The sequence below is a fragment of the Phoca vitulina genome, unplaced genomic scaffold (genome assembly GCF_004348235.1).
Source record: "Phoca vitulina isolate PV1807 unplaced genomic scaffold, GSC_HSeal_1.0 scaffold5, whole genome shotgun sequence".
In the NCBI taxonomy this organism is placed as follows: Eukaryota; Metazoa; Chordata; class Mammalia; order Carnivora; family Phocidae; genus Phoca; species Phoca vitulina.
The window spans coordinates 54411588-54699945 of record NW_022589708.1 but is presented as its reverse complement, the minus strand read 5'-3'; the positions used below and the strand labels follow the sequence as shown (position 1 = coordinate 54699945).

Genomic DNA, 288358 nt, shown 5'->3' with positions numbered 1-288358 from the left:
TCCTTCCTTCCTTCCTCCCTCCCTTCCTTCCTTCTTCCCTCCTCTTTCTTTCTTTCTTCTTCCTTTCTTTGTTTCTTTGTTTCTTTCTTTCTTTTGTTGTTTTATACACAATTCTGTTTTTTTAGAATAGACTCCTATAAATGAAATTGGTGGGCCTAAAGGTAGGCTTGTATTGAAGCTGTTGGTTCCAGGATGCCAAAATATCTTCCATCAGTAACAACCCTTTTGCTTTCTCCTTTTGTAACATAGTCTCCGCGCTCCTCTCCCATTTCCTTAGTTAGATATGCAGGACATACATGCCAGGCTCTAGAATTTTTCCTGCTGGAGGGCAGTCGCAAAGCATCTCCTGAGGGTCCCCTGAAAATGTTCCACATTTGCTTAATTTTTCTTTTCCTAAAATATGTTGTAAATGTTATTGATCATGCTTTGGCTTTCATCTAGAACCTTCATCATGAGAATGGCAAATCAAACAACCAACTAACTGACAAGACTCTCTTGTTCAATGCAGTAAGAGGATAGGGAAGAACACAGAAACCAAAAGGATCATGCTTACGTTATGGGATAAGGTGACTAGACAAGAAACCATTAAACAAGATCAGCAAGCACGCAAACTGGTGTCAGCCTAAAGAGCAATAGGGATTACAAATCCTCCCGAGGGAAAAAAAAAAAGTGAGAAGCAAAATATCAAAATAATCTCTTCCCCAAGTCAGATTATGACTCAGCCACATGACCCTGCTGGCTAGAGGTGCCTTAAAGAGACAGATCTGAGGGTGCCTGGGTGGCTCAGTCAGTTGAGCCGCTGCCTTCGGCTTAGGTCGTGATCCAGGGTCCTGGGATTGAGCCGGCATCCGGCTTCCTGCTCAGTAGGGAGCCTGCTTCTCCCTCTGCCCCTTCCCCTCCCCCTGGTTGTTCTCTCTCTTTCTCTCTCTCTTGCAAAAGTAAATAAATAAAATCTAGAAAAAAAAAAAAAAGAGAGACCCATCTGAAGTCTCCTTTATACACACTGCTTCCCTTGGTGTTTTCTGGTAGTACAAAGGACCAGAAGAATGCGTAGTTAATGACAGCATGGTAAGCTGGAACAACCATGGACTTCAGTGTCTTGTAGACCTGAGGTTAAATCTCTGCTCCACCACTTATTATTAGCTGTGTGACTTTGGCCTGGCCACTTCCCAACTTCAGACCTCATTTTACTTATTTGTAAATATGGATAATGAAACCTGCTTCATAAAGTAGTTGTGAGTGTTGAACAAATATATATTTGTAAATTGCTTAGCACAGTGCTGGGCACTTAGTGGAAATTCTGTAAATGCTGACTGTATATGGTGAACTATTTTTTTTTTAAAGATTTTATTTATTTATTTGACAGAGAGAGACACAGCGAGAGAGGGAACACAAGCAGGGGGAGAGGGAGAGGGAGAGGGAGCTGAGCTGGGAGCCTGACGTGGGGCTCGATCCCAGGACCCCAGGATCATGACCTGAGCTGAAGGCAGACACTTAACCATCTGGGCCACCCAGGTGCCCCTATGGTGAACTATTTTAAAATAAGTTTGCCTTCTATGTTTCCATAGCATTTTTCCAAGTGGTATTAAAGCTGTCTTACCTTGTTTTATAATTATTTGTTTCCATGACATTATCTCATTCATCTATCCTTAGGGGCACAAGCTTAGCAAAACTTTCTGCTGACTGAATAAAACTCAAATTCCAACGTCCACAATAGTAAATATCTAGTTATTGCCAAGCGACCTAGATATTACAAGTGAGCTTAAAAAGTTCATTCATGTCCGTCTATTCAGCATCTAATTAATCAAGAAATGTTGGTTGGTTTATTTATTTGGGAGGCAATATCCAAAAGTGGTGAAAAGTATGGTCTTTGGGACCAGACAGACCAGGGTTTCAATCTTGGCTTTGCCCTTTCGCAGCTGTGTGATTTGGGGCAAATTTCATAACCTTTGTAAGTTTCAGCTTTTTTTCTCATCTAACAAGTAGGGCTAAGAATAGTGCCTGCCACATTTGGCTAGTGAAAAGATTGAACAGGATAAAGGCAGCAAAGCATTTATGATATAGCACACTGGCCTAAAGTAAGTGCTCCATGAACGCACCGTAGCGTTATTTTGAAAATACATTTATTGAAATGTTACTGTGGGAAGGAAATGAGGTAGGTGTGAGAAATTTAAAAAAAAAAGAAAAGGATCAGGACTCCTGGGTGGCTTAGTCCGTTAAGTGTCTGCCTTCAGCTGAGATCATGATCTCAGGGTCCTGGGATTGAGGCCTACATCGGGCTCCCGGCTCAGTGGGGAGCCAGCTTCTCCCTCTCCCTCTGCCCCTCCCCCCTGCTCGTGCTCTCTCTCTCTCGCTCTCTCTCTCTCTCTCAAATAAATAAATAAAATCTTAAAAAAAATATGTAACTTGATTCTTATCCTCAAGAAGATTGTAGGCTTCTTTGGAAGATAGAGCAAACATGGGCAAACAGATAATAATACAAGTCAGTCTATGGTTAAGTGCTTATTAAGTGGAACAGACAGAAATTCTTAAGTCCTGGGACATGGATCAGTGGAGCGAATCTTTACCATCTTCTGCCCACTCTCTCCTCTGTCGCCCTTCTTGATGACAGCCATTGAAGTTTGGCCAGTCTTTCTTCTTCCTTTGCATTTTTAGGATACAAAAGCAAACATTTAGATCAGTAATCACAAACTCAAATGCCTTCATGGACCGTACAAGTAATGTAGGTATGGAAAGCAACAAGAAATCATGATAGGAGATGATAGCTGAATAAGGAATAAATGCTAGGCCTAAATGTAGAAATCAAATTCATACATTCAAAAACACTGCGTCGGCTAAACAAATGTGACCTACAGGTCACTGCTTGCAATCCTTGGTACAGAGAATTTCCAGTTTATCACATACTTTAAATAGGCTGAAAAGTAGCAGCATAATACACCACCCCTACTAACCGACTACTGTGTATTGAATGCTCACTGTATGTCAGATGTTGTGCTAAGTACTTTTCATTCTTGAAACAAGTAAGGGACTATTATTATTTATTATTACAGAAAAGGAAACAGGTTCAGAGATGTCACATAACTCATCCAAGGTCACAGAATTTTAAGGGGTGGGGGCCAGACTTGACTCAGACATGTATTTTTGATGGCAAATTCCACATTCTTGACTCCTGTTCCACAAGAATTAGATTTTGGTCAGAGAAGCTTTTAAGAAGGTAGTAGGACTTGAGCTGTTAAAAGGAGGATAGGCAGAAAGGCAGAGAGACTGTTCTGTGCCACATTGTTCTTATCTATTTATAGGGTTTTTTCCTCCTTGGTTAGAGTAAATCATTGCAATATCCTTTAAAAGTCCAATCAATTGAATATCCAATATTCTGGTGAAAATAAAACATGTCACACAATAATAATGTCCTGAAAAAGAACAAAAGTAAGAGGAATGTGGTCTTGGTTGAAGCTTTCTATACGCATCCCAGTTGGACCCCAGGATAACTAATAAGCAGTGGGCATTTTCTGATCCTTTGCTTCATTAACATGCTCACTTTCTTTGCCAGAAGTCGTGTAGGAAACAGCACCTTCCAGGATGGAATTTGGAACTAAGAGTGTAAATATCTAGCGACTATCCTCCCAGCTGTCTCCATAAAATTAACCATTGTTGTATCTAGGTGCTTTTCTAGTGTTTCCAAGACTATTTTGCTAAGGCTTCTTACACTGAGAGCAATATAAGACAGTCTGTGGTTTGTTTTGAGTTTTCCAGGTAGGCAGCTTGGCTCATTCTGATTTCACTCACTGAACAGCAGGATCAAACTATGTAATGCAAGCAAAAACTCCCAAATACCTAGTTGATAATTGTGGTCAATTTTATGAGTTTCAGTTAAAAACAATATTAATCCATCAGGTGTTATTTACTTCCCAAGAACTATGCCCCCAGTTCAGGCAACTGTCATATTGGCTCACTAATTGCTAACTTTGCATTAAAAAAAAAAAAGCAACTTAGAGTTGAGATGTAAAGACAAGTATTTAACATTAATACTTAATTACCATTGCTTCATCTAACCGGCTCTCTAGTCTAACCGGCTCTCTAGGAGATCGGCCTCGTTAGTTTACCTGAATCTTGTTTTTGAGTCAAAAGTCTTTGGACAAAAGCATTCATCTTTGTCTCTGGCACTTTGGAACTCTAGAGCAATTAAAGCTTTTTATTTCTCCATACCAGGTTAAAAGCTTTGGCTCATGATTTGTAACTTGTTGGAGAAACCAAACTGATTGATCTTCTGAACGTGCCTAATTACTTTTGGGGGGTGGGTACTTGCTCTTCCATTAGCTTCTCATAGGAAAAACATGTTACTGCTCCATCTGACTTGTCTTAGCTGGAAAGAGACCAGCTGGTTGTTGGCTTCTCCAACTCTCCTGATAGTGGTCATTTCTAATTGGGTGTCTGTGATGATAACTCTTGTTTTTAATTTTTAAAAATTTTTAAATTTAAATTCAATTAGCCAACTTATAGTACTCTGATGATAACTCTTAACAATTTTCTTCTCCAATGTATATACATTTATTTGGCTAGGGACTACTAATTTAGGATTTAGTAATCCCTGGAAGCTTCCAAATGTTTTAGGAGAGATCTCAGATGGGGTAAAACCTTTTATCATCTGAAAATTTTGAAGTCCATTTAAATAAACAGTTTCTATAAAGAACTCTCCAAGTGGTTTTCTGGTCACCTTCCTAACATGCATGTGCGCATATGTATTTGTGTGTAAAACTAACGGTAGATATATGGACTAGGTATGTTGTAGTCTGATGTAGCCAGACAAAAAAGTAAACAGAATGAGAAGCCTAGAGAAACTTCCTTGATTTGGAAAAACCTTGACCTTTTCAGACTCATTTCTCCTGGTTTTTCCATTGGCAGTGGTTAGAATTAAGACGGCATTCATAGCTGCCTGCACTGGATTTCTTCCTTTTTTTTTCTTTTTCCATGCTCTGCATTCAGTGTTTATCAAACCAAACTACTTGGTATTGGGAGGAAAGTTTAGTTTTTATATTCTGATGACAAACTACTTCAGGCACTCTTGGGACCACTGACCTACGATGTGAACTTCACCTCGTTACATCAGGATCTCTCTCTCTCTTTAAGTTTATGAACGAGGCGCTGACCCCAAAGTAATAATAAGAGTTTCTGAAATCTCTGCACAAGCTCCTAAAATCAAAATGGAGTAATAGCTTCTTCTGTAACTTCTGCCAATTAATCCACCCCCACACCACAAACCAAAGATTCCACAATAAGTTAAAGAGCAGCGTTAGTGACTCAGACGGAATGATTTCACCCATATGGCCCCACTGTGGTGGTTTTTCATTTGCTGGCTGGTATTTCCCTTTGTACTAAGAGTGACATTTACCTGGGGGGGACCGATGGGGGAATAGAGGACATTACTTGCCCAGCAGCTCCTGCAGCCAGGGTCCTCGGTCTCAGGAGCAGAGGGAACAAACCAGGCCCCTGGGGACTGGAACCCGTGAACTCATGCTTTTCCCTGTCAAAGCCTTTCACAGGCTCCCCACACATACGGAACTGGCCTCACAATACAGCAGGACAGTCGGGAACTTCCCTGATCTGCACTAGTTTGCCTTTGCCTTTCAGCCTTCCCTAGCACTTCTTTACCCCAAACCAAACTGAATTATTCTAGTTCCCCCCCAATGTCACATCTTTTTTTTTTTTTGCCTCCATCTCTGGCTAATGCTGTTGTTCCTGCCTGGAATGTCTTTCTCCTTTCTCAGCACCAGAAAACCAAATTATATTCATCTTTTCAGGCCTATGAACCTTTTTCAGATACCATCTTTTACTTTTCCAAAGATACGTACCTCCCTTAAAGCCTTGACCCCTTTCTGCCTTCGAATCAGATTGTTTGTTTACACTTACTCTAAGTTCCGTGAAGGAGACATCTGCTGCTTATTTGTCTTCATGCACGAGCCTCCACTTGGCATAGTTTTTGCAGGGACTCAGTGACTAATCATTGGCTTGCATCTCAATCCCAACATTTTGACCTCAGCAGCTCCTTTCTCGGCACCCATTCCAACCTCCTCTGGGATTTCCCGCCCTGGTTCTGGGGACGCTGTTCACGCCACTGCCCGTGCCTGGGCATTTAGCATTGCTCTTTTTCCTCTGTTCCTTAATCCCTCCACCTCCATCTAACCAATGATCGTGTCCTGTCAACTCTGCCTTCTTAGAATTGCACTCCTGTTCTTTCCTGCCATGGTGCTATAACTTTAGATCTGGTCACCACCCTTCCCTCACCTGGAATAAATACCACAGCAGCTCCTAACCGATCAATATGTCTCCCTTTTTGCCCTCCCCGTCACTCCCACCCAAATCCATTATTTCCTTTTTTTATTATTATTATTAAAAGCTTTTTTTTAATTTATTCATTTGTGTGTGAGAGAGAGAGAGAGCGCGGTAGGAGGGACTGTGGGAGAAGCAGACTCCCGGCTGAGCAGGGAGCCCAACGTGGGTCTCGATCCCAGGACTCTGGGAGCCAAAGGCAGATGCTTAACAGACTGAGCCACCCAGGCGCCCTAAATCCATTATTTTCCACAGTGTATCCAGTATGATCTCTCTAGAATGCAGACCTAGAATGTCACTCTCTTGCCCGTGATTCTCAGAATCTAGTTTAAACTCTTTAACATCGTGTATAAGGTCCTTTAGAATCTGACCCCTTCTTTCCTTTACCATTCATATACCTCTCCTCCTCATTTTCCACCATCCAACCCCAAACTTGACCCACACTGGATATGTAGGTTTCTTGGAAGGCTCTTCGGGATTTCTACAGATGCTTTATACAAACTTATGTTTTAAATATATTTTAATTATTTGGGGAACTATAATAAAAACATTCATTTAAATGTATTGTATATCACAGGTCTGTGTACTGAAGACCATCAGTACATTAATTTGGACTACAGGTTAGTTCTTCAGGATGGAACTTCTACTGTTTTGTTTTTGTTTTTTAGGTTTTTTTTTTTTGAGATTTATTTATTTATGTTAGTGGAGAGAGTGAGAAAGCATGCTAGCATGAGTTGGGGGGAGGGTTAGAGGGAGAGAATCTTCAAGCAGTTTCCTCGCTGATCCCAGAGACCGACACGGGGCTTGATCCCACAACCCTGAGATCTATGACCTGGGCTGAAATTGAGAGTCAGACGCTTAGCTGATTGAACTACCCAGATACCTTTGGAATTTCTACCTTTTTTGAATATGTACTTGAAATTCTGCTACACGCATCATCATTGATTCAAAAAGTTGGTAATTTTTCATGGGCTTTTTTTTTTTTTTAAACAAGGCCAAGTTAAAAAAGAAAAAACTATGCTCAAGTAAAAATTGTGTATCATTACTATACAGCTCAATTAAATATCAAAGGCTGAGCTCTTCATCTTGGCACATGTGTCATGGCATGTCAAAGGATCATATTTTACTAGAGGCACTTTATCACTTACTGAGGGTTGGGGTGTTTGTTGCTGACTTGTGTATCATGATGAGAAACGCAAGCCATTGTTAAATATTGTGGTTAAACTTTGAAACTAAAATCTCTTTGATTCCTTGTCTAAGTTTTTAGATTGGTTCATTTGAAGGGTATACTATGATGGAAAGGAAGCTATTTAAAAAAAAACACACTTTCCTTTTGCATCTACTTCTCTGTGTGAACTAGGGTTTTCTGGTTACTTTGAAATACATAATAAAATTTTTTTAAATGGCCAAAACAAAACCAAACACAATTGAAATAACTTGGATGTAGAAATCAATATGAAGCAAAGGGTAACACCCAATTTCAGATATTTATGTTCATCAGACTTATCTGCTGTTCTCATTGATGGATAAATAAATACTAAAAATATAAAAGTTTAAAATAAATTTATATTAGTAAAATATCATATTTATCTGTTTTATGTAATTGAGCACCAAGAAAAATTTCAGTTAAAAAGATAGGTTCTCATGCTTACAAAAAAAAAAAAAAAGTGAGAACCATTAAAGTCTCAAAAGACTGTTTTTCTCTTGATCCTATTAAGGCATTGATAATACGTCCTCCTGATGCATTAGAGAAAAGAACCGCCAGATGTCCACAGGCATGTTTTCTTTTCCAGCCAGGATCAACTCTATTCCAAATGGAGAATTGTCTTGTTGGCTTATACGTTCTCAGGGGAACATACTGAGGTATGCCCGACTTCCGGAGGGGATGCCCCCATCTCTGCCCCAATTTCCCCCACTTCTCTCAGGGTTATACCTTTGAGAAGCCCCTTGGTGTTGAGAGCATGACCATGCATATTCTTTCCTTTTGCTTTGCTCCCTCTGGATCCACATCTCATACCACACACACACAACATTGTACTATCTCCCAGTACTCCAAAGAACAGAATTTGCTCTGCAGAACTAATAAATCGCAACAGTGTCAGATAATATCTTACCATGTGTGTTTTTTCAATAAGAAGGCACCATACCCCAATGTGGGATTAAATAATTTCTAGAATTTTAGCTTCTTCCTTAACCAAGAAACTATGTTCGTATTTATTGTTGCAGAATTTCTCCTCCCTACAGAATGCTACGTTGAGGCACATGTGGTGTTTGTGATCAGCAAGGTATGGGCTAGCTGGACTGGTCATGTGCTGATATGGTCTAGCTGAACCCATAAAGACACGGATGCTGAAAGTGCCAATTCCACTGGGTTACATTCCACCAGGAGGACAGGTGCTTACAGCTGCCCAGAATGGCATTGAGAAATATGAGTTTGTCCTTGTCCTTTGGAACACCGTACTGGTTGGATTCCTGAGAGCTTTAATTGTCACCCTGTGAACGGAGCTTTTTGGCTTGGTGTTTATCAGCTCCAGAGCTGAGGAAATTGGGCTTTATCTCTTTCAGATTAGATCACTACAAGCCTCACTGGGTAAAGCTAGTGGGAGGAGGGATGGGGAGGGTAAAGCCCTTACTGCCTTTACTCAAATGCTTCTGTAAAGCCCATACCCTTGACAGAACAAAGCCCAGGACTCCTGCCCCCTCCCTCAACCCAGCGCGGGATAACTAACTGGGGATTTATTTATTTACTTCTTTCAAAGGCTTTTTAATTAGTAAACCTTTCTCCTAACTAAAACGCTGATCTCTTTCAAGATAAAGCACTTCGAGCCTCAGGTTTCTCCTTCTCTCTTTCCCATTTCCTTCAGGTTTTATTAACTCCCGAGCCAGGCAGAAGGTGGCGGCTGGGGGACGGGGCGTCTGGCCCGCTATGGAATTTTGTACCTTCCCCTGCCTGCCATGAGATTCCACTCCATCCTCTTCTTTGGAAGAAAGAGAGAGAGAGAGAGATGGAGACAGAGACAGAGAGAACGAAGGAAGGAAGAAAAGAAAAGAAAAAAGAAAAAAACCTCCTAAACTCTGCGGTTATTCCATATGATCTTGATTTTTTTTTTTTTTTAAGTAGGCTCCACACCCAGTTTGGAGCCCAACATGGGGCTTGCTTGAACTCACAACCCTGAGATCAAGACCTGAGCTGGTATCAAGAGTCAGATGCTTAACCAACTGAGCCACCCTGGTGCCCCTCTTGGATCTTGATCTTAAAGGGAAACCTTTCCTCTGGCTTGGGGTTTGGCTGGGTGTTGACAGTGCTCCATGACTACAAGGCGCCTTGGGGTGGAAAAGCAGGGCTCCCGGGATGCTGTCACAGGGGCAGGAACTGCTTCTTGCAAAGGTGACAGGCCTGTGGCCCCCTGACCCTCAACTTAGCGTCTCTTTGTGGCACAGCCCCTTTGGAAAGGTTCTGGCACCTACTCCCCATTTACTGTCCCTCCTCTGACGCCCTGTTCTTTGACCTCCAGTAACAAACGACTTCCTGATTACCAAAGCCGGGCCCCACCCGCCTCCACAGGCCAAGATGTCACCCAAGAACTGTGTAGGGCTTCATTGAAATTCGCTGATCCACTGCGAAGTTACCTCCCTGGGCGTATTTATCTTAAAGGCAAGCTGGCTGCTTTGGAGTGTCTGGTGATTAACTGTTTCTTCTTCGCCTTTTTTTTTTTTTTTAATCCATGCAAGGGCTGAGAAAGGAAAATTCAACCCTTGCTACTTGTAGAGTGTGGGGTCCGCAGTGTGGGCAACATAGACATGGGGACAACTGGGGGTCCCCAGTGAGAAGTGCGGGGAGAAGATCACAGGATTTCTGAAGCTCAAGTCAGCTGCATTCATGAGCAAATCAGCCGTCTCCTGGTTCTTGACCTCCTTTGGGCATTGTGAGGGCTGATGAGCTCATGCTTGTAAAGAGTGCAAGCCTTTAATTGAAGTATAATTAATAATCATCTGATAAGTGAATAACAATAACAATGATGATGTAATCCCCTTCTCCCACAGCCCCACTCCTGTTTCCTTGGGTAGTAACATTATGACATGATGTCCCAGTGTACTCAATTAGATGAATGACTGTAGGTGCGGACAAATCATCACAGCTATGTGCTTGCTGGCACAGTCCAGGATTGGCCTGCCACTGAGAAACCTGAGGGTACAGAACAATGCAGCAATGTTCTCTAAGTGTTGCGCTGTTCAGATAATGAACAAGTTCAAGCTGTTTCATGACTCAGGTACTAGGACAACCTATTTGCTTCTTTCCAACCTGGTGGCCCTCCCGGGCAGGAGAGCTGAGTCTGGAAGCCTTACTGAGAATGACGGTTACTTATTTCCCCTGCTCCTCTACCTCGTGCTTTCCACAGACCCCTGTACTCAGTCAGATGAATAAGTGAGTCTCCCAAGGCGGGGGGGGGGGGGGGGGGGGGGGGGGCGTGATATGAGTGGATTTCCACCTGCTTCTACACCAGTGATTTTCAGAAGGACATCTGGATTAGTCAACATGGCCAAGATGTATCTTGAGTACCTAATGAGATGAATCAGAAGCAGTCGGTTTTAGGGAAAAAAAGGACCTTTTTAGTTCTTAGGCTTCTCACAGTTTAATCTAAAAAACAGAGTCCTCAAAGTAGACACCAAGCTTAAAAGAAGTGCTTAGACTGGGAACAGGGGAATAAAAAAATTATGAAGGAGGCAATTCATCACCCAGTTTTGCCCTAAAGTCTTCTCAGGCCAGAAGGCTGAGTAGGCAGAATGGAAGCCCCAGCTAGAAAAGATAATAACACCTTTCATTTGCAAATAATTTACAGTTTACAAAGCACTTTCATATAGCATGACCTCATCTGAGTCTCACAATATCTCTGTCGGGTTGGCTAAGTTTATAATCACCAGTTTATAGATGAGGAGACTGAGGTCCAAAGTGGCTAAGTGACTCACTCGCCCAGAAAGAAAGGGGCGGAGTCAGAGCAAAACCCATGTTTCTAACAAGACACTAGGCCTTCCTCCACCATGGGCAGATTCCATGATCTTCTCTCTCCTGGGAAGATCAGTATTTGATTGATTCAACAAATAGGTAATGAACAATCCCTGGATGTTGGGCACCATGCTGGGTGCTGGAAAGACAGCAGTGAACGTGACATACAACGTTCGTTTCATAACATTTTCACCACTGTAATAGTCTTGGGTTGCTAGCATCTCTAGGCCATGCTCTCCCTTCAAAGAGATCTGCAGTAAAGCCCTTTTGCTGTAACAGTGAACGTCTGTTCTGTCTAGCTCATGTACAAAAGGGAAATCTATGACAAAGATTATGGGTGTCTCATGGAATCCAATCAAATGTTGGTCCATCACAAGCTTTGGGATGACTAAGAACCTTTCCAAGATTCCCAAGGTTTGGGAAGGGCAGCTTCCAGGCTTTCAGCAGCAGAACTGAAGAGACCTTTTCTTTCAGTCTAGATCATGTTTTTCTGCTTTCAAGTTAAAGTCCCTGGCAGAGAGAATCTCACTGACCCCTCTTGGCCTAAAGTCTCTGCCCTTGGACACAACCCAGGCCTTCTGCACACACATCACCACTGGAGGCCCAACCGTGGGTGCTGGAGTCATTTCCAGGACCAGGAAACCGCTGGGTGCTGAGCAGGCTGCACAAAACAGTGTTCAGTACAACGTGCCCACCCCAGACTTTGGATGACTCCCCAGAGGAAAGCAGAGAGGCAGGAAGGAAAGAGTTTCCAAAACTCTGTCATCACCTCCCCGAGGCCCTTCTCTCCTAATTTTTCTATTTAAATTCTCAATATTCCAGAGAGAAATTTCTGTAAAAAACACCAACGAAATAAATCTTTTATAAATATACTCTGAAATATTTATGGGCGATATGTCTGGGATTTTTCTTTAAAATGTTACAGGGGGGCGCCTGGGTAGCTCAGTCGGTTAAGCGTCTGCCTTCAGCTGAAGTCGTGCCCCGGAGTCCAGGATCGAGTCCTAGATGAAGCTCCGCATCAGGCTCCCTGCTCAGCAGGGAGTCTGCTTCGCCCTCTGCCCCTCCCCTGCTCATTCTCTCTCTCAGTCCCTCTCCCTCAAAACAATAAATAAAATCTTAAAAACAAACAAACAAACAAACAAACAAAACCCAAAAGTCAAGTTAGAAAAATGCAAAGGGGATTATTCTGTTCCTTCCTTGAGCCTGTTTTAAATGCCGGCATTTTTCTGTATAGATTTTTTGGGGGATTCCCTACTTGCCTTGGTCACCTCCATTATTTGATGTTTCTTGCAGGACAGAATTATTTAAGCAATTTTACAAGCATGTGTGGAGGGCTTCCTCGGGGTCGGTGGTCTCTCTTGCTTCCAGGGGAGCTAAGAGCTCCAGTAGTTTTGGGGTATCTGCTTGCATGTTTCCTTCACTATTGGCCCTTGGCGCGGGTTCCACAAAATGTCCTAGGGACTCTCACTGCTCTGGCAGCTCTGCTGACCCTTCCATGCTGACTCTGCTGAGGAAAGACCCCCACGAGAGCAGGGAAGCCCTGGGGGCATTTCTTCCCTGGCACCTGACGCCCAGCCCAGCTTCAGACATTGGCTGGTCGCTCCAGGGTCAGGCCAGGTTCTAAAACACATTCAGGAACAACCTTTGTTTTGACCCAACGGGAGAGAAGAAAGGAGCAAGACAGCTCGCTTGGCCCCAGCTCAGGTGCGGTGGGCCAGGTCAGGCGGCTCGCAGCAGGTGCCCGGCTGTATCTGTTTCCAGCAGTTCCATTAACACTTGGCAAGTCTCACTCACCTTCAGCATTTGTAACATGCAATTGTTGACACAACTGGTATGACCTCACGCTCTTGGGCCTTTATGTGTTCCCTTGCCATTGTTGTCAGAACGCGGGATCTGTGGGGTTCGTTTTCTATAGATGCCATGTTTGTCGATGGCAGGGACACAGTGTAGGGCCCCCCCCGCCAAGCTTCCCCCCCAAAACACAGTGCCCTCATTTTTCCTTTCTGGATTGATGTTAATTAAGCACTTAATGTAATTGCCTTGCAGAAAAAAATCGCCAGAGATGTATAGTCAGCCACAACATGGCCTCATATTTCAAAACCAGCCAGGCTTCTTTTTAAATGCTCCTTTACGGGGTGTGAAGTCAGTCATGTCATGTGAGGCCCCCCATGGCGCAGGGGAGACAGACGCTTGTCTTACTCTAGAAACACAGCCACTGAATTGAGTCCTTCTCCTTCCCTGCCCACCCCCACCTCCCCTCAGTGGTTCATCGCACCACGTCCCACTTGGCTTCTCTTCAGTGGGCTTCCTCTTTTGAGATGGCAGCTTGCTCTGTGATTCTCATCTGCTCGGTACAAAGAAACTCCATGACCAAACCGTTAACAGCCCACTCTGCTCCCTGGTGTCAGCCTGTCCCTTGGCCTTGGCCTCGGCTTGCTCTAGAGCACTACAGCTCATTCTAGTGACTTTCTCAGTGTGTGCCAGTTCCTGAACCCTGGCCATTTTCCTTACCCTCCCCTTTACCTTCTCCCCCCTTGAAATGCCTTCTTTTTTCTTAGAGCGGCTCAGGCTCAATGCAGACCCAGGCTTGCCTTCCCTCAAGCAACACTCTCCTTTGCCCCCGTGGAGCCAGCCCTAGAGTGGAAGGGGGGAAAAGAGAAAGCTTTTGACAATTTGTTCTCGCTGATCTATTGTATTAGGGGGTGGGACCAGGAGTCAAGTAAAAATAGCTTAGAAAAGTGAATCCTGTGTGTAAAGAAATAAACCAACGGCAAAGCCAGTGACATTCTGTTGTTTGCTTGGAGCCACGGTGGGCAACTAAGTGTCACAGTTTCCTTGTGCTTGCTGCTTCCCCACTGATGGCGAATGATCAAGGCTGGTATTACGAAAATGTAGGTGAAGAGGGGGCCATGACAAAGGGGTTGGATAATCTATAAACCAGGCGGACAACCCTTAGCTGTGCTATGTTTCGCTCACTTCCTGGCCCTGCTGAATCATTTCACTGGTGCTCAGGGTGAGCCAGCCCATCTGCCAAAGACCATTCCTTGCCTCTGTCTGCTCAGAGCTGGATTTCCGATTCTTGTGACTGCTGTGTCTGCTGTGACACCCGAGGAGGTGAGGCTTTGGTTATTACTGTTTCCTAGCCACCCTGCCTTGAGAGACCAGTCAGAGCACACCCGTTTTGCCCCTCGATCTGACCTGTCCTGCCCAGCTGCAGGGGGCCCTGAGCCCTTCCCTGTGTGTGCAGATGCACACTCACACGCGCACAATGTGCTGGCTGGCCATCTCTGTGTGTCTTCTGCTTAATAACTCAAAATCTGAATGTGATATCTCTTTTCTCCATATGTCATGAAATCAGAGTTTTTGAGGGTTTGTCTCGTCAAGGTGCTTCTAGCTGGTTCAGAATAATGACTACAAATAGGATCGTACCAAGAAAATCGAAATACCAGGCTGCACGAAGGAGAGTGCCATCTCCCCTCGGGGGGTCTCTTCTGTTTCCCTAGAATGTAAGCTTGGGTCTTAACTTGGGATGCTTACTGTCTGTTTCTTCAAACACTTGCTTGTAGATTAGCTTTGAGCTTTGTCTACAGTGAAAATGCTGGGAAGGTCAAACTGTGTGGAGTGGAAGTATGAGAAGAGATACATGACACAGAGGTCCACGACGTGGGTACCCTACCAACTCCATTCGTCTAAGCATAGGCCCAGGGGAGTGGAGACCTCGAGCTGCTCGGCCATCCACTTCCTAGGCCGGCTACAGAGCGGGGAGAGTTTAGACGGAAGGAAGGCAGATACCGTCCCTGCCCTCACGGACAACAGTCTAGCCGGGAGACAGACTTAAAGAAGTAAGAATAAATAATGTAAAACCATCATTATAGGAGAGATAAATGCTAGAAAATTAAAAAAAAAAAAAAGATAAGGTGCTGCGCTGTCCTGGTAGACAACATAACCCAGGCTGGAGCATCTGGGAGGGTGATGTTTAAGTGTGGGTGCCAAGGACCAGGGGAGATGGCGGGAATGGGGGCACGGCAGAGGGAGAGAGCACAGCCTTAGGCTGCCAAAGCACACAGGAGCAGTTGGGGCTGTATTTACGGCAATTAGAGTCTCCCTGGCAGAAATGGAACACTCTTCAGATCCCTTGGGAGTTTGTCATAAGTCAAATTGGTTAAGTATGGGTCTAATTAATAATGATAGTAATACAACAGTAACACTCATTAAATGCTTGCTTGGGTGTAGATATTATGCTAAGTGTCAAAGGTCACCTCAGCGAGGCTGTCCCTGGACACTCTGAATAGCAACCCCCCACCTCCAATTTCCTTTACTCTGTTTTTCTTTTCTCTTCTATTACTTACCACCATCTGACATTGTTTCTTGTCCATCTCTCAGGCTGGAATGTGACCTCCACGGGGGCAGGTACTTTTGCCTATTTTGTTCACTACTGTTTGCCCCGGAGCTTAAGACTCTGCCCGGCACATACTCGATGCTCAAAAGAAAATACATATTTTTATTTGTATATGATTTGTACAAATCATAATTGTAATGAATGAGTGGATATGATTCATTTAATCCTCACAGTGTATCTATGAAGTAGGTACTATTTGCCTTACACCACCGATGAGCAAATTGGCACAGAGAGATTAAGTAATTTACCAAAGGTCACACAGCCACTGGAGTGGTAGAATCAGGATCTAAGCCCAGGCAGTCTGACTGCAGAGGCTTGCACCGCAGGTGTGTGTGCAAAATGGCAAGAGTTGTGAAAAGAATATGGCAATTTGATTTACAGCTTTTCTCTGGTTAAATGTCATTCTGTTTAGAGACTTCAGAAACGTGATCCAATGAGGTATTGCAGTTCGAGATACTACTGATTTTATAACACAGGGATCATCGAGCTAGCGGTATGTAAGGACAATCATTGGTTAAGGAAGCCTTGTGCCAGCCCAGGGAACTTGCAATCCAGATAAGGTAAGAAGTACTGAGTCACACTTTCAGATCCTATATCCTATAATACAATCCAAATTCCATGTTCCTGGGATATTCCTTACTTACCACTGACGTCTTAGTGACTTCACACAGTGTGGTTACTGGGGATGTGGCAAATGGAAACATGATTTACTCTTTGACTTGTTCAGTTGAACTAAAAGCTTAAAAGTTGTGGTGGTGGAGATGTGTCTGTGTTTAAAAACCTAAGAGTTAGAATAAAGAAAACAAAAATCGTTTGCCCCACAAATCCATACAGTAGACAAAAAATTCAGTCCTGATGTGCCGTTTTTCACATCTCTTTATCACTTTGGGCAGAAATTATTTCAGCCTCTGGAATATAAGACTAGCTCCTGAGGTGACAGTTCTGGCCTCTGACCAATTATTTTTCAGGAATGTAGCTGTCTAGAGTTTGCTTTTTCCTTGATAAGAAAGGTTTTATCTTTGTGTGTGTGTGTGTGTGTGTGTGTGCGTGTCTAGTTGTCAAAGAAAAGAACTTGCTTTTGATCTCAGAAACTTCGTCTTTTCCTTTCTGCCCAGGTCTCCCTGAAATACTCAGCAGTCCCTAACCTCTTTTTCTAAGAAAGCTATTTAGGAGGTTCAGCATTTATGTTGTTGCTTCTTTGGCCACTTACCATGTCAGAATTGGTGAGTAATTCTGGTCCTTTTCACACGTCTGAATTCATGTTGTCTTTCTGGGCCCATCTCTTTGTGCCCGTCTCTGCTCCTTTCTGTCTCGAAAGATCTTTGGCACACATACACGAATTTAGATTTACAAGATTACAAGAAGTTATGTATTTACAAAGAGGGTGTACAATGTACAAACTCATTGAGCTACATGCCGAAAATCTGTACATTTTGTTCTATGGAAGTTATACCTCAATAAGAAAAAGTTTTGTGTTTACAAATTTGCAGCAAATTTAATGAGAGTTTAAACATCTCTTGAGTGGATGTAGGGGGTGGTGTGTGTTCCCGACAGTATGTTGACTGGTATTATTGTTGTGCAATGGCCATGTCTGCAGCTAGGAGAACGGCCGGAAGCAACCGTTTCTCGTAGCTTACGAGGGCTCAAGTTTTAACTTAAAATTTCTGCATACACAGAGCCACTGGAAACCCATTACCACCAGGAACTTGAAAACACTGGAGCAGTTTCATTGCAGTGAGGACCCGTCTAGTAAATAATGCATGAAGGGGCATCTGGGGAGCTCAGTTGGTTAAGCATCTGACTCTTCGTTTCGGCTCAGGTCATGATCTCAGAGTCGTGGGATCGAGTCCTGCATCGGCTCCACACTCTGTGTGGAGTCTGCTTGTTTATTTTCCTCTGCTTCTCCCCCTGCTCTCTTTCTCTACTCTCTCTCTCTCTAGAATAAATAAATAAAATCTTAAAATAAAAATGCATGGGGATTCTACCAAACACCTTCTCATGGGATGCCTAAGACAAGTAATTCTTTGTCTCATCCTCAGATTCCTTATCTGCAAAAGAGGATAACATTTGCCCTGCTTTATTCCTAAGGTTATTATGAGGAGAATTACATTTAAACCAATGAAGCATATATTCAGTGCTCACTCAACCATACCAAATTCTGTGGGCATGAAAGAAGGAAAAGACATGCTTCCTGCATTCACAGAACTTAGGGACGAGGATAGGAAGGAAGACCAGTAGGTGTATGTTTACAATAGAAAGTATCACATCATCTAGGTGATGGGGTGCAGAGTGATCCAGACCCAAGCAAAAGAAACTTTAATCCTGACTGGTGCCATTGGGGAAGGCTTCATAGAAGCACAAACATTTGAATGAGACCTTGAAGGAGGATGATTTGGAAGAAAGACTCTCCAAGTAGAGGGACAACAGGAACAAAACAGAGATAGGTCTCCATGACAATCAAATGAGTCTGTAAACTGTAAAGCATGATTCAGTGATAAAATATGACTTGTTACTTCTACTGGGGCCACTACTTACCTTCCCCAGCAGCCGTGGCCCCTCTAGGTAATAAAATAGCATGGTGATTCCAAGAAAACCAGCCTCCCAGCTTCCAGAACTTCGGTGTAGACATGATGACTATGTATCCTCCAGTCTCAAAGGAGGTGATGCTACATCTCAAGTGCAGCTTGGAAGAATAAATATAAACCAAAGGTTAACAGTTAAATTCTCTTTCCATCTTCTAACATTTCCCCCCAAGTCCCTCTCAGGTGGGCGCCTCCCCCGCCCCCCGGCCATCACCACATCAACTCTTCTCCCTGACAAGGATCAGAGCGGGCTCTGAGTTAGCCAGCCCACATTCAAACCCTGACGATGTTGATTTCTAGCTGTGTTATAGGGAGCACCTTCCTTTAATCTATATAAGACTTAAATTTTACATCTGTAAAACGGGAATGAAAATGATAGTACCCATTTCATAGTGTTGCTGGGAAGGTTAAGTAAAATAATGTACCTGGTACATGACACTCAAAATGTTATGTCTTAAATTGTCATCTGGAGTGGGTGTTGCCAGACTATGGCTGTGGGCCAAATCCAGCCATGTCCATTTGTTTGTGTAACGTCTGAGCAGCTTCCTGTTGCAACAGTGACAGGGACTGTATGCCCCACAGAGCTAAGATACTTACTGTCCGGCCCTTTGCAGAAGCAGTTTGCTGACCTCTGACCTGGGACGCTGAGAAGAGAACATCTGCTTACGCGACATTTACAACCAGTTCGATTTTGTCCTTGGTGGGCTCACCAGTGCCTTTCCCTCTTTATTGTTGGTTCCTGGCATCAAATGATATATGGTATGAACCCCTTATAGTGGAGAAGTCCTTATAGAGAGCTCGGCATCTCAGTACCATGGAGATTCCTGGGATCTATTTATATCCTCCTGCAGTCCAGTATTAATAGAGAAGGACCACATAAGAAATGTGTGGAAGGTGGGTATATAAGTGATATGGAAACATGTATATAAGTGAAATTTCAGCTCTTATTAGTTACGGCATAATCTCAAATGGAAACTGCAGAATACCCTAAGGTTAAAGGGGAGTTAGTGTTACTGGGTGATGACCTAGTCACTGAACAGAAGGAAACAAGGACATGGAAAAAGAAGCAAACCATGGTGGGTGGTTTGAAATTTCCGCTGACCTCCTCCTCTGCACCTTAAATTAAGAGCGCTGTAAAGTCCACTCCTATTCCATTTAAATATCTCTCTTTTAAAGCACCTGCAACATTATTGCTATTCTAAGATGTACAGAAACCTGGTAGATGGAGATTATGCAGCAGAGCAGTATTTCTAGGGTTTTGTTATTTGCGTATTGGGAAGATCACTGGGTCTGGGTCCAGAAAACCTTGCCATGATCTAGATGGGACCACAGAGGCATGTCACCTCCCCTCTCTTAGCCTCAGGTTCCTAGGAGAGACAATCTCTTTGTTAATTGTTAGAGGATACTAAATGGAGACACTCAAAGAGCAGTGTGTGCATGTTTATGACTATGTGTGGTGGGGTGTTCTGTAAGGAAGGGATTGTAAGCTTTCTTTTGAACGGCAGATGCAACAAGAAAATATTCTAAGATGAGCTTTGGTCGCAACTGTTTTCACCTACTACCCCCTAGGCCACCTGCATGCATTCCCCTTATTCAACCGAGGGAAGGTTGCTTTGGACCCTGGCTCTCATCAAGGCGGAGAATGAACCTAGTGTTCACTTGCATACACCTGTGATCCAGAGACGTACATTCCTAAAATCATTGGCCGGGGGAGTTGTCTTTTGTCAGTGCAGAGGCTTTTCTTTCTTTTTTTTTTTTTTTTAAGATTTTATTTATTTGCGAGAGAGAGAATGACAGACAGAGAGCATGAGAGGGAGGAGAGTCAGAGGGAGAAGCAGACTCCCCGCCGAGCAGGGAGCCCGATGCGGGACTCGATCCCGGGACTCCAGGATCATGACCTGAGCCGAAGGCAGTCGCTCAACCAACTGAGCCACCCAGGCGCCCCAGAGGCTTTTCTTAATTGGATAAAAAACAGATATTCACTTATATCAAAAATTCATTAAAGACACCAACATTCATTGAGGTGTTGTCAGTGCTGGGGCCGGCAAGAATGGACAGTCATTGTCCCTTAATGACCTCAAACCCAGCCTTGAAATACTCTTTAACAATTCCATCCTGAAAACACTTTCTTGCCTTTTGTTACAGCCAGCCGTGACCCTGTCCCACGGCGTCCTCACTGTCCTTCCTCCCACTCTTGATGCCTCTTCTTCCAGTTTACTTTTGGAGTTTCTTCCCCACTAAAGTGCACATGACTGTTGATAGTTCAGAAGAGTTTTCTTCCTGGGGAGCTTGCATTAGAGTTCCATGTCCTTCCGACAGCACTTTCCCTGCTAAACCTGGATTTGGCCTCAGAACCCATCTGTCGTTACCAATCACGGTTGGCAGTTACGTCTATAACTATTCATCATGGTTTAAGCCAAGGCTGAAATTTCAGGAATCAGATAGCAAACACTAGGTTCAGTTTTTTGGGGAGAGAGGGGAATGGGGGTTTCATGGTTTTTTTGTTTTGGGGTTTTTTTGCGGGGGGGCCCTGCAAAGTGAGATGACAGAGATATGGCTTGCACCTGTTATATATAAGGTCCCAACTTAGCAAAAGCCATAGCCCAAGGGTGGCAATTATCTTGCAGAAATGTTCTCTACCAAGAAGAAAGTCAGAGATGATCTTCACTGGGCTGAAAACTTGTCATGAAGAAAGCGAGGAGTGTGGCATTTATAGCCCTATAAAGGCGCAGCCACTCAAGATACCCACAGTGAGCGGAGAATTCAGAGCAGAAGCACTGTGGGTAGAGAAGGCCCCAGAGGTGTTATATGGTGCCTAAGTGAATAGTTGGACTCAAGAAGAATCTAACTTGACTGTTGCAGAGCGATTGTATGAGGAGCTTTATTCCAGAAAGTTCTATCATCTTATGCACTGTGTTTGACAGGGGATAAAGTCCGAAGAAGGAAAATGAACACATTCATTAATGAGGATTCAACTTGCAGCTGTAGTGTCAAAAAGACTCAATAATTTAAATAATATTCCATAACTTTCACAGTATTTATTTTTTAAAGATTTATTTATTTACTTAGAGAGAGAGTGAGTGCAATTTGGGGGAGGAGCAGAGGGAGAGAGAATCCCAAGCAAGCTCCACCCCCAGAGCAGAGCCCCACATGGGGCTCGATCCTAGGACTCTGAGATCAAGAGCTGAGCCAAAACCAAGAGTTGGATGCTTAACCGACTGAGCCACCCAGGTGCCCCAGCTTTCACAGTATTTAAATGTGAAAGTATGCATTAAACTTGGGAACCTGCTGGGATATAGTAGATTGTAAACATTTCCATATAGTTATAGAATTTCAAATGCAACATTATGCCCTCATGTTAATAATAATAAATAAATTCAAGAGAGCTTAGTTCAAATAAACACATTATTGGAGTTGACAACAAGAGTGTGAACACCTCCCTGACTCATAGGTGTGCTCACTGCAGATCTCTGTTGGCAAAGGAGACAACTTGGTATAGTCTGGGCTCTCTCAAGAACCTCTCTTTACCACGTATTGGCTGTGAATCTCTGAAGCTCTTCTCCAGCTGTCAAAGTATTTGAATCACTTGTCTATAGGTATGTGAGCATGACATAGTTACCTTAATAATCTGCAGAAATATGCACAAAGTTATATTTCTGCCTGACATCCCATTACCAATATAAAAATATAATCGACTGTTTTGGTCATTTGCATTAATAATTAACTAGGACACTTTAAAATTCCCGTTTTCCTCAAAGCTACATTTTTATAAGTGCTTGATTTTTTTCCTCTCAATAATTTTGTGAGGGAGTTTTCAGTGTTTTTACGAAATAAGTATCTTTTTATGTAACTTATAAATGCACACAGACATAAAAAGTATTAACAATTAAGAGTTCATAGGATACCCCTATTATTATTATTATTATTTACCCCTATGATTTGTTTTAATTAGATTTTAAACACAGGCTTAACATCATATGTATACACACCCATGTGGTTATCTTGACCAGCAAGATTAACCTTGAACTATTCCTTCAAGGGTATTGTCTCATTAGATGATCCTCCCTATCACCTCACAGGGAAAGAGTCAGCCTTCTGCAATATTTGGAATCATATTTTCCCCTAAATGCAGTTGTAGTGGAGTAAAATAAATAGTAGATTTAGAGGTAGGGTTTATGCCCCAACTCTGTCAACAACCCAGTTCACCTGTTACTAAAAGGACCTTTCATTTAAGCTTTCAGAGCCTCAATTTTGCCATCCTTGAAATGGAAACAATAGTATTTTTTCTTATTATGTAGCTCATTTAATTAAAAAATATTTAATAACGTAGTCTTTGAGGAAAGCACTGGCTAAAAACTCTAACATTAAACAAGTACAAGACCTTCTAGGACATGCTGTGATATTTTACCACACCATGACTTTATCAGTCCCTATAGTTCTAACAATGCCCAAACAGTAATCATTTGGCCCCTGGTAGTTCCTACTTCTTACTCCATGTGACTGGAGAGGGCCTGCCCAACATGATGTAAATGTGGCCAAAGTACCAAAACCCTCTGGATGCAGTGACTGGTTCGGGAATGATTCTTCTAAGATGAAACCAGGTAAGTAAAAACTTGATTCTGGAATTTACTGGGCAGGGACTCTCTTTCAACGAGAAGTAAGGACATTAGGAAGTAAGTCTGGAGGTGCTAATGGTCATCTTATCAGCAGGTAGACTGATTTATTGAAGCTAACTATAAACTAACTATTGAAACTAACAGAGAGAACAGCAGGAGATGGAGAAGAACATATCCTGCATTACAGCATTGGAATCCCTGGATTTATCACCCCCAAGGTTTCACTTGTGTGCTTTTTAGTTATCCAGTCCATGGATTTCTTTTCCACTTTAGATTTCGGAATTGAGTTTCTGTCACTTGCAGTGAAAAGAGCCTTGACTGATTCACTTACTTCTCACTATGAAGGAGATGCTCTATAAAGAGTCCATGGCCAAGCTATGTATGACTCATGATTACGTCAATAGACCCAGTGCTAAATGCCAGTGATATGGTGGTGCGATGGCCTTCACCCCATCTTCTGTGCGTAGCTAGACTGCTTAATAGACCTTGAGCCTGGATCTTCAGAGTCTAGGTTCTCAGTCAGCACCACAGCCCACCTAAACCCAGCCAACAGGTGAGTCTGCTCTTCTGTCAGGTTGACCCCTGCTTTTAACCCAAGGGCTAGGATATGCTTCTAATAAATCCTTGTAGAATCCTTTCTGATGACTCAACTCCTCCCTGATTCATTCGAGATTTATGACTGTCTGCAGAAGCTTAAATATTGCCTGAATTGCACCCTCCCCTAAACCCCCATTGGCTCTCTCAGACTTTGGTGCCTGGACTGGATTTGAGCTTGCTCTGAATTACTCCTGACTATAACACCGAATTTGAACTTCTGACCACCATCCTCCTCTACCAGAATAGGACCAAACTTTCTCAGTTTTTCCTGGCTTCTGGACAATTCTTCCTTACCCTTCTACCATTCTTTGGGAGTGATGAAATCACTTTCATTTATAGATCTCTACACTTAGATATAGTGAGGCTATATCAGGATCTTGAATGTACTTTTTAAAACTAAATGAGATTTTCAATTTTTCACGTACCAAGTGCCTATCCCCCACCCACAACCTTGAAATCAGAATCATGCCGGAGTTCTCTGGCCAGACTCTACTTGGGAAACCAGCCAAAGGAAATCTCTGCAACAGATTGGTCCAGCCCCAATTATGGCAGAGGAGTGGGAGTACACATTACTCCAACAAAAGAAGGCCTGCCCAGAGTCATCCGGCACGTCTCATGCTGGCCCTGCCGAAGTAGGAAGAGTGGAGAATGCCCACTGAAGACAGGAGTGACTTCATGCTGTGTCCCTGGAATTGCCTCTGAACTTGTCCTAGGAGAGGACGCTGGGTGCTAATCAAGAGGACTTTGATGATTGTTGGTAAATTTGGGCAAATGGGTCCTTTGCCTGGACTACTCTTCTCATTTGCAGGTTTGTGCATTAGTCTCCATGTCATCTGAAGCAAGGGGTGCTGGGTTCCCTGCTTGGATGTGGGAAGTTAAAGACAGGACCTTCTGTCTGTCTTCAAAGACAGCTCCAGCACCTAGGCTACTTTAAACTGAGAAGCCAGGGAAAACTGCCTAGCCCAGACCACTGAGGCAGCCAAGATTTTCTTCTGTCCTGATGGCCCAGGATCATCTCCTGTTCTGATCATGACCAGCTCTTGGAGCTCTTGCTCCTCTCAGGGCCAATGGAAAGGACATGGGTCCAAGAGAAGAGTTCAGAATGCCCCCAAAACAACTTAAATCAGGAAAGGTAGAGTCCCAAGCCTTGGAAAGGAAAAAGTCCTAATCTGAATCTTGTTTTAATTATCAATCAATGACGGCAAGGTCAAGTTCAGCTCAACTTCAAAATTCCAGAGTACAGCTATTCAGCACTTGCTATGTTCAAAGTGCTCAGAAGTCAGAGGGGGGCCCAAACTCAAAGGGAGCCAGTTCTTTCCTTAAGAGCTGATCAAGTGGCTGAGCACCCAAGAAGTTGAGTTCAGAGGGAATAGAAGACCACCAAGAGGCTGTCTTGGTTTTTAGTTTTTTTCATGGCTGGGGGGAGGATGGGGTGGTGAGTCCCAGTCCTGAGCTATAAACTGAACCATGGGTAACAATTTCCATATAAACAATAAATGCTGGCTACACCCTAGGCTAGCTCAGCAAAGTCTATTAAACACATACTATAGGAACAAAGATTTATGTCTACAAGAAATTTGTTCTGAGTTAAAAAAGAAACATAACAAAAACCTACCAATGGACTTAGGCATACACCTTCTGTGTAAAGCTGGAGACAGTCTGTACTGTACCTGGGTAAATGCAGAGTAGTTCTGAACATAGGGTAAGTGCTCGATGACCACTTTATGCTTGATAGATTAGTCATTCTATAAAAGTTTATCATGTTCTTTTCATTTTTTTCTTTATTTGTAACTCATTTTCAATTAACTTCCGTATATGACAAGCAGAATCCTAATAACAGACATCTTTAAAGGTGTGTGATCCATGTCAGTGTGCCTTAATTCTTCCTTTTCTTAGAATATATTTGTTGAGCTATATATCATATATATATATAATATGTATTATATACAAAATCTGTATAAATTTAAAAGCAAAAGTTTGTTTCTTTTTTTTAAATATATTTTTTTAAGATTTTATTTATTTATCAGAGAGAGAGAGAGAGACAGAGGCAGGCAGAGGGAGAAGCAGGCTCCTTGCTGAGCAAGGAGCCTGATGTGGGACTCGATCCCTGGACCCTGGGATCATGACCTGAGCCGAAGGCAGAGGCTTAACCGACTGAGCCACCCAGGCGCCCCAAAAAGTTTGTTTCTTTTGAGAGTTTACTAAAGACTTGACTTTTACCATTCATGTAATAAAGCATAGTTTTCCTTAAAGGTAAAGTCTCCATTTCAAAAAGTTGGTGACAAGGACAGCAGGGATAAAGAATTTCAACAGTTTAAATTTAAGGTCCTGGGTAAAGTTCAAATGGGGAATATTTTCTGACTATGAGAAGTTGGCTTTTTTTTATATGATTATTTTTCACAGAGTCGGAAACACCCAGAGGGCAGTGAGGGGCGCTGAGCAGTGACACGGTGAAGAGCGCCAGGACACTGTCCCAAGGCTGCAGGGTACCACGTGCTCTGCCCAGCTCCCTGTGGAGGTGGCTCAGCTTTGGCGAGTCACACAGATAGTTATTCAGGCCCAGTTCTTGAATTTCAGCATATTTTGCTTCTGAAAAGACAAAAACCAATTACTGATAGCGATGCTGACCTCAGATATGCAGGCTATCTTAGTGAAATGATCTTCACGAACCATATTATTGCCAGTTAGAGGTGACCCTGAACGTGTTGATATAAGTTTCGTGAAAAAAACAAAACCAAAGAAATAGATATTCTCCCTGAATTTGTGTTTTCAGTCACCAATGTGGTTTTGATCCTGCTCATTGTTTTTGCCAGCGAAGCTCTCTCTTACTAAGAGGTCCTTTGTAAGATCACTCCAACCTCTTGGGAATTACTATTGGAGCATGTTATCCAAAGACTGTCGTTAGCTGTGACCTCTCTGTCTCCCCCAAGAGAATGTGCCTTCTAAGGGGTCTAAGCCGGATCTGGCTCAACTCTATCCTGTGTTGGGCCAACAAGTGTCTTGAACATAGCAAGTGCTGAATAGCTGTACTCTGGAATTTTGAAGTTGAGCTGAACTTGACCTTGCCGTCATTGATTGATAATTAAAACAAGATTCAGATTAGGACTTTTTCCTTTCCAACCTCAGCACCCATAGTCTCTTATGGAAGTCTCAGGAGCCCAGGTGCTCGGCACCTTCGTGAGCCAGCCCCACTCCCGCCTAAGGTCTTCTCTCAGGCAAAAGGCAAAAGCTACCCCACGCCTTCCCTCCCACCTCAGCTTGTCTTGCATACTCAGCCTCTATGCCCTGGGCTCAGGGCTGCCTTTGAGAAGGGTCAGAAGCATTGAAGTCAGGGCTTCTGATACTTCACGACATCTATAAATCATAGCCACATAGCTACCTTTTTTTGAGGATCTGTTACATCCCAGATAATGTGCTGGACATGTTTAAAACCTGTTATTTATTTACTCTGCCTCAAGCCAGAAGAGTGATTCCCTTTGCTAATTCTTTTGTTTAGACAGTGAAGATCCCTGATTTAATGAAGCTCATGTTCCTATGGAAAAAGAGAGACAACAAACAAGTAAACAAGGTAATTTCAGATAGTGACTACACAATGAAGGAATTACAACTGGGTTATGATGTAGTTAGCACTGCTTTAAATATCAACATCAGGGAAAAATCTCTCCAAGGGGGTGACATTAGTGCTGAACCCCAAATGAGGTAAAGGAGACTGGTAATGTAAAGAGCATTCATTCACAAGGACCAGCATGGGCAAAGCTCTGAGGAGGGTATGGGCTTATCGCATTATTAAATTATCTATGGATCTGTTTCCTTTCTCTGCTAGAATTTGAGCAATATCCTAGCTAACACCTGGAAAGGACTTTTCTTGCTAGTAACTGGGCTTTCCATCCCCAGCATCCCCCCAGCACAGCTGGGACACCCTATTACATTCATAAGCATTTTCTTTGTCCTTCAAGATATAGTCAAAACCCCACCTCTGCTTTCCCATCTTAGTGTTCAGTGAATTAATTTTGTATTTGTTTTCTCCTGGTTTATTCTGCCATATGAAACACGGGTCATCACCTCTGCCTAGGCACCTCCTGGTATTTGTGAGGCTTTCATTCAACAGATTTCCTAAGCATCAACCTTGTGCTAGGCATGGGGCTAAGGCTTGGGACCTAAAGATAAACACAGGTTGGTAACTGCTCTGTGACACATATGTGTTTTGCTAATTAGACTTGCATTATAGATAGCTTTCTCCAGCAATGGTGTGGAGAATTGATTGAAAAGCAACCAGATTGTATATAGGGAAAACAGTAAGTATGTATATATATGCAGGTGAGTATGTGTGTGGTGTTGTAGACGGCTGCTAACACCCATCCCCCTTTTTTTCCTGGAAAAAACACCCTGTTTTCATGGATTACCACCCCCTTCTCACCACCACTCCTGTTCCATGAGGTTGGCTGAGATTGATTCCAGCTTCAGATTCCAGAGGCCATGTCACAGGTCCTGGCTAATCAACACCAGGTAATCCTCTTTGCTAGAAAAAAAAAAAAAAGTAAGAAAAAGTTTCTTTCCTCTGGGGTGGTTGAAAGGCCAGGATGCATGACTGGAGCTCTGGAAGTTATCACCATGGGGGAAGAGCCCATGGAGAGCAGAGCCCCACTCAAAGAAAATCTGCCCTAAAATACAGGGAGGCAGTACCATGGTGAGCTCCTAGATCTAGCTGGACACCCTTAGCTCAGTTAAATGAACCAAAAAATTCCCTTTCTTATTTGATTTGAGTTGGGTTTTCTGCTACTTACAGCCCAAATATTCCTAAGTAATATAGATGAGGAGCTTAAGGCACATTGACATTAGTTGCCCAAGATCCCACAGCTAGTAAGTAGCTGTGTTTACTTTAAACCCAGGAAATTGATCTCCAGAGTCTTTGCTCTGCTTGCCTCTTAGATCAGGGTAAGAAGGGAGAGGAGCAGAGGGATTTGAGAGATGCTTCGGTGGTTGAAGCTGTAGAACTTGGGGACAGACTGAACATGGCCAATCAGGGAAACATGACTTACACATCAGGGAGATGATGGTATCACTCATGGGGGAAAGAGGAAATACCAAACAGAGGACATATTTGGGGGTGGAGAAGAGTTGGAGGCGATGAGTTGTGTTCTGGATGTTTTGAGTATAAGGTGTCTGTGGGGCATGCAAATAGAAATGCCTGGACCACAAGTGAGCAAAAAAGCTCTAGGCTAGATTCACTCAGTCTTTTAACAAATACTTATTAAAGGTCTGCTCTGTGGGAGCCCCTGCACTAGATTAATGGGGATATATGGGAGAACTCAGTAGTCATAGAAATTTTTTGGACTTACAGAGCTTACATTTAAGTCTGAGTTATTAGTGTATCAGTGATCTTTGAGGTGATATGGGTGAATGAGGATACCCAGGGATTGGATACAAAGTAAGAATAAAAGGAAATTTAACTTCTGTATCTCGGCTTCCTCGTCTATAACTACCCCATGGGGTTGTTATGAAGGTTAAGCTTTCAGAATGATGCTGTACCTAATGGGCCAACTGTATATCTTAGCTCTGATGAGTGTGAGGTGCTGCTGATGTTGATGATGAAGAGGGGCAGGCAGCGTCAGAAGTTAGGGCAATGCATAACCTGGAGGTAAGATTGCGCTTATCACAAATGATTCGAGTCATACGGAATGAACTCAGAAAGGATACAAAATTGAACTTTAGCTCTTCCTGTTGCGATGCTTGCCGCTACATAGGCAAGAGTTGAGAAAAGCGAACTTCTTTGGCTTTCAAGTACCCCAGCCCCTATTAAATTAAATTTAAATGAATGTGCCACTTAGCTAGGTGCCAGGGATGCAAATACACACACAAATGTGATACTGCCTTTTCCCTCGGTGACGTTCATGTCCTTGTGGCTCTCATTAGTGTCAACTTCTTGCCTCCCCTGGGTTCTTATTCTTTGCACTTGGAGCCCTTTCTTCACCGACAGACAGGTATTAGCCTAAATACAGAACTCAGCCATTAGTCTCGATTTATATACACACTCACAATATTAAGTCAAAGCTTTTGCGTGGTGACTTGACCAAAATCTTAGGGAGGCAGGTGGCATCTACTTCAGCCATCCTTTCTCTGCTCACTCAGAACACCTTCAAATGTATACCTTTTTTCTTACACAAAGCAATACCACTCTCTTGAGCCTCTACCCCAGAGCTACTTCCAGGCCTTTGTTTACACGTCCAAGGATTTAGCAGATGCTTTGAGGTTTCACTTTAAAGAGTCTGATTAAATTCTTAGACAAGGGTTATCTTCTTCCCTAGTCTCTACTTGGGGAGAGAGAGGTGGTTTACTTAGAGATAGGCTATGGGTATCTATGACATATTTATACACAAACTTAAATATACATGCATTGTTAGTAAAAAAAAAAACAGCATTATGCTCTCTATATATTTTTGCTGTCTGCTCTTTTTCAATTATAAATATATTTTAAACATTCTTAGTGTCAATAACTCTGATCTAGAACATGATTTTTAATGGCTACATATTACTCTATGGCTATAATGTAATTTTCTTATGTAGTTTTGATATTTAAGTTGTTTTCAATGTTTCACTTTCATAAATAATTCATTGGAGAACATCCTTGGGTCTATATCCTGTGGGACGCCTGACACCTAGGGCAGAGCCTGGCACTTAGTAAATGTACACTAAAATATTTGCGGAGTGAATGAGTGAATATGTCAACTCGATTTCCATTCCAGGCACTAGTGTTTCTTTTCATACTGTGTATTATTTAAGTCCAAAGTTTTCTCTTTAATAATAGCTGCAGTTATCACAGAACTGTATAAATCAAGGTCCCAGTTCCAATAGGCAGTTTCGGTTACCAAGATACTACACAAAGTGAGGACTGTATTACTTCGTTTCCTTAATTCAAAAGTAATGCATGATCACTTTAGATAACTTAGAAAGTGCATATAAAGAGAAGGAAGAAAGGTGAAATCACCTGTAATTACAGCACTCTTAATTAAATTAAGAGTTAATCACTATGACATTTTGATATATATATTCTTGTTAATCTTTTTTTGTGCAAATATGTGTTGTTGTTGTTTTTTTACAAAAAAAGGGGGGTAATACTTTTCATACTAGTTAGTAACTGCTTTTTTCCACTATATATAGTGAACAACTGCTCATGTCATTAAATATTTTTCTTTTACATGGTTGTTATCAGGTTCCTAGGGTTACATTTTATGGATGAACTGCAGTATTTTTAACTAATCTCTCATTGTGGGTGAAGTACATAGTTTTTTGTATAAACCATGGAAAAAATTCTAAAATCTAGTTAATTTATATGGTTTTGTAGTTTTCAAATTTTGCACTATAAAGATATATTAATTTTAAAAAACAGAAATACATACTATACTACATGCTCTAGGATATAGTATATATATATAGTAACTATATGCTATAGTATAGTTTTGGGAAATAGATCGGGGGAAAAATAGGTGGCACTTTTTCATGTCCTACTTGATACATTTCTGTATTGTTTGAAAATTTTGACACCAGTATGTATTAATTTTATAATTAAAAATAAGCACTGAAAAGGGTTTTTAAATTTTAATTTACACCTAGCACCCAGACCTTGGTTTCTAATACCATTCTCCAATAAAAGGAACCCGGGCTTCTTGAAAAAAATGGCTAACTCTAGGGCTGGGGTAGGGGAAATTCAAGATGATCCTGGAGCATCTTACTACACCAGAGAGTAAGAAAAAGCTCAAAAAAAGCAAAAAAAAAAAAAAAAAGTGACACGTCAAAGGGACACGGGCACCAACCTGAAAGAGCTCCCAATGGCCAAATCTGGAATGGTATGAGCTGCACAATAAATGGTATTAAATTATAACCCAAAGTATGAAATAAATATCCATGAGTTCCAAACATGATGCAAATAATAATAGAAATAAATCAGTGGGGGTGGGGGAGGAGACAACTCTTCCTTATAGAAGAATTCCAAATAATTTACATAGATCCCACCCACCCTGCAGGAGGTGGAGCTTAATCACACCCCACCCCACCCCACCCCGCCCCGCCATGAAAATAAAAGAAAAACCCACCCACTTGGAACCTGGTGAGCTGTGTTCACTGAGTGCAACCTGCAAAGGGGAGAACAGTAACTTTACAGAGGCAAGCACCACCTCGGCAAGGTGATCCCGGCCAACATCACAGAGCTAAGTCATGTAAACAGCATGTACTCCTGATATGATGTGATGACAGTGGGCACTTCGTGTCTGTGGTCTTCCTCCCTGAAAAACCCAGTACCCAGTCTCCTCTTGAGAAAACGTCAGACAGATCCTAACCGAACACCTGACTGGCACTCCTCAGTCATCAAAGACAAGGCCAAGCTGAGAAACATCACAGCCCAGAGGAGGCTGAGGAGACAGGAGGATGAAAAGCAATGTGGGATCCTGAATTAGATCCCGAACAGAAAAAGGACCTTAGTGGAAAAACCAGGGAAGCCCGAACAGAATCTGGAGCTGAGCGAACAGTGCCAGGCCAATGTTGCTGTCTTCCTTTCGATGATTGTAGCACAGTTCTGTGAGAATGAGGACATTAGGGGAGATTCTCTGAGGTACACTGGAACCCTAGGCACTGTCTTTGTAGCTTTTCTGTAACTGTAAAACTATCATAAAATTAAAAGTTATTTCAAAAAATTAAAAATGCTTCCATCAACAAACATGCCTATCAGCAAGTGTCTTTACATATTAAGAAACCGAACTACTTCTAATCCTTCAAATTATACCTAATCATGTTACTATAAACATTATGAGTTAGAATCACATTTTTAGGCCCACCCTGTCCAAAGCTTGCATTTTTAATATTGTGTCTTTTTCCTTTTTTCGACGGGTGACCTTAGACATGCCTGTGATATCACGACTGGGCCTCTAATCCTGCTCCACCCCTGACTCAGGCTTCTGATACACCTGGGGTGGGAGCGGGGTGGGAGCGGGGTGGGGGGGGCATCCTCTGGGCTGGATCTTAGCCGCCTGGAGCTCCCGCATCCTAACATTGAACCTGGGTGCATCTTCTGGGCAGCCTCTGATGCTTTGGGTCTTTTGCCTTTCAAACTATCTTCTCTCAGTCAAGCAGGTCTTGGTAAGGAAAAGAGCTGCTTTTGGTAAGGATTTTAGACTGTATTCTAAGGGCAACAGGAAACTTTTGAAGATTTTAAGCAAGCGAGGTGCATAACCTGCAGAATGTGAACTAGGAGGGAGGGATGGAAGAGTGACTTTGAGAGTGACTATTACGGCAGCCCCTGGGGGAGGTGCGGTAGGCCTGGACCAGGGTGCCGGCACAGTGGGTGGGGACTTCTGATACCATAACAGTGAATAATGATAACCATAAACATTGATACACTCTTGTGGAGTTTACATTGCAAACGCTTTTACATTCTTTGTCAATTAATGTTTACAACCCTGGGTAGAATTTCCATTTTGCAAATGAGAAAAACTGGAGCCATAGGAAATTAAGTGAATGGCTCCGGGCTAAGTAGCATAATTTTAACCCAAGCATTTTGATTCCAAATCCAATGTGCTTTTCCAGTGCCCGACTGCAAGATTAAGGGGGAGATATATGTTAACGATTTGGTCTCTTACCCTCTGGGTTAATGGTTTTCAGAAATTACTATACTTACAAGCTTACAAATACAGAGTCCTGGGCCCCACCCTCGGAGGTTCTGACTCCGTTTCTGGTGGGGGTGTGGGGTTTGGGGGGGGGAGAGGGCCCAGAGCTCTGTAGCACCCTGGGGGGGATGTAAGGACAGGAGCTTGAACTAGAACTGCCATGGTCTTTGCTTGTTTTCCCAATTCCCATGCATAGGCAACACTGAATGGGGGCAATTGTTCTCCAAGTACGTGTACGATGATTCAAAAATGGATATAGATTTTTTTTTACCAATTTTTTAAAAGATTCATTTATTTATTTTAAAGAGAGAGAGAGAGTGAGGGGGAGGGCTAGAGGGAGAATCTCAAGCAGATTCCCTGCTGAGCGGGGAGTCCAACTTGGGGCTCTATCTCAGGACCCTGAGATCATGACCTGAGCCAAAATCAAGAGTCTGATGCTTAACCAACTGAGCCACCCAGGAGCCCAGATTTTTTCCAACTATTATTTGAGTGAGCAGTCATCTTTCCGAATGTGAGTAGCATGAGCAAACTTGGCTTTGAAACTATTTTTGCTGTGGAATGACTGACTACTTTGTCCTTTTTGCGCCTGTCCTGCCCCCAAGCCTCCTCTGTGATCATGGTCCCCGTGTCCCAGGCCGGTCTCTGGGGCTTCCGGGTGAGCCCGCCTCTAGTCACAGCCGTGCGGCCACCCACCCGAGTCCGCAGAGCAGAAGCCTCAGCTCACAGCCGGGTCAGAGCGTGTGGTTTTGTAGCCACAGCGAAAAGGGGATGCGAGAGGGTGGGGTGAGTATTTTCCCATCCTCAGCCCTCCGAGCCCAACTGCAGGTTATGACTTCAGTGGGACATTTCTCCTTTAAGAAAATAATGAAAATGGTCCAGAATCGCTCCCTGTCTTATTTGGCCTAAATAATGGATTTTCTTTCTTTGTTTAGCTTTCTGGTACCTCTAAAATCAGATGTACTTCTTTATGTAATTGCTTCTTGTTACTACTCTAGTTGAAGGTCACTTAAGGCTTGTGGCTCGCTGTTTTTGAATTTTATCTACCTTTCAATCATTACGTGAAAATAAATACCTGAGTACTTGCATCTCAAGTTACAGAAAAGGGGCCCCAGCTCACGTGGGTTAGGTGCTCTGAAGAGCAAAACTGTGGTGACCCGTCAATGTTTTATTCACACACTTTACCTCGGCCCCCACTGGCCCACCACACGGCTCCCCTCACTCGCCACAGGAATATTTTCCTGGAAGGCAGAGTCAACCCTGAGAAAACTATTCTTTCCATGTGGGGATAGGCTTCTCAAAGTCTCCCCGAGAGGCCTGGTCTCAGCAAGGGGTGTAGAGAGGCATGTTTCCACTCGACCCAAAGGGGCCCTGCCCTGCCACACACACTGCTTTCCAAGCCCCGGGGGTGCGGCCTTCTCTGCACCTCAGCTGAGGGCTCTCTGGTGGCTGGAAGAATCGTGAATGTTTATTGAGTGCCTACGATGGACCAGGCCCTGCAGAATTGCTTTGATCAGTCGCAAACATCTCTTCCTTCCAAGCCGATGGGACTACACGTGCCAGTCGTCGGCTGCGGCCGTCTTGGTGGATGGTACTCCCTGGGACCCCTCGGCCTCAGGCAGCAGACACCGCACAGGCTGGGCTTGGCAGGGTTTCCAGATGGGATTCCCAAGGATCACGAGTCCTTCAGGCTGGGGGCATCCAGAAACTCTTCAGCGGGACGTAGTTGGCTGTTACAGCCCCGCCGTCGTCCCTGCCCCCAAGCTTGGTTTATCTCAGAATTGAAGCAAACTGCTAACCTCTAACAGCAAACAAGGGTCAGGAAATATTTCAGCTCTCTCGAAGGCTCTCCTCACCTTAAAGGGGACCTAGATGGGATCTGTTCTTTGAATTTCCCTCCAAGGCGGAGGTCCTGGGGCATATATTCCCAGTCTCTGTAGAGCAGTATGGCCAGGTGAGGCCAGCTAACTTTGTTCACTCCAGTGTGGTAACTTTGGACATTTTGAATAATCCCTCCTGATTCTGCTTGTGGGGTAGGGACAGACTTCTCCCCAGTCACTGTCCCACAAACAGCCCCTGCTGCTGGGGCCTGGACACACCCTCCACATGGGCTGCCCGCTAGGAACAGTGAGACCTCCATCAGCTTTCATAACCCTTTTAGACAGCGGGTCCATGGGGAGAAGGGAGGAACCAGGATTGGTCCGAGCTGGTTTCTCAGGAGGACAGCCTAGAATCTACAACATGACTACTCAGGGTTTGGTGAACTTGGGTCTAAGCTTCCATGGTGTTGAATCAGAAAGCTGGAGGCGTGGGATAGTTAGAATCTCTGGGCAGAGAAACATCCACAACAGGCAAGTGTCCTCCTGGAGGTGGGGCCCCTATGGGGTATCACGGAGGAAGTGGGACCCCTCGCAGCAGTTGGGGGAGGGGAACGATGACAAGTTCCAGCCCTCCAGAGAGAGAGGAGTGTTCCGGCAAAGGCGAAGATAGATTGTCAGGCCCCCAGCCAGGCAGCTGTGGTTTGGGGCTGGGTTCCAGGGCCAGCAGGGAACTGGAATGCCAAATGGGAACTGAGCAGGCGCCCAGTCATACGCCATACTTGGCCCACAGGGCGGGTTTAGACAGAAATACTCTGGTTTCAGGGCACCTGGGTGCCAAAGAGCTTTCCTCATATACCTGGATCCTGGGCTTGGCATGGCAAGACTGATCGATCTCCTGTCCCCCCACTAGGGGCCAAAGGCCCCAAATTATGAAACAATAAGCTTGTGTAGGATCAGATCAGTCACCTAGCAGAATAGAGTAAGTGTGCAGATGTCCCAGGGATCTCGGATTACCTTTATCCCCATCCTCCCCACCAGATTCTTCCCCTGAGAGGCAGCCATTCCTATAAACTGAAACAGATGAGTTCTTACTAAGATGCCTGATAGGTTTTTTTTTTTTTATCTCTTAAATTCACACGCAAAAAGACTATAGATGATAGATATATACATCTACACATACCCACAGAAACACTTACGCATACAGATAGGTCTTACATACATAGTAGATGAATCCCTAAAAAAGTCATATTTAAGTTCAGTTTTTATAAATAATTCCTACTTGAAATTATCAAGGCAGCATCTCCTGATGGATCTGTCTGCTCTCTTTCATTAAATAATAGGACATATGCAGCCTAGCTTATTTTTTTCCTTTTCTATTTTTTTGCCAGGAAACCCAGAGCTGAACTTCATATTTAATTTCATTACTTCCTTAGTTTTAATCTTCTGATAGAATTGTTTTCTTCTTTGAACCCATTTTGTTACCTGACTTCTGTGTAGAGGTCCTTGATGTAATAACTCTAAGGGCATTTATCAAATGTAATTTGCAATGATTTTAGAAGTGAATAATGAGTAAGTCATAAATAAATGAGTTGAATTTTCTAGAATCTTAGAAATATGTACCAGGGAAGCTTGCCAGTTGATGGATTACTAAGTTCGGGAAAAGCAGAATTCTATCGTAATGAACAATATCCTATTTTGGAACGTACCTGCCTGGAATTTGGAATGTGGAATTCACCCTCTGCAGATGAGCGTGAAAGTGGGTACCTCTGCATTGGAAGGCATTAGCCAGAAGGACCTGTAGCAGGAGGGAACTGCTGGTCTGCTTTGTCAGAATCACTCACTTTGCACCTACTCTCTCAGCCATATTTGCAAACACACCTAGGAATGTTAGCTACATCCTCCCTGGGCAATTTGGACAATGCTTTTGCAGTCCTTTATCTGACCTACTTGGTCAACACGGCGCCTTGACTCAAAGATACCGGGGAAGAAAAAGGCCGACAGTGTCACTGAGTTCATTCCTCAGGGTGGGGCAGGAGTGAGAAGCAACCTGATCTGCCCCTTCCATCTCTAGGGAGAAGCAGGTGGTGAAATCTCCTCTTTATACCCAGAGCAAGCCATCAGCACTGGCCATCGTAGGAGTAACCAATTTAGTTTCTCATTCTGGCATCTCTCCTTTACTTATCTTCATCCTTACTGTGTTCTTGGAGAGAATTTGCTGAAGCAGGAATGCGTGTTCAGAAAATCTTTCACAAACATATCTTGGGGCCAGTAACTGAGGTGCTCCCCAGCTTTGTTAACCCTGGTCTGAAGGGTGCAGGCTGCAGCTCTGCTTTGCTCTGCTCAGGAGGGGCTGGGACCTGGAGGTTCTGCTTGTCCTCTGGGCTGTGGGCTGAGTGTGGCGGACCGGACTGCCCCCAGGAGACTGCGAAGATGAGCCACTCTCTTGGCCAGTTTTCCGGGCAGGGGGCCATTGAAATGGAGTGAATGGCCTCAGGATCCCCAGTGTGCTAGAGGCAGGGAATGGATAGATGGAGGGTATCTCCCCTCTGAAGCAGCTCCTCAGGCACAAAATGCATGTCATTCTCAAGTCTGATTTCATAGGTCAGAAAGGGAAAGTCCAAGGGCCACCTGGAATTGTCCTAAAATATGTAGAGGACAGACATGGGGGAACTAGGACCTATGAACAAACGTTGTGTAACGTTTGAGGGGCGGAACTAGGACCTATGAACACAGTTAGAAGGAGACCAAACTGGGTTCCAAATGAGGAAGGTTTTCTCTCTCTTAGGGTTGTTCAAAAGCAGATTGGGCCTATCCACGGATAAATGGATAAAGAACGTGTGGCATGTACGCACAGCAGAATATCATTCATCCTCAAAACAGAAGGAAATTCTTGCTGCAGGGTAGATGAACCTCGAGGACATTAGGCTCAGCGAAATGAGCCAGTCACAAACGCTGCATGATTCCCCTTCTCCGAGGTGTCTGGAGTAGTCAGAGTCATGGCAACAGAGAGCTGAATGGTGGGTGCCAAGGGCAGGGGAGCCCGAGGAGTGGGGAGTGGGCAGTTATGGTTCGCTGGGGACAGAGTTTCTCTTCGGAAAGAAGAGGGTTCTGTGAATGGGCGGTGGGGATGTTTGTACGACAACATGAATGCACTTAATGCCCTGAACTGTATACTTGAACATAGTTAAAAGGGTCAATATTATGTAATGTATATTTTATCACAAGAAGAAAACGAAGCAAACATCGTTGGAGATTAAAGGACCTTAAGTTGGTGGAAGAAAAGTGGCTGTTAGCCAGCTTATCACATTAGCTGGAATGTGCTCCTCTGGTGGCTGCTGCTGGTTTTGTGTTGGTGGAACAGTCCCAGAAGCCACAGTCCAATATGGAGAGATGAGGCTGATTCCTCAGGATTTTATAGACAGTGAGAAAATAGGAGCAGGAAGGCAAGTTTCCTTAGGAAAGGGGGCTCATTGGCCTTCCGCTTGTATGGCTGTGTGAGTGGCAGGGGTGGGCTACTCCTTAGCTGTTAGGGGGTTAGCCTGGAATAGCAAGACGCACAGTGATGTTGAAGAAAGATTCTTTCTAGCCATTCTAGGTTCTAGTTTTGTAGTTTATTTAGCCTCTTGGAACCTCACTTTCTTTATCTGTAAAATGGGAATAACATCTTCTTTGCAGAAATAGAGAGGTAGTCTCTGAAAGTACCCACCACATAGTGATTACCCACAAAAATGTTCATTATTATTGGTCTCCCCACAATATTCATTTTTTTTTTTTGAAGTCTTACTTTTAAGACACATTTTACCATGATTTGCCTGTCAGTGATGTGGTTCCTGCCAAGTTCATCTTAGCAACCAGGGAATGGAGTTGATACTGCAAAACACATTATGCTTATTCAAGGCAATATAACCCTGTGCTATTTTGAGTGTCCTGGGGTGTTTTACAAAAGAAAGGGTGATTTTTTGTTTTTGTTTCATTGAGGCCTCCGTAGGGGTCCATCAGTGGCAGAGGTGAGACTTGCCCTCTTGACCCAGGAGACCCTTGGCCCCACTGCATGGCCCACTCACATGTCCTCCAGCTCTCACCTAAGTGCCTTGATCAGAGACACTTCTGGAAGAGGTCCAAGAGGTACTCATCAGTATTCCGCACCTCTGCCAAAGGACAACTGGGAGAGGGAGGCCAAAGCCAACCAGGGGAAATGAAGGCAGCAATGCTTTTGCCAACTAATCCATCAGCACTGAGGCTGTGGGGTGCTCCTCTCTCCTAGCCACCCTATCCATGCTTGCCTGTAGTTACCAGGGCTTGACCTGATAGACTGGTAGAACAGAGGGAAACTTCCACAAAGACTTGAGGAGTAGAAACACTGTGAAACGTGAAACTACCACTCTGCCTTGTCAACGGCACTTTAGGGCACAGAAAGGGAAACTCTGGTCTGTGTTCAAGCATGAAGAGCCTCTGCCCATTTCCCCTCCCCCACTGAGGGACATTTGGCAACCCTTGAAAATCACAAGACCCTGTAAGTTGCAGTTGTCCAGCCTTGGTCCTCCAGTGTTCTAGGTGGATTTTGGATTTCACTGATCCCTACCACCTGAGGCTCAGCTGCTTCGGATGGGGGTAGCAGCAGGTTGTGGAGAGAGGGGGCTACGTTGTAAGACACCAATTGTCTTGACATGTGCCTCACCATTTCCCCTATTCTTCAATCCCATCTTGGTGTTTGATGTAAAAGATCACTTAAGCCCATCGGTGACAAAAGCCCATGCAAACTAATTTAGGTAAAAATGGGAGATTACAGGGGTGCCTGGGTGGCTCAGTCATTAAGCGTCTGCCTTCGGCTCAGGTCATGATCCCAGGGTCCTCGGATGGAGCCCCACATCCGGCTCCCTGCTCAGCGGGAAGCCTGCATCTCCCTCTCCCACTACCCCCTGCTTGTGTTCCCTCTCTCGCTGTGTCTCTCTCTGTCAAATAAATAAAAGCTTTAAAAAAAAAGAAGGGGGTGAGATTACAGGCCTTGGGAAATCTAAAGGTGAATCTAGGTAGCTGAATCCAGGATCCCAGATCATGTCCTCATGACAGTATTTTGTGCTCTCTTTTTTCTCCACATTTCCTGTGTGGCCTTCATTCTCACTCTCCCTAACTGGTAGCAGAGATGGCCATCAAGATCTCCAACTTTTTATTAGCTTCACAGCTTCAGAGCCTAGAGAGAGAGCCTCTTTCCATTGTCAGATGATTTTCTAGAGACTGATGAAATACCAAAAATAAACTTTAGTTCTTGCCTTCAAGCTTCTTACAGCGAATGAGTTAAGCCTATGAGATCATTGGAGTTTGATCGGTACACAAAAAAGAAAAAAACGTAATTTTGAAACAGGATGTATTTGTATGTGAAGTCTCTAGAAGGGATTTTGGAGAATCAGGGAAGTAACTGAATGCCACTGAATGCCTAAAATCAAGGAGTAGGTTTCCAGGACACGGAAGGAGTAAAAAAGAAGAAGGGCACTCGAGAGAATTCTTGCCTCTCACAACTTTGATTATATATCATTTCCAATAACCATAGTTAGTTCCTGGGCTCCACATAATCATGATTTGTGGAGATCTACACATGAAAACAGTGGTCACCACATAAATTGTATGCGAATGAATTGGTAACACTAGACCTGGGAAGCCAAGGGTTTGACTCTACCTCCTTTTATAGATCTGACAGGTGTCAGGAAGGGAGTAGGAGCTGGCTGCTAGTGTAACCAAAGTGACATATCCACCATGATTAATTAGTATGTAAACACCTTCAAAGGGGCACCTGGGTGGCTCAGTCAGTTAAGCGTCTGCCTTCAGCTCAGGTTATGATCCCAGGGTCCTCGGATCGAGCCCCACATCGGGCTCCTTGCTTGGTGGGGAGCCTGCTTCTCCCTCTCCCGCTGCCCTTCTCCCCCCATCCCCTGCTTGTGGTGCTCTCTTTCTCTCTCAAATAAATAAAGAAAATATTAAAAACAAAAAACCTTCAAACTTGGTAAGGAACTATAGAATCACTAGTGACAGTAAAAAAACAAACAAACAAACAAACAAACAACATTTTTCTAACCACAGATATTCACTGTAAGGGCTCAAAGATTTCTGTTTCATAGCCAAAATGGAATAATAGGAAATGTATTTATACTCCTGCCTTCAATAACTAGAAAATTGGAGAAAATAAACAAAATAATAGTTTTCAGATATTAAACAACAGGCAGCATTGAACTATGGCCTTGAGAGGAGGGGCAGAGGGTGGGGAGAAGAGGTGAGTTCTACAACTGTTCCAGCTTGCTACCCGGAGGCAATTTTCAAACTGCAGTGCAGGGAGGGAGAAACTGAACTCAGTAGTCTCATTGCAATGAAGAATTAGAGATCCAGGTGAAAGAGGTTGAAGGCACTAGAATTTATGAATCAAAGTATGAGAAAGGGAGAGCTATGGAGAGAGAGCAAGCTCCAGAGATTTGCAGAGGGGACACTTCAAAACCTTAGCTGAGTACTGATATATCTACACACAAGAGGGAAATATCTGAGAGGAAAAACCCCCCAAAGCAGCAGGATGAACATTTCCTGGGGCTCACACAAGGCTGGGAATAGTCTATAGCCAGAGAAGAAAGACCTCCTAATAGAAACCTCGGAGAGAGACTCTTCTTATTTAGTTCTACCTTAGTATTGGGACTAAAGAACTCCTGGACTAAAGGTTGCATTGGACCCACCATAACAAAACTTAAAATCAAGTCTTGAAAGGATCTAGTTGCTCCCAGGTAACTTAACTCTGTGCTATAATAAAGTTCAACGCTATTTCAGAGACTACAACAAAATCCAGCAAACAACAATGTAGAATTACAGTGTCAGGCATCTAGTAAAAAATTACCAGGCATGCAATGAAGCAGGAAAATATTACTCAGAACCAGAAGAAAAACTGGTCAATAGAAACAGACTCAGAAATTATAGAAATGATGAACTAGCAGATAAGAACATTAAAACAGCTATTTTAAATATGCTACCCATGTACAAAAAAGTAGAGGGAAAAAACATAAACATGATAAGAAGATAAATTGATGACATATAAAAGACCTGGATGGGACATATACAGATGAATAATGCAGTATCTGAAATGAAAACTACTGGATGAGATTAATAGTTGATCAGATACTGCAGAAAAAAAGATAAGTGAGGTCCAAGGCAGAGCAGTAGAAACTATCCACAAGGAAGCACAGAGAGAAAAAAGACTGAAAAACTTAAGAGAGGTTAGTGACTTGTGGGCTGTACGTATATAATCCAAGTGGGCTACAGCTGTATAATTAAAGTGCCAAGAAAATGATGTGAGGGGTGGGGAGAAAATATTTGAAGAAATCATGAATAAAAATGTTTTAACTTCGATGACAACTATAAATTGACAGATTCAAGGAGCTCAACAAACACTAAGCAGAAAGAAAACCACATCAAAACACATTAACACATTATAATCAAATTGTTGAACATCAATGGTAAAAAGAAAGTCTTAAAAAGCAGCCAGAGAAAAAGGGATACATCACATACCCAGAAACAAAAATGATAACAACAGCAGATTTCTTGTTACAAACCATAATCCGGAAGACAATGGAGCAACATCTTTAAGGTGATGAAAGAAAAACTGTCAATCTTGGATTTAATGCCCAGCAAAAACAATATAAAAATAAAAGTGAAATGAAAACTTTTCAAACAGACAAAGGTGAGAGAATTCATCACTAGAAGTTCTTCATTATAAGATATCTTTTTTTTTTAAGATTTTATTTATTTATCTGACAGAGAGAGAGACAGCGAGAGCAGGAACACAAGCAGGGGGAGTGGGAGAGGGAGAAGCAGGCTTCCTGCCGAGCAGGGAGCCTGAGGTGGGGCTCGATCCCAGGACCCTGGGATCATGACCTGAGCCAAAGGCAGACGCTCAACGACTGAGCCACCCAGGCGCCCCATTATAACATATCTTCAATTAATTGAAGTTTTTTAGGTAGCATACCACATGAGAAAAAGACTTACTTAAATGACTGAAGAGTGCCAGAAATGGTAAATACGTGCATAATTTCTTTAAATGATAATTGCCTGTTTAGAGCAAAAATAATCACAGTGTACTGTCAGATTCATAACACATGTTGAAGCAAAATGTATGAAAATAACACAAAGAAGGAAGAAATTGAAGTGTACTGTTATAAGATTCTTTTACTATAAAGTGGAATAATATTATTTGAAGTTAGACTGTTGAACAGTAAAGAGTATAATATGTACCCTATAGGGGACAAAAATATGTTACACAAATCAAGCCCTTGTAAATAAAAACAAAAATAAAACCTCTGAAGAGCTATTTCAATAATTTTATCATTCTCAAATTTGTGTCTTTCATTCTGGCTTTAATGAGTTATAATGACGTTTGTAATTTCAAAATTTAACCTGTCTCTGTAGTTCAACATCTGCTCCTCTTTTATTAAACATTGCCAAGTAACAGCAAAGGAAGTATTTTCAGCATCATGCTGGTCTCAGCAAGCTAAATTTGGTACTGTGGAATTTGTTGGTGAGGATAAACTATGTGAGAATTCCTATGCTTGAAGTAATGCTGGCATTGGGCCATTTCTATTTAAATGTTGGGTTTGGAAAAAATTGTGTTTACAAACTGATTCTGCCACTAGGAAACTGTACTACCTTCCGTTGGGGAAAATATGTAAAGTCCCTGTGACTTGGTGGTCCCATACGTTGCACATCACAAAGAGAAGAATACACACTTGTCTGGTGCCCTTCCTTATTTACCGTAGAATGAACAAGACTTTTGGAAACTGTGATGGAAAACTTGCTTACTTAATAACTAGCCATTCTTGTCAGAAGAGTAGAAAATAATACTGACTGACCTCATTGGTTTTTCCATCAATATGTCTCCCTATGCAGAACTACACGTGGGTCATAGTTGAAACTGTGAGCTTAAATAAGGTCTATTACTTAGTGGCTGGATAATCGGATAGTGGTACAACGTGGTAAGTGGCAGTGGACAGCTTAAAGAAGGAAGGTAGATAGTTAATAAGAACGTCTAGATAGAGACGCAGGCAGCCTGGCTTGATAATAAAGAACAAGTAGGGGAATCAGGAGATCCAAACAATGTCCCAGCTCTGCCATTTGCTAGACCTAAAGCAAGGCCATGTGACCTCCCTGGGCCTTAGTTTCTCTTTGGACTAGAGTAACGCTTCCCTAAGCGGAGTGAGTACCATGGTGGTACACCAGATTTTTTTTCCTTTTTAATATATATTAATGTATTTTTGAAAATATAACTATTTTAGAGACTGTAACTATATCCAACCACAATTTTATGAATATTATTGATTAGGGTGAGTTAACATATAAAAATCAAGCCAATATAAAAACAAATATTATGTAAACAAGAGTCCAAACAATACCAGGATGGGGGAAAAAACTGAAAACCTTATCAGTCTAAAATGTTGGGTTTAGAAATATTTGTTTTTTAAAGAGTTTACAATAGCACATAGTTTGCACATAATAGTATAAATAAAATGAGAGAAAGATCCTGGCCACAAAGCTGTGAAAAGTAGCCATCAGATGGGCATGGGGTAACTGATGAGCTGAATCCTAAGCCAGCAGCAGTGGGTGAAGTTGAGAGACAACCTGATTTGCATCCCAGAACCTCTGAGAGGCCTAGAAGTTTGTAGCACCGGATACTTCTGGAAGCAAAGGTGGGGAGATAAGGTTAAAAACAGAACAACTGTGCTTGACCGACTGTTGAGGAAGGAGTAGGACACCCTTCCTCATGCCACACAGCCAGAAACTGGCACCCTTCTCACTCAGATGGTCAGAAGACTCCACAAGAGAATGCTTCAAGAAGATGAAATTGTTGGAATATCATGGGCATCAATGCTGAGAGATTTGTGCAGCTCAGGGAAGTCTGGAGATACATTAGTGAAAAGTGTATCAAAAAATCTTACCAAACCATAGTACTGTTAATAACTCTGTGAAGGGTTTCCCAAGGAAAACAAATAGCTGTGCAGACAAGGAAAAGTAATCACAGTTTCCTATGTGGCTCAGATGACCCTAGTGGTTGGTTTCACCATTAAAGTCATGTCAGCTGAATATTAACTGGGGGAGGGGCACCTGGGTGGCTCAGTCGGTTAAGCTCTGACTTCGGCTCAGGTCATGATCGCAAGGTCCTGTCACGATCTCAAGGTTCTGGGTTCGAGCCCCCCTGTGTAGAGCTCCTTGCTCAGTGGTGAGTCTGCTTCTCCCTCTGTCCCTTCCCCTGCTTGTGCTCTCTCTCTCAAATAAATAAATAAAATCTTTAAAAATATATATACTGACCAGGGGGATGGGGAAGGTGGGAAGTGGGTGTGGGCGTCAGGTAAGGAATATTGCAATTAAACTTAACCTGAATCCTCCTTAGTAGGAAATCAATAGATAATGCTAAATTAAAAAAAAAAAAGCCTAAGTAGAAATAAAAAAAATCAATTAAAAAAAAAAAAATAAAAATAAATATAAATTTAAAAAAAATCAATAGATAATGCTAAATTAAAAAAAAAAAGCCTAAGTAGAAATATCAGGGTTTGTTTTTATTCTTTTATTTTTTTAACTTTTATTCTTTTATTTTTTAAATTTTTATTCTTTTATTTTTTAAGATTTTTAAGATTTTTATTTATTTGGAGAGAGAGTGCATGAATGAGGGGAGGGGTAAAGGAAGGGGACCATCTCAAGAGACTCCCCACTGAATGTGGAGCCGGATGAGGGGCTCAATTTCACAACCCTGAGATCATGACCTGAGCTGAAATCAAGAGTCCCATGCTTAACCAACTGAGCCACCCAGGTGCCTCTATCAGGGTTTGTTTTTAAAAATAAAGAATTGAAGGTAAATATGAAAACAGTAGTTTAGAAACACTGAAAGTGGTAACTTCAAAAGGTGGAGTACAGCTTTATTTTTTTGTAACAAATATTATAGAACTGTTTGATCCTTAACTATATGCAAAATAATTTTGGCACAATTTTTTAAATTCCATTCCACGAAGGTGTGGTGCGAATGACAGAACTTTGGAAAATACTGGTCTGCAAGATTTTAACCTCCTGACAGTCTGTGAATTGATTGAGAAGAATCGCCATTGCCATTTGTTTATTGTCATGACACCGAGGAAGCTCAAGTCACATGCATTTATTATTTAAGTTATAGTGAATTATCTTGGGGACAGTGGTGCCGAGGATTATAACATGGAGACATTACAGGGGTTTATCACCCACGGCTGGAAGTACCTGTGACTCCTGAAAAACTTTAAGTACTCATTTATAAAGGCACATGTTTGCCTAGTAAATACTACTCCCCACTCCCCTTTTTTTTTAAGTTACAGATGATTCTGGAATGGCGGGGGACCAGGATGCATATACCATGGCTGGAAGGCTTTACCGGTTCCATTTCATGACATTTGTTAAACTGGAAATATGAGGAGTGGGTAGGCATCTGTTGTTAAATGAAATAAAGCGTATAAAATGCCAGGCACTGAACGAACATTTGCTGCCCTCTCTTTCACCCAACCTCACGGGGAAGAAGATTAATAGGCAGTCACTCAAATTGTGACTGATCATTTCTCGGGTTCCTAGAACATGGAACCAGAGTGATGGTTGAGAGGCGAGGAGCTTTTTTTTATAAAGCAGAGTCTAGAATTACATCAAAAGAAAGAAAAATTAATGGAAAATGACTTGATTTTACACCCGATTGTTTGGAACATTCCAAAGCCAAGAGAAGCCTTTCTTGTCACACGTGATTTCATGATAATTAGGGCCAGCTGTGCCTGGGCAATTCAGGTCAAGCCAGATGCCAAACCCAACTGAAACACAGGAAGATCCTCATCGTCAAGAGCCTCCAAACATCCTGTAGAAAATCAAAAGAAGGTAAGTTATGTTATCTTTTCCCGTTCTGCCAAAATGTTTTTCTCCTGAGTACTGACAATCTCTATGGTTTTCACTTGTGCCTCATATCTGAAGATAATGCTGCTGCTGATATATTGTGCATACAAAGAAGAGTCCTTAAAGGGGCGGGGTGGAGAGGGCATCATTAACAACTTTTCCACTCTGCTGGGATTTGTTCTTGGATTATTGCCCTTACCCATAAGCCAGACCAACTCACCCATAAGTCACATATTTCTAGCCAATAAAGATGAACTGTCTCAGCTTCTCTCTGAACGGGAGAGGAATTGAGTGGCTGGGGGATGGTTTGGAAGGAGGGAGACTTTTACTATACGCTGTGTTGTAACTTTTGAACTTAAATGAAAAGATGGAGGAGAATTTCCTATTCTAAGAAGTAAGTACTATTAAAAAAAACTTTTTTTTTTCCCAGTGGAAGAATATATTTGTTTGCTAACTCGCTCACCTCAGCTGAAGACGTTCTAGTTGACATGAACCCCACTTTAAAGACTGGAAACTTCTTTTCTTCCAGGTCATTTCAATTATATTCTTTCTGTTGACTTGTGGATTTCTTAAAGTATTTTAAATTGCAAGTCCTTTCATCTCATGTTTCTTTTACTTCTACTTCAGGATATATATATATTTTTAACAGCTACAGCTGAGAGAAATCCCCAACAAAGCCATATAGTATTTTGCTTCACTAGGATGAAACCCCTGGTGTTGGGGTTTGCTTGATCCCGGGGCTCCCTGCTTAACACAAGCTGGCCTGCCCCTTCTCTTAGGTCCCTGTTTTCACCGGCTACTTTGTTGCAGCGAAAAAGGAGGTAGAGCAAGAGGCAGGGCTCTCCTGCTCTTTGTCATGGTGACTGACTTGGGGCTGAATGGAGAATTCACTGCATTCCTCAAGTTGACTCACTTCCACCAAAACCCTTGGGTTGGGGTTGGAACTCAGCTCAGGCTTTCCAAGGGGCTGTTCCTGTGAGCTGGCCTTGGATGATCTTATCTGGGCCAGCCCAGGATTGTTCTTCATCTTGGGGACCTCAGTCCATCTTGTTCTATAGCACGCTGATTTTAAAACATGGCTCAGCTATCTGCAGGTGGGAGAGAGAATTCTGAGAAGAATATTCAGAATGGATCTAGACTCATCTGGGTTCCAGGACCAGTAAAAGCACCAACAAATTAACCTCCTCTGGCTGTGCTAGATCCGAGCCCATGTCAAAGGTACAGCAGGAACAGGCTGTTTCCAGAAGTGCAGGGAGCTCCCACTTAATTGGATTCCCTGCTTTGGTTACTCCTAGATTCTCTCAAATCCTACAGCAAGATTAGTACAGAGATGCAATAATATTGTTCTTGAAGGCATTTTAACCTTGTTACTGAAAAGTTCAACCACGTGTAATAGAACTCATACCATTGACCCCTAGGTTTCTCCATTTGGGTAAAACATATACTCATTTTGTAGATCAGTGGTCCCTAAAATGAACTATTTGTACATAGTGCACATGTGAGACAATCTTGTGGGGAACTATAAGGAAATATTTGAACCTAGTTTTAGTTTTATTTAAAATAAAACAAATTAAGCTTTACTAATATTTAATATGGGTTGACACTGGTCCCCTCTCTTAGCCCACATGTCAGAAGATCAAGTGTTCTGGATGACAGAAGAGAAAACTTGAAGGAATCTTATAATTTGGAGAGATGAATAGCATCACCATAATTTATTTGTTTTTAATGTACTGGGACACACAGCAGTTTACGTGCAACAAGCTGCATGGATTCTCAGGTTTTATAATCTTTATAATTTAGTTTTGATAAAACTGAACCCAATAAGGTTGGGGTTGGGTTGGTTAATGGTATAAAAGTATTTCTCTAATGGAATCAGAGAATAAAGCGAATATCAAAATACAAACAAGTAAACAACAAGAATACAGTAGAGCACACACCTCTCCTATTCATGAGGTAAAAATAAGGACAATCTATGTCATCACATGGTCCCAACTAAAAATACTAGTGAGAGCAGAAATATGATTATTTTATCTTTATCTCATCCTTTTGAAATGTCTATTTTTGTGATTTTTAAAAACATACATAATATGTTAATGGAATTCTACATGTCTATGATTTTATAAGTAGATAACCATTTCATGAACGAGTATGCTCAAACATTTTCTTACTGATGGGATATGCAGTCAAAACAGTTTGGAGGCCACTGTTAAAGAGAGGCAAACTAAAGCAAAATAATATTCAATTATTTCTTTGTATTCAGGAAGCAAATGAGTAAGAGTCAGAAATAAGTTCTGTCCTTCTTGAGTCCAATCATGGCAGGCTCCAGCTTCTCAGGGTCTCTGGGATTCTTGACTTCCATCTTCTTAAAGTATTATTTCTAATATTGTGTGTGAATTAAACCCACGAGGCAGTAAAACAATGCTGTGGGAAGAATGAAAGTTCTGGGTTCAGACAGCCCTGGGATGTAGCCCTGGCCCTGTAATTTACTTGCTCTGTAACCCACATAGTCTCAGTTTCCTTATCTGTCCCATGGGGGTAAATGACCTCACAGAGTTGGGAGGATTACTTGGATTAATAAATATAGAATCTCTGGCACATCATAGCCTTCCTTCCCCCTGCATTATATGCTAACCATAATTCATGAAATTTAACTCTAGATTAGAGTGAGGTTGACCATGTCATTAAGAGACTGAATACTGAAACCATATCCCCTAGGAGTCATATCAGAATCTTAGGGGTGGTGATTGACAAAGTAGATCAAATGAAGCTAAAATTTTATATTTGTAAATAAAAAATGCTTGCATTACACATACTATGAAAAATAAAACTCAAACAAGTCATGTTGACTGGTAGAGATACCCAGAGGAATCTGTGATTATACTGGGGGGAGGGGCAGAGTGAGGGAAGCTCCCATCAGTGGGCATTTCAGAAACAGGAGAGGGTGTGAGAGTTTTATGTCCATAAATGGGGGACATTTTTAAAAATAATGAGCAAAAGGATAGACATGATTTGAATGGACACTTCACCAAAGATGACATTCAGGTGGCAAATAAGCACATATGCAAATGCTCAACATCATTAGTCACTGGAGACATACAAACTAAAATCACAATGCCTATCACTACATGCTTTTAGAATGGTGTAAAAGAGAAAAAGAAAAAACTGGAAACCCCAAGTGCTGGTAAGGATGAACTCTTATACTTTATTGGCAGGAATTCACAGTGGTATAGCCACTTTGGAAGAGTTTGCTAGTCTCTTAAAAAGTTAAATATATATTTACCATACAACCAGCAACCCACTCCTAGATATGTACCCACGTGGACTGAAAACTTATGTTTCCACAAAACCTATACCTGGAAGTTTACAGTAGCCTTACTCGTAAACTGGAAACAACTCGGATGTCCTTCAACTGATGAATAGATAAACAAACTGTGATACATCCATACCACGGAATACTACTCAGTAATAAGGAACAAACTATCGATCCATACAACGTGGATAAATCTCAAGTACATTTTGTGTAGTGAAAGAAGTCAGAACCGAAAGGCTACATGTTGTATGATTTCATTTACATGACATTCTCAAGAAGGCAAAACTATAAGGACAGTTGCTAGGGGTTGGGATAGGAGAGGGATTGATTACGAAGGGGGAGCACAAAGGAATTTTGAGGGTGATGGAACTGTCCTGTATGTTCCTATGGTGGAGGATACATGACTCTACATTTGTCAAAACCCATAGAATTGTATAGTCCAAAGAACGAATTTTATTGTATGCAAGTAAAAGAAAAAAATCAACCAGATTGTCAGAGGCCCCAGATGGAACGTAGACTGTGGCAAATGAACAAAGCAGTATTACAAGTGAATGCTTTAACCATGCTTAAGGGAGTGGAGAAGAAAGGAAAGAACTTAAATAACTCTGGAAATAAGTGTTTTGAGTGGATACTGCAAGGCTAAAACAAAAAATGACTTGTACACAAAATTAGAGTATACTCTAGTGAGTAAATTTGTCTCTTACAGGGTATGGGTTAGCAATTTTGAAACTACTTTACCTGTATGCCAGAGTTGAACAAAGTAAATGTAGTGGAGATAATGAGAGCCAGGTTTCTTCTGGTTGGAGGAAGAGGTAATAAGCAAAGGGCCGACCCTGCGGTGCCGGGCTGGGTTGGAGGCATCAGTACGAACTCGTGTGTGATCTGTTTGTATGCTTTTAAGATATATTTAGACAGATAAGGGCTTCTCAACTTTGGCACTGTTGATATTTTGGGGCTGGATAATTCTTTGTTGTTCGTGCCTGTGCTTTGTGGGATGTTTGGCAGCACCCCTGACCTTTACCCACTGGATCCCAGTAGCACCCTCCCCTTGAGTTGTGATACCTCAGAACGTCTGCAGACATCACCAAACACCCCCGGGGTGGAGGTGGGAGACAAAATCGCCCCCCCAGTGGAGAATCACTCAATCAGATATATGCAGAAGCAAATACACGTGTGTGTATACGCGGCTTAGTATGCAAATATGATTTCCTAGTTCTGTCCACTGAGGGCCAAGAAAACAGTGACGTCTCAGTAAAAATGAGCTCACCTACCCAGATCTTGGTTTCTATATACCATTCACCAATAGGAAGAATTAGGGCTTCTGAGGGAAGTGGTTTGTTCCAGAGGTGGGTCGGGAAAATACAAAATGAGTCTGAAGCATCTTGTGGTGCTACAAAATAGGAGAGTGCTCCAAAGCCAGTGTGGGGGACTTGTTGAAACCTGAATGAGCTTCCAGTAGCCGGAGCTGGATTGATTTGAGGGAAAAAAAAAAAAATATGGGATTATAATGCAAAGAACAAAATAAATATCCATGAGTCTAGAAGGCTGTTAATGAATAGATGGAAGAGATATGACAACTCTTCTTCCCAGAAGAATTCAAATCAATAAATGCAGAAAGAAGGAAGGAAACCAGAGAATCATTTGAACATCACAGTCATAATTGCAACAGGAGAGAACCACTTAATGAGTGCTGAAATTAGTAGGTGAAAGTTTAAGGAGAAAGCCGGCAGACATTACCCTAACCAAATGATCAGTGTTAACAAACCTGGTAATTAAGACACGCTGATATTATCAACTCCCTAATAGGATGCAATGAGAAGGGCACCTCACCTCTGAAATTTATAACCTTAAATTATCAGGAGACAACAGATAAACCCAAATTGAGGGACATTTTACAACATTCCTGACTAATCGTCTTCCAAATTGTCGAGATCACAAAAGACAAGACCAAGAAACTGTAACAGATTAGAAGAGACTAAGGAGGCATGATAACTAACTGCATGCACCGTGGCATTCTGGAATAGAAAAACTGACATTAAATAGAAAAACTGGGGAAATATGATTAAAGTCTACAGCTTAGTTAACTGTTTTGTATCAATGTCAATTTCTTAGTTTTGCCAATTGCACCATGATTATGTAAGGTGTTGCCTTTAGAGGAAGCTGAGTGAAAACTATATGGGAACTCTCTGGATTGACTATTTTTGCAAATTTCATAAGTCTAAAATTACACAAAAATAAAGTTTTTTAAAAGATGAGAATCATGGAGGTACTCCTCTGCATGACACTCTCAGTTCAATGATAACACATAAATTATATTCTAAATGCTATTCACTAGCCCTAAAAATGGGTAAATTTTCGAGAAACTGCCACCAAACGTCCATGGAGGTAATTAAATAACTCTGAGTAACTCTGAGAACTCTAAGAACCTACTATATATTCTTTAGTGTCAATTAGTTGACACTTGAATATTCAGTCCTATTTTTTAGAGATCTATAAAATATGTCACATTTTTCCTATACACTGAGAGTTCAATATATCCTAAAAATGAGAATGTGGCTCCAGAGTTGTTGTTAGAATCATTTTGAATGAAAATGAAAAGAGATGTACAACTTGACTTTTTTTCCTGGTGAAGCCACTTCTCTCCTCCTCCACTAAGTACTTTTCCAAGGTTTCTACCTGATCAACCTGAAATGTGCAATATTAAAGGGAGCTGGTTGCAGTAGGGACCTGGACCTACCAGGGGAGCAGGGCGGACAACCAGACCCTATGTCAGAGACAGAAGCGTCGAAGACAGTCGAGAAGAATGGCTCCTTTCTCAGTTCTGCTGAGCCTGTGCCAGACACTCGTTCCTCACAAATACTGAGGTTCTGCATTATTGCCCGGTTGAATGGCTGAAGTTGTGAATGGCTGACTCAGTTGCCCAAGGCCACACAGCTACATGGAGCAGAGCTGGGTCTTGAAACCAAGCATTCTAAGGCCACTGCCCACACCATTGCCACTTTTCCTCAAGTCCTGGAAGTGGCTGTGGAGGTTAAGCAGCTGAAGGCTGAGAAACCAGGAAGTCACTGTGGTCAGAGGTAAGACGAGGCTTTGGAGGTCAGACCAGATGGGTCTGGCATGGGTCAAGGCAGGCAGAGGTCCCGGGGCTCAGTGGTCAAGAGAGTGGCTGCAGGGAACGTTAGCTCCATGGACTTCAGTTTTCCTGCTTGGAGTAGGAACTGAAGGTAGGTGTGAGCTGAGCCGACCGGCGGTTGTGTGAGGAAGGAGAACACAGTGACGCGATGTGAGCCTAGGCTCCAAGACTTACCTGCTGTATGACATTGGGCAAGGAATGTACCCCTTTGAGCCTGATGCCCCATCTGTAAAACAGGCATCATAATTGTGAACCAGATCATGTCACTTCTCTACTCAAAATCCTCCAGTGGCATCTGATCATACCCAGAACAAAATCCCCAAACCTACAAGGCCCCCTGTGACTTGGCCCCAGGATCCTATCCAACCTCTCACCCTGCTTCTGGCTCACATTACTTCAGCCATGCCGGCCTCCTTGCTTTTCCTCCTACACTTGCTCAGTCTCACCTCAGTAGACAGTTTGAAGCCTAGTGTCTGGGTAGACTTTCAACAAGTGTTGCCTCTGCCTGGAATGCTCTTCCCCCAGATTTGTGCATGGGTCATTCCCCCATTAATCCAGACCCCTGTTCCCGGCTCACCCTCCCTTCCCCAACACCCCCGTCATCCTTCCCCATCCCCCTCATCCCCTTCCTCTGCTTCATTTCTCCACCTCATTTTCACCACCACCGATATTATGTTACAGAGCTATGCGTGCATTTTCTGTTCTTTTTCTCACTTGAATGTCAGCTCAGCTCCATGAGAACAGTGACTGCGTCATTTTAAAATCACCGTATTCCCACTGGCTAGCTCATAGTGGGTACTCAAATTTTTGATGAACTTGTAACACTGTTTTGAAGAATAAAATCAGATAATGCATGTACAATGCTTGTTAGTGCTCGATATTAAAGAGTGAGAGAACAGAGAATGCAAATATAGTTCGATGCTTGCTGAATATCGGGTAAGACAGCTAGGAGGATAGGGCGGTTCTTACCTGTTGGCAAGATAACTAAAACAGAGACACCAATTTAACATTTCATTGTTATGAAATTCTAGAAAAGTCATTATGCCACATAGAGAGGGATAGACGCTGACTGCAATGATGGGGCATTGGATGATAAGAGAAAGGCCAAAAATTTCTTCTTCTTTCCAGTTCTCATACCTTCTATAACCAAACACTCTCCAAATAGTGCCACATTTTCATTTTTATTGGTGGCAGCAGGAGATATTCTTCATGCATTGGGACACATGGCCAGTTTTTAAGAGCTGATATTTGAAACTCAACTCTGACATGGATGGACAAATCTGCTCCCCAGAGGACCTGAGCTGGCACATCATTTCCCCCTTGGATTACTGCAAAAAAAAATCTCTCAACCATTTGCCTTCAGTCTTTTGTTTCTCTTAATGATCCATCTCAGATTATTTTCCCAAAGCATGGGATGGAGCACATTCCTAAACCCACTGCAAACACCACTGCCTACAGAATAGCACAGAAACGCCTTACTGTCCCATTCACAGCCTTCGACAGTCCGAGTCCAAGTGTCTTTCCAGCCTCATACTAGATCCCTCCCTCCGTAGCCTCTGGTTCCCAGACAGAGGGCATCAGTCACTGTTCACTGCTCCTTACATGGTTATCTGCATTCGCGCCCGGGTCCTTATTCCTGAACCCGAAACTTCTCCTTTCCACCACTCACCCTGCCATCCAAATTCTGCTCAAGCTCTTGTTCAAACCCACATTCCGGTGACTTCTCTTTTGAATGCAAAGCTTCCCTGTGCCCTACGCATGCTCTTTGCTTATTCTTCAATGGCACGCTTAATTCATTTTGCATGTGTTAGTTGGTGTTTTGTGTCTATCTTTTCCACTATGGCCAAGGTTTTGGAGGGCAGAGACTGTGTCGTATTCTTTTTGGTTAAGCTTTCAGGATGTTGTACAAAGTGGGTGATCCATGGAGGTCTGATGAACGCATGTTCCCTGGGCAGTTCAGTGGAGCCTCTGTGGTTGGTGTAATATTTATGGAGAGTCCACAGTGAGATAGACATGGGACAGAGCTCGGCAGCTCTGTTTGTACACACACCTCATTTCCAATGAGATGTGTAACGAAACTCATTACATGAACTTGGTTTTAATTTTTTTAAAGATTTTATTTATATATTTGACAGAGGGAGAGAGAGCACAAGCAGGGGGTGTGGCAGGCAGAGGCAGAGGGAGAAGCAGGCTTCCCACGGAGCAGGGAGCCCGATGCGGGGCTTGATCCCAGGAGCCTGGGATCAGGACCTGAGGCGAAGGCAGACGCTTAACGACTGAGCCGCCCAGGCAACCCTGGAGGTTATTTTTTAAAGTAAAGAATTGGAAACTACCTAAATGTTCATCAGTTGGGTACTCATTAAATAAACTGGAGTATACACATATCTTGTAATATATGCTACCAGCATGGGAAAATATGCATAATATGTAGGTTAGGGAAAAGGGCAAGTTGCAAAACAATACATAATGATACAATTTATGTTGGGAAAAGCTTTTTATGTAAGTGCACATACAGAAAAAACATAAACCGTGTATCTGCACACACATATATATACACACATGTATATATACACATTCATATATGTAATGTATTTTTTTTTTTTTGGAAGAGTATGTACATTAAATGTTAGCAGCAGTTACCTGTAAGAAAAGGAATTGGAGGGGAAGCACAAAGTGGGGGAAAGGGAAGGATAATGTTCGGTTCTTATTCTTTATCTTTCTGGGTTATTTGAATTTGTTATAGTAAGTGCACGTTATGTTTGCAATTAATAGCAACTGCAGCAGCAGGGAATCCTTGAAAGAGGACAGTCCCTGGGCAGAAGGGTGTTGGAATGACAGAGGGCCTCAGAAACCTAGAGAGAGGAATGGTCAGTGTCCTCTGTTAGGATCTGTCCCCACCGCCGCGGAATGTGCACTGGTCACTTACCAAGCCCACAGTAACACAACTCTAGCAAGGAACCTGTGCATTCACTCACCTGCCTAATCACCATTGCCCCTGAATCAGTGTCAAATGGTTTTCTCTCCTGGTAGAAACCCCTTCAGGAGAGGATTCGAGCTTGGGACTTCCCCATGTCGAAGCCAACCCACCCTGACGGTATTTTATGTGTTCAGTTCGATTCACACTTGAGCCTCCAGAAGGGACCCCCAATCAACACACTTGTTTTTTATAAGCATTCATAAACAATTTTGAAGGATGTCATTAAGTTGCTCTTTTGTTCCGTTTTTTAGGTAAAGTTGTCTCCATTCATCTTTTCTCCTAATACATAGCTACGGACTCTCCCAGAGTTCCTGCTCGAAGCAAGATTTAGTTGGTTGTCTCTGTGCAAAGTTGGTATAGGAGACAGAGCCCTGAACCTTCTAGACAGTTTCAAGGAGAGCTGTTTCCTTCTCTGTGCTTCAGTGTCCTCGTCTGTTAAATGAGAGGGTTGTAGCCGATGATGTCCAGCGTCTTTATAAGCACTAACATTTGTATTCCAGTCTACGAACCTTTGCATTATCATATACCCTCTCCCCAGGGCTGTGTGGGGCATGGTGAGGCCCACAGACTGACAGCATAAATGACTTGTTGAAATCTTCTCTCTTTTGACTGCTCCTCTGTCCTCCTTCCAAAGCAAGAAACTCACACCTCCAGGTGCTATGATCTGATATGGAATCTGACCAAGGTGCAAGCGCAGAAAGCAGCGAAAAGCTACGTAAGGACAGACGCCCATTCTGTCACATTCTGTCACATTCAAAAACGAAGGCCCACTGTCCGGCACCGCATCTGGCACCAAGAAGGTGCTCAATACGAGTTCTTTGAACAAATACAATAGTGAATAAATGATGTCATCGGCTGAGAGAAAGGCCAATCTGATTAGAGAAGGGCTGCAACTTCCTGAAATGGACCTTGCAGGCAGCTCGAAGGTTCTCCTGGAGCCCACCACGTTCCGACAGCCTTGAATTCTCTGCTCTTCCCTCAGAGGTCTAAGGGATTGACAGAGTTCCTTGGGGTGTAGCAAGTGAGACTGGCTGTCCCCTCCCTACAGAATGTCCTACAAGAAAGGATTTTAACCCCTCACCAAATAGAGCCCTTTATTTTTCATTGACAGTTGGGAAGTGAACTAGCATCACTGAACAGACACAAATGAAGGTTTTTCTGGGTCTGGTTGAGCAAATAGACGGGGCTCATTTAAAGGCAGCGCAGTGCATTAAAAAAATTAAAGCTCACACAATGCTCGAAAGTTATTTTGTTATCTTAAGTAGGTTAAACTAATTTGTCTATACTTTTGTTTATTCATTAATTGGTTTAATAAGTTCTTTCTTCAAAGACAACACACCGATAGATTTCAGCCAACTTTAATTATCGCAAATGCCTCAATTCAGTCATTCAAATTAATTCCTGGGAAAATTATTTATTAACTTTCACAGCCGACTCTTCCAGAGGCTGCTACCTACTTATTTGTGGTGTTCATCTTCCTTGTCAACTCATATTTTACTGTAATCTCTCTGATTTTGACTTCTTTTCTTTTTCTGCTTATCCTTTGTTCCTGCTAGGTTTCCTACTTTTAATTCCTCATAACATCTCACTGCCAAATAGCACCAAGCTTCACTGCTCCTGGTATTTCTGAAATGTTGAGTTTCCCCCCAAATGTGTGTGCTCCCAGCAAATCAATGCACATGAAGGAGGATCCAAATGTGGTTTGGTCTCTTTTTAATGCCTCTTTGAGTCCTGGTCAAAGTGGGAGGGACAGTGTGGCCTAGGACCTAAAAAAAAAAAGCTTGACTAATGGTCAGTAGACTAGGCCTGTGATTTAAGGGACATTGGTTCACCTTTCCAGGCCTCAGTTTCCCATTGCAAAAAGAGGCAATTGAAGATGACTGGCCTCTGTGTTTTCAGCTTTGACTTTACACTGTGTTGTGAGAGGCAGCATTTGGACGTAGTTGGTATGATTTATAAGCCATTTTAGGTCAACCAGAAAGGGAAAATGTAAATCTTGAGAAATACAACTAACAGGGTGCCCATGAGACTCACGTAATCACCTCTCTTCCTGGAGAGATTAGGAAATTGTGGTTTAAACACAAAACGCCCTAAGTTGCAGTCCTGTACTCATTGATTTAAAAAAACAAAAACAAAAACAAAAAGAGCTAAGTTAGTATTTTCCTTAAAAGAGGAAAAAAAAAAAAAAAAGAACGACAAACAGTATGTTTTGAGGTGAAAGAAAAGTAAACAAGCATGAAAAAATGTTTATTAAAATTTTAAAACTTTCAGTCACATGACTGTTCTGGAACACAAAAGCCTTCCCTGTTTTTGTTACTAAGTGGCCTGTGATTTAAAGCTCCTGACCACACCAGCCGCTCACAATGACACTGTCCCCCCTTCCTCCCCACACGGTCCCAGCAGACGCTCATTTGTATGTATGGTTTCAGCCTGTCTGCAGTGTCTGGCCAAAGGGACAGATACTAATGACATATGTTAATTACTATCCAACAACTTCCTTTCATTAGAGTGTTTATTAACATTCTCACTTCTGCCCATTGAACCAGTTGGCACGGGGGTACACACTGGCAGCCCTGAGTTCACGTGCTGTTTTCACTCCGGGCTCACACGATAGAAGAGATTTTTCCTTTTGGGTAATGAAATCTTTTCTGTTTATATGTCAGCCGGAGAGCTTTCTGAGATGGCCGGAAGATGACACCAAAATGGTAACTGGGGAACAAAGGTCTTGCTGTTGTGGCCCACCTTCAGGGTTGTTCTAGATATATTTTGGTACCATACCAAGGTAGGTATCTGTCCATCCGCTTAGACATCTCTTCTGTATCATTAGTGGGCACCAAATAGCCCTTCTCCTAACTATATGCACCCAGAAGCTATGAAATAATTTGTGTATTAGTGAAACTATAAACTATCTTAGGAGGCACATCAATCCTAAAATTTAGGGGCACAGGCAGTGGGGAGCGGGGGCAGGGGGAGAGTAAGCTAGCCAGGGAAAGGTCTGAAAGGCCCAAACTGGATAACATGATGAACTATGAACAGACACATTTTCATATTTAACAATAACAGCACAATTAACCATAAAGAGCTCTTTAGATCTTTCCACGTCATTGATTGCACATGTCCCTTTAAGGTGCCCTGAGGAGGGAAATGGACAAGTCACCACCCGAATGACAAAGCAGGAATGACACGGTAAACAAGTGTTTTCCAGTGTTCTCACCCAGTGACATTCCCCAGCATCACTTGTCACAGAACATCAACTGTAGGAGAGAGAGTAGAATGCTAAAGAGGCCTTTCTTAGACAGTCGCTTTGTCGGGAAATCACAGTAGATTCTACTTTCAAGGGGATTGGAAGTTTTGTTCTCATCTGATCAGGCTGTCTTGCCACAAATATTAGACTAATGGTTTTTGTTTTGTTTTGTTTTGTTTTGTTTGCTTTCCTATTAGAGCACAGCTTTCAAATACCATGCAAAGAGCGGTGATTTTGCCAAGGGAGTTTCGCAGTTGCAAAGGCCTTAGGGCTTTTGTAGCTTCTTTTTAAATTAAAGTTAAAACAAGCCTGGGCTTTTGTATTACTAATCCTGTGAGGAGGCCACACTCCTTTCTCTTCTCGTTCTTGTGTCCCAGGCACCAGACCCAACCGGCTCCCAAGGTTATGTGATCTAAAGCCAAGGCCACGCTTAGTCACACTCTGCATGGGTCTGGTGTCAAGGAGCTCTGGGAAGGAAAGTCTCCCACATTGCGGGGGTGGGTAGATAGTGGAGTACCACCAACAATGGGGACAATGCTTTAGTGAGAGGTATTCATTTAATCCACAAATATTTGTTACCTACAAACAAAGCTGATATTTAGCTGTTATGCACCAGTATGATTGTATCTCCTAGTTTTTAAAACATCAAAATACTTCCATACTGATGGTTAAATGTCACTATCCTGAGCCTTCCCAGTATCCCCATTTGCCCCAGACATATCAATCCCCTTGTACCTCCCGAATTCCCTAAGACCAAGCACCCTCTGAATTCCCAAGATCAAGTACCTACAAGATTCACACTTAGCCCCACAGGGGCCTCTAGGACTCTGCTCCAGGACCAGAGCTCACGTTGTGTGGAAGGGGCATGACCACTGACATGGGTGTAAATAGCTAGACTCTCACCATTGCCTCTAATATCCCAGCACTAAGCTGGGTATCAGTGATACACAGAAGAATAAAACATTGACCCCTGTCTTCCAGGATCTCCCGGCCTGGTGAAGACTACCACAAAAAAAGCTTTATGCTAAACCCCAGGAATTTTGAGATGATGCTATTTTGGTGAAACTGCTTTGCAGACTTGGACACTAGACTATATCAACATGCTAGATGGATCAAGTTCTCAGGGACAGATTCACATCAGTCAAGCTCTCAAGAGATGGCCGTATAAACCAAAATCACAATTTATCAATTTGTGATGAGAAATGAGAACTTCTAAGCAGAGTGGACATTTGTGTCACCTTGACTAACACATTCTCTCCCAGTACGAAACAAAATAGGAAGACAAATGGTAATGAGAACACAGCTTGAGTACACAGCCTGAGCAGGGGATTTTAGAGGGATGGTTTTAATGTCAAAGGGTGTCACATTTTCTTAAGCTCATGTCTTCATTTCCTCTTGGGAGATGAACCTGCCAAACAGATAGGACTGGATGTTCCTGTCAGCTCACCCATGCCCTCTCCCCTTGGTAAGCCCTTCCCCTCTGACTCCCACTTTCTCTTTCCATGCAGACCTCCTCCCTTGGTTTAATCATTCTATCTTTAGATTTGTTAATACCTTCAGCTAGGCTCCAGCCAAACTCTGTTGGTTTCCTGTCCCTCACTTGGAAGCTTTCTCTCTTTCAGGTGCCCCACACAGATCCTGCTGTTTGGGTTAGGTTGTTGTCCTTTAACTCTTTGTTTCTCAGATTTGGCTAAACTTCAGAGGCATTGAAGAAATCTTAAAAAATATTGATATCTGGTTCCCACCCCCAGGAATTCTGATTTAACTGATGATACAGGGTGCAGTTTGGCCATTGGGCTTTTTTTTTTAGACCTCCCCAAAATATGCAACCAGAATCCGGGGCTCCAGAAGAGTTGAAATTCGAAGAAAAGAGCTTTGAATTTGAACCAAGTTTGAGAATCACTGATACCACTCTCAGAGTTGGAGGATGTCTTGACCTGCACCAGCTTTTACCACATGCCAGTGCTCTGGTCCCAGTGTGAGCTACTGATTTATTTGGTCTGGAGTGGGAGCCAGGCATGGGCATTTTACAAAGCTCCCCAGATGATTCCGTTGTTCAGCCAGGGTTGAGATTCAATGGTCTAAACATTAATTTCACTGAATTTTTGGTATCAATTCCTCCTTGGACTTGGCATTGCACAGAGGGGGGAAATAGGGAGATAATTTGTGGGAAAGGTCTGTAGAGGTGAGTTTTTCCAGAGGAACAGGAGGGGCCTGGGTGTGTAAGCCCAGTGGCATCAGCAGGACAAATACGTGGGAAGATGGGGTAGAGGAACTCAAAGTAGGTTTCTTTATATCTATACTAAGTGTATGCTATTTCCCTGCCATGGACATGGATTGGGATATATACTCTTAAGGAGTATCTTCAAGTAACTTCAGTCGAAGTCAATAAAGTCAATGGGTGTACTTGAGACAAGTTTGGTCTGCTGTATACTTTTCTATGGGAAACTGACTTCTTGTGTGCTTCGAGTACTCTTTTGGCTGCTCCTCTGTGCTTCCCACCTGAGCCCTTTACTTTCTGAAGATCGCCATCTTGAAAGAGGTGTAGCCACATTTCGGGTCCACATTCTCTTTAACAGTAGCTTTGTTTAGCAGAGAAGCAAGAGACTGGGGACTCCCAGCCTGTCATCTTCCTAAATAAGCTAAGGATTTTCCATTTTCCTCACAATTCCCTAATTTCCTGTTGTCGTTTTTAACCTTTCCGAAGAACATTTGTATGCAATTCATTTGGGCTTTCTGGGTGTTTGTAGCCTTGTCTGATTGCAGGGCATCTGGGAAAGCCATCAACTTCACTTTGTAAGCAACTTAAAAAAAAAAAAATGCATTCCGAGGAGAGGAAAAGGCCGTGGGCAGGGCTGAGGCCTACTCCAATGCCTCCACCCTTCCTTCTCCTGGGACTGCCAGTCATGGGCCTTGGAACTCAATGAGTTTGCATAGGGACAAGGGGACAGAGCAGGGCCACTGTGCAGATGACACAGCATGATTCTAAGGGAGTCTATGATCATGGTGCCTCCAGCTCCCTTCCCCCACTGCCCTGTTCAGCAGCCCCAGCAGAAGTCCTGTTCTTTGAATTTCACCTGCTCTGCTCCCAGATTCTGGGGCGCATTTGTGCTTCTGACCTATGCAAGCACCAGAAAAGTCCTTTGTTTTCTTTGGGCTTCATTTGTTCATCTAGAAATAGATAGGTGTTTTCCAGGTCTCAGCATTTTTCCAAAAGTCATTTTCTCTAGGCCTGTGGGAGCCGGCTATTTGCAGGACAGAAATAATTTGCATATAATCTCTCTGAGAGACTAAAGAGAACATTAATTTGAAGACTTGGATAGCCAGATCTGAGGCTGGCTCCTTCTCTCTGGCCCCTCTGTTTTACCCATTTCAGATTAGGATCCCTTGAAGCTCTTCCCTAGCTTCTTCACAGGAAGATCCAGTATCTCTCAGCAGCAAGGAAAGCCCCTCCAAAAAGTGTCTCTCTCTGGCATTCAAAGAGGATCCACGCTCAGCTTTTTATAATCTTATAAATAAATATCCATAATTAAATGTGGTCGTGGAAAACAGCCCTCTCTCTCACTGTAACAGATAAGTTACAAATCCGGATTATCTTTGTCTTCAGAAACTCGCAGTGTAGACGCACATAGGTTTGTTTTCCAGCATTCGCATGGTCATGCATTATCACTGCCTCATTGGTCTCATCTTGAACTGGTCACTGTGGGACGCTTCTCCAAACTTCCAGACGCTGTAATGAATGGTAAGCCCAGATGAAAGAGAATCGGATCCTTAGGAGATTGATAGGTATCCGGTGTGGTGTGGTGTGGTGTGGTGTGTGTGTGTGTGTGTGTGTGTGTGTGTGTGTGTGTATACCCCTGAGAGGTAGTTCGACTTCCTTGTTCAAAGACATTTATTTGCTCATTATTCAAAGTAACAAAAACTTCCAGGAGGCAAGTGTGCTAAGAGCACGTTGCTCTTATCTTGTTGCATGCCCTCTTTTCTAAAAAGAATCTCTTGTAATTGTTCGATGTTACCCTGGAAGACCCATAAAGATTTTGGTTAGAAATGTAGACTGTTGAAGCTAACAGACACCATAGAGATCATCCATCTGACGGCGGCCCCAAGCTTCTACACGTGAGGAAGCAGAGATGTCAAGTCACACAGCAAGTTTGTGGCAGGGAACACCCAGGTCCTCTTGACTATGTTTCCCCCGAGAACCTCAACCCCACACTGTCATTACAGACATAACCCTGTTTTCCCCATGCCTCCCCTACCTGAAGCTGGACTGCATTGTTAGTAATGAACCGAATTTCACTACTTCATTCCCATTCCAGCCCAGCCAGGATATCCTCAATTCTCTGTAACACGTCTCCCCAGTTTTCTGGAAGTCTTCATATACTCACGGACAAATTTATTCTGCTGGGTCCACCAGGCCACTCTTCCCCACCAGACACCTGTGGGCACTGCTATCTCATGCCACAGCACTGGAAAGCGGTGACGTTCCCAAAATGTTAGAGTTGACCTGACCCTGGTCCCACCTCCTCTCAGAAAGGGTCTCCCTCACCTTATAGTTACGTAGCAGCCTCAGGGAAGCTGCTCCCTCCGGGCTCTGGTCTTTTCTGTAAAGGACTCACACAGGAGTCTTGTGAGAGTTGTAAGTGACTAAGTGTGGATGTATGTGTGTCCACGAAACAAAAGCGAGTAACAAACATTCTACTGAGAACTTTAATGACAAAGACTTACCACAGGGTCAAGATGCCCAAGTGAGGCTCCGGATCCCCTTAGAATGAGTCTTTTTGCAGAAGGCTCCTCGGTTGTTCGTGCAAATAAATGTCTTCTAGGCCTACCCCAGTGGTTTAGGATCTATGCCCATAGTTGAACTCCAGCTTAGATGCAAGGTGGATCCCTATTATACTAGTAGTTTTCTTCTTTGAAGTACGTAGTGTTAATTGAGTATTAAAGGATTCAGTTGGCTTGAGGGGCGGGGGTGTGATCTGACCTTTGCTATGAATGTGGTCCAAATAAGACCCCAAGTAAGACAGTAGCTTTCCCCCATTGGCTCTGCTGGTAGACAGCAATGGATCCCGGTTTTGTGAGGCCTGAAGCTTGTATAATTTTTGGCACCACCTTTAATAAAAAGAGTACAAAATGCCAAATACAAAGTCAGTGCAAAAATGAATCTTGGTTTACAATGAGTAAAGAAATCACAACAAATTTTATTAAAGTTTAAAAAGCTGACCAATAATAAAAACTATAAAACCTAGAAAAATATAATATCTTTTATTGTTCAACTGCCTGGTACACCTCTCTAATTTCTTTTTCACTACTACTACTTCTTCTTCTTCTTCTTTTTTTTTTGCTGCATACTTATTGCTTCTTCTTGGCCAGGATTTTGTAGTACCATTTTTTATAGTGATAACGCATACCTTAGTCTTTCCCCTAGCATGGTTGATGGTAAATTGTATTTTATTACTGATAGTTAGAAAAGTTTCTTTTGGCTTTATAACATGTTATTGGTCATCTTATGTAAACTTTTAGGATTGGGAGAACTTCTATCAAATTTCTTTCATATATGAGCTGTAAGATTTCAGGTTGGTTCAAGTTTGCACAGTAACTAATCTTCAACAGTCTTTGGATTGGTGACACTCATTAACTGGTGTCATGAGGGATCCATGCAAGTGAAGCGACCTGAAGCTTAAGCCTCCTTTACCTCCTACCCTGGCTTCTCTGGAAAATGAGCAGAGAAATGCCCACTACATCCACTTCTCCTCCCCACCCCCGACTGGCCACTATGCTGGGCCAACTCTGCAACCATTGCTCACATAACACCAGAGTCTAGAATGTATGTGTCTATGGCAGCTGTGGCAGAGATGAAGAAACTGGTCTCGAAACTGTTTTCTGATGCTTAAAGCACTTCCAGCTAATAAGTGGATACATTTATGTTGGATCAAGTCACTAAGGAAATGTTAGGAATGAATTAAAGTTCTTGGGGTGTCACAGTGGGGCATCACGCTCACTGTGTGTTTCTTCTTGAATCCAGCAGTTTTCAGATAGTGCTACACAGAGTTCTGCGTTTCCAGAGGTTCCTCAGGGGCTGCCTGGAGTAAGGATGGGGGAAGGGGTAGAGTGCTCAGGGCAAGGGGTGGCTCGGTGGGCAGGGCCCTGGGTCCCCCCTGTCCACCAGATTCAATCAGATTCAACTGTTCTATATCCTGAAAGATTTCCATTAAATGGAAGTTTTTTGCTTAAAAGAAAAGTCTGGAATTTTTTTTCCAATCAGTTCATTTTCCTCAAGAACAAGCATTAGGCACCCAAGATGTGCACTCTGCCATTTAGAAATATTGTCCATTCATTTGACAGTGATTACTAGTCAAAACACTTGCAATTAAATAATTTTTTTTCTGTTCTGTGTTTCACAACTACATGTTCATCTAATATGTAGGTCAGTTTGTTTCAGGGTTGGATTATTTTTGCTTTACTTTGCTTTCAAATTTTTTGCTGTTCAAAATGCAATTGTTTGAATAAAAATCATTTTGTTTCAATTACTTAACACAGATACTCTGGGAACATCAACAGTTTCTTGGTACAGTAGGGACACATCCACTGTTGGCATTTAATAAGGTTGTTGTGTTTTTGGTTTTTTTTTTTACCTTTCCATTTTAACTCTCAGAGTTATTCCTGTATTCACTTGAGGTTTGCCCTAGTATTTTTCTCTGGATTTCTTTATCAAGCTCTACATTTTGCCAACTCTTCCATTTAGGTGTTTGCTTTTGTAAGGTGATTTGCAAATGAGAAATGATTAGCAGTTTTCAGATGTTGTTTGTTACTTTTGTGCTGTATCTTCTTCTCTTTTTTATAAAGGTCACAGGACATGGATTACCTTTCCCTCTTTATTCTTCCTTATCTTTAAGAACTGGTCAGGAATTACATACCTGAGGCAATTTATACTTGAACAAGTCAATACTTGAACAACTTGGTATTTCTGATTCCAAGTTTTCCCTCCTGGCTTTTTTTATTTTTATTTTTTCCTCTTCCATGGATTCCTTAGGAGCTGATTTGGGTTCCTTCTCATATTCCACATGTTCTGCCTGAGACATCCCACCCACAACCACTGCTCCAGAATCACAGCGGCAGGAACCATATCTGTTTACCTCTCACGCTGTGTCTACTTTCCTGAGTTCAAGACCCATATTTTGTTTCCAAGAAACACACTTCATTTTTCCAAAAGTTTTTATTATTGAAATCTAGTTGACATACAATGTTGTGTTACTTTCAGGCACAGAACATAGTAACTAGACAATTCTATACGTTCCACATGCTCAACACGTAAGTGTAGTCACCATATCTCACCCAGCAACGTTGTTATAACATTGTTGATTGTATTCCCTGGACTGTACTTTCCATTCCCATGACTTATATATTTTATAACTAGAAGTTTGTACCTCTTAATCCCCTTTATCTATTTCTTTCATTCCCCCATCTGCCTCCCCTCTGGCAACCACCAGTTTGTTCTCTGAATTTAAGGTCTGTTTTTGTTTTTTGTTTGTTCATTTGTTTTGTCTTTTAGATTCCACATGTAAGTGAAGTCATATGGTATTTGTCTTACTCTATCTGACTTATTTCTGTTAGCATGATATCCCCTAGGTCCATCCATGTGGTTACAAATGGCAAGACCTCTTTTTTTTTTTTATGACTGAGTAATATCGAGGCTCATATTTTTAATGGCTAATGAGTTATCTCCAGGAAGTCCCCCAAGGCCTCAATATTAAGCTACCCCTTGCAATAAAGAATTAAGTTGCCTCCACATAATGAGATAAACCATTATGTTTGCTCTATAATGTTATTGTCTTTTGAGTCAAGTATAATGCCGATTCAATAATACTCCCTTCTCAGGGTCAGCCAAATACAAATGCTAAGAGCAAGTTTAAAAGAAAATACCTATTATTAGAAGGAATCTGCTATATTTTAATTGAAGTAGTCAAACCAAGCTATGGCTCATTGCAATAAAGGTTTACCAGCCTTCTGGTGGTCTAACAGCCAATCCTCTGGTAGAGAACCAGGCACATGCCCAAGCTGTGTCAGGAACCATATTTATAAGACTATAAAACATGGAATATAGCTCCCCTATTGGAAATCCCATTTTTGAAAAAAAAAATGTGAAAACCTGTCCCTTTTAATTGGAATTTGGAACAAAATATCTCTTCCTTTCATGTATCTGAAAGTCTAGATCATATTCCTCTCTTTACAGCCATTTACTCATCCCACAGATATTTGCTACATGCTTTCTTGGAGCAGGCCCATTCTAGATGCTGGGAGACCTTGGAGACCAAGACAGGGAGTGGAGCTTTTTACCTTCAGGAAGCTAGTAAACAGGTACACAAGCACATAAGCAACATGACTTTGGAGGTGGTAAGCAAGGTTGGGAGATGAAGCAGAACAAGGGGAAGGAGTGTGATGGGGGGCCTAAGGGTGCTGTTTCAGGTAGAGGGGGAAGGAAGGAAGCATTCTCTGAGAAAGCAGCCTTTGGACAGAAGCTTGAGTGAGGTGAGAGGGAGCTCTGCACAGATCTGGGGGAAGAGCATTCCAGGTGAGGGAATAACAAGTACACAGGTCCAGAGATGGGGATGAGCTTGATGTATTAAGGAGGAGTTATTAACTTGGTGTCCATGGATAGAATCAGAGGCCCTGAAGTTGAATGGGAAAAAAATTGCATCTCTCTTTTCACTAACTTCTAACTGAAATTTAGCCTTTCTTCCACTAATAAATATGGGCAAACAAACTGCAGTGTTTTAGCCACATCTGTGACTCCATTACCCAAAGAAATCAGACACTTTCATATCACATTATAGTTGTTGCAGATATCTGAAAATGTCATTCGTGCTCATCACGACTTCAAAATTATGATTGTTGTTAGAGCAGCTAGATCCTGTTATTCATGTTGACAAAGAAGCACATCTATTATTCTATCACAAATTTGATTTTTTAATATTCTGGTAATCATACTTCAGGGCAGTTGTATCCTTTGTAATCTCATGTATTTTACTTTATGAATTTAAAAACTTGCTTCTGAGAGGCGATCCATGGGCCTTCTCAGATTGCCGAAGGGATCCACGGCACAGAAATGTTGAGAACTCACATGTTCGAGGAGAGCCAGGAGGCAAGAGTAAAGTAGCAATTTAGTAGTCGAGTTTGACAGGGTAGGCAGGAGCCAGATCATCCTGGCTGGAGAGGCCCCAGTCAAGAGTTGAGTGTTTATGTTAAGGGCAATGGGAAGTTAGTAGAGGCTTTTGACTGAGGGTTTTTTTGCTTTGTTTTGTTTTGTTTTGTTTTAAGTAAGCTCTAAGCCCAAAACGGGGCTTGAACCCACCACTCCAAGATCAAGGACCACATGCTCTACTGACTGAGCCAGCCAGGCATCTGTAGAGGCTTTTGAGTAGGGAGGCAACATGATCTGATTTAAGCATGAGGTCCCTCTGGCTGCTGTATGGGGAAAAGATTGTTAAGGTTCAGAGTGGTATCCCGGAGACCGTGAAAAGACCAGCTGGAAGGCCAGTTGAAAGATGATGGTAGAGGTGGTCGAAGAGGTCACGATCAGCGATGTATTTTGAAGGTAGAATGGACAACTTGATGACAGACTGGATGTGCATGTGTGAGGAGAAAAAAGAAGAAAGACTTTCAGGTCTATGGCAAGTGTGTGAATAGCAGTGCTGCTTGTCAATATAGCGAGGGCAGGGGAGGAGTAGGTCTGGGAGTACAGGGTGAGGTGGCTATGGAACCAAGAGTTCTCTTTTAAACAGGTTACACTTGAAATGCCTACCCGCCATCCACGTGGAGCTAACTGGGTAGGAGTTGGGTGTGACTGTGGAGCCTGGAAAGGGGATAAGGGTTGGAGAATGAAATTTTGGGTCTTGGCTATACAGTTGATATGTGAAGTCCTGGGACAAGATGAGATCACCAAGGGAGAGAACACATCCAACATTAAGAGGTCTGGAACAGAAGGAAGGAGCTGGTAAAGCTGAATGAAGAGCACAGCAACGGAGACAGGAAGGTGGTAGGGATGTTTAAAGAAATACTGGGGAAGAAAGAAGTCATTTGAATCATAAAACACGCCTTAGTGCAGATGCCACACAATACTTTAAAAACTGAATTTTGTGACACAAACAATACCGGGGAAGCAGAGTATGAACTCCACTTGCAACTGTGTTCTAGCCATGGCCAGGTCCTAGATTTAAGCCTTGATATTTTGATGTGTAGGCCTTGGTTGGCCTGGAAGCATGTTATGTTCTTGGGCATACTGTTTGACCACTTAGCTCTTTTTTTCCTTTTTTCTGTCTATAAATTGAGATCCCTCCATAGTACCGACCTGTTTCACAGGAAGATTGTGAAAAATCTCACATCCCACATGAGAAAATGGATCACAATTTGCTTTGCAATATCAAGGTGTTAGACATCAGGTGGGACTTCACCCGATTGTGTGTTCAGTATGGCTCTTATTTGGGTCCTGAGTTCACTGGTCCGCATCTTTACTATATGACTCTACTAGGCCCTGTTCTAGACAAAAGTGTGGAAGAAAAATTCACCTTTAGCTGTTTCATGTCTTTTTTTTTAGGTACTTCTAGCCTTACTTTGTCAAGCCCCAAAGGATCTCCTGAGTCTGACTTCTTCAAGGGTTTCACATGATGACCACCTTTCCCAAATCTCTTTCCCCAGTGTGTAGTAAGCCTGCCCATTCCCTCAGGGCTGTGCCTAGAGATTCATGCTACCAACTCCCTGGCCCTACATCTACTTCACCAATAGGCACAGAGCCTGTGGGGTTGTGGGAACAATCCAGTCCTTAATAGGTACCAGTGGGGATTCCTGCTTCATCCCCATTATCTGTAACGCAGTGTGTCCCTGTGCTGTCCCTTCCCTGTTGTGTGGCTGATACACATCTTGGTCTCTTGCAGCTGTGCCCAACTTTCCCAAGTCACAGGATGCAGATACAGGAAGAACTTCGGGCTAGGGGGTAAGAGGCATGGGTTCTGATTCTATGCCATTACAAGCCTTGAGTGGGTCACTTAAATGCCGAGTCTCACCTTACACTTTTGAAAAACACATGGTCTAGATGAGCTACAGAGTCGCTCTCATTCAACCATACCACAGCCTGATACGGCGGACCAAACCCTGGTAAAATGTTAGCGGGCAGTAACGGGGCTAATATGTTTCCTCTTTCTGGTCACACATTTGAACTTTACCTTGGGCGCCCTGAGGAATTTTGTCCTCCCCTATTCCCAAAGGTTTATTTCAATATCGATAGCATGTAAGTACTGGGGCAGGCCCACGAGAGTAAATGTATTTCAGATAATTGAGTCTTTTAGTAGACCTCAAACTACCTTCTCCGCTTACGTCTATGGACAGTCCTGACTATGAGGACCAGTTATTTAAATGAAAGGGATATGGGCGTGGGTCAGGGGAGAACCATATGATAAAAAACGTTAGGTTTCAGGCCTATAGAGTACATCTCATTCCAGAGATGGATTGATGGAAAAACAGAAGACTGCAGTAAATGCTTGTGAGACCCCTCCCCTGCTTGCCTGGGAATGGCCTGACAAGGGTCCTTCCCCATTGACAAGAGTGGAGAGTCAAGATAATAGGAAAGTCATCACCAGACCACGTAGTCTGGCTCCCAGAGGGCAGAAAGAATGCTCGGGTCTCTGTTCAATCCAGAGGGATATCCTAGGTCTCCAGAGTCTGCCTGTCTTGGTGTTGTGACGGTAAGGGTGAAACCTGTTAAAAGCAAGAATTTACAAACGCTGCCATTCTCTCTGCATCTCCGGAATCACCCAGGCACCACTTATGCCCACGTTGACTCCTCTGATCTTTTTAAGGCTGGATCCTGGGGCCATTCCCAAATGTGCCAAAGGTCTAGAGAGAAGCCCCACTGAGGAGAATGGGGAGGAAAATGCCACCCACCCCCTCTCCTCCAGACCTGGAAAAGGACTAGCAAGTGGGACTGTAGAATACTGAAGAGTCTCCCTGGGGAGAAAAAGGACATCCACTATCAGGCTGGCTTTGGACTTTGTGGGGAGAGTCCAAGATCAGACAAAGGAAGCCTGAGAAATAAGATCTATCACTCACATATTCAGTTCTCCAAAATGTCTACAATTTAATTAAGCAACAGAGTTGATCTTCTAGCTCTTGAGGAGCTCTTTTTAATTAAACTTTGCATTTCTTCTCTCTGCTCTGCAGAGACATTCCAGGGTAGCATTTGGCTTTGAATGAGCAGTGATTTTGGCCACCCACGATGGTTTGGAAAAGCCCCACTGCTGAGTTACCAAAATTCTTCAATGTGAATATCATCGACTTTTCATTTTCACCGATATCCAGAAACTTTCACTAATGTTAATGAAACATATGTGCTATTTTCTTCCTTTTGTGGCTGTCTGCAAAATATCTCTGTGTTGAACTCAGATGTTGACTAAGTTTCAGGCCAGATTTCAGTTCTTCCATCTGTAAAATGGTGTCACAACTCTGACTCTTCATACAAAGTGATTTTACACTTTGGGCAAGGAATAGAAAGCTCGTGACAGTGTGTGTGGCATGCCATCTAAAACATGACATCATGAGAAGCCTGGATACCAATCACCCATTACAGTGAGGAAGATGTCACTGTGGAAATTGCTTGAATCTAAAGTAACAACTTCGATGTTCAGAGTGGAGAGAATCCATTTAGGGTAAAAAGGACATTAAATGATGATGTAAACATTATTCTCATAAGCTATTCAAGTTCAACCTGAGACAGCGCTTTGCACACATTGAAGAAAGCTGATTAACAGGTAGGACTGAGCAAACTGATGGACAGGCAAGCAAGAGAGGGGTGAGATGACAAAAGATGGGTGAATGAAGGTGAACAACGTGGTCGTTGCCTTCCTATGACACTGATTGTAATAATTTGAAACCATGAGGCCATTTTCTGCTCTGTAGAAACATATTTCACAAAATTCTATGTTTCCGCCCAATTCTCTACCACAGATAGACATAATCCAAGTGTCTCCATCTAAATTCTTGGAAAAAATGAGTCAGAGCGGCATAAATTTCAGATTGGAAATAAAATATACACAAGTAAGGCAGATTTCTAAAATCCAAGATCAACCTTGATGGACCTGTGTTCAAAATATTACTATAACCTTCCCAGCAAGTTTTATTACACGATGTTATTTTAGAACATGGCAAAACAACTCCTAAAACTGATCATTGGAATTTTTCTTAATTTGCAATATGGAAAGCCTGGCAAAACTCTTTGTTGCTCTACCATAACCATAAATATGTTGTGCTTTGGGATAGCTAATTTATTTTACAGCCAATGCTAATTAAGCCAGAATTAATTGCATTATAATGCATATATAAGAAACAGGAAATGTTAAATTGAAAAGGAACCAAGAAGTTTTTCAAAGTTTGACTCTCTTCTTTTTGAATACAACCAATGATACATTCCTCTTTTTTCTTCTCTGTATGAAAGCAGCATAATTCTGGTTGCTCTGTTTTGCTATCTTTGAGGGTTTGTTTCTAAAACTAGTCATAAGCAATTTGAAAATGTTTCTTTTTTTATTCCTAAGGGAAAGCAATGGTCTCTGTAAAGCATGCTCTGCTTCAAAACTGATGAATGTTAAGATTATCTACATCATTAATGAACATAAGTGGCTTGAAATATTATACAGGGCAATCTGTTCTTCTTAAGGGCAGGACCAGGAACATAGCAACGGGGAAAATAAATCCATTCATAATAACAAATGAACAACCATGGAAGAAAAGTGCTGAGATCTCTTCCTAGCACAAAACAAGAAGCTAAACTATTGAAGGAAAAGAACTATTGGTAGTTCTAGAACCCAAAATGTAAATGGGATCCCGAGCCTCACTTTCACTGTGATTTTCCAAACCTTTGGAAAACTGACTTTCTAAGTCGGGCATGCTGACTGCACAAATACAATGGACTTTACTGAGTAGTTACAATTGATGTTATGATTACTCATCAACATCTTTAGCTAGTGGAGGTTTTGGGTAGCATTGTTTTATATAGGTCAAAGGCCATTAAAAATAAACTCCAAGATCTCATAACAAAACACATGTGAAGATCTTTCTGAATGTTTAATGTGCACAGCCAATTTAAGAAAGTATCGTTTCATGTCAATATAGGCAAAACATACGACAAGGGGCTTGGGATTGGAATTTGGATGGAAATTTCAGTGATAATTACTCTAAATGAAAATAACTAGTACATGTATCATTTGCCATTGAATTTGAAGAAGGAGAAAGAGGAGAAAAGAAATTTGTATTAGTTAGGATTCGATTTTCAGATAACAGGAATCCAAGTCCAACTAAATAAAGGACATTTATTGGCTCATGTCAAACTTCAAGTCCAGATAGGGAGCTGGACCCAGAGACCTGAGTATCATTTAGTATCTCTCCCTCTCTTTCATTCTCTTTCTCTATTGGCCTCATCTTTTCCACTATCAATGTTCTTTCCTCAAGACATAGGAAAGATGATGGTATATTTTTCTCTAGAGAAAAAGAACATGTGGGGCGTCTGGGTGGCTCAGTCATTAAGCATCTGCCTTCAGCTCAGGTCATGATCCCAGGGTCCTGGGATCGAGCCCCTCATCGGGCTCCCTGCTCAGCGGGAAGCCTGCTTCTCCCTCTCCTACTCCCCCTGCTTGTGTTCTCTCTCTCTCGCTGTGTCTCTCTCTGTCAAATAAATAAAATCTTTAAAAAAAAAAAAGAACATGTATATGTATATCTTTATCTACACCTGTCAGGATGGCTAAAATTAACAACACAAGAAAGAACAGGTGTTGGAGAGGATGTTGAGAAAAGGGAACCCTCTTGTACTGGTGCAGCCACTCTGGAGAACAGTATGGAGGCTCCCCAAAAAGTTAAAAATGTAACTACCCTACGACCTTGCAATTGCACTACAGGTATTTATCCAAAGAATACAAAAATACAGATTTGAAGGGGTACATGCATCCCGATGCGCATAACAGCATTATCAACAATAACCAAACTATGGAAAGAGCCCAAATGTCCATCTGCTGATGAATGGATAAAGAAGATATAGGGTGCCTGGATTGCTCAGTTGGTTAAGTGTCCAACTCTTGGTTTATGGCTCATGATCTCAGAGTCCTGAGATCGAGCCTCATGCCAGGCTCTGCACTCAGAACTGAGTCTGCTTGAGATTCTCTCTCCTTCTCCCTCTGCCCCTCCCACTAGTGCACACTCTCTCTCTCTCTCTAAAATAAATAAATAAATAAATAAATAAATAAATAAATAAATAAATAAATCTTTAAGAAAAAAGAAAATATGGTATATATATACAATGGAATATTACTCAAGCATCACAAAGAATGAAATCTTGCCATTTGCAACAACATGGATGGAACTAGAGTGTATTATGCTAAGTGAAATAAGTCAGTCAGAGAAAGACAAATACAATATGACCTCACTCATATGTGGAATTTAAGAAAGAAAACAGATGAACATATGGGAAGAGGGAAACGAAAAAAGGAGAGAGGGAAACAAGCCATAAAAGACTCTTAAGAATAGAGAACATTCTGAGGGTTGATGGGTGATGGGTATTAAGGAGGGCACTTGTTATGATGAGCACTGGGTGTTGTATGTAAGTGATGAACCACTGAATTCTACTCCAGAAACCAATATTGCACTGTATGTTCATTAAGTAAAATTTAAATTAAAAAAAAAAGGAATTTTTTTTTTTTTAATTTTAAGGAATTGACTCATACAATTGTAAATGCTGATATGTCCAAACAGCATGGTGGGTCAGGAGGATAGATTACCAGGAAAGAGCCAATGTTACAGTTCAAGTCCAGAGGCCATCAGGCTGCAGAATTTCCTCTTTCTTGGGGTACATCAGTCTTTTTACTATTCAGGCCTTCAACTAATTAGATGAGTCCCACCCACATCATGGAGGTCAATTTGCTTTACTGAAGTCCACCTATTTAATGTTAATATCATCTAAATCTTCCTCACAGAAACTTCCAGAACATTTGACCAAAAATCTGGTCATCATGGTTCAATCAAGTTGGCACATAAAATTAACAATTACAGATGACTTCCAACAATCCTAGGCTTCAGCATTCCGAATTAACAACTCAAACAAAGAAAGTAAGCTTTTTTCTCCTCGTATCCATATACCAAACCCAAAAAAAGACCTTGATTAGACATCCTTTTATCCCATGACCATCCCAGAAATGGCACTACTATGGTTGACAGACCCATCAGAACCTCATGAAATGGCAAAGGGGCATTGGAAGCCCTTTGTAACTGTTCTGCCATATTGTTCACTGAGCTTATGACTACCTGGGACATATGAAGCCATCTTGTAGATGGGTTAGTGCTGTGTAAATTCCCATCCTGTGCAGTGTGGGATAAGAGATAGGTGGTAAGGTAGACCTAGAAGAGCCCATCTTTAAGTATGGGGGAAGGAAATGTGTTTCAACTAGATAATCTGTCACCCATTCATTGATCACCACCTCAATTCTTTCCAGTAGGAACACATTGGACGACAATGAACGCCCTGCCCAAATTAGATAAAATTGGAATCTTCTTTAGGTAATGGCAGGGCTCCCCAGGTTTCAGCACGTGGATGTAAGTTGGGATGCGGTATAATTATTTGTTCTTACTCCTATTCCACTAGCCATATATATATTTGGAGAGTTGTTTAAATTTAGTTATTGATCTCTATTTAATAGTGATATAAATATTGATAGTTTTATTTCTAGTTATTTGTATTTGATCTCTAAAATAAGTTTATGCCTAAGTCAACAGTGTCAGAAAATATACACCTACAGACACCCATGGGGAAAATTTTCCCTCTCGATTTCAGATATACTTATGCATTTGTTGCACAATTGATTTATTTCTGTCTTTCCAAGTTGTTGTTTCCCCCCTTCCTATTGTGACCCACCCCTTTCATTCATTGATTCAATAGCTACAATGTTCCAGGCTCTGTGAAAGAGGCTAAGGGTATGTGGATGAACAAGGCAGGCGCGGTTCATAGGTATCCTATGGAGAAAACTGGATTGAAACAAGTCATTCTCGGTGTGACACTGGGACCTCAGAGCATGCATTTGTGTACTAACCTCACTCAGGCTCTCTCGGACTCTCACACCCTTGTCTTCCTTTGCTCTACTTCTCTCACCCAGTGTGCTTTTCTTTTATCTTGCAATGTTTTATTTATATTTGAAAACTACCTAAATTCTTTTGGGAAAGAGGCAGAATATAAACGAGTTAGCAGTTCTTATTTTGCAGTGTGAGTTCAGCTATTTTAGCCAATGCATTTTGTTATCTTAGTAAGATGCTCCATTAAAGAACCCTCTCAAAGCACATTACAGGTGGAATATATATACGCTAGGTGGAATGTGCAGGACCCTTCAGTCTAGATTCTAGTCCCCAGTGTGGGCAGAATCAGATAAACAGCCTTCTTATGGAGATGCTTCTCAAATTTAAATAATGAGAACTTCTCTATTAAAAGAAAAGAATTGGGATGCCTGGCTGGCTCAGTTGGTTAAGCGTCTGCCTTCGGCCCAGGTCATGATCCCAGGGTCCTGGGATCGAGCCCCGAGTCGGGCTCCCTGCTCCGTGGGAAGCCTGATTCTCCCTCTCCCACTCCCCCTGCTTGTGTTCCCTCTCTCGATGTGTCTCTCTCTGTCAAATAAATAAAATTTTAAAAAATCTTAAAAATAAATAAAAAAGAATTATCATAAACCTCCATTATTGACTTATTTTTATTATGTTACTTAAATACATAAAGTCATAAAATAAGATATAAGCTCCTTATGTATATAGCTATTATACAACTATAAAGCAAATTTGCTTATTAAATACAAGCAAGGCTGTGAAACTAGAATAAGCAAATCAACAATTTCAATGTGATGAAGAATGCTGTGTGCTAGAATTAAATTTCAAGCACAGCCTCATAACTGATTTTATATATTTTTTGGTTTTCTTTTTGTGACTTCTATAGTACTGATGTGACTTCAATAATATTTCTACTTATACATATTCACCTATGTATACTTTTCAAGAGAATATTAACATTTTCAAGACGTTGTTCTTTTAGTTCAATAAAATCTTATACACAGGCAAAACTGTCAGTGAGAAATCCAGGAATTTAAATCCAAATTTAAAAGTAGGTCTCTAAAACTGTCTTGTTCTCTTGAAGATAAAGTTAACATCACAATGTAATTGGAATATACATTAAATGAATAACAAATTCAATTACTGCTTGAATAAGGAACAGAAAAATGCTTCACCGTATATTTGCTATTATGCTTGCTGCTAATGAATTTTTGCAAGTTGGTACATAGAATGATGGGATCTGCTTACAAGAGGAACACATCCTGATTGCAGTAGAGCAGATTCTTTTGAATGTAAAACTTTGACCATGGGATTAGTGAATCAACTCTCTCAGCACTTTCCTCTTTTCAAACTCCTGCAAAATTTTTGTCTGCATCGCATCCTCATTGGAAGTACAAGTATTGCATGGATATACTCAGAGTTCGATGTGATTCTGATCATCCTAATTATTTTTTAAGATTATCATTGAAATTAAAATGTAATATTAAAAAAGAATGATTCCAGACCCTAAGAAAACATATGCAACCCATAGCTTAAGAAATGTTGCCTTGTAGAATGCTTTTATATCAGGTTGACCCCTATGAGATAGAATAACAGCCTCACAGAGTTGAGGCAAAGAGGCCATCCCCAAGCCCCAAGGCCAGGCTTCTTTCTCTTCTTTTCCTCTTCACCATGTGTCACCGTTTGCCCCCATCTGTGAAGGGACTGATCCATGGTCCATCAGCTCCTGCCCTAGATGCCAAGGGGTCATTGTCTACCTTTACCAGATGGTCTGACAAAAAGAGGACTGAGGAGCTCTCCAACTGTGCTTTTCACACTTTAATGTGCACGTACATCCCTGTAGGTCTTGCTCAAATGCAGATTCTGACTTAGCAGGTCTGAAGTGGGGCCTGAAATTGCATTTCTGAAATGCAATTTCAGGCCCCTCTTTCTTTCTTTCTTTCTTTCTTTCTTTCTTTCTTTCTTTCTTTCTTTCTTTCTTTCTTTCTTTCTTTCTTTCTTCTTTCTTTCTTTCTTTCTTCCTTTCTTCCTTTCTTCTTTCTTTTTCTTTCTCTCTTTCTAGATTTATTTATTTATTTGAGACAGAAAGAGAGAGAGAGAATGAGCAGGAGGGATAGAGGGCGAGAGAATCCCAAGCCGACTCCACGCTGAGCACAGAGCCCAACACTGGGCTTGATTTCACAACCCTGAGATCACAACCGGAGCTGAAACCAAGAGTCACATGCTTAACCGACTCCTCCACTCAGGCACCTCTGAAACTGCATTTCTAACAAGCTTCCAGGATCCATGCAATGCTTCTGGCTTCTGGCCCACACTGGAGAAGACTGAATCTAAGGCCTGTTGGCTGTCTTCTAGGATGCACCTTAGAGGAGGCAAACTTTGCGTCTTCTGTGCTAACTTAGGGAAATTTGCCTTAATCCTGTGTTTGCTTGGGACTATGGAATTTTGGCTTCTACAAAATGGAGCAAAGACTTATTAAATAGATTAAACAGATTACAAGAATCTTATGTCAATCTGGGAGAAAGCAAAGTTTTGTCAGACCCAAAGGATCTTTACATTATAGGAATTTTTCATACCACTAGTTGGTATGAAGTTTCTATAAGATTAATAGCCAAAGAATCAATAAATCAAACTCTAAAAATCCTGAATTACTTATAATTCTTAGTGGTAAATCAATAAATCAAATAATTTAGAAGTGAATTGAGTGATTTTACTTTCCTTTTGGGTTGGATTTCATTGACTGCCGGATCGCTTTAATGTGCCATTATATAAGCCTGTTCCCAAATTGATATCTATGGTTAGGAAGTATTTTGATTTTTAATTAAATGCTATATATTATTGGAAGAAACTCAGGACAAAACTATCTCCCTTCTGTGAAACCTATGAAAATCATCCTGTATCAGTTATAAATGCAGATGGCTGTGAGTGATGGAGAATCCAGTTCACTGTGGTTTTAGCAGATGGTGGGTTACTTTCCTCACACAGCAAGACTCCTGGAAGTAGGTGGCCTAGTAGGTTCAGTAATTTAGTGATGTCAGGGTCACTATCTTGGCAATTCTGGTCTTTTCTTCATCATCACAAGATGGCTGCCTCCGTTTTAGGTGTCAGATCTGCATTTAAGGGAAGAAGAAGGGTGATAAGGATGGCATCCTCCTTATCCATCGATTCAACCAAGATAGTCAAACATTTTTCAGATGCCCCCAATGGACTCCTGCTGACACCTCATTGGCCAAAATCATATCATGTGACCACTCCCTTCCCCAACTCCCAGTAATGGAAGCAAGAGTTTGGGAATAGATGATGAATCACCCAACCTTGACACTTTGATATGATCCAGTAGTTATTAGCATTAAGCTTCGCATATTTGATAGACTTGTTCTGAATTGGTCATGGATTCTTGACTTTGTCCTTAATTTCAAATTCTGCTTATAAGCATTAAGGTTTTTAGTGATTATTTCTAAGGAAGAGTTCACTTGGTCCTGCGCATTTATCTTTGTGGAGAGTCTTTTGTTTTCCAGTTTTGCTAGGCGTTCTGCATTTCTTACCTTTTTGCAGAACTAAAATGGCTGCTTTTTTGATGTTAGGCTTACCTGTAAATGGATTTCTTCATTTATTTGTATTTCAGGTGCTGCCATACAGGATACTGGTATTCTAAATCATAATTCCCGGCCTGGCCTCCACCACCCCCAGAGGTCAGCCTCAAACAGGATAAGACCTATTTAACCATATTTTGAGTCTTCCCTCCTCAGTGTCTAAGATCTATGTTACTGAAGCACCAGACTATAATCACACAAAATTGTAATTTCAATAGAAGGAGAATGTCTCTTCATACATACTTAAATATACAATAACATCTTTTTGAGACCTATTTTAATGAGTTATTCTTCCAGAAGTTTCTGTGTTTTAAAGAAGATAGGGGAAAGAATTTAGAAATAGGACTTGGAATGCAAAGGGTCCAGTTCTTGGGGCCCCTGGATAAAAGAGAGAGTTTTAAGCAAGGAGTCTTATCTGGGCTCCCTAAACCAAAAGCTGTAGATGGGGTGGAGTCTGCATACATTATCGGTCTTTATAAGGCTTGGTCACACCCCCAAGTATGATCAAAGAGATGTTGCCGTGAGGGAACCTACTCCAGAATAGCTTGGAATACCTCAAGTGTCTGGGGAAGGAGTGGTGGCTGAATTGCAAGGGAATTGCACAGAACAAGTAAGTGAGAAACTAAAGAGAAACTGAATCTGCCCCTCAGTTTTCCTTGAAGGCAGCCCCAATAGTGTCTTTTACTAAATATTTTCAGAGGGTAAAGACTATAATTTCTGTGGAAAGAAAGAAAAACTATGAATTAAAAATCAGATTTCAACCCAACTTTCTGACATAATAAATTAAGACCAGACTAGGGGAACTCAACCCTTCTGCTTTACTTGGACAATATGAAATGTTCCCATTTGATAAATACTTATGGTGGTGATCCTGGTGAAAATATGAGTGCTTCTTTCTGAACAAAAAGCATTTCATTAGCAAATCATTTGCAAAGAATATGAACCAGATATTAAAAGGTTGAAAAAACTTAGAAAAGGTAGTGTCTACAAAGCTGTAGTCATTAAGACAGTATGGTACTGGCACAAAAACAGACACATAGATCGACAGAACAGAATAGAAAATCCAGAAATAGACCCACAATTATATGGTCAACTATTCTTCAACAAAGCAGGAAAGAGTGTCCAATGGAAAAAAGACAGTCTCTTCAACAAATGGTGTTGGGAAAACTGGACAGCCACAGGCAGAAGAATGAAACTGGACCACCTTCTTTTTTTTTTTTTTTTTTTTTAAAGATTTTATTTATTTATTTGACAGAGAGAGACACAGCGAGAGAGGGAACACAAGCAGGGGGAGCAGGAGAGGGAGAAGCAGGCTTCCTGCCGAGCAGGGAGCCCAATGCGGGGCTCGATCCCAGGACCCTGGGATCATGACCTGAGCTGAAGGCAGACGCTTAACGACTGAGCCACCCAGGCGCCCCAAAACTGGACCACCTTCTTATACCACACACAAAAATAAATTCAAAATGGATGAAAGACCTAAATGAGAAAGCACAGGAAGCAACCTCTTTGAACTTGGCTGCAGGAATTTCTTTAGATACGTCTTTGGAGGCAAGGGAAACAAAGGCAAAAATGAACTATTGGGATTTCATCAAGATAAAAAGCTTCTGCACAGCAACTGAAACAATCAACAAAACTAAAATGCAGTCTCTGGAATGGGAGAAGATACTTGCAAATGACATATCTGGTAAAGGGCTAGTCTCCAAAATCCATAAAGAACTTATCAAACTTAACACCCCAAAACCAAATAATCCAGTTAAGAAGTAGTCAGAAGACATGAGTAGACACTTTTCCAAAGAAGACATACAGATGGCTAAAAGACACATGAAAAAGTGCTCAACATCACTCATCATCAGGGGAATACAAATCAAAACCACAATGAGCTATCACCTCACACCTGTCAGAATGGCTAAAATTAACAACATAAGAAACAACAGATGTTGGTGACGATGAGCAGAAAGGGGAACCCTCTTACACTGTTGGTGGGAATGAAAACTGGTGCAGCCACTCTGGAGAACAGTATGGAGGCTCCTCAAAAAGTTAAAAATGGAACTATCCTATGATACAATAATTGCACTACTAGGTATTTACCCAAATAATACAAAAATACAGATTTGAAAGAGTACATGCAGCCCGATGTTTACAGCAGCATTATCAACAACAGCCAAACTATGGAAAGAGTCCAAATGTCCATCCACTGATGAATGCATAAAGAAAATGTGGCAGGGAGCCTGAGTGGCTCAGTCAGTTAAGCACCGACTCTTGATTTTGGCTCAGGTCATGATCTCATGGTGGTGGGATTGAGCTCCACGTCGGGCTCCCACTCAGCATGGAGCCTGTTGAAGATTCTCTCCTTCTCCTTCTACCCCTCCCCCCATTTGCACACGCTCTCTCTCCCTCTATCACTCTCTTAAATAAATAAATAAATAAATAAATAAATAAATAAATAAAATCTTTTTAAAAAAGATGTGGCATATATATATATATACACACACACAATGGAATATTACTCAGGCTTCACAAAGAATGAAATCTTGCCATTTGCAACAACATGGATGGAGCTAGAGTGTATTATGCTAAATGGCATAAGTCAGTCAGAGAAAGACAAACACCATATGATTTCACTCATATGTGGAATTTAAGACAGAAAACAGATGAACATATGGGAAGGGAAAAACAAAAGAAAGAGGGAAGCAAACCATAAGAAACTCTTAATGAAAGAGAACAAACTGAGGGTTGCTGGAGGGGAGGAGGGTGGGGGATGGCTAGATGGTGATGGGCATTAAGGAGGGCACTGTTGGGATAAGCACTGGGTGTTATATGTAAGTGATGAATGACTAAATTCTACTCCTGAAACTAATATTACACTATATGTTAACTGACAGGAATTTAAGTAAAAATTTGAAAAAAAAAAAAAGAACGTGTAGTGTCAAGATATTTAAAAATGACCAAAAAAAATATGGATGACTGCTTAAATACATACAGTAGCAAAAATATACACTTGCTCTTTGGAGCATCAGAGAGGTGTCAGCTTACGGAAGAAGGAAATGATGGGTCTCTAAACACACTATTTTGATGAGCCACAGCTGGTGACTATGTTCTGTGTGTGGCATTTCAGAGTGTTTTTTCTGCGTGCATGTGGTAAAGTATCAAGAGTTGTATGTAGCCAACTCCTAGGGCTTGGAATTGACCTTCCTCCCAGGGGCTGCTCTTCCCCAATGCTGGATCTCTGGTCACACAACTGGTTTTCCCATTTCCTGATGCTTTGATTTGCATTTTTATCATTTTTCTTTAAATCTTCTACAACCTCATCACCTACCCTCCAGAAATGATATATCCTCCTCCTTCAATTGGAAATGGAAGCTGTTTGGTCTACACCTCTTCAGCTTCCGTCCCCTCTGTCATCGAAATTACTGATGTCTTTACCCATCCTTCCCTCCTTCCTGTCTCAGAGGAAGCATCATCCTTAATTCTTTCCAGAGCTAATCCATCTCCCTGTGGTCTTGAGTCTTGATTTATCACTCATCTCCAATCACTCCCTCTCTCTCTTCACTGGCATTTCTCTAACCCATATGCATGCTGAATTTCCACCATCCCTAAATGAAACACACCACCTTTCAATGGCCATTCCCAGCTTGCTTCCCACCTGTCATTGCTGTTGACCAGATCTGGGGCCCCATGTCCCTGGGAAACGGTCGCTGCCCTAGCATCACCTCCTTCCTTTCTGTTGTTGAAGTCCTGGAGGCTCCTTGGTTCTGCAGGTCCCCCTTCCTCATGCCACAGTCTCCCTCACAACACCAACTCTTCCCTGCCCTGGGGCTGGGGTTCCCATGGCCTCATTTGTTTCAGGCTTGACTTTCTCCCCTAGACCTGGAGACTACTCCTCATTTTTGTACCTCACAAAGCTGTTCTGAAGATCCAATGAGATTACGGATGTGAAACCACCTTAAAAACAAACAAACAAAACAAACAAAAAAACAACAACAAAAAACACTTAAGAAATGGTAGCTCTTATCAGGGCTAACTTCCCCTGACTGTAGAAAACTGACTCTAACACCCTTCCCCTGAGTGCCCCCAGCCTGTTCTCCATCCCTGAGGTCCACCAGTCAACTCCCTGAGCTGAGGCTGTGCATGAAGGCCTCTCCCCACAGATGACATGCTGCTCTGTGCAACTGTGGTTAAGGGCCCAGCTGCACCTCCACCCAGCACCCTCCATTCCCACACAACTTGAATTCCCCAGTAGGGTGTATCGCCATAGTTTCTGCTTTGTCAGAGTGAGTGGACCACCCCACCGTCCGCTTCATGACACATAACATCTCAAAACTTGGTTATAGGTTGTGGTTTATCAACCCATTCCTTAGGACCTAAACTCTTCAAAGGTCAAAGTCCACTCTCCTAGAAGCTGAGCCTGTTTCCTGTTCTCTCTGAAGCACGTCCTTCTGTGGACTGGCTCTTGAAACCTCTCTTCTTGTAACTGATTTCCCTCAAAGTCCTATTTCTCTCTGCCTCTTTCTACACCCCCGCTCTGACAGCCCTTCTGATGTTGTACACCTTTCTTACCTGAGCAGGCTCATAACCTATTCACCAATAATACCCGATCACCATGACATGAGTCTAGCCCTCCCTAACTCCAGACCCAGAAGGCCTTCCAACAGTCTCTGGTCCCCTTCCTTCCTCCTGTGTCCCCTAACTCTGTGAATGGAGACCCATCCACCTCCACTCAAGGCAGAAAATTCAGTTACCACTGACCCCACCATCACCAATTGCCCCAACTACAAATTTTATCCATCTCCACATTTTATCCATTTCACTTCTTTCCCATCTTTTCACTATGTTTAGTTCAAATTCTCATGATGTTTTATCTGATTTCAATAACCTCCAAACTGGCCTTCCTCCTCACCACCCGCACTCTGGGGCCAGCTATCTTTAGAGATTTCACATTGCCACCCTGCTTAACAGCCTTTGACAAGTCTCCTTTGCCAAAATCATTAGTAAAGCATTCCATATCCTTCACAATCAGGCTCCGGTTTGTTCTTTCATGCTCACCCCTTGCCAAAAGCCCCCTGGACCCAGGCTGAGTGGGACGTGGCCTCTGTTTTGTTTGTTATTTCATTTTGTCAACTGATCAACTAATTTTCACTCACAGGTTTTCTCCTCTGCCAAACAGCTCAGCTCTGCCTGAATTGTTTAGCATATGTAGATGATTCAATCCCAGAAAATATCCTTGCGTGGATATTTTTAGTCATCAAATGACATAAACACTCTACACATTAATCATGGAGTTTATAAAATTCCAAAGGAAACCTATAACTATATGATGGCATCTCCGAAATGTTTGAAAGAATCATGGCATAATATTAGCAGAACGATTCTCAAAACTTTGTCCCATTAATATCGAACGCTTATTTACCCAAGCTATGGGAAGGAAATAGCACAAATAAATCACAGCATTAAGTATAGAAATAGACGTATTTTGTTGTATAATATATTATTTTTTTCCATCTTGCAGAGTGACTTTTCTAAGGAGGCTTTTGTTAGATTGAGAAAAATTAATTTCTAATCCCAGACAGCAAGCAGCTAATGCTAAACAGGGGAGTGACTCAAAAGCATGGGAATTTCAGGCATCAGGCTGACTGGGAGACTGTGTCTGTTTATAATATGAATTTTAATCTGAATTTACAACTCTAATTTGGACTTAAAATGTGTTTTTCCGGCCCCCCTTGGCTATTGATTTGCTTTCATTTTATGCAGTCTTGTCTTCTGTCTTAGCTAAAGATTGTCATTAACGAACGCTACACCAGAAACCTGTTTCCTGATATATGCTCTATACAGCGAGGAATGTAGACATTTGGTGATTTTTGGTTTCTTTGTCATTGTGTATGGGTCAGACGTAAAGCACATTTACACAGCAGAGTCTACAAAATATAGTCATTGTTGAAATGAGAGGTCATTCTATTTTTACTCACTTTCACTTTAATTGCAAATTGTTAGTGCAGGAATTTCCACAAAAGGGTTATGCAAGCATGCCCAAATTGCTTGAAATATTTTCCACTTCTCTGACTTCCCATGGGAAAAGCCACTAGGTTGCATTTGTGGCATCTCAGTTGGTTCAAGCAGCCTAATTGGGATTTAGAGCTTTAAACTGTGCGGGTTTACAGAGGGACATCCAGGATCGGAACTCCTGTCTCCATTTCCTCCCTTGAATCTGGAAAAGTGTGAATTACCCATGAAACATACAAATTTGAATGATGGCAGCTGACATCCAGCTTCTGTTTTTTCACTGTCCCGTTTTTACGTTGATTCTTTAAATGATTTTTTAAAAAAAAAAGATTTGAACTGTTTGCCAGGAATTTCATCAGGAAGCAAAGTGCACTATTGTGTTCTTTAAAAAAAAGGGGTTCGCATCTCATATGGGAGAAATACACCCTTGGGCACGGGTAACTTTCCTGTCTCTCCGGCAGAAGCACCTAATCACCGGCCCATCTGTCAGAGCCACCTAATTGCAAACACGGGCCCTTTTGCAATGTAGTGTACTAATGCAGAACAATTAATTAAAGCTCAGAGGGAAAGAGTTGTTTAAAGGTACATACTCCCTTTAAGAAGTATACCTCTAACTGGGATCTTGCATTGATTCTCTCTTGTGCTTTCTTACAGACCCTCATCCATATACCCACGCAAATTTCAATTGTCCTACTTTTCAATTTCTGCTGTGCAACATTCGATGTAATTTAAACGAGTCAGGGAAAAAGCCGAAGTCAGCAGTGCTTTCTTTGTTTGCCTCTCAAGCTTTACTGTGCATGTAAATCCCTGGGGGTCTTATTAGAGAGCAGATTCTGATCCAGTGGGTCTGAGGGGGTCCCGGGAAGCAGCATTTCAAGTGGGCTCCCAGATGTTCTGCTGCGGCTGCTCCCAGACCACAATTTCAGTAGGAATGATTTAGATTATTAGATACTCTCACCAATGGGAATTGAGACTTCATCTTTTCAGGATTCCTGTGCAAGCCCGTCTCTGTCTTACTTGCTCAATACAACGGGCACATCCCAGGTTATCTTGCCTGCTTCACATCTTCTCAAACCCACTTTCACTTTCCTCCTTGGCTTTTTTGGTATTTCCTCTGGAATCCTTAAGGAAGCACATCAGTGTCTAGGACTCTGAGAGCTCACACAAGGAATGTGTTCAAGACATGTTCCCTCCTGGCAGTTTTAGAAACAAAATGACACACGTCTTCTCCTTTCGATTATAACTGAAACGTGGCCAGGGAGTGCACTGTTTGGAAAAATGCATTGGGCATGAGAAATGTGTCCCAAACTCCCTAGGGGATCTTAAGCTCATGTGCCTCAGTTTCCTTCTCAGTAAAAAACAGACAAGGCTGAATTTGAGGATCTCTAAAGCCCCCCTCCTGCTCTAACCCTTGATGATTCTGACAGTTGGTTGTTTAATCATTTGGAGAAAGTCTTACTGGCTTAAACCAATGGATGCTCTTTTAGGAAGGTTGTCCTATTAGTACTGAACTCTGTTGAACTCATCAGAGTCCGCTCCCACCTCTGCGCTCCCAGGAGGATATTACTCGACCCACAAGAATAGTATGACAGCACTGCATCCTTGTTTATTTTTTTTAATTCTAAAAATTTTTTAAAGATTTATTTATGTTAGAGAGAGAGAGAAAGGGTGGGGAGAAGCAGAGGGAGATAGAAACCCAAGCAGACTCTGCATTGAGTGCAGAGCCCCACAAGGGGCTCAATCTCATGACCCTGAGATCAGGGCCTAAGCTGGAACCAAGAGTCTGATGCTTAACCGACTGTGCCACCCAGGCACCCCTATTTTTTTTAAGTAGGCTCCACACCTAGTGTGGAGCCCAAGGTGGGGCTTGAACTCACGACCCAGAGATCTAGACCTGAGCTGAGATCAAGAGTCAGACACTTAACTGACTGAGCCACCCAGGTGCCCACATCCTTGTTAGCTTATACCCACCCGTCTTTATGGCTGGACTCTGAGTGTCTGGTCTAAGCTCTTTGTGGGGAAGGGAGGCAGTCACGAGGACTGTGCCTGGTTGCCAAGACCACGAGACGTGGTGGGACCAGGTAAGTATTTACCCCAAGCACATGAAGTCGGCCTAACCCAAAACAGGAAGTTCTTGAATCTAAGAAGTGAAGCCAGAGACAAGATTGGAGTGACGTGGAACCATAGTCAAGAAAATAAGATGTGATCAGAAACTGGGAGGATTGGGAACAGTCCAGGAAGCAGAATTTGAAAGGATGCAGAGTGAGTGGTTTTGGAGGGAGAGTGTGAGAACTCTTGCAAGGGGTAGGACCAATGTTTGAGTTGCTCAATTAAAGGAGCTCCTCAGGGCTGGTCGGAGAACTTTGTAAGGGCAGAAACTCTACTCATGTTTTGCCGAGTACCTCTAACAATTACATGAATAGTAAAAGAGATGAGCCAAAGTGAGAAGCTGCAAATGAATGAATGAATGAAATCAGTCAATTTGCAGATCACATAATTTATCCACAATCCTCATATCCATTCTCTCCTTTTTCTTGGCAGCCATACAAGTTCATATTCTCATTATTTCTCAAATAAACCAAAGGGACTCCCCAGTTCTCCATTCCCTTCCAACTTCATTTCATACTACACACAGCAGCAGGATTAGTTCTTATTTGTGCCTTAGTTATTTGAATATTCTATTCCATTAGAGAAAGTCAGTCTCCTGAGGTCAGAGGAGGTGTTCTACCAAGTTTTATATGTTCACTATGGTTAGCACTCAATAACTCTTTGTTGACGTGAATCACGTATGTTCATTATAAGTCATTATAAGATCAATATCCTGAACATTTAAGGCAATATCTTTCTTACTATGTTATTTTTCAGTACTCAGATATCTGAGAGTTATACTTGATTAAAATATTCTTATAAAATCAACTCATTTAAACTTTCCCATTAATTATTACTTTAGGGTTGAATTAGTACTTTTTTTAAGTTAGGAAAACCTTTTGTGAAGTAGTGATTCTTCATTTTTTGTTAGAGTAGCAGATCTGTGAGAGCTATGGGCACCTCTTCCCCACAAATGCCCCTATGCACCATCTTACATATCCCCAAAAGCCCTTGCAGGCCCCTAAAGTTGATGGAATTCAAGCCTAGAACTTCTGCTGGAGAAGAACAAAGGTTTTCTGCAGCCAAAAGACTCTCGCTTGTTTCCTCCTTCACTCTCTCCCCCGGCCTTGCCACCTGGCATTCAGGAATGCAGAGAATCCGTCCATCAATACCCATTTTGAAACTGAAAACAGAAAATAGGCAGGAGGCAGGGCATAGTATATTCTGTGCTCTTGTCAACAATGATCTTTATCATGGGATTATAGAAATCAAGGAAGGATTGGCTGATGTGACCACTCTTAAGGCCTGGAAATGTAGGCAGGTGCTTTTGAAATTGCCAGCTGATGACAGAGAGCATACCTCTCCACCCAGTCCTGGGCGCTCCTGGGAGCTTCTCACTGTCCTTGAAGAAATGTTGAGAGCAAGGGCTAATTCTGAGCCTGAGGAGCACCTCCCCCCTCTTTTCTTTGAAGATTCCTTTCCCCATCCCTCCAGTTTCAAAATAGTGTGTGGATCTGACATATAGGAAAGGTTGCTAGGAGAAGGGGGATTAGGGCCTCAAAAATAAAAAATGAAGCTAACCTGTCAAATGTTGATTCTAGTTTAATTTCTTGACAGCTTTATCCCAAAAGTAAGGGCTTCCAAGTTTCTGTTTCAAGAGAAGATATTTCCATATCCTTTGCAATTTTGAAATAAGAAATTTCTCTGATGCAAGTTGTCATAGCATGATGGAAGAGGACAGAAAAATCTGTTGAGATCTGGGGATTCGCTCACCTCTCACACTCTTTTTCTTTTCACTCTTTTTGCTGGCCTTCTATTTTATAGCAGTAGTTTCACCAGGATCCAATCAGCCTCTGAAACAGGATCCTCAACCTCTTTAGAAGCCCTTGAACCTCCTTGGGCCCCACCAGTTCAGCTCATGATGGATGTCCCAGCACGTTGAGAGACAGATAGTTTGATCAGCAGCATGTTGATGCATGAAAAGCACAGTCATTGATTATCAATTATGTAAGAAAATTGTGGTTTAATAGATATCATCAATTTTGATTTATGTCACTAGAAGAAGTAAAATGATGGGGCAGGGATAGTTTGTATTTCCTCTAATTAACCTGTGAAGAAACCAATCATTCTGTAGCAGGCCACACATTCAGTCATTTCAAAATGAGAGGGAACCACGTTGCAACCAGAATGAAAGTATTAAGCGATGTACATAGGACGGAAGACCCTGCATTTGGAGGAATATGGATTTAAAATTAATCCAAGCATCACTTGATAACAGTGTACAGAGCATCTTGAATGGAAAAGACCATGAAGGTTTCCACTTCTCAAATTCAAGGCCCCGGCTGTATGTAGCATAGCAAAAATCAGACACAAACTGCCATCAAATGAATGCCACCAGACTAACTGGTCTCGTCATCAATGAAATGTAGGACATAGTGTACATAGGAGATGAAGCAAATATATTTGAAGTTTTTCTGGCACGCTTCTTGCTACTCACCTCCGCGGGTTTAGACAGCATTGTGCGTGTCTAGATCCCAGTTCCCCATTTGTAAGATAAGAGGATTATCACTGTAGGACCTAACACGTGTTAACACTTTCACTGTGTCAGGCATTGAGCCTGGCGTGTTAATGTATTATCTTTAATCTCTTAAGCAACTTTCCAAAGTAGATATTATTATTTCCACATTACAGAGGAGAAAGTTGAGGCACAGAGAAAAGAATTAATTACCAGCAGTGACATAAGAAACAAGTGATGGATCTGTGATTGGAACCCTCCTCTATGGAGCTCCCAGATAGTCCCTAAGGTGCTTGGATTCGTGTGCTAGGGGTGCTGTAGCAAAGTGTCACAGACTGAGTGGCTTGAGTACTAGCCATTGATTGTCTCACAGTTCTAGATCAGGGTGTTGGCAGGGTATGCTCCTTCCGAGGATGTGTGGGAGAATGTTCCATGCCTCTTTCCTAGCTTCTGGCGGGTTGCTGCCAATCTTTGGCATTCCTTGACTTGTGGCAGGATAACTCCAATCTCCACATGGTGTTCTCCCCGTGTTCATGTCTGTCTAAATCCCCTCCTTTTTACAAAGATACTAGTTGTATTGGATTATATATATATATTGGATTATAAGCCCATCCTACTCCATCTTAACTAATTTCATCTGGAACCACTGTAGTTCCAAATGAGGTCACACTCAGAGGTATTGGAGATTAGGGCTTCAATGTATGAACTGGGGGGTGGGGCGGAGGCACAACTGAACCCATAACAGTACTTATAATCTTGTTAAGGTTTGAAGATAGAAGTACACAAAGAGTTTCTTAATAATAGGACATAAGCCATAGTTCCAGATGACACTTTATGTCAGAGTGCATTAGTGTGTTGTGTGGTGGATAATGAGTGCTAACCCTTCAGAAACTTAAGAAAATCACACTTGGCTGGTTGAGGAGGGAATGCCTTCGACTGTGATAGGATTCAAACTGAGTGGAAATAAGTGGCATAGTCCATGCGGCCAGTAGGGAGAAGAAAGAGGGGTGTTGCAGTGTGTAAAACAGGATGCATTTGTTAGAAGTTGTGAGCTATGTTCCTGTCATTAAGGAGCTCACAACTGAGCTTTGGAGGCAGGGAGCAAACCTGAGAAAAATTAGCTATCAAGGCAAAAGTTTAAAAGATGATCCTCACCATATGGGGGCCGCTGTGCAGGCGGGGAACTGTGGCGGCCACATGAGCGACGGAGGTCACAGTGAGCGCCAGCACTCTGACAATGCCTATGGGTCAGTGGTGATGTGAGCTGAGGGTTTTTCTGTTTTGTTTTGTTTTGTTTTTAAGGGTGGGCTTTGTGTAAGAGAGCAGCGGGGAGAGGAGTTCCCACAGAGAGGAAGTGCTGTGCACAAAGGTAGTCAAGTCTGAGGCATAAGGGAAAGCCATCAGACTTGCCAGTTGGGCTTAAACACCAGGTTCTTGTAAGGGAATGCCCTCAGGCCACCTTCAACTTTCCAGAATCCTGCATGAAAGCTACCACCTAGGAACGCATTTACCAAAGTGTGTGGTCAAAACTTATGTTCTATGGGCATCTGGGTGGCTCGGTCGGTTAAGCATCTGCCTTCGGCTCAGATCATGACCCCAGGGTCCTGGGATCAAGCCCCCGCACCAGGCTCCCTGCTCAGTGGGGAGTCTGCTTCTCCCTCTGCCTTTGTCTGCTGTTCCCCCTGCGTGTGCTCTCTCTCTCTGTGTCAAATAAATAAAATATTTTTTTTAAAAAGTGTACATAATGTGCTAGCTATTGTCTATAAAAGAAAGAAAAATATAAAATATTCTATTTGCTGATTTTTGCACGATGACACACAGAAAGGATGTGAAACAGAAATCAATGAAAATGGCTACTTACAGGATGGGGGGCGGGGGCAGGGGACAGGTGGAAGTGATAGGGATGGGAGCAAGGCATCTGAAAGTTTTAACTTTTGAACCATATAAGTCTTTTACACGTTCAAAAATGAAACTAAATTTAAAATAATGAAAGAAGCCTAGCATTCAAATTCAATGCAAACATAAACAAATGAACATAACTGCATATCAAATTGGTAACCTAACCACAGAAAGAAAAGAAATCATCCAGGTAGGTCTGAAGCCAGGACTCTGACAACAATAAGAAGTGTTCTAAGGTCAAAGAGAAGCAAATAAATCTTAAACTTTAGTAAGTTTGGGGGCGCCTGCATGGCTCAGTTGGTTAAGCATCTGCCTTCGGCTCAGGTCATGATCCCGGAGTCCTGGGATTGAGTCCCACGTCGGGCTCCCTGCTCAGCAGGGAGTCTACTTCTCCCTCTGACCCTAGCCCCTCTTGGGCTCTCTCTCACTCTCTCTCTCTCCAATAAATAAATAAAATCTTTAAAAAAATTTTTTTAAATAAAATATCAGTATAAATTCTTTCTTTTAATAAAGAGATTTCCTAACCTGTCCACCAAAAGGGACTAAAGCCAACGACATCCCAGTAGAAATGAGTACATCCAACACCCAGATTTTGTTTTCTAATTACCATTCCCCACTGAAAGGAACGAGGGCCACTTGAGAAATGGCTCATTTCATATCTGGTACAATAAAATTTTAAGGTAAACATGGAGTACCTTGTTCCATAAAGCAAAGAAATACACAAATTCTAATGGAGTTAGTGTCAAAATACCACAGGAATGAACTTCAGAGTTTCTTGCTAGCCAAATTTGACACAAATTGAGTATAAAAAAGAATATGGGTCAAACATGTTAAATAAAAAAAATCAATGAGCCTGCAGACTTAGAGAGATACAGTAGAATATGACTCAGCGATAAAAAGGAACAGACCGCTGAAACACACAACATGGACGAATCTCAAAATCAAGCAGAGTGAAAAAAATCCAGACAAAAAAGATTACAGGGGCGCCTGGGTGGCTCAGTCGTTAAGCATCTGCCTTCGGCTCAGGTCATGGTCCCAGGGTCCTGGGATCGAGCCCCGCATCGGGCTCCCTGCTCAGCGGGAAGCCTGCTTCTCCCTCTCCCACTCCCCCTGATTGTGTTCCCTCTCTCGCTGTGTCTCTATCAAATAAATAAATAAAATCTTTAAAAAAAAAAAAAAAGAAAAAAAAGAAAAAAAAAAAAGATTACATACCATAGGATTCCACTGATATAAATTCTAGAAAATGAAAACTAATCTAGAGTGACAGAAAGCAGAGCAGTCATTGCCTGTGGACGGGGTTAGAGGAAAGAGGGTGAAAAGAAACTTATCCCTTCAACAACAGCAACATGAGGGGCACAATGAGAAGGGAATCACCACATTGGATCCGACCTCAGTTCTCTAAAATGGCAATTTGAAGGAGCCATTTGCTGCACCTGTACCTGAGGCCAAGCAGACCTCCTTTGCAGTAGACCTCGACATATAAATGGAATAAAAATCTCAATCATATTGCTACTTGTGGGATCCGTGCTTTGGGTAGGGGACCACTGAGGACATCGTGGTTCCAATACTGGGTCCAATTCAATTGGAATATTTTGTTACTGGTGAGATTGAACTGTTCTTTTAAAGAGTAGATAGTTGTTTTCAAATAGACTCTTTCATAGTTCCATTTTTCTCCCAAAGCATTGAGAAATAGCAGTTTCTATTCTATCCATGTACAAGTCATTACTTCCAATTTTGATGTTTTATCATATTGAATACTTACCGAGTTCTGTGGTAAATCATGAAGCATGTAAATACTGTCACAAGAGAACAAATTTATAAACTACCATTATCACAGAGATTCTGCGAGAAGCCCATCTCATCAGTCACTTAGGAATATTATGTATAAGACTTACAGTCCTTGCCAGTGGAGCTTTAGAGATTTTCATATGTGATGGAAGTGTCCATCCATTATCGCTGTTGCCCAGTCAGAGCACAGATGGTGCTGTGTGCTGAGTAGAAATGTGGGTGGGGACCAAAGGCACCCTCCTGGTGTCTGTAGAGGCCAGCATGTGGACTTGCCATGGAGTAAAAGAAGGGGCCAAGGGGCACCTGGGTGGCTCAGTCAGTTTAGCATCTGACTCTTGGTTTCAGCTCAGGTCATGATGTCAGGGTCATGAGATCAAGCCCCGCACAGGGATCCAAGCTCGGTGGGGAGTCTGCTTGAGACTCTCTCTCTCCCTCTCCCTCTGCTCCTCCGATATTCTCTCTCAAATAAATAAATAAATCTTAAAAAAAAAAAAAAAGAGAAGCAGCCAAATTCAAGGGCTGACACCTTCAATCAGCATGAGCCCCCGTGCTAGAGAGGAGTTCAGTGATGCAGTGTTTCGGGGTGTTGGATAAGCCAGGGCCCCTAGGAGAACACCACATGCCATGTGACTGTGGCCACCGCAATTGATCACATCCTTTGGGTGAAGTGCTCCAAACTCTATTGTGGCAGAGGTGAGTCATCCACCCAGGGCACTTCTAGATCTTTCCTACAGGGACTTGGGCTTTCAGCTCTGTGCATCTGTTTCTTCCCAGGGAAACACAGGTTCAGGCAGCAGGAGAGTGCCTAGAGCCTTGCGGAGAAAATTGCAGCCTCTACCTCAGCTTCCTCCTTCATAGCCCATGACCCTCTGCGACAAGGTGTACATTCCTCTTTCTTTCAGATTGCTATTGAGTATAGGATGTAAACCTAACCTTTAGAGTTTATTGAAAGTCTTTGGGGAGTACTTACTGTTTAAAGAAAGCAAATGGTAAACCCTGGAAAAATGTGAATAATTACAACATAATTGATTTACCGTGTAAACTTGGATCTTATTTCACCTTAAACATGGGGGATTGGGGTGCACAGCTGCCTTTTTCCTTTATTTTCCAAAAGCAGAGGCTAGTTTATTCTTTTTCAGGATGGTGAGTTGTTGATCAGGAGATCACAGTTGCTCCGACCAGTGAGCAGAGCTTCCTCCTTGTTGCCCTCCGTTTCCAGGACATCTTCTCTTTTGGGTTTGGGGCAACCATCCCCGACTTCCTTACCTTTCTCCCCTTACTACACGACACAGTGACTGACCAACCTCCAAGGGCTAATTTGGGAGGAGTTGAAGGAGTTTGAATGGGGCTTTGTATTTATGACTCATTTCCACTAGCCTTACAGAGATGATGGATGGCACCAAAAAACACATCCAATTTTTGAGGCTTGTTATTTGCTAACTATGTAGCCAGGCCCCTTTGGCTCTCACTGAAGGAGAAACTTAAGCTATTAACTGAGATTAAGTGACTCATTTTGAGGTCAAAGAGTAAATCAGGGATAGAATGAGAATTAGAACTGTAGCTCCAAAGAGCTGCGAAAAGAGACTTCAAGAGGAAAAAAAGGATACAATTGAGGAAGATTACTCTTTCTCCTCTGGCTACAGTGACAGACAACCTTGGCTGTGGATTATTCTCAGGGATTAATAATTCATTTTGAGCCTCAATAATGAATTAGAGTGTTCATGGACACAGCATCTTTGCGTGACAGTTCTGTGCTCCACTCTAGAAGAAAGCGGAAACCGATTTAAATGCCTCACCGATCCCTGCCCCCTCTGTTGTCTGCAGGGTTGATGATGCACTTCAACCTAATCCAGCAAGAATTTATTTAGCACATGTTGTGTGCCAAGCATCATGTTAATCCTCTAAAACAAATATCAGAAATTTAAATAAGACCCAATCCCTGTCCATAAGGAACTTAGAGTCTAGTGATCTATTCCTTACCTCAAATTATTTTTTGAACCATTCTCTTTTTGACTTGCATAATTACAAGAAGAACACAAATTAGACTTTGACTCTAAAGTATCAAGAATACACAGGGTTCTTGAAGACACAGTTGCTTGGTTTTATTCAGCCAGATGAACTGGGGGGATGCCAACGGGCACACATTGACATCGGTGGCTGCCCTTCAGCTGTAGACTTGGAAAGCATACTCCAAATCCTCCAGTGAAACGTTTTGGCAGGCATTTTCATCCAGATATTATTAACAAAACTAAAACAATCCGCACATCGATTCTGACTCTCAGGGAGGTCCTTGATGGAAATGTTAGCAACTGGAGTTTCAAGTGCTTTTGTCCAACCAAATCTCATTTCCCAAGCGGTCATAATCTTTTAAGTAGCTTTTCGGTATTGGGGTAAATAAAGTAGCATAGGCATTTCCTTGTCTAGCCACTTTTTGCATTTTTCATTACTGTGACATTTTTGAAGGCTATGACTGATCCATGACTTAACAATGTAAATACTCTCAGTAGCATAAAGGCTGCTGGAAAAAAGATCACACAAGTATGCCACCAACTAGAAATCTGAAGGAACATGGTCTATGCAGTTCATTCAGTCAACAGATATGTACTAAGCACTCTGCTAGAACTTGTGTGTCTTAGACCCATGTCTCAATGTCTTTGGGCTTCGGCTTTGCTCATCTGTGAAATGGGAATAATGATGCCTACCTCACAGGATGATGGTGGAGATTAAGGACAGCAGCTATGTGAAAGTTCCCAGCCTAGGGCCCATACAGGGGAGGTACTTGGTAGATGTGGTCTCCTGTCACTGCTAGGGGAGAAGGGACAAACAAATATATATATATATATATTTTAAAGATTTATTTATTTATTCGAGAGAGAGAGCACACACGTGACAGAGAGCATGAATGGGAGGGGCAGAGGGAGAGAGAATCTCAAGCAGACTCTATGCTGAGGGTGGAACCCGATGAGGGGCTCCATCTCAGGACCCTGAGATCATGACTTGAGCTGAAACTAAGAATCGGATACTTAACTGACTGCACCACCCAGGCACGCCAGGACAAACATATTAATGAAATTTTCCCACCTTCTTCAAGTTGCCTTCCCCTCCTCTGCCTTCTTCACCTTTAACAGATGCAACTTTGGGGACTTCAGAAAGAAACAGAGGTCATGCTTGGGAACACCTTCACGTTCCTGTCTTCTGAACTCTCGATCTGTTCTCATCTTTACTTAGATGGTCTCAGAGCATCACTACCTTTCTTGCTGACCAGATTAACTCGTCATTCTGTGTTCTGGAGCCCATTCCTTCCCACTTAAGGATCTCTTGCCACCCAAAACTTCTTTCTCCTCTTGTCCTCAGGTACTTTACTTTCTATGTATAAAGAAGCTTGATCCTCCTCCTCCTGGGCTCATGAGCCCCACACTTGAGCATGGCCCCCTCTTCCCTACTTCAAAGCTTCTGGAAGGACTGGAGATTGCTCACTTTCTCATCCGCTGTTCACTTCTCAAGCCACCATCCTCTGGCTTGTCTTCCTTACGCCACTGAGATAGTTCTTGCCAAAATTATCATTCATTTCCAAGCCTATTGAATTTTATTTCACTTTATTCTTCATAGCTCTATGACTTTTGAGACTGCTTTCCTTCTGGAAACTGCTACTCCCTTGGCTTTGTGGTTTACGATGTTGGTCTTCCTCTTTCTGCCCTGGCCATTCCCGGCAACTCCAGGGGCTCCTCATCCATTACGCCTGATGATGGAAACCTCAGTGGGGGTAGTTTTCTGTGCACTTTATATAAATTATTGCATTTTAGTCTTCACAGCAAACTTTAATGAGTACTAATATCTCCCCCTTTTATTCACAACAAATGTGAGGCTTAGAAACGCTAAGCCATCTGCCCAGAGTGACACACTAGGAAAGGCTGGGGCCTGAGTCCAACACAGGGAGCCCAGCCCCAGGAGCCCCTCCTTTCAGCACCTAAATATTAGCTTTCCCCTCAACCCTTTTGATTAATTTTAACACTTCATTTATCTTGATCTCACCGGTAGGTTCTCCCAGATAGACCTAATTTACTTCCAGGTTTTAATGATTGCCTGCCTACATATGGATGGTTCCCGAGTTCATTCAGACCAAGAAGCAGACATCAAACTGGAACTGGATGTAGGTGACACTTACTTGGGAGAAATGCCTGTAGGGATAAAGGAGAGAGGGAGAGCCTTGGGACCCTCATGTCAACCGTGCATTTGTGAAAGGAGAGTGAGGACAGAACAGGTCAGGTAGGGAGATCTTCAGATTGCAGGGAGGCCCTGAGAGAGTCTATGTTGGAGAAATCCCCCAGGGTGTGCCCAGTCACTGGGGGCAGGAGCAGCCCCGGGAGGTGGGGCTCAGGGAGAGCTGCAGTGGGCAGCAGTGAAGGAGCAGAAGGCTCTCTGCCAACTGCGTTCATCACAGCAGGGTCTCTGAGCAGTATCTACCCAAGTGTACACCTCCATCGTGAGCACAAATCTCCCATCTACATTTGCAGTCCTAACCTGTCTTTGAATTTCAGTCCTATACTCAACTGCTTGCTTCCCATGTCTATCCCAGTCTCATGAAGTGTCAAGCTCAGTATGTCCAACTCTCAACCCATTTAAGGGCCTCAACTCTGAAAGTTCCATATTCTCCATATTCCCTACCTCACTGTGCGGCCCTGGCATGCATCCCTCATCTGAAGCCCCTCCCTTGCCCTCACATCTGCACGTGCAATCAGCAACTAAGCTCTGTGGATTTTGTGTCCTAAACTTCTCTTCAGTGGGTTGCTCATCTCCTCTCCTCAACATGCTACTGCTGTCTCAGTGCCGAGCCTCATCATTTCACTCTGTTGGAAGAGCTTTCTATCTGGTCTCATTGGGCCCCCTCCCACTGCACTGCCAACGGAGGGATCTTTCCCCACAAAACTCACCCCATGGACTGATAATCCCAGGATGATGTCGTGAGTGCTTAGAGGTGAGCCCCAAGTGTTAGGGAATTCAGTCCCTGATGGAAGTGCAAGGATGATTTCCTCGAGGAAAGCACCTGGAAAATCACAAAATAGATGACCAGCCCGTTTCAACAGAGGATCATCCACTCAGCCATGGGTGTTCATGGCCAAGAAAATTTTAGTCATAGGAAAGTTTCATGTTGCTATTAAAACAGCGAATTGCTAAAGGCAAATAAGGAAGGCGCTTCAATTTCCCTGAAATTTGAGGACCTGTAGGCTTGGGATTTCTGTCTTTTAAGTGCAGGCAACATTGACACATATCTGTTGGATGGGTTTCAAGGTCAGCCCGACTTTGCCATAGTGCTCCCTGACCTCGCCTCACACTTCCCATCTCCTTTGAACTTGAGAGGCAAACTCATTCTTAACCTCTCTTCAGGGAGGGATTGTTTATTGTTTCTTCGAAGAGAAACTTGAGAAGGCCAACAGTGTGGGCCTCTTTGCAGGTATAATGAATTCTTGATGGGTCTGAGAAACAACTATCTAACAGAGTCTATTTCGGTTTTCGAGGATATCAAAGAACTTTAGAAAATCACCCAAGTTTTGAGTATTTTGAGTTTAATTTCAGGACAGGTCAATAGCGATACTACTCTAATATGCTCTGGAGGATACTAGATATTTTGCTCAGTGAACTGACTTGTGAAAATTTAATCAGCTAACTTACCCTTCCCATCCCAGCACATCCAGGATACACAAATGAACACTTTGCTTCTTCCAGAAGAAATTTATTCTGCATTCTCTATGAGACAATGTAATAGAAACTATAATAGATCAGATCGACAGACACATGTGAAGATGCTATAAACCATAAATAATGCCAAATATCAGCCTTATAATTTTGATATCTAAACATAATTTCCCTAGGGGATTTCATTTTAATAACAAATAGTTTATGAACTGGGTTCATATTCATGCTTATTTTCTAAAGGAAATGATCCCATTATCTTCCTTTTGACTGTAGGAGGAGAGGAGAAATGGCAGGAGAAAGACAGCTGAAGGAAAGGTCATGGGTATTGATTGGATTGTTCAGGCAGATGATTAACTGCCTCTGCAGAGGCAGCCCCAAGGGCCATGGAAGCCGTTGCTCAATTTAAGACTTGGTCCCAAGTTTCCCTCCTTATTACTGAGATCTGATCTTTGTTTCACAGGTATATGTTGGTAGCTCGGTAACTTCATTTTGTGGGCTGTAATTTTTCCTCCATATTCAAGACCAGCAAAGCAGGTAAGAGCTCTATGCACAGTGGTGCATCTCCATGCTGGTGTTTGTCTTTGCGCGCCAGGGTGGGAAGGAGCAAGAGCTCAAAGAAGCCTGGAGAGATCAGACCCGAGAAACACAGATAAAGTGAGGAGAGGAGGCATGATGGCCACACTACTACTCATTATTTTTTAGAGTACTGGATCAGTCCCAGTGCAAATAAGCACTTTCCTGGTGGACCAAACTACTGGTTTTCTATAATCCAGTTAGCTGAGACAACCTGGGGTGTCAGGGTAAGTGGCAGAATATGTGTCACAACACAATACTACCAATAAAATTCTAGTTGTATTAGTAGCAACCATTATTATTATGAAATACATGTGAGCCCATTAATGGTTATTCTTAAAATAATGTCTTTCTCACTCCTGTCCATTCCAATGAGCTGCCCTGGGGGAGAGACTGAGGACGAAGGGGGTTACTAATGGGCCAGGAAGAACAGGAAATCACTTCACGGCTCCTCTTCTCGGGGTTTGGTGCCTAAGCACCTCATCTGCGTTGGGTGTCATGGTGAGAATAAGGTTGCGAACTGTGGGTTCAAGAACAATTTCTCAGGGGGAGCTCCGGGCCTCGAAGCTGGTGCATGACCATACTTACATGTGGCATCTGTCTTCTCTCTTCCTTCTCACTTTGCACTCTGACCACAGGTACACAACACACAACGCTCACTCGGTGCTTATACTTCAGATGAGCTCCTTCCGAAACCTCTCACCAAGTTGTCTTGGGCCCAATTGGCTCCAACTGGGTGCTGCAGCTCTGCCCTCATGTCTGCAAACATCCAAAGAAAAATGGAAAATGGGACCTAGAACCAATCACCTGACTATCCCAGGACGCCATCACTGGGTACTTAGCACACTGGAAAAATTCGCAGGGTTTTTCCTTTTTCAAGTCATGAGCATTTAAACCCCATCTCTGCCATTTAACTGCTGTGTGACCCTAGGAAAAGTGTTGGAACCTCTCCGAGGCTCCGTTTTCTCACCTGGCAAATGGAAATACAATAGGGTTATTGTGAGGGTTAAGTGAGGTCATGTTGCTGCTGGGAGGAAAAACTTTTCTTCTTCTAACCTGAGTACAGATTATCAGGAGAAAAGAGGAGAAGTTTATTTACATTCACAGGAGCCTGTAAGTCAAATGGCTCCCAGAACCAGCAGGGGATAAGGATACTAAATGGAAAGAAGGGAGTGGGGAGAAGGGGCTTCTGGGGAAAACAGATGGAAGGTATGACAGTTTCAGATAAAGTTTGTTAAGCAATTACTCATCTAGGCGATAATGTTAGACTGCTTTCTGGCTGCGAATCTCCTGGAGAGGAAACTTACGAGCTGTGTTTTTCGGGAGGTCCTGCTTAAGTTAAGGTTTCTCTATCTTTTTTTTTAGAGAGAGAGCGAGAGGGGAGGGGAGGAAGGGGAAGGAGAGAATCTCCAGCAGACTCCGTGCTAAGCGAGGAGCCCAACGCAGAACTCGATCTCACCACCCTGAGATCATGACCTGAGCCGAAATCAAGAGTTGGATGTGTAACCAACTAAGCCACCCAGATGCCCCGACAAGGTTTCTTTCTGTGGCAGCTGTCTGCTCAGGTGTTTTTAGCTTGAAATAATCTTTATGCCACTGAGGGGCATGTTGTATCCCCTCATTGTAACAGGTGTCACAGGATAGGTAAATCAGAGGTCAGAGTTCAGAGACATTACCAACATTACCAACAAGCCGCACTACCACCCTTCAGGCTAATGTCTCCCTCCGGGCACTGAGGAGTAGGATGTACCACGAGTGACGGCAGCGAGGGCGGCCATGGGGAGAATGCTCTGCCTGTCTCAAGAGCAGAAAAGCGATTCCCACTTTCCACTCTTCTACCATCAACACAAATGAAGGGTTTCTGTCTCTACCTGATAACAGCCTCTTCTTTGACCCACAGCACAGGAAAAAAAAACCAAGCTGAATAAAAATCATTTATTTATGACGTTTTTACTCCATGTTGCATAGATTTTCTGTTTCAATTCCAATTTTTACGGAACTCATATTCCCCATTTTGTTTGTGGTACAGTGGGTTTAGCTGGGAGTGAAGACACGTTAGAAAAAAATCCTGTAAAACAGTTACATCAAATATAGTTATTGTACCAACACAGACTGACTCCCATTGAGAAACTTGCTTTGATTTTATTATTCATAATTTTTTAAGGATTTATTAATTGCATACAGTGCAAAGGGCACGGCACCAAACCGGTGAATGTTATTCTATACTTATGCAAATAATTTTTAAATGGATAAATCTGACATTTTAATAAGGCAAATACGACAAATCTTTTCTTCCCACCCCCCGGCTAATTTGTACTTAAATAAGAAGTAAGAAGAGTACAATGGTGGTAGGGAAATGAATTTTGTTTATTTCAATATAAACACACACCCAGCAATTTTTGGAGTGACTTAGTCACTGATGCCAAAGATTATCAATCAGTCTAAGAACATGGAGTACATATTCACAAATAGGCATTTCTGGAATTATTTGAGAAGAAGTGACATTTTTCATATTCCGAGAAGTACCTATGTTTGCCCATCTTTCTTCCCCATAGGCACCTGCTTCTGACCAGCACATAATAGAACTGCTCAATGGTTCTATTCACTTAAAAAAATAATAATAGTCTTACTCTCTGCATGTTGCCAGAATTTTTATCTGTATTATTAATTCTTTTGGGTTGTAAGTCCCAAAGCAGTAGCTTTCAGCTCTGGTATCATGAGCCACTATGTGTCCTCATCTGTATGAGAGAAAAGAAAGGCTCGCACTCATGGAGTGGGATGTGGGTGGGACTAGCAATACTCACGGCTGGCCCTATAGGTGTGCCGAGACCCCTAAAGCATCTTGAATGCCCACCGGAGTGGGTCCTTCATGCAAAAGTCCTCTGTTATGTGTGCATCTTTAGAACAAAGGTTGAGGCCATGTTGACCCAGGTGATTCTGCCCAGCATGGAATAGTGTCACCACAAGTGGGAATCTCAGAGGGGCCCCGGATGATGGTCGCAACAATGATGATGACAACAAAGGTGATGGTGATGATGATAATGTGCCTTTGTTCTCCAGTAATTCCCAATGCCCCCTATTTCATCTTTTCTTTGCCTAGACCCAGAAAAGCTGGAAAGTGGACTTAAAGCCAAAGACTCCTTCCTCCCAGGAAGCACAATGGAAGCTAAGAGGTAAGATGTACAAACTCTTCTCCTCTGCCCGTTACACCCTAGGCCTGGATAAAGGTAAGAGCTGCTTTCCCATGTCTGAGGTCCCCCCGGAGCCCCATCAGTATAAGGTCAAGTTTCAGCATGGCTAGCAAAGAATAATGGGTGTTGCTCCTGTGGCAGATACTACATTGTCTACCCAATAGTCAGTCTCACCCCCTACGCCTTCTGGTGCTTACTCTGCAGCTCTGGGGCATGAAACATCAATCAGAGGCGAGCACAATAGTCTCTGCCAGTAACTGGCTTCAGCATTGGCACCTTGACCCAGTCCTTACCTGAGGGTAAGTCTGCTGTGGAAAGTTGGGAAAAGCCTTTCCTCATTAGTTAAAAATAAAAAGTTGATGGGCGCCTGGGTGGCTCAGTTGGTTAAGCGACTGCCTTCGGCTCAGGTCATGATCCTGGAGTCCCAGGATCGAGTCCCGCATCGGGCTCCCTGCTCAGCGAGGAGCCTGCTTCTCCCTCTGACCCTCCCCCCTCTCATGTGCTCTCTCTCTCTCATTCTCTCTGTCTCAAATAAATAAATAAAATCTTTAAAAAATAAAAAATAAAATAAAAAAATAAAAAAAAATAAAAAGTTGCATAAGAGGACATACTTCTTTCCTTTGCTGGACATCTTGATACCTGCACGTGATACCTGGAGCCGCTATAATACCTGGGGGCCAGGGGAGAAGACCCTGGCCATACACTGGGGGTGCCAAGCTGCCGAACAGAAAGAAGGAAAGCACCCAGGTCCTTGATGCCATCACGGTGCCACTATGGTAAGCTAAGCTGGGCCTGCCCCCCTCCATGGAGTTCTAGTGATGGATGTCATAAGCCTATTATTGCTTAAACCACTTAAGGAAGGTAGGTCTTCTGCAGCTTGTGGGTAATCTACCCGACACACCCTTTAGAAGATCACCCAGGCTTGTGATCAGCTCATCAGTGATAGAGACCATGAAATTGGTAAAGAAACCACAGGACCCACGCACATGAGTGGCCCTGGCCACCTCAGATAGTTGCTGGTTTAAAAAAATCATTGAAAACTATAATTATTCTGTCTTCTACATCTATTCATCATTCATTCAATGAATATTCAGTTAGCTCTTACTGTGGTTTGGCTGTGAAGGACACAAAGAAATAGAGTATGTAGGGGTAATGTAGTGCTTTGGCATTCACTAAGAACTTCACATGCACTATTTGGTGCCCACAAGAACTCTGTGAAATCAGTACTTATTATTCCTATTTCACAGATGAAAAAAATCTGAGGCTCAAAAAAGATTATCCAAATTTCCATAACCTGACTCCAGGTCCATGGTTTTTTTCCATCAAAATCTGAAATGTATCTTGCCCACAGGAAGCTTAGGATCAAAAACTGGGGAGATGAGGTAGCCCTACATTTAGAAGGGAAAACAAACAAACAAACAATATTTAGATGGCAATGCAAACAGCTATTCAATAAATTTTACACAGTAATAAGTAGTTAAGTACCAAATGTAGAGGGTGAGAGCAAGCGTATTCAGGAGGAACTTAGCAATGTTGATGGAGAATCGGTGTATATGATTAGTGCAAATGGAAAATAATCTTTCCCACACAAGGACTAACAGCTGTACTGGAATCTGATATAACCATATAAAAACAATTACAATCTCATATAAGTAAAAAATGCATAAGCCAGATTCATGTTTCTTACCAGGTCTTAGTTACCTACTTTTGTCATCTGTAAGTAATAAATTCTAAGCTTGAAAAATTTGATAAAATAATTTCATTTGAAAAGCAGTCATGCACGTATGTTGAGATTATTAGAGGAAAGATGTAAGGTGATCTCAGATTGCCCCAATAACAATGAAAGTGAAGGAAATGGATTCACATCAGATTCTTATTCTTACTAATATTACTTATTCTATTTGCGGAACTAATAACACTCAAGCCATTTAAACTGCACTGTCTGATTCAGTAGCAAGTAGCCACTAGCCACATGTGGCTACTTAAATTTAAATCTTATTAATTAAAAATTAAGTTTAAAATACACTTTCTCAATTGCACTTGCCACATTTCGTGTGCCCAATAGCCACATGTGGTTAGTGGCCACCATATTGGACAGTGCAAAATATAGGACATTTTTGTCTTTGCAGAAAGTTCTGCTGGACACTGCTGCTCTAGATTCTGGCAAATGATAGACTGTGATAGAGAATGTAGAGTTAGTTCTTAAAAGAAAAAGGGGGAAAATATTCAGTTCATACTATGATGTTTTTGCATTGCTTTATATAATTATAGCATCAGAGTTGCTTTGTTCACTCATTATGAAACAAATACTTGCAATTTGCCAGGCACTGTCTACACGCACTATTTCAGTTCTGCTGAATTGACAGTTTCTCCCAGAATCTAGTGCCCAGCACCATGCAGGAAAATAGTTCTACTCCATAATTGTTTACTAATGGGATGACTCTGAGGAACAATGCAGACCTTAAAACTCCTTCCTCTGCCATTGGACAGGTTAGGAATGCGACCAATGCCACCACTGCAGAGGATAAAGTAAAGTCTTGGTTGCTTACCCAACCTCTTCTCTTCTTCTTTGCTGACAGAATTCCAGTTTTATTCAGGACAATCATGTCCCTAGCCAGGGCAACGGATCAAGATTTTTCCACACACACATGACAATGTTATTTCAGCTTTCGCATCCTCTCTTTCAGCTATATGGCCATGTACTCCAGATTTGGCGAATGAGACCTAAGTGGAACTCTGAGGAGAGTGGAATTTTTCCTTCCTTCCTTCTTTTTCCTTCCTGAGAAAAGGAAATGGACTTGACTCTACCACTTGCCCCTTTCCCCTCCTACTTGTTTTGAATGTGGATGTGATGTCTGGAGGGGCCACGGGCATCTTGCAACCGTGAGAAAATAAGTGTAAGTGAAGAACCAAGAAAACCACAGACGCTTTGTCGTTGTTGAGCTGCTGAGCCAAGCTCTGAACTACCACCAGACTTCCTACATAGAAAAAAAGAAACACCCATTCATTTGAGCCACTTTTACCTAGGTATTCTGTTATTTGCAGCTAAAAGCAATCCTAATTTATATAGCACATTATGGTACTACTTGGGTTCCTGGACCCAATCCCAGCATGGGGGGTGGGGTGGGGGGAGAGGGTCTTTCCAACACACCACCAGGTAATTTTCAGACACCAGCAGGGTGTTTGAGAATTCAACTCAATTCAACTCAATTCTTACACCATCTACTTGGAGACAGCATCAGATTCCACCGGTTAAGGGCTCAGTCCTACAAGACTGCCTCCCCACACCCCCACCCACTTCAGATGCTAGTCAAAGCCCAGATCATCACGAGAGATTCTGACTGATGGGCTATAGATCAGAGGTTCCCATGGCCCTTTCTTAGGTTTGATTAATTTGCTAGAGCAGTTCACAAAACACAAAGAAACATTTTACCTACTAGATGATCAGTTTATTATAAAAGGATATGACTCAGGAACAGCCAGATGGAAGAGATGCAGAGGGCGAAGTATGTGGGAAGGGATGTGGGGGTTCCAGGCCCTCTCCATTCTCCCCAGATCTCCATGTGTTCACCAACCTGGAAGCTCTCCAAATTTCATCCTTTGGGTTTTTATGGAGGCCTCATTACATAGGTATGATTGGTTAAATCATTGGCCATTGACTGATTCAATCTCCAGCAACTCTACACCCACCCGGGAGGTGGGGCTGGGGGTGGGACTGACCCTCTAATCACATGATTGGTTCTTTGGTCACTCAGCCCCCATCCTTAGGTTACCTAAAGGCTTTCCAAAAGTCGCTTCATTAACATAACAAAAGACATCTTGCTCTCTCTTATCACAGGAAATTCCAAGGGTTTTAGGAGCTGTGAGCCAGGAACCATAAACAAAGACCAAATATATATGAGAAATATTTTTTTGGTCATCAGAATGGCCAAATTTATTTCTTATAAATCACAATATTTTAGGTACACAATGTTGTATGCAGACAGACCATCTAATCCTTCTTCATGAGGCAACTTCTTATCTAATAAGATTCTATGTTTGAGGTGGTCATTATAATGTACCGCTCAGAAACAGACTCACAAGTACAGAGAACAAACTGGTGTTTACCAGAGGGGAAGGAGCGGTGGATGGGTGAAATAGGTGAAGGGAATTAAGAGGTACAAAAGTCCAGTTATAAAATAGACAAGTCATGAAGATGAAAAGTGCATCATAGGGGATACAGTCAATAATTTTGTAATAATATTGTACGGTGACAGATGGTAACTACATTTATGTTGTAAGCACTGTGTAATATACAGAATTGTTGAATCATTGTGTTGTACACCTGAAACCACTATAACATTGTATGTCAACTATACTTTAATAATAAAAACTACAAAAAAAATTGGCACCGTGTGACGTTCAAGACTTTCATAAGAAGTCTTAGAGCTTCTGTTTCTACTGGTGGGCATGCTCTCTCTTGGGACTCTCCCCCCAGAGGAAACCAGCAGCCATGTAAGAACTGCAACTACATGAACCACTCGTGTAGAAAGAGTGTGATGCTGGGTAGCAGCCAACTATCCCAGCCGTCTCAGCTGAGGCACAGGACCCGAGTGAAGGAGCCATCTTAGACTTTCTGTTCCCATCAGATGCCTCAATGAGAAGAAAGGAAGTTCCAGACATATGGCCCCAGTAGAGATATCCTAGCCGTCTCCAACAATTCATGCCATTCCAGCTGAGGCCCCAGCTTTCATGGAACAGAAACAAGCCATACCCACTGTGCCCTCTTCAAATTCCTGACCCACCAAGTCACGAGCACAATAAAATGTTTGTTGTTTTATGCCTCTAACTTTCAGGATGGTTTGTTATGCAACAAAAGATAACTGAAACATCCTTGGGATTTCTCACATCCCTAAGACTAAACCATGTTATTATTATTTTTTAAGTAGGCTCCACCCCCAAAGTGGGGCTTGAACTCACAACCCTGAGATCAAGAGACACATGCTTTACTGACTGAGCCAGCCAGGTGCCCCAAGACTAAGCCATTTTTTTTTTTTTAAAGATTTTATTTATTTATCTGACAGAGAGAGAGAGCACAAGCAGGAGGAGCGGCAGGCAGGGAAAGGGAGAAGCAGGCTTCCTGCCGAGCATGGAGCCCGATGTGGGGCTCAATCCCAGGACCCTGGGATCATGAGCTGAGCCCAAGGCAGACACTTAACTGACTGAGCCACCCAGGCGTCCCTAGACTAAGCCATTTTAAACATTAGCTTCTCAGAACTTCATTTTAATTCTTTGAACATCATCATCATATTGAGCTAACTCTCTGTATCTCTATCATCCTTTTGCCAGACTTCCTGTTTTCCTCACTGGATCCAAGACCATCTGGCACAGTTGTGGAGGTCATGCACTGCACAAAGGTGTCAGACCAAGGGGTCGAGTAGTGGTTGAAGTAATTCTTTTTTTTTTTTTTTTCTTTTAGTTAACATAAACATGTTGTATAGCCTAGTGGCTGCCCTGAGTGGGACAGACAATCTCCCAAAGTTTTCAGTCCATCAGTTCTCGTTGCTGATATTTGATTGCCTATATAGTGCAATCCAATCTTACCTTTACCCCCATTTTCTTTCTTTTTCTTTTTTTTTTTTTTTTGCATCCTTGGTGCCTTGAAGTACTACTCATTATGCCTCTTGCAAGTCCTGTATTCCTTTTTTTCTCTTTCCCTATTAAGAAATCATTTTTTTGTCTCTCAATTGAAGCAGCTTGTTTTCCTAATTATACATAATATTTGCCTATTTAAAAAATTTAAAGAATACATAAAAGTATAGGGAAGAAAGTAAAAAACAACAACAAAAATCACCTGAAATCCCATCATTGAGGTAACTGTCATTAACATTTTGGTGATTTTTTTTCATGTATATGGGATTTTCTGGATCATTCTGTCTGCTTTCTCCAATCCTTTCCCCAGATGATAAATGCAGAACCATCTAATTAGAGCCCTCTACAAATTTAGTTGTCAGACTTTGCCTGAGTGCTTACACTGCTTAGTAATATTTAAAATCTGTCTCACTTTCTTCCTACCACATTTGGTTAGTTGACAGCTTTTAGGTTCTCCTCAAACACTACTCACTTTACTGAAAACAGGGAGTCCCTCCTTGACTCCCCCTCACCTAAGTGGATTTCTGTTGTGGCACACTGTTAGAAGTTGGAGGAGGGACAATAAAGTATCTTTCAGACCGAGAAGACTTTGAGACAGAAAAAGAAACAAGCTACCCCATAGCATTTACACAGAGTTTTATTCAGGGTAACTTACTAACGGGAAGGATCAGGTGGACAACAATCCAGGTGCTATACAAATATTTTCCTCAAAGCCTGGACCTTAATCCACAGATTTTATAGACTGAGGGGATGTGCAGAGGTCACTGTAGTGAGGTCAAAGGTAGCTGTCTAAAGTGGCGCCTGTGCGCCAGAGGGAAGCTCAGAGCAAGCCTTCCTTTTGGTCAGGGCATACATTAATCTCCAAGGGGCCTAGAACGTGTAGCCCCAAGGGAGGTCAGCGGGTGGAGATGAACAAGATGGAAGGCCAAAGATGGAGTCAGTATTGTTAACACTCCTATACCCATGCGTCCAAACTGGTGAAGAGGCGCAAAGAGAAGGGAGGTAAGTCAGGGCTACCTCAGAATGGGCAGTTGACAAGCTTTGAAGACAGAAGCTGGGAAGGTGAAGCATATCAGACCAGGATGGCATATTCGCTGGAGCAAGGCCAGATGTAGATGCAAGAGCCAAAAAGACTGCAATGGAAGCCAAAGAAGCGTCTTGCAGAAATCCTGCTAGACACCCAAGAGTGGCTCCAGTGGGGCTTTATTACAACCAACTGCAGGTGCTCAAGTCCTTACAGGGATAAGTGGAACCCATGACAGGCTGGAGTTCTGGCTCTTGAGAACCGACTCCGTGTGGCTCCTCGGTCAGTTATTCCTATCCCTCCACTTGCCTGACCGTGAGCCTTGGAACCAGCTCTTGCCTGCAGGAAGGCTAAGCCACTACCATTCTTTGTTCTATGGCTATAGGACTTCTCTTCCCAATTGTACTCGTTGTAGGTCCAGCTCTGCCCTATGACTGATTCTCTCAAAGCAAAGTATCTTCCTGATATTCCTAAAACCCTTGCCAATCTCTGACAAGAGTACATTTAAATATCACCAGCCATGTTTTAAAATGGGAAACATTGTACCTTTTGCTGCTGGTGTGTTGAAAAGAGAGGGAAAACTCAGCAGCAGAGGATGGAATCCGAGTCTCTGGTGGTTTCTTAGGCAGGCTTTCAAGCAACCACTGGTTTTCAGCTGCATGTTGACCGTCAATGTCCAAAGTTCCTGTGAGACCAATTCCTAAGCATTTCAGAGATAGTATGGTATAAATCAGGTCACTTCCAGATTTCTTTCACTGCTGGTTTGGGATTAGCTTTTCACAAGTCTACTAATGCAGTTATCGCTCATCCATCTGCTTTATAGTTTTCAAAATGTTGATGATGTTTGTCCTCACGGATGTGTGCCTATTTTACATTTATTTATTTTTAACCTTTTCTGTTATTTTCGAGGGGCTTGGGAAAGAAATTGAAATAAATGTGTGCTCAGTTCATCATCTTAAAATAGAAGTTAACACAAAAGTCTTTGCAAAGGAGAGCAGCATGGCAAAAACATTATTTTGAGGGGGCGCCTGGGTGGCTCAGTCATTAAGTGTCTGCCTTCGGCTCAGGTCATGATCCCAGGGTCCTGGGATCAAGCCCCACATCAGGGTCCCTGCTCGGCGGGAAGCCTGCTTCTCCCTCTCCCACTCCCCCTGCTTGTGTTCCTTCTTGTGCTGTGTCTCTCTCCGTCAAATAAATAAATAAAATCTTAAAAAAAAAAAAAAACAATTATTTTGAGAAGCCAATATCATCTGTAAAATGCAGGAAAAACAGGAGGGTCAGAAATGTAAGTCATGGAATCAGGAGAGCACACAAGACTCCAAAAGGGAAAAAAATCAAAGGTCTAAAATATGATTGTGGCAAAGAGAATGAAAAGAAAAAGTCAAACTTTCAAAAAAGGGAAAGGAAGGAATTTGTTGAACAGTTGATAAAAGGGAAGAAAGAAGAATCCATGCATTGTTGAGCTTGGGATAGAATGATCGAGAGGCCCCTATGAATTTATGAGAAGTAACGAAGAGGCTTTGGGGGGCCTCTTCGCCCCCCAAAATAAATAGAACCCATTCTATTTTTGTGACAGTGAGTGTTGAGAATGAGGGAAATGGGTGCTATTTTCTTAGAGCAGCCAAAATAGAACAGAAATTCTGCCACAACTCATCAAATCTTTTTATTAATTTACCATTTAGAATATATATTCAAGAACTTCTAAGTTAACATGGGAAATGAATGGACTCAAGAGATTCAGGTGGTAATGCCTTCTCTTCCTCTGTATGAAGGTCATAATTTTTCAGGAAAGGGTTTTTATTCTAGGGAGAAGATAAATCAGAGTTTCTGATTTGGGAGTTACCAGGCACGGTTTAAGTTTGGGGTACTACAATGAAATCAGAGGATTAAGAAAAATCCTGTGGCTTCTCATCCCACTGGTAGTCAGGCTGCCATTTTAGTCAAGAGACCATAAGAGTCTTTTTAAAGAAATCTGATTAGCCCAAAAGGCAAAGCCTAAATATACAGACAACAGAGGCTCCTTGTGCCAGTCAGGGATCTCCATAGAAACAGAATCAATAGGATATATGTATATTTATATTAAGAGATTTATTTTAAGGAATTGGCTCATGCAATTGCAGGGGGCCAGAAAACGCTAAATCCACAGGGCAGACCAGTAGGCTGGCCACTCAGGCAAGAGTTGATGCTGCGGTCTTGGTTCTGAAATCTGTAGGACAAGCCAATAGGTTGGAAACTGAGGCAGGATTTCTTTGTTTGCAGAATTACTTTTCTCTGGGAAGCTTTTTGTTCTTCAGGCCTTCTACCTATTAGATGAAGTCCACCCACATTATTGAGGATAATCTCCTGTAAAGTCAACTGATGGTAGATGGCAATCACATCTACGAAATGACTTCACAACAATGTCTAGAGTAGTATTTGACTGAACAACTGGGCAAAGCCAAGCCTAGCCAAGGTGACACATAAAATTTAGCCCTTGCACTCCCCAGTGAAACTGCTCAACCAAATCGCCCCAATACCAAAGCCCATCATCAAGAAGGCCCACTCATGACACAGACCTAGTCAGCTTTCTAAATGCTCTACGCTAAGGGGCGCCTGGCTCACTCAGTCAGTAGAGCAGGTGACTCTTGATCTCAGGGTTGTGAGTTTGAGCCCCATGTTGGGTGGAGAGATTACTTAAGAAAAATTGTAATAAAATAAAAATAAAAAGATTGTCTAAATGCTCCATGCTAAAGAAAGAAGAGTTAATCAAGAATCAATAGACATCTGAGCAAAGTCCTTTAGATGAAACAAAAACAGTTTAGGGGGAAGAAAACAACAACAACAAAAAGCTATCATTAAGATTCTCAGGGAGATAAGAGATGATAATTTGACCATGAAACAAGAAAAACTATTAAGGAGGAAAAAAGTCTTCAGAGGACAAAAAGGAGCTCCTTGAAATTATCAAAATTATAACACAAATTGAAAATTCAGTAAGAGGGTTACAAGATAAAGTTGAAGCAATCTCTAAGAAAGTAAAACAAAATGACAAGAGATGGAAAATTGACAAGTGGGGGAAAAAAAGAGGTCATTTTAGGAGGATCAAATCTTTAAATAAGATTTCCAGAAAGAAAACAGAACATGGAGGAGGGGAAATTATCAAAGAAATAATTCAAAACATTTCTGAGCATTAAAGGTTATGAGTTTCCAGATTGAAAACGTTTACCAAGTTCCCAGCCCAGCAGATGAGTATCTATCCACACCGAGTCATTTCATTGTGAAATTTAAGGAATCAAAGATAAAAGAGTAAAGCTTTGGGTGAGTAGGAGGGATAGATTACATACAAATGATCAAGAATCAGACTGCCTTTAGGCTTCTTGACGGCATTAGCCGAGGACAATAAAACGATGCCTTCAAAACTTTGGGGACACATGATATTTTTACCCAGAATTCTACTTCCAACCAAACCTAGCAAATGTAAGGGTAGAAAATGATGTTTTTATAAATAAAAGTTTTCTAAAGTTCACTTCCCAACCACTTCTTCTCAACAAGTTGTGAAGGATGTACTCCTCCAAGAAAAGGAGTAAACAAAGGAAGAGGAGGACAGGAGACTTAGGAATTTAGGACTCTAACAAAAGAGACAGGCAGGGACACCTGGGTGGCTCAGTCGGTTAAGTGTCTGTCTTCGGCTCAGGTCATGATCCCAGGATCCTGGGATGAGTCCCACACAGGGCTCCTTGCTCAGTGGGGAGCCTGTTTCTCCCTCTGCCTGCCACTCCCCTGCTTATGCTCGCTCTCTCACTCTCTCACTCTGACAAATAAATAAAATCTTAAAAAAGAGAGAGAGAGAGACAGGCAAAGGGAATACTTAGCAGGATGATGGAGATCCCAGGATACATTTAGATGGAGAGAGTAGTCAGTCCAAACTAGTAAGGTCAGAGGATCCTGGGACAGATGTCTCCAAGAGCATGAAATTGATTATCGCACCTAGCATATTTGAACATATTAAGAAGAGAGTTACACCCCTTGAGGACTGTTTGGGGGCACAAAACTAAACAATTAAAAATATATATATTAGATCCAGGAAAAGCAAAAGGTTATTGAAGAAAGGAAAAGTAATAATGTCAGTTAGTACCACTTGGTTCAATTATAAATAGTATTTACCTAGTGAAAACAATGTAAATATATGGCTTAACAAAATCACATGTTCGCACGGAGGATGTATGTTTGTGATGCAGGCAGGCAAGTGGAGGAAGACAGCTAAAACCTTATCTTGCATAATAAAAATAGATAATATGTAATACTAAAAAATCAAGAAAAAGTAGTTACTTCAGTTGCAGTCCAGTAATGTTATTTAAAGATTTAGAGGTGAATTTATTTTTTTTAAGATTTTATTCATTTTTTTCTTTTTCTTTTTTTTTTTTTCTTCATTTATCTGACAGAGAGAGAACACAAGCTGGGGGAGCAGCAGAGGGAGAGGGAGAAGCAGGCTCCCGGCTGAGCCCGATGCCAGACTCAGTCCCAGGACCCTGAGATCATGACCTGGGCCGAAGGCAGACGCTTAACAGACTGAGCCACCCAGGCGCCCCTGGAGGTGAATTTAAAAAGAAAATAATCAGAGTTAAAATTGTCTCTGGGAGGAAAAAAAAATAATGGTGGGGACATGGAGAGAAGATAGTTGTTTTTCGAGGTAAGTTTTGCAGAACTGTTTGATCCTTCTCGCATACATAATTTCGACAATTTTTTTTTTTTAACTCCCAAACCTGTCGGATAAAACCCAAACTCTTGGCAGTCCAAGAGCTCACCTGATGGAGTCAGAGTGACCTGGATTCTAATAGCAGCTTGGCCACCTCCCAGCTATGTAACCTTGGGCAAGTTATCTAAGTTCCCCAAACTCCGTGAAAAGGGGATAATAATAGTTCTCATGGTAACGGTGCAAACCGACTGATCCACAACCCTGGTTGTGAAGAGTGAAGAAAAGAACCCATGTTAAGTCTAGGCATTATGCCTGATGCATCCTCAGTGTTGTATACATGTTTACTAATGTTTTTTGCCTTGATCAGGCTGACATTCTAGTCTCTCTGTAATCTCTCCCATCTGCTTTTCCAACCTCCCGTCTTATTCCTCTTCTAGACAAACTCGAAGCTTGGGCCAGGCTGTTCTCATCTTTCCTGAAATCTATGGCTCTCTTGCCAACCTCCCTGCGACTGTTTGTTTTCCTATTCACCAACCTATTTTGGTTGAGATAACAATGGAAATGAAATGTGTTACACCCTATAAATAACTAGACAATATTTGCATTCATAGGATCGAAATCCAAGATGTAAATATTTCCTCTAGGGGCTAAAAGCCGAAAGGAGGAGTTCCATTTTTGTTCAAGATGTGTTAATCTTGTCATCGCTCGAGGTTGCCATGGTTCCTGTTTGGCACTTCCAGGCCTTAAGCTTATGCCACTATATGGGAACAAGTAGAAAGAACCGCATTTGACTGAGACAGGGAGACCGGCAGGGTAAGGATCTTGTGAGATAAGTCAGTGTTGCAAGTGGAAACACAAGCCAGAATTTTTGTGTCTTAGTTACACACTGATTCTCGCTGCTCCTGACACTGCGTATTTCCAGCTTCGTTTTTTCCCTGGGGAATGGGGAACAATTTATTTTGTAAACCAGGGAGATACCCTTTTTCCTTTTGTGTGGCACAATTTAAGTGGGGAAAACCCAGTAACCATTTACTTGTCGTTTTTTAGAATAAAGTCTTCGATTTTGTAAGTAATTTGTTAGAGCCAGTTATTTTATTAGAGAGACTTCCTTAGGATATAAAGATAAACATGCTCTAACCTAAAAAATAAGGGTTAAACCAGAGAAAATTCAGCTAATTAACTTGGACAATTCATACTCCTCTGTTGACTTCACAATTATTTTCAAATTCACAGTCATAGTTAGAAGGGTTCCTTGGACAGAAATCAAAATTGCGTTTTTATGAGACTCGCTAACCTATCTTTGGTGACATTTGTGCCCTGTGCTACTTTTTTGGTTCTTATCTAGCCTCTTAGAGACTTTTGGTCTCTGGTGTATATGGGAAGTAAATAGTAATATGGGAATAGTGTTAATTGCTCTTGATTGCTTAAAATGCTCACAAGATTTCAAACTTTATAAATCCTCTTATAAGATTTCTTTTGCAGATTTAAAGAGGAGGGATAATATCATCTTCCTTCTAACCATCATTCTATGGTGAATTCAGATAGACCATCCAGAATCTTAAACAAATTCAACAGCATTTTGTCACTTATTATCCTTACCATTGATATTTTGTTGACATTTGCTGACAATTTATGACCATCCCTAAGGCATATGGTACTAAATCAGTAACTATAAGGTATACATCTGTGTAGACGAGGAATATTCTCTTTCCTCATAGGGTAAATAATTCATGAAGGGTTCTTTCATGTGAGCTGTATCAGTTTTTTAGGTATCAATAGTAAAGTGAGAGATGAGAACATTTTAATGTGAAACAGAAAAGTAAAAACTCTCAGGTTAAGTTTTGAAAACGCTTATTCCCTTGGCTTTAAAGAGGGATAAAGTAGAAGATATTTAGTAGAGCAAAGGACTTCTAAACTTCGCTTTAGTTTCAGCTTCAACTTTAGGACACTTCAGGAACAATTAGAGCACAGGTCAATCTCTATTTTAGATAATTTCTTCTAAACTGTGTATTAACCCATGATTGCCCTTTACTTCTAATTACTTTCTTGCTTATTATTATCTTTCTTAATTTAAACATATGTGCTTGTTTCAATCTCATGGTAACAAAGTCCTGGATAACAGACAAGGATGTATTGCCAATGAAAAGTTGCCAACTACAGGTTGTGACTATTCTTAAAATAAGGTCAAATCCAGGGGTGCCTGGGTGGCTCAGTCACTTAAGCATCTGACTCTTGATTTTGGCTCAGGTCATGATCTCAGGGTCATGGGATCGAGTCCCGCGTCGGGCTCGCGCTCAGTGAGGAGTCTGTTTGTTCCTCTCCCTCTGCTCTTCCCCTGCTCTCTCTCTCTCTCTCTGTGTCTCTAAAATAAATAAATTTTTAAAATCTTTAAAAAAAAAAGGTCAAATCCAAAAAAGGACCCATAAACCAAGTTTCCAGGACCCTTCAGTATGCACTGGCTACCAATGACTAACATGAAAGTAACACTGAATATCAACCTCTGTGGTTCGAAAATTTCATCTGATAATGGCATCTTCCTTGGGTTCCATACTACAGTGACTTCAGGTACAATGGTTGCCAACTCTTCAATTAACAGATTGATGAATATCCTGAAAAATTGGGCAGTTCTCAAGTGGTAGTCCCACTAATGGATATTATGCTTGATAAATTAATTCTGAGGCTTAACTTCTGTGCAGAGTGGAAGACAATTAGAAAATCAAAGAGAAAACAAAAATAGACAACAGCACAAGATACAAATTTCCAAGAAATAGCTTGTAGCAGCTCACATAGAGGAGGACAAGAAGACGTAGACCCTTCCAGAAACGCGGCCCATGACGCAAGATGACTACCGCACTAGTCTGCCTCAAGTGGCTGAGTGGTGGAATGCTGGCTCGCGCATGCACATGACATGAGCGCAAAAGCTTTTTGTTCGTGACGATTTTACTGCTGTCTATGCAGGACTCACTCAATTACATGTGATGACCACATACTTTTTCCATCGCAGCATCTATAAGAATGTTTAATTTGGATTTTCCAGAACAGCAGCTAATGAATGGCCAAAGGGGCCTCACATCCCTTTCCACCAAGTGGTGCCCAGGGACCCCCACCCGTGACTGCTGTTGGTAACTGACCATTAGGTTTAATAGTTCCCTGATTTCTTTCTTTTTCTTATTCTACTTTTTTCTTCTCTCTTTCAACTACTGGTAATACGCAGATTGGGGTCAAACACTTCACAAATTATTTCTGGCTTAATAGTCCTCGTTTTCAAATGTGCTTTTCAGACTTTAATTAAACCTAGTCTCCCTGAGGGCCTACGGGGAAGCAGTGTTTTTTCTGCTTTCCAGAAGGGGACAATGGAAAAAGAATAATGACTACAGACAGTAGAAGTGGAAAGGGACAATAAAAAAGAAACTCCTGACCTATTCTGAATTTAGAAGCTTTTCTGCCTGTCTTCAGACCTAAATTCACACTACGAAGCATTCTAGGGGAAATCTGTTTCCTTGAGGAGGTTGAGAGGCATTATATTCTACATTAATAACATGAGAAAAAATTCTCATTAACTAATTTCTTATAGGTGTAGCATCATATATAAAGTAAAATACAAAATATGAGAAAACTGTCCAGTTTCAGTTTATTTGCTTAGATAAAAATTATTTTATTATTTATTAAGTAATAAAAATGATTATTTTTTTAAAAAGATTTTATTTATTTGTCAGAGAGAGAGAGAGAGCACACACAAGCAGAGGGAGTGGCAGGCAGAGGGAGAAGCAGGCTCCCTGCTGAGCAAGGAGCCCAACAAGGGACTCGATCCCAGGACCCTGGGACCATGACCTGAGCCAAAGACAGACGCTTAACTGGCTGAGCCACCCAGGCATCCCAAAAATGGTTATTTTTTATTTCTAGGCAAACTTTATTCACAATTAGATGAAAAATAATTATAATTTGGCCTACCTGCCTTCAAGTCATATAATTGGATAATTTTACATAATTATAATTTATTGAGACAATTGGAAATATAACCACTTTGTCTTTAAAATCCACACATAAGTGGACGTAAAACAGTTAAACAACAAAACCTCAATGAGGCAGCCACTGGTTAGTTGTAGCTGTACTTACTGAGGTCAAAGAGTACATTTGCAAGTGGTATACTAAACTAATAATAATAATAATAAACATAGGGGACATATTTTGGGGGATAACGAAATATCCTTGAGAAGGCACCTATCCTTTCTTCCACAGTAAGGCAAAGAGAATTTTATTTTTAAAGGCAGATGGTTTGGGACGCCTGGGTGGCTCAGTCGTTGAGCGTCTGCCTTCAGCTCAGGTCATGATCCCAGGGTCCTGGGATCGAGTCCCGCATCGGGCTCCCTGCTCGGCGGGAAGCCTGCTTCTCCCTCCGTCTCTGCCCCTCCCTCTGCTTGTACTCACGCTCTGTCTCAAATAAATAAACAAAATCTTTAAAAATAAATAAATAAATAAAGGCAGATGGTTTCGGCCCGTTTTTAAAGAAAAGGTCAAAGAGCTCCCCCTCCTTGAGGTACAGTTCTGCACGAATCTTAAGAGCTTACAGGAACAGAAGCAACAAGGTACAGACATCAAATTGATGAAGATCCTCTCATAAAACTTTATTTTTTTATTGAAGTAATAAATATATTATATTAATTATAATATAATGTGTTATATTAATTTCAGGTGCACAATATAATGATTTAACAATTCTATACATTGCCCAGTGCTCATCACAGTAACTGTACTCTTAATTCCCTTGCTCTGTTTCCCCCATCCTCCCCTTTGGCAACCACCAGTTGGTTGTAAAATCTGTATTTTTAATAATTGCAGACGAAGAAACGAAAAGAATGAGAATGTTGTACAGACATCACATCAGAAAGAAACCGCTCAAGCATGGGCCCGTTTGGAGTGGACAGAGGAGTAGGAGTGACAGAGTCGAGGGGCAGAAGAAGCATAAGACATGGACAAGACAAGGTGAGAAACCGCTTCCTCGGTCTGTAGGGCCCTGGCCCAGTGTTCATTACAAGGGACTTCTCACTATCCTTCCCACACACCAGATGATCAATCCAGGCTAACTGTGGTGATTCCATTCACCTTGCCCGTAACTGGCTTAGAAAAGGGGCTTGTGACCCAATGAGGAAAAGTCTGCTGAAATTGACAGAATGGGTGAATGGAAAGAACTTCAGGATTTGATGACATTGTTGAATTATTCATCGACCAATCTTGAATCCTCCCCTACTTCTGGACTTCCATTCATGTGAAATAATGTTTCCTTATGTTTAAGCCAGTTTATTTATTTATTGAAGATGTGATTGGCTTTATTAATCGATTCATGAATCGGGCAGCACCCCATCAAGGAGAGGGGAGCTCCCAAGCCAGTTTAAATCAGGGTTTTCCGTTATTTGTTAAACAAGAATTCTCTAATTGAAATAATTAATGAGATATATTGGGTATTTCACCAAAACTCTTGCAGGGTATATTTTTATTATGGTTTCCCTAATGTACATTTATATTTAAGTTGGCTGAGCCTAGTTCATTTCACAATTTGGGTTCTCTTCTCAGCTCATAGATCTTTCTCAAGTTCTAACTCAACAATTCCTTTATATGTTGTTTAGTTGAGAGGCATCTGAACTAACTGACTCTAAATAACTTTTTAGCCAAGATGCTGGTGTTCAGAATGGAAGGATAAGTGAGCAGCATTCACTACAAAATAATGCTTAAAACATCAATGCATGTGTCACATATGATTCCTTCTAGATTATGTAACAAATGAGCAAATAAAGATGTCATCAACTAGCCAATTTGACGTTCCTATTAATGTGGCCAGAAAATAAATAGAATTTATAAAGAATTTCTTTATGCCCCTCACTCTTCTACCAACTGATGACTATCTTATTAATGACAATATATCCTCCATTCTGTGCTGGCCATTGAGAGCTAAACATTCACCATGGATATTAATATTCATGTTGCTGAGATTAGGAACAATGGGTATTAAAGAATAGTCCTGCTATTTCAAAGACCTTGATCTTGATCTTCAGCCAGTATTGCTGAAGCTGAAAATTTTCAGGTCTTTCAGAAACAGTATCTTTGGGTTAAAATTTGACTGTTTAGAGTGCCTGGCAATGGCAGCACTACAATGAATGCAGTCTATGGCAAATTTGAACAGTAAAGTGAAGTGGGGTGGCCTCTAACCTAGGGGTTCTTACATCCTCTGGGGCCCCTTTGTTGTGTCCTTTTGCCAGAACTCTTTTGTCCTTAGCTTGACCTTAATAATAGCATATAGGTAACAAAGGGAGAAATATAGTAGGGGAGATATTAATTCTTACACCCAGCATTCTTAGGAATACATTCTTTCCTTTTATATTTGTAGTCTTTAGTGCTTTAGTACACCTAAGTGCACCTCATAGCACATCTGAGCTATTGCAATACCTTGACCTCTGCTATTTCCCACTTGAAATAAATCTCATGCTCCTGTCAAGTTGCCTTTCTTGTCCACAGTTCTTATATATTACCCTCATGACAGCTAGAATGATTCTTTTAAAATATTTGCATAGTACACTGTGTTCCCTCCTCTTACTCTCAACTTTTCTGTATCCTTATATCTTGATGTGCTTCTTGTAATTGAATTTTGTTTTCTTATCCAGTTTGACAATTTTTGTATTTTAATTAGAACATTTACTTCACTTACATTTAATATAATTATTGATATGTTTCGGGTTATATCTACCATCATAATATTTGCTTTCTATTTGTTTCTCCTGCCCTATGGTCTGTTTTCTCTCATTTCCTGTCATCTTTTGGGTTGACTTTATTATTGTCAATATTCCAATTTCCTCCTTCTATTAGTTATACATGCTTTTATTATTCTTTTACTGCAGAGATTATAGTATTAACTTGCCAAATTCTAATATAATATTATTTGGTATTTTTACCCTCTTACCAGACAATGTAAGAGCCATAGAACCTTGAAACTCTATTTGTCCTTCTCCTAACTTATATGGTATTGTTGTATTTTAATTTCATATTTATTGAAAACTCCACAATAAATTATTGCTATTTTATAACAGTCAACATTTATTTATGCTTGTTTGCATACTTATTCTTCTCATTGTTCTTTATTCCTTGAATATGGGGCTCAATGTCTTTCATAAATTTTTGAAAAATTCTTAGCCATTGTCTCTTCAAATATGGCTTCTGCCCCATTTTCTTTCCCTCTTTCCTGTTGGGGCTCCAATTGTATGTATTTTGGAACTTCTCACTGTAAGCTCCATGTCTCTTATCCTCTGTTCTGTATTTTCCACACTTTTCTCTCTCTACATTCTGGATATTTTCTTCTGCTCCATTTTCCAGTTCACTAAATCTCTTTTTAGCTTTGTCTAATTTGTTATTAATCTTTTCCATTGAATTATTAATTTTAATTATCGTATTTTTCAGATATAAATTTTGGGGGGCTCATTTTTAGGTTTTCAGTTCTCTTCCAAAATCTCAGTCTTTTTATTATTTTGATGTAGTAAATATAGCTATTTTTAAGTCTATGCTGGATGGAGCCTCAGCGGATCTATTTCTATTTTCTCTTGTTTATCTAGGTTTCCATCATGTTTCCCTTTGTGTACTTGGTTATTTTTGGGTGTGGTATGTTTTTACAGAAATTTGCTTCTATAGGCAGCAAGGGGTTCTAACAATCCAATTTCATCATTAAGCTGATTTGAAGCAGGGATTCAGTCTCTGTGAAGATCAGTTGACTCCCAGTTCACACTTACTTCTATAATGTAGCCTATTGAAGTATCAACCTAAAGCCTAAATGGTTTACCAGGTTTATTCCCCACCCCTTTGTGATTTAAAATTTTTTGCCTTGGCTTTACAAGCCTGTCAAAAACACTCATTTCTCAATTTCTCAGCCACTTCTTCCAGAATTGGTAAAGGCTCTATAGGAAAATTTCCCTAACTGCCAAGCTTATGTCTGTGATTTGTTTTCTCCTGGAATTTGGCCCTGTAATTCTTAATTAACTTGTTGGTTCTCTAATGCCTTCAAGGAATTTTTTTTTCTAACATTTTGTCCAGGGTTTTTGTTTTGTTGTTGTTCTCAGTGGGAGTATTTGTTCAAATTACCCAGTCTACCATGCCAGAAGTGAAAAATCTGATCCTTTAAAAATATAAGTCAAATGATGACACTGAAACTCTCCATAAATAAAATGAAAGTCCAATGACTTTACAGAGGTCTGGAAGAGCCTATGCAATCTGGATCCAGGCTACCTCTCCAACTTTATTGCCTCCAACTCTCCAATAACTTTCCAAAAATCTAATGATCAACTCAGTGTCAACTTCTAAAGTAGAAAGGCCATGTGATATGTCTATTTAATAATCCCCATAGCATTTAGCATATTATCCAAGCAATATATCAATTATGATTAAATTTGAATATACGCTAAAAAATAAAGCCCAAAATAGTGGCTTAAACTAGACAGTTTATTTCCCACTTAAATGGAAGAAGTCTGGAGATAGGCAGTGCAAGGGTGTTATGAAGGCAGCAAGTATCAGGGACCCAGGCTTTTTTTATCTTGTTGCATTACTCTGCATGGTTTCCATTCCCAAGGTTCATCTATGACCTAAGATGATGCTAAAGTTCCTGATAGTAGCCGTAAGGAAGAAGAGGGAAGTAAAAGAGTGCCCCTCCATTTTAGCAGACTTTTCAGAAGACATAACATCTCTGCTTTCTTCTGATCACCTACCCAGTCATGTGGCTTCACCTAGCTACAAGGGCAACTCAGAAATGCAGACTTTTAGCTAAGAAGCAGTGGGCTAAGCTAAAAAATTGGAGTACTTTTAGTAATGAAGGGGAAATAAGACACTGGTATGCATTTAGCAATCTCTGCTACAAACACTAAGCACGTTTTTCCTTAAAATTTCTTGGATTCTCTCTTTTTCTTGATCTTGATCACTTCAACTACTGCTCATTACTAATTCACATTCAATACTTACATCATTAAAATACACCATTTCAATCTTCCAAAGATTCTCCATGCAAAATCCTACAATTGAAACTTCTCTACCAGGTAAAAAAAACTTGTCTTCTTTTTCTTATGCAAACATAGAAATATTATTTCTTTAATGAAATCTTTTTTGGCAAAATGAGAGATGGGAAATTTTCCCCTGAACACCCAGACTTGTCATTCACACATCTTCAGTGAGTTTACTCTGGTCTACTGAATGTGAATGCTTCTCTTAATTAGTCCATATCTATAGTTGATTTATGTAGTGTGAGTGCCACTGTCTTAGTCCATTTGGGCTGCTATAACAAAATAACAGACTAGGTGGCTTATAAACAGCATAGTTTTATTTCTCATAGTTCTGGAGGCTAGGAAGCCCAAAATCCTGATACAGAAGATTCAGTGTCTGATGAGGATCTGTTTTCTGCTTCATAGATGGCCATCTCTTTGCTATGTCCTTCTGTAGGAGAAAGGGTAACAGATGTCTCTGGGGGCTCTTTTATAAGGGCACTAATCTCATTCATGAGGGGTCCACCTTCATGACCTAATCACCTCCTAAACGTCCCACCTCCAAATACCATACAAATACCATTGGGGATTAGGCTTCAATATATGAATTTTGGGGGGACACAACATTGAGTCTATAGCAGCCATTGTCTGTGAACCTCTAATTAATGTGTTTCTTGGATTTTGCTTTCCAAGAATACTTTCTATATTGGATTTTGCTTAATGTGTGTCTTTTCCACTAGAAACTAACCTTCAAGTGGTAGGAAGCATGTCTGTTTTGCTTCTGTGCCTAGCATCTAGCATGGTGTGTGGGGCATAGTAGGTGTTCATTACATATTTGTTGGAAGAAGGAGGAATTTAACCTTCACCGCACATCTATTATATGCCAGGTAGTACAGTAAGTATTTTACAAATATAATTTTACTGATTTTTCATAATAGCCAAATGTGATAAGAATTATATTCCCTTTCACAGATGACGTAAATGAAACTTGAAGAAGATAAATGATTAAACTAAGTCACAAAGCTAGAAAGAGGTGGATCTGAGGTCTGACCTATAACCTCTGTCTCCATTGTAAAGGCTCATTTTACTCTGGCACATTTATGTCAACCAGGTGGGCTGTTCCCAGGCTTCCTTTGATAACAGCTTGACCAATTTTATGATAAGATGGAAATAGTAAATAGTAGATTATTATCCTTTCAGTGACAAATTCCTGAAGTCTCCTTGTTTTAATTAGAGGAATTCAGTTATAACAATTAGATTATAGGCATAATGGTAGGCAGTTATGGGAGTTGCTGGTTTAGAAGGGATAGATTCAGGAACATGTCTTCAAAAATCAAACAATGTGGATATTTTCCTACTCCGCTAACACCAACTGCCCTCAAGGATCAGTTGTTCAGGTGATACAATTTTGATACTAGGATCTCTAGGAAAAAGCAGAAATAATGACAAAAGTTTCAGTCATGATACCAGATAAACTTTAAAGGGTAAGGAAAAGGCAAGAAAGGCAGAATAGAGGAGAAAAGAAGAGAGGGAAATATATACAAAAGAGCAGAAAACATACAAAACAGTTAAGTGGAGAGGAAGGGAATGGCACCCATCTGTTTGGTTGTTGCTTTGGGTTTACTTCCTTTAGCTACTAAGCTTTCAGTCCCCATTCTTTCAGTAATAGCATCCCCATTTACTTTTTGGTAATTCCATCCTCACTTTTGGATACCATCTGGTGGGACTGTTGTTCAGAGGCCCTGCCTTCCCCCAGCCGCTGAGAAAAGAGTTGAACCTAGCTAAACCAGTCAAATGCTCTCTTCCTGGAATCAGAATCCTTTGTTTCAGATGCAGCTGTTGAGAAGTTCATGCTGTGGAGACTCATGTGAGCTGTTTGGGTCTGTCTTTTCCACCACTGGGTCTTCAGCCTCCTGTTCTCAATCTGGAGCTTCCCCAGTTTTCCCAATAAATTTCTTTCTTGCTTAAGTTTACCGGAGGCAGCTACTGTTGTTTGCAATCAGAGAACACGAGTTGATACAGTCAAGGAAGAAGGTAGGTGGAAATAAATGCTGAAATTAAGATCTGGGATGAGATCCATTGAGAATCTATTTTCAGTTCCCAAAACACTAGGTACTGGGGACAAACCTAGTTTAAATCTGAAGCAAAGTACAAATTAGTGTTCAATCATCTTAGATCTCTAGGAGCAAATATACTCACTCTATAACGTAGTAGAGGGTTTCCAATAGGTGAGAGTAATATTCTTTTTCAAGGATAATCTATTGTAGGATTGACATCACAGTTTGGGTTACTGAAAAAGTATGTGTTTCCTGAAAGGCAGAGGTTTACCTCAGTTTTTACTTTACAAGATCTTTGTGTCTTTGATATTCACATCTTTGGCATGACTAAAGGATTTTTCCATTCAAATCAACCTCCTTCAGCTTGGCTAGTCCCTCCTTCCTCCCCCCTGATTTGCCCCATGGGATTCTTTCTTTTCACTGCCAAGGATTAAATTCTCTGTGAAAGCCTTGAAGGCAATAGACATCTGTACTGGAAAGGAGATACAAAACTGTCCAAAAAGAGAGAAGCACTCCCAAAGCTTAAGTGAGAAAATAATTGAACTCTTATTCATGTTGGAAAAAAGTCTGGTTTCAAACTGAGATTTTTATTGACTTTTTTTGTCATAAAAGGATCATCGTTTATGTTGAATAAGGAACAGTTATTGTTCTACTTTACCAAAGATGCTAAGTTTGCATGTTTTAAACATCAAACAAACATCTCCATAGAGAATGGCTTGCTGCCAATAACTGGTGAGCAGGCCAGACTTTCAGAGCAGCCCACTTATACCAGTTCTGTGTTGGTGGGTGAGCAATTCAAGATAGAAGGCTGAATTAGAATTCAGTCCTAATCCTGCTAGGGAAGCTGGTTTTATTAGGTCTTAGTTTGATGGTCAGAAGACAATCCCACATTGCTCTAGCAGCACAGATCCATTGCTCTCTCCTCAAGCCATGCACATGAAAGGCATGGTGTTGTTAGCAATGTACAAACAGCAGATGCCATGAGTACAAATAAAAAGGACACACAGTAGGGCGTCTGGGTGGCTCAGTTGGTTAAGCGACTGCCTTTGGCTCAGGTCATGATCCCGGAGTCCTGGGATCGAGTCCCGCATCGGGCTCCCAGCTCGGCGGGGAGCCTGCTTCTCCCTCTGACCCTCTCCCCTCTCATGCTGTTTCTCTCTCTCTCTCAAATAAATAAAATCTTTAAAAAAAAAAAAAAAAGGACACCCAGTATATAATGTAGACCTTAACGATTACCTTGTTCTCAGTCCTAATCTCTCCACCTTATAAATATCTTACATTAATATTATATTCTGGCAATTGATGTGTGGAGTCCTATGTTGTGCCAAACTAAATTGATTGTCAGTTTAGACATGATAAGGGGGATCATGCAAGAATGATATATTATCAGAACTCTATCATCTCAACATTAGTCGATTGTTCAGTCTATTAATCTAACAACTCATGGGAAGCCTGAGGCTGGAAATGAGGGAATATGATCAATGGAGAAGAACTGAGCTCTAGATATTAACTCTTAGAAAATAGCCCCTTGAAAATGTCTTCTCTTTATGTTTATTTGCCATGGGAAATGGTATATTTTTCTGCTCTGTGTGAAAATTTAGCTTGGGGGGAAAAATCACATAGGTTATTATGTCAGGTCTCCCAAATGATTAGATGACTGACCCCTTCAGCAAAAAAACCTCAGGGTTCTTTGCTTTTCTTATAATTGCTCAGGCTTCAATTCTATTGAAAAGAGACTGGAAAAGCCATTCTATGAAATGACTCTTTAATATTTGATAAATGAGTCAGTCTTGTGAGCCTATATGGTTGCAGCAGTCATGCTTCTCAGCTGAGACTGCCTATGTTCACATGGGATGGTCATTAGGCAAACCTTTTAAGATGACAGGACTTCAGTTCTTCTGTCTCATTTCCCAGAAAGAAGAATAATGGAATAAAGTCTGGAGAGTTAAAAGGGAAAATAAAGGGTATGCACCCTTCCCCCCACTTTCTAACCTAGAAAGGCAACATAATTTGTGGTAAAAAGCTGTATTCTAAGTGGCAAAGTAAATAGGAGATATTTATTCCTAAATCTTCATGACACTTTAATGAGATAGTGGGAGAATATTATTATTAGGCCCTTAATGATTTAAGAAAATTGAGACAAAGGGATGCTGGAAAATATATTAAATATTACACTATTAATCTGAATTAAAAGACCAGAACATGTCCAAATATCTTTGTTCAGGGAAATGAATCTCCAGCTGGAGAGTGAATTGGACAATATAGATACTAGATAGTCAGCTTTCATCTGGATCCAGATGTTATTTCCATTCTAGTCCAAGTGAGATTTGCTTTTAACCACAGACTCAGAGAGCTCTGGTCTCTACCCAGAGAAATCAGACTGTCAGACCTCTCCCTTGGATTTCTCCTTCCTGCCACACACTCCCACACCTCATGCACTCCACACATACCTACCAGCTGCCCACCAGAACCAGCTGCCTCAGGACCGGGCTGTCAAGGGAAGTCTTCCTGTGGATGGACAGCCCTTGGCAGCAGCAGGAGTCCTCAGCAAGATTGTCCCTTTGGCCTCAGTTCCGACTTTGGGCTCTGACCCAGGTCTGGCAAAAGATAATACATACCCATTGTAGGAAATATGAAAAGGACATAGGATTTTTTTTAAATTGCTTATAATCTCACCACCCAGAGTGATCACTGTCAATATTTTGGTATAGTTTTTAAAATTGTAATCTAAATAAAACATATAAATGTTCATTTAGTTGGGGGTCACACACACTGTACATGCAATTTTGAATCCTGCTTTACTTTTTTTTTAACTTTGTATGCGAGCATTTCTCCACGTTATAAAAACGTTCTTTGTAATCGCCACATACCATCTATGATATAAAAAATAATGATTATAGAGATCAAGGAGAAACCACAAAGCTGAAGGGGAAAAAAGGAAACAATCTAAAAGTTGAAGACGAAGGAATGATTGTTCTAATTACCAATTTGTAGATCCTAAACGTTATGGAGGAGGGTGTTTGAGGAAAAAATTAGGAACTGGTACATAAGGAATGAACCTGCTTTGATAAATGTATAAAATAACAAAAAAATAGTTGTTAGTAAAGGCATAACATATAATATTTAAATACCAAGAAAATGATTGCTTTTGTGCAGCATCTTATTATATTGGTAAGATTAATTAATTCAGTTTGATTAAATAATAAGAAGGAAATGCCTACATTTTAAAGAGAAGCCTAGGGAAAACATGCAAGGAGCTCCTTAATTGTAAGCATAATATTCTTAACATGACATTGCAGGTTCTGACATTAGATTCCCTTTGTGAGCCACCGTGAGGAGTTAGAAAAAGAGGTAGACAGGATGTTAAAGGCAGAACTGTCTAATTCCTCCCCACCCCTGCCAAAGATTATTCTCAAGGAAAAGAAAAAAATGTGGTAGTATTTGACCTCTAGCAAGTATTTTGTGTTCACTGGAGATTGATCCTGATACCACAGCCCCTCCCTCCCTTTGTTTCTGAGTTATCTCCCTCTTCCCAATTACAGCCAAGGGGTTGGCTAGAGCTGGGAGGACAGGGCCCTGGAGAAGACTGTGGCTTATTGCAAAGATAATAGGCCTGGGGCTCAGACAGAAGCTGCCTTCCAATCCAAGGCTTATCACTTCTAGCTGTGTCACTGGGGCAAGTGACTCAAACTGTCTGGGGTTCCCTTTCCCCCTTTATACGGTGGAGATAATAAAATCTTTTTTCATATGGGATATTAAATTAAAGTTGGTTATTGTTATTTATACTTCATTTCTATTTTTCCATATATTTTAGTTCCCCGCACCCCCACTTTTTTTGACCATGGAGTTGTAGCTCATTTCAACAGTGATTCTGGTTTCTTGTTCATTTCCTCTTTATCATTAATCCCCCGAATTTGTGCTATGATAAGCCAGAAAGATTCTTTCATCTCAGTACTTGTCATTTGATGTTTAATAAAGCTCATAGGTGGCACCAATAATATTCTTTAAACATTCATTAAACAAAATTCCCTCAATAAATTTTTTATTGAGAGCCTAATATGTGCTAAGCACTATGCCAAATGATATGGCCAGAAATTAATAAATCCTAGCTGGATAAGAAAATCAAAGAGACGATGTCCAATATATTTACAAAAAGGTTTAGGCAAATACTTTTTTTCTTTTTAAAGATTTTATTTATTTGACAGAGAGAGACACAGCGAGAGAGAGAACACAAGCAGGGAGAGTGGGAGAGGGAGAAGCAGGCTGCCCACGGAGCAGGGAGCCTGGTAGGGGGCTCCATCCCAGGACCCGGGGATCATGACCTGAGCTGAAGGCAGACGCTTAACGACTGAGCCACCCAGGCGCCCCTAGGCAAATATTTTTAAAATGTATAAGGCTAGTAAAAATTGGATTCTTGGTGTAATATAAGTTAATGACAATATTGGTTTAATTTTAGGAAACTTTCTTATAGGGTAAGAATATGAATTAAGAAATTGGAAAGGTAAAATGGAGTGTTAATCAGGAGACTTAATTTCAGCCCATGCAATAGCTATACAATTTTGAGTAAGACATTTAATTTTCCTGGACTTTCGTTTCTTTATCTGTACAATGGAATTCAGGGTCACAAACTAAAATAAATCAAATACTTTCCTAAATAACTCATGGGTTCAAGAGGAAACCACAATGGAAATTATAATTAGAAGGGTAATGGTAATTAATATTAATTAGAATAAAATGCATGTATGTAAATGAATTTAAAATATAAGACAGATTGAAAATAATTGAGTTACATGTGCATCTCAAAAAGCTAGGAAAAAACAAAGTTGAAAAAGAAAATAATGAAATTAAAAATGGAAAGTAAGGAAATTGAAAAATAATAAAAATACAGATTATTAACAAAACCAAAACCTCATTTTTGGAAATAATCCAGACAAGGCAATTTATGGAAATTGGCAATTTATGGTAATTTATGGGCTTAGCTCACTTATAAGTTTAGGTGCAAAATTTCTAAATTAAGTACTAACAAATCATATCCAAATGTATTACAAATACAGTATGATTAATGGTACAGATTTTATGGAAAATAGTTCTTAAAAAAATTAAAAATGGAATTACCATATGATCCAGCTATCTCACTTCTAGGTATGTATCCAAAAGAATTCAAAGAAGATCTTATTAAAGAGATATTTGCACGCCCATGTTCATTGTAGCATTATTTACAATATTCAAAAGGAGGAAGCAACTCCAATACCCATCAACAGATGAGTGAATAAAGAAAATGTGGAATATACCTGTAAGGGAATATTATGCAGCCTTAAAAAGAAAAAACACACTACAACATGGATGAATCTTGAGGATGTTATGCCAAGTGAAATAAGCCATTCACAAAAGAATACTGTATGATTCCACACATTTGAATGTCTAAAGTAGTCAAAATCAAACAGAGAATAGAAAGGTGGTTACCAAGAGCTGGGAAGAAGAGGGTAGCAGAATTAGTGTTTAGTGGGTATAGATTTCAGTTTGCAAGATGAACATGTTCTAAAGATCTGCTGCACAACAATGTGAATATACGTAACACAACTTAACCTTAAAAATGGTTAAGATGGCAAATTTAATGTTATGTGTTTTTACCATCTCACTGGCATGAGATTAAGTGATTATAGCACAGTGGATTAAGACAAAAAATGATTATGGCACAGCAGATAATACTCAGACACTGAAGTGAAATGGCCTGGGTTCCAATCTATTGAACTTTGGGTAAATTACTTTTCTGTTCCTTAGTTTCTTATTAAAGTAAAAATAAAAATAGATCATAACCCCCCAACCCAAATAACAACAACAAAAACACATCGTGAACAAGTAGGTTTATCCCAATATCTGTCAGTTTAATCCACTATATTAAGAGATAAAAGGATCAATAGATGCAGAAAAATGTTAAAATTCAACACTTGAAATGTTTTTCTCTATGACTTACGTGGCTTTTCTTTCTCTTCCTTTAGGCCTCTGCTCAAATGTCATCTTATCAGTGAGACCTTTTCGGACCACCCTGTATGCACTGACACCCTACCACACCTGCCTTCTAACCCTGCTCTTGTTTTCTTCATAGAAGCACTTCCTAGGGGCCGCCTGGGTGGCTCAGTCCTTAAGCCTCTGCCTTCGGCTCAGGTCATGATCCCAGGGTCCTGGGATCGAGCCCCGCATTGGGCTCCCTGCTCAGCAGGAAGCCTGCTTCTCCCTCTCCCACTCCCCCTGCTTGTGTTCCCTCTCTCGCTCTCTCTTTCTCTGTCAAATAAACAAATAAAATCTTAAAAAAAAAAAAAAAAAAGAAGCAGCACTTCCTAGACATAAAGATAATGGAAGAAATGACAAAGATAAAAATAGACAAATTTGACTACTTAAAAAGGTAAAACTTCTGGATGCCAAGAAAAACAATAAACAAAACTAAAAGGCAAATTTCAAAACTGGGAACAGTATTTATCAGCAATATAACTGGAAAAGGGAATGAGTTCATATATAATAATAATAATAATGATAATAATAATAATAAAACATTTATAGAAAGAGTGGGCAAAAGCTGTATAGAAAGAGTAAACAGATTAATTCATTCACAAGAACATGAATTAGTGAATTAAATATTTAGAAAAAAACCTTCGACCTCACAGAGAGGCTAAGAAATTTAAATAAAGGGATGCCTTTACATCCTAATATGTAGTTCTCTATTTTCAGTATTTTAATATGCTGAACCTATTATTTTTATAATTGGCAAATAATAAAAGTTGTATAAAAAAGATTTTTATTAGGAATGTCCATTTAGGTTTTATGTATGTGATTCTTTAAGTCTTTAAATGGCTTTATTTAATATTGTACATAACATAAATTTTACCCTGAAACTGAAATAAGATGATTAGTAGACAACATTCAGAACAACCATATGTGTTGGTTGTAAAATATATAGGTTAACAGCATGCATGAACCTTAAAAGCATTATGCTTAAGATATAAAATGTCCAAAAGAGGGCAAATATATCAAGACAGAAAGTAGATTAGTGGTGCCTAGGTTAGGAGTGGGAATGATGAGTGACTGTAAATGGGAATGAAATTTCTTCTTGGGGTGATGGAAATGTCTTAGTGGTAATTAATGGTTGTATAACCTTGTAAATATACTAAAATTAATTGAATTCTACACTGAAAACAGGTGAATTTTATGGTATATGAAAGATATGTCAGTTGTTCAAAAAGATATAGTTTAAAAGACTTTAGCCAGATAGAACACACAATCTCAATTTAAAGTGATATCAAAGGTATGAGAAGTTTACTAGAATGACTTGTGAGGAGCTCCAGTAGCGCAATCGGTTAGCGCGCGGTACTTATGGAATGACTTGTGAAATAGCCAATAGAATCTTAACTGTTTCTATCCTTAGATTTTCCTTAGTTTTGTCAAGAGACACATCATTAATTCAAACTTCCTAGAGGCATTTAGATGTAGAGAAACATCTGATTTATTGACTAATTCTCTAAAACATACTTTTATAAATTTAAAATATACACAATGGTTAGAATCAAGCTAGTAGTGGCCAATAGAAGACCCACTGCTTAATGAATGGATTACGCTGCTTTGCAACTACAATTTAAATTTTTCATTCTTTCAGCAATTGATTATTGAGTGTTTACTATGACTAGTTTTAGAGGTAACTGCCAATATATAATTGTATGTATAGAAGTGATGGTGAAGGTAAATATTTTAAAATGCTCTTTGGAGTCAGGCTTATATGCTTAATTTCTAAGCATATCCTTTTTTTAAAAAAAAAAAAATAGGTAGTACCAATGTAAATTTACTCTCAGTCCAGGAATCATGATGGTCAATGCAATATGAATTAGTGAGATTTCACTGTGTTTGCGAAAGTGTTACTGAGGTTATTCTTGGTAAATCTGAATGACTCTATAATATATTAATTAAAAGATATTTGCACAGTGAGATATCACCTGCCACTGGTCAGGATGGCTAGTATCAAAAAGACAAGAAATAACTTGGTGAGGATATGGAGAAAAGGGAACCCTCATGTGCTGTTGGTGGAATTGTAAATTGGTGCAGCCACTACGGAGAACAGTATGAAGGTTCCTCAACGAAACAAAAATAGAAATACCATATGATCCAGTAATTCCACTTTTGGGTATTTATCTGAAGAAAACAAAAACACACTAATTTGAAAGCATATATGCACTCCTATGTTTACTGCAGTATTATTTACAATAAACAAGGTATGGAAGTAACTTAAGTGTCCATCCATAGATGAACTGATAAAAAAGATATGGTATATATACATGCAATGGAATATTACTCAGCCATAAAAAAGAATGAAATCTTGCCATTCACGACAACATGGATGGACCTAGAGGGTATTATGCTAAGTGAAATAAATCAGAGAAAGACAAATACCATATGATTTCACTTATACCTGGAATCTAAAGAACAAAACAAATGAACAAATAAAAAGAAACAGACTCTGCATTTATGAGTTATGTGCCTGATTAACAGGTACAAACTTCCAGTTATAAAATAAGTAAGTCATGGGGATGAAAAGTACAGCATAGGGATGTAATAACTTTATATGATGACAGAGGTTAACTACACTTACGTGGGGAGAATTTTGTAATGTATATAATTGTTGAATCACTATATGGCACACCAGAGCTAATATAATATTATATGTCATCTATACTTCAATTAAAAAAAGATATTTGATCAGAATTAGAAAATTATATGCTAATTCCAATCATGGCAATCAGTTCTGAAACACTGTAATAACTGGAGGCCTCTGCTAAGTCCTCTGGGACCCACCTCTTACTCAACAGCTTACTAATTCCACTCCAGCCTTGAATGGCTTTGCGTGAGTGTGATAGGATAGTGCCCTCCCTGATCCACTGGGGTGGAACACCATTAGAACCGGCTCTGTACTCATGAGCATGTATAAAAATTGGGTGGTGGACAGTGGATTTGATGTTCATAGAACCACCCTTGACCAATGGGGAATGGAAATTGGTAGATAAATGTTAACCCTTTTTGTCTCCTCGAAAGCATGCTTAAGGCTCCTCCATGATAGCCAACTCAGTAACACATCCTTGTATTGGCTTTGCCTCCCTCCCAGTTCCACCCCCTCTCCTCTCAGCTGATATTCCTGCCTTCTGGCCCTATTTTGTCAAATAAACTAACTGCATGCAAGTCTTGTCTCTCATTTTGGAGGAACTCAGCCTAAGACATATGGGATATTTGATATATGCAATCTATAGTACTTCTTAGTAAATTCTTGCTGAATAATTGACAATGTAGCAATAGGTTTGTATTTTTCACTTGAATTGCATCATTTGAGTAGTAGGAATTTTATAGAAAATGAACCCCTAATGTTATAGGAAATAAGTCCCTACTGTACATGTGATGGCAGATTCTTCATAGTATAGTTCTGACTGTATCTGTCATTTAACCTGTATATCAGGGTCATCATCACTAGGAAACTAGCTTAGGCCTTAGAAGAAGACAGCAGTGATATAAAATGACCTTCAGGAGTCCAGGTTCTATGTCTAGGCTTCCTTTTTGTTTGAAGGTGTGCCTGCCTCCCCACCCTCCCCCCAAAATAAATAAAAATAAAGGAGCCAAGTCAGAGATAGAGGTGGATCCTTTATTTTACTTATTTAAATAATCTCTATGCATAATATGTGACTCAATCTCACAACCCCAAGATCAAGAGTCTCATGCTCTACTGACTGAGCCAGCCAGATGCCCCAAGTGGATCTTTTAAATGTAAAGGGGTTTGGTAAGAGAGTGGATCCGCTGAATCTTCCAGAGACTTCTCCTAGTTGCTCTCCAACCTACCACAGGCACTTGAGAGTTCTGTAATAATTCAAAATTCTAGGGGCACCTGGCTGGCTCAGTCGGTAGAACACATGACTCTTAATCTCAGGGTTATGAGTTCAGGCCCCATGTTGGGCATGGAGCCTACTTAAAAAAAATAAATAAATAAAAATAAAATAAAATAAAAAATAAAATTCTATCCCCATGCAGCTTTTCTGGACATTATCTCAGTATCCCTAACTAAGTACTTCCTCCACTAGTAAATCTATTATTCTTTCATGACCTAATTATTGCACAATTCTGCTGATTGTATAAGTGTAATATTGTCTACTGAAATATGATTATAATCATTCTAGAATGTTCTGTTACAAGGTCTGGAGGCACAAGAGGAGTTTTCAGTTCCGCATTAAAAATGAGCTACAATTTAGACAAGTCTGTCACGTTTGTGGGCAGAGAGACCTCACTGAAACAAAAGCAATCAATTCATGTTATCTTTGCTATTAGAAGAAAGCAATGGTGGAATTCTTCCAAAATAGTGGATAAAGTATAATACTTTAATGGATTTTTCCCCCTTGGATTTGCCGCCTAAACTATTTTTTTTTTCTTTTGGTCTAGACCAGATTTCTAATGATTTCACATCCCTTTGCACACATTGTAGCTGGGGATGGGGGACCCCATTGGTGTTCATTGAGAGGTTCAAGATGGCTAGGAATGCAAAGTGCCCTTGGGAAATTCACATGCAAATAATGAGGTGGAGGTTGTACCTAAAAAACTGATCAAAATGCAATTCAATCTGTGCAACAGACTTCAGGCCCTTCTGGCCCAGGACAGCCACAGCCAGGTCAATGGAATGGGGGCCTTTCCTGAACACAACAAGCAAGTTTAAGTTTTTAAAATGTTCCCTAGTTTCCTTGTTGAAAATGGAGTTCAAGCTTAGGTTTTAAAAAACTTCCCTTTAATGCTTTAAAGGTGGAGCTAATGACTTATTACTGTTATTTATTTTTAAACATAAAACCTACTTTTTAGTCTTTCTCTTTAGGAATATTCCCTCTGTCCCTGTAGAGATAATAGGCTGCCATGGAATAAAATTGGAGAATGTTAAATACATAGGGACTCAATTTTATTCTATGCAGGGCTGTTGCTATCATGATGTTTATCAGGGAACAAGCAGCCTCAAAGAATCTTTTGGTGTATTGTTACTAGCCCTGCTTTGTGTTACGCTTGGTGTATTTTCCTGGTCATCTTAGTAACACTGTTAGAACATAGAGGCTTTTCTACCCCCAAATGTCTGCTATTAAAAAAACAAACAAAAGCAAAAACACAACAACAAAAAATTAAGGCAACTAACAATACTTATACACTTACTCAGAATGAATTATCAAAATAAGGAGCAATAATTGCAGTTTTTTCCATCTGTAGGGCACTACCAGATGCTCATTTCCCAGCAGATGTATGCATCAATGATGCATCATAGTTTTTAAACTATGATGCTGCTATTATTTTACTTGGAAATTATTTTTTTTTAAAAAAAGATTTATTTATTTAAGCAATCTCTACACCCAACGTGGGGCTCAAACTTAAGACCCTGAGATCAAGAGTCCCTTGCTCTACCAACTGAGCCAGCCAGGTGCCCCACATTGAAATTATTCTTATCTAATTTCCAAAGATCCATATTGTGCCTATGTAGTTGGGGGATTAAGAAGTGTTTGCAATGATTTGGAAGTCTCTGGTTACTTTTAACCTGGAGGAAGAGTGTCTTTGGTGAAACATGAACTGAATTGTTCTCCTGCTCCTTTCCATTTGCCTTTGTTTACAATAAGATTATGCAAATCTACCTTTAAGCTGGGGGTAAGGGGTGGGGGAAGTTTGTCTCCTTTTATGCTTTCAAGGATATATAAAAGACCATTGCATAGACAATTTCATCTGCTAGAGAGCACATAGTAGCTATTCAATTAATTACACTGAAGTTGGATCAGTCTTATCTTTCCTGTCCTTAGTTCTTCTAAGGAGAACAAAACCCCACATTTCCTATCTTCTAGTTCTTACCAATATAGCAGCCACAAATTATTATATGCTTTTAGTTAATTCTACTTTAAGTACTTTTCAGGGGAGAAAAACCATATTGTAACCTAATGAAGTGAAAAATAATCTGCAATACAATTCAGATGAGATCAGCCATGGTTGTTAATATGCATTTGTGAGATGTTGAATGTTCTTTCTTTTAATTAGTCAATATGCTTTTATTTGTTTTTATTGTCTGTTTTTGCAGCAGCATTATTCATGAAATACAACTCATCATGTCCTTAGGATGGACAGAATAGCAAGTGGTGTTGTTAGGTGGTTGCTGCTACACAGTTATCACAAAGAAGAAAATGCAGTATTATACTATTTTGGGGTGCCATCAGTGTGAAGCTGGTTGTAATTTCAATTTCTGAGGGATGGTGAGGGGAATGAGAGTGGGGTACGGAGAAGGTGGAGGGGTGAATGGGAAGGGAAGAGAGATTGGAATGGCAAATGAGTTCACTATAAAATCTATTCAACATTCAAAAAAAATGTTGACTTGTAGATCAAAGCCATTTGAAAATATGTGAAGGCCTGAGTCTTAAATGAGTGACTCATCTGGTACAACTAGTAATAAGATGAATGCTAAGTTAATGTCTTATTAGAACAGAGTCATTGGAAACAGTGCCAAAGACTATTTTCTTTGGATGTTTGAATAATGCAGAGCTGGGTGGAAATGGCGATTTGCCTCCTCTGAAGATCCTACAGATTTGAAAGGCTCTGGGGTCAAAATCTTCCTGTTCTTCTAAAAAAAGGAACAGCATAAAGAAGTCCTATTTTCAGGCAGCTACTATGTATTCACTAGGAATATACTTCAGCTACAGAATAATTACCATTAAAAAAGAATTGACTGACCACTGGTATACTGTGCTAAATAAATATTAGGTACTTAAAAATATATCCATAATGATCAGCAAGGTGGCTTCTTCATTCTAACCTTAGTTTTATAATAGAAGGCAGTTTTTATTATTCTGACAATTGTAGGGGAAGAAAAATAATTCTCCCTCTACCCTTCTGAGTTCTTAGCTGAGACCCTTGTAATAAAAGGCAGATTAACAAAAGAAAAACAAACAAGTTTATTACCGTGCATACCTCATGTACACACAGGATACACTCAGGAAACATGAGTAACTCTGAGGTGTCTTTAGAATTCAGGATTAAATGCTATCTTAATAGGGAGAGGGTAGGGGAGGTATAGGCCTCTTAAGGGAGCGTGGATGAGTTTTAGGAAAGATGAATGGGCCATAGAAGAATAGATGGGTGGTATGATAGTCTGTGACAAAGTCTGTCCGAGTATGGTGTCAACTTGAAGTTTCCCCTCCGTGACAAGAGTCAATGTTCCTTGGTTGAGGAAACTCCAGGGGAGGGTGTCTATGACATCCAAGTTCCTTTTGGAAAATATGTCTTCAGGCAGATAAAGGGAGTTCAGAGAAAGTCCTGCATTTGCTTTTTAAGTGCCTATAGCTCAGCTCAAAATATCAATATATCAAAGCAGCATGTGGTGGCATGTCCTATTACCCTTCACAATCATAAATAAAAGAAAGAAAGAAATTTCATGTAGGAAGAAATGAAAAAATAATAGCAAAGCCCTCATTTGATATTAACACTTCAAAGTTTTGACTAATAGAAAGCTAGGAAATTTTTTAGACATATTAACTAAGTCAAGCTTTAAACAATGGATCATTTTATCTGAAATTATTCATTGTGGGCTTTGTAGGAGGTCTGTGACTAGTCATGCCAAGTAAGTTCTTAGAAAATAGTTCTGGAGCTCATCTGACTGGAAGAAGCACATGAATTCTCCATATCCTTAAACTAGGATGGAAAGAATGCATTTCCAGAATCCACAAAGGCTGAAGATTCCAGTTCTCATTGGTATCTAACATGATGCTCTGTCCCTAAACAAATGCAAAGCTATCAGAAAAGGAGATAGAGATTCAACTCATATCTTCTTACCATTTTCACTGGACTTTGTTGTTTACAAAAAAAAAAAAAATGCTTTGGGCATGATGTTCCATGAAAAAGAGTAGTCAGCAAGTTGTTATAGGCTTAGGTAGGACAAGGAGAATTTTAGAGATCAAGTAAAGAACAGAGAAGGAAATTTAATACCATTGAATGCCCTTGACCAAAATTTTGATAATGAGCTTGTTTCCTAATGTCATAATTTCTGAACTCAATGTTCTTCTGAGATATCTTGTGAAAAATCTAGTAGTAAAGTTCATGTGATAAATTATGTTGACAACATTATTACATAATGTGGGATTTAAGAAATTCTTTATAAGTACTTGTTGAGTGCCCATCATATGCTTGACAGAATAAAGAAAATTTAGCTCCTTTCTCAAGATGCTTTTTGTTGGAAGTATTCCTTTCAAAATTCTTGTTTTTATCAAATAATTTGGGGTCAATGTTGGGATAATATAGGCTATTAACCCATTTTATTCAAATATGTATTGATATAGGTGTAATTTAACAACCATTTTTGTAATGCTGGTTATGACTTGAATAAGGAGTACGTTTAGAAACTCTTTTAAACATCAAAGGTAAACCACTGAGTTGGCATTATCATGTGATCCCATTCCTATCTATAAATAACTAGGGCAAAATAGCACCTGGACTTTCTCTTCCTTTTTTTGATGGAAAGCTTGGCTGGCATCTTTGCAATTAATTTTATATTTAACTCAGTTAAGCTGAGTCAGTTATATACTTAATTTTCTTGAGTTTGACAAGTGTGTAAAGCATGTAACAAAACAAATCAATTATGTTGGGGGTTTTCCTCCTAAATTCCATCACACTTTCTTTGAAATTCTAACCTCACCTCATTTAAATCATTTCATTAAGTAATTTTTATCATTCATATAGAAAGATTTTGTAAACACCTTCCATACATAAGCAGTACTATTGCCTGTAACATTATGTGGTCATAACATTAATGGATTTTATTTTATGCTTCTGACTCCAATTATCTTGTGTGCATCTAAGACTTTCTTTTCTTCTTTTTTTAAAGTATTAAAATAAGAAAAGATTTTGGCCTTTAAGACTAATGATTTCCTGTTTTTCTTCTACAATAAAATTAACTGGAAATGTCAATTTAAGTACGTTACTGAAAACTACTTTATCAATTTTCTTCTAAAAGGTAAAGTCAGAGCAGGGGGAGAAAATGAATGACCAAAGGAAAACTTCGTACTAAGGAATGACTTCAACAGCCATTCCTTTTCCCCTGAGCTTTGAGACTCGAGATATACCTAACTGTTCATGAACCTAATCTTTAAATACAAAGAAACACTGGCTGCTATAATTTGTATTTCTTGACCCGGTTTTGGTTCATGTATGGTAGAAGGACAGAGGTCATATTAGAATTATGATACAAACAAAAATAATGAAAATGTATTTATTTCTATAGCTTTAAGTATTCAAAAAGATGTGCAAATACAAATTGGTCCTTAGAACATATTGAAAAGGCTAGGTTACTATTGTCTCTATTCTACAGGCGCTCATGTTCAATGAACGCTAATTGCTAAAATGGGAAAACATTTATCTTGTCCCGTATAGACAGCGTTCCTCAATTATGTGTGATTAATGCCTTTTTTCAAGCATTCGACATCGCTTTTGATCAGTGAAAGATCATCCAACTTATCAAATCGTTGTTCTGTTCATTTAAGTCCAATTCCTACGTGGCCACAGTAGAGTCTGTAAAATGTATACTCTTTCTTAGAATGTCTCTACATCGGGAGAAAATGGTGCTCTCTGATTCTTTGGAGATATCTCATTAGAAAAATCAAAACATGAGTATTCTGTAGAAATTTAACTTGGGAGCTAGAATTAGCAGGAGCCTGATGTAACAATATGTCTGGAGGCAGCTGTGAGGGGTGGTTACATTACAGCAATTTGCATCTCAGTCCCACCACTTGCCAAGTTGTGAGACCTAAACCTCTGGGCGCCTCACTTTACTCATTTGTAAAATGGGGTAATTATAGTCCCTACTTTATATAGTTGTGAGGATTGAGATAAAACACTTAAAGCATTTAGAACAATGTGTAGTGAGAGTAGACATTAAATAAATATTAGCTCTCCTCTGGGGAAATTTGAAGTGTTATTTGATTATAGACTTAAAAAAAAAAACCTAAATTAACAAATTATTTCTTTTTGCAATGTCACTTCACGGTTCTGTAGCAGAAGTTAGAAATGATTTTTTTTTTTTAAGTTGCGAGAAAATTCCCAAATTAACACATCCATAAGTCAGAAAAGACTGACTATAGCAGAATCTGTAACATTTACATTTGGTCAAACAGGGAAAAAGTCTTTTATCCTCTTCACGTAGAAGAAAAGCTGTATGTAATTAGTGTGTGTGCAGCATATCTTTCTTGGCATTCAAAAGCATTAAAAGAACACTCATTAATTTCCAAGAGAGTTTTGAAAAATACTAGTCCCTAGAGTTCAGGCTGCTTTTTTAGAAAAATCTCTCAACACAGAGGAATGGAATCTGAAATTAAGAGGACCCGAGTACCCAGATTTAGGTATAAACTTTGGACAAGTTATTTAATCTCTCTGTGATCACTTCTAAAACGAGAATGATGTCTTCTCCTTCAAATGAGCTAATGTGTATCAGTGTGCCCTCTGAACCATAAATTAAAAATTTCTGAAGTCAAACTTTTGTTTTATAAGCATATCTTCCTCGAGGATATAAAATTGTTTCACTGACCAGAAACATACTTGTATTGAAAATTCAACAAATGCTGCAAAAATTAATCAATTATAAGCTAAACTGTACACATTGAAATTTGAATGAGAAATTTCAAAATAAGAATTTTGTGCTATTTACAAAAGTCAAGTAGCATATACTACTTCTGGTCTCATTTAAAAAATTTTCTAGAGAGCGAATTGATTTATAAACATGCAGTAATATACCTAGGCATAAGTTTCTGCATATGTAAAAACGTGTGGTTTTTTTTTTTTTCATGTTTATAACTCATTTAAAATTTTGACATTTCTTTCCAGATGACATTTAAAAAGTTACAGGTAAGTAATATTGCATGACTGAAGCACTGGTTAGCTAGAATTACTAGTGGAACAGTGGCATCTTTGCTGCACACAGTTCTCTTTTAATATCTGTCTTTGCCATTCACAGCCATCCTGAGTGTTAAGTATTCCCTTCCTGCTCTTTGAGGGCATTACTTTTGGAGAATCACTTGGTTTTAAATACAGACCTATCTCACAGTTCTCACAATTAGGTAAGTCGTGTTATAATGTTCAGCAAATTTTGTATTTTATGGTAGGAAAAAAACACTAAACACAGCCAAATACACACGTTGGTTTGCAATGTTGCAGTGACTAGATTTAAGTGAACACTGCACTACAGGCTCATCTTTTAGTCAACAGAGAGTAATTCAGAGCTGCACCTTCAGAATGTAAACGGGAAATTCAGTCTTCCAAAACGCAAAGGATAACTCTAAGTACTGAGTTCAAAGGATTTAATGACTTCATTACACATCGCAGTAGGCATTTAGTATCAATGTAAAAAAATCCAGACCCCCTTTTTTTTTTAATTAAAAGGTGGTAACATAATAACACACAGCTCTTCAAGCGCTTCTGCTTGTTTTAATGTACTTGTATTCAGGTATTCCTGGTCCCAGAAATGCTGGTAACTGAGAGATATAGAGAGATTTTTAAAACTCAGGTTTCCATAATTGCAGAGTTGTTCCTTATAGCTTAGTGGGGCTTGATGCAGCCTAAACAGGAATTTGAAAGTGATTTGGCAGACAAAAATGAAATACATTTGAAAAGGCCATTGCCCTCCCCCCCAATCAAAACAGCCCAAAACACTATCATTTACTACTGGTTATCAGAACAAGTATCTGCTTTTATAGGGCTATCTCAACTCATTCTGTCAACTTTGGGTAAGACTTTGTTTCTTCTGCTTCTAACCCTATCAGCACAATCACAGAGGGTATTTAGGGTCCAAGGGGGTGTTGAGCTGTTGTTGTTTGGGGTAATTTAAAACTTGGACCTAATGCAACATTTTGAAAGATCAAGAGCATTTTCTTTCACACTAGTCCAAAGAAACACATTTTGTCTATCTACATTCCATTGCAGGTTCAATTGGATAAGACAGTTTCTATTTTCCATTCACAAACTGTTGAAATAGCAAGTTGGATTTGCATTTCAACAATGGATGGCCACCATTAACCACCCGTTTCACCTGCAACAAGAACTGTTGTGTATTAAAAAAAATTACTGTAAAATACACCAATGGCCATGGGTATGTAAAAATACAGTCATTCACAAAATCATGAATATCCTAAAACAAGTAGAATCTTTTCACATGTAGTTCATGTTTATTATCACACCATTTTCAATATTTGTGCGCACCTACTTTGTACCTAGCACAAAGCTCCACAGTAGCAATTTAAAGTAAAAAAGGCAGTCCTCTGTTTGGGTTCAGTGGGGGAGACCACAGAAAAAGCAACAATATATCATAACTTTGATAGAGGATATACATGGGATGTTAAGGGTGCATTTGGTGACACACCGAAGGATGGAATGAAGACAATAGAGTAACCTAAAGGTAATGCACCGAATTGACAACTAGATGTCTATCAAACTGCAAGAAACTACAGCTCTTTATGCTTAAACAAGCTCCTGAAATAGGATTATAGATCTGGAAATTTGTGAGATTTCCTAAATTAGTTGTCTAACCATAAAAGTTTAGTTCCCCAACAACCTAAGTTAAAAAAAAAATTCTTTCTAGGATTTTCCGTATCAGTTTGTTGTTGTTTAATTCCTGGGCGAGAAGTACATTCTCGCTTCGTAGTACATTCTAGCTTAGAGCTAGAACGTTTTGACGGGTAATGCTAGGGAAGCAACTTCCAGTAAATTGCCTCCTATCAAACCTAACATTGCTTCTGTAAAACTATGCTCAGACCATGCAGGTTTTTTTTTTTAAACTGGATTTGCAGATGGCCTTTTTTCTTTTCAAACCGTAAGAGGTGGTCTTCATTTATCACTGCACTCGTGTTGCCACCAAGATTTGTCTTTTAAGTCAAATCTGTGGGGGCTATATAGCCTGGACAATTCAACGGAAAGACCCTTCTGCCGGAGATAAGCTCCACCTGTTGAGGTCAATTAGTTTACAGGGCTAGGCTCCTTCTTCCCTCCAGGTAGGGATGGACTGCAAGCACGCCATCTCTAGAGAAGAGCCTACCCGGGAGGAACTTAGGCAATTAATAGCAAACAGCTGCAACATCTGCCTGGCTAGCTCACCCCTGCCCGTCGAAGGGCGAGGGGACTGCATGGCAGCCACAACAGCACTGCACAAAAGGCAGCACCTATCTTGAAGACACTCCGGCCTTGCGTGGACCGCGCAGCTCCCGGCGCAGGGGCCTCCGCCTAGGGGGCGCGGGCGACGCGGGCCGGGGGCGAGCCCAGGTGCGGCGAGGGGGAGGAGGGCTCCGCCACGCGCCAAGGAAGAAAGCCTGACTCATGTCGTGTCGTGGCGGTGGCGGTGGCGGCAGCGACGGCAGGCTCCTGGGAACTGAAACTCGTGATGCTGTTGCTGCGGAGAAAAGCCTCATTACCCATTCCGCAGGCGGGGTGGACACCACCCAAGGCGCGTACACCCGAGACCCAGGGCTCCAGCAGCCTCCGCGGGCCCCTCCCCGCCGCGCCCCCTCCCCTGCCTCGTGCCCGCGCGCGCGCACCGGCCGCGTGTGAGAACAGAGCGGACACACCTAAGCTGCGCGCGCCCTGCACCCTGCCCCACCCCCACTCGGGCCGAAACTCACAGGCCGACCCGGATTCGCTCCCCCGGCCGAAATTCCCCACCCCCATCCCCCCACCCCCTCCCCTCCCCCCGGCGTGGGCGCCTCCGCGAGCCTTCGGCAATTTCCGTCGGGAGAACCAGCGCTCGGCAAGGCCCGAAGCCCCGGCACCGCCTTCTCTGCCGGATCCGGCTTTATGTCTGCGGCGCCGGGGCGCATGCGCAGACGCCATCTTCCCTCCTTCTCCTTTGCTTGCCCCCTCCCCCCGCCACCGCCACCGCCACCGCCTCCTCTCGCCGGCGGTCGCCCCTCCTCCTCCTGCGCTCGGGCGCTGGTCCCTCCTCTCTCGATGCCGCGAGAGACTGGGGGATACGGTGGAGCCGGAGAAGAGCACTAGTAACAACCATCACAGCCCCCTCCCCGCCCGCCGCCCTCCCTCGGCACCCACCCACTCACCCGCCCCGTCTGCCGACACCGACCAACCCCACCTCTCGTTCCTTTGAACGGCGTCGGCTGCAGTCGCTTGCACCAGCCCGTCTGGCCACCAACGCCGCCGAGAAGGAGCCGCCGCTGCCTGCGGCCCCCTCCCGCCCGGGCCGCGGGAGCAGCAGGGTGAGGACGAGCCGGCTGCGGAGGAAGAGGACAGGAGCGGCTCGCACCCCTCTGCGCTAGCGCACATCCCGCCGCCCTCCGGGGAGGCTCGGGCGCCGGCCCCTTCCTCCCCGAGGACGTGTGCCGAGCCGAGGCGCCTGCCCTGAGGGAGGAAAATGCTCGGGCTCCATGGCTGCCAGTGATGGAGCGGTCCCTGGGCTCCCGCTGCCACTGCCGCCGCCTTGCCCCGGCCGTGCTCCGCGAGGACCCGGCGTCTCTGCGCGCCCGCCCGCGCCTCGTTGCTGGGTTCACCGTACCGGGCGCCCCGCCGCCGCCCCGCTCCGAGCCTCGCCGCCCCGGCCCCAGCCGCGGCCAGCGTTTGCTCACGGAACAGCCGCCGCGAGCCCAGGGGGTTTGAAAGGGTCCGAGGGGCGTGGGGGGAGGGCCGAGCGGGGACAGCGGGGCCGGGAGGGGAGGTTTGAGCGACACTGAGCTCGGGGCTCGCCGGCGGCGGCGGCGCTGGGGTGGCGAGGGGAAGGCGACACTCGCTCCTCGCTGCCTTCGTGCAGAGCGACCGGGAGGGTTTTGCAGCGGCCGCCGCCGCCGCGGCGGGAGGAGGGGTTGAGGTGGCTTCTGAGTTATCCGGAGAAGGTGGGCATTTCTCGGTTTTCCCACCCCCTCCCCTTGTCTCCCCCTTGCCTTGTCTCCCCCCTCCCTCCTGCCCCGCACCCCACGTGAAGCGGAATATAAAGGGGGGTGTGAGACTAGAGGGGAAAGTGAATGGCGAAGGACTGAAGGGGTCCCCCCTTCGGGTCCCTGGCCGCCCTGTTCACCCTCGTTCATCCTCCCTTCCCGAAGCTCGCCCCCGAAGGCAGGAGCGGCCGGCGCCTTCGGCTGAGGAGGAGGAGGAGGAGGAACCGCGCCGGGCGGAGCGTCAGGTCCCGTTTTTCCTCCCCGGCGTCTTGAATACAAAGCTTACGGTGCAGAAGGAAATTGCACTCGCCTCCTCCGCCCCCCGGTACCCGACACAATGCACCAGCCGCCTGAGTCCACCGCCGCCGCGGCCGCGGCCGCTGCAGACATTAGTGCTAGGAAGATGGCGCACCCGGCAATGTTCCCCAGAAGGGGCAGCGGTAGTGGCAGCGCCTCTGCTCTCAGTGCAGCAGGTACCGGCGTTGCTAGTAGTGCCACATCTTCCGAGGATTTTCCGCCTCCGTCGCTGCTCCAGCCGCCACCTCCTGCAGCATCTTCTACGTCGGGACCACAGCCTCCGCCTCCACAAAGCCTGAACCTCCTTTCGCAGGCTCAGCTGCAGGCACAGCCTCTTGCGCCAGGCGGAACTCAAATGAAAAAGAAAAGTGGCTTCCAGATAACTAGCGTTACCCCGGCTCAGATCTCCGCCAGCATCAGCTCTAACAACAGTATAGCAGAGGACACTGAGAGCTATGATGATCTGGATGAATCTCACACGGAAGATCTGTCTTCTTCCGAGATCCTTGATGTGTCACTTTCCAGGGCTACTGACTTGGGGGAGCCTGAACGCAGCTCCTCAGAAGAGACTCTAAATAACTTCCAGGAAGCTGAGACACCTGGGGCAGTCTCTCCCAACCAGCCCCACCTTCCGCAGCCTCATTTGCCTCACCTTCCCCAACAGAATGTTGTGATCAATGGGAATGCTCATCCACACCACCTCCATCACCACCATCACATTCATCATGGGCACCACCTACACCATGGGCACCACCATCCATCCCATGCTGGTGTGGCCAGTACATCCATCCCCGGAGGGCCACCCTCAAGTCCAGTATCGAGAAGACTCTCTGCCACTGGAAGCTCTGACGGTGTTATACCAGCTGCACCAACTTCTGCTGTATCATCGGGTGGCTCACCTGCATCTGTAATGACTAATATCCGTGCTCCAAGTACGACCGGCAGTATAGGTATAAGTTCCGTTACTGGCACTCATACAATGAATAATGTTAACATTACTGCTGTGGGTAGTTTTAATCCTAGTGTGACGAGCAGCATGCTTAGTAATGCTAATATAAATGCAAGCAATATTCCTAGTGCTGCTAGTGGGAGTGTTGGGCCTGGAGTTAGCAGCGGTGTTAATGTGAATATCTTGAGTGGCATGGGCAATGGTACTGTTTCTTCCTCCGCTGGTGTTAACAGTGCCCCTAACGCAGCTGCAGGGATGACTGTGGGATCAGTTTCAAGTCAGCAGCAGCAACCCACAGTTAACACGTCAAGGTTCAGAGTTGTGAAGTTAGATTCTAGTTCTGAACCCTTTAAAAAAGGTAGATGGACTTGCACCGAGTTCTATGAGAAAGAAAATGCTGTACCTGCTGCAGAAGGTGTGGTGATAAATAAAGTGGTGGAAACTGTAAAACAAAACCCGGTAGAAGTGACTTCTGAGAGGGAGAGCACTAGCGGGAGCTCAGTGAGCAGTAGCGTCAGCACACTGAGTCACTACACAGAGAGTGTGGGAAGTGGAGAGATGGGGGCCCCTACCGTGGTGGTGCAGCAGCCGCCGCCGCCGCCGGCTCTTCAGCAGATGGACTTCAGTGGCCCCGGTGCTGCCGGTGTTTCTCAGTCACAGATCACGCAAGTACAGTTACAGCCTCAAGAACTGAGCTATCCTCAACTGCAAGCCACGCTCAGTGCTGCAGCTGGTATCCAGCCGTCACCTGTTGGTGTGGTTGGTGTAACTTCAGCTGTAGGTCAGCAGCCTTCCGTTGCCAGTTTGGCTCAACCCCAGCTGCCATACTCTCAGACGGCTCCTCCAGTGCAAGCCCCCCTTCCGGGGGCACCAGCCCAACAGTTACAGTACGGACAGCAGCAGGCGGCTGTCTGTACGCAGACGGTCCCGAGCCATGGTAAAGCAGTGACTCCGAATCCCGCTGCAGAGTATGTACAGCCGCAGCCGGTTCTTCAAACAGCGGTGTCCTCCGGACAGCCCAGTGCTGCAGGAGTGGCAGCAGGGACAACAGTGATTCCTACGGCCCAGCCGCAGAGTCTCCAGCTGCCCGTGCAGCCCGCAGCAATCCAAGCACAACCTGCAGGGGCATCTGGCCAGCCCGTTGGCCAGGCTCACACGGCAGGAGCTGTTGCGCCTACTGGCAGTCAAATTGCAAATATTGGTCAACAAGCAAACATACCTACCGCGGTGCAGCCGCCCTCTACCCAAGTCACACCTTCAGTTACTCAGCAAGGTGCTCCTCCATCGTCACAGATAGGTCCACCCGCTCAAACTGCGATTACTCATCAGGGAGTTCAGACTAGTGCTTCGAGCCTCCCTCAACAATTGGTCCTTGCCCCCCAGAGTACCTTGTTACCTGTGCCTCCCCAGCCACAAGGAGTAGAATCAGTAGCTCAAGTTTCGCAGCAGTTGCCTGCAGTTAGTCCTCTGCCCTCTGCTAGTGGTATTTCTCTTACCAGTCAGGTTAGTTCAGCTGGTCCTTCTGGAATGCCTTCTGCCCCCACAAACTTGGTTCCACCACAGAATATAGCACAGACCCCTGCCACTCAAAATGGTAATTTGGTTCCAAGTGTTAGTCAACCTCCCTTGATAGCAACTAATATAAATCTGCCTCTGGCACCACAGATCCCGCTAGGTTCTACTCAGTTCTCTGCACAGTCCTTAGCTCAGGCGATTGGAAGCCAAATTGAAGATGCCAGGCGCCCAGCGGCACCCTCCTTAGTGGGCTTACCTCAGACTATGAGCGGTGACAGTGGGGCAATGTCAGCAGTTTCAGATGGGAGTAGCAGCAGCCTAGCAGCCTCTGCTTCTCTTTTCCCGTTGAAGGTGCTACCGCTGACGACACCCCTGGTGGATGGCGAGGATGAGAGGTAAGCTCATGCCATGTTTCTGCAGACATGCAGCAGCTTCACACTTAATCTGTTTCGTAGCTGTGCGTATGCACGACATTTGTCGAAGGCATTACATAGTTTTTCAATTTTGTATATGAAAATGTGTTTTCGCGGTAAGTTCCCTAGCGCAAGAGTGTTACGGAATGGTTTCAGAGTGGATAGCAAGTGGGTGTAAGTAATACGTAAACTATTTGACAGACGAGTTATTGAGCATTACGTGTAGGCCTGGGGGGCACCGAGTGGTTTTTGTTAATCATAAAATGCTTTTTAAAGAGATTTATTATGAACAGAAAATTTGTGCTAACCTGTATAATAGTAAGTCTATTCATTTGAATTCCTAAAATCCTTGTGATCATCTCTTGATGGGGGGTTGTGCCTCCCACGGTTGTTTCTCCTTTACTAGGTTGGACAATCCTTTTCACTTCTACTGTGTTTGATCTTAGTCTGTGAAAGATAATGTTACCTGCTTTTCCTAGTCAGACGTTACAGGAAAGATGACCTAGTCTGGGTTATATAGGTTGCCCTTGTACTGTAATTGACCAACTTTTGTGTACTTATTTAATGGTCATTTTATCTGAACAGAACAGGAATGGGAATCTTAAAAAGTATGTCGTGGGGGAGGAGGATATACACTGTCAAAATTACCAGATTCATCTTTGATAGTAGTATCCTGTACATTTTTCCTTTTGTATAAGTAGATCAAGGTGGTAGCCATTTTAAAGAGTAAGGAAAGTCTTGGAGGGTTGAATTTGTAGAGGTATGAAAATAAGACTTTGTTCTCCTGATAATCTATTCCACCTGTTCCCTTCTTTGTCAAAAAAATACCTAAAGCCAAAAATACAGTATTAAACCAGTGTTTTTGTAATTGAATTGGAAATAATGCTCTAAGCATGCCATTGAATCAAACTGTGTCTTTTAAGCTGACTGCCTAGAAAAGTTGTGAAATCTCTAATGATTCTACATGGCTTTAAACTAAGTTGATTTTTAAAGGAATGTTCTTTTCACAGATTTGCTGGTCTGTGACTAACCTTGATCAAAATATTATCATAGGAGTTAATGACAAAGGCTGTTCATTTTAATTATTTTAGTGTTAGTTGGAGATTTTTGTGATTGAACTTTCATCGAACCAATTGGAAATTTATATTCTAAATGTGTATTTGTGGTTTTTCATTTCGGAAAAATTGAGCGTATTTCAAAAGAATTGCAGTTTTAAGAAAAAGAGAACAAAGGCCAATGTTGCAGTGAGGTTTTCATGATACATATTTTTTTTAGTTACTCAAAAGGTGTAAAGCATGGTTAATTGAAATGATTTAAAATCTTGTCTTTCAAGATTTTTATAATTTTTCCAGGAGTCGTATAATTAAAACCTTGTTACCTAACCAGATGTATTCTGTAACATGTATACAAAACTGTACTTAAGAGGTAGACCTCTTCTAAGGGGTAGTTTCCTTAATAGTCCTCTTATAATTATTGATAAAACTTTGTTTCATATGCTAATATTAACCTGTGATTGCTAATATTCACTATAATTTTAAAGAATTATTTACCCCAAATATTAATGTTTTCTAAATCTAAGGGGTGTGACTGAGTGAAACCCCTGAAAATCAGGTATATTATGTGGATGCTAAATTCAGAGAAATAAAAGCTTAGATGAAATACACAAATGAAAACCAAGCATTTTGAATTGAAACCTGCCATGATTTTTGTTAATTACCATTTGTGGTCTCCTGGCATGACTTTCTCCTTTTTTTCTTCCCCTGGTGGTAGGTCATGATAGAGCTTTGCACAATTTGCTTTTCCAGACAATTAAAGTCAGATGTTGCTACTTAGAACAAGGTTTTTAATTGTAGGGGTAGAGGCCAGTTTAAGATATTTAGTACAAAATTAACTTTTCTATATAGTAACTGAGATGAAGATTAATTAGGGACAAATTATGTAGAAAGATTTGGAAATAAAGGGACAAAAAGATATACTGAAGTATGATTAAATGTTGGTGTAAAGTAATCTGAGTTGACTCTACCTGTTTTGAATTTATTACATATTTGAACCTTTGTTAGTTAACATCAAAGTTAAGTCATCAAAACCAGAAAATTTTTGTTTCATAGGTATCCTTTAAACGCTGAAAAATCAAAATGTGTCCTAAAATACCTATAAAGATCAATAAGGATAAACATGTATATTATGTTCTTTATGGTGTTTTACTGCATATTATTTCTTTTACCCCTAAAGCTTAGAAGAAGAAATGTTTCATTGAAATTTGCTCTTGGAAGGGAATTTGAGAGTATCTACAAGAGAAAAAAAGTGATAATGATTAAAAAAATTCTTCTTACCTTTTCTTCCCATGATAGCTTCTGTGTCACTTGCATCTTCTGGGGTTTGGTCACCAATTTCTCTCTCATGGGAGGAGGGGGTACATTATAATTTCAATATATGACTTAGAAACCATGTTAACAGTGAAATTTTTTGGTGGTAAGGCAAATGAAAGATTAGTCTTCTTTTGAAATAATACTCTTAACACTTTAAAATTTAAAATGTTTATTAGGCACGTGGAAAATGCTTTCAGTTGATCATTGGGCAAGAATATAAAAATTAGAAACACAGGTCAGGAGTTTATGTATCTTGTTTTTTAAAATTCATTCTCATCAAAAAGGTCTTAATGTCCTATTTTAGCTTTTAACATGAACTTTATAACACAGGGAAGATACAGGTATTTCACACTGATCTCTAGTCTTTTGTGTTTTCCAACTATTAGTACGGCCTCTTAAGTAAAATTGGTCATACTTCTCTTCATCCTTCAAGACTCAGCTCAGATGTTCCCTCTGAAGCATTCCTTTTACCCAGGGAATGTTGTTTTCTGAGCACTTTTTGGTGTTCCTCTATTTAACTGCACTGCACACATTCAATTATAATTATGTTTACCTGTCTTCCTCACAAGACTCTGAGCCCCTCAAGGACAAGAACTAAATATTTTTTGAATGAATTAACGAGCAGACCTTTCTCTGCTTTTTCTGTCACTATTTAAAATTTATATTGTCTCATCATAAGCACAACTGTTAAAGATGCAGGATCATATAATTTATGCAATAAATTGAAAAGAAAAGAATAAAAAGACTTGCTCTTTTGCACCTCTTTCACCTCATCATTGAGGTGAGTTGATATTTATTTTCTAAATACAATGCCTGTTATGTAGTAGGCTCTCAAATTTTTATTAAAGAGGAATGAAAGTCTTATCTATGAAATAGTAATACTCATTTTGCCTACTTCTGAGGACGGTAGCATTAGATAAAATATCTTAACTATAAAATACTAAATTATAGGCTTTAATTTTTATTTAGGTTGTACCTGCACAGTTCAAAGGGTCAAATAATTTACATGGTTATGGAAACAAACAAAAGCTTCCTGCCCCCTTCCTTTCCATTTTTCCTTTCCCAAAAGCAGTCACTTTCACCTCTTTTAGATGATTGTCATGTTTACTTCTTAGTCTGTAAACAATATGCTTATATTGCTCCTGGATATGCAGCATGGCTAGATGGTTAGGAGCATGGACTCTGGAATTAGACTGTTTAGGTTTGAATCTTCCTCTGTCAACTGTTAGTTTTATGTAATATTGGGCTACTTAACCTCTCTGTGCCTCATTTGGCTCATTTAAAAAAAATGGGTATAACAGTACCTACCTCATAGGGTTGTTATAGGAAATGAATTTGGAAAGCCCTTAGAACTGTGTCTAACTCATATGCCCTGTATAGTGTGTGTTAAATATAATACTCTGTGCTTTTGTTTCGGTTTTATTCACTTCCTGGATAGAAAATGAGGATTTAGCTTTGTTATCACCTACTCAGCTGATCTCCTTTACCTCCTGGCACTCCTTCTTCTTAATAGTTATGATTCCAGCACTCTTGATTATTCAGTATTCTTGTAAAATATCACTTTTCCTGTCCTATACAATGTACCGCACTTCCCTGCCTCCCTCCACTCCACCCCAGCTATCTAGTATAATAGTGTACTAGAATATATAGTATATATATTTCTGCATACTGCTTAGCATATAGAAATGTTAGTAGGTACCCCCCACCAAGTTTTCATCTGTTTCCTCCAAATTTTCTCCCATTTTTGTATGCTTTTCTCACCGTTTTTGCTTTGCCTTTTGTGACAGAGCCTTTCCTCAGATGTCTGGTAATTCTTGGTGTGGTCGGCTGCTTGCACGTTAGGAGACTAAAGAGCTTATCTAGTCTCAGTGACTTGTTGACTGTTAAGCTTTACCATAGGGTGATCTGGCTGAAGTTCAATGTCTCTGCCCCACCCCTGGCTTAGTTTTTGCTGTAATTATACTAATTGAACTTTTCATCAAATGTCTCTTGAGATGTTCAGACATATCAGGTATTGTTATCAATTTTATCTTCCTGAGGCAGTCTCTCATGCCCCTCTGACCTCCATTCTGGACTGAGTGTCTTTTAGACTTGGTACACAACCATTATTGTGGGATTCCCTTCACTTTCTCCTGTGGTTGGATTTCCATTTTGCTGTGATCCATGTCATGTTCATTCTTGGCTTACTTGATGTTTTAAAATGGTTTTAGGGGATGCCTGGCTGTAGAGCATATGACACTTGATCTCAGGGTTGAGTTTGAGCCCCATGTTGGGTATAGAGATTACTTAAAATTAAAATCTTAAAAAAAATGGTTTTAGTTTACTCTGACATTCATTTGATTATCTGGTTAGGTTAATACTACATGTAAAATTGTATTATTTTATAATTTTGCTCCATTGCTTTCTAGCTTCCATATTGCTTTTGAGAAGTCTGAAGTCACTCTGATTTCTCAAATATTATATGTGACCTGTGTATGTATGTGTTTCGTTTTTCCTTTTTTTCTGCCTTGTTTACGCTTTTCTCTCTTCCCCTCTCTCTTTAATTCTCTGAAAGCTTTTGAGATTGTATCTGTTTCCAGTGTTTGGAAATTTTACAGTGAGGGGTCCTTGTGTAGGTCTCTTTTCATCCATGTTGCTGAGTACTTGGTGTGCCCTTTTAGTCTGGAAACACCTTTTAATTCTGGGACTTTTTCTTGAATGAGGTCTTGATTATTTCTTTCCACTTTCTGTTTCTTTCTCAAACTCTTCTTATTGGGATAATGGACCTTCTTGACTTCTTTTCTAATTTTCTTGTATTTTCCTATTTTCCATTTCATTTTCTTTTTGCTCTATTGAGTTTTCATATGTTATCATATATTTAATTTCCCAAAACTTGTTTTTTGACTTTGCTCCTTTTAAATAGTATCTTGCTCTAATAACAATAATACCTTCTCTTAGCTGTCTGAATATATAATTTTTTTTTTTTTTTAAAGATTTCTTCTCCTTGTGTGATCAGTGTACCCCAGGTTTGTTTTCTTAGTTTATATTTGCTTCGGTCTTTATCTTTCATGTTCTACTATAGCCTTTCCTTAGATGGTTGGTGGTTGTGTTGTGAATAGGGAAGTAAAATGCGAATTAGAAATCCTCAGTGAGACTTGTTAGCTTTACTGTATAGTAACCAGGCTGGGATGTTTGGTTGGAGGACTTTTGATGTCAGTATCTTCATGTCTTTCCTTTGAGCTGGTTAGATATCCTTGTAGAAGGCTCTTTCTTGCTGAAGATGAAGGTTGTGGGGGACTGGAGGGAAGTTGGGTAAAAGGTTTTGGGGGAGTCTTGGCATTCCCATATATATTTCTTCACTCAATCACCCTGTTTTTAGTATGTTTCCTGTCTACAGCTATACCCGATTTTTTCAATCTTGAGATAAGGTGTTTTATATTCTCCAGACAATGTATTTTCAGTTTTTTGTTGGGATTGGGGAAGGACAGTCGGGATCAGTGGAGCTGGTTACTTCTTAAAAAGACTTTTAAACAATCTTCCTTATTTTAGCTCCCTCTCTCCCCCATATCCCACTGCGGATGTATGTGATACTGCCAATTGCTGAGTCTTTTGGGGATTTTACAGTTTAAATTGGGTTTGTTCTTGGCTTTCTCCAATGTTTGCTAAAGATTTGATTTTCTAGTGTTTGCTAAGTCATTTGTCACTCAACCATCTGCTTTCCAGCTTCCAAATTTTTGTTGCTATTGTCTTTTCACCCGTTCTCTCAATTTTTGTGGGCTTATGTCTTTCTATCTTAAAAATTCATTTTATTTGGTAATTTTAGTGGGTTTTTAGAAAAGGAATATAAATTGTGTTTACTATCATTGTATACCTATCTTAACTGTAGAATACTCCACTATTAAATGTAAAGAATGATGCTAATTTTAATAAAGTCATTGCTCCAAGATTTGATCTATAATAAGTACATAAATTTTAAGAGTGGAATTGCTTGGGCTTATATCCAGTAGAAATAAGAATAGTATATAACTTGGCATTTCAATTCACAGAAGTCATTAGAAATGTTCGGATTAAATTCAGTTAATATTTATTATCACATTAAACCAACTCAACAACCCTGTGAGTTAAGTTTTTTTCTGTTTTACTGGTGAATAAACTGAAGCTTAGTTTATTAGAGAGGTGGCGCTGTCTCTGGTTACATACGTAGCAGTAGAACAGCTCATATTAAAAATCATTTTTCCAATTAAAAGTCTTTTGGTATTTCTACTAATAAAGCCAACAAGAGGTAAGGCTGATGCCCATAAATAATAGAGTGGCTGAAAACCTGAAAAAAGGCAGGCTTCTTTGATTTGTGTATTTGTGCAAATAATAGAATTACCATAGAACATACTGATGTTTATCCATAAGCCCTTGGTGAGAAGACAGTGGTTAAAGTCATCACACTGATGTATCTGGAATACACTAGACATGCAAATATTAAATGCATTAAGTTTAATATTTTTTTTCTTTTGAAAGTTGTATGAAGATTATCTTTTCAGGAAAACTATTTTAATTTCTAATTTAAATTCAGTCTTTGTAATTTTGGCTTCAGAATTGTAAGACAAGTAGATTTTGCTTCTTGTTTAGAAAGTTGAATTTAAAACTATGAAACTATGCAAAGCATGACCTGTTCTGGTGCTGCGATATTAGAAGCATGCTGCAATGTTGGAACTCTGGTGGTTGGTTTTTGCTGTGTCACCGTGTTGTTAGCATTGAATATGTCATGGTAAGAATATGCTTTAGTGGCCCATTAAAAGAAATTACACGAATTACATGTTTACATTATTTTAAAGAACTATTTATAATTAATTTTAGATTCTAGGTTGACTTTTTTTCCTAGCTTTACATATATTCACATGTCCTTCCCCCCATTATTTCTTTCTCACCAGTCGATTTGACATGGAAATCTTACTTGACCTTTCAGCATCAGTGAGCCTAGCTGACCTTTGTTTTTCCTCCTCCTTGAAACACTCTATTTTCCTTTCAGGGATCTCCTTTTTAGTTTCTTCCCACCTTTCCGGCCCCCTTTTTTGAGTCTCTCTCAGATTCACCTACTCTGTCAGACTCAGTGTTGGAGTTTCTTCAGATTTCTGAGTCCTCTTCCCACTTACTGCCTTTTCCCTAAGTGATCATCTGCTCTGTGACTTTAAATACAGTCTGTATGCTATCAGTTTCTGAATGCGCACCACTAGCCCACACTTCCCTTAGCTTTAGGGTGATACCGTTATCTGCCTTCATAAAGCATTTCCACTTGCGTTCTCATAGTCTTATCAGAGCACAAACTTACCTCTTCATTACCTAACCTCAAATTTCTTTCTGTTTGTTCATCTTCATTTTAATAATTACTATTTCTTAGTAGTTCTTCACTTTAGAAGCCTGAGGGCCATTCCTGGTAACTCCCCTTTTCTCACCCCATACATCCTGACCATAACCTTCAAAATATATCCTGAATTCGCTGTCCCCCCATTGCCCCAACTCCAGTCTGACATGTTTACCTCTTACTTAAAGTACTGCAGTAGCTTCCTCACCAGCCTCTTGCGTACATTCTTGCGTTTCTCTGATATTATATCTTGTAGTCAAAATGATATTCTTAAAATAAAAATCTGTTCAGATCACTCACTTGCCCAACACCCTTTAAAGCCTTCCCATTTCTTTGAAAGTAATTACTTTTTGCTTTTGCTTACCTCTGACATCATATTATGCCACTTCCCCCCTACTTTCTGTGTTCCAACTGCCTTCTTTCAGTTCCTCAAGTTGCCATCCATTCTTACTTCTTCTAGGGTTAGGCACACGCTGTTCCTTCAGCCTGAACGTCCCCGCTGTCACCTGCCCTCCATTCCTCCTCAAAGTTTAACTGTCACCTTTTTATAAAAAAAATTTATTTCAGTGTGTTATTTTCAGGTGTACAGTATAGTGATTCAGCAATTCTGTACACTACTCGGGGCTCCTCACAGATGTACTGACCGTCACTTTTTGATAGGCCTTCTCTGACATAGCAATCTAAACTCAGGTTCTTTGTTTCTTTTTTTTTTTTCCCTCAGGTTCTTTGTTAACACTGTTCTTTTATAATGTTTATTATAGTTTGTAATTATTTTTGTGTGTGTGTGATTATCTGATGATTTTAAGCTTCATGAACAGGGATGTTTGGTTTGCTACTACATATCCAAAGTATATTTCAGTGCTTAACAGATAGATGCTTAGTAAAAATCTACTTAGTGAATAAGTGAAGCAAAGTGGTGTAAGATAAGGACACCTTGGCTTTTTATAATCACTGTTATGGTATCTTTGAAAGGTAAATAACTTCTGTATAGATGACCATGTGATATCACTGTTTCCTTCTTTAGTAGAGGTGAATCAGAATTAATTGATTAGTTTTTGCTGTGTTTATGAGCCAAAAAAGCAATCCTAGTTGTTGCTTATAACAAGCATTTTGTTTTATGTTTATGCTTATTTTGTATTTACTTTTGTTTATGCCAATAAAATTCTCCGACTTGATTAAGACCAAAAAACCCCCTATTTTTTCATAATTAGAATATCAGTATTCTTTATCAACTTTTGACTCGTTCATCCACTCAACGTATAATGAAGCTTAAATAGTATCCAAGTATTGTCTTGGAAGTCCTTTGGTGCAGTTTGAGCTGTTGAAAATATAAACATTTAAGTTGTAAAAATGTCATTTGTTTGTATTGAGAGTTTTCCTTATTAAGCAGTTCAGTGAATAATTATTTGTTTAAAATTCCTAACTGATCTATTTTCCTTATGGTTATTATGGTTACTTGTTATTGAACAGGTAAGTTTTGGATTACGTAAAGGGAGATGAAAAAGGCTTGGCGGTGATCAGAATTAGTAAATTAATTTGATTACCTATGGGTATTAAATGGGCATAAAAAAGTGTTGAGAGATGAGGTCTTTACTTTGAAGGTTGGGGTAATTAAAAACAGAAGGGAAAATATGGAATCTGATGTTGTAGTGCAGTGATCATCAGTTGTGAGAGAGACCAATCCGTATTAAACCTGGTTGCCTGGCTTAAAACCGTATTTGTGTTGATTGGGGAGAAGATTTACTAAGATTAATTTTTATTAAGGATTAACTTTAGATCATTATGTGTATGGATCTACCATGGTATGGATGGTATTGCCCTTCCCCATCCATGAAGCCATAGAGTAAAGGGTTACTCTGAGCTTCGTGTGGTTAAGACAGATATGATAGCATTTTATTTCCCCAGGACTCCTAGATTATTTTTGTAATATCAGCTCACCACTCAGGTTGGGGAACTTCTGATACCTTGGGTACATGCCTGAATATTCCTTTTTTGAGTTAAGTTGTAGTTGGATTGATTATAAAATTGCTCATTGTGATAAGACTTCATTTTCCCCCAGCTCATCTAGTTACCTAATTTTTTTGGTATTAGGCTTTCTTAGTGTGCATTCACATGGTAATAAACAGCATATTGACTAGTTAGGAATGCTTTGAAGGTATAAACATACAATTTAAATAATATCTAGCACTAGATTTGTGCTATGATATGGCTATGATACATTTCTACTGGTAATAGTAATGAAACCTTATTCTTGTATGACTTCTGGGGGTTGTTTTTAACAAAGTACTTTGAAATAGATTATATCCCCTTGAGTCCTAACAGTACTAAAGTTGATAGGATGCTTTTGTTCAATTTTCACAGAGGAAGAACAGTCTGGTTCATTTATTCAGTCATTGATTAAATATTGAGTTACTGCTGTGTGTACTCAGATGTACTGTTTTTACTTGTTCATAGGCTCTATAACAATTTAGCTAGTAAGAGTAGTAGTCGTAGTTGTAGGAGAGTTCAAAATTATAGTACTTAGGTGCAGTGTTGTTCTGAGCACTTTACATATATCAACTTATTTAATTCTCAGAAAATCTTATATGCCTTGTAAGTACTATTATTATCCCCATTTTGTGGGTGACAAAACTGTGGCATAGAATGATTAACTTAAAAAAAAAAGAATGATTAAGTAACTTGAATTCAAGGTCACATAGCTAGTAGGTGGGAGCTAGGATTTAAATCTAGGCAGTCTGGGTTCCAGAGTTTGTACTCTTAATGACCCTTGAGCTCTGTTGGCCTCTGTGGCATATGATCAGAACTGAGGTGTTCTGACAGCAGTATTGAGAGTTGTTTTCTCAGTCAGCTTTCATCTATTGGAAGGCACTGGGAACTGCAGATATCTCTTATTCTTGTTATATCCTCAAATAATCTTTTTTTGATCTTGGAAGTTTGAGTGGGGATGCTACTCTTATTCTTGTACTCAAGAATATAAGCCCCATGAGAACAAGGACCTTATCCATCTAGTTTACCTCTGTATTCTCACTGCATGCAATGGTGCCGAGCTCATAGTATGTTTTGAAATATTTGTCGAATGAGTGCATTCAGACATGTGGCAGAAAAAACCCCCATAAACATCCAGGGTAGGGATATCGTTACAGCCAGATACTTTGCCATTCTGTTACCATTATGTGCATAGCCATTCTGATACACAGGAGTAAGTTTCAGTTCTTCCCAGATATATTACTGTACCTGTTATATTAAATTCCTTTTGTCTCCCCTTCAGCAGCCTATCAAATGGGTATATTTATTGAGTGCCTACTATGTGTAAATTACTACATAGTAATGGTGTAGGCAAAAATGTAATCAAACATGGTTCTTGTCCTTAGGGAGTGTATATGACGTACATATGGTGAAATTATATGACAACAGTAAGAGGTAAATAGCAGTTTTAAATGACATGAAATATGGAATCAACAAATCAGAAATTTAGAGCTGGAAATCTTGAGATCTCATTCAACTCTTGTTTTATAGATGAAGGAACAAGTTCAGAAAGGCTAAGTGAATTCTCAGATAGTGCTACAAAATGTTTCTTAGACTAACTGGAACTCTAGTCTTGAAAATGACATAGGAAATTGCCTTCAAAGTTCACAGATGGGATAGAATTGACCTTTGGTAGGTCAGGGATGCAGTGTTATTTGAATGGACTTTTTGGGTTGAAGGAGAATATTTCAGGTAAGAGAGTACTAATAAAAAGGGGAAGAAATAAATGCATTCAGGGCATCAGCAAGGCAGCAGTTGGACTTAATAGAGTTAAGTGTCTTAGGCTGTCATAGGAAGTGACTGCAGATTGAATCTAGGAGTGATCTGGCGCTCAACACTTGTTGACTAAATCACATTCAAGGAAGATAGTATAAAATATTTCTCATTTTGAGAAACAGACAAAAATAGCCTAATTTCTCAGAAAGGCCATTATCTATAGCTGTAGTTTTAAAGGTATGGTGGGTAAGTGGTCATAACCTTCAGGTAGGATTTTTGGCAGTTTGTTTTCATAGGGTTTATCTGTGTTTAATCCAAAGCAGATGTGTCCCAAATATATTTGGTAGTGAAAAGAAATCCTAGTGTGAACTAATATTTTAGGATTGGTTCTTTACATTAGTGATCATAGAGGCCCTTCCCTCCTTTCTTTTCATTCATTCCCTTGCCAGTCTCTTCCAGGCAGTGGAAAGAGGAGGAATAATTTCTTTCTATCCCCTGGGCACTCTTAGGTCTCTACCAAAAGGGAAATAGTATATATAGTTATTTAAAATGTTAAAAGCATTAATGCTGTCATTGACACTAAATGTGAGTAATTTGATTATTTTATTGACATTTACAATGCCACGAACTAAATTATTCCTTTATATGTTGGTGCCTTCTTTCACTTCACTTGCCATTTAAAATTTTGAGAATATATTCATATATGTGTGGATATACATATACATATATGTGTGGAATATAATTTTTAAAAGAACCTCTTGAAATTCTTAGATTACAAATTATCCTGTGTATTTGCAAGGATATGATTTAATAAGTATTGGCACAGCACTGTATCCTTAAGGAGAGCCTCCTTATTCAAGAGTAAGTGTCTATCTATATATATAGATCTGCATATGTATACACACACACACACAAGAAAAAGATAATAGGTAACAGGCTCCAAATACTACTCTCCTACTATTTTTGGTCCTTTGTTTCAGGTTTTTTCACCTATTTATAATTTATTTTGTAGTATTTAGATCTACCTTTGTAGGCTGCTTGAAACAATTTAGGGAATGACTTGGGATAGAAGTGCAATAAATGGGAAAAGTATGACAAAGGTAGGATATGTGTCATGAGAGATATTAATAAAGCAGTATTGAGAGTCAGAAGGTAAAGATCAGATCACATGCCTTTGAAGTGGTGACATTTGAGAGAAGTTATTTTAGTAGAGAAAACTTACACCAAGAAGGTTCAAGGTACAGGGAGTATTTAATGGAAAAGAGCATAGGACATAGTCTGAGTTGGTAGGTGATGGTGTCTGTGTACAGGAAGATAGAAGATAAGGCTAACTTTGAAAAGCACTGAAGGCAGGATTGAGGAGTCTGAACGTAATTGGACTTGAAATGGAGGGCCCCTTTTAGTTTTTGTGCTGTGTAGTGACCTGGTCCCAGTGTTGGGTTTTAGGGAACTGCTGACTTTATTTGGGATATCTAGTTGCTTCCTTCCCTAATGGGGTATGAGAAACTCAGTAGTTTCTTTTTCTGTCAGTGGTGGAAATGGAGGCATGTGCTCTTTGTGGTTACAATCTGAGATAATGGTTTGAGTCAGTGACCTTGGCCTCATTAGGAAAACTAAGGAGATAAGGACCCGGTCCACACACTACCAATCCAGAGGTTGAACACTGGTAACTTAATCCTTTGGAATACATCTCTAGATTGTAAAGGCCTCCAAACTGCTTGAAATTGCTATCACAAAAGAAAGCCATGTGGGTACCACCCTCCCCCCAAGCCCGGGCTATTTTTGCATAGTATTTTTGGTTATTTTTTTAGACTTTTTAAGTCTTATATTTGCTAGCTTTACCATCTTAAAGCAGATGAGGAAGAAGAAAGAAAAGAAATGGGATTCTAAGGCAGGTAAGGTGACATTGGGCAAAGTAGTAGCTTATAGCCTGACAGCAAAGTAGGAGTTAGAAATTTTAAGAATACCCCAAAGAAACATGATATAGTATTGAATGATTCACCAGTTGAAAGTGACATTATGAAATAGATAACCTAACACACTTACATCCTAAGGAAGTTTTTGTTTATGCTTAATTTTATTTTCTTGGTTGTGTTTTGTTGTGGTATTTTCAACAATGACAGGGATTCTCTTTCTGTCCAGGAAAAACTCATGTCTTAAAAATTACTTTTTAAAGATGATAGTCAATAAAACTTGTATTAGCAAATTTATTTTAGAAAAATGCTGCTTTTAAAAAGTTACCTTTTTTGCTTGATTTTTGTTCCTTCAAGTGTATTGCTTTGGGTGCAAGGTGGCATGAGGTGAATTGAAAAAAAATACGGGTTTGGGCTGTAGTGCTGTCCACTGCTCAGGTGCTGATAAACCATCACATGTCTGGGTGTTTCCTTTTCTTCCTCTTTTTAGGCTTTATTACTAGTTTGTCTTAACTTCCCTTTCAGAGCCAAGCTTGGAGCCATGTCTTCTCTTTGGCTGATGCTCCCTGTTACTGTAGAATGTTGGAATAGTGTTTTGTCTGACTCCAAAGCTGTTCTTCAGCTTCATTGTGTTATTTTCTTCTTTGGGGATCTACCAAATATTATTTACTAGTTATTCTCTGAAATGACAGCAGGATTTATATGTGTGTACAACTGTTATATTTTATTATTAGGATTTTTAGTTATTTTCACGTTCCAGGGAGGAGGGGTGGATCCAAAATGGGGAGATGGGTAAAGTCCAAATTAGATATCTTATAATGTTTCCTGCTTTCATTCTTGAATCCCATAATAATTAACCATGATACTGAACCCCAGTCCTTTTAGGAACAAGTATATTAAAGGCTTATTGAAGGAATATAATATTTGAATTTTGACCTCTTTAGCTTTTTTTTTTTTTTTTTTGGTAAATTTATTTAAGATTAATGATAAATTTGTAGGGGACCTGAGCATTGTATGACAGAGGGATGATTCTAAAATTCCTTTTTCTTTTACTGTATTATTGGCTGATATATTATTTAGGTAAAATATTATCAAGTTAAGTAATTTGGTCACATAATACCAAGTGATGGAGCGAGTATTCCACTAGATGATTTGATTCCAGAGTTTGTACTCTTAACCATTCTGGAGTTTGTCCTGGCCACTAATGAGCAGCAAGAGGTGTGGCAGCTGACAACTATAAAAAGCAGTCTTCAGCCTGTGGGGATGGAGGCATTTGGCCCTGTAGATTTTTTTGGATTCTCATTGTAGAGTTGTACAGTGACTGATGTTCCTATTTGATCCTTTCAATCTTAGTTATTATTTTCTCTTAATATTATTTTCTCCTAATTAACTCTCTTAATTTTGAAAACATTTCTACTGCAAATGATTAAATTTTCTAAGTTTTTGCTAAAGAATAAACTTTAAATTTGGAGAATTTGCGTAAGTGGAATCCAACTTTTAAGACTTGAGTGTAGGGATAGTTTTATGACTTGAACCTTTCAGTAAGTCAGATTAGTAGCCTTCTATGGTCTCATTTAGTGAGGTTTTACAATAAGCTGTTGATACTTACGATATATATTTTTTAATGCTTAACATGATCAAATTACATTTAGATACTTCTTAAAGTAGAAAACTCACTTTAATCAGTTGAATCATAATAGCACATTTTATGACTCAGATCTTTTAATTTTGAATGGTTATAGCTTATATGTTCATCTCATGCTTATTATTGGAAGAAGAAAATGCTAATTTATGTGAATACTTTTGTAGTAAGTTGAAGAACAGGATTTACCTTGTCTTTTTGCTTATTATCTTAGAAGAGGGAGTTTATTATTTTTTTTGAGACAATTGCATTAGGTATTCTTTTAATTCAGAATTTTTACAGTAGAGCTGCTTTCCTTCATTTTGATTATGTTTCCTGATTTATAAACATTGGAACTATAGAAAGAAGCAATTGGAACTTTTTTTTAAATTGTAGTTAATAGTAAGATCTTAATGGGTATAGTACCTTAATTTATCATTTAATATATAGTATGAATTTTAGTCACTTTTTCCATAATTTCACTTTCCACTAATATGAAATAGCCAAAAGCTACTGAAAGCCAATAATTTTCACATCTTGTACAAGTGATTGCATTTCTAGACATTTTACTTATTGATACGCTTTTGACAGCCTAAATTTGCCATTCTCCCCATCCACGTAGGCAATCACAATGAAGGGAGAATTTTTTTTTTAAAGATTTTATTTATTTATTAGAGAGAGTGCAAGCAAGAGAGCACAAGCAGGGGGAGCAGCAGATAGAGAGGGAGAAGCAGACTCCCCATTGAGCAGGGAACCCGACACAAGGCTTGATCCCAGGATCCCGAGATCCAGGATCCCAAGATCCTGACCTGAGCTGAAAGCAGACGCTTAACCCACTGAGCCACCCAGTTGCCCCTGAAGGGAGAATGTTTATTTGACAGAGAGAGACACAGCGAGAGAGAGAACACAAGCAGGGGGAGCAGGAGAGGGAGAAGCAGGCTTCCCGCCGAGCAGGGAGCCCGATGCGGGGCTCCATCCCAGGACCCTGGGATCATGACCTGAGCCGAAGGCAGACGCTTAACAACTGAGCCACCCAGGCGCCCCTGAAGAGAGAATGTTTAAAAGTGGGGTTGCCTTTTGTGAAATAGAAGGCTGAAAGAGACCCACTTTGGGTCTTTTCCTTTTATTTGAAGGTTTAGTTTCTAGTTGTACTCAAATTTTTAGCTCATGGGGATCTACCAGTAGCTTATTAAATTTTCTTATTAAGAAATGAATCCAATATGCAAAAACAAAAGCTTTTAACAAGTAGACACGCTGGCCTAACAAAACCCAAGTTGTGCTGTATTTGAGCTTAAAAATATGTGACCTAAATGCCATGTAGTGGTCTGAGAGACTCAACACATGAGTAAGGGAGCAGAAACAGAGAAATAGAAAGGTCTAGAAGACTGTTAAAGTGGATGGAAGGGAAAGAGGAGGATCTGGTGATAATTGGTAAATTATTAAACAGTTTTGTTGCCTACATCTCTAAGTCTAGCAATGTAAAATATTTTAGAAAAAGTACCTAAGCTAGTTTAAGCAGTTGTCTGTTAGCCTGTGAGGCTTTTTATAGTATTTCTAATCTTTCTTGGTATTGTGATGATTTATTTACTTAAGAAATATTTGAATGCTTGTTATTTATGCTAGCTCTGAACAAAGGTACTAAGGATACAAAGAAAAAAAATCATGCTTTTGGTCTTCCAAGAGTTTTGTCTAGTACTCTGAAAGAGCATCATAAGATCTTGATATATCTTCTGAATTATCCAAATTAAGTTATATTATGCTTAGTTCTGTATATGGTGTGCATGACAGCCTTTTGGTTCAAATAAGTTGATTAATCTAGGCTATGGATTAAGGAGCATAGTTGACAATGAGGTAGAGTTTAATGAGCATTAGCTTTGGCATCAGATCTGGTATCTAATCTTGTTTATGCTACCTCTTATTGTGTGACCTTTGTAAATGTAAATGTAAGCCCAGTTTTCTTACCTGTGAAGTGGGAGTAATAGTTGCACTGTTGTTGGGAGGATTAAAGGGGATAAAGGATGTAATGCACCTAGTTCAGTTCTTAGTAGTTTTTGTAAATGGTAGCTGCTTTTATTGTGCAAGTAAGAATGATTCCTTTCAGAAGCACTGTAAATTAAAATTAAAAGCTTGCCTATGTAGTTGGAGACTTTCTCCATACGATAGCCTTCTAAACCAGTGATTCTGCACCTTCGTGACAGTTTTGGTATATAGCCTTTCTGTCTGGGGCTCCATAAGAGAATTAATCCCTGTAGGAAAAGAGTGACTACTCTCTCTCTCAGTCCTCCTAAGAATGTCATGTATCTGGTATCACCATTCTAGATGCATATGAGCAAAGGGAATTTATTACTTATAATGGAGGCATCAGGGATTAATTCTTCTGACCTAGGCTGCTGGGACTGTATTATCACTATTTGAGAAGTGCTTCGAAATTCTTAAAATTTACAGAAACAAAAGTTGTTACAAAGCACACCTTCCTCTCTCTCTTAATGGGAGTAGGGGTTACTTACAAGGAATATAGTGTCTTCTGGCTGTTTGTTAATATTCCACAATAGAACTATTACCCTAATCAAGTGATTCTTAAACTTTTTCATTATAAAGATTGTTTTAGATGGGCATAGTGCCCTGAAAACCATCTGTTCCATACTCCGTCCCATATGGGACTGAACACTATCTCCTTAGAATGAATGGAATTAGTTTGTTTTTAATATAATGAGCCAGTACCTGGTTTTTAGGTTTCAAAGTTTCATTGAACTGGATTTTGAAATCTAGTATAAAAGTTTCGAAACTAGTGTTTTTGGTATACCACTTCTTCAAGCCAAAAAATAAAAAATTTTTCTAGAGCCCAGGAATCTTGGGGAATGCTTTTTGTTATATACATCTTGGAGGTTAACATTGCATTTTAATGTATTAAAGACTGAGAAATTCTGCAGAAGAGAGATAATTTTACTTACTGACCACTAACCTTAACCAACTTTTTTGATCATCTAACATTTATTAATGTTGTCCTGTAGAATTAGTGTTCTTTGTAACACACTTTGGAAAATCTTAATCCCCTTTATTTTATATATGAGAAATGTTCTGGGTCATATAGTTAAGTGATGGTGGCAGGCTTCAACTGGATCCCATCTCTACAATTATTATTCTACTGCTAATAGTTCCTTTTCTGCTATACCACCCTGTTTTTCATAAGTATTTGATTTATATTAGAAATAAAAGTAAAATTGTTGTCATGTGAGTATATATATAACAAGTGAGCCATCTGGCAGAAGTTTAAGAACACATTTTGAGACTACAGCACTGACATATTTGCAGCCTCATTTAATTGGCCTTGTCATTGTAAATGGTTTACAGACCTTAGGGATAGACTTCATATGAGTTAGTATATTCCTGGGGGAAATCTGTAAATAGGATAGAAAGAACTAGTTAACTCTGTAAACATTCAGAGATAGGGAGGCTGATCAGTTTGTTCTATGCTTTTTGATTACCATTAATGTAGAACTTTTTACTAACTTTGTGTTTCTTATGTTTTAGAGTTAAATAAAGCTTGATGTTCCTAACAGAGTAAAGGAGCCAACTGAACGTTATCATCTCCCATTTATCCATTTCCTATGTTACACTTATTTGAGAAATGGATAAAGAAAGTACAAATGGGGATGTCAAATTCTGAGGAGAAAAATTGAAGTCTTTTGGGGATTAAAAGATTTATCAAAGGGTTGAAAAGAATGGTTATTGGGGATGTTTCTGAAGATATATTGGTAGATTAAGGAAGGAATTTTTGGCTCTTTTGGAATGTCTGTAAAACTGTGGAAAATAAGAATTTTTAAAACTACTAGCTGCATTTGACGGTTTCAGAAATTTGACTCAAGTTTTGAAGGAAGAATGGAAAGAGAAGTACTACACTCTCTATTACTTCTGAATAAAATTTGAAGGAGTGACTTATTAAAACATGTGAAGGAAAACACGAATTTCATTTCTTAATGGGGGTACATCCATATATGAAGTTGTCTCACTTGCTGAATTGAGAATTTAGTAGTATTGGCACTTTCAAGGGCTTAATCTTAGATCTGTTGTGGCTTTTACAAAATTGTATTGCTAGCCTATACAATGCTAACTAAAGTTCATGTATTTCTTATATCACATCGTATTTCTTAAATTATAGCAAATCATATTTCTTAAATTATTAACTTGACGGTGGTGATATTCTTTTCCCTTCATACCTTTTTACTATTCTTGGCAATACTTTCCTTTTCAACACATGGATTGTGACTATAAAATCTTACTCCCCAAATGTCTGTAAAGTAGAATCCGCTAATGGAAGTGGTGAATAATCAGTAAAATACCAGGATTAAGGTATTTTTCCAGGGTTTAAATTTAGGATAGCTTATCAGGTTGGGCATTTGTCATTTTTCTGGTGTGTAGTCTCATTACTGTATAGAAATTAACTACCTGAAGAGTAGTTGATTAACACATGCTTTCTTATTTTCTGATGAAAAGGATGCCCTCTCTCTAAAACTTCAAGATGCTATTGATATTATGACTTTCTTCTTCTTTTTTTTTTTTTATCACTGCAGGCTCAATGTCCAGACAAGTTATATATAATGGAGTAGATTAAAGGCATTATTTATAATTAGATATCTGTGTTGTCTTTTAAAAACCCACCCCACTTTATTATTGATAAAGAAGTGGAAAACACCCTGTTCTTATATAAAGCGTTATATAAAGTTAGATTGCTTCTAATGTCATATTTACATTTATATAATTATATTTGATTTTTATTAGACTCAAATTGAGATGAAGAAGCAAATGACCTTTCTTTGAGTATATATATTGCAAGCTATCCATAAATAATTTTTTAAAATACATTGCAATGGAGGACAACTACAACATCCATACAGAATATTATATACTCTCTGGATATATTATATTCTCTGGATAGCAGAATTGAGCTGTCGATCAGTAGAGAATAAAGTCTAATTTGTTATTGCCAGATTATTATTTTAATCATGCTCATAACAGAAATGATGACTTAAATTGTAGATATGATGTTAAATTACATTAAGATAATTAAACTCATTAAACTCTTTGTGAAATTCTTATGCATTTAAAAGACTACCCTATAGATTTATTTGTTAGGCAAGTCAATAGAAATGTAAACTAGAAATTCAAATAAAAAAAAAACCTTTCTGCATCTTGCTTCTTTGTAGACACCTAAAAGGTAAGAGAGATTTCTGATTACCATTTCAGTTTACTTTCAGATACAGTCTTCTCAGGTTCAGTAGAAACATCTGTTTCTAGGTTATTTATTTTGCTGATACTGAGTTTTGCTACACTTTATTTCTAAGTTTTATTGCCTTGTCAAACTTTCATTGGTTAATAGAAATGACAAAGCAAGTAACTATCAACTGATTCATGTTTATGAAATTGAAGGAAAGAATTTCAGAATTCTACTTAAAACAGTGTTTATTTTAGCAGTTTGTCAAATATTTATTTGAAAAAAATGTTTAATTGTTAATGAAAATAATATGACTTAAAAAAGTATAAAATTAGTTAAAACTCTGGATCCTGGAGACAAGCTGGTATTGAATTTCCTGCTCTACAGCTACTAGGTGTATGATCTTGGGGGAGTTATTTCATTACTTTGTGCCATAGTTTAATAATCAGTAAAACTTTGATTATTTTAATATTGTATATGTCAGAGTTAATGTGAGGATTGAATGAGGCAGTATATATAAGATGCATAATATATTACTTGCTGTATACTAAGCTCAATAAATGGTAAAAAAAAAAAAGGTCATGAATATTTTTAACTGATTTTACAAGTGAAAGTAGATTATTTGGCTGGCCCAGGGAGGAAGAGCATGTGACTCTTGATCTTGGGGTTGTGAGTTCGAGCCCCACGTTGGGTATAGAGATTACTTAAATAATTAAATTAAAAAAATAAATATTTTGTAGCTTCATCATTTGATTTTTAGTAAAAAAAAATGCAAGAGGGACATTTATGGCACTAATCTTTGTTTCTTATGGACATTTTTAAAGAACAAAATGAGCAGAATATTGTATTCCTTCTGCTTTGCAGCAATAAGTTTATAGATAATTTAAATTATCAATTTAAATTGGAAGACCTTTTGGTTTTTTTCCACCTGTTCTATCATATGTTTGCTGTAGCCCAAAGTTAATTTCTACAACTAGTTATTTAACATAAACATAATTTAGTTTTTCTGTTTGCGGGTGAGAAGGTTTTCTCTTTTGATCTCACACGTACTTTCTCTATGTAGAGAACTGTTTACCAAAGAAATTAAAAAACTTAAGACTATCACCAACTGATTGATATTAGTACAGAACATGACATAATGTTGTCATTTCCATTAGGATTAATTTTTAAAGAAAGATTGGTGTAAACTTTTCATATTAGAAAATGTATATTTATATTTCTTAGTGGACATTCCATAGGTGTGTCGAATATGGTACCTTATTCAGAACCTGTTTATTTTTTACTTTATTTTAAAATAATTTTAGACTTAACCAAAAAGTTGCAAATTAGTTCATAGAATTCTCATATACTTCATCCAGTTTTCCTTAATGGTCGTATTTTATATAATCATAGAACAACTGTAGAAATCAGGAATTAATACTAACCAATCTGTAAACTTTATTTGATTTTGACCATTGTCTACTCACTAAATGACCTTTTTCTGGTCCAGGATCTAATCTAGGATCTCATACTCTTGTCCTTAATTGTCCTATCTCCTTACTCTCCTTCAATCTGGGATGCTTCTCTATTTGCCTTTCACAACTTTGACACTTTTGAAGAGTACTAGCTCATTAGAATGTCCCTCAATTTGTGTGTCTGATGTTTCTCATGATCAGATTGGGATAATGCATTTTTGGCAAGGACACCATGGAAATAATGTTATGTCCTTATCAGTGCATTATATCAGGAGGTACGTGGTATTGATTTGTTCTGTTACTGGTGACATTATCTTAATCACTTGGTTAAGGAGGTGTCTGCCAAGTTTTTATACTCTTAAAATTACTCTTTTTCCCCTTAGAAATAGCAAGTATTTTGTGGGGAGATATTTTGAGACACTGTAAATATCTTGTTTCTCATCATATTTTCAATTTCTCATCATAATTTCCATTAATTTTAGCATCCACTAATGAATCTTGCTTGATCAGAATCTTTTGAATTTAATTCTGTAACATCTTTTTGTTGTTGATGTATTTCTTGTTATAGATGGAGAAATGTCTCAAAAGAATTAATATAAAGGCAGCATAATTCATAAAACGTCACTATTTTTCTTTCTATAGTCTTTTCATCTGTTTCTAAATGCACTCATTAGGGATGTTGCACAACCCAAGATCCTGGAATAAAAAATGTCATAGAAAGATGATCCTTTTTTTTTCCCCCCAGTACCTTGTATATACTTCAGGGTATGCTGGCCACTATAAGAACAAAGCCAAATATTTCATACTAGCAAAATAAACAGGTGAAAAAGAGGTAAAAGTAATGGGCTGGGTTAGTTATGAAAAGAATTTACGAGAGCAATTTAGAGAGTTTTCTTAAAATAGACTTCTAAGGTTTTCTTGTCAAATCTAAAGGCCTTTTTCATTGAGAGGAGGCAGTGGAAAATATAAACGTTTTTGTGTTTAATCTTCTTGACCTTGAAGTTGCCTTTTTTATATGATATATATATTTTTTATTTTTTTTTAAATTTTTTTTAAAGATTTTATTTATTTGAGAGAGAGAGTGAGAGAGAGAGAGAGCACAAGAAGGGGGAGCGGGAGAGGGAGAAGCAGACTCCCTGCCGAGCAGGTAGCCCGATGCGGGACTCGATCCTGGGACTCCAGGATCATGATCTGAGCCGAAGGCAGTCGCTTAACCAACTGAGCCACCCAGGCGCCCGATATATATTTTTATGATTGCCTTTTATCTTTTATTCTATAGTGGATTAACTACTTTAAAAAATGCATTGTGCGTTGTGTCTTTATCTGTTTATTCTATAGTGGATTAACTACTTTAAAAAATGCATTGTGCATTGTATCTTTATCTGTTTTACTTCATCTTATACCTTAATCAGTGAATCATGAAGACACATTACTTGTCTTTTGTTTATCTGTTAACAAATACTTGATATTTAAACCTAGTGGAGTAACTTGAATCCTAATAAGATTTTTGGATAGTATCTTTTCCAAAAGGATGAAGAGAAAATACAGTGGTAAATCTTGAAATTTGGTAGTTCTTGAAACATTCTAATAATTAGGGTTTTTCATTCTTACTGCAACTTTCTTCTAAGAAATTGCTTTCCATGGTAAGTGTCTACTCTCATAATGCTATACATTCCTTAAAGTTTCAGGCTTTCTTCCTTATTTTGGTGTTTTTGAAGTGCATCCTACTTGACAGTATATACAAGATTGTGGATTAGAAGTAATCTTTTCCTCCAGAGTCAATACAATACTATGGCTAACTAATTCTAAGGTAGCTGGTTCTGTTTGTTCATTCCTTTTGCTTTTTGGCAAGATCTTTTCAAACTGAATATTTAAAATTGGGTGTTCTGGCAATATTTGATTTGCTTTCTTACTAATTTTGAATCTGTAAAAGAACATTAGAGAATCTATAATAGGTGTTATAATTTAGCTAAAATTTGTATCCTCTTAGGATACCCTTGAAGTTCTGCCGACCATATTGGAAAATTAATCGTAGAAACTGATGACCCCCAAGAGATCCTTGAAAGTAATATTTTCGTAATTTTTATTTTCTTTAGGATTAGAAAGTTGAACTTTTTAGTGTCTACTTTAGATATCAGCCACTTGACAAAATTCTTCTTTTCTTACTTTTTGTTTCTTGATCAGTGCACTTCATTCACTTGTAAAACGTTTACTGACTTAAACTCACTGCACGAAGTAGCTCTATCTGGAGATAGGGACTCAAGGTTTCTGTTATGGTTGTTCTTTGATTTTCTTCTTACTGCCAGCTGGGACTTTTCTGGGCACTTGGAGGGGTTTGTGAGAAATTCTTTTTCTTTATAGACGTGCCTTAGAACCAGTAAGAATGAGTGATAAAAGATGAGTAAGAAGAATATGTTATATCATGCTTCCAATTTAGCCTGGAATGTTTTGTTTTATAGGTAAAAGCTGTAAAATTAGCAAGTTCAATTTTAGTCAGTTATAATACAAGTGAATAGAAATAGCCTTTATAGAAACATATTGCCTCTTACTTCATTGCTTAAAAATGATTAGGCTTAGCTTTCTCTTTCTTCAGTATTAGAAATGCTTAAAACTAATAAGCAGTATATGCTCACTAAATAATTTAGTGTTGAAAACAAATATTGCAAAGAGTCTAGTTTGCACATTTTGGGAGAATTTCTCAGAGTGGTATTTATATATAAAAAACTTAGATTTATTGTTTCTGATTGACTATAACTGGATTTTCAGTAAGAATCTTTAAAAATTTAAATATTATTGATAATACTCAAGTGATTTTATTGAGGTGTAGTGGATTAATAGACCTCCTGACATCCATTTGAGTTCCTTTGTGGCATTTCAGCACTGGTGATTTTGTTAGTTTTGTTTTGGAATTTATTCTCTAGTGGTTGAAATACAAGTTCTCCGGTGGAATGCTTATTTTTTTTCATCTCTTTAAACATCACATAGAAGAATGCTGTCTATTAAAATAGAATTAAGTAAGGTCCTACTGGTGTCATTCTTAAGAGCCTTTATCAATAGTAGTCTCACAAAGGCTGCTCTTTCTTTTTGAATAATGATCTCATTTTGAAAGTGCCTCTACATTTTTCTTTATAAATGATACATTATCAAATCCACAGTCTTCATAAATAATTAACTCCTGAAGCAAGAGATATACTGGCTCTCCTCAATGATTCAAAATAATTTCTATTTAAGGAAATCTGTGTATTCATTTTTGAGTATGAATATGTTGAATCCACAAGTTTTGGTATATCAGGCAAAATAAAGATGTTATTTCCTGAAAGTCATCTCACTTGGGAGAAGTTTGAGTGGATATACTTTTGCAGCCCTATAACCTATCCTAAGAACATTTATTTTTCTTTTTAATGGGTTTGTATTTTTAAATTATGACTTCCCCGGGGTATGGTAAATAAATCAAGGGTTTAGAGCTCCGACTGTAGGAGAAATTGTGAACTTAGCCTACTGTTAATCTGAGCAAGATATGCTTTGTTAGGAGTTGTTTTTCATTTTCAAAGTGAAGTGAGCCTGTAACTTAAAAAAAAATTTACTAGTTGTATTTCCTGTTCCCAAATGGAATGCTCCCTTTTTGCCTGTATTTTCAATCAGATGTACTATTACTACTGATTAGTATTCAAGAAATGAAGGAAAACTGGGAAATTTGGAAAGTCATATCTTTATAGTTTCTAAATTTACTTTTTAAAACTGTATCTTAAAGTAGTTAGGGTTTACTTAGATCTCATCAATTTGGAAATCTTTAATCTTAATGGTTTATGTTAAAATATTAAACATGAAAAAGAATGATTTGTCAAGGAAATTGATTAGAAAAGACTAGAGGGTGATTTTTTTAATAATTAAAAAATACTTTTATAACACCTGTTTGCACAGTGTACAGTAGTCCCTCCTTATCTATCTGGGTTACATCCCAAGACTCCCAGTGGATATCTGGAACCACGGGTAGTACTGAGCCCTGTATATACTGTCTTTTCCTGTACATAACATACCTATGATAAAGTTTAATTTATAAATTAGATACAGCAAGAGATTAACAATAATGAAATAGAACAATGATGACAATATACGGTAATAAAAGTTATGTGAATGTGGTCTCTCTTTCAAAATATCTTATTGTATGTCCTCACCCTTCTACTTGTAATGATGTGAGATGATAAAATGCTTAGCAATGAGATGAAGTGAGGTGAACGGCACATGCATTGTGACGTAGCATTAGGCTGCTGTTGACCTTCTGACAATGTGTTGGGATCATCTGCTTCCGGATCATGGTTGAACAGGGTAACTGGAACCAGGAGAGCAAAACCGTGGGAGGGTCTTGTAGGTACTAAGATGGGGGGTGGGGGCTACTGTAGGTACAAGGAATACATAAATGAGCTAGCTCTGATGTATTAATTCTAAGCCTTTCTCATCTGTTAAAAAGCACCCCTTAAGAACTCCAGCTGTGGCATACTTTGTTAATCTATTTGGGATTATAGTGTTTTTTTTGGACTCTTGAAAATACCTAATTAGAGTACAGTCCTTGAGATATTTAGTATTCAGATCTTTTGCTAATTTGTACTCCTTTCCTCTCATCATCCCTCATATACCCTCTCAATGTGATAAAATACTGTTGTAAGCTATTGCTCAAAAAGTAGTTTTCAAAACTAAAAGACTTTAGGACTTAAAATCTATTGGAAACTTAACATAAAAAAAAATAGCTGCCACATAGGCTCGTAAAGTACTTTCGTAGATACTTATTTGATACCTCTTGCTAGATGGCAGTTTCACCCCCTTGACTTCTTTTCGATTTCTTTTTTCCCTTCTTTACATTTTGGAAATCACAGATTTGATGGTTAAATTCATAGGTTTTCTTTTCTTAGTCCAAACTGTTTTCATTTCTCACTTGTACAGAATTGAATATATTCCTAAAGCAGAAGGGTTAGCTTGTCTTTCTTCTTCAGGCTTTAAAAAAAATTGAGTCTAAATGTTGTTAGGTAATGGAATAACGATTCCTTTTCAGCTGTTGGTTTATTTCCAAACTGGCTGGCAGAGCCAGGAGGAAGTGGAGGCCTTAAAACACTAACTTTGGTTGGTTGCTCCCTTCTTAGTGCTGAGACTATAACCTTTGTTGGTTGGTTGATAGAGAACAAGAGAGCACAATCCTCGTTCCACTAACAGGTAAGGAACCCTTCTGATAACCAGTTGGCGTGAGAGAAATTATTTGATAGCGTTTTTTTCTTAATTTATCCCCAAATATAACATGTCCATGATATAGTATAGTGTGGCTATGTTCTATACAACAGGAATGTGCAGCACCTTTCTATTTAGAGTGAGATCTGAAATTTAATAGGGATGTATTACTCTGTACCACAAAGTATAATTGATCTGTTTTCCACTATTAAAATTTATTCTGCAGTCCCTATAACTTTAAATACATATCTGCTTATCTTATTCTCCTTTCAGCTTTTCCTTGATCAGATGCTATGTGCTTTGAACTTCTTTCTCTTATTTACCTTATTCCTATAATAAAGCAAACTATTTTCCAGTATCTTTATCATCATCTATTATTTGGGTATATCTTACTGCTTTAATATCTGCATTGTAACCATTAATGATTTATTTCCTGGTCCTTCTTGACCCAAAACCAAATGATCATACATTTAAAAAAGATTTTTAGATTGTATTACCTATGTCCACTGCTCTGCCCTCCCACTTTTAAATATGAGTGCTTGAAGAATAAATCTTTTTCAGTGACAGTAGTCATAACTTGATAAAATTTAGGCTTAGCTTTGTATTGCTGTAATATGGGACTGTAGTCTGATTAATTCTTTAAATTACGGAAGACTTAAAAATGAGAACAAATTCAGCTTCTTAGACGATTTCCAAAGTGTAGTAGTTTTTCTGTTAATATGCTTGATTATTCTGTTTCTCCTTTTTCAATCCATCTTCTTCTCTTTGACAGAAGAACTAACTGGGACTCCTCATTTGATATCTCTGAGGTCGAGTGCCTTTCCCTGTCCCTTTAAGACAACTGTGCTCTTGTTTCTAGTCATAATTTATCATTTTTTGATTCGGTCTTCCACTCGAAGTTGGGTGGTTTGTCACAGAGTATGTTATGGCTTACACCAAGATAGGCCCCTTCTTAATAGTTACTGAAGAATTAATCATTTGTGGTGACAGATTTCTAAAATTCAAATTAGAAAGGCACTAAAGAAAGTATCCCCAAAGGTAGCTCCTTTTTATCCTGAGGATAAGTCATTACAAACTCAAATGACCAGAGAATGTAATTTCTTAATAAGAATTTTTTCTTAAATCTATATTCAGCTCTCTATTTCAGTGCTTCTCTCCTACCAGAGGTGCAAGGAGTGATCCTAGAACCACAGATACAGCCAAGACCACGGAGAGCTTTTGACGTCAGGGGTCCACTTTCTCCACTGAACCCTTGGAGGCAGAATATCCAGCTACTGGAGAGAGTGGGAAAGGATAATAAACAAGTGGGTGCTTTCCATTATTTACTTGGGTTTATTTATAGATTGGAGTGTCCTTCCATTGCCCATTTAATTCTATTGGTATACTCCTTGGGTTCATATAAGAACCAAGTGGGGCTGCAATCTGTTTGTTTTTTCTAAGAATGCTAACTAGTGCCGAATTCAAAAAAGAGGCCTACAATTTATTTAATTTTCTCTCCAGATGATTAAAGCAGTGGATGATTTGGGGGCACTAGATTTGGTGACTACCTGTGTAGTCCACAGGAATTTTAAAGAGGAATATTTGCCCATTTTAACCTTGAATGGTATTAGTGGACTTCTAAGTGCTCTTTTATATTCCAGTAATTAAGTTTTTGTATTTCATCTTTGGGCAAGCTGGACATCTGAACTCTCCTAATTTACACAGTCTGATGTCCAGGTGTTATTCTACCCTGTTAGAACTTTTTGGTCTTTTTCCTACCTCAGACTTTAGGACTTCATATTAATTAGATCTTTTAGAAGATACGATGATACTGTCAAATTGAGGCTTCATTCTTTAATAAGATAAATGTGAATGATTATAAGTTTCAGGATATATTATCCCTGAAAGCTATGTTAAATATATACTCATAAGTAGTTTTCCAGTCCCTAGGAATAATGTTATTTGTGGCAAAAAGAGCCTTGTCCTAGATGTTTCCCATGGCATTAAGATGGTTTTCTCTTAGTTTCTTTGATGCCAAGGGTAGGATTTGATTCCAGGAAGTTCTTATCATCTACAGTGGGTAGAACGTGAACTTTGGTGTCTTTGGCAAGTTTTCATTTTTCCTTGGTGGATTCCTTCTGTGACTCCAGGTATCTTGATAATGGGAGACCGGTTTATTTGTTCTCTAATTGCCCAGATTTCTTTCAACTGGTAAACATCATACTTCTTCAGCAAAAGGAACTCTTCTAGCAGAGCCTTCATGGAGGATCTCTGTCACACATGCAGCACCTGCAGTTTGGAAGGCAGTGGTGAACGGAGCCACGCACTATATCTAGAAGACACAAGGATGAGAGAGCCACCTGATCTTGTCATTTATAAACTTTAAGATTTATTCTGGTGTACTCTTGGTCTGGAAATGGAAAGGCTCAAATAATGAAATAATTTTTTCAGATTGGAGTTTTACATGGCCATGCAAATATTCCTTTCTATTCAGAAGACTGAAATAGAGGAAGTATGAGAGACTCCTTTCTTTTAAAAGCAGCTCTCTGTTTCACTTAAAAGATTTGTGGGATTGAAAATCACCTTAATGAAGCAGGCAACCCCCCCTTTTTTTTTAAGTATTATAGGAGATCCTAAAAACTTCTGAAACTGTTTTTTGTTGCCTGACACTGAAAAGAATTAGTAAATAAAAGGTGAATTTCTTAATTATTCCCAAATTACTTTTAGTATTAGGATACAGTCTTTAACTTATCTTTTTCTGGTCTTGAGCCTTAATTCTTATTTGTCAAATCAACAAAGATTCCAGTATGGAGTAGAAGAGACATCTTTTGAGATCAAAGTAGCTTGGGCAGTCTTCTAAAATAGTAAATACCTGTTAAATTTGAGGTATTGTTCTGCATTAAAGGCATACTAAAGTTTGAATGATACTGAAACGAGAAAGTATTTTATAGAGCAAAGGCAATATTAGAATAAGCCTCTACATGTGAAGAAGTGTTGCAAAATAGTTACCCAAATGGAAGGAGTTATCAAAATGTTTCTATTTTTCTCTTTGGTATCTATTAACTGGTCAGTCAAAAGCTATTAAAGAAGTTTTTAAAAGTTACCTGATGCTGCCAGTTTGTTTTATTTGGTATACTTTTTAGGAATAGAAATTCTAGAGTTAAGAAGCATCTAAAATGTTTTAGGGATCTTGAAGGTCTTAGGAACCACATTTACTAAGTTATAACCTGGCCTTTAGTCTTTCTTTCCATGAGACCTGTTTTTTTTTTCCTCATTAATTACAAATTTTTGTATAGTACTTAAAAGTTTAAAAGATCAACTTGAACTAAAATTTCTGTAGGGAGCTCTGAATTCCCATGAATGATTACAGCTTTTTATGCTTGATTTATTGTTGTTAAATATGAATAAGACCGTCTTTACAAACACACAAATTAAAAAATACCCACCATTTTAGAACTCAGGGGAAATGAAAGTGAAATTTGCTTGGAAATTAAGTTGAACTCTTTGAACCACAGTACCAACCAGTTTATGGCCTGTGTGATTATTAGCCTTTTGTTTCAGCTTTAAAGATGAAAAGTGATTTAATCTCTTAACTTCATGCTTTGATTAAATTTTAGCTCTGTTCCTTAAAGTGTGCAAAAGAAATGTAAGTGCATTTCCATTCACCTCATGCCACTAAAAGCTATTTTAAAGTGAAACTTTTTGTATATTAATGTGAACTGATTTGTTTATTTAAACTTTTATTTTGATACATTTTCCTTTCAGATTTTTTTATATTTCGTGTCACTATGCAATCCTATATTTTTCAGTGTTTATTTTATGATTATTAGTATAAGCTAATTTTTTTCCTAGAATGACTAATTGTGTAATATTTGTATTATGTGATCATTTGAAAACTAATAAATATTTTCTCCATGAAAAAAATGCACTTACTGATAAATGGCTTATTTTTGTTTCAGGAGTAGACAATGAAAACAACCGTATTTTTAAGTGTATTTTAATTTTATGTGTCTTCCTCTAAGTATTTCTGAATATATATCCTATTCTTGTGTAAATCTTTTTTGAAAAAAATTTTCCAAAAACTGTTAAATTAAAATGATTCTTCATTGGGTCATCCAGTGCCAAATGTTTGAAATAGGTGATCTATTTAGTCTTTTTTTTTTCCATTTTCCTGATTAGCTTCATCTTTGTTTCCAGAAGTGGGTTTCTTTCTTTTTTTTTTTTTTTCTTTAGATGCTGTTTTGGTGTGTCCATTTTGCAAACCATTAAAACTCTTGGAATATTGTAAATATCAGGAATAACATGGTCAAATCTTTTAAAGTGAGACTGATCAAAATATAACCCCTTACAAAATAGCATATAAAAGGCAAATCCTTGACCCAGAAAAAGAACATTTGGAAATATTGGCTGATTGGAGAACTACCCAATTCACAAGAGCTGTTAACAGGAGAAGAAAGATGTTTTATATTTAATGTTCTGTTTGAACAGATAATCACAGAAGGAGAAATCTTGAGAGTCTCTTGCTTTTAACCTTATCAAGACAACATGGAAAAGGATAAAACTTGGTTTTTATGATTCTTTATAGTTACATAAACTGTAACTGAAGCCACTGGAACAATTTACCTTTTCTATGCAGAGTCTGCTAGAAGCAAGAGGGGTTTCTCTTTGATTTGAAGAAAACATATATAAGAAGTGGACTCCAAAAATTAAAAACATGGTGATGGGGTCCTAGACAAGAAATAAAAGTTGAATTAATCACAACTTGTGGATTAAAATGAAACCGTTTGGCTCCCCAAAGAAATCATACTCTGAAAAAATAAAAAAGGAAATTATGATTTAGAATAGTTACTGTGTTTGGGGGGTAGAAGGAAGCTAAAATTCTTGGCTTTATTACTCTGGTAAGTTTGGAAAAGGAGTTAAGATTCTGTGGATAAAATTTTGTTTTTAGAATTAAAGCCATTAAAAGATTCACAGACATATTTCAATAGAAGGCTGTATTTTTTACTTGAATACAAAAAATTTATAAGCCTTAACTATATATGCATAAGAGTGGGTTGTGTGAGGGGTTAAATAAAAATTCTGTACCAGAAACTTCAAACATACTGTAAAAATAATGGTGAAATGAGAGTTTTAAATACTTTAATTTTTATTACGTGGACTCTTCCCTACACTGTGTTCAAAATAAAAACATTACAGAATGTTAAACATGGCTTACCTTTATATCTTTGAGGTATGAGAACATAGGCTTATTGTTTCACCATCATTCATTGGATTAACTATAATAATAAAATTTTGTTTTTGTTCTTTAGTGAGGAGACAAAATAGCTTTTGTTTAAAAAAAGTAAATGTCACATAAGCAGTGTGGCTGACAAAGTACTGACCTTATAGTTTGTTGTTTACGAGCTCAGATCTTATTCTTACTTTACTTTGCTGTATTGAAACAATTGAGCAAAATGTCCTAAGCAATTGCTTGCTTTTTATTCGGGTATTTTTATTTGCCATTAAGAAGATTGCCTAAAATGTGAAAGATTTTTGTTTTCAAAAATAAGCACATAGGTGCTCTAAAATTCTTTTCCACTAGTATCCTCTAAGGTAATTAGATTACTGCAGTAAAAATGTTAGGGAACTTCAAAGTATGCTTCGGAGTTTTCAGGAATTATGATCAAAGGGATCTCTACTCAAGAGGTAAGGTATGGCATAGGAAGAAAAATGTTAAATGTGTTCAATGTAATGTCTGATGGTAAAGTCAACTTACAACAGATATCCTTGGATTTTCAGACAGGTATAGAATTAGGAAAATAATTTTTCTTAAAAATCTCTCCCAGAAAAAAGGATGAACCACAGATTTGTTTTTGTAGTACTTTGGAGTGCATTTAGATACATATATCCACAGACATTGTACCTTTGGTGTACTTAGCCTCCTATATTTCAGGGCATCTTTTACCTGTGCTCTCTTAGTGTTTATCATCCATTTTTAATTTAGTATTTCTTAAGCTCTGAGTACTATTAAAATATTATACTTTGTATGGAAAGTTGAGTACATATTCCATGAGATTATTGCCTGGCTTCATTTTGCCTGTTTTACTTACATGATATCTAGAACCTAGAAAACAGTTGTACTGAATAATTTTTATCTTGGTTTGAGAAATTAATTTGAGTTTTAAAAGCATTCATTTATGCTGTAACTTAGGGGAATTTGTTATATAAGGCTTAAAAAATAATGTTGGGTAGTATATAAAATCATTTAGAGAAAAAAGTTATGCTGTTATTCTCTGAGGAATATTAAGTAGGTTCACAGAGTGGAGTGTTAGCATATACTATTTAGTATATCTAGAATCAAAGGAAAATGCAATATTCAATACAAATGATTTAGAAAAATGATTAGGGTTTTTTTCCCCCTAGAAATATTAGTATGGTTTATTCAATAGATGGTAACATAGAAACCACAATAATCTTCCATCCTATCTTTTAATTCTTATTATAAGAACACTAGCTTGTGGACATTTGGTGTTTAATTAAAATAGTTGGCTGTGTCTGTTCTACTTTCACCTTTATGGTGGAGCAAATGATGATATGTGAACTAGAGCGAGAACTCGCTACTTGATGAGATAGATGATTTCATGTTCAGGATGCCCTCATGGTGAGAAGTGGATCCAGGATTTGCTTCCATGTCATATTTTATTTGAAAATTACCATAGACATTATCTAGTTGAGCACCCTCATTTTATATACAAAGGAATGAATATCCAGGAATATCTCCTGTATTTCTGATACCACACAATGGATACACAATTGTAGGACCCAACTCTCTTGACTGCAAGCTCAGAGATCTGTACTCTGCTGCCTCCTCATGTTGTTCCTAGTTCTGGAGGACATAAAGCAAGTCTGATTTCCTTCAACTATGACAGCCTCCAGATGTTTTAAGATGGCTGTAATACTGTATTAATTTCAAGCCCGTTCTGTTGTTGCTTTTATTTTTACATAGATTAAGCACCTCCATCTTACTGCCCTTACTCATGTAACATAGTTTTGAAATCCTTAAAGGTTTTTTTAGATTTTCTCTGAACATGCTTCAGTTTATCATTGTTCTTAATGTGTGAGAACACAGTACAGGTTTGTTCAGCCTGTTCGGCCCTAGAGTACTCATGTCACTTTGTTTATCCTTACAGATACAGTAAAGTGTTTGATTTTATGCACAGAATGTTCCATAGTGATACGCAGAATAATTTGCATCTAAAAATTAGTCTAGTAGTCTTTATGTACAGGCAAATGTGTACAGTTCAGTGGGAAAGAAAAAAAATAAGACCTTGAGAAGTCATAATTTAAAAAGTACGGTCTTCCATTTTTTTGCTTGCTTAGTTCTGACTCAGATTACTATCCATTCCATTTTAAATGACTTGTATAATGTGAAATGTTATTTTTCAGGTTGTCCTTGCTAATTTAAGGGTAACCAGGCCCGTTGGAGCTAAACTGTTGACACGTGACTGATAATGAGAAGAAAATCAACTTGTTTTTAGTAACATAATTAAAATTAGAAACAAAAAGCTGCTTCAGTGGAAAGGTTTGGGATCTATCCCAAACAGCAGAAGATGGTGAAGTAGCCGCCCTGGAAATCTGAGAATGTGGCCTTAGTTCTAATGAAGGCATAGTCTTATGTTGCCTCTTGAAATATAGTGTGGATACTCTGCTAGAGCAATGTTTTAGCATAACAGCATTTTAAACTACCAATTAAATATTTAGCTTTTTTTCACTTAAATTTTTAAATTGAGCTCCTGTAAGGCACAAGGTATTGTTTAATGGTTGCGTGTACCTTGCAGGATACACGTTTACCTTTGAGAAATACTCGTTTGAAATTGGGTATATTATCCTACCTGAGTTAGAATTCTAGGGCAAATGAGGGAGAAAAGAACACACCCATGCCTGCTCTGTGCAGCTTTGGCCAGCTGGCCTTAATTTAATCCAACTGACCTGTGAGAAAGGTGATTATTATTTTTTTTTTCGGTTTATGCACAAAGATGCTGAAGCCCAGAGGCTTCAAAATCTGCCACAGGGCACATAATCAGTAAGCAACAGAGATGGCATTTGAAAGATCTGTCAAAATAGAAATAATTTTGTTGCACCATTGATTGCCAAACATCTTTACCAGAAAGAATGCATATTCTCAGGAACATTTTTTTATAGAACATCAGTGTTTAAAGTAGATAAAAGGGATATTTTACTTAGTATGCATTTTTAAATCGACTCTTTTTAAAAAAGTAATTTTAGTTTTACAGGAAAATTGACAAAGTACAGAGACCTCCCACCCCCCCCAACCATATACCCTGTTTTCCCTCCCATAGTTTTCCTTATTAACCTCTTGCTTCTGTGTGGCACATTTGTTGCAATTAATGAACTAATATTGATAGACATCATTAGGGTTTACTCTTGTGTCATACAGTTCTTTGGATTTTGCTAAATATTTTTGTACCAATGTTAATGAGAGATACTGATCTATAATTTTCCTTTCTTGTAATGTCTTTGTCTGATTTTGATACTAGATTTGCCTCAGAATGAATGAGGAATTGTTCCCTTTGTTCCTGCTTTCTGAACGAGATTGCAGAAAGTTGGTATCATTTTGTTAAATATTTGGTAGAATTCATCAGCGAAGCCATCTGGGCTTGGTGTTTTCTCTTTGTGAAAGTTACTAATTATTGATTCAGTTTCTTTAATACAGATAACTTATTCAGTTTGTTTCTTCTTGAGTAAGTTTTGGCAGATTGTATCTTTTAGGGAATTGGTTCATTTCATCTAAGTTTTCAAATTTGTGGTGATAGAGTTGTTAATAATACTCCTTAATAGCCTTTTAATGTCCAAGGGACTGGCTGTAATGACCCCTCTTTCATTTGTAATATTAGTTGTCCCTTCTTTCCTTTTCATTGTTAGCCTGGCCAGAGGTTTATCAATTTTATTGATAAAATAGCCAGATTTTGGTTTTGTTTTTTCTCTATTTTACAGTTTTCAGTTTCATTGATTTCTGCTCTAATTTTTATTTCTTCTATTTGCCTTAGGTTTATATTGGTCTTCTTTCTAAGCATTTTTTGTACTATCCCAGTATTTTGATAAGTTGTATTTTCATCTTGTAGTTTGAAATATCTTAAAATTTCTCTTGAGAATTTTTTTTTTTTTACACCAATGTGTTATTTGGAAGTAAGTTTTTTAATCTCCAAGTATTTTGGGATGTCCATCTACCTGTAAATACTTGTTATTCGTCACTGACTTTAATTCTACTGTGGTTTGAGAGCATACTTAGTGTTATTTCTATTCTTTTAAATTTTTTATGATGTGTTTTATGGCCCTTAATCATGGTGAGTGTTTTCGTGTGAGCTTAAGAAGGCATATTTTGTTGTTGGATGAAGTATTCTTTAGGTGTTACTTAGGTCCAGTTGGTTAGTGCTGTTCAGTTCAACTATGTCTTTATTGATATTCTACTTGCTGGATCTGTCAATTACTGATAGGGATAGAACAGTGTTGAAGTCGTCTTTAAGTATAATAGATTGATTAATCAGTTTCTTATTTTAGTTCTGTCAGTTTTTGCCTCATATATTTTGATGTGCTATTGTTAGGCCAGTGTGTATTAATAAGGCTTGTTATGTCTTCACGGAGAATTGATCCTTTCATTACATAATGACTCTCTTTATCCTTGGTAACTTTTTCTTGTTCTGAAGTCTGCACTTCCTGAAATTAAGCTATTCTAGCTTTATTTTGATTAGTGTTATCATGGTATAATTTCTTTATCCTTTTACTTTTAATCTACATATATCTATATATTTGAAGTGGGTCTTGTTTTTTTATCCACTTGGTAGTCTTTGTCTTTTAATTGATCTATTTCAGCTATTTACATTTAAAGCAATTATTGATAGAGTTGGATTAATGTGTTGTTTGTAACTTTTCATTGCCTTTGTTCTTTTAAAATTTATTTTGCCTTCCCCTTCTTTATTTTTTCTGATCTTGAGTATTGAATATAATTCTATTTTCTCTCTTACCATACTTCTAAAATTTTTTTAAATTATTGCCTCAGAGTTTGCCATATACATTTATAACTAATCTACCTTCAAATAATACATACCATTTCAGGGGTAGTGCAGGTACCTTATAATAGAATCTTTCTGCTTTTTCTCTCCCATGCCTTATAACATTGCTGTCCTTTATTTCACTTTTCCATAAGCTATAATCAACCAAAATATTGTTGCTTTCATTTTGAACAAACTGTGTTAATATCAATTTAGAGTTTTAAAAAGAAAAGATTTTGTTTTGCCTTTTGAAATTACTTCTCTGATGCTCTTCCAAAAGGAAATTGTGTAGACCTGTGACCTATATAATCTTTCTTTTCTTTGGAGAACTTATTTTAGCATTTCTTTCAAGGCAGGTCTACTGGTGACAAAGTCCGTCCATTTTTATGTGAGAAAATGTCTTTCTCTTCTTTAATTTTGAAGGATACCTTTGCTGTATACAGAATTCTAGATTGGTACTTTTTTTTTCTTCCAACACTTTATTCATTCTGTCTTCTTGTTTGTATGATTTTTGAAGAAATATCTGATGTAATTCTTATGCTTATCCTCTATAGGTCAGGTTTCTTCTCCCCTACTCCTACCTCTGGCTTCTTTCAAGATTTTTCCTTTGTCTTTGATTTTCTACAGTGTGAATGTGATATGCCTAAGTGTGGATATTTTGGATTTATCCTGTGTCATATTCTCTGAGCTTCCTGGATCTGTGCTCTAGGGTCTGTTATAAATTTTGGAAAATTCTCAACCATTATTTTTTCAAGTATTTCTTTAGTTCCTTTCTCTTCTCCTCCTGGTGTTCCCATTGTGCATATGTTACCTCTTTTTAAATTGTCCCTTAGTTTTTGGATGTTCCTTTTTTCCCCTCTTTTTTCAGTTTAGGAGGTTTCTGTTGACATGTCTCTTAGCTCACTGATTCTTAGGCTCTGTGCAGTCTACTTATGAGCCCATGAAGTGCATTCTTCATTTCTGACTTTGATTTTGAGTCCTAACATTTCTTTTTGATTCTTTCTTAGAGTTATATTACCCATCCATTTTTGCATGTTATCCCCTTTTTCCATTAGAGCTTTTAGTGTTTTCGTAGTTACTTGAAATTATTGGTCTAGTAGTTCAAACATATCTGTCATATCTGAATCTGGTTTTGTTGCTTGTTTTGTGTATTCAGATTTTGTGTGTATTTTTTTTTTTAATCTTTTAGGGTACCTTATCATTTTTTGTTAAATGCCAGACATGCTGTATTGGTAAAGGAACTTAGGCAAATAGGTCTATAGTGAGGTTTTATGTTGATCTGGTTAGGTGTTAGTCTGTTTACTATTTGTTCTACCTGTATGTGTCAGAGGCTGAAATTACCTCTAATGTGCTTTTTTTGGACCAATCTGTTTTCTTGGGATTCCTTAGAGACTTCTTTATAAATAGAATCTTAGTTTTGCCATTCTTTCAGTAATTCCCTATTGATGTTAGTGGGTAAGGTGTGGGGTTAGGGGAAGTGCTTTGTGGTCCTATCATTAGGTCTCAGTCTTTTAGTGGACTCTGCTGTTGGCTTTCACCTTCACAAGTGCCCCCCTTTCCCCATATGAGACATGAAGGGTAGAAAGGGCCTGATTTGGATACTTCCCTTTCTCCATTTTGTTAGGCTTTGGTAAAATAATATTCCTTGTGGGCAGCCCTTTGTTAAGGAGAATGATATGCTCTGGGTATATTTCAAAATGGTTACTTTTCCTTCTCCTGCTTCCAGAAGTAGAGGAGATTTTTCTCTGTTCTTTACCCTGCAAACCTGATGGGGCTTCTGGAGATAAAATTCATGGAAATGTAAGAGGCCCCATAAGGTTGATTTCCTAGGAGTTTTTAATCTCTCAAGCATATGTGCTCTCTGTCTAGCAGTTAGTCAATTCCTTTTACGTTTTTCTACCCAGCTGGCTCCAGTGGTGGTTTCTCCTAGTAAGCTGCTGATATTTGTATTTGCCTGGTTCTTCAGTTTTGGAGCTGGAGGTTGGTCCTGTAACCTTGGTTCTCTGATGGATCCAAGAGGAGGTGTTGATTTTCAGTTTAGTTTTTTTCTTGTTGTGTGCTCAGAAGTGACAGCTTTTACTTGTTGGACTGGAAACTGGAAGTCACTGAGCATTTTTAAATATTCGAATTTGCTTTCAATTTGGTTTGTGTCCTTACACAAGTAATGGAGATTTCTAAGCCATTACAGTTATTTAATTTGGTTCATTTAATCCTATTGATCATTCACCTACTAAATTTCATGCATCTCCTAAGCATTGGTGATAATTAAGATGCTTCTACCCTTGTACACCTCTTTTCAAAGTCTTTTGCTTTTTTCGTTGTCCTCTAGGTCCTGGATATATCTCTTGTATCTTGTCAAGGACTTTGTGGCTTTAGTACTTTCTCTTTTTATGAGAAAATCTCCCTCTCTATTGGATCCTTAATGTATCTGGTTATGTAGTCCTATATTATCTTAAGAAAAGGAACTTTGATTCTTTCCCCACCCTCTAACTTCTGCAGTCTCTGTTCACTCTTATTGTCTACTCATAACATTACAGTTTCTCAAATTTTATTTACTTTTCAATCTATTCCAATCTGGCTTTTGCATCTGATACCACTAGGACTGCCCTTGTCAAAGTCACCCAGGTCCTTGCTGTTGCCAAATCCACTGGACACTTACCTGTGCCTTTTTATTTGATCTTTTAACAGAATTCAGTGTAGTTGAACACTTCTACCTTCTGAAATGCCCTTTTCTTGACTTCCATAACAGCATATGCTTTGGGTTTTCCTCCCTGCCTTTACTTTTTAGTTGCTGTTGCTGGTCTTAACTCTTTCATCCAACTATGGAAAGTAGTTCAGTGCTCAGCCCTTGAGCTTTTCCTTTAACCTCTTCTCCGTTTACACTTAGATTGATTATTTATTTATTTATTTAAGTAATCTCTACACCCAACATGGGGCTTGAACTCAACCGCAAGATGAAGAGTTGCACGCTCTTCTGAGCCAGCAAGGTGCCTCTACACTTAGATGATCTTATCCCTTATCATGGCTTAATACTTCTGTTAACTCTGCCCCAATTTTTATCTCCCTCTGTCCCCAGCCCTTCCTCAAAGCTCCAGTCTTAATATTCACTTGGATAATTAAAAAAAGTAAAATGTTCAATCCTGAACTATTTTTATTTTTCTCTTAGTCTTCCATATCTCAATGGAGCACCACTGTTTATCTCATTATGTGAAAAACCATGGAGCGATCTCTTCCTCATCTCCCATATACAGTATCTTCATTATTCGTTAGTTCAATTGTTTGCTTTTGGACTTTTTAAACATTATTTATAGCAGTTTTTTAAATTTATTTTTTTATTTTAAGTAAATGCTTTGCTGCACGTGGGGCTCAAACTCACAACCCTGCAATCAAGAGTCACATGCTCTACCGGCGGAGCTAGCCAAGTGCCCCTATTTATAGCAGTTTTAAGTTTATAGAAAAATTGACCAAATGGTACAGAGTTTCTATCTTGATTCCCCCTTCCTCTTTTCCGACTAACATCTTGGCATTTATTTTGTACATTTTTTGCAGCAGAACCAGTTTTGATACATTAAGGTCCACAATTTACATTAGGATTCACTTACTGCATCATACTGTTCTTTGGGTTTTGCGAAATGCATAATGTCCCATATCCACCCTTAGGGTATCTTACAGAAGAGTTTCACTGTCCTTAAAAATCCTTTTTGCTCCACCCTTTCATCCTTCACTATTCCAATCCCTGGCAACTACTGATCTTTTCCTGTGTTGGTAGTTTTGCCTTCTCCAAAATGTCACGTAGTTGGAATCGTACAGTATGTAGTCTTTTACAGTGGCTTCTTTCATGTTGCAATATGCAGTTAATGTTCCTCCTTGTCTTTTTGTGACTCCATAGCATATTTCTTTTTATCACTGTCTAGATCTACCACAGTTTATTCACCTATTGAAGTACATCTCAGTTGCTTCCAATTTTTGGCACTTAGGGATAAAGTGCTGTGAACATTCATGTGCAAAGTTTTTTGTGGACATAAATTTTCAGCTCATTTGGAAAAATACCTAGTAGTGTGATTGTTGAATCTTATGGTAAGCCTATGCTTAGCTTTGTGAGAAACCACCAAGCTGTCTTCAACAGTGGCTGAACCATTTTGCATTCTCACCAGCGGTAAATGAGAGTTCCTGTTGCTCCACATCCTCACTAGTGTTTTGTATTGGTGTTTTGGATTGTAGCTACTCTAATAGGTGTGTGGTGGTATTGCTGTTTTAACTTGCAGTACCCTGGTGCTATGACATCAAGCATCTTTTCATAAGCTTCTTGTCCATTTGTGTATCATCTTTGGCAAGGTACCTGTTTAGATCTTTTGCCCATTTAAAAAAATCAGTTTTTCTTATTATTGTGTTATTGAGTCCTTTATGTATTTTAGATACCAGTCCTTTACCAGGTAAGTGTTTTGCAGATATCTTCTCCTAGTCTGTGGCTTGTCTTCAGTCTCTTAACAGTGTCACTTGCAAAGCAGCAGTTTTAAATTTTAATGAAATCTACTTCATCAATTTTTTCTTTGGTGGATCATGCTTTTGGTGTTGTATCTAAAAACTTACTGCCAAATCCATGGTTGCCTAGATCTTCTGTGTTGTCTTGTGGAGGTTTTACAGTTTTGAGTTTTATATTTAGATCCATGATCAGTTTTGAGTTAACTTTTTTGAATAAACATTTTTTTTTTTTTGCATGTGGATGTCTGGTTGTTTTAATACCATTTTTTAAAAAAAGGCTGTCTTTTCTCGTTTGAATTGCTTTTGCTCCTTTTTCATAGCTCAGACTTACCTCCTAAGTCTCTCTCAAACTTGTCCACATCTTACCATTTTCATCTATCAACCTCCCTTCCAAGCTGCCATCCCCTCTTGCCTGAACAGTAGCACTTACTGGTCTTCTCACTTTATCTCTTGACCCCTGCATTCTTCACAGAATATGACTTATTACAATTTTTTTTAAGATTTATTTATTTGACACAGAGAGAGCACAAGCAGGGGGGAGGGGGAAGAGAGAGGGAGAAGCAGGCTCCCCGCAGAGCAAGAGGCCCGATGTGGGGCTCCACCCCAGGACCCTGAGATCATGACATGAGTCAAAGGCAGACGCTTAACCGACTGAGCCACCCAGGTGCCCCTGACTTATTACAATTTTAAGGCATAAATAAGATCATGCCTGTTTTCTGCTTAATGCTACTTGCTTCCTATCCAGGGCGCCTGGGTGGCTCAGTTGGTTAAGCGACTGCCTTCGGCTCAGGTCATGATCCTGGAGTCCCGGGATCGAGTCCCGCATCGGGCTCCCTGCTCGGCAGGGAGTCTGCTTCTCCCTCTGACCCTCCTCCCTCTCATGCTCTCTGTCTCTCATTCTCTCTCTCTCAAATAAATAAATAAAATCTTTAAAAAAAAAAAAAAAAAAACAATAAAATCCAAATTCTTTATCATGGCCTATTAGGCCCTAAATGATCTTGCCCTGACTTTTCCTCAGTTTTACCCTTGCTTCTACTCTCCAGACAACCTTGGGCTTATTTAGTTTCTGAATTATTTAAATTATTTTTTCCCTACCTTAGGGGATTCATAATAATAGAATGCCTCTTTTCCCGCTTTTAGGTCTGAGCTTAGATGTTTTCAGCAGTGCCTTCTCTAGTTAGTATATTGTAATCATCCAGTTCTGGATCTTGCCTTTCCTTCTCTGTTCTACTGATTTCTTCCTAGTATTTTTCTCAACTTAAAAGCATATATTGTTTGTTCATTGCCTGACTCCCTGCGACCAGAGATCACGGTTGTCTTACTTATATTGTTTTTAGCACCTGGCACAATAGTTGCCTCATAGTAAGCACTGAACACGTATTTTAATGGAGGAGACATGGGCCCGGCCTTTGAAATGCCCAGATCTAGCGAGGGAGATCCACACACACGCAGATGAATTGCAGTGCCACGGTAGTGCTATCAGAGAGTTGTAGTCCCAGAAAATACGAGATAAAAGGTTAAAAAAGAAATCTCTGAAATTCTCACTAGTGTGAACTAGTGATTACAAAAGTCACTTTATGAAGTCTTATTGCCGAGGCTTCATAGCCATTAATTTATATTTTTATTATTTGCTAATGTGGGGGTCAACATAACTCTCATCCTAGCAATTCCAGACTTAGGATCTTCAGTGTCGGGAGAACCCATCATGCTGTAGGGACAGTGTCCGTGCAAAGGTGCGGTCTCCAGCCCAGCAAGAGGCCCGACAGCGTACTGATTGAGCACTGGCTCTAGAGTCAGGTTTTGCTTTTGAATACCCAGTGCTGCCGTTTACTTCCGGCAGATCACTTCACTTCCCTGTGCCTTAGTTTCCCCATCTGTGAAGAAGCTAACAAACTTATAACGTTGTTTTGAGGATAAAATGGGCGAATATATATATAGCACCTTTACTATGTGCCCTGTCCTGCAATAAAGGAAAGTGTTTCCGTTACCCTATAAAGGCCTCATTTAAGTAAAATTTTATTACTTTAGGATATACTTACACTGAGTAACATGCAGCTCTCTCCACAGGCCCCTCACTTCCTACTTTACAGAGAAAAGACTTCATTCTCCTGATGGCAGACCTAAATCGTGCCTTTGTAGCACTCCTTTCTTCTCTCCTGTGCACGCCATCATACCACTTCTGCTTTCTTAGATGTCCTAACATTTTATTATCCCTCCTTTCTTTTCATATTTACCTTCTTCTTTCACCTAGTTCCTTCTCCTATAAACATGTTAAAGTCTCTCCAATTAAAAAAAAAAAAAGGTAACTGTCGCTACTGCCTTCTTCCTCATCTCCATACCCAAACTCAAACACAAACTTACAACATTCTCTCCATTTATTTCTTCCAGCGCCGCTCCCTCCACGGCCCACTCCGGTTTTGTTTCTACCTCCTAATAAGGTCATCGAAATAATACTGTTGAGGTTATCAGTGACCTCGTCACCGAATCAGATGGACAGTGCTCTTTCAGCCGCATTCAACACGATTGATGTCATTCTCTTCACATTTTTGGTTCCGTGGGTCTTTACTTTGATTTCCTTGTAGCTTTTTGGTGGTTCTTAGTCTCATTTGCAGACTATTCTCATTCTACCGAGGTTTTATTTTATATGTTGGGATTTCTAAGGTTCAATCCTTGGTCATGATGTCAGTTCATTGTGCATCTGGGTCCATAGTGCAGATTCGTACCTTTGTAATGAGGATTCAAGTTTAATAACACAGGTCCAACTTGGCATCTCTTATGTGTGCTCCAAGAGTGCTTGAAACATATTTTATGAATTTATGATCTTCCCCCCCACCCTTAAATATGGGCTTCCTTTACCATTCCTCATTTTAGTGAATATTACCCCAGTCCATCATCCAGTCTTGTTTATTTTTGTGTCTAAAATATCTCAACAACTTGTTTCTCTGTTTTCACTACCCCAGCTCAGTGCATTATTTCCTAACTTGAGCTATGACAGTTCTAGTTGGTTTCCTTGTATAGACCCTTGTGTGCTAATCGAATTCAGTCTCCACAATGCAGCCAGAGTGATGTTTCTCAAGACACAAATTTAATGATATTATTCCTTTAATTAAAACACTCAGTTGGCTTCCTATTGTTCTTAAGATCCACAGGAAGGATTGAGACAAAAATCCTTAATATTACAATTTATGAAACCCCGAAAGACCAAGTCCCTATTTTTCTCTCCATTTGCACCTTTGGCCACGTGGTGTTTTTTTTTTCTCTCATCCTTCATGGTCTCAGCTCAGTGGTCATGTCCTTACCTCAGGAACACCTCCTCTGATGTTCTTCAGTAGGTTAGATCAGCATCCTTTTGCTCTCACAGTGCCATGAATATGCTATCTCATTGCCTATAGTCATGGTTTTACATTTGTGTGTGCCATTTCTCCCTCTGGCTAAAAGGCCCCAAGAGGCCAAGGATCATGTTTACTTTTATCATTTGCCAGTGCTTAGCACAGTAACTGGCTTATATCCATCATTTCAGTGATTCTTACGATGACGATTTTATTTTTCTTTTACTAAGGAATAAAAAAGTAAAAAAGTAAGCCAGTGCAAAAGAAGCTCGCAATATTGAAAGAATTTTCTATAAAAGCTGAATTAGCTTGAACTCTGTAACATTTTCTCCCAGCCCCCTGCCTTTCTATGATGGTAAAAGAAATGTTATTTAAGAAAAAAATTCTGGAGTCTATTTCTAGATTCTGATACTTTGTGAAAATAATTGACACTTAATAATGGTTCCACTATTCAGGCCTTCCAAAACAGAAACATTAGATTTGTTTCTAACTTTGCAGATAAATATTCAAGTTAGTTTTGATTTGGCTTTTAAGTGTAGGTTTGATGACTTTCTGAACTCTCAAGTGATTCTGACTTGTGATCGTATCTGGGAAGGGATACTTAGTGATAATTTTAGTTTAAGAACACAAGAATTTTTAAATTTAGGGTGAGGTGTAGTGAATCATTGCTTGTTTGCTTGTCTAGCTCTTCATTAATTTATCCTTTCTTTTTTTCTCATGCTTTTGTTTTTTATAGGAAGATTACCCACTGTCAGCATTTCTGTTTTCATTCCTCACTTCAGGACATTCTCTGCACCATTCCTATAGGGGGTCGAAAAGGTCATTTCCGTAACAGGTTAAATTTTTGCCTTGACTCAGTTTATTTTTCATATTAGAGAAGTTTAGCATGAAAAGGCTCAGTTTGCCATTTAACGCTGGATGTTTCTCAAAGGAAAGTTTTAAAAATGTATCAAAAAAACCTTTGTAATTTTAGGACCTGTTTTCCTAGGTTCTGAATAATAAACACTCCTGGCAGCCTGGCATTTGGTAGTTGGAATAAACTAATCACTTCAGCCTTTTGCAATCACTTAAAATACTCATTAACTGTGAGTCATTGTTTTGAAATAATGTACATTGTAGCTCTTTTTGTTTTTCTTGCCTGAATTGCCTGACATTCCTTAGAACAGCTTTGTGGCAGCTCTGAGCTTAGTGTACATTTTTATTCTCAAAATTGGGTGTTGCCAAAGTATATTGCTGGACAACAAACTATCCCCATCCAGTCAGTTTGGTAGGGCATGTCCTTTCGTAGAGCTCAAGAGTCCACTGAGGCATAGCACTTCTTGCTGAGGTACTGATGAGAAGTTTCTTATGATAAGTTTATTTGGAGAAAATGTATATGTTGTTTGAATTAACAGGGAACTAATTATCTCTGGCATCTTAAAAACATATAAACATGTTCCTTTGCTAAATGATAGAACTGCATTTCTTTATTTTCCTAATTAAATTTGTAGTAGTCCTTTGAAAGCAGGTAAGAACCTTCATATTTATTGAACAGTTAGAAGTCAGTCACTATTATCACACGGACTAAAATATGTCTGTATAAAAGAGCTTATTAAATACTTCCTAAAATTTGTAAAGTTTTAATTATGAAGACTCAGTAATTTTTTCCCAAGTTAATTTTTATTCAAACGTTTTAAGTATGTAGTCTTTTTTTTTTTTTTCCAAGTTGGTGGCATTCTTTATGTTTTCTAACAAGCCTTTTCTTGACGGAAAATGTGACTTAATAATCATGAACTCTTAACGTTTTTCAGTGTTGTGTTTGGAAAGTCATTAAGAACAATCTTGTAGTGGCTATCAGATTTTTAAAAATAATTAGCAGCTTCACTTCCACTTTTCATATAAACCAGAGCCTTGGTATTTTAGCTGCAAAATTCGGTACGTTAAGAACGAAAACCAGTCGTCACCTTCTAGAAGTCAGCTTTATCCCCTGAACTCTTTGTGCTGGTGGTGATGTAGGACAGTCTGAATGAAGACCCACTTCAGGCACATTTTCTCATTAAGTAGTCTAAATTCCAAACCTTTGTTTAAATGTATTAATTCACCTTCCTGCAGTGTAGGTTCTCAATAGGTCAATATGGCCAATATCAATATGGGCAAATTTAGATTGCCTTTTTCACCGAGTCCACTAAAAATGTCAGGTTACCTGTAATGGAGAAGAGGTTATTCTAAAAGATTCATCACCTCTTCTACATTCTTGGAAATGTAATTTTGACATGAAGGTTCCACAAGGAAAGAAGATATTTATATGCACATTCTAACCTTATAATTTTTCAGTGAAAAATTGAGTACTATTTATTGGCTATGCTTTGGGGCATTATCTTATTTTCTATTTAATTTTGGCTTCTTGATAGGAAAAGGACTAAATTTGTTACATAAATCGTTTTTTTTTTATTGTTCACCTCAATAAATCTTAAGTCTTTTTTAAGTTTACCCCTAATATAAGTACATATTTTGAGTGTGCAGCTATGAGAGGTTTTTTTTTTTAAGATTACTCTCAACATTTCAGTACAAATTACAAAATGATGAAGATGTTCTAAAACATCGATCTTTAAAATTTCTTTGTCATAGGAAGTACCCCAGAAAAGCAGTCAATCTCTCATGAACTGTTAATAACATTCCCTTTACATTGAATGTACAGGTTCAGTGGGTTTGTGTTGAAGGTTCTGCTTTGTCATTACAGAAGAGGTCAGCAAATTTTGAATGTCTTTCTGTAAAAGAAAAGTCCATGGCCCATCTTTTAAATGTAACAACTCCTAAGTTCTTTACAATAGACAACTAGAGAACTGTAGAGGGGAAAATAATTTTTAACTGCTCCCTATCTCATTAAGTATCCTAAGGATTCTTCTATTTTAAACACTTAAAAAAAAAAAAAAGGAATTAACCACATTGATGATATCCTGGAACATTTACTGCATACTTCTTATTTCAACTTCTTTGCCACAGTAGCTTACTGGTGACTGAATGACTGGCTAAGTGATTTTCCCCTAAGTTGCTGTCTCTATAAATTTATCTGAGAATTCCTTTCCTAGGTAGAGCCCCTGTTCCATTAGAAATTACACAGAATTTATTTATTTATTTTTAAGATTGTATTTATTTGAGAGAGAGAGAGAATGAGAGACAGAGAGCACGAGAGGGAAGAGGGTCAGAGGGAGAAGCAGACCCCCCGCTGAGCAGGGAGCCCGATGTGGGACTCGATCCCGGGACTCCAGGATCATGACCTGAGCCGAAGGCAGTCGCTTAACCAACTGAGCCACCCAGGTGCCCTACACAGAATTTATTAAAGAAATTTGCTGTTGAGATTTCATGTTCTCCAGTAAAACTTCTCTTGAATTCTTCACATATACACACAAAATGTTTATCTTATTTTGGAAATAGAATCTAGCAAGGACCATAGGCAGAGACATGTAGGATATGTGTCTTCTTTTATCTTCTACCCAACCTTTCCTACTATATAATTTGCTCTAATACTTCTTTCTTCATATATTAAGCAATTTTCCCTATAATTCTTTCTACAATACTGGTTAAGGATTGCATTTTAATTTGTCACTATGTTGTTTTTTTTTAAAAAGTCATTTATCCATTTTTACTGTGGGAGGAATAGCAAAATTCGGTACGTTAAGTCTTTGCCATGTAATATAACTTTATTTGTTAGTACTATGTAGTGGGTGTTGTAAAACGTTGAAAGAATTGGATTGAGTATTGCATGGCTTTAAACAGGTCTTTAAGAAATACAGATGTTTGTCTTTATGTTCTGGATGTTTAAGTTTTAGATGTCTTGTTAATAGTGATGGCTTCATATTCTCATAAATTATCAGCACAATATTTAGGACTGATTGTTGGTTTTGATAATGGACACAAATCTATATTTCATAATAAATTCTTGGTGGTTTTGCAGGTTTTTTCCTCATAGATCTGATTAGCATGACCGACTGATGTGGTTAATAGGGTGTTCATGCTAGGAAAAAAGTGTTCAACTCTACCATTTTCCTTTTATGTGCTTATGTTTACATTATTAATACCCTAATTCTACATTCCTTTGCAGGAATATTTCAAAGACTTTTTTCCATTTGGTGTGGGTTATTTTGGTTAAAATAACTCATTTAATCAGATGCCCATAAACTGCCCTAGAATTTAAAACATGGAAAATAACAAGAAAGAGTGGCTACTGAAATTCTTATACCTTTGTGGCATTGCCTCTGAGGAAGCCTTAACTGGAACACACCTTGAACACTGTAGCAGATGGAGACCATCTGACCCAGGGATAGACTAAGTATACAGTATCAGTTTGCATGTTAAATATCAGCAGAGTGCAGCATCTTTCTTAACTTCTCAAGATTAAAGAACTTTTTTGAAATATTTTTTTTTTCCTGCACCAAATAGATTGTCTTTCACACCCTATTTTGAAATTTACTGGTTTAGAGTATGGTTAAAAATGTTTTTTTTTCTTTCATAGTCCTTGAAAATTAAAGTAATTTGCATGCTATTTAAAATTCCAGCCTTATGTAACAGTTCACAATTTTACCATCACCTTAATTCCCTCAAATTTTTTATTTCCAAGGGTATCGAACTTTCTGAATTAAACCACCATACAATCTTCGATAAATATTAAGGCAAAGTTTGATTAAAGTAATAACCTACATCCATGATAGTTTGATAGCTAAATACTATAATTAGGACTGTATAAATAAGGTAAGCAATCTGTTTTTAACTTTGCCCTTTTTTGAGGGATGAGACAATTTGTTTATTAGAAATACTCTTTGTGAATTAACATATAATTTGTTTACCTCTACTTTGAAGCAGCCTGTTAGTTTTCTTCTTGGGACTTTTAACTTCTTTTTTCATTGAAACTCTTGAATATGCAGACATATTCTTGGCATTTATTTAATTTGTAGCCATTTAAAGAAAATAATAGCATTAAGCTGGAAAATACTTTAAAATGCTCAGGTTTGGATAGATAAAGGAATAATGTTCCCACACATTTTAAGTTTGAAAATTTAATGATTACTTTCTGTTATTTGATGTGTCTTAGAAATTGTAAGGACTAATAATTTCTTCTGGGAAATTTTCTAACTTATGCTCACTGTTAATTTTTCTCCAACTTTTACTAATATTTTAAGAGCAAATAATTTAATTCTTTTTTTAAAATTCTTGTTTTTAACAGTGATGTTACATTGCTGTCCTATATTTTAGATGTAATCGTCATAGATAAGTACACACTGTGTAAGAAAATAAACATTATTTCGTGAAATGGGCTGTAGCACAGGATGAATAAAAAAGTTTTGAAAATTAGCTTCCATTTCAGTTGTTACCTCTGATGATTAAAAGGGATGTGTGTATGTGTGTGTGTATTTTATACGTGTATGCACACATAATCTGGATCAAATTGTATTTATATATTATACGTATACATGTATTTGTGTGTACCCACAAAATGTGCACACACATTTGTATATATGTGTGTATAAACACTTTGTTGATCCCTGACCAGAGGGTACGTGGTAGATCAGGCAGCTGTAATTCTAGATTGCTTTTTTAAAATTGGTGGTGTGTTCTAGAGCTAAGGGATCAGGAGGTAGAAGGCGGAGGAGGGGGTGACTAATGACTGGGTAGGTCTGGGGAGGTGACTGCTACCCCTTTCTTCATTTTAGTAGTAAATCAACCTGCTTTTGCTGAAATGTCTTATGTTTGCCTTTGAGAAGCTCCTGTTGTTAACTGTGTTGTTCTTTCCAGAAATAGGAGGGAGAAGGAAGGGGAATTATAGAGACAAAATTTGACTTTTAAAATCCTATCTTTGAGAGGAGAAATTTCAAGTGCCTGGATTTCATCTTTTCTACTTAGTGGATTTTTGATGGGGTGTTTTTAAAGTTCCCCTTTCTACATTTGGCTACATTTACCAAACATAACTCCAAACATTAGTCAAATAGTATTTCACTTGCAATATTAATTTTTCTCATATAAGTAAGGAAGAACGTTTCATTACTGCCATAGTGCAGTCACTGGGTGTGTTTTGAAGATGGCCTAGGTGTGATTTGATGTGTTGGGATGTCCTGGGTTTTTCTGTCGACTGGCTACCATATAGCTAGTTTCCATTTGCCATGATCAGGTACCATTTGAGCCCAAATCCAAGTCTTCAGGAACTTCTATTAAGAGACTAAGGCTATTTAAGAGAGGTTTTTTTTTTTTTTTAAAGTAGAGTCATCAGAATTAAGAGAGAGGCCACCCATAGTGCAGAGGAAATGGGAAGAGGGGGTGCCCCTAATCATTCAGCATCAATTTCTAGTACCCTCAGATTCCCAAGCACACTAAAGATGTTCAACAAAAAAACTTTTTTTTTTTTAAGATTTTATTTATTTATTTGACAGAGAGAGAGAGAGAGAGACAGCGAGAGAGGGAACACAAACAAGGGGAGTGGGAGAGGGAGAAGCAGGCTTCCGGCCGAGCAGGGAGCCCGATGTGGGGCTCGATCCCAGGACTCTGGGATCACGACCGAGCCGAAGGCAGACACTTAACGACTGAGCCACCCAGGCGCCCCTCAACAAGAAAACTTTTAATAATGTGGATGCTGATGTTCTGCAGGCAAAGTAACGCATTACTCTAGGGTTAACACAACTAGCTAAAACAATTTAGAAACCACTTTCTGGAAATGGGATTAAGTTTATATTAAAATCAACTTCACTTTCGATTTCAGCCATTACTTTCAAAGCAGTATAGAGGGCTACATGAAAAGTGTTTACCTACTCTCAGAAATAGTATACATTGAAGTGTAGGGTTTTATTCATATTGATATCCTTATTTTTCCGCTCTGTGAAGTTATTGCTTATTTGAAGTGAAGAGGTTTTGTTTGTTTAAGATTTTTAAGATTTTGTTTTGTTTTTTGGGTTTTTTTTTTTCTTTTTTTGGGTCAAACCATTTTATTGAGGAACTTCAGAGAAAAGTTGAAGGGGAGGAAGACAATGAGATCAACATCCTCGGCCTGCCTGAAATCTTTCTAGCGTCACAGTTGCCAAAGCTATTTTAAAAATTTTTAATAGATTTATAACTAGTATATATTGCATAGTATTGCTGTTACCTCTGTTCCAAATTCACCCAGTAGTATCTACCTTCCTAACCCAGCTCTGGGCAGCCATGATTAAATTCTTAATTGTTCTTTCAGACATTATATATATTCAAGCAATTCGAATTTATATTCTTATTTTTTCACTTTGTTTTATGCAAAAAGTAGCACACCATACACACTATTTTGTCCCTTCCTTTTTCATACAGTAAATAGACTATTTCCTCATTCTTTTTTTTAACAATTGCGTAATTCTGCATTATATGGATAGACCATATTTTACTTACCCAGTCTCTAATTAGTATATATCTAAGTTGTTGTTTTTTGCTAATACTGTGATGAGTAACCTTGTGCATATGTCATTTCCTATCTGTGTAAGTTTATTCATGAGTTAAATTCCCAAGAGTAGACTTGCAGTGTCAAAGAGTATTTGTAATTTTGAGGAATATTGTCACATTGCCATACATGAGGTTTGTACCAATTTATGCTCCCACTAGTGACGAATGAGAGTACTGTTTCCCTACTGGCTTGTCATTAGAGTATGCTATTGAATTTCTGGATTTTTGTCCATCTGTTAGGTGAAAATTGTATCTCAGAGTAGTTTTTATTTGCATATTTCTTATGAGTAACTTTAAGCTTTTCATATTGATTTTTATTTCCATGTACTACCAGTTCATATTTTTTGCCCATTTCTATTGAGTTTTTATTGTTGCTGTTGTTAGGCTTTTGTGATAAGAGGGAGTGGCCAGTATTTTTCCCAGTTTGGTATTTGTTTTTCAATTTTGTGTGTGTGTGTGTGTGTGTGTGCGTATTGCCATGTGGAGATTTTTTATTTATATGGGATCAAATTCATCAGAGTTTCCTTTTATGACTAAAAGTTTGAGTCAGAAAGACCTCTCTACTAGTCAAAAGGTATAAAGAAGTTATATTTTCTTTAGCTATTGGTTTCATTTTTTTTCTATATGACTCTTCCACCTCTTTGGAGTACATTTTTTGGTTCACTGAGTGGGTCCGACTTTACCTTTCTGCAGGTAGCTCCTGTTGTTCTGACAGCATTTAATCAATATATTTTCTCCAGATGATCAGAGCATACTCAGAATGGGTTTAATTAGAATATCCTTTAATGTTTTGAATCTGAGGGTGATAAATGAAAAAATGAGTAATAGAGAAGGTAACATTTTATATTTTTAGTTCCCTTCTGAGTTACCAAACTTTTAATTATCTATAGGTACCCACAAGTTGAAAGGAACTCTTCCCAAACTTTTCTACTACATTTGCTAGAGTTTAGTGTAGGTTATCGTCTGGGTTTATCTATCAAAACTTCATCGTGAAACCATTTCTACCACTTTCTCTAGAATTTAGGGGGGAAAAAAAGACATTTATGGTTGGTAGCATTTAGTTTTTAGTCAATCAAATACTACATAGAATCCCAGGTTTTTGGTTGTTGACTGGTTCCTGATTGTTGAAAAATAAAAAGTGTGTGTGTGTACATTTTTGTGTGCTGTCATTTAAATGGGTAGGTTTTCTTAGATTGTCATATTGAGCACTACGTATGTCAATTATGTGCTAGATGTTAGAGATCAGGAAATACGACATAGCTCCTGATCCTAGGTACTAGTTGGCAAACTATTTTTAATTGGTGTCTGAAGTTGTTCATGCATACTTATGTAACTAGTTTTCTGAATTCTCTTCCCCCAAAGACTTTAAGTAGTTAACTTGAGAGCAAACTTAGAAGGTGGAAGAGATATGATATTCTACTATGGTTCATTATAGCACTGACTGGTATTGCTTATGGTGACTTATAGTTGGATATGTCTCCTCTGTTAGCTATTAGGATTTCTAGTGGTTTATGCAAATTCTGAATAATAATAAAAGAACCACAAGGTTTTGTAAGCTGATTTCTATTCTAGTCCACATTATTTCAGGAGTGCTTTCTATTGTTAAATATTTCACTCTATTTTGTTAGGGTACTTTCTTCCTAATCTGTTTATCTTCATATTTTCAAGTATGAAAACCTGTTTCTAATACCAAAAAAAGTCACAGATATTTGTGATTTTTGTATATGGTAACTAAGAAAAGACATGACAAAAACCTATCATTTCTTGCAGTGAGATTGGAGTTGATATTGTACTGATCACAAAAAGCATCTACATACATTTGAAAAAGTATATAGGTTCATGTTTGAAGATACAGGGCCCAGGCAATCCATATTTATCAGTCACATATTAGATCCTTCACACTAAGTCATTTTAACAAAGCAAAATGGTGTGAGAAAGGCAGTCTCTTCTTTCATGTAGGAGCTGACTTGATAGGGGAGACAGCCATTACAGAACATTTCAGACATGTTAGGAGAGGAGAGGTAGTGGATCATGGTGTGATGGGTCACAGCTAAACCTAACCTGGTCTGGAGGAGCAGGGAAGACCAGCCTGATGAGGTGACTTTTAATCTCTGAAGAGGATCCATGAGACAGAATGGAGGCAAGAAAATCAAGTAGGAGGCAATTTTAGGACGTAGGCAAGAGCTAATGTGGGTCTGAACTAGGGCAGAGGCTTTAGAGATAGGAATGAAGATACTGATTTAAGATAGACTTAGGAATTCCTGTCTTGTTAATTGATGGATGTGGGTGTAGGCAAGGGATAAATTAAGAATAACTTGTTTTTCTAGGTGGAAAGTGATTCTGTTTCACAGAAATGGGAAATACAGGAGGAACAGGTTTTCAGAGGGAAGACTAAATCACTTTTAATCATAGTGAGTTTGAAACAAATATCCAAGTAGAGATGGCCAGTGAGCAGTCACATTTGAGCCTGAAGACTAGGATACAATTCTGAAATTGGAGGATACTGACTGGGAAGCTGTTATCCTCATGCTGATAAACAAGGATATGAGAGGAGAGGTGTGATGATCCAGGAATTGTGTGTAAAGTAAGAGCAGAGAGCTAAAGGAAGAGGTTTTGGGAACCTCAGCATTTAGGGGATGCAAAGACTCTAATTATGCCCTTTGGTTGGGCCATTTGTCCCTCGAATTGCTATCCAGATTCTTCACCTAACCAAACCTGATCAGTCCTGCAGCAGTCAAATTAAAACCTGTCTTCATCGTGAAACCATTTCTACCACTTTATCTAGAATTTAGGGGGGAAAAAAAAGACATTTATGGTTGGTAGCATTTATTTTTTAGTCAATCAAATACTACATAGAATCCCAGATTTTTGGTTGATTGACTGGTTCCTGATTGTTGAAAAATAAAAAGTGTGTGTGTGTACATTTTTGTATGGTGTCATTTAAATGGGTAGGTATTCTTAGATTGTCATACTGAGCAACTACGTATGTCAATTAATTATGTGCTAGGTGTTAGAGATCAGGAAATACGACATAGCTCCTGATCCTAGGTACCAGGAACTTAATGTGGAAAATAAGACAGCTGGGTGGATGTTTTACAGAGTTTACAGTTTCCCTTATTCTCTCCTCCCAGGTGTAAATTTGAACTAATTTGTTGTTAAGTTAACCTTATTTCTCCCCCAATCATTAGAGAGACATAAACTCACCTGTAGAAAAGCAGCGAAAAATCCTGGACATAGATTTTTGTTCATCTTTGAAAATATTTGAAGTTATACCTGGTGTATGCAACTTCCCATAATTTTTTAACATAACATTTTCCCACATTATCACAGGTTCTTCAGGAATATTTTTACTTGCTATATAAAAACATTATGTGGATGAATCAGAGTTTACTTATTTTCATTGCCAGACATTTCATTTTTTTCATTCTTATAAGTAGTGCTTAAATGAACATTCATATTTGTACATTTATCTTTTTATGCGTTTAGGATTGTTTCCTTAGAGTTATTTCACAGATATGAAATTACTGGACAAAAGAGTACAAACATTTTTGAGACTCAATAAATACTGGCAATTGCTTTTCAGAAGGGCCTTGACTATATTTACATTAACGATATATGAGAGTACTCGTGTCATTATCTTTTACTAATTTTGCTAATTTTCTGATTTCATGGGTGAAAATAGTATCTTGTTTTAATGTGAATCGTTGGTTATTAATGAAGACAAACATGTTAAAACTAATTGTATTTCTTTTGATGGTCTATCTTCTTTCTTCCCCCCTTTAATTCTAGTAACTAGTGAACAGTTGCACGTTCTTACTGTATCTTTCATGATTTAATAGACTTAGATCATGTCCTTAGCTTGTATGTTTTTCACGACAAGGAGGCCTAAGTTTTTTAGTCTTAAAAGTATATTTAAACTTTACTACTCCTTGCCCGTACAGTTTTTTTAAAACTGTGGTAAACTACCCATAACATAAAATTTGCCATCTTAACCACTTTTAAGGGTACAGTTCAGTGGTATTGAGTGCATTCACTTTGTTAGACAACCATCACCACCACCCTACCCTCTTGATCATTTTTTTTTTTTAAAAGATTTTATGTATTTATTTGACAGAGAGAGAGAGAGCACAAGCAGGGGGAACAGCAGAGGGAGAGGGAGAAGCAGTCTCCCCGCCAAGCAGGGAGCTCGATGCGGGACTCAATCCCAGGACCCTGGGATCATGACCTGAGCTGAAGGCAGATGCTTAACCATCTGAGCCACCAGGCGCCCCCCTCTTGATCGTTTTGATTAGTCCTGCAGCACAACACCGTTGGCTTCGAAATTCACCAGTGTTGCTTGTAGCATTCTTACCGTTAGTGAAACATTATTTTGGTTAATATTTCTGTAGTAATTTTGTGGAGATTTGTTGGTTTGTCTAGGTGTAGAAGCACACTGTCTGAGTGCAATAGCTGAGATTTCAGGTATGTTGGCTTTTGGGTTGTTACTAATAGTTTAGGGTCCCTCATTTAATGGTATTGCTTATTAGCATTCATGTCAGTTTTCCCTAAACTTAATATGTTGTTCTACGAAGACAGATGCTCATCTGCTACTTCATGCTTATTACACAGGGCCTCATACAATATTTATATGGTTTGTTGTTCCTTTTGACTGAATACTTCACTCAGAAATTTTTACCCACAAGAATGGGGGCTGTGTGTCTGTCCCTACGTGCTGGCAGAGGGCACAGGAAGTACCAAGGCTGTGCAGTGGGAGGAGCGTGACTTATTCAAGGAACAGAAGGGAGGCCAGGGTGGCCGGGCACGGGGAGCCAGGGGGACAGAGGTAAGCAGGGACCAGATCCTGTAGGGCCCTATGGTAGTTCAGTTCCTACGGCCCTGTGACTAGAACTCTATTAAAGGATTTTAACTGGACATGGGGTGGAGGGGGCAACGCAGTCGAATATGTTTTTTGAAAGCTCATACGGGGCGGCTGGATGGAGAACTGGATTATAGAGGAAAAAGAGAAGCGGGGTGATGTGTTGGAAAGCTGTTTCTGTTATCCGGATGGCGCTGTTATATAGATATTCTTTCTCTCTCTTTGTTACTAAATCCATATTGTGACCATCTGCAGCACGACTGAAGATAACTGGCCAGGTTTCCTCCATGGAAAAGTGAAACTTACCAGAACATGAGAGCTTCGGAGTGATGGGTTCATTAATATCATACTGTAACCAAGCTAACTAACCCCAGGCTAAATATAGTTAGCATGTGAGTCTCAAAAACCCACTGTCAACTATCTTTGAACATCTCTGTGAGGTTAAATGAGCTTTAATTATAAAGGACTTAGTGAATTCAGAAAGATACTCGTATTCCTATTTTATATATGAAGAACAGGAAGTACAGTCATTAATAGTACTGAAATAAAAAGCAAAACATCTGTCAGCTTCTTTTAAAATGCAAGTACCGTTTTGTCACCATCATGCTTTTAGTTTAATTCCTTCACAAATCTATTATAACTTGAGGGTGTAAATGAAATTTGAGAGTTTTATGCACATTTTTGGCATTCATTATTTTTGTGTCCCAAGTTAAAGGTTGTGTCACTGCTCTGAGAAGTTGCCTCTGATTCCCCAAGCCTGGGAAAAGTCCCCTTTTCTGTGCTCTGATTGTACCTCATAGCTTCCTCTCTGTTCAACATTTACTGTGCTGAATCCTAAGGCTCTGATGACAGGGGACATCAGAGACATTGGGAACAATGAAGGCAAAGGCGGGGGTGAATTGGGGAGGCAAACTAGGAGGGACTTGAGACAAGCGTGGAACTTCTGTGAAGTCCTGTGAATCTATTTCACACCACAGTACAGTTTTGTTTTAATATGAAATAGTATTTTAAATTGCCTAACATCGAGGAAAATCGACATTGCAGGGAGCCCTTCTTGTTGTTTACGCTGTGGCTTCCTCTATTGTGGGCATCCTATTACCTTCTCCAGGGTGAGGAGTTCCAATTCTATAGTATTTCGTAGACTTTAAGTTCCTTTCCTGTGTTGGCTTTAGGGGTTAACATCAGTATATACATGATTAGGCTTTGTAAGGTTTTAGAAATAATATATTTATTTTGACTGTAAAATGTTGAGAAGAATTCAGATCCTTAGTTCTTCAGGACAACCTATACTCTGACTCCTTTTCTTCTTAGACCTGGCTCAGCTTGCTCTTTCACTGCTTGATGAGTCTTGCTGATTTTGACACTGCACTGCTCTAGTTGTCTACTTCTTCTGTTTTTATCTCCTTTCTTGGCTATTTACCCTCCTTCCCTCAAGCTAGGTATGGGTATGTAAGTCATCTCCTTAGTTATGTTTCTTTCTGTCAACTTCCTGCTGAAGCATTTGCCAGTTCTTAAACTCTACACTCTGCAGAGGACCGCGGGTCCTTATCTTCAGCCTTGGGTCTCTTTCCCATCGCCCCGTCCAATAAGCTGACTAACAGCCTTGGATTTTGTTTGAATTCCTCCTAAGTGCATAGCTTCTATGCACGAGTGCCCTGGTGTTCCTGTCATCGAGGCTCCAAAGCTTAGTCACCTTGGCATCCACTTTCTTATGCCTCCCACATGCTTGTCCCCGAGTCCCCTGTGTCTGGTCCACAGCAGACACTGGGTTATCTCTGATTCTGCTCTTGCTTTTTTTCTCCTTTTGCCTTCCATCCCCATTATCACCACCACAGCCCAGTGGTACTTCTATGGACTATTTGTAGGAGACACCATATGGACCATCCAGCATCCAAGCCTATCTCCCTCCTTCCCAGGCATGCAATTAGTCTCATTCAAACATTCCCTCTCAGTACCCAGTTCAGAAATCTTGTTCTACTGACTCATACTTTTAATAATATTATTTCAACATAGCCCCTTGCTCTTTCTTCCATACCCTCTTTAGCTAGAATTCCCACTTCATTCTTCCCCCTGAAACTTAGCCTATCCTGGGGCCACATTTTAAGTTCTGCCTGATTAGACGTGATCTGCTTTTGGAAACTCAAGACTTTTTTTTTTTTTTTTTTTGTGGCAGTTTTTTGCCATCCATCCACGCCCTACCTTAATCATTTCTTTGGGTCAGCAGGGCCAGAGTGGTTATAAGGAAGGGCTCTGGACTTGCACTGCCTGAATTCACATCCCAGTTCCATCTCTTACTGCTTCTGCACCTTGAGCTTATTACCTGAACTCTCTGAGCCTCATTTTTCTCATTTATGAATTGCGAGCAGTAATGGTACCCAGCTCCCAGGGCTTATGTGCAGAATAAATAAGTTAATACATGTTTAAAATACTGCCCAGTCCTATATAGATGTTTGCTGTTATCATTACATGTTAAGAAAATATTTATCCTATTCCATAAGCTGCTTAAAGGTGGAGAATGCTTGATTTTCACTTGGAATGCCCTACAGAATATATCATAGTACCTTATGTTTAGTAGGCATTCAATAATTACTTATTGAGTGAAATTGAAATTTATTGAGAAATCCAGTTGTCCAATAACAGCTACTTTTGGTTTTGAAATAAGGCTGTTCAAACTTATACAGAGTAGTTTCAGCAGACATAAAGTGAGGTCACAGAGTTTTTCCGGGATAATTTAATAGCAGAGTATACGGTTTCCTTGTTTAATTATATGGTTTGGAAAAAAAAGAAACTATGTAGTTTTAAAGTATATGTTTTAAAAAAATTATACAAAGATGATGAAATAGTGAACCTTTGATCACTTAAATACTTAAAACATAAGCTTTGGTGTTTTATTTTTTTTTCTTTTTTTTTTTTTTAAAGATTTTATTTATTTATTTGAGAGAGAGAGAATGAGAGACAGAGAGCATGAGAGGGAGGAGGGTCAGAGGGAGAAGCAGACTCCCTGCTGAGCAGGGAGCCCGATGCGGGACTCGATCCCGGGACTCCAGGATCATGACCTGAGTCGAAGGCAGTCGCTTAACCAACTGAGCCACCCAGGCGCCCAAGCTTTGGTGTTTTAAATAAAAGAAATTTAAAAATTAAAAAAAAAAGACAAAAACAAAACCTAAGAATTATATTGGGCAGCAGTTTGCATGCAATAGAGACAACCTTCCAAGTGAAAGCCTCTCAGTAGAATTAGTGAGTTATGTGTAGTTTTCTTTCAAGAACACTGGTTTTAGTGTCCATTCTGGGATTTTTAACTTCAATTTACATTTGGCTTTTGTAACATAATATTGAATAGAGTTTTGGAGTAACTTCTCCAATTGAATAAGAGATGTCCAGGACGAATGTTTGCTGTTGGTCTTGTATGTTAAATTTTAATACATTGGAATTGTGGTAATGATGTTTTAAGCTTAAATATTTAACATTCCATCAGGTAGTTTTATTTATATGGTTTTAAAGAAATGGTAAACATTATCTTTGGCATAGACATTTAATTTAGTTTTAGCAATCTGCTTGAGACTTTTAATAGGCACGTAAAAATGGGTCTAAAATTAGATCACAGGTAAAATGTAGAGTGATGTTTGGTTTTGATGGGAAAAAGGGAAGAAATATCCATTAAATATGGGCTTAATTTTTCTGGCTTCACAAGGAGAAAAATGGAATCTATACCAGTAAACAGAAGCTTGGTTAAGTGCCCTAAGAAAGTAAAAATTTTTTTGGTGATATCAAGTGAAGTAGTGTTTTCTTCTGTAGGTTTTACAGGGACTTTGATGCATTGGACAAAGAACTACTAGAAGTTCAAGTTCCTATTGAGTAATTATTACTTATAATAAAATCTAGGTATATTATCTTCCATATTTAACAAAGAGTTAAGAACTAAATTTCCATCTTTTTATGTTAATATACTCTGTTCAAAGTCTCTTAATTTTGTCATGAATTTATTTAAAATATTTTAAATATTAAGGTATTCTAAGTATTTGTAGTCAAAATAAAATATAGATATGTTCAAGGATCTATAAAATTAGGTTTTGTAATGGATCAGTGTTTAAGTAAAAGGAGGAAAGGTATCAAGTAATTGTAATGAAATATTCACTAGCTGTAGAATGACCTGCTTATCCACTCGCCAGGTCTTACCTCTGTTTCTGTTTCATTTGTCTTTATAACCTTCAGGTAGAAACACTGGGAGTTCATGCTGTAAACTTCTCTATTCTCTGTGCTTTAGAGTTGAAAATACTGGCAGGTTTTTATATTCTAGGTCACACACCCCGCTTCCTTGGGCAAGTAGATGATTTACAAATTTATTAGCAATGGTAATACAAAAATTCAAGGTTATTTATGTATGGCATTCCTTCAGTTGTGGTGGAAATAATTTCTTTTCCTTTCTCTTCTGCCATGTTAACTTTAATTTAGATTTGTATATTCCAAAAGAGAGCCCCAGCAGATTTCTAGAGATTTTATGTTTAACTATGTTACCTCTCTGCCCTCTGCTATTTTCTATGTACTTTAGAGTATCTGCCTGGGAATATTAGAAACTATCAGGAGGAATAGAATTGCTGAAATAGCAGCCTTCATATTAGTAATTATATAAAGACTTGAAAATTGTTGATTGTAAATATGTCTATGCTATGTGAAGCTTGTCCATATATTAATCTTCAAACTTCATTATGTTCAGTGTGCACATATTAGTGTGTCTGTAATGATTGATGACTATAGTTTTTGGCTTCAGCCAGGCTTATATCAAGTAACCTGGTCTCACCCAAATTCACTCTTTGTTTCTTAATTTCTTATGGCTATTATCAATTGCACTGATCAATTAAAGATTTTTCTTTTTTTTTTTGTGGGCCTAGTGCTATGGGAATACAAGGAAATTTTGTCGCAGTCCTTATTTTAAATAGCTTGCAGTTTTGTTGTGAAGAAAATGTGTGCATGTGAAATAGTTATAAAAATAGTGAGTCCTTAAGGATAAGGTCACAGGCATAGTCTACACATGGATTACAAGCTAAGTGGATTCAGAGCAACGGGGTTGGACATACTGAAGTAGTAAGGGCTCTGGATCTAGATGGCCTGGATTTGAATCCTGGTTCTCCCACTTACTAGTATGTGAACTTGATCAAGTGACTCAATTTCTGCCTGTTTCTTCAAATGTCAAATGGGGATGATAATATAACTTACCTACCAGGATTTTTGACTTGTAACCTTTCTTAACTGGGATTTCTTGAGAAAATTAAGCCCTAATGACCTAAGGCATCTATTTTAAGTAATGACTTGACTTCTCTTTTGTGCATCTCGAATGGCACTAGTTATGAACCGTCCTTGGGAGATTTGAGGAAATATCCTCTAAGATAATTTTCTGTCTGCAGTGGTTCCAGTGAAGAACCCTGGCTGAGGACTAAATGAGTTAACATATAATAAATCACGTGGAGCTGGTCTTGCAAGTGTTAGCTGTTACTGTTGGACTCTGAAAAAGAGTATTTAACCAGTGGTAAAGAGTTTTTCAGGCTGAGAGAAGTTAAAGGTTATCTGAGAGTGTTTTCCATCTCAAACAGGAATACAGTTACTTTGTATCTCTAGGACCAAGATGGGACCTGGAAAATCAACAACTTAGTCATGAATCAGAAAAGCATGGAACATTTGAAAGTAATGGTTCCATATCAAAACAAAACAAAACAAAACAAAACACTTTTTTATCTGTATCAAAGTCATGTAAATTTACAAATATTTTGAAACTATGAGAGAGATAATTTTTAGTGAGCAAGACATAGCAAGTGGAAATTAACCATATACCAAAAAGGTAAATTGACACACCTTTCTTTTTGGCTATAATTTTGTGTTGTTGTTGCCTCTAAAGGCAAGTTAGAGAGAGACATTTCTTTCATTTGGTCTATAGTGCCATGCAAGCACAATTTTAGGTAGGTTAAATACTAAAAATTGGCTGTTGAGTATAAAGATCACTGGTAACATTGGGAGAGAGCCATTTCAGTGGAGCATCACCCCACAATGCATGTGTTAGTACTCATTCTCTCACAGTTTCAGGATGATATTTGTAAATTTATATGCATTTGATACAGTTTATATGCTTATTAAGGAGTTGTTTGTTGTTGGTTTTACTACAGTAGACTTCTAACTTGTCCTCTTATATTTAGAGTTCCTCTTACCCTGCATTTTATCCTGCATGTCATGTGGGTGATCATTTTCTGTCATCTGTTGCACTTGACTCCCACTAGTACGCTCACCCCTTCCCCAGCTCAGTCTCTGGGACCAAGTCGGACTGTAGGGAGGATTTAAAGAGTTCCATTTCAATACTGGGGAATTCAGCAGGAGGGACAGTATAAATCTGATGCTTTATCGTTCAGTATTTATAATTGGTTTACCGCTTTGTTCCAATCATCAGTTCCCCACCTCACACCCTAAATCAGGTGCCTTGGATATTTTATTTCTCTTTGCAGAGTGCTTGCTTTGATACGTGTAAGCCTTGACAAGTCCCCAGACAAGAGACTGACTCTCTCCGATGTGTGGCATTGACAGTGCCCTATCTGTTGGGGCAGCTGTTAATGTATGGTGACATTTCCTGAGACCAACCACTTGCCTAATTATTACCTGTTGCCTGTCAGGGTTTTATCCATTTTTTTACCCACTAAATTTTTCATACCGTCTACTGTTGTTTCACCACCTTCCAGATTCTAGTTCCAAATCCCTCTCCATTCTAGTCCCACCTCAGGAACCTCTGGCAGTGCCCAAAAAATGACAGTGGCAGAGAGTAAAATGTTCTTTATAAAACGTCTGTGGTAAAGGAAGGAACCAGCTGAGGGGATGCCATTAAATAAATGAGATAAAGTAAATCTATGGAAAAAAACTGACAAAGTTTTAGCATTAAGAACCCAGATGGAAGGCTTTTCTTTCTTTTGCTTGAGATTATAATTTAGAAATTTTAAGGTGGGCTGTGGGGAGGAGTGAGGGAATTTAATTGATTGGCTCTATCATCTCTGAAATTTAGGTAGAGATGTGACTTGTTGATAGTGAGATAAATTATAGTGGCTCTAAGAGAATGAAAAAAAATATATATAGTGGTTTATGTGGGGAATGGATATGTCATCAACCAAGAATGACCATAGGAATTATTGAACAGCTGTGGAATAAGTCTGATTATGTCTGGCTTCTGCAACATTTGGCAGCCCAGAAGCAGACTGGGTAATAATTAGTTAAGTGCATATATGTGGTTTTTTTAGGAAGGATATATTCCAGAAGGAGTTAAAGGCAGTTTACAAAAATATATCCAGCGTGACAAAATAAATTTAAGTGTATATTGTGGCAAAAGAGAGAGGTTGAAAAGGATAAGATGGAGCCCAGAATGAGAATAATACCCAGACTCTGCATATGAGGAAGTCTAGAAATGGGCCATAAATTAGCTGAGAGCTTTCTAGCAGCCAGGGTAGAGATGGAAATAGTAATTGCAGATTCCAGCCCTGTAAGACATAAAACAAATGAGTTAATTAGGCAAAGTGCAAGAATTGTTGGCACTGAGAAAATATTTGCCCGAGGTCTTTTCTGTGAATTTATAAACTTAATGAAAATGGAGAACATGCTTTGGGTCAGCAGAAATAGCCCTAGGAAAAATCGTCTTGACTATAAGAAAAGTAAGTGAATAATGGTTCTTCATTTTTTTTAGGTGTTGGGAATCTATAGATGTTATTACGTGGAAAGAATTAGACTGGATTAAAACAATTAGAATAAAAATTACCCTGTGAACAATGAAAACACATGACTATAATTTGTCATTCAAGTACTATTTTATAGGAAGTATTTATAAATTTTAGATATATCAGAATCATCAAGGCAGTCTAGAGATATCTTCGTACTTACCTGGGTTTACCTGGGTATGTTCAAATTTAGATTGTCAAAGCATTCTCAGATATCAAGTGTTTTCAGCAGAAACAATTGAACAATTCTTTGAAATTTCAATTTTCTGTGAAAAATATTCTGAAAGAATCTGGTCTCTAGCACATTATCTAATACCAACCAAATGCTTTGGTGAGCCTGAGAACTCAGGGCAGTATGGCTAAGGGAACTGGTAGGAGGTGGTATAGCAGTGAGCATAACTGTATGTCTAAAGACCAAGATCGATTGTGTATTTCCAGTGAGGGAGAGAACAGTTAGCTAAATTTTTATATTTAGGTGTTCATCTCAAAAACTAATTACGGGATTTTTACCTTGTCTGTAGTCTTACTTAATAAAAAAAGAAAATTTGTAATTCTTTAGATTGACTTAGAGCAATTCTTTAATAAGGATTAGAAAATATTCTTTCATATATTAAGTGCATTAATCAAGAAGCTCTTGTTTAGTTTGAGGATGGATTACTTAGCAGAAATATTGTGAAACCAAGTTGCTAATTATTCTCTCGGATATTGGCCAGTCACAAAGGCCTAATGATCAAGTAGCAAAAGGTGAGCAGATCTATGAATTATTTTATGTTTGACTGAGCAAATGGCTGAATTGATGAACATTTGCTGAGGAGGTACTTGAGATATAAATATGATGAAATCATGGCCCCTGCCGTCAGGGTCTACTAGGGGATTATCTAGTCTATAGGGAAGTAAGCCAATTATACTACAGTGTGGAAAGTTCTTTGATAAGTGCTTGCTATATGTGAAAGTAGTGAATTGGGAGCTGGGGAATAACCCTTCCTAGAGGATGAGATGTTTAGTTGAATTTGTGAGGGAAGTTACTTACTTGGAAAAGGATTTCCCAGTTAGAGGAAGTGCAGAGACCTTAAACAACATAGATCTTTGAAATAGAAGATTATGTCCTATGCAATTGGAGGAGAGACAGGGAATGACAGTAGATGAAGCCAGAGGGTAGGAAGGGGCTAAATAGGACTTTTTGTGCTGGATAAGCAGCTTCACTTTATCTTAAAAGCCATAAGGAAACATGGAAGGATTTTGAGCAGAAAAATTGATTAGATTTGCATTTTGGAAGGATGGATCTGGCAGCAATTTAGTGAAGGGGTTAAAAATGGGGAACAATATTGTTGGCAATTAGATTATCTGTGACACTGTTGTGATTAGCAGGTAAGAAGTGATAGACCTGAATTAAGGCAGGGACAGTGGCAAGGAAAAGGAGGAGGAGAGAATCATATTCTGAAATGGAGACAGAATCTACTTTGACTCAGTGCCATATGGGCTATGAGAGGTGATGGAAAAATGGGATTGAATGTAATTTTGGCTCTCTAATTCAGGTCACAGGTTTTATTTTGTTTTGATTTTAAATTGAGGTGAAATTCAATTTAACATAAACATAAATTACCCGTTTTAACATGTACAATTCAGTGATATTTAGTACATTCACAGTGTTGTGTGTTGTGTAACCATGACTTTTATCACGTTCCAAAACATTTTCATCACTCCAAAAGAAAGCTCCCTACCCATTACGCAGCAACTCCTCATTTGGCCTTGCCCCAGCCCCGGCAACCGCCAATCTGCTTTCTGTTTCTCTGGATTTACCTTTCCTGAATATTTCATATGCATGGCAGCATTCAATGTGTAGCCTCTTTTGCCTGACTTCTTTTACTTAGCATAATGATTCCCAGCTTCGTCTACCTTATAGCACGAATCAGTACTTCATGTTTATGGCTGAATAATGTTCCATGTGTGTATATTGACTACATTTTGTCAATTCATCTGTTAATGGACATTTGAGTGGTTTCCACCTTTTGTGAATAGTGCTACTATGAGTATTTGGTTACAAATATTTGTTTGAGTTACCTGTTTTCAGTTCTTTTGGACATATATGTAAGAGTGGAATTGCTGGGTGATACGGCAATTCCGTGTTTAACTTTCTGAGAAACCACCAAACTGTTTTCCACAGAGGCTGTACCATTTTACATTCCCACCAGCAATGTATGAGGGTTCTAATTTCTCCACATCCTTACCACTACTTGTTTTCTGTATTTTTTAATTATAGCCATCCTACTGGGTATGAGGTGGTATCTCACTGTGGTTTTGATTTGCATTTCCCTAATGATTAATGATTAATGATGTTAAGCATCTTTGATGTGCTTGTTAGCTATTTGTGTATCTTTTTTTTTTTTTAAGATTTTATTTATTTATTTGAGAGAGAGAGAGAGCACAAACAGGGGCGGGGACAGGGGGAAAAAGAGAAGCAGACCCCCCACTGAGCAGGGAGCCCAAATTGGGGCTCCATCCAGGACCCCTGAGATCATGACCTGAGCCAAAGGCAGACTCTCAACCAACTGAGCCATGCAGGCGCCCCTATTTGTGTATCTTCTTAATTCCACTTTTAACTATATACCCAAAAGGTCTGTAAACTATATCCTAGGTCATTATCAGATATATGTTTTGCAAATATTTTCTTCAGTCTGTAGGTTACCTTTTCATTTGCTCGATAATGCCCTTTGATCCATAAAATTTTTAACTTCAATGAAGTCCAATTTATTTCTTCTTTTGTTGCTTATGCTTTTGGTGTTGTATCTGCGAACCCCCAAGGTCATGAAAATTTACTTTATGTTTCGCTCTAAGAATTTTATAGTTTTGGCTTTTATATCTTGATCGTTGGTCTGTTGTGAGTTTGTATATGGCGTGAGTAGGAGTCTAACTTCATTCATTTGCATGTTGATGTCCGATTGTGCCAGCACCATTTGTTGAAGAGACTATTCTTTTCCTATTGAATGGTCTTGGCACCCCTTCCTAAAATCAACTGGCCATAGTTGTATGGGTTTATTTCTGGATCTTTGCCCTGTGTGATCTCTGAAGTGTCCATTTCTTTAGCTTGTGGTCAGCTAGTGTTTTGGCAGAGATTTCCTTGAATACCTGGAGCTCCCCGTCCCACCTCTTACCCCCCAAATAACCCCTGTTTTCTTAGTCTTTGCATATTTACTCTCTGTTGGGACACTCCTTCAATGCGTAGCTAGGCTATTTACAGTTCTCCCTTAGCCTTCTCTTCCTGCTTGTACTGAGCCTAAAGATCTGCCAGGGGTGAAAGTTACGAGTCTTCTTAAAGCCTGCCCTGGGTGTGCACTTTGGCATTCTAAATTCCCCAGTTTATATGATAGCTTTTCAGTGTATTAATTTTCCAAAGAATCTCTCTCCACTGTTTTCAGCATATCCTTTATGTGCTTTATCTTTACCTTCAGATGACAGTGGGTTATTCATTTGCCTCTCAGGGTTCTCGAGGAATGCCCCGTGCTTAGACACTTTTCCCACCCTGAGAGAGTCTGAGTTAGGTGAAGCAAAGGCAAACACCTTATCAGTCCTTCAGATTGTGAGAAAGTACATAAATCACTTGATGAATTATCACAAAATAATGGATATGTAACCTTCATCCAGATTTAAAAAAACGCACCATTCCTAGCATTCTAGAATCCCCTCAAACTACCTCCTAATTACCCAGAAGGTACCTATTCTACAGACTTTTAACAGTATCAGTTAGTTTTGTTCATTCTGAACTTTATGTAAATGAAATTATATATCTTCTTTTTTTTTTTTTTGCTCAGTATTGTTGAGATTTATTCATGTTGTTGAGTTTAATGGGAGTTTGTTCAGTTTCATAGCTATATAGTATTTCGTTGTAGAACACTCTATTTTTCTATTGATAGACATTTGGGTTGTTTCCATTTTGGAGACTCTTATGAATAATGCAGCTGTGACTTTTTTTTTTTTAAAGATTTTATTTATTTTTATTTGACACAGAGACAGAGATAGAGAGAGAGCATAAGCAGGGGGAGCGGCAGACAGGCAGAGGCAGAGGGAGAAGCAGGCTTCCTGCTGAGCAAGGAGCCTGATGCGGGACTCGATCCCAGGACCCCGGGATCATGACGTGAGCCGAAGGCAGACGCTTAACCGACTGAGCCACCCAGGCTCCCCAGCTGTGACTATTCTTGTGTATGTCTTTTGATGCACGTATGTTTGCATTTCTTTTGAGTATATTCCTGGGAATGACTGCTTTAAAAAAAAAAAAAAAAAAGACTGCTGGTTGGTTTGTGTATGTTCGTCTTTAGTAGATATTCCCAGGTTTCCAAAGTGGTACAAAGTGGTTGTACCTATTTTCACGAACCTACCAGCTATGTATGAGTGTTCCAGTTGCTCCACATCCTACCCATCACTTAGATTTTTTTTTTTTTTTTTTTAAGAGAGGGAGAGAGGGGAGAAGGGCAGAGGGAGAGGGAGAGAGAGAATCTTAAGCAGGCTCCACACCCAGCCCTTAGATCATGACCTGAGTGGAAATCCAGAGCCGGATGTTTAACTGACTGAGCCACCCATGTACCCCACCCAATACTTAGATTTAAACCCACTGGTCAGTCTTTCTAATTTTAGCCATCTTGGTGGATGTGTAGTGTACCTCATTGTGGTTTTATATTGCATTTCCCTTATTACTATTGAGATTGAACATAGAAAGATAGGTTATTTAGATGTATTATTTTATAAAATGCTTGTTCATGTTTCTTGCCCACTTTTCTGTTGGGTTGACTTTTTCTTACTGGTTTTCGGAGTTCTTTAAATGTTCCTGAAATGAGCTCTTTGATATGTTACAAATATCCCTTCTCACAGTGTGACTTATCTTTCCATTCTTTTATTCATCTCTTTTAATGAACATAAATTCCAATTTTGATATAGTTTAATTTGTTCATCTTTTCTTTTATAGTTAATGCTTTTGTGTCTTGTTTAAGAAATCTTTGCCCATTCCCAAGATATTCCTGTTATTTTCTAGAAATTGTTTTATCTCTCACAGTTAGAGCTACAATCCATCTGATTTGATCTTTTTCTATGGTATGAAATAGGGATCAAGAATAATTTTTTTCCCTAAAGGGGCAGCTAATGGCTCAGCATTAATATTTGAAAAGACCATCATCCTGTCTCTTCTTTGTAGTGCTAAAAAAAATTTTTTTTGTTAAGATATAATTGGCATATAACGTTATCTTAATTTCAGGTGTATAACATAATGATGATATATGTATATAGTGCAAAATAATCACTACAATAAGTCTAGTTAACACCCATCACCACATATAATTTTTTTTCTTGTGATGAGAACTTCTACAATTTACTCTCTTAGAAAATTTTCAAATATACAGTGTTATTAACTACAGTTATCATGCTGTACATTATATCCCCAGGACTTATTTATTTTATAACTGGAAGTTTATACTTTTTGACCTCCTTTACCCATCTAATGCTTCCTCCTCCCCCTGCCCCAGCCTCTGGTCACCACTAATCTTTTTTTTTTAATCTATCAATTTGGTTGTTTTTATTTCATTTTGTTGTTTAGATTACACATTAAGTGGGATCATGTGGTATTTGTTTTTATCTGTCTGACGTATTTCACTTAGCATAATGACTGCAAGGTCCATTCATGTTGCTGCAAATGGCAGAATTTCCTTCTTTTTTAATGGCTGAATGTGTGTGTGTGTGTGTGTGCACATATGTATGAAAACAAATCACATTTTCTTTATCGATTTATCCACCAATGGATGCATAGATAGGTTCCTTCCATGTCTTGCCTGTCATGAATAATGCTGTAATGAACATGGGTGTGCAGATATCTTTTCAAGTTGGTGTTTTCATTTTCTTCAGATAAATACCTAGCAATGAAACTGATGGATCATATGGTAGTTCTAGTTTTAATTTTTTGAGGAACCTCCATGCTGTTTTCCATATTGGCTGTATCAGTTTACATTACAATATCATTGACTGTATTCCTTACACTGTGCCTTTTATTCCCATGATTTTATTCATTCTGTAACTGGAATCCTGTATCTCCCATTCCCCTTCACCCATTTGGGCTCTCTGTTCTGTTCCATTGATCTCTATGTCTCTTTTTATGCCAATACCATACTGTTTTGATCACTATAGCTTTGTAATACAGTTTGGAATCAGGAAGCATTCCCCCCCCCCCCCCCCCCAGCTTTTTGTTCTTCTCAAGATTGCTTTGGCTATTCTGGGTCTTTCATGGTTCCATACAAATTTTAGGATTTTTGTTCTATTTCTGTGAAAAAAAAGTCATTGTAATTTTGATAGGTATTGCATTGAATCTATAGATTGCTTTGGGTAGTATGGACATTTTAACGATAATAATTTTTCCAATCCATGGGCACTGATTATCTTTCCATTTATTTGTGTTGTCTTCAGTTTCTTTCATCAATGTCTTATAGTTTTAAGTGTACAGGTCTTTGACTTTCCTGGTTAAATTTATTCCTAGGTATTTTATTATTTTTGATGTACATATAAATGAGATCATTTTCTTAATTTTCTCTTTTTGATAGTTTGTTATTTTGTACAGAAACTTAACAGATTTTCATATATTGATTTTATACTCTCCAACTTCACTGAATTTGTTGATTAGTTCTAACAATTTTTTGATGTCCTGTTTAGGATTTTCTGTATAAAATATCATGTCATCTGAAATAGTGATAATTTTACTACTTCCTTTCTTATTTGGATTTCTTTTTCTTGCCTAATTGTTCTGGCTAGGACTTCCAATATTATGTTGAATAAAAGTGGCTAGAGTGGGCATCCTTGTCTTGTTCCTGATCTTAGAGGAAAAGCTCTCAGTTTTTCATTTTTGAGTATGATGTTAACTGTGGGCCTTTAATATGCTGAGATATGTTCCTTCTATACCCACTTTGTTGAGAGTTTTTACCATAAATGGGTGTTGAATTTTGTCAAATGCTTTTCCTGCATCTGTGGATATATCATGGGTTTTATGCTTCATTTTGTTAATGTGGTGTATCACTTTGATTGATTTGTGGATATTCAACCATCCTGACATCCCTGGAATACATCCCACTTGATCATAGTGTATGATCCTTTTAATGTATTGTTGAATTTGGTTTGCTAATATTTCACTGAGAATTTTTGGATCTATGTTCATCAGGGATATTGGCCAGTAATTTTCTTTTCTTTTTTTTTTTTTAATAAAGATTTTATTTATTTGTCAGAGAGATAGAGAGAGAACAAGCACAAGTAGGGAGAATGGCAGGGAGAGGGAGAAGCAGGCTTCCCACTGAGCAGGGAGCCCGATGCTGGACTCGATCCCAGGACCCTGGGATCATGACCTGAGCTGAAGGCAGACGCTTAACCGACTGAGCCACCCAGGCATCCCAATAATTTTCTTTTCTTGTAGTGTCCTTGTCTGGTTTTGGTATCAGGGTAATGCTGGCCTCATAAAATGAGTTGGAAGTGCTCCTGCCTCTTAGGTTTTTGGAAGAGTTTGAAAAGGTTCAATACTAATTTTTTAAAAGTTTGGTAGAATTCACCAGTGAAGCCATGTAGTCCTGGACTTCTGTTTGTTGGGAGGTTTTGGATTATTGATTCAGTCTCCTTTCTAGTAATTGATCTGTTGATTTTCTACCTTTTCATGATTCAGTCTTGGTAGGTAGTATGTTTCTAGGAATTTATCCATTTATTCTAGGTTGTCCAATTTGTTGACATATAATTGTTCATAGTAGTCTTTTATGATCCTTTGTATTTCTGTGTTATCAGTTGTAATGTCTCCCTTTCATTTCTGATTTGAGTTCTCTCTCTTTTTTTCTTGGGGAATCTAGCTAAGGTTCGTCTATTTTGTTTGTCCTTCCAGAAAACCAGCTCTTTGTTTCATTGGTCTAGTCTTTTAATATACTATTGCTTTGTTAAAAGTTTTGATATCTAGGAGGGTAAGTCATTCCACCTTTTTATTTTTTAAGATGCCATGAGAATTATGGGGTCTTTGTTCTTCCATATGAATATTATGGTTCCTCATGAAACCATTGTGGGAGTTTGATGGAGTACCACTAAATCTGAAGCTCAGTTTGGGGATTTATGATATTGAATCTCCATCTATTTGGGGCTCTCCCATATTTCAATAAAATTCTACTTATCTTTTGTTAAATTTTAGGTGCTTTATATTTCTTTTTTTTAAATTTAAATTCAATTAATTAACATATAGGTGCTTTATATTTCTGTTGCTTTTGTAAATAGTATCTTTTTGAAAAATTACATTTTTTGGGGTACTTGGGGTGGCTCAGTTAGTTAAGCATCTGCCTTCAGCTCAGGTCATGATCTCGGGGTCCTGGGATTGAGCTTCCTGCTCAGCGGGGAGTTTGCTTCTTCCTCTCCCTCTGCCTTTGCCCCCCACTCGTGCTCTCTCTCTCTCCCTCTCTCTCTCAAATAAATAAATAAAATCTTTATTTTTTTAAATTTTATTTTTTAAAAAGATTTTATTTATTTGACAGAGAGAGAACACAAGCAGAGGGAGTGGCAGGCAAAGGAAGAAGCAGGCTCTCTGCTGAGCAGGGAGCCCCGATGTGGGACTCGATCCCAGGACCCTGGGATCATGACCCGAGCCACCCAGGCACCCTAAATAAAATTAAAAAAAAAAAAGAAAGAAAATTACATTCTCTACATGTTGATATGTATAGAATAATTAGCCATCTTGCTAAAATTTGTTATTGATTCTAAAATTCTCTGTACATCGTGGCTCAGTTGGTTTAGTGTCCAACTCTTGGTTTCAGCTCAGGTCATGATCTTGGGGTCGTGAGATCAAGCCTGGTGGTGGCTCTGCGCGCTAAGCTCTGGGAGTCTGCTCTCCCTCTCCTTTTGCCCCTCCCCCCTGCTTGTGTGCGCTCTAAATAAATAAATAAATAAAATCTTCAAAATTCTCTGTATATTGTTTTTCTGTGTAGACAATCATCTGAGGTTAATGATAGCTTTGTTTCTTCCTTTCCAGTCATTACTTGTTTTTTTTTTTCTACTTTTTTGTCAGTAAAAACATGTGAGCAACATGTAATTTTAAATTTTCTAGATTCATATTAAAAAATATAAAGACACAGGTGAAACTAATTTTAATATATTTTATTTTATTTAACCCAATAATGTTATTTCAGCATGTTTATCGGTATAAAAATTATTAATGAGATATTTTACCTATTTTGGTACTAAATCTTCACAATCTGGTATGCATTTCACATTTGTAGTACATCTCAGTTTGTACTAGTCATATTTCAAGTGTTCATGGCCACTTGTGGTTAGTGGCCACTGTATTGGACAATGCAGGACTAGACTTTCCAGTAGAGTGCTAATACTGGGCATATTTATCTTGTTCCTAATTTTGAAACATGCTTCTGACATTTCACCACTAAGAAGGCTGTGTTCTGTTGGTTTTGGCAGGTATCTTTCATGTGGGAAGAGAAATTTCTTTATATTTTTTAGTTTACTAAGTTTCATTATTAGTAAGTAATTTATATTGAATTTTGTTAAATTTTCTATATTTGTTGAGGTGATTTTTTTTTTCCCTTTAATCTGTTAAGATGGTAACTAAAATTTAAAGATTTTCTAATGATAAACCACTCTTGTATTGCTAGGATAAACTTAAGTTCGTGCATTTTTATTTATTACTAGATTTATTTTATTTTTGTTTGCTTTTATGGATTCTTATACTATTCATAAAAGAGAATGAGAGAATTTGTCTTTCAAACTATATATATATAAAATCTCTATAAGCATTTTTATGAGAGTGTTATCTTCTGTTACTTGGCTGTTAGGTAGAACTTTTTTTTTTTTTTTTAAGATTTTGTTTATTTGACAGAGAGAGACACAGCGAGAGAGGGAACACAAGCAGGGAGAGTGGAAGAGGGAGAAGCACGCTCCTCGGATGTGGGGCTCGATCCCAGGACCCTGGGATCATGACCTGAGCTGAAGGCAGACACTTAACAACTGAGCCACCCAGGCGCCCCTGTTAGGTAGAACTTTACATGTAAAACCTAGATCTGCTCTTTCTAAGTGTTGCCTTAAAGTTCATAGTATTCTGTTATATTTTAATTTTTTCTGTATTTATGATTATATCCCCCCTTTTTTCTGGATATTGTTCATATTGCATCCCATGTCTTCATTAATCTTTTCAGAGTTCTACCTATTTTATTAGTCTTTTCAAAGAGCCAAATTTGGCTTTGAGGTTGTTTCTTGTTTTAAATTTCATTAACTTTTGCTTTTATATTTATTGTCCCCTTCTCTCTGCATTTGTAAGTTCATTCTAGTTCCTATTCTCTCATATTAAGTTGAAATTTTAGCTCACCAATTTTCAGATTTTCTTCTGTAATGTAAACGTTTAAGGCTATAAAATTCCTTCCACGTTATTACTTTGGCAGCATGTCTTACAAGTCTGCATTTTCTTTTTATTTTAAGTGTTTTAAGTTTCCATTATGATTTTGTTTTTGACCCACAAATTATTTGAATGTGTGTTTTGAAGTCATCAAATATAGGTGTTTTTACATTTTATCATTTTGTTAGTGAATTCTATATTAATGAATTGCAAAGTGATCTGCTGACTTGGTTGTATAATACTGATTCTTGGAAATTTATTTACCTCTTTCTTTATGCACGAACACTTTAGTTGTTTCATGTATGCTTGTAGAGCATGTCTATTCTTTAATTTTGAAGTTGAGTATTCTCTATGTGTCCACTAAGCTTTTTAAATTTCTTTGTTTAGATCTATAATATCTAACTAATTTTATCTGCTTGACCCAACAATATTAGAGAAAGGTGATTGACACTTTCTCTCTTATAGTTCCAAAAAAATTTGCTTTATTTATTTGTATGTATTAAGTGCATACAAGTTTAGAATTGCTGGTGCATTGAAGCTGTTAGGTCATGTGTCTCTTTGACCCTAGTGATGCCTTTTATCTAGTTCTCTTTTGTCTTATTTTAACAAGGTGATTCTACCTGTCTTTAGTTGGTATTGCTAATGATATCTTTTTTTCCATTTTCTGTCTTTTAGCATTTTCATGTCCTTTTATTTTAGGGTGTCTCTTATAAATACTATATAGCAGGATTTGGGTCAGGGGAGGGACATTCCTATTTTTTCCCCCTTTCTTGTTTGGGACCTATATATTCTTCTTATGTTCTTGTAATCAACTTAACAAAATTTAAGGTTAATCAATATCTTAAAACCCACCATTTCTAGAAAAAGTTTAAAGATTTTTAGATTTAAGATTTAAGTAAGGATTTAAGGCAAAATCCTTACCACATTTTAACACTAATTACCACCTTCCCTACTCCCCACAATTTACATATCGTTGTCCATAATTTTAACTTCATTTTTAAATAATTCACAAATTTGATATTATTTTCTATAGACAATGTTTAGCTTTAATTACATGTTTATCTGCTTCTTTATTTACTCTTCTTTCTTGTAACTCAGACCTTTTGAATGGAACATTTTTCTTCTTCCTAAAGAATATTTTTTGGAAGTTCCTTTAGTGAATTTTAAATGGTGGTTAACTTATTTTCTGCTTTTCTGAACATGTCTTTATTTCACTCTAGTTCTTGAAAGGTCTGGGTACCCAATTCTAGGTTGAAAGTTATCCTGGTCATCATTTTTTTTTCTGCAAAAGCAGAACATTTTTGAAATGTCTTTCTAGTGAAAAATATATCAGGATTCTAATATTTATTATGTGCAGGGTTAATGAAAATAATGTTACTAAGAAGCCTCTTAACATTGTACAAAATTTGTATTAGGTTGCTGGTAGAATTGCTATATATTTAAAAGTGGAAATATGATTAGAAGAACTTTCCATACACTTATGTGTGGTAACTGCCTTTGGGTTTGTGGATAAAGTCACTATTTATAGTGCCTATTACTGTTTATGGCCTTGAGTTTTGTTTGCTTATATTAAGCACTTGTTTTTCAAAAACTCATATTTTATTAGACTTGGTGGTAAGAGGGCAGTCTGTCTGCATTTGTCTTTTAAAATCTTATTTTTTAAATGTTGCATTGATTTACGTCTGCTTAAGTGGATTTATACTGTCATTTCTGCCTGTTTCTTACTATTTTTATAATATGGCAAAAAGAAGGGGATGGAGTCCAGTATTCATTAAATCTTTATGTATCACTCATACTATATACCCTAAATATTTTTCTTCTTTTAGTTCTTACTATAAATCCACCTTCTATTTTATAAAAGAAGAAATTGAATTTGAAAGTTAAGTGACTTCTCAAGGTGTTACAGCGTCTTGTGTTAGAACTAGGAGTCAAAACACAAATGCTCATGTATATTCTACAATTCTAGTGTCATTTAAGTTAAGATGTCCGATAGTAATCAATCCTCGTTATGCAGATCAGCAGGTGGACTGGATAACCAGCTGTGTAGCTTAATGTTAGATGTGTGAAAGAGCCCCCCTCCCAACTAACAATATTGCTGTACTATTTATTCTGTGTAGCTTTAAAGACCTATAATTAGATTTACTTGTAGGATTCGAGATAGCTGTCTTATGCCACAGTCATTAAATATGTTAATCATGGGTGAACTTGTACTCTTAATAAACCTTATCACTCCCAGCCTTCCTGTACCCCAACTCCTGTCCTAGATTAACATGACAAGTCATAATAAATAACTTCGTATTTTTCCTCTTCCAGACTAATTAAAAAAACTTAACACATACTTTTAAGCCCCACATTCAGAGATATTATTTACCTCTGGGTTGGAATCACTGTTATTTATAATGTATAAAATGTGGACTACTTTGGGAAGGGGGGAAGGACTGTATTCCCTGGCTTGTCCATAGGAAATTAATATATTCTGCATACTCTTTTTAAAAAATTTTTTTATTGTTATGTTAATCACCATACATTACATCATTAGTTTTTGATGTAGTGTTCCATGATTCCATGTTTGTGCATAACACCCAGTGCTCCATTATCCTGCATACTCTTAAAGGATTTTATAGAAAGAAGTGGGAATTCCATTATTGTACATACTAGAAATTTTACTTTATTTATTTATTTTTTAAAGATTTTATTTATTTATTTGAGAGAGAGAATGAGAGAGAGAGCACATGAGAGGGGGAGGGTCAGAGGGAGAAGCAGATTCCCTGCTGAGCAGGGAGCCCGATGCGGGACTCGATCCCGGGACTCCAGGATCGTGACCTGAGCCGAAGGCAGTGGCTTAACCGACTGAGCCACCCAGGCGCCCACATACTAGAAATTTTAGAGGGATATTTGAACATTCCTAGAGTTGACTGTAGAAATAATTTCAAGCTCACAGCTACTCAAACCTCAAAACATTCAGATATTATTTCTTTTCAGTTTCTTTTACCTATTCATATTCCTTTTTCAATTTTTCAGATGTCCTGACAGTATGTCTTGCATTTAACAATGACTTTTCATTTTGTATTTAAGTAATACATTAAAAAAAAATAGCCCAGGTTTGTGTATAAGATGCCTATGTGTTTAGATTTTTTTAAAAATTAGAGGTCAAATTATACAGACTCTTAAATAAATAAAATTTTACTTAATTTAAGATAGCCAGGGTTGTGTAGGTAAATGTTCTAGAAAAGTATGGACGGCTGTTTTTAAATAGGATATGATGTGTTAGCGCCATCTACTGTTGATTAAGAAGAATCACTTCTCGGTGTACATTTGGATTTTTCCCAGTGCTGTATTCTAAGTCCTGCATATTTCTCGGGATATTCTCACTTAGTTGACCACTTTGTAGAATCTGCATGTTTGGGGATATTCAGATGATACCCTGTGTATGTTCAAGGTTGTCCAGTTTTTGGAGATTTTGCCTCATAATTCTTGTCAAAGCAACAGTGGCAAATTTCCTGCAATATTGACAGTTCAGGATTTTAAAAATAAAGCTAGCTAATTATGCTAGCTTTCCATGTGGCACTTTTGTTTTAAAATTTGCTGATTGATTTACTATTGTTATAAAAAGACGGGTGGATTAAAATAGGGATTTAAGTTGAATGTTCCATTTGTAGTTGAAAGACTATGGAAAACTATTTCTCAATATGTTGCTTGTTACTTAATTAATTGAAAGCCCAAATCTGCATGGCGCAGCATTAAGTGTGCTGGTAATTTAGAGAAAAGTCTTTTTCTAAATAATATGATTGCTTTCTTGGGAGTTCAGTTTGTTAATGGAAAGGATATTGCAAAAATAGGTTTATATAATGTACTACTTAAGCTTCAAATTTAGACTCCCTGCATTTAAATGTTGGCTTTATCACTTGTTCCATTTGTGGTCCTGAGACCATTAACCCTAACTTCTCTGAGCCTATTTTCTCATCTGTAGGCAGGAATCATAATAGTAATACCTACCTCTTAGGATTATGTGAAGCATAAACAGAATACTCCTAAAGCACTTAACATAGCTTCTGGCACATAATAAACACTTAATAAATGTTAGTTGCTATCATTATTGTCATTATGATACTTTTATTACTGCTCATATAATCCAAGTGATAATGTTTCAATAAATATATTTTTATCTTAGTAACTAATCCCTTTTTTTGAAACCTAGAACTTAAGAATAAAATATGTAGCTCAAGAATATAAACGTTCAAAGTGTTTACTGTTTCTGCCCATCATTGAAAAGAACAGGCTTTTTGGGTCCTGGATCTGTTGGTTACTAGCTGTGTAACGTGCAGCAATTTTTTAACCCGAAGCTCTGTTTCTTCATTTGAAAACTGGGTTGTTTTTAAGATTAAATGATAGGATGTATGTAAAAAGCCATCGTTCTTGATGTTTAGTAGACTCACAGAACATAACTGTTAATTCTCTTTCAGTAACAACTTACTACCAGTTTAGAGACATGTACATATTTCTATAGTTTTGTTACCCATACTAAAGTAAAATATTAAGCACCTTTTGTATTTGAAAGATTGGTTGGAGTTTGAGAAGGCTACAAAGAAATTGTAATGACCTCAAGTATAATTGAGATGGGATATAAATATATGAAGGGTTTTTAAAATTAATTTGAATAATGCAATAATATTTGTATGCAATTTTTAAAATAAATTATACAGAAAATGTTTTTTAGGAGTTCAGAGGAGGAATACTTTCTATACTGGGTCTAGCTTACCAGTCCCCTACCAACTTTATTGTTGTTGCTCTTGTTGTCATTATCATTATTATTATGGTGGTTGTAGGACATACCTCGTCATTCTAGGAGGACATACAGAAGATAGAATCCACTCGTGGATTATTAGAAATATTTATTGATTACATGTCATCTACCAGCTTAATGGAACCAAGCTGTGAGTGTATTCAGCCTGCAAAGTGAGGATGAGGGGTATGTGGTGGGAAATGATCAATGCTGAATGTCGTTCATGAGCATGGGAGATGCTAGCAAATATATGAATGAACCCAGGAAAGCCTCTGCATCAGTTATGCTAACTAAAACTAGTGGTTCTTATCACATACTAATATAAATTTCTGTGCATAATTATAAATAGCTAATTCCCTCCTGTGTCCTCTGGGACTTTGCTTCATCAGGATATATCCTCTCTTGTTATGTTTAATTTTTGACTCTTGCATAAGCCTCCAGCCCCACCCAAGTCCTCTGCCTTCCTCACTCCCCATGCACCTGTGCTGCTGTGGTGTGGCCTTACCACGCTGCCACTCGCGCTTCTGAAACTGCTAACCGTCTCAAGTCTGAAACACTTTTCAGAGCTGATCTCCTTTGACCTCTGTCTTGGGCATAGTGCCCGTTACTTCGTCCGTTCTCTTCCCTTGGCTCCAGTGAAAGGCGCACCATTCGCTCCTAGTTCTCCTCTCTCTGGACCTTCTCCTTTTTGGTCTCAGTTAGGGTTTGTTGTTTTCTTCCCAGTCCTCTTAAATGTTGGTGTTTCTCTAGAGTCTATCATTTGCCCTACCTTCCTTTTACTCTATAGGTTTTCTTCACATTCCAGGCACCTCACCCATATGCTGAGGGTTGGGTGCCTCCATCTGAGTTTTCTCAATGGCTTCGGAGTCCTGAGTTTGACTACTGTTAGTGCAAGGGGATGAGGACACGGGCTTTAGCCCCTTCTAATCTCCATCACTTGTTAACACACTAAAGCTTCCCTAAGCAAACATACAATCTATGTAAAACAAACAACAACAACAAATACAAAAACTCATGTAAAAGTAGAATGCTTGGTATGGAAACTCAACCTCAAGAAGTATCTCCTAATCCTTTCTGCCCCTGGACAGTAGTTCAAATTTTAAGTTTTGTCCTAGCTTTCACAAGGAATCTAGTAAAATTATTTTACCTTTTACATAAAACTTTATTTTAAAATAAAAATAAAATACTTGCTGTATTCTCCATGGTTTACTCTTTTCTCTCTTTTTTAAACACATCTGACTTCCAGGCAGGGCGTTAGGTCCTAGGGATACAGCAGTGAAAAAAGCACACATGTTCCCTGTCGCCATACATCCAGTGTAATAAGGGAGTCGAGCTGTCTTACCTGTAATCACGTGGGTAATTCAGTTCTACTAAGCACTGGTCTTTAGAAGACTATGCATTTAAAAAAAAATAATGAATTCTTATTTTTTGCAGTGGTTGTATTTTCCTGTTAAATATATTATTTAATTTAAATATAAATTCTAATTACTACATATAGATAAATCATAAAATCATAACATTTGACTCATAATTAACTATGATTTTAAAAATAAAGATTAACTTCAGGTGTAAGACATTTATTTTTCATAATCCAAGGGTCAGATCATACAGTTTATGAATATTCTTTACCACTGTCTTTCTAAAAAATAGAGTACATTATTCCTGTTTTTGTATATTGGCATGATTTATTAGATGATAACAAAAGGAGGAGAACCATTTTATTATTCTAAGTGTACAGCAAATTATGAATAATTTCTATTTTTTGACTGATTTAGAATTAACTACTCTTTTATAATTCTAATGTATTTTTTCTGTTCTTATATTCTTGGAAATAAATTACATGAGTTCTATATCTATAGTTACATAACTGTTAAAGTACAAAGTTGAATAGACTTTGAGTAAAAATACCTAATATACATATTCTGTCAGCAATCACATTTCAATAAATTTTTAGAAACTCCATATCCCTATGACTTAAATATTTTTTATTAGAACATTAGTGTGTATGTTTTTTTTTTTAAGATTTCATTTATTTACTTGAGAGAGAGAACAAGTGAGAGAGAGAGCACAAGCAGGGAGGAGGGCAGAGGGAGAGGGAGAAGTAGACTCCTCACTGAGCAAGGATTCCGACACGGGGCTCGATCCCAGGACCCTGAGATCATGACCTGAGCTGCAGGCAGATGCTTAACTGACTGAGCCACCCAGGCACCTAAATATTAGTTTTAATGACTGCATAATACAGGTGTGGCAGTTGCTTCCACCTGCTAGTGTATGGCATCAGTCCCTCGTCTTAAGTATTTTTTGGTAGCCCAAAAGAGTATCTCACATGGGTTCCTGCAGCTATCTGGTGTCAGCCACACGGTATTAGTTTTAATTTACTTCTCGTCTGGCCACCCACTGAGGTTCTGCATGTTCACTGGGCAGCGCCACTTTTGGTGGTTTGCGTTGCTGATCCTTCTCTGAGCCCTTGTGGAGGCCAGCTGGGCTGGGCCACTGAACTATTCCTAGGGCTCACTGGTGAAGCTGAGTCTGGGAGTTTTATCTGTGAAAAGACTTTTCACCATTGATTTAATTGTATTAATGAAATATAGGACTATTCAGATTTCCTAGGTTTCATCAGTCTGTTTTAGTAAATTGTATTTTTCTAACAATTTGTCCATTTAATCTGTATCTTTAATTACGCTTATATTCCTTTTTCATTCCTGATAATTGCTTCTTTCTGCCTTCTCTTTTTTCATAATCATACTGGAGGTTTAGTGGTTTATTTTTATAGTCTTTTTCACAGAGCCAATATTTGGCTTTGTTGACCTAACACGTGTTTGTTTTCTATTTTAATAGTGTTTGCTGTTATTTTTATTACCTCTTTTCCTGTATTTTGGCTTCCTTCCCTGGGGAGCCCCCCAATTTTCTTGATAAAGCCTTATCCCGCTATTCTTTAGCCTTTATTCGACTGCTCAAGACTGTACATTTTCCCTAAGTGTTACTTTGTTTGCATCCTGAAGTTTTGATATGTATCTGTTATTGTTCATTTTTAATCTCAGAAAAGATGTCTTTCTGTGATGTTGACTCGTATTATATTTTTCTATCACACATTTTCCTTTATTTTCTAAAGTTTAATCTAGTTTTAAAAAGGTCCAACTTGTACATTTACTTACATACATTTTTTTTCTTAATTTGTATCATTTTGCTTTTACCGATGTCAGTTCCTTTTACTTTGGTTGATTTTATCAGTCTTTTTCTACCTTCTGCCGTAGCATTGCAGACTGTTTAGGAGAAAAACAAATGGAGAACTGTGTGTTTCCCACCTCTCCTCCTCCAGTAAATTGTAGGACCAGAGGAGAATATCCTTGACACAAATTGCAGGAAGTACTATGAGGCCTTTTGGGAATAGAAAAGCTGTTTGGCGTCTAGTTTCTCCACTTCTCTCGGTGACCTTGATACCTGCTTGCTTCGGTTTTGCTTTGCTTTTCTGCTTGATGTTTTCCAGCCTCCCTCACTTTCCCATCCTCTCCCCACCTTTCCTATTTCATCCCTTCCTTTATCCTTTCTCTTCCTCAGGTCTTCTTCCTTCCATTCCCGAATCCTCATTGTTGTTTCTTTTTCCCCTCCCACATACAAACATCTTTCAAAAGTTGAAAAATCCCCTGTAGATACTTCTGACTTCTGGATCAAGGTGAAATGATCAGTAGAGGCCATATGCTATCGATTTGTTACATGCTAAGAAAACCTGAAGAAAAAAATCTCCTACGCCCTTATTTAAATCCTAGAAACCTAGTGAATCACTCTATAGGTAGTATTTTTGTTCTTTCAGAAGGCAGTGAGTCGACCGTAAATAAATAGGGTCACTGCCCCTTTAAGTAGAAACCGCCTGGAGGGGCCCTGGGACCGCGGGACTCCTTCCTGCCGCGCCGGGTCCCGGGAGTGTCAGTTGGCCCGAGTGGAAGAGGGGCGCCGGCAGAGCGACGGTGCTGTGCGTACCTAGAAGCCTTTTCTGTAGCCTAGTGACAGACCTGCTGCGAGGACTTCCCCGAGGTTCGCGTCCTCACGGAAGGGGTGGCCCCGCCGGCCCCGTAAACAGTGTTTATTCCCTTGAAAGGCAGTTGGCCCCTCAGTCCCGCGTCCTGGAGGCTGGAATTAGGTTCGGTTCCGTCATTTTTGTGTTTCCTTCCTAGTTGGGACATTATAAAAGCTGTTTTTAAAACCGCTTGGAAGATTATTTGGGGTTTGTGAAGGGAGGAATTTTTTTTTTCCCGCCTTCGGGTGTTGACTGCGATGAGTTGTATGGAGTCCTGTTTTAGTTGATGATTTTTAAAAATTCAGTTGTGTAGCAGCTCTGTAACCTGTTTCATCCCTCAGGTGAAGCCATGGCGAGTTGACTTAACGTTGTAGATGTTTCAGAATTGTATATGGAGCTTTTCTGCCCCAAAATGTTAACCTTCATTTAGTCATGCTTGAAAATGGTGTTAGCTGTACTTCAGGATGTTTTCAAAATTTATATGTGAAGCAGCAGTTGCGTGGGTCTTGTGAAATGTTCGAAATTTTTGTGAATGCTTTTTAGAGCTGGCAAATTCTAGCGTAATGTTTAGTGTGTATATAGGTATATATATGTATGTATACACATATTTATACGTGTATATATCCACATACTGTGTGTATGTGGTGTTTTTATCTACTGTTTCTATAACTTAAACAGATTTGAATTTGGACAAAGTACCATTCACTCCTATAGTTCTACGTCAATGTAAAATACTTAAGAGGAGTTGGTATTAATTTTTCAAATTAAGAATTAACTTAAAATTACATTTTAAAAACCATTTAAATTTCAAAATGAGCTGTTAACGGGCTTAAAATTAGAGAAAATACTTGCAGGAATTTTGCAGTTAGCTTACTATGAAAAGACGTAGATTAAAGTTCGTCTTATTTAAAGGGAGGTGAATCAAAAGGATAATGGACAAATAAACTTTTAAGTCTTTTATAATTAAATCTGTAGATTCACAAATATTAACAGTTTGAAGAAAAGATATTCATTAGAGCTGAAATTGCAAATGGGAAATTTTCTGCTTCTCATAAATGAAAATTCTTGAATCTTAAAGGAGAAATAAGCTTTTTGCCTAAATTAACCCTTGCATAGGATGGCAAGTTTTTCCAGTTATTTTTGTGAAAAATTAATTAACTTATTAATTCTAATTTATTTTGATTAATAGGTTCCTAAAATGCAAACTTTCTAATAAGGTCGTCACATGGAGCACTAAGTGGACTAAGAAATCATTTAATATCTGATTACTAATGGTCAAATAATATGTATTTTTAAAACAATATATATGCAGATGGAAAGATTGTTTTTTAAAAAGAACGAAATAATTTAGATTTTAGTTGTTGACAAGTAGACAATGAGGGGTTATTATTTAAGATGTAATTTTTTTTAGAGCTGGCTTGTGATGATTTTAAAAAGATACACTTTAGTTAAACCAAATAGAACTTATGATTCACAAATATATATCCCACTGAAATGAATGGTTAATTGAAAATATTTTGGATAGGGGCGCCTGGGTGGCTCAGTTGGTTAAATGTCTGCCTTCAGCTCGGGTCATGATCCCAGGGTCCTGGGGTCTCGAACCCCATATCTGGCTCCCTGCTCAGCGGGAAGCCTGTTTCTCCCTCTCCCACTCCCCCTGCTTGTGTTCCCTCTCTCGCTGTGTCTCTCTCTGTCAAATAAATTAAAATATTAAAAAAATATATTTGGGATATGTAGGATACATTTCACCTCAATTTTAGCTTTAAGCAATCTTATTTGCCTACCTATTTTGTGATGACTTGCCTCCCTGAAGTTTGGCTTTAGAAGTAACTTAATACTCTATAAGTGCCTTTACGTGTATTGTCTCATTTGGATCCTTGGAATAACTTGTGAGGGAGGTAAGGCAAGCTTGAGCTCGAGAGATAGTTACTTAAGGAAGCATATAACTAGTGACAATAGGTCCCAGTTTTTCAGCTCCTGAGTTTATTTTTTTGATATATATTTAGCACATTTAAAGTATGCTCAGTAAATATTTGTCAGATGAATTAGCAGAAATAATTTTCATCATAAAACAATATATACTCATTAAAGATTTAACTAGAAATCTCTTTAATAGAACTGATAACACATTTTATTGGCAATTTAAAATCTGATCATAGACCCGGTCCGAGGGAGGAAGGTTATCTAGAGAAGTTTATGTCCAATTTTAAGGACATGTAGGGAGAAAATTAAGAAAAGCTGTTCATTTTATCAAGAAAGCTAAAAGGGGAAATGGAGTAAAGGAAGGGCTGTGATAGGGCTTTAAAAGGTGGTGATTTGTTACAACAATTGAATTTAAAGCAAATGAACTTATAATCTTTGTTTCTTGAGTTTTCTTTAATTTTCTCTTTTTCTGAGTTTACTTATGGAAGTTATAGGTAATACCGATATCCTTGTTTCTCCTGTAACCACTTAGTGTATTATTTGGACTTGTGGACAGAAAAGATAAAAGATGGTGGAAATATTTATTTGCTTAATAGTTGATAGTTTCATCATCCTTGATAAACTTTTTGTTCTGTGCCTTCTTTTATTAATGCCAGTCTCAACTCTGTGTAGTACAAGACTTTATACTGTAAACAATTATTAGCAACGCTGCACAACTAAATGTGGAGCTTCTCTGGGGAATGATTTTGAAGATGGAAAGAATGGACAAAAATAGGTACCTCGAAACAAAGTTAGCTGCCTTTATTCCCAGATTCTGTTATACTCTCTACATACTTGTCTTGAAATACTTAGCAGTTAGATTGTCTCTTTGTGTCTCTCCTACTAAAATATAAAATTTTGAGGGTAAAGATTATGAATTTTTATGTTTTTGCCAGCTAAGGACAAAAAGTGGTATTTTTTAAATGGATGAATGGATGAGAAGTGAGAGAAATCAGATATGCTAATGGTTATGAGTCTCTGAGGGATTAATACCAGCATGCACAGTAAAAATGCTGCTTTATATGAGAAAAGAGAAGGTTGTGAGATAAGAGATAACCAGCACTTGTCAAAGAAGTAAATTCAAATGATACGTTAGATCACAAAAATGGCAGTAGTTGCCCTTTCCTCTTTCCTGAAAGTTTTAACAATATAAATGCTGCTTAAAGTCATGATTAACAGAAAAATAATTTAGCCAGAAGATCTGATTATCTTTTCAGAAACATTTTAGCAGCTATTCTCTTTTTATCTATATAAATCTCTGTTCTTTTGGGTATGGTAGTTAGAAACTCAGGCAGGCAGGTTCTGCTACTTAGTACAGGTTATTTGTCCTCTAAGCCTCAATGACCTTATTGATAAGTTGGGAATAATAGGAGTACCTCCTTCACAAGGTTAACAGGAGGATTTTTAATACGATAGATCAGGTAAAGTACAAAGCACAGATTTATAGGAAGCTCTCAAGAGTCAACAGTTTTTGACCTACATAAATAGAATTTCATATGATTCAATCTCATATTACTGTTACCATAGGTTTTTTGTAATTTGTGTTCAAATTTTCACAGAATAAACTTTCAATTCTTTATACGTCAAAAGAGACTTAGTTTTCTAAAAGGAATTGTTATAGATGGTGCTCTGAAAATGCCAGTGATCCTACATTTTTATTTACTATTTTAAAACTAACCTTATTTATGTCAACATGTTAAGAAACTTCATTATTTACATTTGTTGAGTCTGAACAGTTTAAGAATTATAAAATATATGTAGTAAAGGTTCAAGAGAAATTTACATGTATTCCTACTCATAGTTTAAAGTTGATCAAGCAATGCTATGTCGTGGGCAGTAAAAATTTTGCAGTTCCATTTATATACCATGATGGTTATTTAACTACAGAAAGAAAAGTGATCCATAATTGATACAAAAAATTTACTGAGTGTTCCAAGTGCTCACAATTGCATTTCTACACTTTGTTTTAAGAGAGAATTTAGTTTTGACCTTAGAAACAATTTCTTTAAGTTAAACATAGACAATTTGTGGGGCGCCTGGGTGGCTCAGTCGTTAAGCGTCTGTCTTCGGCTCAGGTCATGGTCCCAGGGTCCTGGGATCAAGCCCCACATTGAGCCCCACATCGGGCTCCCTGCTCGGCGGGAAGCCTGCTTCTCCCTCTCCCACTCCCCCTGCTTGTGTTCCCTCTCTCGCTGTGTCTCTCTCTGTCAAATAAATAAATAAAATCTTAAAACAAAAAAAAAACAACAAAAAAACCAGACAATTTGATACATTTCTATAAATTTCAGGGAACAGTAACATCAATATTTAAGATTTTAAAATGCTGTATTATTTTGATATTTTTTGAAATAAGCACACTTTTAAAAAATCAAAGTTTTAAATTTTGTTTTAAAACATATTTAAACATATTTTGTTTTAAAATATGAAGTAGTGAAGTCCTTTTGAATAGGTGCCACAAGGTGGCAGGATTGTATTTTTGCAGATTCTTTTTGCTTTGATGTACCCCAAACCCTTGGTTATCTAAAATCAGTTTTCCATGTGATTAACTGTTAAGCATTTTATATACCAGAACTTTTAAATTTTAACTTTTCTGGTGGAAAACTTTCTCAACTACGTTCCATGCTTTCCTGAGTTTGTAAGCAGAAGAATAGGCTAAGTTGCCTTTATCAGTGAGCCATTTGAATACCAGTTATTGCATTGTGTTAAGATGAAGCGATAGATAGGTAAAGGTGGTGTGGAGGGAATGAGGACTGGTCCCAGCAGAGACTAGATTTTTGTGCTCTTAAAAGCTGTGCCTGACGTCAGCTTGCCTTTTGCTTATCAACATTTTTTCCTATTAAAGTGAAGTGAGTCATGTCAAGTGCCAGGCTCTGGCATGCTAGAACATGATTGTTTTGTGCAAATTAAATAGCAAATGAAGGCAGACATTGCCTTCTCCCAGGGGGTTTTGTGACAGGTTTTTGGAGGGAAGGAAAATAAACTATGAGGCCTTGAAAATTCGTCATCAGTGGCCCCTCTAGGCAATGAGGAATAGAATTCTGTAGTTATGAGGAACATTAGAAACTGATTTAACTCCTTGCGTAGCAACTTTAAGAAATCTTTATTATAATAATAATTTAGACTCTGAATTGTGCATGATTTGTATGAATGAGATAGTATTGATTACAAAAGATGTGTCTAGGTATGAGTGTATTTTGCTGGTGACTCTGTTTTTCTGATCTAGTCATTCATTGGAGAGCTGTTCCAAGGCAGTTTGTGTCTTTATTGGTGATACAATAAGTATTGGGTAAAATTTTCAGTCTCTTGGACTTCTCAGTTTATTTCTGGATGCTGCTTTTTGCCACAGCTTTTCTCTCCCCTCCAATATACTTCCAGGTCTAGAGTTGTTCTGTGTATCTGTTACAAAAATTGGACTATAGAGATTTCTTCTGGATTTCTTCCCTTCATTAATTATTTGCATATTTTTTAAATCTTTTAAAAGATACTATATATAGAATTCACGGACCAAATAGCAGAACGAATCAATTCGACCTTACATAAGCACTAAGAAAGCAGTAGTTGAGCTCTACTGATTAAGGGGAGAGGAAGAGTACGTGGTCTCCAATAGCAGCCCTGTGTTTCTCTGGCTCTGGCAAATGTTCATCTACCTGCCTGCCACTTTTCTGCTCTCCATAGTGATCATCAACTCATGGAGGGTTATGTTTTTGCCTTCATCTTTCATTCAGCCCTTCTGGGGTAACTGGAGACCTCTTGCAAGTGCTCCAGTGAAGCCATGGAAATGACTGATAAAGTAGCTCCATCTGAAATGGATATTAGAGCATAGACACTTGATCCTTTCTTCTCAGTTCTCCTTGGTAGTAACAACTTTTTTTTTTTTTTTTAACTTATAGTAGATGAAGAGGTATAAGTTTCATGACTAAAATATGTGGATAAATTTTCCTAACTTGTAATTTTAGAATGTGTATACATTTTCTTCCTGGCAAGGTACTATATGTTTTTAAGTAAAAATAATCTTATTCAAGATTTGCAAACTGTTTTTGTGGATTATATAAAAGATTCATGCTTTAAGAACAGGCTAAACCCTCCCTGTTGCATTAGGGCAGTTTTTGTGTAATTGTACACTCTGAAACTAAATTAACTTTGAGATTAGCTGAAAGATCAGGTGCAAGAGCTCAGCTGTGTTAACGTCCTCTTACATGCTCTGCAAAATGTTTTAAGTATTAGCAAGCAGCTCACCTGAGGTGGTACCAAGTTTGAACATTTAACAATAAGATAGCTAGAATCTCATTAAAACGATTTAAAGAATTAGCCCACAATTTAAGTATTTTCTCATTCTAAATGTAGTTTTAAGATCTATTTAATTCTTGTTTTGATGAAGGAATTTTGGGTTAAAAATGCATTGTAGTTGAATTTTTTTAAGAAAGAAAGAGTTGGTTAAGGGGCAGTTAGTTACAGACTTGGAATGCCAAGCTAAAGATTGGGATTTTATCCTACAGGTAGTGTGTAATCATTAAAGGACTCAACTGAATGGGTGACAGGCAAGAAAATTAAGAAAATTTTAAGACATTAGCCTGGAAGCAGTATACAGGATGAATTTGTTTGGATCTGGCTGGATAGAGATTGGGACCAGATTGACCAGATGATATGGTGATAATCTGGAAGTCTTATATGGGTCTGGATTAGGGTGGTGGCAGTGGGAATAGAGAGAGAAAAGGCTGAGATATTATCAAGGAAGAATTGATAAGACATAGCAAATTGCTAAGTGTGTTTAAGAAAAAAGTGTTATATAAAATTTCTATTTTTGTCAGAGACAGAAGTCTTAGACATAAGCTTGTCTCTACAGGAAAACTATTTCTGTACATTTAGCATATTTCAAACTCTTCATTATAAAAGAGATAATGCTACTTGATGTAAAGTTCAACAATGGAAGATACTGTTGATTTTGAGACTGATTTTGAAGAATGATGTGGCTAAAAGTGACTTTGAAAGATCATGGTGTAGTGGTTCTCAAATACTAGCAGCCTCAAAATCACTTGGTTTATTGGGGATGGAGGAGGGTGTTCTAAAGGCTGCAGAATGTCGTGGTTAAGAGCACAGACTGTATGTAGGTCTGCAGGTTTGAAACCTGGATTGAACCTTTACCGTGGGCAAGCTACTTAATTTCTCTGTGTCCTAGTTAACTATTAGGGTCCTTCCAGGAACTAAATCCGATGAAATATAAAAAGTGCATAGAAGATTGCCTGGCACATTGTAAATGCTGAATAAATGGTAGCAGCTGTTGTTGCTATTCATTTAACATTTCCTACCTCTGGAGATTGCAATCCATACCTTTGACATTGGGCTCAGGAATCTGTATTTCTAAAATATCCCTTCCTGTGACTCTGATCACCAAGTGTGAAAACTCGTTGCAGCCTGCTTTTCTTCCTCCCTATAATAGGACTGTTTAAACTACTCTATCCATTTTTATCCTTTATTTTGCTGTTCCAAAGATGGCCATGTTTTTAAATAGTATGTGCTACTATTTCAGCATGCTCGATCAGGAACTCCTTTTGAATAGCATACCTAAATCCCTCTGGAAATTCCTCCAAGCTTTCCCCACCCCCTTTCTCCCCACTTTGTCCCTTGAGTGGAATTGAAGCTCCTAGCTCTTAGGTTCCAGCCCCACATGCTGCCTCTCCCAGAAGCTGAGATTAGTGCTCCTTTGGTCTTAGACCTCACACTCCAGCTCTGATTATTTCCAGCCCTACCTGTGCCCTCAGAAATATCCCTGTAAATTTTCTTGGGGATAATGAATGTACAGTCTTATTTACTAATTACAATTGCAAAGTTTTTAAATACATAAATAATTTCAGGTTTTTGTTTTTTGTTTTTTTAAATTCTTTATAAGACCTATTCTCCAATCCCTTGACTATTGCTGGTGCCTTCCTCTGGTTTAGTGGTTCTTAGCCCTGGCTTCACATTGAAATCACCTGGGGAACTTTTAAAACCTACCAATGCTCAGGTCTCAGATAGATCAATTAAGTCAGGATGGGCCTGAGTATCTGTATTTGTGAAAAGCTTCCCACTTGACTCTAAGGTTCAGTCCGGGCTGAGAAATGCTGAATTAGGCCCAGTCTCATCACCTGCCTCACCACAGGTCAGACAAAGGGGTGCTTCAGCCATCTGAGGTGAATAGAGTCTCCCTAGTCTGGCAAAGTATTTGAGGCAGACAAAGAGAAAGCTATTGTAAGCCTCTCTGTGTACCCCTCCGTAGGCTCTCTGTGTACCCCTGTCTTTGTGCTTGACCTTTGCATATGCCATTCCCATATTAGGTCAAGGTCCTATGTTACATGCTGTCCTAGAACTGTAAAATTTTCCGTAATAGTTCAGGCATTTCTTCTATACCATGATATATATGTTTCTGAAAACCTCATTTTACAAAATTGCATGCAAAAAATAAGACAGTGTATGGAGAAAACAGACTTGGGGCCAACCACTCAATACTTAGGCAGCTTTGTAACCAGAGCAGTAAGTGAACAAAAAATTGGTACCAGCTCAATATAGCTGGAAGCTCTCATGGTAGATATTAAAAATAAAAATACATGCCCAAAAAGTAGAGTGAAATGCCAGCAATATTTTAATTAGAGCAGAGGCGGCAGGTGCTAAGATAAGGCAGAAGGAAATGGAGCTCCAAGCCAGTTGGGACTGTGGTGAGGCTGGTACAAGAGGCAGCTAAGCTGACATGAGCTGAAAGCTGCACAGAGCTGGGGGGGACTCCTGGTGGAAGCGCTTACTTTTAAGTTTTGTTAAATACGAATGAAAGGCCTCTTGCTGCTGCTATAGCAACAGAGTTGAGAGCTTTTTCCTTTCTTGTTAAAGGTTGCAATTCACTGGCTGTTCTGGCTCCTCTTGTGTAGGAAAAATCCCTATGAATCAACACAACTTTTGTGTTATCCTGACATCATTTTTCCATTTACTAATCACTCCTGAATTAATTTGCCTTCCAGAAACACATGCATGTTATAGCAAAGTGGACTATATGTCACAATTTGTAATCCTAGACTAATTTGTGACATGACTTGACTTAGGCCTTCTTTCCCTCTAGAATATAAGCTCCCTGAGGTGGGACTGGGATTGTTCTGAATAGTGGTCCTAGCAGGCATTTGCTGAATGAATGGATGACTCAGAACTTCTCTAACAAAAGTGGTGGGAGCAACTAGAGGTAGAAGCATTAAGTACGATTTTTAAAAAAATGGAACGATGAAAGTGACCTAACCTTACAGAAAGTTTAGGAAGTAAAGGAGGAAATAACTCCCGATTCCTTCCTTAATCATATTCTAGACTATTATTATTACTATTATTTATTATTATTACTTGGCCTTTTGAAGTATATATTCTATTAGTTCTTTATTGTAACAAATTATCCTAAAATTGAGTGGCTTAAAACAACAATAAACATCATCTTACTCCATTTCTAAGGGTCAGGAATTGGGAGAGGCTTAGCTGGATGGTTCTGGCTCAGTGTCTGTCATGAGGTTACAGTCGAGATCCCATCTGGGGCTACAGTCATCTGAAGGCCTGACGCCAGGCTAGAGAATCCACTTCTAAGATGGTTTGCTCACATGGTCGGCAAGTTGATGCTGGCTCTTGATAGGATGTCCCTAAATCCCCTGCTATGTGGAACTCTCCGTAGAGCTGTAGGAGGGTCTTCATGACATGGCAGCTGGCTTCTCCCAGAGAGAATGATCAAAGAGAGAGTAAGGCAGAATCCTTGTGACTTAGTCTTAGAAATCATACACCATCATTTGTGCAGTATTATTCTTAGGTCCGTACTCTTCGGTATGGGGAAGAACTTTACAAGGGTATGAAAACCAAGACGGGTGGATCACTGGGGGCCATCCTGAAGGCTGGCTAACACACATAGGTATTCATGTTTATAGGTGTCATCATAGGTCATGCATAGTCGTATCTTTTTGTTCATTTAACATTATATAAGTATTTCCTGTGTTGCTTAGTTTCTATTATTTTTCATTGACTATAACTCCCTAGTTTCTTTTGTTTCTAAACATGATTATAAAATAGTTATACTTGATTTTTTCTAAAATGCAATTTAGCAGGCATTGAGTACTCTGTGTACATAGCTAAGCATTTTAAATTTGCCAATGTATTCTTGAATATATGAAAATGTAAGCTATGTACAATCATATAAAATACCTCAATTATGAGTATAGTAAGCAGTACAGAAAATGATTGATTTTTCTTTTTTTCTTTCATGATTTAATCTACTGTTCTGGCATTATTCTCTGACAATTACTATGATTGGATTGCAGGTAAGGATTCTTTTAAACTTTTTCTTTATTATATCTTAAGAGCAAATGAATATAAATTTGCAAATACGGTTTTTTTCATGAAATCCTCTAATCAAATGCCACACATTTAAGGATTTAGACATATCTTTTGAAGGCCATTTTGAAAGAGAGGACAGTTTTCTTTCTATAAACTTCCTGATGAAATTCAGTAATCTGAATTTATTCTCATTGACCCATGTCTGACTTAAAGTGTATAGTGTTCTTATATGTGGGCGTTTAGCCATCTTTTTTTTTTTTAATTTTTTACTATTATGTTAATCACCGTACATTACATCATTAGTTTTTGATGTAGTGTTCCATGATTCATTGTTTGTGCATAACACCCAGTGCTCCATGCAGAATGTGCCCTCTTTAATACCCATCACCAGGCTAACCCATACTCCCATCCCCTCCCCTCTAGAACCCTCAGTTTGTTTTTCAGAGTCCATCGTCTCTCATGGTTCATCTCCCCCTCTGATTTCCCCCCCTTCGTTCTTCCCCTCCTGCTATCTTTTTTTTTTCTTGACATATATTGCATTATTTGTTTCAGAGGTACAGATCTGTGATTCAACAGTCTTGCACAATTCACAGCACTCACCATAGCACATACCCTCCCCAATGTCTATCACCCAGCCACCCCAGCCCTCTCACCCCACCCCCCACGCCAGCAACCCGCAGTTTGTTTCCTGAGATTAAGAATTCCTCATATCAGTGAGGTCATATGATACATGTCTTTCTCTGATTGACTTATTTCGCTCAGCATAACACCCTCCAGTTCCATCCATGTTGTTGCAAATGGCAAGATCTCATTCCTTTTGATGGCTGCATAATATTCCATTGTATATATATATACCACATCTTCTTTATCCATTCATCTGTCGAGGGACATCTTGGCTCTTTCCACAGTTTGGCTGTTGTGGACATTGCTGCTATAAATAGCACGTACCCCTTTGGATCCCTACATTTGTATCTTTGGGCTAAATACCCAATAGTGCAATTGCTGGATCGTATGGTAGCTCTATTTTCAACTTTTTGAGGAACCTCCATACTGTTTTCCAGAGTGGTTGCACCAGCTTGCATTCCCACCAACAGTGTAGGAGGGGTCCCCTTTCTCCGCATCCCTGCCAACATCTGTCGTTTCCTGACTTGTTAATTTTAGCCATTCTGACTGGTGTGAGGTGGTATCTCACTGAGGTTTTGATTTGGATTTCCCTGATGCCAAGCGATGTTGAGCACTTTTTCATGTGTCTGTTGGCCATTTAGATGTCTTCTCTGGAAAAATGTCTGTTCATGTCTTCTGCCCATTTCTTGATTGGATCATTTGTTCTTTGGGTGTTGAGTTTGATAAGTTCTTTATAGATTTTGGATACTAGCCCTTTATCTGATATGTCATTTGCAAATATCTTCTCCCATTCTGTCGGTTGTCTTTTGGTTTTGTTGACTGTTTCTTTTGCTGTGCAAAAGCTTTTTATCTTGATGAAGTCCCAGTAGTTCATTTTTGCCCTTGCTTCCCTTGCCTTTGGCGATGTTTCTAGGAAGAAGTTGCTGCGGCTGAGGTCGAAGAGGTTGCTACCTGTGTTCTCCTCTAGGATTTTGATGGACTCCTGTCTCACATTTAGGTCTTTCAACCATTTGGGGTCTATTTTTGTGTGTGGTGTAAGGAAATGGTCCAGTTTCATTCTTCTGCATGTTGGCTGTCCAATTTTCCCAACACCGTTTGTTGAAGAGACTGTCTTTTTTCCATTGAAGATTCTTTCCTGCTTTGTCAAAGATTAGTTGACCATAGAGTTGAGGGTCCATTTCTGGGCTCTCTATTCTGTTCCATTGATCTATGTGTCTGTTTTTTGTGCCAGTACCATACTGTCTTGATGATGACAGCTTTGTAATAGAGCTGGAAATCCGGAATTGTGATGCCACCAGCTTTGCTTTTCTTTTTCAACATTCCTCTGGCTATTCGGGGTCTTTTCTGGTTCCATACAAATTTTAGGATTATTTGTTCCATTTCTTTGAAAAAAGTGGATGGTATTTTGATGGGGATTGCATTGAATGTGTAGATTGCTCTAGGTAGCATTGACATCTTCACAATATTTGTTCTTCCAATCCATGAGCATGGAATGTTTTTCCATTTCTTTGTGTCTTCCTCAATTTCTTTCATGAGTATCTTATAGTTTTCTGAGTACAGATCCTTTGCCTCTTTGGTTAGATTTATTCCTAGGTATCCTATGGTTTTGGGTGCAATTGTAAATGGGATCGACTCCTCAATTTCTCTTTCTTCTGTCTTGTTGGTGTATAGGAATGCCACTGAGCATTGATTTTATATCCTGCCACTTTACTGAATTCCTGTATGAGTTCTAGCAGTTTTGGGGTGGAGTCTTTTGGGTTTTCACATAAAGTATCATATCATCTGCAAAGAGTGAGAGTTTGACTTCTTCTTTGCTGATTTGGATGCCTTTGATTTCTTTTTGTTGTCTGATTGCTGTGGCTAGGACTTCTAATACTATGTTGAATAGCAGTGGTGATAGTGGACATCCCTGCCGCGTTCCTGATCTTAGGGGGAAAGCTCTCAGTTTTTCCCCATTGAGAATGATATTCGCTGTATGTTTTTCATAGATGGCTTTTATGATATTGAGGTATGTACCCTCTATCCCTATACTCTGAAGAGTTTTGATCAAGAAAGGATGCTATACTTTGTCAAATGCTTTTTCTGCATCTATTGAGAGGATCATATGATTCTTGTTCTTTCTTTTGTTAATGTATTGTATCACGTTGATTGGTTTGCAGATGTTGAACCAACATTGCAGCCCAGGGATAAATCCCACTTGGTCATGGTGAATAATCCTTTTAATGTACTGTTGGATCCTATTGGCTAGTATTTTGGTGAGAATTTTTGCATCCATGTTCATCAAGGATATTGGTCTGTAATTCTCCTTTTTCATGGCGTCTTTGTCTGGTTTGGGGATCAAGGTAATGGTGGCCTCATAAAACGAGTTTGGAAGTTTTCCTTCCATTTCTATTTTTGGAACAGTTTCAGAAGAATAGGTATTAATTCTTCTTTAAATGTTTGGTAGAATTCCCCTGGGAAGCCATCTGGCCCTGGGCTTTTGTTTGTTGGGAGATTTTTGATGACTGCTTCAATTTCCTTAGTGGTTATAGGTCTGTTCAGGTTTTCTATTTCTTCCTGGTTCAGTTTTGGTAGTTGATACATCTCTAGGAATGCATCCATTTCTTCCAGGTTATCTAATTTGCTGGCATAGAGTTGCTCATAATATGTTCTTATAATTGTTTGTATTTCTTTGGTGTTGGTTGTGATCTCTCCTCTTTCATTCATGACTTTGTTGATTTGGGTCATTTCTCTTTTCTTTTTGATAAGTCTGGCCAGGGGTTTATCAATCTTGTTAATTCTTTCAAAGAACCAGCTCCTAGTTTCGTTGATCTGTTCTATTGTTCTTTTGGTTTCTATTTCATTGATTTCTGCTGTGATCTTTATTATTTCTCTTCTCCTGCTGGGTTTAGGCTTTATTTGCTGTTTTTTCTCTAGCTCCTTTAGGTGTAGGGTTAGGTTGTGTATTTGAGACCTTTCTTGTTTCTTGAGAAAGGCTTATATTGCTATATACTTTCCTCTTAGGACTGCCTTTGCTGCATCCCAAAGATTTTGAACAGTTGTGTTTTCATTTTCATTGGTTTCCATGAATTTTTTTAATTCTTCTTTAATTTCCTGGTTGACCCATTCATTCTTTAGTAGGATGCTCTTTAGCCTCCATGTATTTGGGTTCTTTCCGACTTTCCTCTTGTGATTGAGTTCTAGTTTCAAAGCACTGTGGTCTGAAAATAGGCAGGGAATGATCCCAATCTTTTGGTACGGGTTGAGACCTGATTTGTGACCTAGGATGTGATCTATTCTGGAGAATGTTCCATGGGCACTAGAGAAGAATGTGTATTCCGTTGCTTTGGGATGGAATGTTCTGAATATGTCTGTGAAGTCCATTTGGTCCAGTGTGTCATTTAAAGTCTTTATTTCCTTGTTGATCTTTTGCTTAGATGATCTGTCCATTTCAGTGAGGGGGGTGTTAAAGTCCCCCACTATTATTGTATTGTTGTCAATGTGTTTCTTTGCTTTTGTTATTAATTGCCTTATATAATTGGCTGCTCCCATGTTAGGGGCATAGATATTTACAATTGTTAGATCTTCTTGTTGGATAGACCCTTTAAGTAGGATATAGTGTCCTTCCTCATCTCTTATTACAGTCTTTGGTTTAAAATCTGATTTGTCTGATATAAGGATTGCCACCTCAGCTTTCTTTTGGTGTCCATTAGCATGGTAAATGGTTTTCCACCCCCTCACTTTCAATCTGGGGGTGTCTTTGGGTCTAAAATGAGTCTCTTGCAGACAGCATATCAATGGGTCTTGTTTTTTAATCCAATCTGATAGCCTGTGTCTTTTGATTGGGGCATTTAGCCCATTTACATTCAGGGTAACTATTGAAAGATACGAATTTAGTGCCATTGTATTGCCTGTAAGGTGACTGTTACTGTATATTGTCTGTGTTCCTTTCTGGTCTATGTTGCTTTTAGGCTCTCTCTTTGGTTAGAGGACCCCTTTCAATATTTCTTGTAGGGCTGGTTTCATGTTTGCAAATTCCTTTAGTTTTTGTTTGTCCTCGAAGCTTTTTATCTCTCCTTCTATTTTCAATGACAGCTTAGCTGGATATAGTATTCTTGGCTGCATATTTTTCTCATTTAGTGCTCTGAATATATCATGCCAGTTCTTTCTGGCCTGCCAAGTCTCTGTGGATAGGTCTATCCTATCTAATCTAATGTTTCTACCTTTGTAGGTTACATATCTCTTCTCCCGAGCTGTTTTCAGGATTTTCTCTTTGTCTCTGAGACTCGTTAAGTTTTACTATTAGATGTCAGGGTGTTGACCTATTTTTATTGATTTTGAGAGGGGTTCTCTGTGCCTCCTGGATTTTGATGCCTGTTTCCTTCCCCAAATTAGGGACGTTCTCTGGTATAATTTGCTCCAATATACCTTCTGCCCCTCTCTGTCTTTCTTCTTCTTCTGGGATCCCAATTATTCTAATATTGTTTCGTCTTATGGTATCGCTCATCTCTCGAATTCTGCCCTCGTGATCCAGTAGTTGTTTATCTCTCTTTTTCTCAGCTTCTTTATTTTCCATCATTTGGTCTTCTCTATCACTGATTCTCTCTTCTGCTTCATTTATCCTAGCAGTTAGCGCCCCCATTTTCGATTGCACCTCATTAATAGCCTTTTTGATTTCGACTTAGATAGATTTTAGTTCTTTTATTTCTCCAGAAAGGGTTTCTCTAATAACTTCCATGCTTTTTTCAAGCCCAGTTAGTATCTTTAAAGTCATGATTCTGAACTCCAGATCTGACATCGTAAATGTCCGTATTGAGTAGGTCCCTGGCAGTCAGTACTACCTCTTGTTCTTTTTGTTGAGGTGATTTTTTCCGTTTTGTCATTTTGTCCAGAGGAGAATAGATGAATGAGAGAACAAATTGCTAACAGGGTAACAACGTCCCCAGAAAATATACTCTAAACAAATCAGAAAAGACCTGAAGCTGGGGAAAAAGAAAGGGAAAGAAAGAAAAAAGAAAAAGAAAAAGATAAAAACAAACAAAAACAGAACAAAACAAAACAAAAAAACCAGAATATGATCAAATATGATCAGTCTGATGCATAGATCAGTGCCACACACTAGATTTTGGGTGTATTTTGGTCTGTTAGAAGAAAGTGCCTCCCAAAATTTTAAAGAAAGAAAAACTTATATATGTACAAAAATAAGGGTTGATATGATGAAGGGATGGAATATGACTGTAAAGATGAAAATTATAAAAAATTTTATAGAAGGAATTGATAAGAAGTTGTTTGAAAAAAGAAAGAAGAGGATTTAAAAAAAAGAAAAAAAAAAGGGAGAGAATGTGATCAGGCAGGAGACTAGAACAAAGCCATACACTAGAGATTTAGGGTATATTTTGATCTGTTAGAAAAAACTGTATCTCAAAAATTTTAAAGAGAGAACAACTTATATATATATGCCAAAAATAAGGGTAACTATATGAAGGGATAGAATATGACTCTAAAAATGAAAAATAAAAATGTTTTTTAAAAAAGGGATTGATAAGATGTTGGTTGAAAAAGGGAAAAAGAAAAATTCAAAAAAAAAAAAAGACAGTTAAAAAAAAATTAACTTTGAAAGACTAAAGAATCATGAAAAAAGCCATGATTCTATGTGCAGTATTCCCCTAGCACTGGAGTTCTGCCGTTCTCATTGATCGGTAAACTTGTCTTGGCTGGCTGTTCTCGCTGATCTTCTGGGGGAGGGGCCTGTTGCCGTGGTTCCCAAATGTCTTTGCCGGAGGCGGAGTTGCCCCGCCCTTGCCGGGGGCGGGCTAAGTAATCTGCTCGGGTTTGCTCTCGGGAGCTTTTGTTCCCTGCAAGCTGTCCCTACAGCTTTGGAGGATGAGAGTGAAAATATCGGCCTCCCAATCTCCACCCCAGAGGAGCTGAGAACTCGGGGCCCCGCTCCTCAGTGAGCCCCCAGAGAAAAGCAGTCAATCGCTCCCGTCTCCCCGGTCTCTGGCCGCTCTCCGTGTTCACCCGGCCTGTGACCGAGCGTTTCTATTTCTGGTGCACGATCCCGTGTGGAGTCTCCAAACCCAGCAGATCCCTGCAGTGCACTCCCGCACCGCTCCTCCCAGGGGAGGAAGGGGAGTCTCCCCGGATCTGCCCCTTGTTGGGTCCCTGCTGGAGGAGCAGTGGCCCAACTGTGCCGCGGATCACGGTTTATGGCAACCCCGAGCTGAGAGTCCGCTCCTCAGCTCCGTCTCTGCAGCCGGCTTCCCTGCTCCGATACCTGGGAGCTCTGCCGCACTCAGGCACCCCAGATCTTTCTGTGACCCCGAGGGTCCTGAGACCACACTGTCCCGCGAGGGTTCCACTGCCCGCTTAGCCACTGGAGCGACGTCCCTCAGCGGAGCAGACTTCTAAAAGTTCCGATTTTGTGCTCCATGGCTCTATCATTTGCCAGAAGCGGCTGATGGAGGCCCCCTCCACCGCTGTCTATCCTCCCGAATATCGCCTCGGATTCATTTCTCTGCACGCCCTACCTTCCAGAAAGTGGTCGCTTTTCTGTTCAGAGAGTTGTTGCTATTCTTTTCTTCAATCTCCTGTTGAGTTCGTAGGTGTTCAGAGTGGCTTGATCCCTATCCAGCTGAATTCCTGAGAACAGATGAAACCCAGGTCTCCTACTCCTCCGCCATATTGCTCCGCCCCCTGCTGGTTAGCCATCTTAACTTTTAATTAGAGTCATAAGTGCAACCAGTTCTGAACTGTAGTTTAGCTAGAACTATGGATAGACTGAAGGTTAATACAGGTATGTCAGAAGTTTGTGAATATGTCAAATGAGTTGAATTTGGTTTATAGATATTAGATCATTACCACTTTTCAAAGAAATTTTTATGGACTTTTAAACTGAAATTCTGTAATTTTAGGAAATCACATATAGTTTTTATATCCACTTATACTTCTTTCCTTAGGCTTATACACAGATGGTGAAGTCCATTTTGTTACTTTGTCAAGTAAAATTGATCCCTTTGGTCAAACACTTGGGAAATTTATGTGCAATATTTTCTTATATGATTAGTTTTAAGATCAGTCAGGGGAAGGTCTAAAATTATTAAGTGGATCTCTTTCATTGAAAAGAGTGACATGATTTCAATTATTTTTTAATTTCTCAAGCTCTTAACAAATATACATCTAAAATCTTGTTTATAATTACACATTAGCTTTTTATACATTACATATATTACACATAAGCTTTGCTTTTCACAGATAACAGAGCTTCTAAATATTTCCAGACACGTTTACCATCTTAATGGACATTATATTACATTGCATTATATTGCATTGGTTTCTTTCCTCGTTCCTTACTCTCTTCCACTCTAGTTTTAGAACTTTTTAAGTTATTTTTTGTCCTTTTGGGGCTCTCTAAATTCTTTACATCCTCTTTTTTCATGTGGAAATAAAGTCTATATCACGTTCTTTAAACACCCAGATAAATACCATAAGCAGGATAACTTCTCGTATCTTGTATCTTATAATAATAGACCTTTAAATTCCATTTATATATCTTTATATTGTATAAGATTTAATTTTATTTGGATTTTTATGTTGTACTTGTGCTCATTGCATTTGCAGGCTTGTAAATGATTTGTTGGAGATCACCCATCTAACTAAAAGTAGTATGGGCCAGAGTATATCTTGAACATTTGCTATAAGATGATCACAGAGAAGGACTCAGAAGGCTTGCTAGAAATACATCATTACTACTTTCTTTTGTTGTCCAAAATCTGCTCTTTTCTATAAAAGAGATTAAAGGAGGCCATTATAATGTAGAGTTTACAGAGCCACATTTTCTATTATGCAGTACCTTTCTAAAAATGCTTGTATGTGAAATAGATGTTTGATGTTTTATGACTTGAACAAAACAAGGTGCTTAGTTAAATGATAGTAATTGTTATTTTGCTGAAATAACAGTCATGTATATGTATGTTGGCAATCTAGGAGTCACCAGTCTGGGTTATTTTTTTGTGTGTAATGGTTTCTTTGTAATATATATACTTATTTGTTATAGTGATAGAATCATTTGAAGTAATGATTATATTTTGATAACTTGGCTTCCTTTAAAATCACTCCCCAATTGCCTTAACAGGTTAAGACCCTTTACCAGAATTTCTTCCTAGTCTCTCCTTTTGTCCTTCTTCCTTTCAGCCTTCATGCTGTATCTGGAATCACCTTTCTGAAATCCAGAACACTCCCCTGTAGTAATGCCTTCAGTGTTTGCTCTCATTTCCTAGAGGCAGGGTTGATATTTGGCTGGTTTACACTAGTAGGGTGAAATTGGCTGTTTACAACCAGCATCTATTCTGATTGCCTGGGGCTCATGTGTTGTGGGGTAAATTTCAGATTCTTTAGCAGTGTTTTCAAGATTCTGGGTACTTGGAAGATCTCTGAATACTTCTGCTTCCATTTTCCACCATTCTGTAATTATTTCAGATCTCCTACTTTTTGGAGATTTTCCACAAAGATGCTTTGCCTTTCTGCTTGTTTTGGACATGCTCATTTTCCTTGAAATATTTTTTTCTTTTTTTGGTCTAATGATTTTAAGATTATTCACGAAGATTTAATTTAGGAGAAAATTCCTTTCCTGATTACCCAACACCTACAATCCCCCCCACCCCCATCCCCTTTACTTGTTTACCTCCTATGATCTCTTTGGTACCTGTGACACCTAAGATATCACACTTATTACTTTGCACTTTAATTATTGCTTGCAAATCTACCACCCTTCCTGGACTATGGAGCTATCACAGTGCTTTGCACAGGTGGTCACTAGAGAAATAATTTAAGTACAGTGGAAAGAAATTGGTTTTTTGAGCCAGACAGACCTGAGTTCAAATTCCAGGTGTGTCATTTCACAGCAATGGTCAAATTAACTTTGCTTGTCTCAGTTTGCTCATCTGTATATGTGATGGTAATAGAGGTGAGCTGACTGTTAAACGAGATGGTATGTAAAGTGCTTAGTGCATTGCCTGGTGCATAGTTGTTCAATTTTCCTAGTTAAATTCAGTTTAAAAGTTTTGTCTTGCCTTTTATTTTTCTCTTTGAACTTTAATCTGTAACAAGAAAGCAGTTTTTATCTGAAAACATTTCTCCCTTCTAGTGCTCTGGTAAAACTGGATGATGAGTTTTATCACTCTTGCTGCTAAGGAAAAACATTGTTTACAAATTTCTACCAGCTTTTTAGACAAGGGGTGCTTTACTCTTCAAAGGGAGCCCAGTGACTAGCCCAATGCCAGGCACAAAATATTTGTGAAATAATATGCAATAGATATTTGTGGCACTATCGTGGGAAAGAACAACTGTCTTCCCTTGTTCTGGGCATGAGATCACTTGATTTCTTGCTGGAGGAACAGGCAGAGCACAGTCACGGGAAAAGAAGACATAGAAGCTGATGGGGAGTTCCCCTCCTTAGCTTCTCTTTGAGCAGAGACTAAGATGGTACAAACAGCTTTTTTGAAGGAGGCTACCAGGACCGTCACATAGTTTGGGATATTAAATAAATTGGTGAGGGAAAAAAAGAGGGGATTTTCTTTAAACATATAAAACAAAAATATTAGGAATCAGTTTGTGAACTAATTCATCATATCACAGAGATTAAAGCAAAAAAAAAAAAAACCCTTTTACCAAAAAAAAAAAAAAAAGAAATCTTCATTAGTTCTTGGGATGATTATTATGATTTGTTCTTATTATTATTGTATGGTTAGGGGAAAATAAAGCAAGTCATATGAGGTGATTCTCAAAGCTGAAACATTTTCTTTTGGATATAATCTATAACAATACTGTTTATATTAAGCTATTTTCCAAAAATTTTCTACTTTAAAAAGTAAGTGGAGAAATGTGTTGACCTCTTTTGATTAAACCCAGTTACGACTGAAGCCGAAAATAGTTCGGAGCACAAGGCCATACATAGCCTTAATTGCTCACCTTATTGTTTCGGGAAACGCCAGGTTCTTTGCTTGTGTTATCTCCTCATTTTACATAGGAAGAAGTAACTTTTGGAAATTTGAATTAAAGTCTAACTCCAAAGCTCAAAATTGGATTGTTACTCTTTAAAGTTGCCTTTAAAGGGGCGCTGGGCGGCTCAGGCTGTTAACTGACTCTTGATTTCGGCTCAGGTCATGATCTCAGGGTCATGAGATCAAGCCCCAGGACAGGCTTGGTGCTGAATGTGGAGCCTGCTTGAGATTCTCTCTCTCTCTCTCTCTCTCTCTCTAACTCTCTCTCTCTCCCTCCCTCCTCTGCCTCTCCCCACCTCAAAAAAAAATTGCATTTAAAAAGTCAGTTCTAAGCAGGGAGTAGACTTTGAGCTTTACAATTACATATCTAGACTTAAATGACCAAAATAACATCATAGATGCTTTTAAGGGTTGTTTGGAAGCCACATGTTAATTGGAATTAGAAAGAGTAAGCCTGGGGTACCTGGGTGGCTCAGTCAGCTAAGCGTTTGCCTTCAGCTCATGATCCCAGGCTCCTGGGATCAAGCCCCGCATCGGGCTCCCTGCTCAGTGGGGAGCCTGCTTCTCCCTCTCCTCCTTTCTCGTTCTCTCTCTCTCTCGTTATTTCTCTCTCTCTCAAATAAATAAATAAAATCTTTTTTTAAAAAAATGGAAAGAGTAAGCCAGCATCATTTTGGCTTTACCTCTCTTAGGCCATATAGAATCTTGCCATTAAGAGAATATGGAGAATTTTTGTTGATACCAGAATCTTAGTGAGAAACATTAGGAGGGTAAATGTGATAGAAATAGTGACTTGGAAATAATCAAAGCCTTCACTAATCTGTTTAAAAAGTGAAAGTAGATCCTAGAACTTTCTCTATTTTGAAATAAGGAGACCTTGAAATCCACAGAAACTTAATTTTCCAAGTCCACCAATACCGTAAGACAGCATGGGGAGACCTAGATCAAATGTATACATTTGAAATAGATAACCTGTGTCATCAAAATTGAAAATTTGATCCAATATAGAGCCTCCTTCTTCACTTCACTTCCATACCATTCCTGGTAATTCTGCAGTTCCCTCGTCTGCACTCTTTGCCTCTCCCGACAGCTGAAGTCTTTGGAAATTATAAAGATGTTTGAAACTACCAAGCCAGCCACTACTGGCAGTAAAAGAAGCAGCTTCTGCAGGATTTGGACATTTCCAGTTAAAGTCTTGGTATATAGATAGTGCTTTCTCTTTGATTGGGAGGAAGGTTGTTCCTGTTTGTTTCTGTTTGCTCTTCAGTCTATATACTCAACAGTCTTCCCGTTTCTTCTGTTTCTTTAGAGCTTGTCCTTACTGACTTCACAGCACTTGAGGTTGCTCTAGCTATAGAAGTTTTCTTTATTTTCATGGGTTATCTTTGGTGGTCCACAGCATGGATTCTTTTATGCCTCTTGCTCTAGAGAAATTATATGTTCTTTCCTTTGAAAATACCCTCGTTCTACCTTCTCCTCAATACTTAAAAGCTTTTCTTTTGCATGCACTGCTGGTGTTTTTGAATCAGAGTGATATTAGACATGTTTGGGATGTTGAGTGAGTGCTTTTTTATATAGAAAAAATAACATTTGCAAAAGAATAGCAAAACATAATCTTTGTAGCACAACAAACGTGGTGGACCAACATACCTGGTACACATTTGAGATATACACGTTTGAGTATGTGTGTGTTTGTGTTTTTCCAGGCGACTTGGTTCTGCTGGTGCAGCTTCCTGCTTCTACCTTGTATTTCTTGAAGACCTAAGCATAAGCAAAAATTGAAGTGTGCCTTATACTCAAATTCTTCTTTAACATATATAAATTGTTTTGGAACAAATTCCGTGTTTTCTGAACAAGCTTTATTACAGAACTAATTGTACTTGATAGGCTCTTTTAATTAAAAAGAGAAAAGCATGGTCTGTAGTTTTAGGAAATTTTCTTGAATTATTTTATGATACTTCGCTCCCCTCCATATTCTCTGTTCTGTTTCTGAAATTCCTGTCATTCAGATGTAAGCCCTTCCAAACTGCTGTTCTTTCTTTTCCTTCCTATTTTTCCTTCTTTGGTATTAGTTGTGAGATATTTTAGTTTTAGTTTTAGTTCTGAGATATTTCTTCAACTTTGTTTTCCATTTATTCTAGTGAATTTTCACTGTGTTCTCATGATACCCATTTTTCAGTTTCCAAGAGCTCTTTTTGATGTCCTATTGTTGTCTTCCTGCTATCATTAGATCCATGCCTTGTAGGACCTTTAAAGTTTCCTCGTTTCCCTACACTCCCACCATTTTCTCCAGGTTCCTTTTTTCTGAGTGTTGGTTATGTTAGAGGATGGTTAGCTTTTGCTCAGTTGTTGAGCTGTGTAAGGTTGGGTCTTGTTTCATGCAGACTCTCATCTCACTTGCATGGTGCGCTTTGAGAAGCATGTGGTTTAGAGTGTTGAGTTCTTTAATATATATCAACTATCTTCTGGACTTCCTTTAATGCTTGCTTAATTTCCAGCTGGATGAATTAAACCCTCTTTTTTTTTTTTTTCCCAGTCCCCCAAACTGCTGACATCTATCCTATTTTTTCTACCCTTGTGTGTTTAAACTGGATTCTCTATCTCCTTAGTGGTTTGTAGGTGGAAACAGAGATAAAATGCGCATGTTTTATCCACCACATTTACTCAGTAGTTGTTTTAAACAGCCTTGTTGTAGAGGAAACTAAATTCTCTGTAAGATTCTCATGGTTTCATGAAACTATCCAAACCAAGACTCAGAAAAAAGCTATCATTGCCTATCTAGTGCTTGAACTTTGTAGGCCGATGATTCTACAGAGGGCATCATTTATTTATACTTACACACGGGAAAAGATTGAGTTTTTATTGAGAAGTGAAAAGTGCCCCAAACTAATCTTTGAAGAAACTAGGGGAATACAAAGTGGAATATAAGAACTATTACTGTATTGCTATTAAGTGCACAGCAGTACTTCTTCAGTGCACTGTGTATCATGATTCTGATCTTAGTAAACATTCTCCACGCAGAGGAAAGAGGACAAGATACCGAAGCACAGGCGATCTCCTGCATCGTATATTGCTCACTGCGTGTTCCTGGGATGCTTCATGATAGCGTGACTTTGTTGGGACTCTTGACTATCAGAGGAGCATGTCTCTTAACTGTTCTCTCCATCTGAAAAGCTCTTCCCTGACTAATTCCTTCATTTCTTTCAGGTCTTTACTCAAAACACACTTTCTCAGAGGGGGCCTTCCTTGACAACTTTGTCTGAAATTTACCCCTCTCTGATACTGCATGTCCCTGCTCTCATCTTGTAGTTTGTCTCCCCATACCGTCACTACCTCCGTCCTGTGCACGTGCTTTAACCCTGCCTGAACATGGGTTCCATGAGGGCAGGGATTTTGTTCACCGCTGAGTCCCCAGTGCTGGCACAGAGCAGGATTTCACTTTATATTTGTTGGATTTTCTCCACTTTTTCAACTATTTCCATATTCCAGCAATAACCAGTCTTTCACAACTCTGGGGATTAGAAAAATATGGTGGTGTCTGTTATGTTAATACTGCAGAAATATTTTTTGCTTTTCCTAGTGGTGCTAAGTATGGCCTTAATCAAGTCCCACAACTCCTTTGTGCCTCAGTTTCCTCATCTATATAAATGAGGACAGTAATGGTACCTAGATGAGAGAGCTGTTGGGAGGATAAATGAGTTACATGTGATGGGCTTGGACTAGGGACTGACGAGTCCGAAGTGTGATTAAGTGTTTGCTGCTATTATCATTATGATTATTATTACTGTTCATTTTCCTTCATTCAGTAACACCATATTGAGCACTTACTATATACTAGGTTCTGATATAGGGGCTTGGGACAAGCTGGTCAATAAAACAGTAGGTCCCTCCCCTTCCCAACCTTCTAGTGCAAGGAGGCAGACATTAAACCTAGTAACTCAATGGGAATGACACTTTGAAAACTTTCAGGCTAGGGAAGTGTTGCCCTCTGAGTGAGGCTGGGAGCACACAGGGGTTTTAGTGGCATTGGTCATGATCTTAGTTTGGTGGTGGGTTTGTGGGTGTTTATTCTACTGTTACGCTTCATAAGTGTTACATGTATTTTTTATGCTTTAAATACCTCATTAAAAAAATATCTTTTCTATTCCAAGCATACTGAAGTATTGAAACAGGTTAATTACTCACTTAACCTAGTTATCTTGATTAGGTAAGATATTTGATTTTTAAAAATCCCTTAATATTAACCTAATTGGTGCCCCCCTCCATTTATTAAAGGCAAAGTTGTTTTTAATTAACTCTGCTTTTGCTCACAGTGTCTATTTGAAATATTTAATTTTATGTAATTTATGCAGAATTATCCAGACTTGGGGTAAATGATGGGAATTTTGCTTTGTCACTGACACCATTTTAATGACTTTAACAAAACATCTTGTTTTATTCAAAATAATATCACTGAATTTTGAAAATATATGTAGTATTTAAATTGTGTAATAGAATGAAGGATTTTTAAATTTTCCACATTAGACTAAATTAGAGGAATCATACTGTGTTTTTACTTTGCCTTCAAATCAGTTACAAAACTGTTAAAGCCTATTAAGATTATTTCTTTTTATTAGAAACACAAGTAGTCTGAAAAATCAGTATATTTAAGATATAAATTACCCCAAAGTGTCTAATCATAATGACTACAAGTAACCTTTACAACTTTAAGGACAGGTGTAAAAGTTTTTTACTAAATTAACCATGCATTTCTGGGGTGTCTGGGAACTGTCTACCTTTTGGTTCTGTGTGGGAGTGGAGTTGTGCTCTGTACCAGCATCCACTGACTGGAATTTGTTTAAGCATGGTGTTACCTTGGGCCAGTTGTTTGACCACTCTAAGCCTCAGTGTTTTTTATTTTTTCTTTACATGAAGAAAATAAGGGTACCTGCTACCTCAGTTGTAAGACTTAAATAAGAAAATGCACATATAACCAGTTGATTGAGAAGTCTCAATTTTCCAGGGTATGAATATGTGGTGGTTTTATTTTTCTAATAATTGTACCAGTTTTACCCTTTGCAAGCTCCTCCTTTTTGCTGTTTAATGGGGCTGCTTCACAGTATCTCACTTTAGTTCTATAACTAAAGTTAGTTTTCTCACTTACAGTTTAAGGAACTTTGGATTCTTAAGACTAGTTTTATTATTTAATGACTTTATATCATATTTGCTTCAAAGCTGTCCACTTCTGCCAAGGCAGGCTAAGCTTGTGTCTCTAGCAATTTGGAATGGAGATGGAGGGGCCTGGTCTATTCCCATATCTATCTGCCCCTTCCCCCCTTCCCTGAGCAGGCTCCCTTGGTGTGGGCCTGGGGAGAGGGAGAAGATGGATGTCCTTACCTCAGATCTTGCAGGGCTCTCCTTGGTCAGCCTTTATGGCTATTGTGTTTGTGGTCAGTGGGCGTGATATGGACCTGTGGTGGCCCCAACAGGCCCCACAGATAAGGTTTCTCCCCGTGTATCTCAACTAGTTCTTGCCAGTCCCTTCAGAGACATGACCTCGTCTTCCAGTTGCCCCTTCACTGCTGGCTTTATGCTGTATTCTTCTGGATCTCCCTCCATAACTATTTACTGAGGTGTCTCACTCGCTGGGGAGAATAAACATGCAGTTTGATTTTGTTTCTTCAAATAACTGTTACTAATTGTGTCTGTTGAATCTCTCTTTCACACTGGTAGCAGGCTTCCTTATCAACATGTCAACGTATTTCCATCCCTTCTCAGTAAATGTTGGTTATTTAAACAGTCAGAGTTTTTAAAAAATTATTTTTTTAGAGAGAGAGAGGGAGGGGCAGAGGGAGAGGGGGAGAGAGAATCCAAGCAGGATCCACACCCAGTGCAGAGCCCAAAATGGGCCTTGATCTCACAATCCTGAGATCGTGACCTGAGCTGAAATCAAGAGTCAGCCGCTTAACCGACTGAGCCACCCAGGTGCCCCAGTAGTCACAGTTTTTTAAAACTCAGTTCTTCACATTTAGAAACTTGACTCTCATGTCAGAATCAGAGTGTTGTTTGGTTCTCACATGCTTGCCTTCTCTCCTCAGTAAGTAGTGCCCCAGCTCAGGGATGTTGTTTGGTTCTCACATGCTTGCCTTCTCTCCTCAGTAAGTAGTGCCCCAGCTTTGGGGGATAGCGAGCTCAGAGAGGCAGAAGCCCCTGTATCGGCTGTTGCCAGGTCTGGCTTCTCTGTATTGGTTGCAGCTGCTTTTCTGTCTACCTCTGACTGACTGTTGGCTCTTCCTGTGAGGCAGCCATTCACATGCAGGCTCCCTCATGAGACATATTTGGTGGTTCATTGGAGAACTGACTTGATAGCTTCATTCCCAACCCCCTCCAGTCAAACCACCTTCACCTTCTTGCTTCCTGGTCTCTTTATCCAGTGTCTTCCCAGACAAGGCTCTTGCCACATGGCTCAAGCCTAGTTATTTTCTGTGGTGTCCACTAGGCCCACAGAAAACCCAGGTGTCTTTGCTGTGTCAAATGGCTGCACCAACGGTGTGCGGCCTCTCAGCCCCACCATCTCTTTCCCATATCCATTCCTGAGGTAATCTCATCCACTCCCACAGCTCCTTACCCCCACCCCCCACACACAACTTCCAAATGTTTTTCTCAAGCCAGATCTCACTGAAATTCCAAAGCCATATTTTCCGCTGCCTGGGGTGTCCCATCAGTGTCATTTTCCAGAACCAGTGTCCAACTGCAGTGTCACCCCGGTGAATGTCATCACCTTTCACCCATTCACGTAATCCAGAAGCCTGGGACCCCTCCAGCCTCCCTTACCTCCCACACGCCAGTCCTGTCCATTCCATCTCCCAAATACCTTTTGCATTCATCCCCTCTTCTCTCTATCTGCACTTGTGGTTTTGGCCCTCACAATTTCCATTCTTTCATGGCAAGTCCCATCTCCTTTCATCTTGTACACTGTGGTCCAGGGGGCCTTGCTGAAACCCTTTTGTGTGGACCCCCATGCCCTTGGACAGAAGACCAGCATCCATCTTGTGGCCCATAAGGCCCCAGCCTGTCTTCAGCTTGTTAACTTTCTGCTTCTCTCTGCACCTCCCACCACTAACCCCCAGCTTCCTACTCCCTCACCACACTCAGCAGCTGATAGGTGCCACACTCAGCCTGCTGCTTTATGACCCCGGTTTTACCTGGCCGTGCCCTTTTCATGGAGTGTTCTCATTTTCTTTGTACCTTGCGGTCTGACTGCATGACTCCTACTTGTGTTTCAAGGCCCAGAGGCAGAGTCTTCTGCTCTCTAAAATGTCTCTGGCTTCCTTCTGCTAATCACCATTCTTTTTTATAAACCCAAATGATACCAGTTATCACATGTCTTTTCCCTGCCACCAGCTACCCCCGGGTCATTGAAAGCAGGGACTGAGACTTACTCATCTTAATAATTTTAGTGCCAAATAACGTTTCTGGCCTCTCATGGGTGCTTAGAGCTGAATAAATATGAATAAATGAAGGAAGGAATACCTGAAGAGCTAATGTATAGAAAATTATTTTATTCTAGTTTGTATCTTAGCTCAGATATATCATAGTGGCCACGTCTTTTACAGTAGTTGGCAATAAGTTGAAGTACTTACACGTTTGTAAATCATTGTAAATTATATATTTTTATTGTTTTTTTATACAACCGTTACAAAAAATTATAAATCATTACAAATTATGTATTTCCCACTCCACTGACCTTTGTAGTCCATTCAGTACTTATTATTTTTATTATATTGTCTTACTTAATTGTGAATATGTTAATGTCAGAATCTTGTTCTGGGTAAGAAATGGGAAGGAGATGCCAGGTGATGACCAGTAAGAGTAAAGATCTGTTTTCAGAGTGACGTGCTGTGAAGGCCACTTTCTCCTCTTGTCGCTGGCCACAGGCCTGCGGAACGCAGCCTGCTTCATTCTCTCTGGTCCAGTTGGGCTCGCCTTGGCCCTTACTGCTCTTGAGGACTCTCCACAGAACTACCAGGGCTTAGGAAAGCACAGTTTAAAAATCATTCTTAAGCATGTTCACAAAGTAATATGCCTGTTAGTAGGCTGGGTCAGTGCGTCTGATAACCCCCCTCATGGCCAGGACCTCTTCCAGGGACTGCGGAGCACCTTTGCAGATTGTGGTATTCACTGGCACTGGGCTGATCTGAGTGCCTGACAGCCTCTCCGGTGTCATAATATAATACACACTGAGCTTGAGAGGGCTCGCTCTCACCAAGAGCCCAACATCTTTACTCAGGACAAGGCCTGGAAACCCAGTAGTCGGGGTTTGCCATCTCTATACTCTTCCAGTTCTCATATTCCTTAGTTCATGTATAATATGTAGTGTGTGTGTATATATATATGTACATATACACACACAAATAAATATTGTATATATAATATATAAATAAAAAATATGTATATAAACATGAAAGTATATATCGATTTAGAATTCCTGGTCTGCATGTCTAGAAGACAATATATTGAATCAAAAGTTGATTCTATGCCTCATCCTACAATTAAGTGGATAAACCCTGGACAAAACCGACAATGTCTTTGAGCTTTCATTTCTAAACCTACAGAAAAAGGAAATTAGAACTACAGGATCTCTAAGGTCCATTTCAGCTCTAGAATACTGAATAGATCAGTTAAAGAAACCCTCAGGCCCTTTGAAGTCACGGAGCTGGAGACCATAATATGGAAATGTGTCCTTTGATCAGAGCAGAAGGTACTTATTAAACACGCATTGTGTCCCCAGCATACAGAGTTACCTTTCCAATTTGTTAATGCTTACTGAAGTCTGTAGTGCATTAGAAATTCAGTAGCTGTGTAATACCCCTGAATTTATGTTCACCTTTGTAAATAAAACTGTTCAGTTGAGCTTTATCTGATTGTTTTAGGATCACCAAAGGACTGACTGTAATGGCCCAAAGTGTTTCTGTATGCATAGAATAATGGTTAATCCAGTTCCTACTGGCCCTTCTTTCTATACTGCTCTTCGTTGATATCTTCTGGAATTTAACATGAAAATGTGGCTTAAAGTAACTTGTTCTTTTTAAAAAGTAAAAGAAGAGCTCGAAGTATCTACTTTCCATAGCTGTGCAAAAGTAAAATAGAAATGGTATTCGTTCTTGATAGGAGACTTGCATGAGGTTCTTGAAATAGAAAATCGTAATCAGGACAACTTTTTACTTCTTCAGATGTTTTATATAGCATATCATTTGGCTTCTAAATCTGAGATGCCCTTTTTGCTTGTGCCTCCTGATTTTCATAATCTACCACTATTAGGGAAAGTGATAATTTATGAAGAAATTTGGCTTTGAGGACCTTATTGTCACAGAGATAAAAAAGAAAAAAAGAATGCTGCCCATTTGAATCCTGTTGCTTAAAGACATTGAGTCTTTTTAGGATATGAGCATTCTTTTGGAATTTGTAGTTATGTTAAATAAGGCAAAGAAATATTTTTATTATTTTTTTATTTTTATTTTTTGCAAAAGATTTTATTTATTTACTTGAGAGAGAGAGGGAGAGAGAGCACAAACAGGGGGCCAGGCAGAGGGAGAAGGAGAAGCAGGCTCCCTGCTGAACAAGGAGCCCAATGAGGGACTTGACCCCAGGACCCTGGGATTATGACCTGAGTCAAAGGCAGACGCTTAACCGACTGAGCCACCCAGGTACCCCAAAGATTTATTTATTTTAGAGAGAGAGAGAGAGCATGCACATTAGGGGGTGAGAGGGGGGGAGGGGCAGATGGAGAGGGAGAGAGAGAATCTTAAACAGACTCTCTGCTGAGCACAGAGCCTGACATGGGGCTCAATCTTATAAGCCTGAGATCATGACCTGAGCCGAAATCAAGAGTCAGTCACTTAACCTCTAAGGCACTCAGGTGCCCCATGATTTTTAAATTTTTTTTTTAAGAACTTTTTTTATAAGATTTTTTTTTTTTTTTTTAAGTAATCTCTACACCCAACATAGGACTCAAACTCAACCCCAAGATCAAGAGTCGCACACTCCAATGACTGAGCTAGTCAGGTGCCCCAATATATTATATAAACATATTTAAAATATATAAATAAATATAAAAGATTATATTTAAATTTTATTAATAATTTGTTAGGGTTTTTGAAGTTCTCACACTTCAATAGCAAGTATTTATTTTTTATTTTTAAGATTTATTTATTAGAGAGAGAGAGAGTGCAAGAGAGAGCACAAGTGGGAAGGGCAGAGGAAGAAGGAGGGAGAGAGAGAATCTCAAGCTGACTCCACCCCACCGAGTATGGAGCCCGAAGAAGGGCTCAATCAGATCATGACCTGAGCTGAAACCAAGAGTCAGACGTTCAGCCGACACCCAGGTGCCCCAGTATTTCTTTCTTTTTTTTAAATTTAATTATGTTATGTTAATCACCATACATTACATCATTAGTTTCTGATGTAGTGTTCCATGATTCATTGTTTGTGTATAACACCCAGTGCTCCATTCAGTACGTGCCCTCTTTAATACCCATCACCAGGCTAACCCATCTCCCTACCCCCCTCCCCTCTAGAACCCTCAGTTTGTTTCTCAGTGTCCATAGTCTCTCATGGTTCTTCTCTCCCTCAGATTTCCCCCCTTCATTTTTCCCTTCCTGCTATCTTCTTCTTCTTCTTCTTTTTTTTTTTTTTAACATATAATGTATTACTTGTTTCAGAGGTACAGGTCTGTGATTCAACAGTCTTACACCTTTCACAGCGCTCACCATAGCACATACCCTCCCCAATGTCTATCACCCAGCCACCCAGCCCTCCCACCCCCCACCACTCCAGCAACCTTGTTTGTTTCCTGAGATTAAGAATTCCTCATATCAGTGAGATCATATGATACATGTCTTTCTCTGATTGACTTATTTCGCTCAGCATAATACCCTCTAGTTCCATCCATGTCATTGCAAATGGCAAAATTTCATTCCTTTTGATGGCTGCATAATATTCCATTGTGTGTATATATACCACATCTTCTTTATCCATTCATCTGTCGATGGACATCTTGGCTGTTTCCATAGTTTGGCTATTGTGTCCACAATGTCCCAGTATTTATTTTTTAAAAGTCTTTTAACACTATGGGATTGTGGAACTGTATGGCACATGTAACTCTGTGGGACTTAGGAATAGTATCAGTATATCTGAATTAGAACTCTTGTAGATTAATCACCAACAAACTTATAGCTTTAAGAACAAGGTAAAATTATAGTTTAAAATTCAGACCCAATAATACATTTCATAATAGAGAAATTAGTTATAAAATAGTCATTTTAGTTCTCTTCAATGAAAGTGTTCAAGTCCTTGGATTATATCTTTTTATAGCTTTTTCTTTTTTGTTTTTATTTTAAAATATTTTTAATCAAAATAATATATATATACAGGTATCAAAGTAGTCAAATCCATAGAAACAGGAAGTAGAATGGTGGTTACCAGGGCTGGAGGGAGAGGATAAAGAAGAATTGTTTAATGGGTATAGTTTTAGATGTGCAGGATGAAAAGTTCTGCTTCACAACAGTGTGAATATATTTAGCACTACTGAACTGCACAGTTAGAAGTGGTTACATTGGTAAATTTTATGTTTTTTACTACAATAAAAAAATATATGTACATGTATAAAGACCAAATAGAATATACAAAAAGTATAAGCAGTTACTTTCTTTTTTTTTTTTTTTCCCATTCTTCCCAGTGTGCTACCTAGGAGGCAGCCACTTTTTTTTCTTTCATTTTTGAGGATAATTTACATATAGTAAAATTTCCCTTTTCAGCATATAGTTCTAGAAGTTTGCACAGACACAGTGAGTGTACTGCCACGACCATCAAGAAACAATTCTGTTACCCGCAAAAGCCTCCCCTCTTTTACCCCAAAGCTTTGGCAATCTGTGATATGTTTTTCTGTCCCTATAGTTTTGCCTTTTCTAGAATGTTATATAAATAGAATCATATATATAGCAGCCTTTTGAATCTGGCTTCTTTCACTTACTGAAATATATTTGAGATTCATTTGTGAGGTATTTTCATTTCATTGTGAGTAGTTAATTTCATTTCATTGCTGAATAGTATTCCATTGGATAGATGTACCATGGTTTGTATAACCAGTTGAGTGACATTTGGGTTGCTTCCAATTTTGAGTGATTATGATAAAACCACTCAAAACATTCATTTGCAGATTTTTGTGAGAACATAAATTTTCCTTTCCCTTAATAACTTGGCTTGGGATTATTGGGTTTTATGGAAAGTATGTTTAACTTTATACGTAACTGCTAAACTGTTTTGCATAGTTGTTGTAACATTTTGCATTCCCACCATCAATATATGAGCATTTCAGTCACTCTGCATTCTTGTCAACAGTTGGCATTTTTAGGTTTAAAAATTTTTTTTAATGTAGCCATTCTAATAGGCATGCAGTGGTATCTCATTATGGTTTTAATTTGTGTTTCTGTAATGATTAATGATGTTTAGCATTTTTTCCATGTGCCTGTTTACCATTCATATATCTTCTTTGATGAAGTGTCTTGTCTATTTTTTTAATTGGGTTGTTTGTTTTCTTGCTATTGAGTTTTGAGAGTTATTTATATATTCTGGATATAGGTTCCTTTATCAGATATGTGACTTGCAATATTTAATTCCAGTCTGTAGTTTGTCTTTACATTCTTATAGCTATGCCTTTCAAAAAACAAATTCTTCATTTTGATAAAGTCCAGTTTATTGGTTGTTTTTTTCTTTTTTCTTTCATCAAGTGTATTTTGGTGGTGTAGCTAAGAAATCTTTACCTGATTCAGGGTGCCAAAGATTTCTCATATGTTTTCTTGCAGGAGTTTTATGGTTTGGGATTTTACATTTTGGTTTATGGTCCTTTTTTTTTTTCTTAAAGTTTTTTTTTTTTTATTTGAGAGAGAGAGCGAGCAGAGCAAGCAAGAGAGAACACGAATGGGGCAGAGGGGCAGAGGGAAAGGTCGAAGCGGACTCCTCACTGAGCAGAGAGCCCAACTAGGGGCTTGACCCCAGGACCCTGAGACCATGACCTGAGCCGAAGGCAGTCGCTGAACCGACTGAGCCACCCAGGCACCCCTAGGTCTATGGTCCATTTTAAGTTACTGCTTCATATGGAGGGAGGAATTGATCAGGTTGGGGGTTTTTGTTTGATTTTATTTTATATGTGGCTATCTAGTTGTTTTAGCGGTATTAGCAAAGATTGTCTTTCTGCATCGAATCAACTTTACATCTTTGTTGAGAATCAATTTGCTACATTTGTATGGGGTCTACTTCTGACCCCTCTCTTCTGTTCTATTGCTCTATACCTCTGTTTTTCACCAGTACTGTACTATCTTGATTAGAGTAGCTTTACAGAAAGTTTTGCGATAAGGTAGTACGAGTCCTTCAGCTTTGTTCTTCTAAAATTGTTTTGGTTATTCCAGTTCCTTTGCCTTTATATGTAAATTTTTAAAAAGATTTTATTTATTTATTTGTCAGAGAGAGAGAGCACAAGCAGTGGGAGCAACAGAGGGAGAAGCAGGCTCCCTGCTGAGCAAGGAGCCCGATGCGGGACTCGATCCCAGGACCCTGGGATCACCACCTGAGCCGAAGGCAGACGCTTAACCGACTCAGCCACCCAGGTGTCCCTACATGTAAATTTTAGAATCAGTTTGTCATTTTCTACAAAAGGTCTTCCTGGAATTTTGATTGGGACCACACTGATTCTATATATTAATTAAGGGGAGGAGGAACTGACTGACATAATGATATTGAGTCTTTCAATCGACGAACATGTTCTATCTCACCACTTTATTTGGTTCTCTTTTGTTCCTTTTATGTTTTATAGTTTTCAGCATAAAGATCTTGTATATATTATATTAGATTTATACCTATTTCATGTGTTTTTTATGTTATCATAAATGGAACTTTGTAAAATTTAAATTTTACTTGTTTGTGCCAACATAGAGAAATACAATTGATTTTTCTATATTGAATTTCTATTCTATGACCCTTAAACATGCTTCTTGTTAGTTCTAGTAATTTATTTGTGGATTCTTTGGGATTTTGTACATAGACAATCATCTGTGAATACAGATATATTTTTTTCTTTCCAATCTGGATGCTACTTATGTACTTATGTATTGATTTATTAATTTTTGCCTTATTGCCTGGCTATTAGTTCAGTATCAGATTGAACAGAAGTGGTCAGATTGATTACAATCTTAAAGGAAAGGCATTCATTCTTTTACCATTAAGTATGATGTAAGATGGATGTGTTTTATAGATGCCCTTTATCAGGTTGAGGAAAATCCCTTTAGTTCCTGTTTTGCTGAAATTTTTTTCGTGAATGGATGTTGAATTTTGTCAGTTGCTTTTTCTGCATCTATTGAGATGATCCTATAATTTTTCTTTAGTCTATTAATAGGGTGAATCACATTGATTTTCATATGTTTACCTTGCGATCCCAGGATAAATTCCATTTGGTCAGGATGTATTTATTATCCTTTGTATGTCTAGTTGGATTCAATTTGCTAAAATTTTGTTAAGAATTTTTATATCTGTATTTATTGGCCTGTAGTTTTGCTTTTATTTTATTTTTTCTTTTATGATGTCTTTGATTTTAGTATTAGGGAAATGCTGGTCTCATAGAATAAGCTGGGAAGTGTTTTCTCTTCGGTTTTCTGAAAGAGTTTGTGTAGAATTGGTATTATTTCTTCCTTAGATGTTTAGTAGGATTCACCAGTGAATCTATCTGTGCCTGAGGTTTTTTTTGTGTGTGTGTATGTCTGTAGGAAGATTTTAAACTACAAATTAATTTTTAAAATAGACATAGTGCTATTTATGTTACCTGTTTTTCCTCAAGTGAGTTTTGATAGTTAGTGTCTTTCTAGGAATTGGTCCATTTCATCTAAGTTGTTAAGTTTATTGAAATAAATTTGATATGCCATTTTTTAATTTTCATTTGGTTCAAAATATTTCCTAATTTTTCTTTTGATTACTTTTTTGACCCATGAGTTATTTAGATATGTGTTATTTTATTTCCAAATATTTGGAGATTTTCCAGATAATTTTCTGTAATTGATTTCTCTTTTAATTCCATTGTGCTCAGAGAATTTACTTTGTGTGATGTGAATCCTTTTAAATTAATTAAAACTTGATTTATGCCTCAGAATATGCTCTATCTTGGAAAAAATGCCACGTGTGCTTGAAAAGAATGTGTATTCTCTTGTTATGGATGGAATGTTCTGCAAAAACAAATTAGGTCAAGTGGTTGGCATTGTTATTCAAGTGTTCTGTATCTTTACTTATTTTCTGCTTATTTTTTCTCCAGTTATTGAGAGAAGATTATTGAAAACTTCTTACAATTCTATCAATTTTTGCTTCATGTGTTTTAAAGCTCTGTTGTCACTGTGTAAACATTTAGGATTTTTATGGCTGCTTGATGAATTGACCCTCTATTCATTATGAAATGATCTTTGCTCTGCAGTGCACTTTGTCTGAATAATACAGCCACTTCAGCATTCTTTTGATAATTGTTAACATATAATATCTTCTTTCATCCTCTTATTTTTACCTATTTGTGCCTTTATACTTAAAGTATGTTTCTTATAGGCAGCATATAGTTTTGTCTTGCTTTTTTTTTAAAAATTCAGTCTGACAACCTTTACCTTTTAATTAAGGTGTTTAATTGGAACCATTTACATTTAATGTGATTAATGCTATAGTTAAAGTCTACTATCATGGTATTTGTTTTTTATTCTGTTCTTTATCCCCCTTCTCCTCTTATTCTATCTTATTTTAGATTGTATATTTTGTTATGATTCCACTTTATCTTCTTTATTGGCTTATTAGCTATATCTTTGTAGTTAGTCATTGTTTTAGAGTTTGCAGTACACATCTTACAATAGTCTTATTTTCAAGTAAGTAAGAACCTTACAGCAGTACGCTCATTCTCTCCTCCTGGTCTGTGTCCTATTTTTGTCCTACATTTTACTTCTACATATGTTTTTGCACCCCCCATACCTGGTTATTATTTCTGCCTTAAACAGTTAATCATCTTTTTCTAATTTTAATTTTTTTTATTCAAGTACAGTTGACATACAAAATTCTGTTTGTTTCAGGTGAGGAGCATAGTGATTTGATACTTTTATGCATTATGAAATGATCTCAGTGATAAGTCTACCAACCATCTGTCACCACACAAAGTTACTACAGTATTATTGACTGTATTCCCTATGCTGCACCTTACATCCCCATGATTTATTTATTTTATAACTGGAAGTTTGTACCTCTTAATCCCTTTCATCTATTTTGACCCGCCCCCCCCAACCCCTCCCCTTTCTGGTAACCAAGTTTGTTTCTCGTATCTATGAGTCTGTCAATAATAAACAGTCACTTATTTATCTCTTAAAAGAGATCGTTAGGGGGCGCCTGAGTGGCTCAGTTGGTTAAGCATCTGCCTTCAGGTTGGGTCATGTTCCCAGGGTCCTGGGATTAAGTCCCATGTCATGCTCCCTGTTCTGTGGGGAGCTGGCTTCTCTCTCCGCCTCCCCCCCCCCCCCCCCCTCTCTCTCTCTGTCTCTAATAAATAAATAAATAAATAAATAAAATCTTAAAAAAAAAGAGAGAGAGAGTTAGGGAACAGTTTTTTTTTTTTTTTAATATTTAACCACATGGTTACCATTTCTGATATTCTTCATTCTTTTGTGTGGATTTAGATTTCCATCATTTTCCTTCTGTCTGAAGAGTGAACTTTAAAATTTCTTCTAGTGCAGGTCTGCCTGTGATGAATCCTCCCAACTTCTGTATGTCTGTAAAAGAATGAATTTCACCTTTATTTTTGACAGGTATTTTCACTGGGCATAGAATTATAGGTTGACAGGTTTTTGAAATTTTTCTTTTAACAGTTTAAAGATATTGCCACATTGTCTTCCATCTAGCTGTTTCCAACCCACAAGTCGGCTACATTCTTATCTTTGTTGCTTTGTGTATAATCTAGTTCTTTTCTTGGGCTGCTTTTAAATTTTCTCATTGTCACTGGTTTTAAGCCATCTGATTATGACACACCCTTATTGCAGTTTTCTCCACAATTCTCTTGCTTGAGGCTTAGTTTCTTGGATCTGTGGATTTATTATTTTAATAAAACTTGGGGCAGATTGCCATTATTTCTTCAAATATTTTTCCTCTCTCCTTCTCTTTTCTCTTCTTTAGGGATTTCACTAAAGATATATTTGCTTGAAATTGCCCCACAGTTCAATGATGCTCTTTTCTTGTTTTATTTTTTTCAGGTTTTTTTTCCCCTCCCTGTGTTTTATTTTGGATCCTTTTATTGCAAACATATCACTAATATTTCTTCTGCCTGTCTAATTTACTGTTAATCCCATGCATTGTATTTTTCTTCTCAAACATTATATTGTTCATCTTCAGAAATCTAATTTCTTTATACCTTCCATACCTCTACTTAATATGCTAATTTTCCCTCCACCTTCTTGAACATATAAAATATGGTTATAATAATTGTTTCAATGTTGTTGTCTACAAATTATATCATCTTTGTCATATCTGGGTCATTTTGATTGATTTTCTTCCTTGTTATATTTCCCTGCGTTTGTATGCCTGGTACTTTTCATTGGATGCCAGACACTGTGAATTATTGGATGCTAACTGTATTTTATTTAATATCCTTGAGCTTTGTTTGGGACAAAATTAAGTTACTTGGAAACAGTTTGATCTTCAAGGCTTCCTTTAAAACTGCTTTGCACAAGACCCAAACACCCTTTAGTCTAGAACTAATTTTTCCCCACGACTTTGGCAGTATCCTTCTGAATATCTGGTGCCCCATGTTTATAAGTTGTTTTTTGTTTTGTTATGTTTTGTTTTTACTCTGGCTGATGGTAACACCAACTATTCCTGACCCTGTGCGATTTCCAAAAATTGTTTCTGCCTGCTTCTTTTGGGTGGCTCTTTCCCAGCATTTGTAGTTTCCTCACATGCTCGTGCTGATAAGTACTCCCCTGCAGCCTGGGAGCACAGGAACCCTCTGCACAGCCCAGTCTCTTACTTTAGGAAAATACTTCTACATCCCTAAAGATCACATCAAAAGATCATCCCTAAAGAAAAAAAAAATGTATATATATGAATATATATAAATATAAATTCCTTTTTTTCAGTCCCCCTCTCTATTCCTCAGAGGCAGCCAAAATTTTTTGTTTTCTCATATTTACCTACACATGTCTATGTAATATATTTATACTGTTATTTCTTGCTTTTTAAATTTTAGATATTTTATAATCAAACTGTCATAGATTCAGATTTAGCACTTTTAAACCATTCTTATGACTCAGGTTTTCTCTGCACCACCTTTGCAATGCAGTTAACTTTTTAAAGTTAAAACAAATAAAAAATTTCAAAATTAATATAGTTATGTAAATTTTATTGATAAGCATACTAGTTTTTTTTCTTGCTTTTGTTTTCTGTAAAATTGCTTTGAACTTATCCAGTTGCGCCATTAGATCTGTCAGACACCTGTCTGTGGCTCCCCTCCCCCCTGCAAATGCTCAGACGTATTGGATCATCTCTCTGTTTACTCCCACCCACCAAAGCCCTCCCTCCCTGAGCGGCCCCCATCTTTCTGCACCCTTACAGGTCAGGTGCTACTTAGGCTTGCTTAGCGGCTGTCATCTTGAGATTTCCTTCCCCATCATCCTGTTGATTCCCTCCCTTCTCTCCAGCATCTCAGTCCCTGGTTCATGTTTCTTACACCTTTTCTCTCTCATTTTCCTTTTGAAATAGACAGTATTCTTTATTTCTAAAAATTTCAACCCTTTTGCCTGATTTGTTCCTCCATTTTGGTGTCTGAAATGTCTGAAAATGTTTTTGTTCTACCTTTACACTTACATGATAATTTGGCCAAGTGAGAATGTTTTCTCTCAGAATTTTCTCCATTGTTCTGTGGCAGCCAGCAAAAACCATTCTGATTATTTGTTCCTGTGTTTATAACTTGTTTTTTCTGTTTGGAAGCTTTTAATATTTTTCTCTGTCCCAAGTGATCTTTATTTTCATGCTGATGTGCTTTGGTGTAGGGCTTTTTTCATTTTTTAAAAAAAGATTTTATTTATTTATTTGTCAGAGGGAGAGCACTCACAAGCAGGGGCAGCGGCAGGCAGAGGGAGAAGTGGGCTCCCTCAGTGTTTTCCCTGTCCTATCAGCTAGTCTTTGTTGAGCTCTGAGTAGGCACCAGACTCATAGATGTTTTGTCTTACAAAGAGAAGTATTTTTGAGAGTAATTCTAGTGACTTTGTACCTCAGATATTTCTGACCCATGGGTTTCCCCTCCATGGAGCTTTCCTCCAGTTAATTTGTTTTCAAATTGTCTTTCCAGTCTGCAGATAAAAATCTAGTTTGAAAGGAATTCTAGCACATTTATGTATACGAAAACAATAGATTTCTAATAATTTGGTGGGGGAGGTTTATATCCTCTGGCCCTGCAAATTCTCCAGAAATATATACACAGATGGGTCAAGGATGTACATACAAGATATTTCTTGCAATTTTATTTAAAATAGCAAAGTGCTGGAGATGACCATAATGTCCCTCTGCAGAGATATGGATTAAACAGACTGTGATGGCTTATATTGGCTTCTGTAGCTTAATCCAATGGTGATCTGTTCAAACAAGTAAAATGGAAGCATAACCAGCTTGTTTCTTTCTGTTTGTGTTCAAGAACACTTTAACTGGGAATTTTAAATTCATTTCTTCATGTGACCTCAAGAGTTTTACTTTTTTAAGCTTTTTTTTTTTTTACAGTTTAAGATGATGCTTTCTTTAATAATTTGTCCTGTGTGGTTCAGCTAAAATAGGTAAATGGATTTAATTACACATATAGTTTGTGGTAACTTTAACTTTCAAAATATAGAAACTACTGTGTAGTAAATAATAATTCTGTCTTGCACTCACAGACAGAGGGACCACATCCCTGGTTTCCGAATTACTGATTTTTAAGCTTCTACTTACTCTGTTTCTTTTTACTGAAAATGGGTGCCTTCCTCAAATAGATTTCTTTCATCTGAGATGGTATATATATCAAGTTTTGTAAATCACAAATATGCCAACAAACATTGTTATTCAAAAGCAAAGGCTTAAAATTTGGAGATTATTATGACCCTTACAATAAAAAAGAATGTTACTGCTTTATAGTTAGTCACACTTAGGTTTTCAACCCAAAAGAGAATTCATTGTCCTTGTCATCATCTACCACATTTGCCAGATTTGGTCCCTAATTCCTTTAGACCGTTTCTAGAACCAGATGCTCTCTGGCAGCACTGGGTCAACTTAAAAGAATGTCTGAAAGGCTGTGATGGCAATTAAAATGTCCTAAATTAAAGGATACTGAGGATTGAAGGATGCGAAATTGAGAGAGAATGCCTGTTTGAGCGAGAAAAGATGTGTGTGTATAAATAGATTATTTACATATATCATGTTCTGTGGTCAAATTTTATATTGAAATTATTTGTGATGGTACAGCTCGCCTATGGATTAGAGAAGTCTTCACTATTTGTAGTTTTTTTGTGGTTTTATAGGCTTGTGCCATTAGAGGGCAGTATTGTAGAGGTTAAATTTGCTTTCTTAACTATTGACTTGCAAACCATAGAATTTATAATAAGCAAATTTAAGGCCTTAGATTTTTAGTATATTGAATTGTAGCCTCAATTGATGCATCCTTGCAAATATTTTAAATTAATAGAGGAAATAAGCAATGGGTTAGTCATTTTTACACCCAGATCTCTTGATTTTGGTTTGGGGAAGGGAATTACTTGGTCAGTATGGCCGTCAGGATGAAATACATACTTTATAATACTTCAGTCCTTCTGATGTAAGAAAACTCATACGGTTGAGACTTACAGGAATTGCCACTTCCAAAAACTTGCTTTAGGGACTTACTGAAAATAGATCGATATAGGATTCAACCTGTGGATTGAGTTTTTTAGCTATAAGTGGAAGGAGGGAGATGTGATTTTAAGGCTTATGGCTCTAGGGACGTTTTGGGAAGATCTACCTGATTTCGTCATCTTATGGGTTCCTTTTTGCTTCAATAGATATATGCCTAGCAAAGGATATGTAATGTTTTTTGTTTTGTTTCTACGAGTATTTAATAGATCCGTGAAAAAGTAGTATTTCTCAGAAAGCAAACGTGATTTTTCCCTCCAAAATTCACTACCTCTTTAAAAGGTGTTATTACAGTACGGTTATTATCCTTATAAATAAACCTGCCTATAAAATCCTCCCATTACTGTTGCCTGTAAGAACTAGATAATTGAAATCGAGACGCTCGAGCTCCTCCAAGTCTTAGCGGTGGGACTGGGCATGCCCAGTAGCTCAGACGGTTCTGGTTGCAAATAGGAAGCTTTCGCCGTTCGGAAGCCTCAGAGACAGGCGGCTTCTGGGACGGGGTCTGACTCCCCTTAAACGTAAGCACGTGCGGGGCCCCAATTGTATTTTCAGGGACCCTTGACGTTTTCCGCCGAAGTAGTGGTCCGGCTTTCCGAGGCTGTGGAGGCCTCGGTAGCCCCGCAGCTCTGCGGGTCCACTGCGGCCAGGGTCAGCCCACCCGAAGAGCGGGATCCGATCGGGAGGCTGGGGGCTGGGGGGCTGGGGGGGTTGGGAGGAGGGAAGGCGGGGAAGCTCAAGGAGGGCGGGGAAGGGAGAAGGGGAGGTGCCAATAGGGTGCTGGCCAATCGGCGCGGCTCTCTCCTCCATATATTCTGCGGCGAGTCCGAGTCCTGGTCCATAGCTTTAGTGGAGCCTGGCTGTCGTTGTGGGAGGCTTCTCTGCACAGCGGTGGGATCAGCATCTTCCCCGATCGCCAAGCCCCAGAAGCCGGGTTTCTTTAAATTAAGGCTGCTGTTTTCCGTTTTTCCCTGGGCTGCAGAAAGCTAGAAGATTTTCTATCTAGCTCAGACGAGGCTGCTGGTATTCCCTTTTTTTTTCCGCGAGGGTGTTTTTGGCTGCAATTGCATGAAATCCCAATGGTGTAGACCAGTGGCGATGGATCTAGGAGTTTACCAACTGAGACATTTTTCAATTTCTTTCTTGTCATCCTTGCTGGGGACTGAAAACGCCTCTGTGAGACTTGACAATAGGTAAATGTCGGCTGGGATAGTTTCTGTAAATTTACTCGTGAGATACTTCTAATAATGCAGGTGAAAGCTAGCCAGGCGAATTCCTTTGTCCATTGCCGAGAGACTACGGTGACATGGATGTTGCTTTTTGAAATGTTTAGAATAGCCTTCTTTTCGCAGTTCTGGCCAGAGAGCAGGCTGTTACCACATTATGTAATTTAGCCTTTTGTGGCTCACTAAAATAGGTATATGTCTGGATATTCGTTAGTAAGAGAGTGGCTGGTGTTTTCTGGAGGGTGATATATTACATAGCGTTGTAGAATGTTCAAAAAATGATGCTAGTAACATCACAGAATTGGGAAGTCCTTTTTGTCTTGGATGTTATAAAAATACCATTTATCGATTTTCCCCCCTCTTTTCCAGCTCCTCTGGTGCAAGTGTGGTAGCTATTGACAACAAAATCGAGCAAGCTATGGTATGTACTGATTAAAAAAAATCATTTGTACTAAATGTGGGCACAGTACAGGAAGCGAGATTGGGATGGAACCAGTGCATCCATAGTTAGGATGATTGCTCTTCATACATTTAGAAATGCCAGCACTGTCTCCATTCGGCCAGCATGAAGCCACATACCAAGGCTGCTGCGGACCGAGAACGGGGCCCTGAGGGTATTAAATGTTCTCTCTTCCCGACGGGTTTCACACAACGTCGGGATTTTTGCAGAGGTGTCCCTTTTTGCTCGGGAACTGCTAGGGAAGCTCTGCCCTGCGCGTCCTTCGGTCGTGGGCACATCTCTAGCGATGTGGCTTTACTAGGAATGTTAAGGTTCACTGGGGAAGGAGGGGGTACAGAGTGGGGATCTCAAGGGCTTTCTAGACCTGGTACAAACGGATCCCCAGTGATGTAGGCTACTGCACAATGAAGAAGAATCGGAGAAAAGTTTTGTCTTTCTCAGCCTGTGCCTGGTTTTCTCCTATTTTTTATTTCCGCCTTGGCTGTTCTTTGTTATTGGAGCAGCGCCTGTGGCTCTTCTCACGGGATTCTCTGCCCACTGTTGCTAGGCAAACTCCGAACCTTTAATTCGGAGCTATAAATAACTCGAGCTCCCATTGGCTGCGACGTCTGCCCAGGTTTCTGTGATGTCAGCTTAATCACGAAAGGGGGGGTGGGGGTGGGGGTGGGGGTGGAGGGAGGAAAATGCGGCAACATGCTCTGTAGGAACTGGCTGCAGCCGGTGCTGAGGGAGGCGGTCCGGGGGGCGGAGGGAGGGACTTGGGGGCGGGGAGGCGGCTACCGCTGCTGCGGGCCTGGACGTCCCGGCCGCCAGGCTCCTGGCCCGCCTTCTGGAGTGGCAAACGCCAGTGTGTGCGGCCCTGGCTAACGGCCGCCGAAAAATGCATAGGCGTTTAAAAAAAGCCCGATCCCCTTATACATTCAACTTAAGTATTTTGTACGGTTGTAGTTGTGTTCAGTAGATGGCTCCAGGGGCGGGTTAAATAAGCTAAAGGCAGGGTATGTTAACAGTTAGGGAGAATCTTACAAAATAATACTTTAGAAATTCAGAATCTGGGAAATAATAAGTTAAACCTCTTTTTCCGTCTGCCTTTCAGGATCTGGTGAAAAGCCATTTGATGTATGCGGTTAGAGAGGAAGTGGAGGTCCTCAAAGAGCAAATCAAAGAACTAATAGAGAAAAATTCCCAGCTGGAGCAGGAAAACAATCTGCTGAAGACACTGGCCAGTCCCGAGCAGCTTGCCCAGTTTCAGGCCCAGCTGCAGACTGGCTCCCCCCCTGCCACCACACAGCCACAGGGGACCACACAGCCCCCGGCCCAGCCAGCGTCGCAGGGCGCAGGACCGACGGCGTAGCTGCCTAGGCCCCCGCAGAACTGGCTGCTCCTGTCTGAACTGAACAGACCAGAGCTGTACCAGGGGCCTCCGCCTCCACAGTCGCCCATTTCACTGCTCGCTGCAGAAGAGAAGTGAGACTGACATATGCCATTGTCTCTTTTTTCCAGTATTAAACACTCATATGCTTTTGGCTTGAAGACATTTCTTAGTTGGGTGAATTAAAGGTTAATCAGAGAATTAGCATGGTTATACTGGGACCCCATGCAGCTTGGCAGATACGTGCGAAGTGGTTTCATTCATGCCGAGGAGCTGTGTGCCTTTCCATCCCTTCCCTGCTCCCCATCCCCGCTCCCAAGAGTTCTCTCCTGCTTGCACGTAGTGTACTCCACGGGGTTTGAAGCAGTGGGGCTCCACTGGACTTTCCTCTCTCCTCTTCTCCCCCAGGAGGACCTTAAAAGGGAGGTCAAAGTAAAGACTGACGTGTAGTCTCACCTAAGATGAGGGGAAATGTAGTTCATCGTACCAACTGACGACTGTCACCAAAAATCCATAAAACAATAGTACTGTGCCTCTTTCTGGAAACAGTGGATGACACAAAACTCTGACTAAAACGGTGACAGGTAGCTGGGACCTAGGCTCTCTTACATGAAGGTTGTTTTGCTTATTGTATATTTGTGTATGTAGTGTAACTATTTTGTACAATAGAGGACTGTAACTACTATTTAGGTTGTACAGATTGAAATTTAGATGTTTCATTGGCTGTCTGAAGAGGTGTGGATTGTCTTTTATATAGAGATCTACCTAAAAAAATGCTACATGAAGAAAACCACACCTAAAGAAATTTTAAGAATTTGGCACCGTCAGTCACTTTGTGTAATCTGAAATCTTCTAGTTGCTGAATATCTTGAAGTAAATTCCTGTTCACTGAAGTCTTTTGATTGAGCTGGTTGAATACTTTGAAAAATGATCCGTTCTAGCTAATGAAATGAATTTCGCAGTAGGGGTTTCTGCATATTACCTGTATAGTAGTTCTATGCATACGTTTCTGTGCATGTTCTCTACACAGTTGTAAGGTGTCACTGTATTTAACTCTTGCACTTGTCAACTTTCAATAAAGCATATAAAATGTTGATAAACAAGTGTTTTCATGTTAGAGTATTAACATTACTACAGTCACTTCGCAACTATTTCCAGGTAAAGTTAAAACAGTTTGACTAGCAAAATCTTGAAGGGGAGTGTGAAGTGTGGACAAAGTAGAGGTGCTAGTGGTTTGAACTATGGATAGACATTGCATTATTTCAAGCCAGTAAGGGAAGGAGAGACGTAGTGAAGGAGATGAGAGCTTATTTCTTCAGCCCAGTATCACCTGGACAAGTGGCTTCACCTCTCAGGGCCGATGTGGGGCATTGAAAGAGAAATCTCTCAGTTTTGTGGCTTTGAAGTTCTAGGTGTCTATGGAAGCCTTAATTTTCAAATGTTTACCAGCTGGGAGGGTAATGAGCCTTAACTCTGTGTATAATCCCAATTAGCAGCTCTAGAATCAAAAGATGGAAGTTAGGCTGATTTCCGCTTTAGAAACTGTCACCCTGGATTGGGATGTCTTTCCTAGCATGGATTGAGTTTCCAGCTCCTGGAAATGTCCAAGCAAAAGACAAGATGATTCCAGGTGTTTCCTCTACTGGATTTGAGGTGGGACCAGACGAGCAAGGCAGTCAGTCCATCCCAGTTGATTCCTTAGGTCGAAATTAAAAGCATAATGGAATCGTAAGGCAAATTGGCATCTGAGATGTGAGCCTGACATGTTCTGGGGGCCATATCAGCAAGCAGTGTGAACAGGGTGGATTTATCAGTTCTACTGTGCCCTAGGACCTCAGCAACACCCCTCCCACCCAATGGGAGTTGGGGCATTTTTGAGCTCCAAAGCTAACTTAAACCCTAGCAGGACGAGGACTTAACTTTTTTGACTCCTTCATTTTTCTGTTGTAGAGCTGGTAGATTGATAGGTGAATGGAACATTGGCGCTTCCTGAGAAGAAGTGGACAGTGCGCAAGTGTTACGGAGCTCAACGTGACGGGTTTGGGGACACAGAGCTCTTGTTGAAGCCGTAAACTACAGACTGCCACAGGCTGGTGGCAATTGCCATGAAGATGGTTTGAGGAATTTGGAGAGGACTTAAAAAAGCCTTTGTCATTTTACTTTGAAGGTTATATAACTTTGGCTTAAAAATAAGGAGGTACTTACATAGTAATTACGTTTCCTTTATAAAGAAAACCATAATGAGTCAAAATCTTTAGCCATTTCATCGTTTGCTTTCAATGAAGATCCTCAACATCAAAGGTGGTAATTGCAGAAGATTTGGGAAGTTTCATGTCAATGTATTGTTAAGATAGTGGAGAACTTCCTTCTCCATTATTTAATGGAATTTTGGACTTATGATTAAAAATGTGAGACTCCCATGACACTTTGGGAGCTGAATATTGTATGTGAAATCATGAATTATTAAAATCAAAAGATGTTTTTCCATTCATGTTTGTTTTAGTAATTACTAAACATGTTTTAAGTGAGTGACATTTCAGGCTGTTTAAGGTAATTTAAAAAGGCATTTTCCTATTTGCTTCCAGGCCTTTGTTGGCCTGTGGGTTATTATTTAATTGATGATATCACACTTAGGTTCGGTGGAGCAGGAAAGATTTTTAAGAGGAATGGACTGTTGTACCAGCACTGGCTGTTCACGACCTCAGCAGGTGCAGCAGGAGAGACGTTGTTCCAGGGAAGGCGACACAGAAGGAATTTTACATGATTTTTAATGACTGCTTTCTGTCTCAAATTAACAATGTTTATCACTCAGTAGTTCTGTGCTATTTTTTACATACTTTAAAAACATTTATTTGTCACTATGTGATGAATATGCCACAGCAGAATCAATTTTAAAAATTTACACAAGAAACGGATAAAAGTTCATTATAACGGAAATCAAAAATGAACGTGCACGTCCGTAGCCACGACTCGGACCTTGCTGTTACGTACAAGTAGTGGCAGCTGCTAGGAGGGAGTCTGACGACACGAGTGTGTAGCCGTCCCCCGCGAATCCATTCCAGCAGCGGTGTCGGCGCCAGAGTTAGACACGGAGGCGGAGAGGAGGAGGTTAACCCCCCTTGGCCCCCATTGCCCCCGCGGGAGAAGCGTGGCCAGCCGCCTCTCACTGCACGTGCGGCGTGCGGAGAAGGACCCGGGCCGCGTGTGGGGACTCGCGCGGGCAGGCCGGGCCCCGCAGCCCCCAGGCTGTGGGCACGAGACGGAACCTCCCGGACCCGCCTTCGTATCCGTAAAATAAGGAGTTGGATCAGGTCGCAAAGATTCAGTTCTGCTCTGAGATGCTACAACCCTCTGCTTTTTGAGATGCCCCTCCTTTATTCTTCTAACTTTGGGGGTTGGGGGGTGGAGCACGCTGTTTTTGTTTGTTCATTTAACTTCTTATGGTAGAATTCATTTGGTTTTAATTGTAACTCTGCTGGCTACTAGCTAAGTGACCTTGGGCTTTTCTCTGTTACCTCATGCTCCAAATGGGACATGTTCTCTCCACAGGGTTTTTGGCTGGAAAGCAGTAAGCACAGAGAAGGAATCCGAGCAAGTGCTCAAGGAATGCTAGCCTTTCTATTTCTGAGCCACTCGTTCTTTCGTTTATATATTTTAATTTTGTATTTGTTGCAGGAATAAAGCTGTGGCAGTTTTATTTTCTAATAACTTTTGACTTAGCATTTAATAATAGTGGTGACTGTTAAAATTTTATTACAAAAGCACACATTAAAAATGCCATTTAGGGGGCGCCTGGCTGGCTCAGTTGGTGGAGCGTGTGATTCTTGGTCTTGGGGTCGTGGGTCCGAGCCCTTGTTGGGTGTAGAGATTACTTAAAAATAAAATTGTAAAAAGGCCATTTGGAATATGGACAGAAATGCACCATTTCTTTATCTCAGAAATAATACCTCAAGGCAGCTGTTTCATTTATGTGAGTTAGAGGAGGGATTAGTTGGGAATTGTTCATGTTTGAAAATAATATTGGTGGAAGTAAATACACAATTACAGGTAGGAGATATATGTAGATATAATACATAGTTATTAATTTTCTTATTAAAAAAACCCCTATGTAGAACAGTGCCATGGAATGCCAGTCGGGCTCAAAGTCACTGGGATTTGCTAGCAATCAGGCTTTATCAACTGCTATGGAAGGTTCAGTGGCCATTTTAAAATGAGTGAAGTTGCTATAACATTACAATATACATCTATACTTTAATTCGGGTGTTTTAGACTCAGATGTCTATAGGATACGACAGAAGTTTCTTGACTGAAGTGAAGGTAAGACAGTAGGACGTGATAGTGACCATGACAGTTGCAGAGTCCGTGCTCCGTCTAAGGGGGACGGCTGCTCCTTAGCTCCGACCAGTTGTTGCCATATCGGGACGCAAACACTGTGTTGCCAGGTCTTCCAATTTTTCAAGACCCAGAAGTCCAGGCTCTGTCTGAAATTTCCTGATTTTCAGACACTACAGACCAAACGAAAGCACACCTACTATGCTGATGTGGCCCACGGGCCATGAGTTTCCACTCCCTTTCTGTGTCTGTCTCAAGAGCCAGACTCCTGTCGCCAATAGCAGCTCATCCTCCAGCACAAAACAAAACAAAAAAAGCTTCTTCTTTCCGATTAGGGAAACCGAGCAGAGGCTATCTAGTAAGCTCTGTGTAAATTGCTTCAGAGAACATTCCCTGAAGACCTTCTACAAGGCCAGAGATAGTAGAGAGAGAGAGCCACAGTCCTCGCCTTCAAGGACAGCCCACTAGCTTCTTTTAAAATAAATGAGGTACTTTGTTTTCTGGTGAACTTTGCCTTATGCAATATAATGCCTGAATAATTCCTTCTGTATTCCTTCTCAGATCAACCTTTTGGCAAAAATATTTCCAAGAACTCTAGTTAAATCAGTGGCATTTGCTCGTGGTATTGTAACTCCCTCAATAATAACCGCATTTTAGAACTGATTCATCTAGGGACAAAGACAGTGTTTTGCAGATGTGTGTGCTACAAGGTTACACCACGCATGCTCCAAATTTCCAGGAATGACTGATATTTCAATTAAAATAGTCTTCCCTGGATGCCTGGGTGGCTCAGTCGGTTAAGCGTCTGCCTTCGGCTCAGGTCATGAACCCAGGTCCTGAGATCGAGCCCTGCATCAGACTCCCTGCTTGGCGGGGAGCCTGCTTCTCCCTCTCCCTCTGCCCCTCTCCCTGCTCATTCTCTCTCTCTCTCTTTCTTTCTCTCTCTCTCAAATAAATAAATAAAATCTTTAAAAAAATAAAATAATCTTCCCGATTGTCTCAAGTACACTGAGTTCACGCCCTCATCTGTAGTCTGTAGTCACTGCAGACGAGGGGCCACGCAAACAGGAGACAGTTTCTCTCCGTGAGGAGAGAGAAGATGTGAGGGAGGCGTTAGGGTGATCAGCTGGACCGGTTTCCCCGGGCCTTCGGGGTTTCCCAGGAAGTGGGACTTCCGGTGCTCACACCAGGAAAGTCCCAGGCAAACGGGGACAAGCTGGTTGGCCCAGATCCCATTTTCCTCTTCTACTTGGACACACAGCTCAGTTACATCTCCCACCCTCTTGAAGTTAGTTAGGTATGACCAGGGGACCCAATTTTAGTCAATGGACCGAAAGCTGAAGAGACCCAACACTTTCAGACTTGGCCTTAAGAAAACCATTCTTAGCAATCTGCTCTGCTCTTGCCCTTCCGCTGACCTGATGGAGAAGACCCGGTGCCCCGGACATGACAGATCCCCTGCCAGCCTGGGTCCCTGAATGACTGTGGAGTGGGCTCCCCCACTGACATGGAACCTGCTGGCAGAGTTCCATGAGCAAGACTGTTTCAGCCATTGGGCATTTAGAATCTGCTTGCTTCTGTGGCTGACCCTAAGTAACGTGAAGTAAGTCCGCCGAAGTGGGAGGGTGTTATCAGAAAACCTAAAATACATGGTGTTGATTATGGCTGGGGGGTGGGTGACGATGAAACTCTTGGAGGCCTGAGAGGCTGAGACTCATTGTGAAGGGCAAAACATTTCGCAAAACTGTTGCCTGTGATAACTCAGAAGGGCGCCCAAGTGCCCCGTGAGCACGTCGCTCTGGGGGGCCGAAAGTTAGTGACTTGTGCCTCTTCCCGGTGTTTGGCAAAGACTTTCAAGACGTTGGTGAGCTCAGGAAAGGATTAGCCGAGTTTGTGAGTAGAAAGGAAAGGGAATAAAAGGTGAAGAAATGTGGGGCTGTCTAACATTGGAAACGCTTCGAGATCCCATTAAGACTCTTCAGTTAAACAAGGCGCTTCACCCATTCAGATGGTCCGCACTCCCCATATATGCGTTTGGTCTCAGATGTACAGCACATCACGTAATGCAGTCTTGTCCAGAACAAATATTTTAGGTCTTGCTGCTGACACATTGATCAGGTACAAATAGGGCAGAAGCCTACCAAGGTTTTGAGGGACTTTTTTTTTTATTTTATTATGTTATGTTAGTCACCATACATTACATCATTAGTTCTTGATGTAGTGTTCCATGATTCATTGTTTGTGCATAACACCCAGTGCTCCATGCAGAACGTGCCCTCCTCAATACCCATCACCGGGCTGACCCATCCCCACACCCCCCACCCCAGAACCCTCAGTTTGTTTCTCAGAGTCCATAGTCTCTCATGGTTTGTTTCCCCCTCGGATTTGAGGGACTTTTATTGCCAAGGAAGACGTAAGCCAGCCCAGAGTTAACCAACAACAACTACAACAAAACATCGGGGAAGCCTTCAAATAACTTTCAGGCCCTGGTACCCGCAGAAGCTGGAAGTGGGTGACACAGATGTCTAAGATGTAGAGCTCTCAAGGAGAGCATTCTCCCCAGTGCCCACTACTCAGGTGCCTATGGAGGATACCAGACAAGAAAACGACCCAGAGGAAGGAGACTGGAACTTCGGAGAAGGATGCGCCAGGGACTTTTTTTCCCAGAGGACAGAAACAGGGTCTAATTAAGGACCTTCCCCCACTGCCTGGGCAAAGTGGGTCTTCTCAATGCCTGACCAGTAGGATTTCATAACTGCTGAGGACTGGGTATGCTTCCAGTGGGGGTTTTATTGCAGATCTTATGCCCTGGCTCCCCCCTTGTGCATTGTCTGTAAAGGGGAAGGTAAATTTGCCTCTGAGTTCCAGGCCTAGGAGCCACATCCAGACCTGTGCCTTACCTGGAGATCTTGGAGTTTGAGCTGGATGGGATTTGGGGCTGCTTCCCCCTGGGAGGGTGAATGTGTTCTGGGAGGGCAAGAAGATGATATGCATATTTAGATCCAAAGGGAGGGGTTATGGCAGAGACTGGTAGGTATTTACCAAAAAAATCTCTTCCTCTTCCTGGATGCATAGATGGCATTTCCCAGGTTCCCTTGAAGCTGGGTGAGCCCATTTGATGGAATCCTAGCCAAACTTGAGAACGTGGACAGAAATGCTGGTTTGTCATTTCCAGGCCTGATTCATAAAAACTTCCCATGGGCAATCCTCCATGCTTTTTCCCCTTCAGCCAGCTGGTTGGAGATGGGACAGCTTTAACAGCCTGGGCCCCTGAGTGACTGAGGGGAGCAAAGCCCTTCTCCTGCCTCCACACCCTCCAACCTGGACTGTTGGAGGGTGGGGACTGATACAAAAAGGCAATAAATACATTTCTATCATGTTTCAGATACGTTTTTAGTTCATTACCTTCACTGGTGCCCAAACACATGGACTGCCTGATGCAGTATTACAAAGCAAGGAGCAACAGAACTAGAACAAATAATCCTAAAATTTGTATGGAACTGCAAAAGACCTTGAGTCGCCAAAGCAATCTTAAAAAGAACAAAGCTGGAGGTATCATAATCCTAGATTTCAGGATCTTCTTCAAATCTGTAGTATTCGAAACAGTATGATACTAGCACAAAAGTAGACACATAGATCAATGGAACAGAATAGAGAGTCCAGAAATAACCCCCCAATTATATGGTCAATTAATCATCAACAAAGGAGGCAAGAATATGCAATGAGAGAAAGTCTCCCAACGAAACTGGATAGCTACATGCCAAAGAATGAAACTGGACCACTTTCTTACACCACACACAAAAATAAACTCAAAATGGATTAAACACCTAAATGGGAGACCTGAAGCCGTAAAAATCCTAGAAGAGAGCACAGGCAATAATTTCTCTGACATTGTCCATAGCAACATCTTTCTAGATATGTCTCCTGAGGCAAGGGAAATATGAAAGCAAAAATAAACTATTGGGACTACACCAAAATAAAAAGTTTCTTCTGCACAGCAAAGGAAATAACTAATAGAATTTAAAGACAACCTACTGAATGGGAGAAGATATTTGTAAATGACATATCTGATAAAGGGTTAGTAACCAAAATATATAAAGAACTTACACAACTCAACACCTAAAAACCAAATAATCCTATTAAAAATGGGCAGAAGGTGGGGTGCCTGGGTGGCTCAGTCGGTTAACCGTCTGCCTTCGACTCAGGTCATGATCTCAGGGTCCTGGGATTGAGCCCCGCGTCGGGCTCCTTGCTCAGTGGGAAGCCTGCTTCTCCCTCTCTCACTCTCTCTCTCTTTCTCTTGTTCACTCACTCACTCACGCTCGCTCTCTCTTAACAGACATTTCTCCAAAGAAGACATACAGATGGCCAACAGACACATGAAAAGATGCCTAACATCACTTGTCATCACAATGAGATATCACACCATCCAAAACACAAGAAACAACAAGTGTTGGCGAGGATGTGGAGAAAAAGGACATTTTTTTCCCGCGCTGTTGGTGGGAATGCAAACTGGTGCAGCCACTGTGGAAAATAGTGTGGAGTTTCCTCAAAAAATTAAGAATAGAACTAACCTATGATCCAGTGATTCCACTACTGGATAATTACCCAAAGAGTACAAAAACACTAAGTCAAAAAGATACATGCATCCCTATGTTTTTAGCAGCATTATTTACAATA

General features: G+C 39.4%; 2 protein-coding genes across 6 annotated transcripts; one reads left to right on the top strand and one right to left on the bottom strand.

Moving 5' to 3' along the window:
- Positions 1–145647: 145647 nt before the first annotated feature.
- LOC116631426 (collagen alpha-1(I) chain-like) lies at positions 145648–147513 on the bottom strand. The gene is made up of 2 exons (XM_032402541.1): positions 146568–147513; positions 145648–145874 (listed from the first exon to the last, which is right to left on the bottom strand). Exons 1-2 carry the CDS (start codon positions 147511–147513, stop codon positions 145648–145650), a joined length of 1173 nt encoding a protein of 390 aa, XP_032258432.1.
- On the top strand, positions 147008–280446 carry TSC22D1 (TSC22 domain family member 1). 5 transcript variants are annotated; one of them, XM_032402977.1, is made up of 4 exons: positions 147008–147092; positions 147529–150519; positions 277884–277935; positions 279071–280446. In XM_032402977.1, the coding sequence occupies exons 2-4, from the start codon at positions 147701–147703 to the stop codon at positions 279326–279328; spliced, it is 3129 nt and encodes a 1042-aa protein (XP_032258868.1). In that variant the 5' UTR covers positions 147008–147092; positions 147529–147700; the 3' UTR covers positions 279329–280446. The 5 variants fall into 5 exon arrangements, 4 of the variants coding, with proteins under 4 accessions (XP_032258868.1, XP_032258869.1, XP_032258871.1 ...); XR_004299223.1 differs by lacking the exons at positions 147008–147092; positions 277884–277935; positions 279071–280446 and adding exons at positions 178534–178703; positions 179576–181405 and having other exon boundaries at positions 147099–150519; XM_032402980.1 differs by lacking the exons at positions 147008–147092; positions 147529–150519 and adding an exon at positions 276125–276809.
- The last annotated feature ends 7912 nt before the right edge of the window (positions 280447–288358 follow it).

Coding starts and splice junctions, on each gene's coding strand:
- LOC116631426 (XM_032402541.1), bottom strand. CDS start 147,513: ATGAACGAGGGTGAACAGGGCGGCCAGGGACCCGAAGGGGGGACCCCT. Junction 145,875..146,567: donor GCCGTTCAAAGGAACGAGAG/GTGGGGTTGGTC, acceptor TTTTCTCCGCAG/CAACAGCATCACGAGTTTCA.
- TSC22D1 (XM_032402977.1), top strand. CDS start 147,701: ATGCACCAGCCGCCTGAGTCCACCGCCGCCGCGGCCGCGGCCGCTGCA. Junction 150,520..277,883: donor GTGGATGGCGAGGATGAGAG/GTAAGCTCATGC, acceptor CCTCTTTTCCAG/CTCCTCTGGTGCAAGTGTGG. Junction 277,936..279,070: donor ACAAAATCGAGCAAGCTATG/GTATGTACTGAT, acceptor TCTGCCTTTCAG/GATCTGGTGAAAAGCCATTT.